Source organism: Erithacus rubecula (genome assembly GCF_903797595.1).
Source record: "Erithacus rubecula genome assembly, chromosome: 10".
Classification (NCBI taxonomy): domain Eukaryota; kingdom Metazoa; phylum Chordata; class Aves; order Passeriformes; family Muscicapidae; genus Erithacus; species Erithacus rubecula.
Window position 1 is genome coordinate 16,401,595 of NC_136662.1, and position 249,817 is coordinate 16,651,411.

Below are 249,817 nucleotides of genomic sequence, written 5' to 3' on the forward strand. Positions count from 1 at the left end.
AAAACTTATAAACTTATCTTACAAGCTGGTTACATGACATATTCTTTTTGAAAATATTATAGATAAGCTTGTGCCAGCTACAGTCCATCAATTTTATGCAATGGTATTTATTGAGTGCAGCAGATTCCCACAGCATAAGTACAGACCCATCATGAATAATGAGCATAAAAGAAATACACCTCTAAGCCCAGAACCACATACTGACTACACCAATACTTAAAAAAATAAAAAATAGGGTGACTTAAAGAGTTATCTGCAAATATCATTCTGTAAACAAATTTGAATATAAAAGCCACACAGAGTTTTTATCCTTCAAATTTGTATAAAGGATTTGTCATCTATGAAATGACAATCCATTCAAAGTACAAAGGCAAGCATGCTGAAGGCACCAGTTTGATTTACCAAAAATACCAGGAAATAGGGCAGAATGCAGCTGAGCATAAATTCCTATGAAGTTATCCTCAAGTGAGTGATCACCAGGGAGCAAAATACTTGTGCCTCCACTACATAGAGATACCAGGGAACAATAGTGCACTTATCACTAATCAGTATTACTGCCACTGTTCTCCAGAAAACTGTATTTACAAAGGCTTATTGCTTCCTTTATTTTACTGTCCCCAAACATAAGACAGATCAAAAATGGTCCTAAACTTCCCCTGAGCAGAAATAAAAATACACAAAAAAAATCCCCAAATCACTTGTCTCCCCATTTAGACAGGAGTTAGAAAATAAAAAGAAATGTATTTCCCTTGTTTCCCCAGTGTTCTGCCTATCACACTCAGGCCATACCACATATTGAAAGATCAGGTGTCTGATAGTGTGGTCACCTGACAGAGCTGGCAGTGGTAACCTGCCCTCCAGAAGTTCTCTCCTTCTGCATTATAATATTATAAATAGCAATTCTTGTTACGTAAAAAATGCTCAAGTCACTGAAGATTTAGGCTGAAAAATGCTGGACCTAGCTGTACTTCTTAATGATCATTAGTAAAAACTTGGCAAAAGCAGAAAAGGCACATGTATGATCCCACATCTGGTATGAAGTTTAAAAATCCAGAATCCAGAATTTTATGCAGTATGCTTACACCTCAGTTAATGAGTGTTTTGACTCAAGTGTGCTGCTTAGTGCCAAAAGAACACCTGCTCTGGATAGAATAGTGTTATCTTCACTACAGACAAAAAAGTTTACAGCTGGCTATAGACATAGTAAGGGAAGAGAAACTGATTTTATTTATCTGAAAGCTACTGTCTCCAATGCATAGAATTATCAAGGAGAAGGTATGAACTTCTACCAGCTGATAGAAGATAGAACAGGAAAAAATTGGCAGAGAAGTAGAAGAAATATCAAGAGCAAAGTCCTAAGTGAGTGATGTGGATGTTAATTTGAACATAGAAATGTTTAGATTTTAGGATGACTAAGATGTGTTTTAAGGGATCTCAGAATTAATCAGAGGCTTATTCATGCAAAGGCAGTGGTATGCATGGGACCCTGTATCAGCAACTGTGCTTTTCACTGTTTCTTTTTTAATGTTTCAGGAAGCCAATTAAAAAACCACAATTATAAGCAATCTGGTTATGTCACTGCATTTCCTGGATGGTAAATCAGTAAAATGAGGCTTGGACTTTGTATAATTGTGCCCAAAGATGTCTCCCTGAGGAACTGAAATATACATGGAAAAGATACATGAGCTTTTGGTTGGGTTCATTTGGAATGAAAAAGCACAACCCTACTGCAAAGCATATTTGTGACACTGGGAAAAAAAATAAATGTGGTTGTTGCCATCTGGCTCTTTCAAAATGATCCCTTCAGAGATCTGTCTCTGCTTATTTGTACCATATCCATTGTCATCGTATCTGACCGTCCTGTGAGACAGCAGTCTGGGCAAGAAGCATGCAGGATGGCACTCTGAAAATTATGGAGGTGGTTCTCAGTGAAAATCAGTATAGCAAGATTAATTAATGAAATATGTAGTTTACACCAACTGAGAATCTGCTCCCATTAATTAATTTTAATCAAAATTAAAAGATTTTAGAAATAGTCTTGTCATGGCTGTTCTGAGTGTGCTCATCCTGCCTCAGAGACTGGGGTAAAGGAAAATGGCTTTTTGCTTTTATCTTCTGAGGAGCATTTCAGTGTCTGTACAGACCTATCTCACTCACACCAGTGCTCATGGACCCTCTCTAAGTGTATCCACACACAAACAGACCTTGCCAGACACCATATCTGGAGTAGGAAGTATTCCTAATTGATCCACCAGAATATTCACACTAAGCACAGCTGCCAATAAAACCAAAACAACACAGTACAGAGAGAAGGAAATAAGATAACAGTGGCAGCTTTTACAGATGATCACAGGTTAATGTTAAAATATTCACAGGAGCTACTCCTGTAAAGGCTGTGAAATGTGAATGTTTATCTGAGTCCGAATACATACTACACATCCAGTCTCTAGAATACCCATTTTTCTTCAGGATTTTGCGATAAAAAATTCCTCCAGGGAGGCCTGGTAGTTGGTTCTTTCAGCTACCTCTTAGAAAAGTTTCTACTTTTCACTCTTTTGGAATCATTTTTATATCTTTCTTCTAATCACATCTACGTCCTTTGCTGGAGGTTGATCTTTCTTTTACATTTTTTCTTCAAGAAAAAGCATCATTTTCTAGCAACATATTTTTGTTCCTTTCTGCTCAAGTCACAGAATTATTATTCTGCAGCTTCCTCTAAAAAATCCCTTCTATTTTATATAATTACTCATAGATCAAAATAGCAAAGAATGTCTTCCCTACTGTAGTTCTTTTAGAGTGTTTCTGATAATTATATAATGAGAAAAGGCTTTGTGCTTTTCCTGTATCCTAGCTGAATATTAGTTGTATTCAGATCTTGACAAACTGGAGTTTGAAATTAATTTTCATGAATATTTATTGTAAAAAGAGGACACATTTGAAACTATAATATTTAGATTCTGTTAGGGTGCAATGTACTACCTTTCAGACAGAAGAACAGAGGCTCAGAAAGAAATTACCTAAGATCCCTGTAGGACTCAACATTCAGTCCAGATCATCCATTTGTCTTTGATGGAGTAATGCTGATGTACTCCCACACACAGTCTGGCCTTGTTCTCTGTGGCACTATTGCACCCAATACTTCTTTTTAACAGGTTTGCCTTTGATTCAAAGATTATATTTTTTCATTTCTGATGCATCTCCTGAAGAAACATAATAATTCCTGGAAACTCTTCCAGAGATGAATGTGCTGAAATTTCACTGTGTAAAGGCAAAATATAATATTACGTAATATTGAATTTTAGTCCTATAGCAGAAATTTTCATCTGGAGATATTAAAGCCCTCAAAATGTAATATTCCAACTTCTGTATTCAAGCATCAAGTATTTACCTGTCAAATAAATGCACTTTCAGCTGGACAACTCAGGAATTCCACTGTCTGAAGCTCATCAGACAATTCTCAGGGCCTTTTCCCCCTAGATGTCTTGGGTAAGTGTTTCAAGCTAGACTGCACCTATGTAGGAGAAACAGTCCTAAAGTAAAGAAATGCATGCATCCCACATGCTCAGATAAAACATTTTCTCAGGTTTATTGTCCAGCATTCTGCAGTTACAGATGTGAATGGCACACAAACTCCAGGAATTACTAAGATCTTTTCACATATGTGTCTATGGGGAGCCTTCATTAACACCAGAGCTGAACCCCTAAAGCAATGACTGGACAGTTTTGCACGGCATCCTCCTGGCCCTTTGCCAATGGCTTTTACAGCACTGGCACTGAGGTGTTATTTACCTAATCAGAGTTTACAACAGCACCAGTGCTTCTAGGAGAGGCTGCACTTACACTAGAACGTATTTTCTGACATTGCGTATTCTTCATTAACTTTTAAACATTTAACTAATTAGATTTCACTTTGCGAAATGCACACTAAGTAGGATGGCTTTTATCCTGGCTCCTACTCAGTGAAAAATTATGGGACTGTGAGCAGCAAATGTTAATCGACTATACAGCAGCAGCTGAGTTCTGCTGCTGCCCTTCTCTTCCTGCTGCCCTTTTCGAGGCTGAAGGCTGCCATTATTGTTTCATTCCTCTGACCTCTTATAAGGGCACCACAGAAAGGTCAGGCTGCTCTTTTCTTTCCTCTCCTCCCCATTAGCTGGCAATCCAGCCCTCTCCAAATCTCTTCCCATAGTTTTCTGTTGCACAATGTCTCCGTGCATACTTTGCTTCTGTCCTTTCCTCTGATGTATTGTTTTAGTACTAACACATAAAATACAGGCACCTCCAGTTCTCCAGGTAGCAAGACAATCTCTTAAAAATTAAATGACTGCCACCTGTCATATGATCAAATAGGAACAAGAAAGACACATAAAACAAAATGCAACAAAAACCTCCAACGTTTTTGCTTCCTGTGTCCCCTCAGCCCATCTATATCTGTGACCAAAGGGGACACCAGCAATCTGCCTCATAATTGGGCCTGAAAGCTAGCAAAGGATTCACTGTCCAGTGTAAATCACTGCCTCCATCTTCCCACTTATTTGTGTGTTAGCCTAATGTGTCAGTGCAAAGAAAGCTTATGTGATCACAGACACACTGCTTATTTGCATGCCTGTCTACGTCCATTAAGTAACTTTGGATTTCACTGGGTAATTTAAAACTAATTTCACAGAAAAACAAAGGTCTGAAATATAGGCATGAGTTTCATGAAGCAAGCTCAACAGTCAGATAATAGGAGAGATCCCCTACTAAAACTTTACATGATGGAAAGGCAGGAGCAGTTTAAATTGTCTCTTTTTTGTTCCATTTGCTCAGAGGGAGGAAGCAGCAAACAGTGAGTGGGTACACATTTATTAACTGGACCAGAAGTCTACACATAACTTGAAACCAGCCAAAGTGTGTTTTCTTTGGACCACCAGACAGGAAAAAATGTGGTAGAGTATATATGAAGGAGCTCTGAAACCACCTTAACTTCAGTTACCACAGTAGAAAATCTCCCTGGAAATATACATGGGATGGGCAAGAGAGGCATAGAGGCAGGGTGGAAAAAGACAGAGGACATAGGGATATCACAATCTATGAAGATCTTTAAGGGACATGGGGAATGTGGAGCAAAATCAATGGAGAAATGCAGACTATTAAGGACAAATCCATTGCTAACCAGACTTCATTTCTCCCAGAACTAGTAATAAGGGTATGGCTTATGTCCCTTCACTGACAATAAATAGAGCAACCATATCAGAAAGAGCTTCTTCTAAAGATTCATGCAGATTTTTTCTAGATCAAAGAAAAAGCTTCAAATGAGTCTGGGAGACAATGGCATGAATGCCCTTATGGGGTAACAAGAAACTTCAGCTCCTATTGATACCAGTGAAATGAGATCAATACATGCAGTCACATAACCTTCAAAAGCTCAGGCAAGCCTAGTTAATTCATTATAAATGAATATAGCAGCACTTGCATTGTTCAGATGTCAACATTTTTAGGTTGAGATAATACACTGGTAAAAAATTTTACTGTGTTATCTTCCCAAATAGCCTGACTAGAGTATTCATGCTGTTCCCTGAAACTGTAGATTTGCCAGAGAGCCCCTGGCCAGGCCAAATACAGTCATTTGTAAAATTGTCCATAGAAATCTCTGAACAAGGAATCAGGCTGATCCTGAATAGCAAAGGCACTGTCTTTATTAATTCAAACATTTTCTTATTAAGAGATTTTAGTACTCTCATTAACATTAACAGCAGAAGAGCAATACCTTGTTAAGAGGAAACACTGTAGTGGAAGGAAGAATGCTCCAGAGAGGAAGGTTTTCATGAGGCTTAAGGATCTTTGGCACAAGATACAAATGAGAGAGACGTCTGAGTCTCAGAAAGTTACCTCTCTGCCCACAGGAGAAATATGTCTGACTCTGAGTCAATTAAATATGCCCCCAGGCTTGATTCCTATAGCCAACAAGTTGGATGTTAACTATTCCTTAAACATTACAAATCACGAATGTACAAATTTTTCATAACTTGTAAAATCCAAAGCAAACATCATACATTGATTTCCCAACATCTGCCTGCAACTGACAAATTTGTTCAACAGAAACAAGTAAATTTGGAATACAATTAAGGAAAAAGGATAGATTCCTTACTTGTTCATTTCCCAGTTTACATGCATTATAAAGCAAAACATCATTGAGTTAAATTATGCAAGTACATCTGAATCACCAAAGTCAGAAGAAAAGCCTAATCTATCCTGAATCATCTTTTTGTTCCCAGAAGTTTTAAACCTTTAATACTGAGGGGAAAAAAAAAAGGAAATCAAATAGCTAGTGTTGCAGGGGCCTGATGACATCTGATGACATCCAGTGCCTGTTGTGCACCATCAAACATGACTCCAGGCATACTTAAAGTTGGGGCATGGGAGCAATAAAAGTTATTCTTTCATGTATTCATAGCTAATACCTTTTATCAAGCTTCCATGCAGACTGATCATGGGAAGAGAGTTGTCACACTGGAGCCTTCAACTGTTTGAAATAGTAGATTATTTTCAGACAGTTGCTGCTGTTCAATTATGTATTTTTGCTTTGTGATGCATATAATCAGTCACCATATTCACAAACTCAAAATTTCCCAGTGGGACAAGTTTTAAAGATAGGACTTTATTGCTTTCCTTCCTTATCAAAATGATGGCAAGCAACACACACTTTCAGCAACAAATATCTCAGGAAATAGCCTAAGATAGCAATCCTGTGTTTCAGACAGAAAACTGTTTTGGGGGCTATAAAATTCCAGACCAAAAAGGTAATGCATGTGTCAAAAAAACCCAAAAAACAATATAATGAACCTTAAGTTCTATTGTTCATGCACTGTCGACATTATTGACCATTTTGGTGACCAAAACAGGAACAAAAACCTTTAACCACAGAAACAAACTCTCCTCCCAAGCAGGAAAAGAACCTGTTCCCAGTCAGGAGGAAAGGGCAGTGTTGCAGTTGTCCTTTGTGGTCCTGGCATATCCCAGCCTGTGACAGCTGACCTTGTGCCTGCACACACCTGCTTTGGCTCCTCACAAATCCTTTCCATCTGGTATTAAATAGAAAGGAGACATGTACAGAAAGACCACCTAGATTTTGTCCCATTTGCCCCCAGGAGCTTAGATTCTTTTGGTATACTAAAATCAGAATTAGATTAAGCCACAGAGAGACTGGAACATAATTATTCATCTGGAGATGCACAGCAATGGAGGCCCAGGCAGTTTGGGAATGTGAGTGCAAATCATGAGCTCTTGGCTTGCTGGATGCAGTCAAAACAGTATCTAAGATTTCCAGCCTTACAAAATGTAAGGGAAAAGAACACTAAAATGCAGATCCAAGCTTTATCTGGTACATTCCCCTGTATTAATATTTTGTGTGGATATTCCCAGAGAATGAGGAGCATGTCAAAGATGGGCTATCTTTGCTTATGCATCGTTGCCCAGAGGGGAAGGATATTAACACAGTTTTTACATTTCAAATCTCTGTTTTGCTTAACATCAAAGACATTTCTAGAGCCCCCTTGTGAGAATCAAGATGTCATTATTCTGTATACTGAATGGGGAGTTGGTGAACAACCCAGTTCTGGCCTGAAGATTTTTCCCTTCCCAGACAAGATGTATGCAGCCAACTTAGACAATAACATTTCATGCAATTCTCTTTGATTAGAAATGTGCTCAGAAAACAGTCCATTAAAGGCAAATGAAAGGTCAAGTCTCCATTTGTGTAATTATGTTTTTTTCAAGAGAGATCAGTGAGAACTATGGCAACATATTGTGGATTAGTATCTGCCACCATATGGCACTTCAAAGTGACAAATAGAAACAATGCATATACTGTGCTAAAGAAGCAAATTGTAACCCATTTTAAAAACTGTTTTACAAAATTAACCTTTGGTATTAAAGACCAGGAACTGAGGGATATTCTCTTCTATTGCTGCTCTGATACAGACATATAGGAGACCAAGTCCTGGGAAATTCTGTTTAAACTTCTCATTATTTTTGATTCTTTTCATTTGTACTAGCTAAGAAATCTTTACAGTATCTCTATGCCTAAGGAAACACTTGAGCTGATTAAATACATCCTTAAAAGGCAAAGCAAAGATACCCAAGCACAAAGGTTTTGTAGTTAGCCTTATTAAAATAACGGGGGGGGGGGGGGGGGGGGGGGGGGGAAATCCATGGAATTTAAATGGGACAGAGTCCTCGTATCAGGAGTGGTGACAGAAAACCAAACGAAGTCAGTCCTGCTGGCAGGGTCCCTGTGCCCCCGCCCCGAGGCAGCGGGAGGGGCTGACCGAGACAAATCCCCCAACAAACCAAACTGAGCCTTTGGATCAAAAACCTGCGGGAACCAACCGTGTGAAACAATCATGCAGCCTCTCTCCTGCCTTATCATTCCAATTACATTCTCCTAATCTACAAAATTGAAAGGTAATGAGCAGTTTTTCCTTAAACCGCATTAAATAACACTGTCAAAATGCAAATTTATTCATTAAGTATAAATGAGTGTGTTAAATATTCATGAATTGTTGCTTGCAGTATATAATTAATCCCATGGTCTGTGTGTCCAAAAGTATTTAGGAGACAGAGCAGAGAAGACGGTGCTGTAGAATGATAACATTTAGGGCATGTTTTTAAAAGCAAAGGTCACCAGCCCTTTGGATTCTAAACTATTACCAGTGCTTATAATTCATTGTAATACCTCCTCAGCATGTACACATGCTTTCATGAGTTAAGGCTTGTATCCCCAACCCTTGCTGTCTAATAATCTATTCAAGAAAAGAAATACTTGAGAGGGGAAGGTGCTGTTAAATTATCCCATTCACTACTCATATACTCAAATTAATACAATACTTACCACATTTAAAAACTCCCAAGGACTGCAAGGGTGCCCTTGAAAAATTATGCAATTTGACTCCCTGGTCTTCTTTTTCCTGGGTGGGGGGACAAGGGGAAGGAAAGTGAATTCTGACATTTGAACTATCACTAAAGCTGGTTGCCATTTCAGGTATCATGGAAGATAAAGCAAAGGCTTCACACCAGAAAACAACTGGCCTCTTTTTCTGTGTCATTTGCAAACATGAAGGGATCCCTGAAACCTTTACTAAGCTTTAAGTAAGTGGTCCCATTTATACCAGTGAGAAGTACAGTACATAAGTGTTGGAATTTAGGTCTCTATGTCCTTAGTTTAACTATTCACTCTTTTCTCTGCCCTTCTTAAATTCCCACTGCTTCTTTCATTTAATGGAAACCACGTTCAGAAATTCTTGTCAGTTGCTTTGTACTTTTCTGGAGAAGAATCTTTGAGATGCTGATGAAAAGAACTGATCTTTTTCAAGATAGCATGAAGAAATAACAAGAAATAAAATAATTACAGTGTTCATAATAATTCCCTTCACAATCACTTGATGTTCTCAAGGTGCTTTACTGTGTACAGCTTTTCAGCCAGTTGTGCCACTATAAACTCTGCTGTCTCCCCATCCCTTCCACAACATTTGTAGAAAACCGAGTACACGACAGTGACTTATCTTTTAGTGTATGTTTTAGTGTATGACATTTTCACCATGCCATTTTGTGTGTGTATGTGAGTGTGTCAATTAATCAACCCCATACCAAGTGATTCACAATTCCAAGTAACTCAACCTGTTGTTCCCAGCAGAGGCCAGAGAAACCAGGAGCTGCAAGGCTGTGCTCTAACAGACTTTTTTGTGTTTTTCCTTGCAAAAATGTCACAAATGGTTTGCCATTTGTATGCAGGCACATTTTGTTCATCCAGAGCCAGGAGGAATATCTCTGCATGGCATGGGGCTTGTACTGTACCATGTGGATTTATCCTGCAAAATTAGGTGCTGGAAGATTTTTAGTTTCTACACAATATGTTCAGAGGAAGCATTTGCTTGGCTCCCTTCCTATTTCTGCAGAACTGATACACAGGACAAGGCAGCAATCAGACTTTTTACTCAGTGACATCACCACACATCAAGTGTCTTTCATCAATCAGGTCACTAAGATGATGAAGCAATGCAACTTGTGTCAGATCAATGAAGTGAGCATCTTTTCTAGAGCACTGACAAAAAAAGGCAACATGAGACCAAACTGATTTGATTTGTCTTATTTTAAGGCCTATGCAGGAGAGTTTGATGAACTATAAGGCACTACAAAAACAGGCTGAAGGCAAAGTTGGTCACAATGCAAGATAATGTTTCATTGTGCCTATTAAAGATGTAAGCCATCAAACCCCAAGGCAGCTGCAATCCAAGCACTGTTGACACTCAGTTTACAAGACATTTGTGATAAGTACTTTTGCTGTAATTAAAAAGCTGTGCAGGTCTACCCAGTTGTGTCGTAACCAGTACCTTATCTCCTGTACCAAAATTAGGACAGACCTCACCTGTCAAGACAATTAATTTAGATAGCTCTCCTCTGGACAGGAGAAGAGTTAATCAGAAATTCTCTGGTAGAACGTTTTTCTTTTGCCAGCAAATAGGGTAACTGATTGTAATTTAAATCTCCCATACAACTTGCAGCTTTTGAACAATTTTATGACAAAACAAGACAAATCTCAGTTTCCTTTTTTTGACAGTTCCTTTGCTCACTTTATACACAGTCTCAGAACCCAGACTCCCTAGTTCCCACATTCTGCCAGTCCTGAGGAGAGATGGGAGCTGCCAGCCCAGGGACTGAGCAGCCCACAGAGGTCTGCTTGCTCTGTGCAACAACAAACAAAAGAGACCAAGCAGATGTGTAAACACTTCCCTTTGAACAGAGAGTTTCCCTCCATCTACAATTCACCTCCACCCAAATTCCAGAATTCTCCAGAGGCAGAAGTGTTTTTCAGGAAAGGGCAGTTAGGGGTCGTGTAGCCCAACCAATTCAGGGAAAAGGCTGGAGATGAAAGACAATTGGAAAGACTGTACACATCAGTGGCTGTGCTGCACAGGGATTGTCCCACAGATCTCAGACAAGGCCAGGGAACTCTGAATATTATTTAAGAAGAATGTCTGTGTGATCCTCCAGGATGATGAATGAAAGAAGAGAGGAAAAAAATATTCTGACCATGGAGAATGTCTTTTGATGCAGGTGAAAGGATGTCACCATCTAGATGGTCTCCTCTTCTCTGGAAAGGCAAACAGGCATCTAGGAAAGAGGGTAAAAATAAGTACTAAAGGATGAAGTGATTAAAAAACCCCACCCAAATCCAACCAAAACCTCCCAGTCTTTATGGATGAAATTAAGATGGCAAAACCAAAATCCATGAAGAATGTACAAGTAGTAGATTTTCTATAAAACAACACCAAATAGTCTGGGTAAAAAATGAAAGGAATTAAAATTGCATATTTATAAATTCAGTATAGCAGGTATTACTTACTGAAATTAGATGGGAAGAACTACGAAATTAAAACATAAAAATCAATTGTTATGATCTATTTTTGGAAAGATCAAGTAGAGAGAGGGAGAAGAGGAGTGGCACTGTTGGCACTCCACAGTAAAAGAGCCACAGTCTGTTTTCAGGACACTGGCAGCTCAGAAGCAAATGATGTGAATGCAATGGATCAATACTCTAACAGATAAAACACTACATGGGATAGTAGCTGCTGTCTGCAAATCACCAAATCATAGAAGACAGCAGGATGACTGGATGCCTTTGCACCTTCTCTAATGTGTAGGAGCAAAAAGATTGCACAATCATCTGAGACTGCAGCCTGCCTGACATATGCCTGAAGTTTCACAATCCTGGTACCTCTGCTGAATTATTGAACATTCTATATGAATGTTACTTAAACCAAAATGGAGAACTCTCCAAGAATGAGAATTTTATGTGAGACAGCATCTCAGAAATAATGAAAAGTGAACAGGGGCATTTGGTAAGAGAAGTAAATTAATATTAGTGGCTATGATGATAACTTGATTGCTCTTTTCGGGCACAAAGAGAATGAAGCCCACAGTTATATAGATGGTGCAGTCTTTTTACCAACCTGAAAATTATTGAGGAGAATCAGCTAGGAGACAAAACAGGTCACTAACTGGAAAATACAAACATTTAGTAGCTGAAAAAGCAGGAAAAAAATTTGTATGTGTTCAAAAAATATCTAGTTCAGAGGGTTAATGAAAACCTCTACTTAATTATAAATCAATGAAATGAAAAAAGAAGGTTAATAACACTGAATCTAGAGTAGAACTAAGGCGTTACATATATAATTCCTCCAGTAAGGGTAGCCAAGCTGTAAGGAGAAATTTATAGCCAGAGAATTAAGGACAATATTTTTCAAAATCATTAGGAACCCTGACAATGGTACCAGTTCTTTATCAGATTGAAGTGGAAGATTTGTTAAGAGTAATGAAAGAGTAAGAAAGAAGTGTTCAATAAGTATTTGTGTTCAGTATTTAAGGAAAAGACAGACAATTGATGATATTCTATGAGGATGATAAACTACCAGGCAAAAAAAAAAAAAAAAAAAAAAATTAAATGGAAGTTAGTGAAGTAAGAAAAGTAAGAAACACTTCTGGTGAGCACTTCAGATAACTTGTCTCCAAGAGTGTTCAAGAGCTGACTGCAGAATCTCTTTCATTATACTGTTCTTGCTAAGTCTTGGAACAATTGGGAAGGTTCCAGAAAGCTGGAAGAAAACGTATGTTGTGTTAATATTTAAGAAGGATAAACTTAATGACCTAGATAATTACAGTCCTGTCAATCTGAAATTGATCTGGAGTAAAGTAATGGAATGGCTGACAGGGGACTCAATTACTAACTAATTAAAGAGGAGAAATATGCTAAATGCCAGTCTAAGTGCAATATGGAAAATAGATACTGCCAAACACATTTGCTGGCTTTTTTCCAATTGTGAGTACATGTGAAAGACAACACTGTTGATACACTTTGATTCTATACGACGTTTGATGTGGTATTAGTGACATTTGAGTTAAGAAAACATGATAATACATAATTGACATCTCTCACATTAAAGGAATGGAAAACTGGTTAACTGACATTTCAAAATGGAAATTTGAATGGGGAATGATCACAGAACAGGTATTCTGCTGGGATAGCTTTCTGGCCATACACTACTTCACAATTTTATCAGCAATTTAGAGGAAAGCAAAAATGTTCACAGAAGACTCGGTCATTACAGAGGAAATTGGTAATAAAATGAAAACATCACTGAGACTGTTGACAAGTACTACTGGGTGATCTGGTACAAACTAATAAAATAAGATCCAAATGTAAAGCCACAGAAGCAAAAGATTCTGGAGTCTAGGCTGGCTATTTTATAGGGTTTTGAAAGCTCTAAGAGGGCTAATTCAACAATTAAACTACTTTTTACTTGATTAACTGGTGCTATGACAAGTAGTCAAATAAACTCACATTCACATCCCATGTCACTACTGTCATGTCTGGATGTACTTCAAGTATAATATATCCAACCATCCTGCATGGAAAAAGGATGAAATTAATCCATATTACGTCATATGCTACTAATATGCATTCAGAGCTCATGCTGTAATAGTTTTGAAGTGAACATTATGGTTTATGCAAAGAGTATGCCTGAAAAAGTAACACACAAATTCTTAACAAGCCCCTTGGCAGCATATCAGACTTGAAGGACCCTCAAAGCTGAGCATGTGAAGCATTTCTTCCCTTTATTTAGTCTTATCCTTATCACAGAAGTACTTTTTCATTTCCCTTACTCTGTTAGCTGACACAATAGCCCAGTTCTAAGCAGGATATACCAGAATCTGGCCCAAAATTAAGTGGTAACAGTTGCTGCATTACATATGCCAGTGCTGACAAATAACCCACAATCTCCAGTCCTTTCACAAGCCCAGCTACTCTACATATGAAATACAATCATGAGTTATTTTAAGTGGAGGTCTTGTGGCTGAGTTTACTCAACATTACTGAATAGTTTTAGGGCAGATGCCTTAAAATGTCTTTAAGTGTGTACAGCTGATTTACAACACTTATTAGCAAAAAAAGATCTTTGTTTCCTTGAGTTCAGTGAACTGTCAGATATTATTATAGTGGCGTACACATAAACAAGAACAGAAGTGTTTTGCACAAAATCATGCATAAATTATGTCAGACAACTGGAAAATTGTATACATTTATTCATGTTTTAAAATAATCCAGGCACAATTTTGCAAATACATAGAAGCATATTCTCCAAATGGGAGCAAAACCTAAGTAACATATAGCAGGAAAACACATGGCAAAACATACAAAGTAAGTATAAACAGCATGAAAGTTTTTTTAGTCTACAGTGGTATCTGTTATCAATACACTTGTCAGCATTACAAAAAGGCAACCAAAGAATACAAGTAATAAATTGTGTAAAATGAACTGCCTAAAAAAGTTTATGTTAGCAGCATATAGAAGCAACGTTCTAGGAACAGAAGAATGTTTGCACACTGTATATAGATGCATATATGCACACATATACAGATACAACTGGAAGGCCACGAGAACAAAATAACCCTGGGAAAATGATAAAGGGAATTTTTAATGTGACTTACAATATATAAAAACAATGCATGCATTAGCAAGCACCCAGCATATTCAGGATAAAATTACATCCACAAGCAGAATCACATTAACTCTTCATCAAACAAAGCACTTACCATGCTGTACCCATGCTGGATCACCCTGTCCTATATCACACTCCTGACTTACGGAGCACATTTGAATGGTAAATTTAGGAAGAATCAGGAGCCCTTGATTCCCATGATCTAACAGGAGGAATCAGATCTCAAATTTGAAAGAAAAATACCTATGGAAAAAAATACCCATGCAAAGCCTGAGTCATAAGATGTTCTAGCAGGAGTTTTACTTTCCTGTGGGATAGTCCAGTACAGTGGCCTCAATTAATGAGCTTTAGTTTGCATGAAAGAGTGTTCCTGAGGATGTGCACCAGATTTCTTTTGGATGGAAACAAAGGATGTGCTCCAATCACTAGTGGCATTCAACCCCTGGGATCAAACTACAGATAAGTGTGGAGATCAGGTCTCAGCACCAACAGTTTCAGGCTACAGATCCCATCCATCTAAGATATTTCTTTGCTAACACAGACACAGGCTTTGGAAATACACAGAATAAACATTAATCAACAAGTACTATAAGCTGTATTTACCATGTAGATTAGCCTTAATTGTTCTTACTTGCCCCTACCTGATAAAATGGGACTTACCCTACAGACACTCATGGTATTTGCAGATGTGTGTGATGTGTGTATGAGGAGGGTGCAGGTGATCAGACAAAAGAGCAGTGGGCACAAAATTTCTTTTTCCTTCAGTCATCTTCAGAAATACTATTTCCAGTAGCAAAATTATGGAAAACACTGCAGGCACCTAAGCCAATCTTCTACATGTTCAATTCCCATTAAAAATATACTCCTGCAAATATAAAAACTTGGGGATCATTGCCCTCCTAACCTCTAAACAACATCTGTGTCAAAAAAGTCATTCCCAAGTTACATTTGGAATGTGAGATTTCCTTAGAACAGAACACAGAATTGTGATTTGAGTGCCAGAGTAGGTTCACAAAAGCAATCTGAACTATTTCTGACATTTCAGTGAAAAATGTCAAATTTAGTAATAATTTCCTGACTGGTTTCAACAGTTTATTTGCTGCCAGCTGCTAATGGTACTTAGAGAGCTCCAGCAAAGTGCTCTGGGCAACACATTATAAGAGAAAAAGTACTACTTCTGCTTCTTGAACTAAGTTTGCACAAAACTTACATTATTTATTATAGTAGAGAATAAAATGTGTAACATGCTATCATGCATAATACATGGTAAGAACATGCATTAGTTCAAGTTTACAGTCTCTTCCCAGTAAATTAGAACAGCAGTGGCAGATGTTGGCAGCTGCATATTTTGAGGAATTCCCAGAAATAGCAACAAGCAATTCAAAAAAAGACATGAAATCAGCTGTTTAAGACATCCATAAAATAGCAACTCTGTGAGTTAATCATACAAACAATAACACCACCAGTGATATCCTTCTAATCGTATTGCAAGAAACTCAGTTCAGAGGTGAGACTGTGCCCTAAGCAAACCACACTGCTGACTGCAAAGTGTGTCCCTGCTCTGACACTGCACCCCCAGGGCAGATTCAGCACTTTCCTGACCCACAGAAGGGCAGGGTGGGCAGGCTTTGTGTAGATCACAAACTGCATCAGCCAGATGGAGAATTCTTCTCCAGTGGGGCTGGAAAGAGCCCAAAGCTGCAGCTGGGTGGGGACTTAAAAAGGTGGGGGAGCAGGCCCAGATGTGCTACACATATTAATATTACTATGGCTTGCACAGAAGTCCTGTCTTTCAATGGAGAGAGACCTTTCTTTCTCCTTCAGCCTTTTTACAGGGTTTGCCTTGGAGACTCTAATCCAGAACAGGCACATAAGGCTTCTGTAGATTTAGACAATGCTTACAAAAAGCTTCCCCTTCCCTACGACTTCAGCTGTATACATCAAAGCAACAGTCAGAAAAACAGATATTAATCTGGTGGCTGGCTTCACTCCTCTTAAGTTTCATTCCTTTGCATCCTCTCAGGAAAGAGGGAACAGAATGAGACACATCTGTTGAAAACGAAACATATCTTCCCCAAAGGAACTAAATATAGTCAGGAAAAACAGGACTTTTTTTAGTAAATACATGACTGTTGCTCACAGTACATCACAATGATCACAGACAGCTTCTGTGTGACCCTAACACCGAGGTTCACTCTTGTGGGTACCCTGAAGTTCATCATGAACAAACCCCAGGCTTGCTTCAGCACAACTAAAGACACACTATTTCTGACATACATGCAAGAAAAAAGGCAGCAAATTATAAGCATCAATATGTAAAGTGCTTCTGGTTTTCTACTTACTAAGAGCATCATCCAGTTATATTTTACAAGGGATTACTTATTTAATTCTTACTTACCTGGACATGTCTTCTGGCTGAGCATCTGTGCTCTGTTGCCAGCTACATCTGTATGGGGTCCTACTTCAGTCCAGCCCACAAGCAGGGGAATAATGGAAGACCATCAGCACCAGCCCTCCAAGAGTCAGATGGGCTTCTCTTTATTAATTCTGCAAAGCATTATATGCACATGGTACTTCCCAGACAAAGCACTGCTAATCTTAGCACCCAGGAGTGCAAAGATTTTACTGGGGTAGGTGCTGAATTCATGAACTTGCCAAAGCCACTTCCATTAATTTTGAAGAGAGTCCTCAGAGATTCCTAAATCAGTGAGTGTTCAGATAATTTGTGTCACGCTGACTTCTTCATCCCTGGTGGTGTTTATGTGGAAATATTTAACAACACAGAATTTGCCTCTATTTTTTCCTGTAAAGGCTATGTTTTCCCATTGCAGATAATTCCTACTAGAGAGAGTAGGACAATTATTCTACACAGGAGCTAAAGACATGTGAAGAAACTGAACACTTTAGTAAAGTATTTCCAAGAGAGATCAACGGGTACTCCTTGCCTAAAGCACTTTAGGGGCATTTTTTAGAAGTTGGAACACCATCTGCTCCTAAGTAGAGTTCTCCATCAGTCCTTCCCATTTACTGAAGTAACTGATAGGAGTAGTCTGCAGATGGAGCCTCCCAGCCCAGATGGAAAGGGAATTTGGCTGGATATATAGACTAATTTTTTTCTTTCTGAGAAGAGGCCTTGGATAAGCAGAAGGATGTGATCTGGACATTTAATGGGGATGAAAAGGTTGGGATGATATCTGTTATGTCAATTTTGAGAGAAAAAAACAACACTTTTTTATTTTTTTCAGTCAAGTACCCATGAATAGTAATTAGCCAGTCAAAAAGATATTTTTAATGAAAATATCTGCTCCTATTTAAAACTTTCTATTTTGAAAACAAAAAGTCAGGAGGTAATGCAACATAAAACATAGAGTATATTAAAATTTAAATGTTAATTAAACCAGAGCCATTTGTGTCTTTTCTCCCATTTTTTTTTAATTTAAATCACCCCTACATATTAAAAGAAACTTTTGATGACTACTCAGCTACTGATGGCAAAAAAAAAAAAAAGGCCAAACTATTTTTAAGCATTCCTCTATTAGCAGCCACATGAAAACGCATTTTGAAAACCTCAGGTAGACTCCCTGCTTGTTTTATACTCATGAGTAGCTGATTAAAATAGGACTGCTTGAATGAATAAGCAATTAGGATATGATTACATTCAGGTAAACTGTAGTAGTTTTATCTTAAAGAATTAATAAGTGATTCTCAGCTGATTTCTTAACTGCTCTCAGAAGGTGAATCACCAAGATCCCTTATACACATTCAAGTACTGACATCATTTCTTCAGTACCACAGCTGGTTTTTAACAGACTTCAACCAAGCAATTTCTTTGCAGAATCATCTTTAACACAGTGGTCACAGTTATTTATTCATGTAATAAAAATCATGTAAATATGCATTTAACTTATGGTAAAGACAGACTCATTTAATAAGAGAACTGATGTGCATTTTCTCTAATATGAATGAAGCCTGCTGCAATATTTCTGAAGTGGATCTGCTCTTAGTGCAAATCCAGGCAGAGAGCAACACTTTTACTTTTCTCTGTGACACTCAAACTCTAATTGTGTTCTTAATTTTGTGTACATTTAGATGTTCTAGAGCTGTATTTTTCTTAGCTCTCCTTTGTGATCGCGTTTCATGCAGCACGCAGGCACTCTTGAAAGAGCTTCAGAATGAAGCAATATTTTACATCACATTTATGGTGAATTGGCAAGTATTAATTATCTTTAAAACTTTCTCAAGCTTAGAAACCACATTGCAGGTGAACACAACTCAGGCAGAATCCTTATGTTCATTGGGGAGAAACACTCTGCTTCATTAGGACACCTCCATGTAAATCTGTCCAGCCCAAACAATTTTCATGTGCAGCACTTTTACAGCAGCTTTCTATTAACCCAGAAACATTCTAAATACAATTTCAATTGGCTGATGTTCTTCATTTCAGTTCCTCTTCCTTCAAAGGAATGAGAGGATTTTCCAGGTTGCCCTGCAAAATAGGTGTGGAACATTCTCCCTAATTCTGCATGTCCTGCATTTTTCAAATCCTGCCTTAGAATTTCTTATTAGCTTTCCATATATCCAGCCACCCATCTGAACTGAAAAGATGCATATGGTGATAAATCTGGTTTTGCTACTACAGCTCTTCATCCAACCATGACCTTTTTTCCCTTTTTGATTTCATCCCATGTTGTATCAGCCTACAACAGATTTTAAACTCCAGGAACAAGAAACAGCCACTTTTAATTACTTGTATTTAGGCATTGCCTGTAATTTTTGGACACTTTGGGTACATTTTCTTCAAAGCATTATACAAATAACTTGAAAATGGGAATATTCATCTCAACAGCTTTCAAGAAAGGGAATAGGAAAATACTATTGTTCTCCTTTTCCAAACAGGAAGACAAAGTCATGCCAGAAGCCTGGGACAAAGCCTGTGTTTGAATACAGATGTTTATCCAAGATCTTAAGTGTGGCCCTAGCCTTTGCCTGACAACCAGAATGAATACTTAGGAGTACTAAAAGAAGGAGTGAAAGGTGAGCTATAATAAAAAATAAAATCAGAGAACTGCATTTATGGTTGAGAATAGAAGGGGCAACAAAGATGATACCCTGGAATCACCTACTAACAAGAATAGGAAACCAATGATCAGGAGGAGGAATAAAGTGATTTCCTTCTCATCCTATGATTTGGAGCTCTTGATGAGAGAATATATATGCAATGAACATATAAAATATAGATTTATATATACAAATATACAATAGGAAATAGTCAGTATACAAATACTTACATGTAAAAATAGCTTTTTACTTTCCCCTTTTCTTGATTTACAAAAGCATACAAAGTTTCCTGTTGGCTAATGTTTAAGAGGTGTGAATAAACCCTGTGTGACGTGTTCCACATGTAATTCTTTCAAGTGTTCACAGTATTGGCTATTACAGTGTTGAATCTGACATTCCAGATGTTAAAATATTCATAAGACACATTCTAAACTTAAAGCATTAGTTTAAATACAGTTTAAATAAAACTCACATGAGTAGTTGAATTATGACCATATTGCAAATGAGTCTGCTGCAGTTGAAAACTTTCCATGACAGCAAGCTTGGAAATACATATTTAAACTAGAGATGAGTATATTTTAAGATTCTTGAACTGCCTTTTAATGTGCAGATAATACTGTGAGATGGGGAGTTCTTTCAACTTCATCTGAAGCACTGCAAGCTGATAGAACTCAGTATTACAAATTATCCTCAGTAGGAAAGTGGATGCACAGATCAATTTGCCATCAGAGCCAGACACACTGTCACTTTCTTCAAATACCCAACAGACAAGAATAAATGACAGGTACCATTGTTTTTGTGTTAAGAATAAATGATCTGGAGCATTCTGCATCAGGAAAGTGTTTTAAATTAAATCAAATTAATCCTCACAACTCCCATGTGAGGTAGATAGACACTATCCTTGTTTTTAAAGATGGAGAAAATGTAGATCTAAAATAAATTATGATGGCTGCATGGGAAATACTGTCAAAATACTGTTATTTGGATGTTGGAGCAAGTCAAATGCACAACTGGAGTAAATTGAGATATTCATGACACAACTTTGCAGTCACTGGCTCAGGTACTGACAGCAGGCTTGGTACAACAGCCAAGGCTCATCATGGGCTGCAAAACAATCTTTGCCAAGTGTCATTCTGCTGGAGCTGAACTGTGGGACAACAGCTTCAAAAAGCACAAACTACATAGTCCCAGATGGTGCAGACTGACCAGGAAGGAAGCTGCATTTCAGAAATTATTAATTAATCAGGAGTCTTAATTAAATAATATCTTTTCATTCAAGAGCCATTCAAGAGTTGGGTACAGTTCAAGAACCATGTTTAGCTCATCTCTAATTTCACCATATATGCAGGTGCTCACAATATATTGTATATCAATATATTCAGGTGTTTTTTAAAATTTATGGACCTCATGAATTTTAAAACTCATGGACCTTGGAGGTCTGTATTTTTCCTCACATTTCTCCAGTCAAAAATTTCTACTAATACCACAAATGGAATTAGCACTTCAGTACAGCAAATGAGCTACAAATAATTTTAAATATCTGAGATGATGGATAATTTTCAAAGGACCATCATGTTCTTTGTATGCACCTGTATATACATGAAATCTCATCTGTTGTTAACTGCTCCTGCCTTGAAGTAAAATCCAGTTAAAGTATAAAGTGCATAGTGTGGATTAAAACCCTAAGAAATAACAAACAATGTGTCTGCCTTCCACAGATGATTAATTTTGCTTAACAGCTGAACCATCACCCTCTTTGTCTTCTGGTTTTTAGTTTAGTGTTACCTAGGCTGAGAAAGGCCAGCCAGATGTAAGCAAAACTATTGTAAACTGAGACATTTTTGTAATATGCTGTTAAGAGAGAGTTAATTAAACCAGTATCAAGACACTGTCCAGTTGGGATGTGTAAATATTATTGTCTGCTTCTTGGCCCACTTAGCAAATACTTTCTTTTCTGTGATAAACCTGTGGCCTCCATATGGAGCATTTTCATGGAGAAAGTATTCCTCACACTCATCTCTTCCTGGCTCGTAATAGTGGTAGGGAACTTTACGAAAGCCTTCTGACCTAGAGAGAAGAAAGATATACTTAAGTACTATTTTCAAGAAAAACATAAATACACATAATACACCTGAATACAAGATACAAGCATCCTGAATGTGGCCAGGAGGACCAGGGCAGTGACTGTGTCCTGTTCTCAGCATTGGTGAGGCCACGCCTCAAATCCCGTGTTCAGTTTTGTGCCTCTCACTACAAGACAGACACTGAGGTGCTGGAGTGAGCAAAGCAAAGTAAGCAAAGATTTCTCACTGGATAGTCCCAGCTGTTAAAAATGCATCTTGAACTGGCTGAACAGGGCAGTTATAAAAGTAACATCCAATATAAGTAGGTAATCCAGTCAGAATCACAGCTTTAAGGAGACGTCCTTCTCTGGTGCCAGCAGTGCTCTCATGCTGTTGACTGGTTTTACATCAGGGCTATGCAATGCCAGCTTGGCTGAGCTCTCTGAGGACAACTTTAGTCCTGTCACCCCTCATCTCAGGGTGCCGACTGTGTGTTTTCATAAACAAAGAACAACATATGTTCGTTCTGTTCATTCCATCTGGATGACTCAATCAGTGAGATCTGCAAGTTCTAAAATGTCAGCCTCTAATGTTAAGATATCCTAATTAAACAGCTGTGACTCAAATTCTGTTGTTTGTGACATTTTTTAAGTTCTGCCAGGAATGAGTCTCACACTGGAGTGACACAGAATGTGGAGTGAGAAGCTGCACAAAGGCTTGACTTCAGCTCATAACCCACTGGACTGGGTACATGCAGGACTTGGACCAGCTCAGGTACAGAAGAATAGATGGGTATGTACTAGGAACAGATGTTTTTCATGACATTTCCTGCTTTTCTGAATGAATGAGGACTAGTTTCATTTTACATTTTTCTTCCATACACAGTAAAGTATTTAACTTTATTTAAATTGTGTTTAGAGCTGTACTTCTGACAATAGGATTAAACCACTGTCACTGTAAGGTCACCAACAGTAGTTGGTTGGAATTTATGTTAGTTTATGGTGATAAAGCTCACAGGATTTGTTTTATTATCTAATTAGAAACCTCTACTACTCAAAACAAGCCATATATAACCTAGAAAGTTCAAGTAGGTTGCTCAATGGTGGTGAAATGTAATTTCAGGTAACTATCCTGGGCTAATCATTTTATTTCACTTCCAGGGGTATTTGGTATTCAGAAAATAATGTATTAGTTTTTTCCTCTATAGATTTGTTTTAGCAGTGGAAATAAGTACATGTTATCAAAAGAATATGAGCATACTTTATTTCCAGCTAATTCAGAAACTGCAAAAGATCTTTGATTAAAAATAGTTCCTTATGACATCTGATGTTAGATTTTGTAAATGTTTTTATTTTATCAACAGCACATGCCAGATCAGGAGTGAATATGCTGACAATAGTGTCATATCAATGCAAAACACTGGGAAATGACTGCCTGATCCATTTTTTGGATTTATGATATTAAAATCAATTGTGAAATTTTGACAAGACATCAGAATTGTAGATGCATGAAAATAATTTTCTATGATCTTACTTGCAGTAGGTGTCATTTATCATCCCATAGACGTGAATTCCATAGCAAGCATCCATAGCCAGAATTAAGGTAAACCAACCCGTGCTGAGATATGAACCTGACTGGACTCTGTAAAAATACAACATACACAAAACAAAATGAAATGAGAAATTATCAACACTTTATCAAAGAAATACAATTTATTGCGTGGAACAAGAGGCATTAAGCAGCCTGACAATCTGTCAAAACCATAGAATTACTTGAATTATTTACAGATATGCTCTCATTCTTCCCAGCTTGGGGCCTCCAGCTGTTGTCCACATAAAAACTTACCATGTAAAATATCTGAAGTCAAACAATGCATCTCTAGTAAAACAGAAAATGATTTATTTTCACATCTGAAAGACAGCAATTAGTGGAGTTTGTAAAGTGAGATAAAGTTTACCAAAATATAGTCAAAATTTGTAGTGTGTGCCTGTGAGCAGGCACCATCTTTTTTCTGCAAGCAAAATCTTAATCTGCAGTGGGCTACCCTCGACCTGAAAATTCACACAGTAATGAGACTTCCAAGAATATTTTGGTACAAAACCATCTCATATAAGGTTCTGAAAACCAAAATTCTGTGCATATCCCTTTACATAATTTTGTGTTATCGTTCTTTGAGCTAGCATAGCAGAGAGAAAACCATCAGAGGACAGTGCTCAGATTGGCATTCTTTGCTCAAATGATACCTTTTATTATGGATAGTAGAAAAACTCCAAGAGTTTTATGTTCCTACAGAAACTCCAGTACACTCCAGTTTAAATAAACCTTTGGGTTTTTGTAGTGAAAAACAATTACCTCAACTCCCACAGCTGAGTACAAGACACTGAAAGTAGTTAAATATTCTCTTCCTTGCCTATGTCTGTCATTCTTCATGGGTGACCTGGTGTGAACTTCTATCCCTGCCTTTCCTGAAATATCCTTTCCCTTAGGGAAACAGATAACTATCTGTTCAGCTGCTTTTGTAAAGATCATACTGGAAACAATAAATAAAGGGTTAATTTAAAGTGAAGAAAGAGAAGTGAAAACTAAAGCAGGGTGTCAAACACCCATGCTTCATTAGGTGGATAGCAACTGTAATTGGGCTTTTTTTGACACCTTTATAGCCACAAAAGTGTACAGCTGTTTATCTGCCCCATCAGGATCTTCATCTCTTCAACCAGAATGTTCTGCTGCTGTCTAGCAGGGAGAATTCCCAATCCAATTCATGTTATTTCAAAATAACATTCTGCCATGATAAAAGGCTGCCTTGCTTCTGACTTGCTTTCTGCTCTTGTACCAGGAAACACTGGCCTTGAGCTTTCAAAGCTTTTCAGAATCATAATAACCATTTATAAGAACACGGTGAAGATCAGGACCCTTCCAATAATGGAGGTTTATTGGAGAGCATTGTATTGACAGTAGCATCTGAAATTTGCTATACTCAGGAGGAAAAAGGAATTTTAAAAAAGAATTAATCAATATTTCATGTCTTGTTTTAACACCATTGGACCTTAGTCTTCTCATCTATATACTGCACTGGCAGGATAAATAAAAACAGCAGAGTGAGTTCCCAGGTATCTTCCCTGGGAGATGAAGTACATGACAGAATACAGATTATATACTTTAAACCAAAGCACTTATATTCATCCCATTTTTCCTCTGAAGATACACAGGGATATGAAGGAGCACACTTGAGCAGTGGAGATTCTGGATGATTTGGTAACACCTTAGAATTCAATCTGATACCATAAACATTCTTTCAAAATTCTAATGAAAGCAATATTAGAAATGTGAAAACAATTTTAGCTGTCCCTAAAAAGCCATAAATCTCTGAACACCTTTTAAAATATCATCCCATAAAACTGCAGTGCAAAGCAATGTCTCAGCCCTTGCTATTATGCTAACACTGTGCACTCAATTTGCCTCTCTACATGAGAGTTTTACATGTCTCTTGGTCAGGGGTTTTTGAGACTCATTAGAAAAGAGTTCCTCTTGTTACTGCAATTGCACTCAAATTTTAAATTTTACACACAGGAAATAAAAAACTCTCCATTTATGTGTAGCATAAGGCTATGTAACTGCACAAATCTGGGGGAAGGAGAATATTAATCCCAAAATAGAGTGAACAGGAGTTTGTTAACCATCATCTGTAGAACTACAGTAGGCAGATATATTGTGGCATATGCATGCAACAATTCCAAAATTGTTTCCTGTGGCTCAGGGAGACTTTTTTTAATAGTATAAAATTAATGGGGTAGCAGATATGGACAGGAAATTGTCTCAACAGCTCAGGAGAAAATAATGTACTATTTTCCAAAACACAGTTTTAAAAAGATGGCTTTGCTTTCAAGACATGATTTACAGCTGAATGCAGCAATAAAAAGGCAATGCTCACAAAAAGTTACTTTGTTTACCTTAAAAATGAAAGCTTATTTTGCATACTTCACACTTTATTAGTATTCTTAAAGAAATGATAGTTATTGGCTGTAATTCACTCTGCTAAATACCATCCACCATTTCAGAAAAGTACATAGGCATATGCTTAACATTAAAGACATGAAAAGAGCAGTGGAATCAACTTAGTTAAAATGCTTGAAATGAAGTATATGCTTGCTTATCTTGCTCTTAGTGAAGGTTTAAGTGCTTAAAATGTCGTTATTTAATCTCAGAATATTAAAGTAAGCTCCAAGATTAATAGTTACTTGAAAGTTTCAAGTCTCAAAACATAGAATTTGCATTTTTAGTAATGCCTTCCATAAACTCCAGCAGAAAGAACTGACTACAGTTTCTCACAATATGTTACAAAAGAGACTTGCATTCTATATTTCAGAAGAAAATAGTAAAACACAGTTTTAGGATTGCTAGAGTTGTAATATGGGACATACAAAGCTTTAATTAAAAAATAATTTAAAATAAAAGCAATTAGGGCTCTCTATCTTTCCACTATTTCACAAAAAGAATAATTGATATAAAGAAGATGGAATAGAGAATGCACCCTTAAAATGTTGGTAACTGAAATTCATCTTCTTTGACATCTATAACCTGCTTTGATGTAGGCCAAATAAAGGAAATACTCATTCTTTCTGTCATTGAGGGTAAATGGAGAAACATAAAATATTTTCTCAGTGATCCAGGGCCAGTGAGTTCAAATCAAGTAGAAGTTTTGTTGTCACTTGAGTTCTGATTTTAGCACAGAATTCCAGGAAGTTCTTTTCTTCATTCAATTGCTCCAGGATATTTTATGTGCACAATCAATTTTAGCTCTATGGTTCAATGGACTGTAATTTCCAGTGGGGACTTCAGTGGTAAAATACAAAAATTAAAAAAACATTTGTGAAGGCAGAGAAGATGTCTACACAAGCAATTGCATGTCAATCTGATTGCAGAAAAGAACTTAGAAGTCTATTTTTTAAATTCTTTTGGGAGAAACTAGAGATCACAGAAGGTCAATTAAGAGTGTTAATTAAGATAAAAACTGAGGAAATTTAGTACTTCAAAACGCTATTAATTAACAGAGAGCTTGCCAAAAGCATTAGATAGACACTTTTCCTTTCTGACTTAATTACAAAATATTGCAGTAAAGTAAAATTCAACAATGACAGATTGAAATGACAAAATTCTCCAGGCCAATTAATTGACAAAAAAATATATATCTTTTCATAAAGGCTGTTTATAGAATCTAATCCTCAGATGACTCTCCTACTAAACTACTGAATCAGCATCAGCTTTATTTGCAGCAGCTTGTCAGGCCTCTTGATTAATAAACAAGCATAAATAACAGTATTGGTCCAAACAAACTAAGACACCTATAATACACAGAGTAGAGGCTTTATAATGTGAGATGCCCTTCCAACAAAAGGGTTCGTTAAAATTATTCAAAAAAAACAGAAATCTTTTCAAAAATATGTCAGGACTAACTTAGACTAGGTTCAGGTAGAATTGTCTCTGATACTTATTTCTCTCTGTGGTGCACCAAGAGACCCCTCTGGGAGGGTGCTCTGGTTTTGCCTGGCCCTCTGTCAGTGCCCTGTGCCAGCCCCATCTGTGACAGGTCCTTGGGAAGGAGGGTAGAAGGCACACGTCCCCTCTGCCCTCCCTTCTTAAAGACAATCAGCTCCTCTTCTCCCTGGCTTTCTCTGGGTTTTGCATTGCAAAATCACAGTATATTTCCTTACAACTAAAAATAAAGGAAAATTAATTTATCTACCAGCACATTCTGGTGAGCCACTACTTAATTCTATACTAACCAAATTGTACTTATGTTGACTGAGATGTCTTTTTTTTTTCTCCTGAGGAAGCATGTCTGAGTACAGCTGCTGAAATATTCTTCTGCTTTGCCAAATTAAACACCCACATTCCCCAAGTCACGGTTTTGGTCTATGCCTTTCTGCCTTTCTCTTCACATCAGATGTAGATTTGTAAATGACAGATTGGAATGAGCTGGCAGAAAAATGCACCCACCACTGAGAGAATAGCAAGGCTCTCATCTCTCTCCTGAGGAGCACATACACATCTCTTGCCAGAGAGCTGGTGTTTTTTAGGGGAGCAAAGGAATTACCTTTGGTACAGGAGAAGGGCCAGACTCTAAATCCTGAAGAATATCTGCTCTAGCCTGGATTTTTTTCTGTTTTCTCTAAGACACAGTGCTATGTTGCTGATTATTTTAATACATTCTTTCTGCAGAAAAAAGAGCAGAAGAGCAAAGATGCAAGTCCAGAGAATTGATTTTACCTGGTAAATATGGTTGCTATTTCTGCATTACAGATACCTTTTAAACAGCCATTTATCACAATTATTCTTTTTTTTTTTTTTTTGTATGTGTGTGTGTGAGAGTGTACACATGATTTTTCTTTGCATCCCATAATTGTGTAGGACATCTAACAATAAATAGCCATGACTCTCTAGCAGTGAGCAGACTGTCTCACACATTGTGCTTCAGGTCATTCTGGAAAGTGAAACACTTATATGTGGACAGATGTTTTATTATCCGTCATGTATGGCTTTATGCAAACTTAAACAAGTGGAATGCCCAATGAACAGCTCAGACCACATTCCAGATTCAGGCAGACACTGTGCCCAGCAAGATGTACCTGGGCATGGAGAAGTGATGCACTCCAGCCAGCCCAAACTGTTGACAGATCATCCTTACTGTGAATCCTGAAAATAAACTGCAGTTGGGTGACATACTGTTCCATTAATCTCCAGAAACATTGGCTTTCTGTTTATATCAATACTGCACCAATGGAACACAGGGACGAGTGTCCATTTCAGTTGAGTTTGCTATAAACCTGCAGTAAAGGTCACTCCTGGGTCACAAACTGGCCCATGAGAATCTTCCTCCACAATCTGATTTAAAAAGAGATGTAACCATTAATAAACCCGTGTGAAAATGACATTGAAAAAAAGACAGGAAGGACCCTTAGGAAGGATCACAAAAAGGAGTGAGAAATTATGGCTTTGTATTTAACTGCATCTAATTAAAAAAAAACATTGAAAACCAAAATTATTTGACCTATATTTACTTATTAATTTGGGCAAGACAGGCAAAACCAACATCAGAAATAAGAACTAGTCTGTTACTACAACTACTGAAATATCTGAGGCATCTGTTTGGGTATTTAATTTATGGATGTATTCCCAATCTTTGTGTTGTGTACGTTGTCCAAATTTACTTTCTTTGTCTATTCAATGCACTCATGGAAACCTGAAACAAAGGATGAAAAAAAAAGGCAGCAGCCGGAGAAAATTGACTTCTGCTGTCCAAGCTTCTGTACTTTCCTTATTTCTGATTCCTTGACCTGACTTTGATGCATCTCAGTTCATTCGTGAGCTCAGGCAATGAGACAAGAAGTTATTTCACCCAGGCAGCAAGGGTTCCTTCAGACACCTCTGCTGCTGATCTCAGAGAAGAAAAGCAGAACTCCTGTTTATCAAGGGTGATCATAGAGGTCCAGCTTGCTGCAAAGCACACAGAAGAGAAACAAGACTAAAGAATTATAATTGTAAACTCTGCCCTTCAGCCTATATATTGCACATATATATTATTTCAAGCTGATTCTCATGCATTCTCAAACTTGTGCTCATCTCTTCAAGATGAATGGCATTCCCTGTAGAAAACATGAACTGGTAGATGAATTTATTACAGGTGCTGGGCATCTACAGGTCACACTGAGTCTTCAGGTAAGAACTGTGGTCTTGCAGTGGTTGAAGCAAATGGGGAGGTAATGCCAGAATTTCCCTGGTTGTGGCCCTGTGGTGTAACCCTGTCCCACTGTTCCTCACTTTTATTGGCCTATGCTAGGCTGAACACTCACTGCAGTCCCTGGTGGCTGTGGCAAAGGGAGTGGCAGCTGAAACCTTGGCACAGCTTTCAGGGCTGGTGCCACAGTCCTCTGCTGGGCAGCTTTATGTGCTCTTCTCTTCACCACTAGCTGCATTCAGTTTGCTGAGTCCTGGTTCAATATTTTCACACAGCGTGAAAGGGAGTAGAGAAGGATTTAGATTTTCATCCTTTGTAACCAAAAATGAATCAAAAGGAAAAACTGTGCCAAGTGGAAGAAAAAAGACAACAGGGCCTTTTCCCTGCATCTCCATTTAAATCAATATTTGCTGTCTTGGGTCTGCACATTTTTCTACAGGAAGGATATAAACTAAACAGAGCTGCAGTTAATCCAGGATCCCTGAAGAGATTTAATTAAGGAGGCTTTCCCACCCTTTTCTTTTGGTATTAAAGGGCACTCACTACTCCTAGCTGCATATTTTAGTCAAATGTATTGTAAGGGAATACAGAAGAAATTTCCTGATTAGCTCTTACCTTCTCAATACAAGATATTGAAAGGAGTTCATCTAACCTTGTCTGAAAGAAGCTTAATTTTTGCATAAAAATATTTTCTATTAGGTTGGATCTTTTTTACGTTTAAATTGAAAATATGATACAACTTTGTAAAGGTGTACATTGTATTTCTGTGACATAGGGATGTGAGCAGAGGCTTTTAGAAAGACATTTTGTTTTATTGCTATGGTGAAAAGAATGAAAGAATACCTGGCATGAGATTGTACCCTAACTCTGTTCATTTAAGAGAGAAGAACACTGGACCTGATACTCAGCTGACAAAACCCACACTGATGCACATCAGCTGATAGCCTTTCAAATTTTCCACAGTCTGCAGTCATTGTGGTAGTTCAAGCAGTACCTCTTTGATGCTGCCATGGAAGGGAAGGCGATGGTACATTGTTCTCCACACATTTCATGTTTTTCTGAGAACTTTGCTTTTTACTAGGATGGATGCCTGTACAAAAAAAAGCTTATGGAGGGCCAGAATGTTAACTCTAAGTTTTATTTCTGAGCAGGTAATATTCAGTGGAAAAAGGGAACTCAAACTCCACAGATTAGACCTTCATCAGTGTGCATTCCTCTATCAACAACTTGTCTCCCCCAGCTGTGCTATTCAGAAAAGTGTTTCCAAGGTATTCTAAAATTAATTCCTAATTTGTTGCTAAATTACTAACTGATTATTTACATTACAGTAGCACTGTGTATCCTCACTGTGCAAGGCACAGCACACACACAGCAGTTCTTGAAGCAAAGAGCTGAACTGTCAAACACCCAAGAGAAGCAGACTCCTTGGAGAACACACCTGTCCCTATCCCTAACCCCATAAAGCCACTGGAATTGCATCTGCAGCCACAGAGCTCTTCTCTACACTGCCTATTTGCACTAACCAGAAGTTCATTTTAGTATATGGAACATCAATATTTTTAGCAAAAATGAAGTCTTAAATCTAGACAAATTATTCTGATATGGAAAAATGAGGTAAAAATAGAAATTGCGTGGCTCTGACTTTTAATTCAATTTCAAGGGGCCATAATGTAACCCATCAGTCAAGCTTTGAAGATTAACTGCTAATTAACACAGATGTTGCCTTCCTTTTTACTACTGTAACTTTCTCCAGATTAACTTTTCCTTAAAGAATGAAAATAACAAAATATTTTTCTTTCCTTTTCTTTTTTTTCTTTTTTGACATACATTTTAATGAAGCACAAACACATATATAGGTATATTATGGTTTAGTATCAATATTAGGGTTTTGCTTACCATCTATATTCCATCAAAATGGATTGAGTCTTTCACTGCTTTCTTAATTAACTCACCTCTGTCCACATATCAAGAAAGAAGCAAATAATCCTTACATTTGAGTTACTGAAACTTCCTCTAACTCCTCCACTGCTTGGCTTACATGGTAGGTGGCTTTTTGAGGGGCATCTTTTGCTCATGCACATTGTGGGCAGAAGTTGAAGTCTAATTAAAGTCTCCCCTAAAATACAGGGTCCCAAATCCTGAGGACACACAGGATTGGCTTTAGTTGTTCCCCTTCTGCTCCCCCAGAGTCACTACATCTGTGCAGCAGGATCTTCTGGAGGCAGATGCCTGCAGCCACTGACTCAAGTATCTACACTGGAGGCAGCACCTTGATTGTAGGCAGATATCTTTGGCTGAACAAAGAATGGCACAACTTCTTCTCTCAGAAGTTCTTCTTTAGAAAAAAGCATGGCACAGCAAACAGCTCAGAAAAGCAGGAGACTGCCACAGAGAAGCTCACAGGAAGAAGACTTAGGGGTGATAGTTGATTTCCTACCATCCCACTGAACAGTTTCATCAACACTGGACAATTTCAGACTATATTATTTCAATATTCATTGAATAGTCTGCAGGAGGTTAATAATACAAATGGAAGCTTTGAGAAAAAGCTTCATACTTATTAGAATGGCAGTTAAATGCTTGAAACCAGAATTTTTATAGCTTCTCTGCTATCAACTGAAGTAGCAAATTAGTTAATTTTCCAAGTCTTTCACAATCCAGGTTTTTGAGAATAATAAACACAAGACTAATCATTTAGCCAGCTCACTGTCAATCTAAACCAATGCCTAGGTATAAAGAATGGTGAGAACTTCAGTTAGGAGCAGGAACATGATAATTCCAGTGAACCCAAGTTTTTAGAACACATTCATTAAGTGGGACAGAGGTCCTTTGCTTTATAAACAAATGCTCTGATTTCTCTTCCACGTTACAGTGCTCTCAGTGGCATCATCTGTTCCCAGTGCCAGCTGGTTAAACCTTGGCAATGTTGCTGTGGAATTGTGCAGGGAAGCAGCTCCTCGAAGGCCATACACGTGACAGGACCCATCAGAGGAGCTGTGGCTGCTCCCCTGGCACCAAAGCTCAGGACACCACAGTTAATTAAATCCTTACCTACTAGATTTGCATAACAAACATTAAAACAAGCTAATTCATTACAACTAGAATCTGCAACCCTCTTGCCACAATTTAGCTGACTCTATTCTAGACTACATCCTCTTGGCACCAAAGTGTAAAACCTAGAACTGACTAAAATCTGTTCTATGGTTGTATTACAGAGAACCTCAGGTAACAGCAGGAGCTACACTACTGGAAGGAAAACCACATTAAAAATTAGGAGTTCAATCACATGCAGTAGCAGAGATAGTGTCACAATTAACTTTCCAAAACAATATCATTCTTTATAAAGCTCTTTCTTTGCCTCTTCATGCTATGTGCCTGATAAGCCCTTGCCAACAAAGACATACTAATTACAATTAATTATACAAAATGTAGGACAATTTAAATGATTTACTGATTTTTTTCCTCACAAAATAAATGTTATTTTGAATTCCAAATATACAGTAAGAAAAATAGAGCAGAAGCCACAGATGGCATGTTCAGTCCAGACACATATGAAAATGAATATACTTACAGGGACACTCAATCCATTTAAAACTTTAATCTTTTCCCTGAAAAAAAAATCAGTGCAGAGTAGGTTTTAAGCAATAAATTCATTTTTCCCTGAGCAGAGACATTTAAGGTACAAAACCAAGAGCTGAGCTGTTTTAAAAAAAAACCCCTTAGAATAAAGAGGATCTTCCAACAATTTTTTTTAATGTCTTCAGGCCAACAAATAAATGTATGCACATTTGTCATGCAATATTAATGTGGCACTATGTTTGCATTGGATATAATTATTATCCACATGCAATCTGAAGACACAAAAGAATCTGAAGTTGTGTTAAATATCTTTCTGTGTTAATATCAAACTGTGGTAATGACCACTTCATACTTAGGCATGGAAATAACAAAGGAATCTTTTTGCTTCAGTTCTTTGGGAACTCTTTCTAAGAATTACTAAAAGATCCTCCACTGTCCTCCATCCTGCAGCATCATGAAGGTCCTGTAATCATATTGAGAATTTACTTGTTCTGTCAATATCCTCAGTGTTCAAGTGTATTTCCAGGAAGGATCTGCAGCACTGAGAGTGAGCAGAACACAGCACTCCATCCTTCAGGGAGACCCTCTCATAAGTCTATTTTGAATTCCTCTTAAGTTCCCAAAAAAATACCCAGACTCACTGGAAAATGAAGAGGTGATCCAGTCTGATATCCTCCCAGTCCTTTTCACATGCCCCATCTCCAGAGTGCCAAAGTACTCAAGCACTTAGATGCAAACCTTCCATAACACAGACAATGAATGTGCACAAGAAAAGAGGCTCAGACACAACAGCCACCCCCAGGAAGCAGCAGGTTTACTCTCTGCTCTCTGAGTGCCTTTTGCCATTACACCAACCATTTTGTCCTCAGTCTTGTCAAGTGAAGGCACAGCACTTAGGAAAATACATTTCTCTTTTTTTCTGGTCTGCAAGTCAGCATTATCTGATTAGGTCTACTTCCTATGGCTTGTTCAGTCTCGCTTATCAGACATCCCGGAAAATATTTCCAATAATAAGCCAGCAGAAATCTGCCTTCATATCTGGTGTCAGGCTACATATAACAGAAATCTTTTCATTTTAGTTTTAAAGTATTGCTTCATTCAACAAGCCGACTGCTGGCTGACACACAATCTAACCTAAAGGCTATGGATCAGCAGGTAAATGCAGAAATTCTATTAGTTTTTAGACCTGAGGTTTACGCCTTTCATTTCAAATGAAATCAAAATCCTACACATGAATAGGTAAAGTACAGAGTAAAGATCCTTTCTGAAAACCATCCATTACATATTATATGAGTGCAAGGAAGAAAGCAGTTCTGCATCTTGTAGATACTGTATTTCTTGTGTTCAATGACTCTGGCAAGGATGGCAAATAGCAGACATAAAAGGGATCCATTTTGAGAAAAAATTAAAACCATGACAAACATTGTATTAGGCAATGTGAAATCCTGCAAAGGTACAAAGGCAGGCATATTCAGATATACTTGGTATTAACAAAACCTCTCCAAGCTTGTATAAATTGGACTTCCTTACCTAAATCCGATTTTAAAAGTAATAATGAAACTTGTCTAAACTTTAAAGGTTTTGGAAATGAGCATCCTCATATAGGACCAGAAGAAGGAAATAGTGCAAATGTGCAAAGTATCCAGAATATTGAAGAGACTATTTCTTTTTCCAAACTGAAAGAAACACTACCAAGAAAGAGAGAACTCATTACTTTGCTCTTTCTAGAAATGTACACATCCAGCTTTATATATAAATACAAGAGATTTAGGAATGGTTGACTCCTAACTTCATTTTACTGTTTGCTCTAAAGAGATGCATTCACTGGAAGTTCTCAGAGCACAGCCATCAGCATTTTGACACAGTACATGGATTGAATCCCCAAACTAATAGCAGAGAATATAATTCACTTTTGGTGTGGTTTTCATTCCAATGGTGGATCATGATAATCTTAGAGTAAGAAAATCAATTGTGCTTACATGATGACAATTATGATCATGCCAATGTGGTTTGGTTATTTTTGCTGTAGGTCTTATTCTTTGCATTCAGTTAAGGAAATTGATCTGGGGCTTTGCCGTGAAAAATTACAGAATAAAAGCGCAACTTTTTGTTCCTTGAAAGCTTAGTTGTAATATTTGTCTTTGGAGTATGGCATTAAACAGAAAAAAAAGCTTGTTGGGCTCCCTCTTTTTCATAATATAAGCCTGTTCAGATATTTCATTTGTACTTTGTGTTCATTTATGTGTAATCTGCATTTTCTCCTGGCAATAAGTTCAACAGCCTCTTGTTTCATTTTGTGCTGATGCTATCTTATAGCTTGATGAGAACAAGTTAGTTTGCATTCTGTATCATAGCTCTTAGCTAATATAATATACAGTTCTCATGCATAGATATGCCATAGATTTTCTCCAAGAGAGGTGGAACCTCCAAGAGAGGCTATACACAAATATAAAGAAATGTTATATCAACTGTCTTAGTGTGAAAGCAAACATCAAGATGCAATGATCAGGCCCAGCTCTTCCTCAAGTCCAGTAAGTCAATTAAATCACATCTTATGAAGAAACAAAAAGACTCCAACATGATAATTGTTGTTTATCTCACAGATGATAACAGAAATGCTGCTTTATCTTGTCCTTTTGACAGGTATATGCCAGCACTTCTGATTCTGCACAAGTATTTCTAACAAGGAAACAGTGCTCTGAACTCTTCAGTTCAAAGGCTGATCTAAATGGTGCTTTAAAAATAACATTTTGTTGGGTTTTACTAAACTAGAGCTGCACAAAACTAATACAGAATATAAAACTATAAACTATAAAATATCAGCTGGCACCATTGCTTATGTAGTACCTTTCATCACAAAAGGTTTTTAGTAGAATACAAGCACACTAACAAATGCAGCCACTTGCACATGGCAATGATAGAGGACAATTAAGGATGAGGATGAAGAACCATGTATCAAGTGAACTCCCCAAAAATACAGGAGATGCTTGTTCAATGCTGGCAAGAGAGGAATACTGCTATGGAGCAGTTTCCCAATGCATTCTTGAATTACCCTGGAAATTGCTCACCTAAGCATTGACTACATTTAACTTGTTTGATCCGATGAGATCAGGTTGTATGGCTGCAAGTTTGTGATAAGAAGCCAGTGTTAGAAAGTGCAGTTCTCAGAAAAGCAAAGCAAGAAAACTCACAACCCTAAACCATTCATATGGAAATTATTCAATATAAACAGGTAGTTTCTTCTTGAACGGCTCATATAATATTCTATATCCACGGATCGTTATGAAAATCACGTGCACACACAGATTATTACCACATGAAACAATGAAGATGTCTTACATCCTCACAGGTTTGCCAGCATTGCTCAGGGGTTTGTTATTTGAGAGCAATGTCATTATCCTTTATTTTTATGCTGTGTAGTATTGTCCTCCATTGTGCAGTATTCATTATTACACATTTTGTCATGCACTGCCTCTGCATGTGTATGTAACACCCAGATGACACCAACTGATTTACAGATACCACAGACACATGCTGCACCCTCATCCATCAGTGTTCCTCACCCTTACAAGGCAGAGCAGCAGAGTTACACTCATTTATACACCAGAAGACCAGACTTTGTAAACATGCAACGATTTTAGTGGTGACATTATGACTTCGTTTTCCTAAAGTTTGCTCCTAGGAGGATGCAAGAAATAAAAATGCACTTGTGGGGGAAGGAATATAAATGAAACTACTTTATAGATTTCAGCAATTGTTCAAAAGCTTGAGAACAACAATACAGGTGGAGGAAGAACAGGGAACATCTTCAACTGAGGTAATTCAAGTTTGCCATTTACTTGTACAAGTATAACCAGAGCTGTTCTTCAACCAGGGAGCTGTCACTTCTCTGAACTTGACAGAAGCTTTGTTCTTTTTTACCTTTGTATTTTTATTTGATTTCTTTGAGTGCAGGCAAAGGTTTGGTTTGAAATCGTATTTTTTTTTCTCTGACTGTGGAATGAGTTCCCCACCTCTAACTTGTAAAGTACAATGTAGACTAGGCTCCATAACAGACTCCATAATATTTAAACAGAGTTTACAGAGGCTAGCAAAAGAAAACAAGCTGAAGTGGAAGTATTTTGTACAGAACAGTGTTTGAAAAGATGGTAGATATTATCTCCCTCAGTCCTCAAATTTTGGCCCTCCTGGAGTGTGCACTCTGATACCTGGTAAAGCAGCTTCCTAGAATTTCTATTAATAGGAAATCAGAAAAAAATAAATCCACCAAAAGAGAGAAAATATCTGATCTTTTGATTATGGACAACTAAATAGCTTCAAAATGGCTCTGTGCCTATAAAGAGAATTACTGGAAGCACATCTTTTCCAGCCTGGATTGAAGCATGCCTGATATTCATATACAAAGATCACTGTTGTAATGGTAATTTCTTTGCCACTCCAGGAGCCTGAGTAGCAGACTCAGCTATGATTAAACCATTCAATTCACCTCTTTATATCTTTTACCTGGCACGATATTTTTATTTATCTGAACATGGCTATAAACCCTCACATTCAAATATTATACAATGAAACAGACTATTGCCAACTTGAGAAAAGACCATGAGTAAAGCACTCCTCCCTAAACAAATAATGCTGTGAGCTTTTCTGTACTTTGCCTTAGGTGCTTAGCTTTGTTCAAAAATAATAATGAAAAGAGGCAGAAAAGATACTTGACAAAGTGGTTAGGAGGAGGTTTACATTAAGATGGATTTTCATTCAGCAGCAGCAGGTTGAAGAGGCACGTTCTAGAAAATAATTTTTCCCTCCTCTTTGTAAGAGAAGAAAAAACTTTCAATCCAAATTAATTTTTATCAAAATTATTAAAATGAAGTAAAATTATTTATGTTCTTTGTGATCTCTTGCTTTTTGGTCTGACATTAAACTGTGCTGTGCTTATACCCAAATGACTTTGTGGATAGGGGGCTTCAACTGCCCAAGAAATAAGAAGTAGAATTTGCACAAAGTTGTATTGAATTATTACATTCTTTCACATTTTGGAGTGCTTCAAAATACATAACAACCTTTTTGGCTTTGTTCCAAGTACTTTCTGCAAACAGAATTATTTAAATATTCACACACCTGTGAATGCAGCAGGCATTGGTTGGCTAGAGCATGGTGCTGCTAATGCCAAGGTTTGATCCCTGTATGGGACACTCATGTTAAGAGTCCCTTCCAACTCAGAATATTCTGTGATTCTGACTTGCTAACTGAAGCACATGAAAGCTGTGTCAGATATCCTGCTCATGGATAACACAGTTGTACTCTCACTGTCTCCAGAATCACAGTATCAAACCCAGAGTAAGCTGCAAATCAACAAAAGATAAATCTAATTCTTAACCAATTGCACTGACAATGCACCACGGACTACAGCTCAACAGGAAGGCAACATGTTTGGCAAATACAGGTTACAGAGACAAGTTATGGGATATCCCACAGGGTGTACACAGGCATTGGCAACATGACTACAGGTTTGGGATTTGTGTCCTAGCAGTTCTTGAATGACTCCCTTATGGGTGGGCAAAGCACCAGCAATATGCAACTGTGATGGCAAAGCAAATGGACATCCAACTAAAAAGTGAAAATCCCTGTCTGATTCTTCCCCCAAATCTCATAACTAAGTGGGATGTATGCTTGGTTTTTGTATGCAAAGAAAAACCTTTGTACTAGACTGAATGCATACAGAACTTTTCAAAGTACAGAATTTCAAACAGGATTAAACCCAGTAAATCCTCTTTTGCTGTGCAGACTGTCCTTTCACTGAACACAGGTTTGAAATATGGGGAAGCTGATTTCCCAGTGCCATCCTTCATTGGTTAAAATTCTCACAGAGCTTTGTTTTCTCAGCCAGCCCTGCATACTCCTCCCTCTAACCAGTGAAACTGTACTACAGAACACCCAAAAAAATGACTGCCTTGTCACAGGGCCAAGGCTCCTATGAACAAGAAATAGGAAAGAGACAGGTGCTGTTCAACCCCACTTCCCAAAATGGTGCAAAATTCCTGTCAATAAATTGACCTAATGTTCTCAAGGACTTGTCAGTTCTTGTTCTCCATATTTTACAAAATGTTCTTTTCACAAAAGTTTGAGTAGATCTTCAAAATGTTAAATGAACTGGTCTAGAAAGGGCAAAGGATCAGCTGTGAAGGCAAAAGAAAATAACCAGTTTTGGTTACAAAATGTATATATCATACAGAAACAGTACCTAAATTTAATCTATATGGCACCCACTAACGAGCATGAGCCTCATGCCTCAAGCCTTCATTGCCTGAAGTAAGAAAATCTTGCTGAAAGAAAAAAAGTACTGGTGGTTTTTGTTCCTAAAATCTAGCAAGAGACAGAAATTATTTAGAAGAAAAACAGCACAAGTGTTGTAAATATTGCAAATATTTCTTTAGTATGAAGAAGAAATTATTTTATAGCTTTCCTGTGAGAAAGTCTGAAACTCATTTTCTTTTTCTGCAAAGAGAAGTAAAAATATTCTGGAAGTGTACAACTATTATGCTCTAAAATATGTATTAGGTACAGAGATAAACTCTCCTAAGAAAACAGTAAGAAAAAAGTCTATTTCTGAAGCTGTATATCATTACCATTCTGGTTTCTTCTGCAATAAAAATTGGTATTACAGCAATTAAAAGGATGGAACCCAGCAATTAATTAATTAATTCATAAAGGCAAAGGAATAAAACCTAGATGTATTCCCATGGGATTTGCTGAGCCATTTTGCACCTTCTAAGTCATCTGCCAAGAAAAGGTCACTTGAACTAATCCATGCTTACACCTTGGCATCTCTTCTGAAACATGTCATCTCTCCACTCTAGAGGCATTACTCACTGCCTATGACACTAAGTCTCACAAACAATCCAGACTTGATCTAAATGGAGGTGTGACTGATGTGCATTTCACATGCCAACAAATCCTATACACTGTGTGTCTCAGGAGACCAACAGTCCAACTTCCCTTGGAGTATTTTCCTCTTCTGTCTACCTTTCAAAGCATTCCTCCTCCTGACAAAGTAACTGCACTATGGAAAAGGAATCATCAATACAAATTCAACAAATTCAATCAAACAATTAATTTTGTGGGACAAAACTCAAAGGCAAGTTACATGTATTTGCTTATGTTAATTTTCCTGAAAATCAAGGCTTAAACATTCACTACTAGTTGAGAATCATTTTCTCTAACTGTGAAACCACAGCTCTCCTGGTCTCCCAGGCTTTCCCTACACAAAGCCATCTCTTCATAAACTGGAAATCCTGAAATCTCACAGTGCCTGGCAGCAAACAAACAAATGAAACAACAGATCACAGAATAAAAGCAGCCATAAAAAACCCCTCATGTATAAAAATTAGTTGTCAGGTAGCTGACAACTCCATTCTGTCTTCCTGTAACTTGTAACATGCAGGAAACAATCTCTTCACATTTATCACTATTTACCAATACTATTCTCTCAGGTCTCAAAGCCTGGACCAGCTACAACTGCCACCCACTCCATATTCATGGAATCCATCTCCTTCACTTGCCATCTGTTCTTTGTCCTGGATTAATCATGATATATAGGACAATATGGTTGGTACCTGCTCTGAGCACTGCTCCCAGTACCTTAGCACAGGTTTGTGAGGCTGTGAGTATCATCTCCAAATGCCTGGTGTGAAACCACTGGAGCACAGAGGCAAGTCTTAGGACCAGCACTACTTCTGATGCTGTTATCACTCCTTGTTCAATGGTGGAAGATAGTTTCTCTCCTATTTCTTACCATTAGCATGCTCCAAAGCTACATCTGCTGCAAATATATCCAGTTGGTAGTGACCTCTGATGGATAACACATGATCATGTTTTAAATTTGGACTTCAAAAGGATTCTAAGATTTACCTCTGAAAATTAGACTTTGATAGGCCTTTTTGGGAGTATTATCAGTGATAATACATGCATTTTGGACTCTTGAAAAAACCTGACAGGTGCTAGACATAGAAATTGTAATATTCCTCTGTGAGTCTGGCTCCATTACACACATGTTCAGATCCCATTTTTTAAGCAAAAGCACTGTTTAAAAAATAATTTTACAGGTTTTAAGATGCCTGCAGTCATCTAATCAGAATTTTTCCTTTTTATTTCAGTCAGATATTAACAGAACAGCAAAGAAAAATCTTCCTGTGGTTCAAAGAACTCATTTTTCTCTATATCTGTCTTTGCTTACATGTAAGGAGGGAAAGGCTCTGATAATCTACAGTACAAGCAAGGAATGTGACAAAGGAAAACTTATCTTTTAAAATGCTCCCCCATTTTTACTGCAGGTGAAGCAGGCATTTAATATGCTAGAGGCTGCTTTCTGTGTAGCCTGGAACAGCAAAGAGACGCAGCACACTAAATATCACATACAGAGCCTGAATCATAACACAGCAGCTTAGTTACTATTGGCAAATCTGTGACAACTAGACACAGATGGACAGGAATAGAAGTTTAACCAGGTTTGAAGTTAAAAATTAAGTACTAGTGAGACTATTTCTTACTATTCCCAATATTAAGAGTGCCAAATAATTTCAGAGAATCACAGAATTTGAAAAACTAGAGTGAGGTTAACATATGCAGCAAATCACACAAGACTTTACCCTTGCAAACAAAGTTGGTGAGCATTTTTGCTCACAGGAAAAGCATCTTAGTTTGAATTTGTATGACAAGTAAATATTCCCACTTCTCTGCTGGTTTGGAAGAGAGGTTAATAGAGGTGAAACATTCAACCAACATCTCTAACATACACATTTTTCTGTGCAGGAAATCATTATTATTCCTGCTTCATGATTTTATCAGCCTGGATGTAAGATCTGCAAAATGGAGAAAGGTTTACAAATGTAAAAATTCCTTTTAGAGCAAAATAGAATTACATATTTATGTTTCTGATCAGAAAGTAAGCTAGGGCAGTAATTTCATTGAATAAACAGAGACCAAGTTGCCATCTCTCTCTCTGCTGAGATCAAAGCTGGGATTTGCAGATCTCATCCACTGAGGCTTGGATCTTCAGACCTATCAAGGCTGGTAAGATTCAATCCAAGCAGTTATAACATTTAAGTGGATTCTATTTTTGTTCAGCTCAAATTAACTGTCTGAAAGATTCATTACTTACATTGTTCAAGGCCCTGAACAAATCTGAGTTAACTTTAGTGGTTCATTTTCATAGGACAGAGCTAGTTTGTACACAAGTACAAGCTAAATTTTACCAGTCCTAAGAGGATTTGATATGCACAATACAAAGAAAACTCAAGGTACATGAGCATATTAGAACCTGATTTCCTTAATTCACATTAATACCAAGTGCATGGAGTATTGTAGTTTAAAAAATCTTTGATGTTAATAGCATGAGTGATAAAATATGGGTCTAATCAAAATGACTCAGTATTGCACATTAAACCCCGCAGTACCCAATTACTCATTGCTGTTTCTGGTGAGAAATGTGATATTCAAGGGTATAACCTAACCTGCAGCCATAAATAACACTTATGTTAGAAAGAACAGGTTGATGGCAGGGCCACTAAATGCTGTTCTTTAACTTTGTGATCCTAGCTTTGAATCCAGTGGCAGCAGTAGCAGTAGAGCAGTTGCATGGTATGATCAGGTTCATGGACTGAACAAAATCACAAAGTGGTTGTGCTTGTCAGAATGCAACATTAATAAGCTTGTGCTCGTTATGGAGATGATATTTCCTTAAAAAAGGACTCACATGTTTTGAACTCGTCATTTGAATTTATTTAGAAATCTCTTCTTGAGTTGCCTTGAAAAACCTTACAAGGGACAGCAAGGGACTTTTTTGGGATGTCTTGTCACGGGGAAAAGCTTAATCTTACTGTCCACCCACTTTGCTAAATAAGCAACCTGTCATGCTTGTATTAATTCAATCAGGCCAAAGCTGAAATTCATTTTGAAGCTCATATTCCAGCAATTTTTGTCTTTAACTAATTCAGCTTGTTGTGTACAAACACAAAGCTGTCTGTCAGAGACAGGAAAAGCAATTTTTTTTAAAAAGAAGAAAAAAACACCCCTGTCAAATACTTTGGGTTAGGAGTTTTTTCCCCTTTCAGTTCAAACAAATGCCTGTTACGTGCTGCAGAGATTGGTAGAACACTTCATCCATTTCAAAAGAGAGACTGCTTTATGAACTCATGGAAAACGGTTATTTTATACAACAACTTGCAGATATGATCCTCTGACAAGCAGCTCTCATTAAAAGAGCATCAGCTGGCTCAAGCAGTAGTCTTGGTCGTTATTGAAGTAAGTCAGAGCCTTGGGGATTTTAACACCATTTGTTCAACAAACAGTCTCATTCTGCCCAACTGAAAAAAAAATTCCAATTTAAAATAAATCTTTTGTAATGGGCTCAAGGAAATGTATGGTATGGGAGGATTGAGAAGTTCTCTATTATACAGGCATTCTGTTCACATCCAGGGTGATTCTGCCTTGATAAACGAACAGTGACACTATTGGCAAACCTGGGATTTGAAGTAATGGTTCATTAATGCAACTGCACACTAAGTAATGTACTTGGGTGTCAGCATTCTGCTGGGTTTTCTTCCTCATTGTAATACTCTTTTTCCTTCTGGATATGCTTAAAAAATACCCTGGCACTGTGTCAATATATTAGTTTGAAAAATGTCACCATGGGCCCGTAGCCGTGGTGTGTATATGTAACTGTGCATTGACACATGCACTGGCTTGATGCATTCTGGTGATGCGAGTTCAGTCTCCTGTAGAGATCCAAATTATGATACGATTGCACTGAGCTTACAGACTCCTCTCATGCTGGGATGGAGATGGTTTGAGGAGCTAAATTCACAAAACAGAGCAACGTGCTTGTACTGCATGGTTTGAATAGCTCTTTCAGCTGCACACAGGGAACATCTTGCTTTTCCTTAGAGGAACTGGCAGATTAGATATGGCTCAGCTGTGGATGTGGGGTATTCAGTTCTTCCCCCTCACTAGTACAATCCTTCTCCTTTTGACTGGAGCTTCCACCCTGCCTTCCTTCCTTCCCTCTTAGCTTGTTCAAATTGTATTCAACAGCTCCCACACCTATCTGTCAGGGACCAAATGTTTAATGCAATGGTTTGTATAGTCCATGGCTCTGCTCCTAAAGGGTGAGTGCCCAATGGCCCTGGCAAGAATGTTTTGATGTATCATTTAGAATTTAGAATCTATGTGAAAAAAGCACAATCAGAATTGGTACTGTGGGTATGGCAAGGTGTTAGAGTGCAAATAGAGCAAGACAGGCTTCAATATCAGGGGGAACGACATCCAAAAGGGACAGACTTAATAATTCCTTCCATCTGCCACCTATGGATGACAGAAGGTTGATCAAGCCATCTTTGTGTGATCAGAGGGGAAAAGCACATTTTCAGCACAATTATGTAGCACAATTTTAACTATTATCATATCTGTCAGCAAGAATTGCTTGCTAGTCATTGCATGACTTACACAAATTTATTGTGGAAAGAACTCAGAAAAGGTGTGTGTAATTGTTTTAAACATGTTTCATTAGTTTTTAATTTGTAGACTGATGTGACTGCATGGAATAAAGCAGCCTCATGCTTCCTGCCCCAGGAAATTCTTGGAAATTAGATATTTCAACTCAGTGGGATTCACATTGCAATGTATTTCAAATTACAAGAACTGAGTCTTTTGCTTGCTTCTGTCCATCTGTGTTATAGTCTTGGATTTACTCCTATACACAGAATGTATAGATTGCTTCTTATCTACATAGCTTAGTGCAGCTTACACAGAAAAATCAGGAAGGAAATCTCAAAGGCAATTATGTTGGAATTAAACAGCTGCAAGGAATCGTCAAATGCATTCTGGCCAGCAGGACTGTTTGAAATAACAGGAGTGTTTGAAATAATTTGAGTTTATGTAAAAACTCACCTCACATGGACTTTCTGAAGGAAGACATAAGTCTCTGGTCAGAACTGTGAAATTTTACAGAATTGCTCAGTTTCCCCCAGTCCTATAAAGACATTACTGACAGTCAGCAGAGCTCTCCTTTGCTAGTGGCTACTGATTGTAATCCCTTTTCCCCTGCCCCCACAGGTAGGGAATGTGAACAAATATCCACTGCAGTTAATGGGATCATCCTAAATCCTTCAGAGGAAGCTATCCTACTCCATTAACCCACTGGGGACTGGCTGTAACAGAGGCCAGAGTGTGGTTTAGTTCCAACCCTAGCTCCATTGCCACACAGTTTCTCAGGATGCCCTGTACCACTGTATGTGTGCACACAGACTGGGCTGACAGCACCAATAACCACTGCCCAGGCTGGGCAGCACACCCAGGAGCAGCCCTGATTCCACCACCAGGCTAAGACCATGCTGCATATCTGACCCATCTTACCAGCTTGCCCAGGGGAACCTCTATTTTTATAAATTTGGCTTTTGATGTCCGGCACCTAAGGAACAAAAATACTTAGCAAGTTGCAAACATTACGGGTGTACTCAAAAACTTCTTGTTCCAAGCCCATGTATCTGATATTGAAGGTGCCCGTTGGCACATTCCAAGCAAGAGCAATTTTAAAAACTGAACTAAACATACTATTATTGATCTGATTTTGTCTGCTGTGCAAGGTGCAGCTCACCCCCTGAGGAACCTATGCAGTTCCACAGCTGAGGGCCGCTCAGAGCACAAGCTGATTGATTTCCTATTTGTATCCAACAGCACTTCAGTGGCATTAAATATTATTTAATGGCGCTAATTAAATTTTAATGAAATTATTAAAAATCCCGCAACCAAAAATAACAACCACATCTCCCTTAACTGCAGCACTGTTCCAGCTCAGAAATAAGCACACTGTCTGGTTTCATTGGAGGGTCACATCTTGATTAAGCAGAGTGTCAAGAGTATTGATAGCATCTTTTCAGTATTCTGGGGAGCAGCCATCAACAAAACCCTAACAGAGTACAATGGCTTCCACTGTCTCTTTATTAATCATGAAAATATATTTACCATTGGAGCAGAACTGCACTGTATGGATGCATCAGTCCTCTTTGCCCACATCCACATTGCAATCCCCTTTCATTTCATAGGATCTGAGGTTTAAAATGGAAGTCAGTTCACATGAATCTTCCTGTTGCAAGCAATTATTGTTACTGGAAATCTTCAAGAAAAATCAAAACAAAGCTCACAGGCAAATAAAAATGACAAGTTAAAAAAAAGCACATTAAAGCTTACATAAAGAAAAAAATCTTTTGCCCCTACCAGCTCTGACTTAATAAAAGAGAAGATTCTGACAATCAGAGTCCTGTTACATACAGAGATGCCAGAGTCCACATTCCTGATTGTTTCATATGAGTGGTGTCAGGAAATTGCCCTTTCAGTAGTGCTAAAGAGGAAACATATCAAATGTATTTACTTTAAAAATCAAATGCAGGTGAGCAGGACACTAATTTAATTTCTCCTTTTATGGTGAAATTTCTCTCTTCTTTCTGGGCTGCAGCTGTCTGCTTGCAGATTGTTTGACTTGTCCAGAGAATGCAGAACGTGGACAGAATCTCAAACTGTCAGGGCAGAGCAGAGGGGAGAAATTTTCTCCTATAGGTCAGCAGTATGTGGCGTGGGTCAGATAGGCAAGTTTGCCTGTTCACAAAAGCCACAAAAATAAAAATATTTCCCATTGCAATATGGAGAAATCTTTCTGGAAAGAACTCTTTGCAGCTGCTCGCTGCCTGATCTCTGAGTTACTTGTTTTACCAATCCCAAGAGGTGCAAATTCTCTCCTGGGATATGTCAAACTGCCCATGTCCTGCTAGGGCATGCAGTTCCTATTGGGAGATAGTCAGCATCTCGTGTGATTTGGCCCTTTTACACACAGAGGCAAAAGCAAAGAAAGGAGAATACTAAAATAACTGCATGGTTCACGTCCATGAAACTGAGAAGGCTCCTGAAGGCTCCACACACAGCAGAGGGGAGCAGTGAGGTGGGGCTCCTGCCCAGACAGGGAAAATGTTCTATTTCCTGTGTCAATCCTATGGCAAATATTTGCAAGGACTAAGCAAGCACACTTAATTGGCTACTCTTTCTGCAAGCAGAAGCCACAGAAGATGTTTATCTTCAAATCTGGTTTCATACCTTAGCTGTCACTGTGGAAATTAAACATTCTGCAAGTCACTTTCACTGTCAAATATGGAGACAGTTGGCAAATGAGGCCATAAAGCTAGAGATTAATTACTGGTTGCATGAATTGTTGCCGTTTTCCTCTGTCAATTACGTCACGGTTAATCATGGAGTGAACTCCTGAGAGTTTTGTATCCCTCCTCCCTGCATTTCTCAGAAATAAAAAGTAAACAAATGTAACCAGAGGTCAGGCTAAACTGTCTGTATTCACTGGCAGGAAAAAGTTCTGGGAATTGTAGCATCTCTCTCCCTCAAGATTAATTTAAAAGTTTTAATTTCATAAGATAATTTAAAACTAGCAGATCAAGACATCATGATTTATTTTATGAATTTAAACAATATCTAGGCACATATTTGCTCATGGTAAAGGATTTTCTGGTTACTATATTTAGTCATTTCTTGCTCTTTTTGGCTCAGAGTTGTTTACATTAGGCTACAGAAGATTTTTCAGAAATGGTCAGGAGAAAAGTGTGAAATAAAAGAGAAGAATGGAAGGAATGTACATAGTGTAGATCAGTCTCCATAGTCATAATTACAGGACTAAGTATTTCTCTCTATGAGGCCACTCTGGACTGGGTTTTCACCAGAAGGACTAGCTATAATAGATAAAAGCTACATTTCACAGAAAGGCAGAAATATGATTTACTATTCAAGAAGGCAATATACCTGCCAGTGTTGGCAGGTGTAATGTATCAGTACCCCTCTAGTACTTTGTAAAAGACAAACATCCCAGCTGCCTCCACAGGCTGTTTATTTAGAAAATCTGTTATTACAGTTGAATTCATTAAATAAGCCTAGATAACAGCATTAGCCCATATTCACATGGAATTTGCCATAGGAGACAAGCTGAAAAGAAGATGGTAAAGATGTCATAAAGGTATGTGGATAGGTGAGGCAATGAAGTCTTCCTAAATACTAATGTAGGACACTCTAGAAGCACAGTTTGAGTTGTTTTCCTTGGATTTCAGGGACAGTCAAATTCAATTCCCATATGAGTTATGGGGTCTTCTTCCATCAACTTTGACATGTAGGACTAAACCCATCATAAGCAGGTACAGGACATTACTCACACCTGCATCAGTTCATTCCTCCCTAGAGACAGTTAAGGGCACACTGTAATTAGGGCAATGTCTATGAATACTCATAAAAGAACTCAGCAAGAACAAGAATTATTCTCACTTCTACCTTACAGGACTATAAATACCTTTACCAATTTTCTTTCTTTCATTTGATACTAAGAAATAGGAATCCTGCTCTGGATCAAATGGAAAATCTTGCTGACAGAAACAAAAAAATACCTCAATATTTTTTATTTCAAATACAGGAAAGAGTACTATGGCATACACTTCACAAAAATTACTAAGACTGAGCATTAACTATGGAAAAAATATATGAACAATTGCATCTATTGCTAAATATTTGACAAAAATCATCTTTCAATAGGGAAGTTGGTTGTAATTTGCACTTAGTGCTGATCAGTGATACAGCATGGGTAGGAAAGTCTTCACATAGTTCATTGTCAAAACAGGCAATTTGTATAATTTAAATCATTTGAACTGACTATGATAACAGCATCTCAGTCTTACACTGGAGGATTGGCAATGTTTGAGATAAACAAGACATGCTGCTCAGATAAAGGAATAAAAATTAGCAATTATTGAGGGGTTACCACTTGAGTTTGCTAGACATAAAACAGATTAAGGGCATCACCATCTATCTTTACATCATAGAGGCTGACTTGTGTGAGATATTTATTGTTTCTTGCCTACTGTTCCAGGAATATTGTATTTCCAAACAGTTGTGGGAATGGAGGCCAGCAAATGTATTTGCCTTTACCTGAAAGGTGAATGTACTCAAATATGTAAAATATGTCAGTGGTTACCCCAGTTCTGCTGGGCAAAGAAAGATGTTAAAGAGAAGACTTTCTTTGTGTAAATATATAGAAGAAGGAGGCTCAAAAAGTAAGATAATATCAGTGACATTTAGATCCAGATTCACCACTATACACTAGCCCCATGTGCTCGGCTACCAAATTTTCATTTCAGCTCTTAGCACAAGCTCCACTGCCCTGTGTGGGACTGGCACCTGCTTTCACTGAAGGGAACTGTGGCCTGACATGAACCTCCTTTTCATACCTACTTTCTTTATGTGACTACAATTAAATCTAAACCTTCCTGCAGCTGTTGCAGAAATTCAAAACTTAGAATAGATATTCAAAATTACATTCATAACCTTTTGTTAAAGTCTGTAATTCCTACCTCCACAGAGATAGATAACATCAATTTATAGATACACACATCTTAAAGAACATAATTAATTTAATTCTTTACTAGAGTTGCTAATAACTAAACAAATAATGGATAATAATGTGCTTGTCAGAAATAAAGAGGCTGTGAGGGAGATCATGACATCCAGTCACTCCTGTGAACTGTATTTCTCCATTCTGGTATGTCAGAAACTACATGTCATTCAGGCTACAGCCAAATGAAGATTGGAGTATTCCCATGCATGCTGTTATGACTGAAAAAATAATTAGTTGCTTATTAACCTACAAAGCATTATCTTGAACCAGTAAGATTCTGCTGGTTGGACTGAAGCCATTTGATTACCTACTACTTCTGTTTACAGGGAATTGGGGACTACTGCTATTCACTCTATCAGTCATTATTAGAAAATTACTTTTTCCAATCAGGCTATTATGGTTACGTGGTTTTGCCTTTTCTACTTATTGATAGTATGAATTACTACAATGTTGACTTATTTATTTATTTATTGGTATTATTTTAACAATTGACCAGCTTTCAGGTTTGGCCACAGGGTTGTTAAAATTAACTGCAGTATGGCAATAGGTGTCAAGAAACATCCTGACAGGATCAAAACAAAAACACAATAATATCAGGTAAGAAGACTGAATTATTGCAGTGGTAAATTAATATAATATACAATCTGAAAGCAATATTTGGCTGGTTACATTCCTGACGGGCTTATGTTTGACAAATCTTTAGTCCATGGTGGAGAGCAGTATGCTGATTATTTCCAATTCATGTCAAATGCTAGACTAAATCCATGCAAATATTTGAAAACTGTCTCTGTAATAAACTGATTGGTTCAGCATCTAATTTATATATATAAATATATATATATAAACAAACAAAAAAGAAAACAAAACAAAAACAGTGAAAAAAAGAAAAAGCCAAACAACATCGAAGTGAGAATTTTATGGGCTTGCAAGCTTGCTCAGCCATCACAGGATGCCTGAAAGGCCAAGCACTTAGCTTTCCTTGGTAGAGATTAATTAGCTAGCTGTGACTCCCAGATCTCTATTTTTAAATAACAACTTGCATAAATCTCTGAAGACAAGATTTTAACACTGCTACATTACACACAACCACGGCTGCAAGATACTACTATCACTGGAAATTCAAGTTTCCAGGAAACTGACGTAATATTTTTTCCATGAAGAGTAAGAAAATGAACTCTGACACCTCCATAATTCCACTTGGGCTCACCTCGATTTCTGATAAAACACTACAAGAAATTGTATCCTCAAAGTTCTTATACAACCACAGAGTTGGTAATATTAAAAAATCTGGCAAGTTGTCTGTGTTTTAGTTAGAATTAATACCTCTGAAAAGGGAAACGTTTGGGAAATGTTGCAGTAAACAAGACCTTGGTGCCTTTGTTCCAAGGCTACATTACAAATATTCATACATGGATACTCATGCCTTCAATGAAGGTAAGCAGAACTATTCTGCCATTTTTCGGGTTGTTTTTGTATGTTTGTGCTTATTACCATTGGGCTCACAACTCTCTCTCATTCTGAGCAGCTGCACTGAAGTAGGTTTAACCACCTGCAGGTTTCAGATAAGAGTTGTTCCTTTTTCCAACTCTGGTTTTGAATTCCCTCAATTCATGTAAAATTTCTGTCTGTAGTCATGGTAAAGACAAAGAGCAGGATGAAAGGAATAGCTGCCTGCAGAGTGATCCTTGATAACTGCATACCCCAGGATGCTGTCATCAGCTGGCAGGATTCAGGTGCCACTCACAAATGTGATTTTTAACAGAATGATAGTCAATAGAATTGCCATAACATTACAGTGGGAAGAGAGAGGAGACCTGAAACACTCCAAAGTTCATCTATGCTGCAATATTAAGTGAATTAACATTTTGCAGTAGGTTTATCTCAAGGAATACAAAAATAACTCAACTTTGAAACATCCCAGTAGTTATCTAAGAGGTGCAAAAGATCAACAGATAATTACAGTGTATTTTGTTAATTACAGTGGATGTGATTTATGGTATATTTTAATTACCACAGAGAACCTAGCATGAAGGATGAACACTTAAAAGTCAAGAGAAATACATTAACACATTGCTTATAAAAATAAACCTATTAGGTAACATGTACTTCACTGATTTTTGCAAGAAACTGCCAAGCTACGTAAGAACAGCCCTTTGCTGTTTGTTATGTAAAGACCCAGTGATTTACAGAACCATCTCATTATTTGCCAGATTCAGTAGGACAGGTTGTATTTCCCATTATAAGCATATACCTTTAAGAATTCTAAAGGAAAGAAAACACCTAGTGCTTCAGTTTAAATAGGTGACATCAAATGCTATTTTCCTAGCATTATTTCAGCCTTATGCTAATGAATTCCAACACTGTTGTAGGTGAGTCTCTCCTCAATTATGCAAACTTTGGTCCTCAGTATAGAGGTCATTATGTGACACACAAAATTTGTATAGTAATGAGGTTATTCACATTCTGTTACAGTGCATAAGAATTGAAAACCAAAAGTGAAATTACCTTTCTTCCTCGTCTTTTTAGTCTTCACAGATTTAGGCTAATAACTCTGTGGTATGGTATGAGTGGGATACGAATATTTTAGAACACAGCATTGAGCCAATATCACAAAGCAAACACCATAGTGGGGAGCATTGCATTAGTACCCTGCTCATGAGCTCTGGGAAATGAATTTCATGTGTAATACAGTGTGATGTTTACCAATTCATTACAATGACCCGGCTTGCTGCTTCCCCCAAAAACTGCAAAAATGGAAATGTCACACGTATTTGCATTCAGGAGGTTGCTGTGCATCACTGCACACTCCTCATGCTGTCTAAACCCCTCTGTTTTCTGCTGTCAGTCCAGTGGCTGGGCTGTGACCCCAGGGAGCTGCCTTTGGGGCACCAGGGCACCCTGGGCACTGGCAGCTTGTGACATGAAAGAGACCAGGCACTTTGCTTCCTAAAGAGAGAAACTACACCCAGGACAACCCACATCCCACAGGATCTTCTGGAAGTCTTTGAAAGAGGCTGGAAGTGTGACTACAAGCAAGGAAGTGTGGCAGAGGATGGCTGCTGAGAGAATCTGGAACTAGCTTGTGTATTGGAAAGGGATTTGAATTGATGAGAACAGGATTTCAGACTGGGAAACTGCCATAGCTCAAGGCAGTGCAGAGTACATCTTCAAGTATTAGGTACATACATGGATAAGGACATCCACATGCAGCTATCCCAGCTTAAACTTCCCCTGTTTCAGCTCTCTATGTTGTTGGATCTTTTTAAACTGAAAAATAACTTTATAAAATCTGTGCATAATATATGGTCCCAGTGTCTTTAAAACACATCTTATGCTAGCAACAAGAGTGTCTGCATTAAGAAAAAGGGGTTGGAGTTTTCTTCCCCCTTAAATGTTCATCAGGAAGCTGAAGGAATCTACAGAAGCCAAGCACAGCAAATTACTTCAGAGTGACATTCCAGTCTTGACAAGGCAAACTGCCCAGCACCCCAACTTTGTGGAATATAAAGAGTGATGTAGAACACTTAATTGCCAGCAGAAATAGAAGAGCTATAGTCAGGCCAGGTCATATCCCACAAAGTATCTTTCTGGTAGTGATGAGGCTGTGCTGGAACAAAAAAGGAGGGCCAGAATGCGGTTTCCATTTTATGGTGATTATTGATGGTCTGAAATTCAATCTCACTGCAAACTAATAAATATAATTTCCAAAGCAGAACTCTACAAGCTGTGTGATTGGCCATTTTTAATTCTTAAGTTTCAGTTTAAAAACGAGGTTTGAATTTTGATTTATTATTTTTTCAGTAAAGCAGTATTCATCTCTGTTATGCACTATTTTGAGTTTAATGCAAATATGGCCTATAAGAATCATGCTACATTCAGAAAACTGACATGGCTGATTAATACTCAGTATTCTTCTGGGTTTTTTTTCTGAATTAAGAATACACCTGTGTAGAACAAAGCAGTACAATACAAAATATATTTAACTTTAGCTAGAGGAATGAAGTGAAAACAAGTTCCACATCTCCTGTCTACACAGTAATAAAACAATTCAAGAAATGTCTTTTCAAATGGCCTGACCTTCTAAAGTAATAACTACCCAGCAGCTACCAGTGAAGTTGCCATACCTGAGAATTAATTTAAACTAAAGCTATTTATTAAGTGGAAGATTTTCACAAGGAAAACATGCAGGCATGGGAACAGAAATGGCAGGTGCACCTCAGGAAATCTCATCACTTTCAAATTCCGGAGTGAACATCTAAGTTTTGGTACCAAAATGTAGAAATTTTAGTTTTATTTTCACTGTGTTTTATACACGATGGCTGAAAAATAAAAAGCAATTAAGAATTTGTGATGACACTTACTAACTCTTCTGGGCTATGCTAAAGTCAGAACTTCTAACCCAACATTTATTCTCCATCTTTTCCTCTTACGCAGATCTGTGGACCTGCTAGCATGTGCAAAAACCAGCATGACATAATCCTATTATGAAAAGTGCTCTTTAAAAATTATTTCTTCCACAACAGTATCTTTTGTGACTTTCTGGGAGGCACAAGTGGAAGGATCCTGTCATGTCTAAATGCACCTTCCAGAATTCTTAGCTTTTGGGAGATAATAACTGTTCTCTGATTCCTTTGTGTGAAACGCCAACATATTTATATTGAGATCCAAGGTCTGAGGTTGAAGCATTATTACAAAAGCAGCAAAGTAGGCAACAAGTTCTAAATGCGATTTTCTGTGAGACAGAAGTACATTCTGTTTCACGTTTATATTCAACGATCTTTACATGCTGAATGCAATACCATTATCACATCTATTTGAAATCTTTTCCTGCTACAGCACAAAAGAAATCATTCTTAATCACACAGTCTGGCAAGTCATTAGGAGACCAAAGTTTCCCTATGAGCTGAAAGGGCTGTATCAGGAGAGATGAGGAGGTGAAAGACAGCAATTGCTGAGCTGCAGGATGAATCCTGTGCTCCACACCCTGCAGATTGGCAGCATCCAGCACCAGGCAGCTCTGCTCACCAGGTCAGCTCAATACAGCTTCAGCATGGGAGAATTACTCTGGATCCAGACAAAGGACCTTCTTTAAACTGTTTGGCATTGTTTAGCATCTTGCTAAGGGTGCTGAATGTGCCACTAGTGAGCAAGTGGTGTGGAGATGTGGAGCAACAGTGTGTGGATGAGGTTACACAATTAGCTTTCTCACTTAAACGCATTGTTTACCTTTACTTGGGCCAGGTAATCGGAGGACTCTACCTGTTATACTTGCAATAAAGCCTCTGCTTCCATTAAGAAGTAATGTCTGAGATTGGCAAGCTTGATTACCCAAAGGCAGATGCAGCTGAAATTTGGAAATGAGAGTATTGTTGCAATTGCATTCAACACTGAGGGTGGGTTGTCCAGGGAAGCCTCTGCCTGTGCTCCTTCTTCCAGTGAAATCAGTGAAATTCTCTTTGCTCTCATCCCAGAAGGTTTTTGTGCAGGGCTCTGAGAAGGGAGAAAGCCTCTGTCCAACACAGGGAAGCAAACATAAGCTTCACTGGGACAAGATCCTGGTGTAATCATGCTGTGCTGTGAAAAGTAACTTGGATCAATGTGGCTTTCTGTACTGTCAGATACCAGATACTGCAATGCACCATTTTCTCTGGGTGATCCAGCACATGCCAGATGCTATTTCAGGAGCACCAATGGTAGAACTAAAGCTGATGGGCCACACTGGTATTGTAGAGGGAAGTGAAATGGTGAGGACAGGCAGGTCCCATGAGTGACCTCAGAGCTTCTGGATGTAAATGATCCTTTCCCTGAACCCATGAGACTGGGAGGTGCAAAACTCATCTCTTCAGAAATTAAGGCACCCTTCTCATCACAGAACTGAGTAATATATTACCTGTTCAGTGGCTTCTTGGCTGCCCTCCATCTAAGACACTTTCCATTCCCTTCCTATACCTAGAGCTGAAGTTTCAGCCTTAAATTCTCCTTAATATATTTAATTACAGGTTTTGGGTTTTGAAGCTCCTGAACCTAAAAAATTCTTTGTTCAAACTATGTTCCAAATTTTCCTAACCATTCACTTTGTCATTCATATACATATAAACATAGATATATGTCTGCAAACTGGAACACTTCTGTAAATTACTGTGATGATATTTCCAGTATTCTTCATTACAATTAAAGAACCTTTAAGTCATTCCATCATATAAGAAATGAAAGACTCTGCACATGAGATTCAAACATGAACCCTCTTTTTTCAGGAAGGTGTTTGTGGAGCAGTTTCACTTTGTGATTATAAGACTGCAACCCTGCACCCTCTGAGATGAACTCTTTCCCATCAATTCTGAATTCTACCCCACTAGTGGCATTAACATGTAAAATATCTGCTGGAACATGACATTTTTATCACGACTATTAATGAAATGCAACATCACAAACAATAAAGCTTAATTAGTAACTAAAGTGTCTACGGCAATTAAATAAGAAGGAAGTGTTCTGGAAGACAGCAGGATACTTGGAGTCATTTACATTGCAAATGCATTTCAAAGTTGCCATTGATGGAAGTTTGGGGGAAGTTAAAATTTTTAGAAAATGAGACATTGAGTATATGACACTCAAATATGTACCTTGGCTTAACATGAACTTGGTAACTGGAACTGCAGGTGGAATTAAGAGCAGCAGCCAATCATATGAAGTGCAATGAAGAAGCATTGAAAAAAAGGTTAAAAACTTTGTGCAATCTAATGCAATGACATGACTCATTAGTGTCAGGCCAAAACAGAAATTAAAATGAAAGAATACGTGTTCAGTTATACAGTAAGGAAAATTTGTTAATGTATTTCATGCCTGGTTACTTAAAACTGAACAGAGGTGCTTCCTATACTACACAGTCATAACTTGACCTGGAACACTGCAACCATTTAAGATACGGAGCAAAGGTCCTATTTCAGGACAGTCTGCAAATAACTTAAGTGGACAAGAGGTGGAACACTGTCCACTTGTTTCAACTCACAGTTCATTCCATCTGAATTATTCAACCTGCAACAGCAAAGCTGGGTAGTCAGGAGGAGGCTGGGCAAGAAGAAAAATAAAGAGGAAAAGAGCCTGGCAGCTGAGATTTGAGGCCAAGATTTCTCCTCTGCGACAGGAAGGTAAAGCACGAGTGTTCTCTTTCTCAGAAAAAATCAGTGAAAGCTACACAGGGAAGGAATTATCACTGACTGATTCACTAGGCAAGTGAGGTTTCAGTTTTGCACAGAGAGCTCTGAAAGCAAGCAAATCCTCCTGGGTTTGCAAAAGGACAGGTCACCTCCAAACCAGACTTGTCCTCAAGCCCCTCACTACTGTCTGCAGCACGACTGGCTGTGCTCCCCTGGGAATGTGCTCTCAGGCATGCTGAAACATTGGAACAGCAGCTGTGACTGTGCAAACGGCACCTGAGAGCCTCACAAAGGCCATCCAGCTTTTGAGCTGTCCACGAGGAGATATTTAGGAAGAGGCAATTTGGGGTTCTTTATCTGCAGGGTATAGGAATCGGAATTGTTCCCACTGACAGTAGCTGTAATATGCCCAGTCGAAGATTCATTTTTATGTTAGAAAGAATGGGAAAATAATGGCTTTAGGTTCCTTCATTTCACAGGATTCCATGAATTTGAAGTGCTTTAATTTCAGACCTATCTAAATCTGAAAACACTTGTCTACCATCTCTAATTGGCCTTCAGGACCCCTTCAAGGTTTTTTTCTCTCTCTTGTTTTCTCATGTCTCCTCCATTATCCCACATCCAGCATATCAATCTTAGTGAAATTAAAAAAAACAACGACAACAAAAACCCACAACAAAATTCTGGGGTTTGGTGCTATAATAGAATTTCAGATGGTTTCATAAAAATCCTTGGCATTATCTACTTTCTCCTTAAGGGAAGAGGTGAGTAAACAGGGCAAAAGGTATTTGTCAACAGCTTCATAAATAAAATCCCTTGACACTTCTGGTCCTCTTTCATCCCTCTTTGTTTGTATATTTACAAACATCCCAGCATCAAAAGAAAGGATTTTCAAAAGCATTCAGGAAAGTGTTTACTTTGCTGTTAGTGCATCAGGAGGTAAAAGAGTCCCTTACCTAATGGGAGCCCTGTCAGCCTTTGCTGATAGTAAAACCCATCTCCAAGGTTTTTCTTCCCAGAATGTGTGTGGAATAAGCACCATAAAAAGCTGATCTCTTAGCCACGGGGATGTCTGCTCAGGATAGCTTCTCCCTGGAATATCTGCTGCTCTCCAGTGAACCACAGAGAGGGTCATTACCACTACACAGCCTTGACAGGTGACAAACTTCTCTTTCTTTTGCTCTTCTGTATTATAAGGAGACACTGCCAGTACTTTTCTTCTGTTCTGAGGTATAGTGGGCACAGTAATAGCCACAGGTACTTCTGAGAATGCTTTGCACTCCAATGCTCACATCTGTGCAACATGAAAGCAATGCAAAGGCATAAAAACAGTGAAAGCAAAAAATAAAAATGTGCTATTCAAGGGTTTGAAGTTTTTGCTTTATGCTCTTCTAATAGCTCTGCAATGAAATGCTACTGGACCTTTTTAAATGAGTATAGAAAATGTGACCTTGCAAGTACTGGCTGCTCCTGTCCTGGTGCTGAGCACTTCCCCTATTGCTTTAGAACTCTGGTGCTCAATGCATGTTCTTTATACCTGTGGGACCAATCTCATCATCTGTATTTTTATTACTGTAAGGTGAAAGAAAAAATGAAATTGTCAGAATTTGTATTGTTAAAGTGTGGAGTAGCCATGGAGCTGACTTTTTGGAGCAAAACTTAGAAACTGGAGGGCACATGCAAATGTCTGAATACTAAGTGGCTGAGAGATTGTTTTTCTTGAACTGAAACTTCAGTCAAATGACATGACATATGGAAATAGCTCCTTCAGGACTGGCTCATTAGTGCTCTTAAGACCTCTGATCCACCTTCCACTTTAAATGCAAAAACTTCCACAGGTTTTGTAAATATTAAACAAAATAAAGTACTGTGTTTGTTGCCACAGGAAAAGCATCTTTTCTGCCTCTGTAAATGTAAACTTTCATAGGTAGTGGTGAACTCTGTCACCCAAGGCCAGTAAGTCAAGCATAGATGAGGAAAGACAGCACCTTAGGAGACCTGAACCAGGAAACATTCACATTTTGCAAAGGGTGCTGGATGTTTAAAATGAGCCAAATCTAAATCCTAACTGAAAAATATTTACCTTTGAGCTATTTATTAAGGGATAAGCTTAAGTCACAGATCTAATTTGAATTTTTTTTTGTTTCCTGATACCTGTGTTTCCTCCCTTGCCTATCAGTTCACAAATAGGGAATAAAAGCTGCCTTATAGAACAAGGCACAGCATGAGGAGAGAGGATATTCACACAATTTAATTGGGACACTTTCCCCCAGGTTTTCTACAGACACCAAAGAGAGTCAGAGCCCCTAACAACCCCTCTATGTCCAATCACCTCTTGGACAGGACTCTGAAAAGAACTCCAGGTGAAAAGATGCTTTCTCTTCAACGAATACAGAGAAAGCAAGAAAGCCAAGGTGTCCTACTGAAAGTTCCTAAATAGTGTTTTGAATCTTCTCAGTTCTGTTCAAGCTAATTCTACAATTCTGTGGCTGACAAAAAAAGCAGGTTCCTCAGCTGGGTCCCCTTTCACAGCTCCAGGGCTGGAGGTTAATGCTGAGTAAAGCACCACAGCTGTGCAATGAGAGCAGGAGAGGCACAACAGGCAGCATGTGCTGCCTCACATCCCTGCACACCAGGTTCTGTCTCTAAGAGCAGATCTTCACAGCAAACAGAACCAGAGAAAGGCAGCGCTGCCAGTCTGCAACTGCTACGTATGGAAACTGGAATATGAAGAGAGGTGCTGAAATAAATTCTCTGTGTTATAGTGAGAGGCAGTTTGCCCAACAGAAGTGCTATCCTGTACCTATTTTACAGTGGTTTATGATTTTAAAGCATCATAAAGGTCAAAGTTTAATAACTGTGGTGTATAATTCCCTCTACCTTTAGCTCTGCTTCTAGTGTTATTAACTTATCCGCAGACTACACAAAATATGCAGTGCAGCAGCTCGAGCAATGCTCTGCCAAGCTGACAGGATCAGCTTCTCAAGGGATGTAAGGGTAATTCACCCTCCAACTTCACTGAATCCTCTTTGGACCAAAACCTGCTCGTTGAACAAAACTTGCCACAATGTGTCATCTGCTACAGCATATAAGATGTGAGATGTGGCAAACATTTGTAATTGAAAACACGCAGTTCTGTGCAAGAGGAAGCTGTATTTCAGAAAAGGAATGGGATGGTTCCACATGTATAAATAGCAATTTTATCTAGTGTTATGCAGCTCCTAAGAATAAAACACTTGCTTTTGCTTCCATGGGAAGCAGATTCAGGCTCTAAATTGATCAATGGCCATTTTACTTGTATTACATTAGGAGCAAAACACAGCCCAAGTCAACACTTCACTGTAGAAAAATCCACATTCTGACAGTCTCAATACAATCAGTCCCCCAACTCAATTAAATTAACAATTCATACAATTAACTTGGTCTTTTCTTCCTAGCTCTGGTTGTTCTCAACTGCATCCATGAGGAGGCTGATCCAAAACACACTGAAGCCAATGAATGACTATTGGTGGCTTCAATGGTTTTAGATCAGCAGCTCTTTAAATGAACTTGGACAGATTGTTGCTCTAAGAATTGATCACAAATATTTAGTAACAAAAAGCCCAACACCTGCAAGACATCGTGCAACAACAGGGATTTTTCACTGAGGACAGAGAAACTTTTGTCTGTCCCACGCTTTTGTCTGGGTGAGCAGTAAGACATTTTTGCACATTCAAAATCAAAACTCTTCTACAAAAATTCTTATATGAAATAGTGAAATTTGCTTTCTGCAAATGTTTATACCAGATGTGATTGCTTGACTGTTTGCAGAGTTAATGTGAGAGTGTGAAGTAAATTAATTCAAAAATTAAAATGAATATTCATAGACATTTTTAGTTCACGTTATTCATCCAGCTTTGTTTAACACAGAAGCCAAGGAACAAATGTGCAGAACAAAAGGAGACACGAACATAAAACCAGTTTCCTCCCTTTTGCCCCAATCTATCTACTTTCTGGGCACAGCCTGTTACTCCCCAGTTCTGGCAGTTAGAACACCCATATTGAAAAACAAAGAAAATGCTCATTTTGCTCATGCCAGAACACAAATGTGGAAAAAAAATGTGGCATTTCTTAGCTGCAGAAAATTGCACCAGGGATAACCCACCTTCCTGTGCTTGTGTCTTTCTTCAGAATTAGTATTAATGCTGTGACACCATGCAACAGACACATGGAAGTGTTATTTGTTTCTCATTTACCAAACAGATAAGAATATGGAAATAGTTTCAGTCCATTTGTTTGATGAGCTTCCTAAGCCAGTAATAAACAAATCAATACAATTAGTTTTGGCTCATCATCATTAGAAACCTTCACTACTGGGATACAATTTAATTATACCTCTTGTTCCACAGCAAAGCAAAGCCTTTGGAAATGGACTGCTTTGCCAACGATCGAACCAGGAGGGAGGAGCGAGAAGATCCATCAGTGATGGAGGAGTTATTATCTAAGCAGGGTGTACAACATATAAAGCATATTGTGTAATACAATTTCCCTGATTGCAAGGCTAAAATATTCCTGCCATTAAGTGCTTATGAGCAACCCAATGTGAAATCCAGCAGTAAAATGACTGTGTATATGACATGCTTCATGTGAATGTTGCAATTAATATGGCATGCATCAATCACTCTTGGACTTGATTACAAATGCACTAATCCTAATTGATTAATTAAGCTGCAAAGTTACATACAGTAATGTAGGTTAAAAAACCCTCACCATATGTGTGCATTTTTGTCCCAAAATACATTTTCATTGTGGAGATTAATGCTGATACTTTGCTCTCAGCTGTGCATCAAGGCTCTGACAAGTAGGGCTGCACTAAACACAGACATTCCCCAAACTGGAGACTCTTCAGTATATGAATGCAGTGAGCTATAACAGCAGTAAGGGAAATAAACATTCACAGTCAAATTAATTCACACTCTGGAATACTTTTGGGAGGAAAGGAGGAAGGGGCTGTAATCTAATGAACTCAAGAATCACAATTCTATTGTGGCAACACCAGCTGCAGAACAGTCCTCACCTTGGAAGGGGCAACAGGAAATGTCAAGTTTGTGGTGCACTGAATGCACAGAGTGGCAGCTCTCCAGCAGCACCAATCAAAGCCTCAAGGCTTTAATTGGTATTTGCACAGCATCTCTTTGTGCCACAGTCACAGTCACCCTTTTCTAAACCGGGTCTGACAAGCTTGAAAGTGAAGATTACACAAGAGAGGAGACAGCTGGGGTAGGGTTGTGCCAATCTGTGTGGGGACATGGGCCTAGATCACCTGTAGCTGGAGATGAAAGAACTACACAGGAAAAAACTCTCCAGTGACCTCCCCATTGTGTCACCTCAGCAAACACCGGGTTTACCAGGCTTTTATTTGCCATGGTTTCAATCCTCCAGGGAAAATACCTTTGCAAAATCTAAGGTGACTTGATGCATAAATAATGCAATTGGGAGCACTCAAAACCCATTACATTCATTGCACATCCAGTGCAAAGCTCACTATTGTATTTATAACAATACATCTTTGGATGACACGTTTTAGATTGACTTGTAGGAACTTCTTATACAATCAATAAATGCTATCTCCAAATTAATTGCTTGGCTATTTAAAAGTGTATTTCTGCTAGTCCCCAGCATCAGGCACTGGCAATCAATGCATTTTGCTGTATAATTATTATCCTAATTTTCATCTTATTTTTGAGTGACACTAAGAGGAAAAAATACCGTATTTTTAAAATACAGGAACTACTGCATGTGTGCTTTGAAAAACTGGGGTATATGATACATTTCTATATGAAGACTTAAGATGCTAGCTTCAGACAGCCCTTTTGAGGTATCTTGCTGTAAACAGACACATAAAAATCACAGTAGGTTGCCTTAGCTGAAATTCAAGTTAAGTGTCATAATGACAATGGGAGATGTTGAGATGTAGTCTTTCAAAGTATATGAGGTTGGTTTTCAGTTTCAGCTGCTCTCCAGTGTTATCAGCAAGGACCACATCATCCTGGAAGGTAGGTATGAAAGGAAAATTACCCCAAGGTTTCCTAATAATGCCAGAGTAACACCACCAATGCAGTATCTCAGCAGTACAGAACCAGAGTGAGCATTTGAAGGTTTCCAGAAAATAGCAGCATTTTTAAAAAGCCTCTTATATGTACTTCTATGTTTTGCTTGGAAAAATCTGTGAAAAATAATATGGTCTATTTCATGTTTGTTTATGGCTGTTTTTGTCTTCAGGATGTGATGCAGTAATGCATTTTTCACTGCATACATGTATGCATTTGACCTTCCTTAGGTTTAATACTTTAGCTTCTCCTTCATGAGGTGCTTGGACCATAATCCAAAAATAATGGTCCAGTATCGCTTAAACTGTCATGAGTACACAGCTATTAAACAAAACCAAACTGACACAAGGAAATGGTGAAATGTGTGGATGGTGAGTGCTGGAAGAAATTTTTCAGCCTCTTTTGTAATGCATTATCACCAGTAACTGGTGTGGCAGAGTGGAGAGGGCACCATGTTGAGGAGGTACTTAAAGTCCATTTTTCTCTGAGGAAATCACTGTTTGGATTGAAGTGTTCCCCTTTGCTGAATTGTCTTTGTAACACCTTCCTCAGCCTTACAGGACATGACACTGGCTGCAAGCCAATAAAGCAAATCCTACAAGAGGCTGCAGTTCAAATGAAAGGGACGTGAGCCTGGGGGAAGCAATGCACATTTATTTGCATAGCCATGCCTGAAGAGCATAGGGAGCTGAACCTTTAGCACAGTTCAAGGATCTCTCAACAGGACTGTGCCTGCCTCACTCATTGCTTCTGCTCAGAGTCCAGGGGAAAAGCCAGCAGTAACCTTAACTCAAATTACTCTACAGGGAAAAAAAAGGAAAGCTAATCAAATCTGGGCTGATGTGTTAAAAATGTAGCAAAACCATTTTCCAGGATGTCTTATCCTCTATAGTACTTTTCATAAATACAGGAAAACTTCATCCAAACACATCTTTCATTTTAATGGCAAGACCCTAACGCTGTAAGATTTCACAATTTTATTGTAAATTTTACATTATCTGCCATTCTTTGATACCCACTTTTTGGAATCCATTGACTTGATGGCATGTGCCACTTTTGCTGCAACCAATGAAATTTTCTAGCCATCACCATTTCAAAGAGCAGTTGGAAAATAAACTCAAGAAGCCCAGGAAGAACAAAAATGAATAGAATTCCAGTTTTATCGCTCTTAAATCCCATCACCTCAGCTCCAGCCTTGAACACCTGTGAATGATGGCATTAAGACCCCTGGTGACACCCCTAACAAGCTTCAGTTCCTGGCCCAGAATCTACACAGGGTCTCAGAGGAGAAGCTCCCAGCATGTTCAATGCAGATGTGATGAGGAGCACAGGCACCATCTGCAAACAGACACTTTCTCACAGCATCTGGTGTTTTTTCCCAACAGCACTGACTGCACCAAAGAGACAAAGTTCAAAAGGCAAGAAAACCAACTCACTTTGGGATTTGAAGGCAAGGCAGCTGACTGAAGCTGTGACCTCGTATCCCAGTGAGAAAATGCCAGCCTTGTTACTACATGTCTAGAAACCCCTTCTGAAAAGAAAACTCAAGTGCATTTATTTCAGAGGGCATCCATTCCAAGGACTGCACTCATTTTATGCTTTTAACTCAGCATCTGATTATCAACATGCAAAAAAAAATTGATTCTGTCATCAACTGAGCAATTTTGTTGGTTTATTGTTTCCTTTAAAGCAGATGATAGCTGCAAACAGAGCAAAACCAGCCTAAAAGCCTTAAATGCACAAAAGTTTACTTACGTTTTTTTCTGTGGTGCATCACTATCTGACAGCTCTCCACTGGTGAGTCATTCAGAACCATGGTTACAAAGTCCATTAGGATCTTGCAGTGAATTCTATTATCTGATTGTTCTAACATCTCTAAGAGGATAAAGTGGCATGGCCACATTCTCTGTTTCTAGAGTGCAGTTATAATAATAGACCCAGAACTCCAGCAAGCACTTTGCAATATTCAAGTGCTGTAAAACACCGTGAAATCTAAGAGTCATATCTTTGAGACCCCTCAAAATTATTCTGCTTTTCAAAGTTTAGGTAATCTGATCTGGGAAATTTATGCCAATGGGAATTATACACATTCATCTGCAGATTCTTATTCAAAGGACAAGTCTTGTAATTTCAGAATATATTCCTCCATTTTAATTGAACCCAGGATGTTGAAAGCATACTGTAAAACTCAGTGCTTTTCCAGTATCATTATTTCCTTCGAAACTGAGTGGTTTGAGGTTGATTGTTATGGAAATGAATGAAATATGTCAAGAGATTCTGAATTTCGAGTGTTCTGTTCCTGATATCAGATCAGACTGTACTGAAGCATATAATTAATGGTGTATCTGCCCAATCTACTCAATTACACTGTTTTTAGAAACTAGAATAAATATTTCTTGTATGTATACACCCAGATGGTTAACTCGCATTAGCTGTATGACCTATAACTTTGAATATCTTTGCATGCAGTCAGATACTGAAGCATACTGTTCCATCACCACAGCTTCTTGAATTTAATATGATATTAATTCAGAAAGTCACTAAAAAAGCATTTCAGATCAGATAAAACAAACAGTAAGAATTTTTACCTAATCTAAAAAGTCCAGTAGCAAGGGAAACGTGGTTTTATAATCTTGTCTCAGAAGAGTCTTTCACATAATCACTCAAAATTTTAATTTCTCTGCACAGAATGAAATTCCAAATGGTTTTTGACAGTCATAACTCTTATGCAAACCTATTTCATTTTAGTAGCTGAACATCAGTTCATACCATAATGAAAAGCAAATCTTCAAAGTTGTCTCTCTCTCCCCTCCCTAACATTTAATACAAATCAATGACACAATGTGACCATTATCACAACATCTCTCCCTGCAGATTATTTTCTTAGTTAGCTTCACACATTTAATCAACAATACTAAGATATTAAAATCACTCCGCTGCTTTTTTTCAGTGTCCCTCTGACTTTCAGTCAGCATGTAAGTTAGATATTACTGGCTGAATGTGGATTAATTTGAGGGCAATAGTTACATGTAAAACAGCATACATTTCATTTCAGTTTAGCAAGCATGAGCAGTAGAATTTTTGAGTACACCTATCACAGATGGTGTGGTATATTTCAATAGGTCTCCTGTTAAAAACCGTAAATTTCACTCTAGCTCAGTAAAACATTTTGCATATATCAACTGACTCCTAATTGTGTGCTGACACTTGTAATAGTGCAGCAATCCCGTGGATCTTTCTGTTTTGTTTGGCAAAGTGCTCTTTACCCTATCATTCATTCTCTTTCTCTCCTGAGGTATATAAAGGTTTAACTGGAGCTCCAGGATACACTGCACATGGTCAGGAATTCATCAACAGCCAGGGAGCCTCTTTGTAACTCCTTCATTCTCTGGGTTTATGGAAAGAGCTGTTAATTCAGTGAGCAGCACTCTCACCTCTGTCCCAGTGCTGCTGGAGTGAACACCCCGATTTCTGCCACACTTGCACTGCTCTAAGTCTGCAATAGCTCCAGTGACATCATCAGTAAAACCAGTCTTTGTGTAAGGAAAATGAAGCCCTTTATCTTTCTGAGAGTAAGTGGTTTTTTTAACTGTAAAGTAAGTGCTGTTTTCTGTACTGAAGTTATTAAAAATGTCAGAGTGCATTTTGCAAGGCCAGAGACATTCTACTTTTGTGACCAAGTTCCAGTTTGAATAATTACAAGAACAAGTTAAAAATATGTCTTCAACTAAAAGGGGCAACATTTTCATGCAAATGTTTTCGTTCCATGCCACATTTTCCCCACTGTCAAACACACATTTGCTCTTTTCTTTCTCTCTTAAATGTCTGTATGCTCCTTAGCAAACATTGCATTTCATCCTGGAGGTGACTGCATTACACAGCAGATAAAAGAGACTCTTTTATAAATAGTAAAGTTAATTATTTCTTATTTCTTCATTTCCACTAAGATTAGCTATTATAAATAAATACATTTACAGTCATCAAATACTACTGTCTAATTTCCCACTAGATTAATTTTCTACATTTCTTTTTCATAAAATCAGACTCAGCTTTTTTATAAAAATAGGTCACATGATTTTTAATTCCACTAGGATTATGTCTTTGGGTCAAAGCATAATTGGCTACAATAAATAGAAGCATAAAAGAGTGTCTTGGAAATGGAGAGACAATATGCTGGACCCATTTAAAAGACATCTGGTGCCCCAATTCACTGATAGCAATACTGGAGGGTATTTGTTTTCCCCTGCTATGTGAAAATTCAATTACCTTTGAACTAGAGTGAAATCGTATTTTTATCGATTAAAGGGAACAAAAAAAAAGCAGACAGGTACCAAATTTTGTGGGTATCATACAGAGCATCTCTGGCCTTGCATATGGCATACTACTGCTTTAACTAAAATACTGTTGGTCTTAATTTCTTTAGACAGCAGCCAGATCTAGGAGCCAAGTGTCTATCTATGGGAGAACCAGTGGAAAACAATTCCAAATCTTTACATTTAGTTAGCCTCAGGCTCTAACTATTTTTTAATAAAGCAGCTTGGCAGGAAAGGTATATAATGTTTTGTAAGGTAAGGAAGGGTCTCCATTCCCCACCCTGGCACCAGATGGAACTAATGAACTACAATTAATGTAACATTTGCTTCATTCACAGATGAACTAACAGACTGGAAACTACAGGGGATGTATGCTCAGTATTGCTCTCAAAAGAAGGAGCAAAGAGAGCTTTTAAATACCAATAGTTGTGTGCTAAGTAACCTCTCTCACCAGCAATGAATTCTCCTGAGTTGCTGTAGCCACCTGTCAGTCACTAAACCACCACCAAAAAGCGCTATTAAATGTCAGTTGCCTTTGCAGTGGCTCCCAGACAGGACCTGGCACTGATTGTAGGTGCTCTGCACAATTGACTTTCTGATCCCTCAAGGTTATTCACATGAGGGGAGTAAATGCCTTTTCAATCAGCCATGAGCAGCTGTGAACAGCTGGAACAATGAAGAGCAGCCTGCCAGAGCTGGATGCTCTCCATTCAAGTATCCTACCACTGTGGCAGCACCTGGCTCTGCAAAGCACAGGAAGGGGATGGAGATTCAAGTGTTCCCCACCAGTGTGGCAGCTGCCCTCCCCTTGGCTGTGCAGCACTGGCTCTGCCTGGCGAGGGGATGGGGACCTGGGGCCCAAGGCAGAACCTCACAGGGATTTACTGCCTTTCCTGAGCCCCAGCCTGGCCAGGGGGAGCACTCCTGTTAGCAGCAGCAGGAAACATTTGGAACAGTCAAATCCAGAATTAAAATGTGCTCAGGACTGATGGGAAAGGTGATTTACTTCTGGATGGAAGATGCCACAAAAGGTTAGTCATAGAGACATAGGTCTGAACAGGCACTGTAAATACAATCCAGCAGCAGCTTAAGGTATCTTATTCCTTTGCAAAAACAGTTCCCTTCTGTCTTTTCCTCCAATGAGTTCACTGCTCTGCCCTTTATCCCTCATCTCACTGGGAACCAGGTAACAGCATTAAGTGTTCAGCAGAGTCACACAACAGCCCATGGGCAAGTCTGACCCAGCTGCAGCTCTGCATGTCCCAGTGGGTGACATTACAATGCCAGGAGAGGATGCCACAGTGAAAGTAAACTCTGTCCACACCAATATCACCAAATTACCAACCTACTGGCGTGCTAAAGGCTTACAATGTGTGTTCTTAAAAAAACACCTCCCAGTGCAGACACCTGTAACAAAGAAAAGGCATTCCCACAAACAATTAGCTTTTCTCCTTTATCTTAAAAAAGAAAATTAAAATTTAGTGAAAAATAGTCTGTGTCCAAACAATGTCCTAAGAACTGAGAAGACCAAGTGTTAATTTTCCAACGGGAGGAATGAAATTCGTAAAAAAAGGCACTCAGCTAAAACTGCCAACCACACTGACACACTTTAGTCCACAGTTCTGTTGTCTTTACTGTTCCATCTGAGTTTAGACATACAGAACTAGAACAAAGCAATTACAGCCTTTTCTAAACTCAATTCTTGCACTGGAAGGATTCCAGATAACTTTGGACAGTAATCTCACTGCATTGAGAAATGTGTTTTCTATATCCAAGTGAGCTCCAATACACCTTGGATGGTTGTAGGACTTCTATGTAAAAATTAAAAGCTTCCCAATATTGTTCACTACAACATCTATGAAAATCTATGGAAATATCCTCACAGCTATTCCAACACTTGCTATCTGGCAAAACTTTTTTGCTACCTCTCTCACTCATTTTTCCCTGTCACCTTTTACCTCTGACCCAGGGTGGAATTAAATTTCAGACCTAGTTTTATGTTGCTAGAAACTAGAAATTCTTAAGAACCAGGATGGCAACCAGACTGAAAGGAATATGAGAAAACGTTTGAACTTTCTGCTATGATAAGAACAAATCACCTCTGTCATGCCTTTACCAAAACCTTGAACTAAACACAACAGCAAATGCCTGCTAGATGATACAACACAAGATATTTAACCACTATTTACCTCACCTTCCTTTGCTAACCAAGAGCTATGTGTCTAGGTGATTTATCTAGATCATCTTTAGTCAACTGAGAAGGGGTGGATAATTTGCTTCACTCATCCTTAGATGGCTCTTTCAGAAAAATACCTTTTAGAGATACTTACTGAAAACTGCCTGAAGGGAGGTGAGTAAACTCTTTAAACCAAATGCTTATCCTCCACACTTCCAAAGTTGTCCTCTGAAAGTCTACCTGCATTAAGAGGTTTTTCATCTCAGACTTATGTCACCTCAATACACTTCTCCAGATTTTATAATTAATGTGTTAAGAATTCAAATTAATTTAGTTAGCTAGGTTTAATGCAAGCCTTTGGTTTTCATCAGCTCTTACCTGCAGTAGCCATTGCCTTTTACATCACCATTCTGTGTCAAGAAGCTGCACTCTATGACATCAAGGGTCTAAAAGTTTTATGACTGTATTCTGTAACATTAAAATCAAAGAACCCAAATCAATGCTACAGATCACAGAATGCTTCATTGGGAGTTTCTCACCATTAAAAAAACATGTCCTATGATCTATGTTGTAAATACACACTCAATCAATTTTTAAAACATATATTACTCTGAGTGTGTAGTGATGGTAATGGGAATGGCAAGGATGTCATGAGATATTCCTGCCCAAATGCCTCCCCTGAGTCGAGATGTTTTATTGAACTGATATGTGAAACTATCAAGACAGTCATTACAAATACAGATACACACAGTTTGTTAGTTACAGCCAGACTTTTGTAGAACTGATGACTACATTTACCGCCACTAAAAATGTTAAAAACTGATTCTGGAAAGCCAGTACTTCTATAATCCATAATGGTTCAGATCACATGATAAAATACAACTTATCTTCGTATAATCTTCCACATAGTGGCTTATAAATACATTTTCCTTTGATAGATAAGATAATGGTTCAGCAGAATTCTATCTTTCTCCTAAAAATTTATTCAAACAATAATGAAGACTAGGCTATTCTATCAGCCTAGATATTACATGTGATTACAGGTGATTTTTTTTTAGAATCAGATGAGAAAGCAGAAAAGAAAATGCAGCCCATAAGCCAGTCTGAATGAAAACACACCACACCATTTTGAATTCTCCTCTTCTGTTGCCAGGCACAGAAATGTAAGAAATTAAAGCATGTGTGAAATAAAGGGCAGGAATGGCTGCTGATCCAACTGTTTAGCATTCAAAGGGCACAAAAACAAAGAAGTAAAAAAGGTCTAAAATTTCTGCATGCACCTGCAGCCCACTTGGTACTGCTCAGTGCTAGGCTGATACAACTTAAACTGTAACACTTTAAGGTAATGTGGAGTTCAATTGTACTTTAAGTGGAGAAGGCTCCTCTAGGAATTAGAAGAATCAATTACTGCAGATTAGGCACAGCAGATAAAACTTTCATGCAAACCTTTAATTTGGAACCAATAGATTTGGTCCTCAGTAGTAAAGCATGCACTTTGTAACTCTGATTTTAAACAGTATTTTTTCAGAAAATTCTTCACTGAGATTCTCTATCACATTGCCTGCCTACCCACTCCTTTCTTTTAGTTACTACTACTATCATGCTATAATGCTAAGACACCTGCAACACCAGCAATCATGCAGAACTTCATAATTATGTTTAGGAAAAACAGCACAAGAAATTTAGACAAATATTACCAGAAAATCTCTGCTTCTTCAACTAATGTTAACATACCACAGTAGTGTTTCCAGTTCTGCTTTCAAAAGAAAATGGAAATTTTATATACTTTGGTTGGGGGAAAAAAAAAAGCCTAAATTACTCAGGAAATTGTTTCCTTTTCAGATGTAATACAGGCTATTTGGTCTGGGAGGTGCTTTGGAAAATGTTTTTCCCTATTATCTGTGCTATGTTCATTGATACTAAACAGTAGTTATTGATGATCAAGAAATGCAAACAAAAATAAAACACTGGCAAAACTTAGCTGTCAGCTCTCAAATTTCCTAGAATGAACTGAAACATCTTTCTCGCTTAGAAGAGAGTCCCTGATGCAGCATCCCATGTATCAATCCTGCCTGTGAACAAAAGTGCAACACAACGTCTGACCTCCTGACTTTGCTGGGGGATGTGCATGCTGAAAAACAGATTAGAGATCTGCTGTTCAGGCCAGGCTTGGATTTACAGGGATTTGGTGGCAGTAAGAAGAGGGGAAGAAGGTGGTAATGGCTGGCTGAGAAAGCTGCAACACTGCTCAATTCACAGTGCAGGTGAAGAGCAATCTGCAGCACGCAGCAAGCATATGGCTTTTCTGCCTCTTTTAAGACAAAAAGTTTGCATCAGGTTCTATTAATGCCATTTGGACACCACCACAAAGACTTCTGAGCTTACAGGTCACCAGGTTGAGTGAGAAGAATAGCAGCATTTTGTGGATTATTTACATGGGGATTTATACAGCTAATTTCTTTCCTTTCCTGCTATAAGATCACTCACAGCAGCTCAGAAATGTCTAATGAAAAGAGAAGTAGTGTATCTGATTCCAGTCATGCTGTTCTAAGAGAATTAATCGGAGTCGTCATTACCTTAAAGACTTCCATTCAGAGTGGGTTTTATGATGAGCTCAAGAAAAGTAAATGCTGTTTCAAATAGGTAACTCTATATATTAAATCAAATAAATGAATGATAAAGTGCTGGCACTTTTTGGCTGTAATCCTGTTTTTGCTTAGAGCCATTTCTAATGCAAATGAAGAATGATGTAGCAGAGCTATTTAGCAATTTTCTTTGATGGGCAATGTTAACTGCTGGGAAGTGGCAGGAAAGCAAATTCTTGAATATGGAGTGCTTCAACATGTCTTGTAATATTCCTTCCCAAATCTAATAATCACCCCTCCCTCCTGCAACATGTTACCTTTAAACAAGGATCTGCTGAGCAATTCAAGCCTATCTTGGCACAGAGGCCGAGACACAAGAGCTGGGTCTAGTCATACAAAATTGAGGAAACATGGAATTTCTAGTGAATTCTTTTAAGAAATCCCAGTTCATTTTCTCCTGCCTATAAAAATGTGCTTGGTCACCACTTGGTCACCCAGGACTCCCTCCCAGTGAAGCATGAACTTGCACTTGTGCCTTCTGAATGTCAGAGTAGTGCATCAGAGACAACTGGGAACCCTGGATGAAGGGTATTTTCATAGCTACAGACTTGCAGGATGATACCTCTATGCAACCTGACAAATGACTCCCTGCATGAGCTTTACAATTAGGAAAATGGTAAAATTAAAGCTGATTTAATGTCCTGCAGTGCTTTAAGGTCTGTGGATGATATGCACTATGAAATGCTAAATAATATTAATGAAACTTTACACTGACTTCAATCTTGGGAAGAAAGATGGGCTTGGGAACTGTCCCTCTATTTAATAAAAGATTACATAGGGCCACTAGGAGGTTGTCACCAAGTAAAAGCATACATACCAAATGTGGAAGATTATATGTCTACTGTAAATTCAAGCACAGAAGACTTCTTCAGAGACTGCAAACTATCTGGACAATCTCAAATGGTGCATAAACATCAGCTTTAAAATGGAATAGCATGTTCTCTCTTCAGGATATATATGGGGAAACAATAAGCCACACCTAACCTCAATTTCTTGAGCTTCTTTTGTCATAAATGTGAGATGTGGCACTGACTGGAAACCCCAAGCTACCAGGATGCAACACTAGGAAAGAGGAGCCCTGGGGGCACTCAGAGACACCCAAATGTGCCTTCCCCAGCCCTCTGCACACACTGCTACATATCTGGGGGAAAAGTATTCATACTGCAGTGTCGTGGACACTATATGAGACATTCTGAAGTGAATGAAAACATCAATAAAACCATTTCCACTAGGATAACTGATCTGGAAAACTGGGCAGACCTTGCTGAAGAAAATAGCCAAGAAGAAAAGCAACAACTCAGAAAGATTTTTTCCAGTCAGGCTGACCAGGTTTGAAAGATGCTAACCAGCAGTTCTGCAGCACTACATTTTTGCTCAGACTTTTCCTTCTGAAGAATGACTTCGGAAATGGAGAAGCAGAGCTTGCTGAGATCCATATGTTGCAGTGAGAAGAGCTGTAGCTCTGAGCATTTTCCACAAGACTGGGCAGGGCAATCTGTCCTCAAAGGGCATATTTACAGGAAATCATCAAAGATAAATTTGTGGTTTCCATGTTCCTGATTGGAGCAGATGATTGCTATTGCAGGTCCTCAGGTTTCCTGCTGTTTTCAATACTTTGCACTTTAAACTGTCTTACAACTGACTTTGGTCTTTTTTTTTTTTTTTTATTTATTAAAAAACACTTCCAACCATTTAACCAGGTGATGCTTTCACAGCCCTTTGAAGTTGTAAAGCACTGCAAATTTAGAAACTGTTCTTAATAATCACTTGGACAAATGGATCCAGAAAATTGCATATTGATGGAAGGAGTTTATGTTCTTTCCAGTCAAATATTTCCTCACTCGTTTCATGCAAAATTGCTTGGCCAAACAGATTTTCCCAAGGCTCTCTCAATAATGAATGTAACTTTCTTTTGTTCCTGGCTCTTCTCCGAAGCCATCAGGAAAGGGTAAAGCATAATGACACAGGTCTGTTGCCTCCTGTAACCCTCTGGGACTGTTTTCTCTAATGTGATTGTTGGAAAATCAGCAGTTTTCTGCCAGGAAATAAAATAAGCCACTTTCCTTCCAAGTAACACTTAAAAAAATCTGAATGCCACAAAGCCTGCTCACTCTTGCCACATTAATTTTTAAAAGAATCAATTTTGTAATCTTTCAATTATGCTTTATTATAATGATAATAATCACTGTGAAATCAAGTTTTTTTCCACTGCTAGTGCTGGTGGCTGTCATCAAATCACTTTCAGCAATGCTGAAAACACCTGGACTAATAAACCAGGCATAATTTATTTATACTTTGGTTTTACTTATTTAGAAATGTATTAAGCATCAATTCCCTTAGCAGTTGGTGATGTTACAAAAACTAAAAGCAAATAAATTATAACTGTAGAGCTAAAATCACTGCCAGGCTGGCTATCTTGTACTGTTACAATAGAAAACTGCTTACAAAAAGCAAAGCACATGCACTCTGCTCATTGCCAGCACATGAACTGAGTCTCAGTGTGAACACTCCCGTGCTGGGAGCCCACAGAAAGGCTGCCCAGCCCCTGATCCTTTTGCTTTTCACTTGGAGATCACACTGTGCTGGGTGGTTGGCATGCTGGAGAGCTACAAAGCAATTGTGAAAGCTCCCATATTCACAAATATAAAAACTGCATTGCAACAGCTTCAAGCCTTAATCAATGCTCACATACACAGTTACATACCTGTGTGACAGGGAACACGCTCTGTTCATTCAGCAGGTCAGGCCAGGGCTTAGCATTACCAGCAGGAGCACAATGGGTTTATATTATGTTCACATTTTACAATAAAAAGTGTACAGAAAAATCACTTGGTTTCTGATCAAAATCTGAGCTCCCTGCTGTTTTAATTCCTGTAACCAACAATCATCAATAAATAATCATGCACAGCTTCTACGCCCCACTGTGATATTTTGTTTTTGTTTCAAGAACTGGATGTACTGAGTTGAGATCTGCAGCTCTGGACCTGCAGACTTTCAGGTGTTCTGCACCAGGATTCAAATGAATAAGGAATCACAAGGACAAGGGCAAGGGCAAGGGCACAAAGGGAAAAGCTGCTCTTCATCAGATACCTTGCAGGTCTGTGAGCTGTTTTAAAACAGATTCTGTCAGAAAGAGGAGGTGTGTTCAAGGCAATATGTTTCACAATAAATGGACAAAAGGCTGAAAGAATGAAGCTATATAGATGACACAGTTACAAACAATAAGGCAGGAAATAAAAGAGGAAAAAATGCCCAAAATATCCATAAAAAATGTCAGAGAAGGAAAAAATATTTCAAGAAAAGCAAGGAATATGTAATATAGAAACAAGTATCCCATTGGGAAGAGTGTGGCCAGCAGTTTGAGGGAAGTGATCCTCCCCCTCTTCTTAGCCCTGGTGTGGCCACATCTGGATACTGTGTCCAGTTCTGGGCTCCTCAGGATAAGAAAGTCAAGGACCTACTGGAGAAGGTCCAGCAGAGGCCACAAAGAGGATGAGGGGTCTGGAGTATCTTGTGAGGAGAGACTGTGGGAGCTGGGCCCATTTAGCCTGTACAAGAAAAGACTGAGAGATCTCATTAATAATGTAAATATCTCGAAGGTGGGTGCCAAGAGGACTGAGCCAGACTATTTTCAGTGGAGCCCAGCAACAAGAGAGAGGAAAAGAAGACAAAAGAAGTTTCATGTTAACATGACTTCTTTACACTGAGGGTGGCAGAACACTGGAACAGCTGCCCAGGGAAGTCGTGGGGTTTCCATCACTGGAGACATTCCAAGCGGGTCTGTGCAGTATAACCTGCTCTGGTGACTCTGCCTTGGCAACGGAGTTGGACTGGATCATCTCCAGAGATCCCTCCCAACGCCAACAATCCTGATCCTGTGGTCAGAAAGTGTAGGAGCAGCATGGAGAAGAAAGAGCTCGTGACCAAACACAGGGACAACATTACAGGTTGTGATTTCAGTTAGCAATCCAAATGGAAGAGTTGGAGACAGGTGTAAGAGAAGGCTTGGAAGTTGAAATACTTCAGGAATTACTTGGGACCAGGCCTCCAGACTCACAGACAATGGGTGCCTTAGTGTGTACTGAGCTGTCCTGGCATCCAAACGGAGCCTCAGCCAGTAACCAGGCTCTGAACACCATAAAACCATGTACACTGGGGCTCACAAACTCAACTCACCATTTAGCTCACTGGAGCATAAATTAATTAAATATCATGCAATTAGACCAAAGATATTTCCCATTGATGTAATTTCATATAATCCCTTGTAAAATCAATACAATTATACTTTTAATGCTGAGTTCATTTGTAACTGCTTAATTCATATCTCATATTTCTGTTTTGGAGTGAAATGGATTAGATTATATAACTCCCACCTCCACAATTTTGGCATTTAAAGGTAACATTCAAATAAATCATTATGTTTAAAAAATACGCAAAATATTGAAAAGTGGAAGAAAACCTGTTGCATCTTTAAAAATCAGTGCAATATGATCTGTATATAAAGATACCAAAATGCCTTAATCCTAACTAGTCTTCTTGCCATTAAGATAATTTGGGAGCTTTATCTCTGCATTCCAGAAATAAACACTCTTCACTCAAAGCTTAGTATCCCAACACACACAATGAGAGGTTTCTCTATCCATGCCAAAGCCCTGTTTCACTATTTGTTCTTGCATGTTCCACCCCTGGATATAACAGGAAAGGAACTTGCCCCTCTGCCTGACAATGCCTTGTAGACAATACTGAATCAAAATTGCCACAGATGGTAGGTAATGTACCTGTTTGATATTTCTCATTCACCCAAAGAGAAACAATATTCTACTAACTCAGTGTCAGGTTGCCCTCATTTTTCTAACAATTCAAACCTGAAGAAACGAAATTTATTTTTAAATTTATGTTCAGCACAGTCATGTTGCAAATTTGACTCCCTCTGATAACTTAGTTTCAAAAGTGATCTTTGTGAAGAATATGTGTACCATTTGATAGAAAAGAACATGCAACCATTGGTCTTAAAACAGTTGTAATTTGAAGCACATAGAGTGGACATAGACTTTACTGAGGCATGCCAATCTACAATTCTGTGCAAAGTGTTCTCTTAATGGGAAAAGCAAAAGTATTGTAAAATGTAATTAGATATAATCTTTCCTGTTTTCATTAGCTATTAACTTTATGCAAAGATAAACTAAAGCATAATGAGTCCTTTCATTATCACGTAATTGTTATTTTAATGGTTGCATTACAAGCAATAGAATACTATACATCCACCTCTCATATTAGTGGGCAATTATTTTGAAACTCCATATTATAATCTACCCACAAAGACCAATGTATTAGTGCCACCATTTCAGTGTAATGATGACTGTGGTTTTGAAATCAGTATGATAGCCTCAAGGAAAAACGTAAAGTGATAATGAAAAAATGTTTCTATTACACGCCAGTCTCGGGCCTGGAATGCAAACTGAAGAAGTTTAAGGAAAACATGTGGAGCTTCTCTTGCTTGTGCACCCTGAAACTGGTTAAATTTATATGATACCAGTGGTTATTATTTCAAAAATTAAGGAAAGCCACCAAGTGAGCCAAAATTAGGAGCTTGGAAGAGAAAATGGAATATGCCTTCTCTCAATGCATCATTTCCAAGTATCATCCTAAACCATATTCAGAAATACTGCCTGGAATCCTACATTGCTCACTGATAAATACTGAACTGGCTTTAGCTACTCCTCCATTCACTGCCTTCCTTCTAACCAAGCAAAGCAGTGTAGCTTGGCAGGAAGTGATTAGACAGATCTAAGCAGTACATAAAGCTTTAGGATACCCTGGGGATGTCCTCTGTAAAGTTAAATAAAGTTTCATTTCCAAGAGGCACTCCATGAGCAAGACTCAAAAATATTCCTGGGAGTGTGAAGGCCTGGGATGCCACTGCAGCCGAGATCCCTGGCACATTCTGTACAGTGAAGCTGAAATCCAAACACTGTGCATTCTTGGAAGGGGTCAGAAAGGCAATTTAAGAGCATGAAATTAGCCCCGAGGAGTTAAGGACCATTGCTTGCTTCTGCTCCAAACACAAAACATATTTCAACAGTGTCATCACTTACAAAAAATCAGAGCAGCACAAACAGAGCGAGCAAAAATCCACAACCACTGAGCTTTGGCAAAGACACAATTCTCCCTTGATAAAAGAAAAAGCTACACATGACCAAGACTAGTCACATTTCCTAAAGGACTAGAAATGTGTGTAAAGAATGCTGAAACGCATGGACAAAGAATGTTGATAATATATGAAATATACTACTTGAAAAAAATGAAACTGAAAATCTTTTAGAGGAATACTGCTTTGTACATATTCTTCCGATTATTTTTTTCATAATGTTTTGATTGATTGTAAAATGTCAAGAGACTACTGCTAATTTAATATAGAAGGAAATGCTGTAACATTACCATGTTTGGCTGAAAACAGGTTATATAACAGCAGAAATTCGTTCCATACTGCACTTCCAGACCATTCCAACCCAAATCAGGACTGTATGAGATCAAAATGCCTTCTTGGCAAGCATACAATGTTCACAAAGCTCTGTGAGCATGAATTTCTGCACAGCAATAGCTTCTGCTTTCCCCTAGTGTCCTTTTCTCTCAGACAAGTCAAGTTATAAAAAGAGGACAAATATCCTTTGCCTCACAATGCCATTTTGAGACTTAAGTGATACCTGCAGCATTTTTCAGAAATGCTCTCATGGAAAATGTTTGGGACACTTTTTGGAGACAAGAGTACTAGAAAATCTAATTAACTTATTCACAAAAAAATCTGAGACATATGGAGAGCAAACTGAACACGGAGCACATATTTCTGACATTTATCTTTGTTTTTATTGTTAAGATAAAAGCATGCTGTTTGTTTTTCAGAATTTCATCTGCTAACTCTTTGTCTCCTTTCTGACTTTTTCTACACTAGTGACATCATCTGCAATGTTTTCTAAAGCTTTGCAGAAAATCCTGTGCTTTGAAAGTTCAATGAATTATGTAGAGAATGTTATTAGACAGTGAGTTTATGCCTCCTTTCTGTAACCTGTAGGACTAGAGCAGAGAGGATATGCATGGTGGGACAAGTTGATTTTAAAAATAGAGACAAAGAAAAAGAAGTTTCCAAATATAAGGATGGGATACCGACAAGAAACTTTTAAAGAACAAATATGACTGGTTGAAAACCTTTTCTTCTACTGCAATTGCATGTTTACTGAGTTCTAATGCACTAGGTAGGGCTGCTCAGGTTCTGAGATGAATGGTGTGTCTGGTAAGTGCTCCCAGCCATACTGGATGCTCCCACAATCAGGCATTCTTAAAGTCTTGAAAACAGAATGGCTGAATCTTTGAACATCTGTATAAAAAATCATTTCCTTTCACACACCAACTATGGTCAATAGTGGTCAATACCTGAGACTTCACACAAATTGTTTGAAGACATAAGATTGAAGATTCATATTAAATCCCCACTGTTACAGTTATGATGAAAATTCCAAAACCTGTTGAAGATGTGATTCTCTGAGAAAAATTGTACATGCTTCTCTTGTGCATGTTACTCTTTAAATGCAGAGTTGCCTCACGGTTAAAAGCTCAGAGAAGTTGATTTTCACAGGAACTGTGTAGGAGTGATTGTTTTCTAAACACAGGTTGTAGCATATCCCAATAGCACATCAGGTTCCCTGAGAAGCATTGCTATGAATCCTGAGTCACCTTCAAAGGCATGTGCTATAGATCCATATATTTGAACAGTTTCACTGTTCTGAAATTGCAGCCTAAACTCTTTATGTGGGATAACACACACAGAAATAAAAAAATGTAGAATATCTGCTTTGTTTTCATCTGGGTAAAAATACATATTGAAAATGTGCACAAGCAAGCATCTAGTTAACAATGAGTTCTAAATTAACATAATGAGTCACAAAAATTCCCATTTCCCCTAAGTTTTCCTCCTATGTCTGTGAGGTCTCACACAGGCTTGATTTCTTACTCATTAAATTTTCCATGAAGAATTTGTTTACTAATCTTTCTACATGTTAAGATAAAATACTCAACCATAAGTTCAGGCTAAATTTTTTCTACTTTCCAACAGATTTTCTTTTGCTGTGTTGTTTACTTGCACAAAGCTTTGAGATGACAATCTTTTCTAAATATCATTTAGTGAGATATGCATGAGAGTTCTCATACACCTTTTCTTATAAAAGTAATTTCTAATAAATTTGACTAGCTAGTGGGTGGACAGATGTACAGAAACTCTTCTCTATCCAAAGCAAGAAATGATTGTAGAGTCATTTCCTGTCTCCTAAAGTTGCTATCCTCACTTGAGCAGCAGATCTGCAGCACAAACCTCCCGTGCATCTCATGCAGTTTGACTGCAGAACTTTTTTCTTACTTAGCACTGTAAATTCAGCTCAGAGCTCTTTAGGGAGCTTCCATTAGAAACCCCACAGTTACCAGTCACCAAGTATCACACTTAAACAATCTTTTGATCTGTTTAGTGTCTCTTAGAATTGTTATGTGACAACTGGTAATAAGTACAGACTTCAATGGTAATCACTCTGTGTTTTTCAAGACAAATAATCCACCTGGCAGCAAGGCTGAATTTTAAAATATAGATTATCTTTCTCTTTTTAAAATTTTATATTTTTTGAAATTTGTTTCTATTCCTTCAAATTTTTCAGCTCCTTTAGGAACATCAAGGTCTGTTTTACACACTGTGATCTGAAAAGTGAAAAACATTGAACTATGGAAGATGAACACCAAAGGCTTAATTCAAAATCTATGCTTCAGCTAATTTTTGTCTCCAATACTTTTCTCCTTTGCAACCATAAAATATCCTTACCATCAGCAGCAAAACTGGAAGCCCTGCAATCCAGGATGTTACCAGGATTGCCAGCATGAGTCACTGACTTACATCATCCTTTCCAAAGGTGGATGATCATGGGATGTGAGAATCACAGAATCACAGGATATGCTGAGTTGGAAGGGACCCTCAAGGATCAGTTCCAGAATCCCATCCATATGCACAGTTCCTTCTGAGAGTATCAGCAATTCCCTCATAACAATAAAAGCTGCAGAGTATTTAAAGCACAGGATGAAAATGGTGTGCATGTAATTAGGGCTATAGCAAACACTGTATAAAGATTTAACACTCATTTCATCAGGAGGAGAAAACACATCCAGTGGCACTCAAAGAAGATTGATAAATCAGAAGAAAAAGATGGATAAATCCAAAGAACATGTGAAAATGCACAATGATAGGGTAGATCCTGATTATATATTCCTTGTCTTTGATCATTAATTAAAAAGAAACAACTCCATGGCTATAGTCAGCAACCTCTGCAGAATCAATAGGTCTCTAAGCTCACACCAATCTATATGCAGCCACAGCTTTATCACAAAATAATAGCTAATATTGATATTTTTTAATAAAGTTTCACTTTACTGTGTAATTAGTGTAATGTAGTAGGAGCTGTGCTTCTTAACAGAAGTGCTGGTGCTTTCAGCAGCATTTACTGGCATGTTAATAAAGAACGGACTTCTTCTATTGAGTTCCATCTGCCTAATAGAGAAAAGTGTTCATCTTAATTAGGAAAATCTTCATAAAGAATATAAATGCAGTTACTAATGGGCTGTAGGGAATAAATGTAGAACACTCAGGAACAACTGGTGTTTTACCAGGAAATAGAAGAGTGGATATAAACCCCCAAACAGTTGTTAACCATCTGGTGATTGACCACAAATAGCAATAGATGCTGAGGTTTTAAGTGTTTTATAATGAAAAATCTATTTATTTCATTAAGGTTTCATGCTTTAGACCCTTGTTTTTTCAGGTAATAAAGCGGTCTTGACTGACAATGAAACTATTTAGACCTTTTATGAATTAAGATGGACAAATTCATTATCATTTTTTGGAGGAATTACTTTACAGAAAGAAAGAAAGGAAGTGCCAAGCAATAATTCAAGAAAGATCCCCTTGAACAATGGTCACTATATCAAACAAGAATTTTTGGAGTTGCTGAGATGCTCACAGGCAGTTGAGAACTTTTTGCTTACTTGATGGTGCAGCAGCAGCAATTACATCATCATGATAAAGACTACAGCAAAACATAAACTACAATTAATCTTTGTCCTTAAAACTGTTCCAACATTTCCTCTGTCAGTCTGAGTTAGTTTTTTCATCCTTTTCTTCCTAAAGTTCTGTAATTTAAAGACATTGATATTCCCTAATTCTGCTCATTTTCTATTCAAAATGAAAAGAACTTCTACTCATCTTCCAGAAATTATATTTTTTTAGAAAAATCACATCAATACCAAGTACCAATGGGACGTTACTTCCCAAGTGCCAAAATTTCACTCTCTGAGCCAAACTCAGTGTCAGTGTTCACAGATTCCCAATGAAAAACTGCTTTCTGCAAATTTTAAGCAACTCTGAATAACTTTGATAGAGAAAATAACTTTGATAGAGAAATACATATATGCAAGCAAGTTCAAAAATGAAAATATCATTACTACAGTATTTCATTCAAGCCAACAACCAGAATGTGTCAGCATAAAACTCTGATATTCTGGACACTGACAGCTTGACTACCTCAATTCCCAGAGAATATCACCAAACAATACAACTTGCAGCTACTTGAACCTCAGAGAATGTAATTTCATGTATTCATTTCAATGACATTTTTACTAGACTATAGCTTCATGTAGATTAGTCAGACACATGAAAAACCACAAATTAGCTGAGGTGAAGCTGTGATGACTGCAGTTGTCTTAACAGTGTCAATCCAAAATTTTGATGAATATAATTTGCTAGCTCTAAATGACAGACATATAATATAGATCTCATATATCACCAAAGTAATAAATAATTAGTGAGCAAAACTCAGTAAAATGGCAGCTTGAACACAACCCCAAATTTTGCATCTTGATGCAGAAGTCAGCGCTCAGAATGATTCATTTTTCTGCCTTGAATGATAAAACAGCTTTCTCACAACCTAACATATAGCACCATCTGGCATGAACAGAGGAAACTAAGAACTTCTGGAAGAGAAGCACAAAACCAATTTTGTTTCTTCAGAACTGTCCAACATATTGACAGCAGTCTTTCAGAAACAGTAATTTGACTGCAAATGTGGCTCAGTGAACCTGCCACCTGAAGACGTGTGTATGTAGCTAATAATCTTTAAAAAATGTGGATTTGAACTGATTGGATATTGGGAAGGGCACTGTCAGAGTTAAGAAATATATGTGGAAAGTCCTCTGTCTACCAAACTGGCTGGGTTTCAGAACACCATCTCACATCTCTTACTGGGAATTCAGGATGCATTTCATCAGCAGAGCTCAGCAAGCTGTTTTCAACACTCACCAGTGAAGCTGTTCTTTGGGCAGCACCAGCACACCAGCACTGGCTGTTTGCTGGGGCTGACTGCCTCCCATGTGCAGTGGGACTGAGCCCACTGCCAGCCCCGAGGGGGGATGTGCAGCTGGCCCCTAGGCACTGCTCAGGAGTAGCCTGAGATGCTTTTACTATAAACACAAATGGAGTCTGCAGTCCAGAAAACATTACACTGCTCCACTGATACCAGCACAGATTTATTCTAGCATTGCTTGTTGAAAGTGACTTTTAATGCAGACTGTTTTCTAAATGATCCTTAAAAGACACTCCTTTCTTTCTCATCACCTTCACCTAAGGCAAGAACATCCAGTAGCATTGATCTATTTGCTGCTAGTTTTCATTAATTTTACCCTCCCTAAGGGTGGTGCAGCTTTGGTGCCAGCTAATTAAAACCTATTTAGGGATGCTCAGTGCACTTTATCAGACCAGAATTAGCTTTGCTGCTTTAATGAAGATTACAGTTTTCTCTGTTATTACCAATTAAATGTTATTATATCATATTGCATTATATTTGTATTGCATGGCAAAGATATAGATGGCTTTACAACCACTTATCTGGATTGAGGTACATACAAAGATGTCACATTTGGTAATTATCTAATATTTCTTTAAATCCTTTCACTTGAGTCAATATATATAATACACCAGCACATTAGTGAAGTACTGGAAGAAGCTGCCAGCTTTATGCTCCCTCTAGGGAAGTACCAAGTAAAACGCATTAATGAAAAATTGTGAATGTCTGGTAATGAATATTATTTATGTACAACAATTATTCAAAGTGGATGAGCATTCACCACCTTGAACTCAACTGCTTCACTAACAAAGACTCTCAGAAAGAACATATGTTCCCCAGATTCTTAACACTCATGCAAGGTTAATTATCCAGTGCAAATAGCCCATATTAGAGGTTATTTTGTACTGCTGTAGAATTCAAAAATGCATTACAAAAGAAAAAAATATTGTTTGTTGGAATTTACTTAGAGCCAATTCTTGTTTATTCCACACATCAGTATTAAATCATTTGTCAATACCAAAGCTGTGGGTTTTGAACCTGCACCCAGTGAAGTCAGGGATAAAGCTCCCATGCCAGCAGCACTGCAGGACCAGAGCTTTTCTGCAGTAGAGAAGTGACTGCAGCACATACCTGTTAGCTGCTTCTCACAATATCCTTTAAAAACCTGAGCATCACAAGGATGAAACTGCTGAAAAGTCCCACTAATTACCTAAAAAGATTGCACATCAAAGAGTAGAAACAGAAAACTCATTAAAGGCTCGACAGACTAGAAATCTGTTGCAATCTTACTATGCATTAGCAGCATACACTGTACAGAAAGACAGTATTTTAGGATTAAACTAAAATAGATGTAGTTTCAATCCACTCAGTACAATTTAAAATATGAGTTGAATTTGGTTTCCTTCCAGAATTTTTTGCTGGAAACATGTCGAACCAGACCTCTGTTCAATCTAATATTCCAGGCAAGGGTTGATGTTTCTCTGAGGAACTGAGGAATATTTGGCTTAGGAACCCGAGTCTGTCTCAGCATTGTAATAGATGGCACAATGTGTGAAAGTATTTTCATCACCCACAAATCTCCTGTGCTCTCCATTTACCGCTTCCACAAATGCCACATACCTCCAACAGACTCATAACCCTCCCTAGAAACAGAAGACAGGTCCTGCAAATTGAAGATGTTACAAAATATGAAACAGCTTCCAAACTGAAGTCCCTGATTAGTAGTGAACGGCAAGATGTTTTTTTGAGATACAGAAGGTGTTGGCTGGTGATGCATCAATCATTTCCCTTGTTTCTGACCAGACAAAAGCACTAAATGATGTTCAAGCCATCTAAGTATCTGATGTGTGAAGGTAGGACTAAAAATGAAAGATGCAGTAGAAACAAGGCTGTTACCTGGTCACCACTGTGGGAAGTGGTGGGTTTTTCCCTTGGTGTCCAAGGGATGCACATGCACAAACCACGTGATGGGTCGTGAGACAGGCTTGTAAAAATGTATTGCTGCTGAAAAGTGAAACTTAAGGAGAAAAGAACATGGGCCACTTAGACATTATGCTTTGAAGAAGAAGACTTAACAAAGAACTTTGTTATAAGCACTGAGAGAAGTTCAATCTGCTTTTGACATGAAAAGAAGCATTTGTATTGTGTTAATTGCGTAAGTATAAAAACTTGAGATGTGCTAATTCGTTGAAGAGGAATGGATTAGACTGGAGAGGGGGATACTTTGACATTGAATGATGAGGAGATTTTCTTTTTTTCATAGGAAAAAGAGAGACTTTTTCAAGGTCTAATCTCACAATAAGGAATTTGATGAAGTGTTGTAAAGTCGCTGTGACCTGACTCATATATATAAACAAATTCATATACAGCAATGCAATAATGTACCCGTAATCATATTTAGCTTGATTAATATGTAAACAGGATGACTTGGATTATTAAAGGTCACTTTTGAAGAATGGATTTTGTGTATTTATTAGCTCCTGTTCATCAATTTGTTCAGTTAAGCTAAAGAAGCCATGATAACCTTGACACCTTTATGAAATATATCAGCTCCCTCCAACTCCAGAACCACAGCAGCAACACAAGCACTTTGAGAACAGGGGCAGGCTCCTCCTTATGTTCCAATAGTTTGAAAAATAGGAAAAATCAACTGTCACCAATTTCTGACAGTTTACTAACACAGTGAAACAAGTACATCTGAGATAACAGGTTTTTTCCTACTTCAAAAGCTAAGTCAAAATTTCAGACTACGTTAAGTTGTTTGTGAATATCTGTATCTTTAATTTGGTCAGAATAGCAAAAGTCCTTCCCAAATTCAAATTCATGATGTGCAAATTTAAAAATTAATATTAAGGCACAGCAGTGATCTGGAAACTCCTTCCTAGTTAGCTCAAGTGAGTATGTGTGACAGGTGCTCTTCCATGCCAAAACACAGATGAACTGAATTTTTGCAGCTTAGTTACAAATTCTTGCAATTTGTGGTCTTAGTTCAACAAATCCAGTTTCTGCTTTGAACATGCTTGCCCAAACAGTGGCCCTCACAATTTCACCTCTTATAGCCTCATTTGAGTAGCATAAATACCCATTATCAAGCATGGAAAATAGAGTTTCAGCATGATACTGGTAAAAAATTAAATCTATTCCAGTATCTCTGAGAAACTGTTTTCACCAAAAAACAGAAATAATGCATAACCCTTAGGTCTGTGTTTGAAGAAAAGCTACAGTGAATCTTAACAGAGAAGAAAAGGCAATATCCAGAATTATCCTGAGGTTGTGCATTTGGAAATGTTGTTTGTGTAGGATTACCCTCTTCAAATAAAATGTCAATTTAATCAATAGTAAATTGAGCTGAAAACAACACACAGCTTTGAAAACATTTCAGGAAGACATCCAATATTTTTGGGATTCAAGCCAACAGAAATGGAATGAACAGAAGGTAGCGTAGGTGGGGTAAATGGGGCCTAGCTGCTGCCTCATCAAGTGCTTATAGCAGTCAAACCCATATAACAATCCATTAGAAACATATCTGGGGACTCATTTAGCAGCTGACATCCCGCCTGGACGTTCTCATACACCTTTTGTCAAACATTGCAGTTGTTCTTCAGTGTAAGACTTACCGGTCCTTTCCCGTCTCCTTCTTAAAGACGGCGTCGCAGTAACTCATGCGCTTCTCCGTTGTCACATAGATTTTGGCAGTTGGGTAGCTGTCAACAGTTTTCTTCAGCATGTTGTACACAATGCCATTTCCATCCCTCCTCATGTTTCGAAAAGGACCCCAGACCACGTAAACGGTGTTGTTGGTTTCTTTGAAGAAGTACTCAGGGTTTTTGAGCAGGAGAGGCACACTGGTGTGAGAGACCACTCTTACAGTTGTCCTCTTCCCAACATCATCCTCGTAGCCCTTGGTGGGAGCGTTGTTCATCCTCCATATGCAGGAGGACTTGTCTATCTCGGCGCCCACCCTCTGGCCAGCCATCTGTCCCGAGTTTGAAACAATGGCACAGAGGTCACAGTCAAGCTGTAGAGGCTGCAAGACAGGAAACAATGGTATACATTGCAAGTTTTTCTCTGCAAAACATGAAGACTGAAAATTCAGTTAAAAGAAAAACAGGTACAGTACAACAAATTGATTGCAATGCTTCTCTTTAAAAAAACAAAACCACAATCCCCATGTGGTTTTTCGAGAGCTACTTGAAAACTCTACCACTACAAAGCTCTGAATGCAAACCTTTTCAGTGGAATAGGCCTTTGTTCCCACCTTGCAAAGTCAACTATACAAATAACCATTCCTTTTTTTTTTTCTCTAAATGTTACTCTTTTCACTAAAAAACAAGGAAATAAAGAAGCAGCAGAAAGCAGACTTTAGATCAATGGCTTCTGTTTTAACAAGGTATTGTTAAACTGTGTGTTAAACTGGAAGTTTAAATGTGCATTAACTGTGTTTGTGTCTGAATGAATAGTTCCCAAATTTCTGACAGAAGTCAAGATGCAACTCTAAAAAGCAACCTAATAGTATGAAAATCCTACAGTTGGAAAGGAGATGTGGATAGAGGAATATGTCGTTCTCTCCAGAGAGTGGTTATGCTCCATGGAAAATGAGAGGCAGATGGACTGATGACATCTGAACTAGGAACTTAATCCTGAGAAAACTACAGTCAAAGACAATATTTCCAAACCATGTTCTAGGGTGCTATTACTCCAGAATGAATTGAAAATAGAAAAAAATCATCTAATAGGGATACAAGGACCTATCTGATGTTTTATTTGTCAGTGAATAAAGAGTAAATGTCTTTTCTTTCTTTTGTACCTACAGACTAAAAGGAAATGCCCTCTATTTAAATTGGATTGTATAAAGAGTTCAGTTAGAAATCCAAATCAAATGAAAACTAAATCCATCAAAAAAACTCCCACAGAAGATCACCCAGGTCAGAGATAACCTACAATTTTTTTATGGTCACAGACTTCATCCTCTGTCATGCTCAGAACTGGGAGCCAGTGAACTCAGCTTAGTATTTTTCAGGGACAGCTCTCTTCACGTTCTTTGGACGTTTACTCTGACAGGATGCTAGGTGTTTTTCTGATCAGACTTGTGGTTATTTCTCTTCAAAATCACACCTCATTTAGTTGATGTGGATGAATAGCCTGCTTACATTTGACCACTATAACCCTAGGATGTGACACTGACAAAAAAATGAGTTCTTTGATAAGGAGGAATAATGCAAGGAGAAGAAACAAACATCTGAAGAGAGCCAAACTCTAAGAGCTAAAATATCACATCTTTGGATCACAAATATTGTACTGAATTAAGGTGCATCCTGCAAGACTTGTGCAGTAAACCTCACTATTTCAAAGCTTTGATTTCTCTACTGTGATTGATTTGATTTTGTTATGAGGCTGCTTCAGGAAAACATTCTTTTCTCATTTCATCAGTAGCTAAAGATTCCTGATTGAATACAAAAGCATTGTCAATGTTTCCTTCACAGAACACCATGCATTTTTTATAGTTTTTATAGTTTTAGAGAGCTGTCCTGCATGGCTCTCTGACAGCAGGGATGAAATCCCAGGAGATGCAGCTGAACACAGCAGTCTTTCTGTTTACTGCTTACTTACAGAAATTCTCTCTAAGATACATTATGAGGACATGGCTGGGTGACCTAAACAAATCCACACACATAACTCATACCCTAGCATGAAGAGAATTGTTACAGTCCCAGTAGATTAATTTATAGCTTTCAGGGTGAACTTTCAAACTAACAAATGCTGAATATGAAACTGCTAGATAGGAAAAGCCAATTTGGTCAAGAATCTGGTTCCATTTAAATTTGTCTCACCCTCAGAGCTGCTTTTTTCATGAAATTCTTCCTTCTCTATTAAAATGGAGCTGCTCTCTTAAATTTGGAATTGTTTGATTTTCTCACCTTAGTTAGAAATGCATTGCACATTTTCTATTCACTGAGTGCAACTGTTCTGCTTGAATAAGCTGAGTACTCACTCCTGCAACTGTGTCCCCTGGTTTTCTAGCTCTTTTATTGTGATTCATTTATCTTGTTCCAATTTATAAAGTGCTTTCATAATATTGAATGCCTACACTAGGTCAACATATAATCTGCTCTTCTTGAACTGAGTCAGAGGCTAACCCCCTCCCAGCTCTATCTCACAATAAATATTTTTTTACAATGTAGAGAGACTTTTCATATCCCAATATGCATATTTCCCAACAGACATCCCATACAGTTAGGAGACTGACTGACACCCATATTATATATTCTACTGACTCCAGAATCATCTCTATTCTTCTTTTTTTTTCTTTTCTTCTGCGTTCATTCTTTTTTTGCATCATATCTCCCTCAACATATGAGAAAACACACATCAATATTCACTCATTGAACCCGCTATGGAGACGGGTCACCAGTCTGTGGTGTTGGTTTGTGTCACAGATGAGAATGGTGGTTTCAGTCACACACATGAATCCACACACAATGCAAAGGGGTCTGCCAGGCAGTCCAGGCTGCCCTCTCATCTGCAGAGATGGTCCAGCAGCACTGGGATTGAAACAGATTGGCAGGACCACACAGAAACCTGTGCTGTTACTGCTTATCCTCTGTGGACCCAGAACACCAGGGTCACCTCTTACAAGATCATCATTTCCTTCCATCAAAGATACACGAGTTAAAGACAAAAACATTAAGAACCTTTTCTTCTCTTTTCATGTACTTAGACACTTATTTCACCTCTAAACACCAAGGGGGCTGAGCTATTATTGCTGCTAGAAAATGGCTCATTTTGTTGCTGACCAGAAGGATGTAGAAGTCCTCTGCAGAGCAGCTGGGTATGGTTCTGACAAATAGTCCCATCTTTTTCCTGAATGATACATTGTAACTGTTGAGGAACACTTATATTTTAATCAGTAAAGAAAATGAAATGTCTGACCTTTCCATCTCCCGAGCAAGCTTACAGACAATAGAAAAGATAATTAAAATTGTGAATTAGAACTTGCAAAACAGTGCCATTTCTCTAGCAAAGAGAAATAGCTGTGTAATAAAGGTCACTTATCTAACTGTTCTTTGCATTTAGCACTGAAGTGGCTTCACAGAATCAAAGGTCAAATCATTAAATAACAAAATCAGCCAGAATTAGAAAAGGTCACAAGCAAATCCAACTAAAGTAGGTCACAAAACATGATTCTCTTCTACACAGGATTTCATTATTTGGAAAATTGCTTACTTTCCAAATTTGAACATTCTCCCACCGTTTCCAGTGTTTCCACCAGGAGACTGAAATTCCAGCAACAGAACCATTTGTATGGCTGGGTTTCCCACAGGCACAGATGTTGGATCACCAAGTTTCCCAGGCACAGCCCTGTACATCTGCTGAGGTCCACGTGGGGATGATCTCAGGCCAGGTCTCTGAACCACAAAATAACACCTGGACAGAGCAGGCACACGCCAAGCTCTGCTCTCAGCAGAGACTGCCAGACTCACTCCTCAGCTGGACCAAACCCAGCTCAGGACCTCTGCAGATGGAATTTCCACTAATGAAAAGCTGAATTTCTCTTGTGGCTTCTTAGCACTATAGACGGGTGGTGTGATCTCTCCAACCACCAACTCTGTTCCACTCTGAATCCCACAACTAATCATGCAGATAGTTAGGAAACTCAGACTAAACTTTCTCAATTGTTACTTTAACAATATGATTGTAATTTTGTAAATTGGACGCAATGCCCATTCACTACATAATGAGGCAATTATTAGCAGCTTGCCACATATTAATTTGCTCCTTTAATGTTGAAACAAATGAGATCTTTTCTTATAATCATCCTATTTGAGTGAATTCTAACAAAGCCGATTGAACAAAGCTCCAGAGAGATTTTCTTTATTTCAATGCCATTTATTCTTCTACTCTTCTTGGAGTCTTTAGAGTTTTAGAGGATACAACATTTATAATGATGCCAATAGGGAATAGATTTTGCCTTTATTCTTCTTGATGTTCTTTTGAGGTCTTTGAAATGCAAGGTACAAGAGAGGCATTAACCGTCTGGCATTGTTTTTATTGCTTTTCTCTACTTTACAAGCAAAAAATGTATTTTAATTTTTCCTGTGTTTCAATCATTAAACAAGCTGGTTTTATCTACACTTCCTCAATTTCTTCAGACCTCTGACTGGGAGGAATGACTTGCCAAGCTTCTCTAGGAAAAAATTCAGTACGTTAAAAGAAAAGAAAGATAGTGTTAGTGTGTTCACTCAGCAAGAACTACCAAATTAGCACAGCACTGTAGAAAACTTACATTATTATTGCTAAGATCATGCAAAAAATGATAAAAATTATAAAAAAGACAGGTCTGATTATCCTGAATTTGTGTTTGTTCCCTCTTTCCCCCTATGGCACTATTGCGGGATTTTTATTTTCAGTAGTTGACTTTAGTCCTAGATCTCAGAATCACATCCCAGCAAACATCTCTGTCTTCATTAAATTTAATGTTAAGATTTCATAAAGATTTTAACATTTTGACATTATCTTGAAATAAGCCCACGTCTACATGCATCACATTTCCAAACAAATAGAATATGATCTGCTTCTTCATAAGACTGTTCCTGCGACTCATGTGCCTGGGATATTTTATTTAGATGAATGTCACTGATATATACATGAGTTCTAGCAGAAAGTTTTTATTTAAATTGAATGAATTGGAAAGGAATGCATAGGAGGCACATAATGGGACTAATCTTACAGCAGGAGATTGAATAAATAACCATATTTGAAAGTCTTTCTATATACACTGACCCAGTTGTTACAGAACTGTTTGATTTGCAGCTCTTGTTACAGCTCCTTAAAGGGGCTGTACAAGCTCTTTGCTTGAGCAAGCACCTTGTGGATTCCTCATGTCAGTGGTAACCAGAGAAAAACAAAGGAAGCTCAGACTCTGGGCAGAGGTTGAAACTTGCGTGCCAAAATCACCCACTCTCTCTAAACTTTCAACCAGCAAGTGTATTTTTGAAACATTTTAGTTTTCTTTCTCATGGAAGGGAAAGAAAAACACCAAACCAGAAATTCAAACCTTCCAAACACAAACCACAGTGTAAAGTGATGCAGTGTCATCTTTCTCACTTTTAAGGCAACTCCAGACAACTCCATCCCAGCTCTACCTCTTTCAAGATAAAGCAGAGCAAATGCTCACCAGGATGTTGTTGATTTTGCTGCTCCTATTGGGAGCAATATAAGCAGCTTTGAAACAAAGTAAGAATTAAATACATCTCATGATATCAGGAGCTGAAAACCAAATGCCTCAAATATAAGTGAGAAAACTCTGAGTAGAAAGAATCAGGTACATAACTATAAAGAATAAAAACCAGGTCTTGTTATGCATTTTAGGTATTTTCCACTACTTCATTATAAGGGAAAAATTGAAAAGTCAAAGATAATACCCGTCATGATAATCTCGTAAAACAAAATTTACTAAAATTGAATAAAAGCCATGTCCAGCTTGATCAAAAGATTTCAAATTTCTATTTTTCAAAAATTCTATTTAAGTAATTTTCTAAAATGGCGTTTAAACACTCCTCCAATTGAACGTTTTGCTTTATTATGAAAAGGTGAAAGAAAGGAGCTCACATTAACAAAACAGTTCCTTTCTTTTTTTTTTTTTTTCATTTTTCCAGCCAAAACTTCATGGAATGGAAACTGACATATTTTAAATAAGCCTACACTAGTACTTTTCTCTGGAATAATAAACTATTGGAACACTCTTGATAGCTCTATTGGCAAAAAAAGGACTTAAAAATAGAAAGGTGACAGGGAATAAATAAGAAAAAGTTTTGCCTTTGCATGGAGGGTTAATGAAGGAAGGAAGCTGCCAGATTCAGGGCTTCAAGTACAACAGAAAGACCTGGGAGAGGCAGAGCTCTGGGGGACTGATGACAAACAGCTCTGGAGGGCTCTGGGCACTGAGAGAATGGCAGGTGAAGGAAGTTTTGCCCCAAGGCATTTCCTGGAGGATGTGAAGACCTGTCCTGCATGTGCACTCTCAGTCAGTCTGCAGAAGACCATTTTTGTTCATGTCTCAGGTGCTTGGCAAACTGTCCTGTCCCTAGGCAGGATGGCAGAAGGGACGTGCTCTTATTTACATGAATGGATCATGTCACAGAAGGGTAAGGAAATAAATGGAAAGAACACACTGAAGAGAGAACAGAAAAAATTGCAGACACCTATGAAATGTAGTTCAGTGCTTAAAAGGGAAACATGTAAGGGGAAGAAGGTTTTGAGAAAAAGCAAAATACTAATATATAACCGAGAAAATAAACCATGATGTTTGGGAATGCAATCCAGCAAAGAAGAGCCAAAACTCTTAAAGATATTTGTTAAATTATAAACTAACTCTTGTGAAGAAAACTTCATCATACATGTCAAATAATTTAGGAATGAATAGGCAGAGAGAAAAGCTTTTGTCCTTTACACTGCAACTGCCCAAGCAGAAAACAGATGAAAATGGACATGTTCAATCCAGCATATGGAACTATAGTTTGTAAGTAACCAGAAACCCTGACATCCCTAGGCAGGCAGATGTCTGCTGCACCTTCAGATCAACATAATGAATACCTACCTCTGAACTGGAAGAAAAGCAGAATACTCTTTGGCATATAGATATAAAAAAATCAACATAAAAGTACAAGTACACCCAAGAACATATGTGGAAATGCTCCTGTCAAACACTGTTGAGGACTGAATTGTTATGGAAGGGAGGAAAACTCCATCATGCACACCCCACGCAGACAAGTTCACAAAGTAGGCACTAAAATAGCATTCACTCTGAAAAACAGCCTATGAAAAAATTAGCTTCACAGCTGTACAAAATGGAAAACCAAACAAACTACATTAGTTCTACAGCATTCCTAACTTCATCCCAGAGGTTTAGCTGATGACCATAAATAACCAGAATGTTTGTGACACTTCATCTATCACACATTTACAAACACACAAGATTTAAAATATCATGACTTTGTAATAGTTCAAAAGCCGGGAATTCTTCCAACCAAATACTGGTGAATCCAGTAAGTCATTTATCTTAACATCTACCACATTGCTCACCTGCCCTCAGTACTACGTGATGGCTCTCAAATTTTGTGCACAGAAGTTACTGGAAAAACACTGTGTAAACCAGACACTGTCCATCAAGCAGCATAAACAACTCAGAGCACAACACAAGCTGATCCTAACAATGGCACCCCTTTGGTCACTCTGCTGCACAACTGTACTTGCAACAGCACATTTGCTACCAGCAAAACATGTCACTCAATTCAGCAGGTTATTGGTATCATTATATTTAACTCTTAATTTATCTTCTGCAATTCTCTGCCTGTATTACATTTCTTTTCTGCTTTTTATATTTAGCAACAAGTAAGATAACGATTGTTTCTTCTCTATACAGATATATTTGCTCAGCAAACAATACAAACCACAAGGAGGTAAAATGTCACAACTCAAGGAGACATAAAAGGGAGGAACGTCCTGTAAGCACATGGGCTGAATAGTGAATGAATCTCAGTACAAAAGGACAAAAACAATTTTTCACACCCAATAACATATGTAGAGCAGAGCAGAGGTACCATGTATCACATAATCCTTCCTTACAGAAATGGACTCTAGAAAGACATCCTTGACAGCAACCAAGGCCAAATGAACTCTAGCCACAAAAGCTTTTTTCTTCTTTGCAAGTAAAAGTAAGTATCTCTGCAAAAAAATATTAATAGGAATTCCTACAGTGAAGATGCCTACTGGAAGGCTACATCTAAGGAATTCACTGTCACATATAGAAAACATGGGTTTCTCTAACCACTGACTTTAATTTGTATTTATTATAAAAACCCACAGATGGCGGTAAAGTATATAATGTATACAGCAGATTTGTTCCAAGTTTGCTTCCTCTAATAACCTCCTATTATCAGCACTCACCATTAATCATGGACCATTATCTAGGAACTTAGTTGGCTGAATCACAGATGCAGTAATGCCTGTTAGGCCTCTAATCTAAATACATTTGAAAAAATTAGACTCACAAATAAACAAGGGGATTTCTAATATGAACTTCGCATATTATTTCAGGTCAATTTATTTGGGATTTGATATGGGGAAAGAATATCAAGGTAGGCAGCAAAAAAAGTCAGAAAAACTTCTTTGTATTAATCCCCCCTCTTCTTTCCATGAAAACTCACCTAACAGGCTGGAAACCTAACCTCTAACTTATTTTGGTTCCATGCTGTCTAAACCTATTATTTAATTTAATTATTTTGTCTCTCTTGGTGTTCTATCTGACAAATTATTTGTATGCATGGAAGGAAAGTGATAAGCTAAAATGCTAATTATCCATTTTTCTGAAATTAAAAAGTATATAATATCCATGCCAGGAATAAGAATAAGGTTTATTACAATAGCATTAAAACCAGTGGCATTTTTCATTTGACAAAATAAGCCTTAAGAAGCTTTCTAAGTCCAGTGTTTTTAATTGCAGGATGCCTTATCTAAAAGGGAATACACAGTTGCTTCTGGCCTCATTCATTTACTTTCACTGGTACATTGGCAATATTTGCAGTAACACCTTATGCCTATCATCTGTAAAAATGTTTAAAGTTCTCTCTAAAAATGTAATCTCAGGTTAACATTTCACTTAGAAATTGCTAAGAATTTAAGTACTTTAAATATTTTTTAATTTAAGATCATAAAATCATTTCAGTTGCAGAAAGATACAAGGTTAAATCATCATTTTCTCAGACACCTGAAATTTCAAACACAATGGCAATGGGCACCAGGACAAAAATTTAAACTGGATAGGGAAGTTTTACTTAAATAATTAGGTAGGTGTGTTTTACATTTTTTAAAGTTATTAACGAAAGCTATTGAAGCATAGCTGCATATTTTAAAACTTTGAAGTTAGAAGTCTGTTTCAAAAGAAAAACATCACTGCACATATACTCTCTTCTGATTGCTTCTGCATCATTGCCTTGGTGCATATGTCCACTAAACACCTTTTAATCAGTGCAGATTTCCTGCAGACAACAGTTTGTATCATGGACTACCAACACCTGCAATAACTGAGCAAGCAGAAACTGAAGTGGAAACCTCTGGGGTTAAAAGTGACTTGTGAATAATTCAAAGATCCTTCTGTGTCAGTTCTTACTCATGGAGCTTGACAGTGCAGCTTCTGCTCCCATCACATCCCAAACCAGCCCCATTTTTACCCCTCACTTAAAAGCCTTTACTGAAGAAAAGCCCCTGAGCTCAGTGGCCTCTGCCAAAAGTCAAGAGCCCTGTGCAGGTCTGTGCATCCTCAGCACAGAGCTCAGAACTAAACCAAGGCCTGAGGTGCTGAGTAACACACACACACAAATGAGCTGGTAAGTTATGAGGTGAAACATGCTAGAAGCAATTGCAAAACAAAATCTCATAAAAAGATGAAAATAATAAACCCTATCAATCTTTTCCCCACTATATAGTTTGGCCTGACAGTGACATAGTTGCCAAATATAAGCAACACTACTCCCAAAATGGGTATTTATAATCATATAGCTCTTCTATCTATAATTTAAATTTTTAAGAGAGAAATTAAATTTTAGTCCTTCACACATCTTCAAAAGAAAAATACCACTGCAATGTACCTATATGCTGACTTTCTGGGTAAATCTACAGCCCATTCATTGCCTACATTGGAGTTAAAAGACTGAAGGCTTCATGGAGACTTCACCTAACACGGGAATTTTGGGAAGGGAAATTTGGATTTGTAGTTCATGGATGGACAAGATTACAAAATCATGGTGCTACTCCTTTGCCTGGGCAGCAGCTGTGATTCTGCTTCAACCCATGCAAAGGATGCAGAGTGTTTTCTTGATGTAAGTTACCTATCACAAAGACAGAATATGATGTTCCTTCTCTGTGTGAGCACACTTACTGATGTTCTGGGCTGGATGGGCTTCTTGACCACTGCTGAAATTATTTCCTGCCCCAAGTCTATCTCTGGCATGGAAACCTTAGAGACCACATGAGCTTCCATGGTAGCATCAGATTCTACGTTTCCACCCTGCTTGCGAGTGCACAGAGTTTGTGTAGGGTTTTCTGTTTTGTTCTTTTAGACTGTTGGCTTTAATGTAGCTTGTGATTCCAAGGACAGCAGGATCTTTGAAACTTGAAAAGCAGTCTTAAAGGTCAACACCTAAGCTCATCAGTGGCTCTGTAACTCACAGTGATAACAGCAATGACTACCATGGTTCTGACAAGACAGGTTCTTGGGGATAGCAACACGAGAAAGAAAATCAGTGCCCTCTGAGAGCACCTGCCTGCTGTGGCCTGCTGGCACTATGGATACAGCAAAATAAACCTCAGCTGAAGGCCTGGAAAGAGCAGAGATCATGGAATACTGCTAACTGCCTTCTAAGCAAACAAGTTGTGCCTCTCCTTTCATCCACTTCTGGAGCAATGCTGCTCCATGCTCCAGGCTCCGTTGCACCTCAGGCTATCTGCAGCTCACAACTGCACACTGGAAACTGAGAGGGCAAGTTCCACCTCACTGCCACAGAGCTGGTGTGAAGGACTCAGGGATGCAGCTGAGTAAGAAAAAAAAAATCAACTGAAGTCAAATGATTATAAAATAATCATCCGAAGGAAATGAACAGGTGTTCAGATCACAGCTTATGCCGTGGGAAAGCATAGAAACAACATTTCTTCATTTTTATGAACCGTATACAGTGGAAAACCTTTCCATACTCAACATCAGTTCTATGTTCTCGTTTGCTTAGTGACATAAAAAAGTGCATACATGTATGTATGTATTAACAACACCAAAAGGAGCAAGTGAGAGAGATGGAGGGTCTAGATTACATATTAATATAACTCTAAGAAAATATTTACAAAGCAAATGTGCAGTTTTGGCATCCCCTCTCTCTGAGTCATACAACTGTAGAATTATAGATGCAGTATGAAGAAGTTTGTGTGTGTCTGTGTTCAGCTACCCCATCATACACGGTGTCAGACATTCACAGTGTTCTCATGGCTAAAAAAGATCAAGGCAGATGAGCTGAGGAAAAAAAAAAACTGATGGGCTATATATATCCCATTAAAAAAGAATCCTTTTTTGAAGGAACACTTTTATGACAGAGGGCAATTAAGCTTTGAAACAGGTGCCCAAAGGATTCTAGAGTCTCTTTTCCTAGAGATTTTCAAAGCTTGAAGAGGCACAGACCTGACCTAACCCTGATGTTAGTCCTACTTATAGTTGATATAGGACAAGATGGTCTCCAGAGGTTATTTCCAACATACTTTTTTTCAGTAATTCTATAGTTCTATCACTATGAAGAACCAAGGGGAAGCTCAATGAATTTTAATGAAAAAGACAGCACACATTTTTAATAATGAGGATTATTCTATGTCCAGGGAACTTTTTTAGAAATAAAAGAACTCAAAATGACAAAAAATATTGAAAATTAAACAATTAGTGAAAAAAAAATTTTCCTTTTTCTTGTCTGTTCTTGGTTCTTTCTACTGCCTGTCACACACAAAATCATACAAAATACAGCAGGAAACAGAGACATTCCTAAAATGAAAATGGGCTAAAGATTTGATCTGCATGTCCTATGAGAATCCTGCACAGAACCTACACCTAATAAATCTTATTCCAGATAAAATATTATTACACACAGTTACAGGACTGGAATTCAGAACGACCAGAGGTTCCCTCCACCTGCTATGGGCAGGCAACATGGTGCAATTTCCCTCCTGGCACGTGTGAACCAGCACCTGCTCTGCTAAAATGGCTGTATCCAACAGTTCAGACTCATTACTTTGTAGGTGCTTGTAGAGAAAGCCAAGTTTATTGAGTCCTCCTCATAGGTCTGCTTTCTAAGGCTGTTAGCAGTGAATAGAAGGTGATAAATACCACACCATACCTGGAGACCAGTGCTGGGAGTTTTTGTTACTCCTTTTAGCTCTGCTAAGTAACAGCTGTGCCTTCTTCACCAGTACTGGAACATGGCTGAGAGGAAGAAGTGGTGGTTCAAATGGACTCCGGGGAGAAGAGGGGTAAAAAGAAAAAAAAAAAACCAACCCTACTGATCCAGCACGAATAGGTTTTTTTTCAGAACAGAAATTTAAACTGCTGGCATGTGCTAGTGTCCACTGAGAAGTAAACTGTGGCTTCACAGGCTGAGACGGGGAGGGATGAGGAGGAGAAGCATGTTCTAAAAAATCAAATGCTCCTTACATTCCAGAAAAATGGAGGAAACTCCCATACAATCAGACCTTCAAAATCCCATCTACAAAACAGCAGAATTATAGTGGCTATGAAATGTAGGATACTAAAAATCAATTCTGAAAAAGTGTATCATAGGTAAATACTGTATTTATCCCCTCCTCTTGGAATAATCTAACTGCAGCAGCAAAACAATCGCTGACTCTGTCACAAGACCCTTGCAAAAATCCTGCAGACCCCTTTTTCCAAAAGAGCAATAATTAAAATATAAAATCCTGTGGTGCTTTTCCTCTATAAGCCCTGTTTATGAATTCATAGCACAGCATGCAAGTTATTAAAATCCCATATGTGAGAACCACACACGGCACAAGGAGATATGAATTGGCATTCCACAGAGATAATGCTACCTAATGGGCACAACAAGGAGCACAGCTCCATTCTTCTTCACAGCACATTTGGAAAGGGCAAAGCATCTGGCTGCTGCTCATGGCTACCTGACCACACACAAGACATTTCTTCTTCTTCATACCTGTTGATTAACAAGTTAAATGTGAGCTGTTATCTTACCTTGATATTCCCAGGACTCTCTTCTACCTACAAACCATTTGTTGGGGGGGATTAAATGCCACTTGGGGTGACCCAGATACAGTGACTATTAAATAAATACATTGCTGTTTACTTCCACATCCATGCATCTCAAATCAAAATGTAATTAACTGTTGAGATAACCAGGAGTACTGCCTATCTGATAATAAATAATTATTTTTCCAAAATTACTCACTTATTTTCCATTTTATTGTTGAAACAAAACAGTTAATGCTGTGCTTTATTTTAATGCCAAAACTGTTTTGATCCCACACAGCACAGAGCTATTTTGAACACTATCAGCAGCTGGAAAAACTTCAAGAAAAAGCAAGAACAACTGTTTTTGAAAAAAAGGTTTTTGAAAGAAACCCCAAACTGACAAAGTACAGACACGCACAAAAAAATTTTCTCAGTTTTCAAATACTCTGCAACTTTCGTTAAAGAGAAAGCAGCCCATGGTTCTAAAATCCTTGAGTCAAATTTAATGCATAAAACATACTCTACTTAAGGACACTGATCAAAGGCTGTTTCTCTGCCTTGCATGTATGATCAATCAGCCATCAGCACTGAGACCACAGGTGTCTGATGGGAGTCATCACTAATGCCAGAGATGGAAAGCACTCCAAAACAGGAAAGGCAGGATCTGCCATGAAGCTACAGGAGACAGAACCATTTCCTGGCAGGATTAAAACCCATGTGCTTGCTCGGTGCTCTGCTCTATTGCTGAGGAAGAGTTTCCTTCTCATCCATCTCCCTCTGATCACACAGTGCTGATCTGCCATCACTTGAAACACCATTGCTGAAATTCAGAATGTGGATGAGAGCTGTGTAACTTGCATGCAGATATGAACTTCCTCCAATTTTAGGCTTGTTCAGACTCAGTATTCTCATTTATACCAGTTGTACACTTGTTCAGTCTCTATGTGAGAGGCCCCATCAGGATATTACACTGTTGGTTCCAGCTGTTGGATTCTACTTACATGCCACAATCAACATCACTGTCAGAAATTATAACCTCTATCAATATTTTAGAGATGCAAAGGAGGGAAAACAAATTAAGTTTCATAACTAAAATGAAAAATCCTTTCCCTCTAATGACTCCTGCCTTCCAAACTGTCTTTCTTTATGCATGAGACAATTTGACTTGGGATTTGCTCCCTGACTAGGCTTAGCTACATACTTTGGAACAAGAGACTCACAATGAGAAATACATAAGACATAACAATAAAACTCTGTAGCATGCCATGCCAAATAGAGAAGGTTATCCTTCCAATCACCCTCACAACTAAAGCTACAGTCAGGTATTTAATACAGCTCCATAAGCAAGAGCTCTCTCCCTTCATCTTCTCATTTCATTTCTGCCAAGTCACAGAACAAAATAAATATCCAACTGAAAAAAAATCTTCTATCAGTCTTTTGAATACTTTTGGGAGGGAAATCACTTACAAGTGATGTGTCAGGGCACCTTGTCTGCTTCTTTCTCTCCCTTTCTCAGTCGAAGGACGGTGTTAAAAAAGCAAAAGCACTTTCAAGTGCTGTTTGGGGCATAAAATCCCCTGCCATCCATCTCTCACTAGGAAAAAATTTGAAAAGAAAAGCACTTAGAAGTCTCTTTTTGTCTCCATCTACATTATTCCTTTTCTTCAATGTGGTTTGAAATAAAAATAGAAACTGAATGCTGTTTTCACTGTTTTGAAGTTCAAATCAGGCATGTCTCCTCTAATTTCTTCCATTTGCATTTTCTCTGTAACAAATATCAGTTTTGCTGCATACTGCCTTCCATTTCTCCCTCTTTTTAATCTCAACATCCCCCTCCCAATTCAAGTAATGAGATTATGATGCTATAATCTTATTCTGAGCATAACCTTTGATTTCTGTGGGTTTCTATTCCAACAAAGATACATCCGTTCTGCTGGCCAGATGTCAGCAATATAAATGTTTAGCTGATTTAATTGATGCTTTAACTTCCTAAAGTGGGGCAGCCTTCAGTGACAATGGCAGTCATCTCCAGAGCTACAAGTCACAAATGTGTGCTCAGTGGCAGCAAAATCATCAATACAGGTTTTAGCAACTGAAAAAGCAAACATAATCCTGAGACATACATAAAGGGGTTTGAAATTATCTTTTCACTCTATTCAGAAGCACTGATAGTGAATTCAGTCTGGGCATTCGACTTCAGCACAGATTTGGATCTGCTGCTGAAAGGCCAGAAAAAGCAGAAAGAATAATCCATACCATAGAAAAATTAACCAGCAATGGAAGAACTGGGTTAGTGCAGAGAAGAGAGGAGAAAATGGAGGAGCTGTGATAAATGTTTCCAAATATATAAAATATGCTGCAGAGGATTCTTCACGTCTGTTCTGCATTAGCAGGGGGGTAGTTAGATTCAGCTAGACTTTAAGCAGCTTTCTATATGAAAACAGTTATAAACAATCTTGCCAGGGGCACAATTACAAACTTGCTGTTTCCAGAAGTCCTTTCTCATCCTATTTTCTGTAATTCTGTGAATTTTAGTAAGTTGATGTGCACACAGCACTTCACAACTTAGCCTTATTGTGTAACACTAAAGGAAGAAGGCAATGTTCTGTGCTGCAGTCTCCAGCTCAGCACTGTGCCCTGCACTACACAGGAAAGCAGCTATCCAGGTATCCTTTAGCAAAAAGGTACCAGGGCAGATGTGTGTGGATGGATGGAACTCATGTTCTATTAAAGCAACCTGCAATTTGACAAACCTTGATTGCCAGACAAAGAAATCAGTAAAATGAGAACAGATCAGGTTATCCATAATGCAGCAGCACCAGCAAAAGTAACAGCTTCAAACATTTTAGAAAGTCAAGAATATTTTTCTAATTATTAACAGTTGTTTTAGTACAGTGTCATGCACTCCTGATTTTTAAGTTCAAGCTACAGAAATGAAACTGAAATATTCACTAGCCCATCACCTTTTATGATTTATGCTGAAATCCTGTTTAAATGCAATAGAAGGATTGAAATCAACCCTTCTTTCCTGTAAATCTATTAAAATGTTACCTGAAGCATTCCTAGAAAAACCCTGTTTCTTGACAACAGCAGATATGAAGCTGTCTTTGTGTAAAAGCTGTATTTCTTCATAGTTTATGATAGCTCTAGACTCTCCATCCCTTTTTTTCCCAGCACAAAGAATAGGAGTAATTGTGGAATAAAGTACCACTCATTGTGAGTAAGGATGTCAAATTCTTTTCTATTGTAAGCTCTGTCAAATGATAAGCAATTAGACCCTGCTTTCAAGGTTGCTTAAATAAATAATAATTTGTATGAATTACTTTTTAAAAAGCCTGATGTACATATCACAGTCTGGAATAGTGATACATCTACACTAGCTGTGATGTCAAATGTGTATTTAAAGAATAAGAATTTCTATATGTGCAAAAAACCCGTTGTTTTTAAAGTCAGTCTGAGGGTGTGTATTTTCACATGTTTCTGATCAGCTCTTTCCTGACACTTTTCCAAAGTCTTTGCCATATTGTTAGCATCATCTTCATATATAGCTGCCAGGGGAAAATGAATCAGATGCCACAAATTACTCAAGGGCAATGAAGCCCTAAAGGAACTTTCTGCAGAAAGTTTCTAACTACAGAGTATGAGCCTGCTGTGCTCTAAAGTTCCTTGGTGAAATTCTCCTGTGAAGGCAAACATATGTTTCTTTACTGCAGAGACATCCTATGAGCTCTATGGAAAAGAAATGCCATTTTTGGTACTACCTCTAATAATGTAGACAACAGAGAAGCACTTATGAATGTCTTAAAGCCATTGCTAGGTGAATGACCCTACTGGCCTAGGAAAACCCAACAGCTTAAATTGGCATTTAATGTGTTACTTGGTTCCAAGCTGTTGCAAGTTTGGATGCTAACCAAGTAACTTGTGAAAACAGATATGGGGCTCAATAGGCAACAATGCTAGATAAAACACAAATGTATTGATTATGTGGAATCCCAGATGCTCTCTTGCACCAGAGTTCTTGTGATTCATGACTTTCAGTGTATCATCAAACAAAACCCACCACTTGTGGAAATGCACATGTAGAGATCATGCTACAGCAGATTTCCACATCCACCACTACAGCTGAACTTGTCCAGACAACTCCAGGCTGGCCTTAACATTTCCAACCAGTTAGCTACAGTACTGAATGACTCCCTGTGTCAGAGATCAGTCTGTTCACAACAGTTCCTGCATGGGAAGCAAACACTGCACTCAGAAACAGCCACATGCACAGGGCTACACAGCCAGGGCTCAGCTACAATGGGAAGAAGAGGTTATAAGGCAAAATAACTACTGCAGACTTCAGAAAGACAGACTGTAAATGCTGCTGTGCTTCAGTTATTGGGATGTGATCAATTATTGGCATTGGGATGTGAGGATCAGATTCTCTTTTGTGTGTGTGTGCATGTTTACTAGCATTAAATGTAATACCACAACAAGGTTGGTCTGTTCTGCACAATCATGCTGAGATCTTCTCTAAGATGCAACCTTTACACCACTATCTTAGTTATTTACTTGTATCTTCAGCAGCTCTATTCATATGACCAGAATCTATAACACTGACAATTAAAAAGAAGAAAAAATGTCCAAAACCCACACCCAAGTTTGTATGAGTCTGATAAAGCAAGCAAAGGAAAAGAGAGGAATTCATTCTCCTTGAACATATAAGTTAATATATGTTAAGTTCTGGGTTAAGTTATTTATGCCAGTGGCAGAAATAAGAAACCTTCACTGTGAATTGTAAACCACTACAGAGAGATATGAACAAAGGAAGGTAAGAGACTGCACAAGTTTCTGCTGAAAAACTGCTGTGCTGAAGGCAGATACTGCTTCTGGGATATAACTCTACTTTTTACTCTTGTCCTTTTTGCTGAGCACACAAATACCAATTCTGTTCCCCAAAACACAATACATGAGAAATAATAATGAATACAGATATCCTTCAGACCATGATGGATTTTTTAAGAACACCTTTACCATAAACAGGTGATACTGTTAAATGGCCATTTAAAAGTACAGATGAAGGGTAATTAGCAGGGTAAGGAAAGAATCCCTATGAAGAAGCAATAAACAGTACAGAGCAGAGAAGATTTGTCTGTGGGTGCATTCTCAAATTCAGGAGTCTGAACTTTGGCAACCATATCCATTTCTGAACTGGTGGAGTGGTCATAGGGGTCTCTTCTGATACAAAGTTATTTCTCAAAGAAACATAAATTTTTCTAGTCTTTGAGCAAATGGATAACAAATTACATGTAACTCACACTCCCTTGGACTCTAAGCCTAATAGTGTCACCTTAAATAGCACTTCCTTCTGAATAGGCCTCTCACAATCAGTGGCATTATCCCTGGAGTGAGCTATTGCTTATGTTCACTCAATCCCAAAACATTGCAGTCTGAGGCAACATTCATTTTTATGCTATTTTATTTGTGCTGTATAACATTTGCTCTCTCCTACAGGGAGAATCCACAGACAGATGCAGGGAGGAAGGAATGGGAATTGAAGTTTAATAAGGCAGAAGGTAGGCAGGGACAACAGGGAGCAGAAGGGGCCAAAGTCTCAAAGACAGTTAGCAATATACAGGAATGTTTACCTTGTGGATTCTGGCTCAGTGGAGAAAGTCTGAATTGACAGCATTAAATGCCAAGAGAAAGACTTTGTCCTGTTCAAAGATTAGGTATAAATACCTGACTGGGGTGGGTGAGAGTTAAGGTGAAAGCAAACTCTTCTCAGTAATACCCAGCAACAGACCAAGATACAATGTGCATTCACAAAAATACAGGAAATTCCAGACAAAAATACAAAAACTTTCCTATTGTGAGCATGGCTGGGCACTGGAAAAGGTTGCCCAAAGGTGCTGGGGAGTCACCATCCATGGAGACATTCAAGCACAACTGGAGAGAGCCTTGAGCAGTCTGCTCTAGCTGACTCTGCTTTGGGGATGAAGGTTGGACTGGATGATCTCCAGAGCCTCCAAACCCAGAGGCAAATACAACAATCAATCCCAGCTAAGCTGTGCTCACAGGAAAGATCACTCATGAGAGTTTTTGTGTGTTTGTTTTAAAGAGGAAGACCATGTGTAAAAAAACCCTCTTGCTGTCAGCAAAGAAAAAGGTGTAAGGCTAGATATATTTTTTTCTGGATCTCAAAAACTGATTTGATACTGCTTCATCTAACAGATTGATTTCTAAAGTAGGAAAGCATGGCATTGAAAAAGACAAAAAAACAGAGCTGGATATAAATCTTTCCACAGACAAGGAAACAAGGATGTCTATAAACAGAACATTCCAAGGTTTTACTGTAGACAATGTGTAGTGCCATATGTGTACCTACTAGAACCACTTGAGCTTTTTTTAGTACCATTTTTTTGCCATTACAAAGAAAATAAATCGGGGCACCTAACATAAGTAAAACATAAAAATAGAAATGGATAGTACAAAGTTTCTGCTAAGGAGAAAGAAATGAACTTGTAACCTTCCATGCTAGCCAGGGGGCCCTGCTTACACCTAATGGAGTAATTTCCAGCCTAACATGTATTTTCTGTCAATGACAGACAATATATATCTTAGATATGCAAACAGCATGTAGATTTTTTTAAAAGGCCTTCACTACATATTTTCATTTCTGCTAAAATATATTTTATTGCTTTTTATAGTAGTAATAAGTAGTAGTATAGTAGTAGTAGTATTATAGTAGTAATAAGCTGTATCTGCACAGATAGTTGAAGAGAAAGATTCATGTCTACAGGAGCTGCTTTTAAATGCAAGACTACAGAGAGCTGAAATCATAGCTTTGGGACTAAATACCAGCAAGCTCTGGGCAGCCACTACACAAGAGTAGTAAAACATTATACTGTAAAAACTCACACATCTCCACAGTGTAGATAATTACACCAAATTGCACCAAAATAAGGAAGAATGAGGAATAGCAGTTCATTCAGATTGACTCCTGTTATTTTGTTTGGTTGCTCTGGTTTGGTTTTGTTGTTTTTTGTTTTTTAAATTATGTATATGTACCAGTCCATGTTCTGGGAAACTAACTAAGGAATCAAAATGTGTAAATACCACACATATCCAGGTTCATTTTGAAAGATTAAAACCATGTTTTCCAAAGGGGTTCAGAAAGAATGGTATGGCGAAGTGCAAGCTTCTGAGATGGAATGGTAGTAAAAATCACATAGACTAAATCATAAAAGGAAGGAGTGAACAGTATGATATCCAGAAAAAGGAAAGGATTTGAAGGTTACAATAAATTATACACTAAAGCCAACTGCACAGTGTACTTTCAATTGGTGTCACTTTCTGAAACCATCACAGAGCAGGACCATGTTACAAATACTTTAGTGAGCATCCTGAGCTGCTATTTGCAACAAGGAAGCTTACTGTGCATGAAAAATACTGCAGGAAATCACAGCTTTCTGTGATACAAGCAAATAGTTAGGAAAAAAAAAAAAAGGAAAAAAAGGAAAGAGGGACTACTCATGTAGTCTAAATGTCTCCTAGCTTCACTGCCTTCAGAGTACATGCATCGACTATGTCCTATTAAAATTTTTATCTATTACAAATTGGAGGTAATTCAGCCAATATAGAATTTAGCATGTGTTTAAATGCTTTGGGATCCATTCCAAAACACATGAAAAATCAATGGTTTTATCTGGTTTGGGATAGGGCCCCTGTTAAATACATCTGGGGCTAAGCATGAGCTGAGGTGTTTTGCTAAACAAGTATCAGAGAGAAATAAAGATTTCACAGAGGTCATTTCTGTCCGTCTACTCACTTAAATGCATCTGAGACAGTGGATTTTAAACAGTCTAAGGGGGAAGCATTTGGACACTACAAGACCAGCTTCTTGAAGAAACCTAAGTGTAGCAGCAGATTATATTGTAAGTTCTAGATAAGTACTGGGCTTGATCCATCATTCCTGCTTGTTATCATCTGACTGTGTTCCCTGTGCTTCTGATATTAATTCATATGAACAGGGAGTGACAGGAAAATGTGACTCTACAAATCCTCAGCTAGAAAATATGGGTCACAACATTCAGCCACGGAGCTCAAATTAACAATTGTTCTGAAAAATATTTGTAGTTTACATAAATGCCATGACTGTTAGAGCCCATACCAACCTAAGTCTCAACAAAATATTGCAAAAGGCTTCACAATATGAGGCTATGCTATAATCTAAGTCAATGCCAAATCATTTCCATACAGTTTCTAAAAGAAAAAGGTTTATAAGAATAGAAAGCTTGGTAAAAGTCTGGAAAAATTGATATGAAAACTGCAATAAAAGAGTAAATATAATTTCAGAATCAGCCATCTATTTTCACTGCAACTTTAGATATTTTGTGAAAGGCTAGAATTCCTGAATGCTAAACAGTCAAAAGAAAAAGATACAACTAAAGACAATATGGATGGAAAAGAAAAAGAAATATTAAGTTCTAGGTGCAAGTAAAATGTTACTTGCAGCTTATTTTCTGACAGAAAACCGAAGTTATACTATGCTCCTTTGTTCCATTACTTGCCTAAAATCCATTTCCTTAAAGGAGAAAAAAATTTCCCTTCATTCCTGTGAATCAATGTTTAATTATAGCACATTTGACTCTAAGTCCAAGAACTAGTTCTGCAAAAAAATACAAACAGTGCTCTAAAGATGATGTCTGCATGGCTTAATGCATAATGTAGACACCTCTTTTGTGATTTCTTGTCACCATAATGACACCTTTTATTTCAGGTAAAATCTTAGAAAAGGGAAATAAACTAATTGAGTTATAAGTATCTAGACAGGGCAAGGTGAAAAGAGACTCTGCTTTTCAGGCTTTCTAGTCCTGAATCTATCACCAGGGTTTGTATTTTGATGCTATTGCTAATGCTGAAGATTTCCCAACAACACCCGCGGTCCCTTTGGTAGGAAGACAGATCCAGCATGAGTAGAAATGTAAGAATGCAGTTCCAGCAGGAAACAAAACTGCTTTAACTCTGCACGTCCTTAGGGACAGCCCATGCAGCTGGACAGGTGCTGGTGCAAGGGAGGTGCCTGCAGGAATGGAGGCTGGCAAGGGTGGCTCTCACTCATCCTGTCTCCCTCCTCCTGCCCCTGGGCTCTGTCAGGGGGGTGAAGGGGGCTGGAGGCTGACAACAGCAACTGAGACATCCAGACACCTCCTCAGCCAGGAATCACAGCCCTTGCTCAACCCTTGGCCATATTCACACTCAAGTGAGGCCATATTTCAGAATATTGGAGTCCTACATCAGGTAGAGCACTTACAGTGCAATTGTGGTGGAACACTTCAGGAGAACAGCATTGCTGAAGCACTGAAATAATTTATTTGTATGCACAAGACAAAAAGTCTCAATAAAGCTTATTTATTTCCTGTCCCTCATTCTCCCTTTCTAGACTCCCAATTTTTCCATTTCTGTGTTTATTGCTCCTCTATGATATTCTGAAAAGTTCCACCTCACACAGGCAGGTAATGCCAAGTAGAAAGCTGCACTTGAAAATCATAGTATCTGCTACAGATCACAATTTTGCAAAAGAAGTGGGTGAAATAAAATTACTGTTTTAAAAGAGGGCCATTGTTAGAGACTCCTCACACCTACAGGAGGAGAGTCTCATGAACACAAGTCTCATTAAAATTTGCTTCATCCAGACCATCATCAGCCACAAAGGCCTAGAAATAACATAACATAGTAAGAAAACAGACTGAAAACTGAAAACATAACTTCCAAAAATAATTAAGCAAAGAAAACAAATTCATTATCACTGATGTAAGCCCTTCAAAGCCCTGGCAGCCTGAGGTTTTCTGCTCTGCAGCATGATATCCAAGGTTCATTGCAAAGCCCTGTTTATCCAGCTGCATTTCTCAGTAGTTCTACCTAATTAACAGTTTGGCAATGAAGGAGGCAATGGGGGAGCGTATATATGTAAATACACCAAAAATATGCTAGGGAACATTAAATGTGTAAAATCAAGCACTGAAAATTTAGGGAAGTGTCAGAATTAGAGTTGCTGTGCAGCCCTAATTGGGCAACCTTGTGTGCATGCATTATGATACTATCTTTAATTACCCGACCACCTACTATTATTTCCACTGGACCCCTGCCTGCACTGACTGACATAATGAGCAGCTACTCAATGCCTTTGTTTTCTTGTTATTAGTCAATGTGTCCCCATGCCTCATTTATCGAGCATTATTCACCCTGCTCTGAGACTTATTAATTTCTGCTTGGGCTGCCATTCAGTACCCTCATTAGCTCCTCCCTTCTCAAACGCCATTCTAAAGAAAAACAGGAAAAGATTGTATTAGTCCTCTTCAACTAAAGGAGTCTGAGAAAATTAAGTTAAATTTATAATTTAAATTAAGAAGAATACACTAACTGGCATACAGAATATGGAGCAATCAGAATTCTTTGGTAATTTATATATTCAAATGGTTTTCATTGACTTGAGCTATCTCTGTGCTTCATAAATCAGACCCAAGGGTCTCAAACTAAGCATTCAGAAAGTAAACACCGACAATTAGTAAAACTATGGCTTGATTAGATGGGAATCACATGGAAATTTTGTAACAGAGGCAAGAACAGAATATAGCAGTTAGCATTAACACCTGATGGTGACAGCCTTGTCTTCCATTCCTGTAGTCCCCAACTCCTTCACACCTTTTCATTTCTTCAGCAAATGAGGCAGTAGTCCTAGCAAAGTCTTCAGACACTTTCACCCAGCACCAAAAATGGTAAAATCTGGACAATGAATGAGGCTGTAGTTGGCCCACTCTGCAGAGCCATGAATGCATCAAAGAATTCTAAATCAAAAGTGGACAAGTGCTTTTAATTATGGCATTCCCCACTTCCTGAACCTTGACTTTGCAACCTTACTAGTATTATGACAGCCTCAAAGGTACAAAAGGATACCAAAAAAAGCCAAGAAATCTGTCTACAGCATGAGAGTGACACCTGTTCTGTCCAGCAGGGCCAGAGCCTGCCTATCCTCCACACAGATTTCAGTCAGTTCAAATAACACAGCAGTAATGGCAGCAGCAGAACACCACTCTCTACTTCAGTAACCACACTATTTTTCCTTTGTAATTATGATGTCATAATTGTTATTGGGAAAGTATTTTTCCAACTAGTTCTAGTGAAAATATTTCCCCCGACCAACTAATACGACATTAAGAAATAAAATATTCATATTAAAGAAGGATCCAAAATCTTTAGTCTAACAGATAGACGTGCCAAAATTCATTATGTAAACTAATTAAGTGATATTTATCAAGACTGTGTTTTAAACTGCTTTTTGTGTCATTCATCCACCACCTCAGAAGCAAGGCAAAATAAAAGTCTGGGGTTTTGGACTCAGGAATCCTGAGCTGTGGTCTGCCCTGCTCCTGACCTGCTTTATGTCTCAGGTAAATGACAATCTCAAGGTGTCACTGCCAATCAGCAAAACAGAACTCCTTTGCTACATCAGTGTTACAGAAAAAAAGCCTCTCCAGCTCAAACCTCTCCATGGGTAGCTGTTTGTGAAGGTGATGTATTCATGGTCCATTTAGTTACAGAATTATCACACCTCCTGCAAGAGCCCTATTTGCTCCCTGAACATGGGGATCAGTGGAACGAGGCTCAAACCCTCCAGTGTGACCCTGCAGGCAGATCAACTCCAGGGAAGCCCAGCAGGGGAAATCTGAGGTATTGGCACATGCCCCATCAGTCAAATTCAAAATTAATTAAAATTTCTTTTTTCAAAGTCCTCTTAACTCGCCGTGGATTTAGCTACCAGTCAGCTCTACACATTATGCAAGTAAATATAAAGTTCCCCCAACAGCATGATGGATAATGCCTGTCTCAGGTGCTCACTTTCAGTGCACAGCAGGTGCTGAGATATTAGAATTGAAAATTCAAAATATTTAAATCTAAAAAGCTATGCAAATAGATGTTCTAGAGGAATGATTCCAAATGAGTATTCAAAACTATAGAGAGGCCATCTCAATGCTAGTAAAACATAATTAGCAGGTGACATGGCTTTTACTTATTAATTATATTTCTTTTGTACCAATCCTCACAGGAAATACAGCAAAAAAAATTATAATCAGGAAAAATCTTTCCTGATGACAGGTGTTTTCTCTTATTAGCTCTGCAAAACATATGAATCCTGAAAGAACTATATTTTCTTTCAGTTTTGCCTAGCAGTGTGTATAAATAAACACGTTAACTGCCAGGACATAATTTTCAGTATGCTTGTCTTACTTCAGACGTGTGTTTTCTGTTTGGAGCACAGCTGTTCATATTTCCCAACATGAGCTTCAGTGCTGTAAATATCTGCTCTATTGAGGGCTACTTCCCTAAACTACTGCACAGGGGCCACATGCACAAATTGTGTTAGTGCTAATGTAAGCTGTGTGCATGCAAATCCATGCACAGCACTCAGAAAACACAGACCACAGACCTTGACCCCAACGCTTTGCCACTGAACCAGAATTGCTCTAGTTAAAGCTGTGACTGTCACATAAATCAGGGTGGTTTTTTTTCAAAAGATTTTTATTCAGCTAAAAGAACTCATTCTGGGATAAAATGTAAGTAGCTCATGGTGCAGAACTGCATTAATGAAGCAAATTACTCCCAGTAACCTGGAAAACAAAATAATTAGGAAACTGAAGGTAAGATTATCTGCGTTTATTGCTACATTTTTTCAACATTTAGAAGTTTGTGCTGTGTTTAGCTCAATTTCATCATTTCTGGATCTCAAAACCAAGTCCTTTGCCTGTCAGCATAACACAGCTGGCAGCACTATTGCCTCTCCACTGGAAGGTCAGGGATTCACATCTCTGACTGAGACATGGGCTCGTGTCCAATGCTGACACTGCAGCAGAGGTTTGGGGGATGTCTCTGCACAGCTCGAGCTGTCTGCATTCAGATGAGACACCAGGGCAAGGTCACTGCTGCCCATCAGTGGGGACAACCTGGGTGAAAGGCAACAGCTCCATGGCAATTTTCTCAACAGTAGAACATAAGCCCAATGGCTTTAAGAAATATTTGCTTCTAAAAAATAGCTTTGGGTATCTGAGAATCTTTGGAAGGAATTGTTAAACAAAATAATAGAAATCCATGAGGCTATCCCAAACCATGCCAACAATATTTCCCTCCTTACTCTGCAAAGCTTTCTTTGCTTAGGAGAGAGGGCAGCCTACTTCTAAGAACAATGAGAGCACAGAGTTCAAACACACATTATTACATTTTGTACAGATGGGGCATATCTTGTACATTTTTAGAACCATGTATTCATGAATTTCCTGCTTCCTCATGGAAAATTCGCAACAATAATTACCAAATTAGGTACATTTCATTCAGTCTGCTGCTTTAAGAAGAGGGGGCAGATGCAAGAAACGTGAGCATGGGAAATAAAAGCTATTTCTGAATCATTTTCTCTGAGCAGTCAAGTGGATTCCATGGGTAGTGATGAAAGTGGTGGCTGGTGGCCATCCACCCACTCTGTGCCTCAGCTTTGTGACTACAAGGACAGAATCTGATGCACAGACATGGGCATTTTTTATCTCTTATAGGATAATATGTTGCCTTATTCATTCACATTGAACTGAAGTTGTATTTGACCACAACTGGAAATGAGAAGTAAAATGTAATACACATATAGTAGATAGTGGAATAAAATAAAGCATACAAATAAAATCGCTGCTTCTATAAAAACAAAAAATACACATATACTTAACACCCATCATGGGAAAAATTCCAGTGAAGTTACAATTAGATTTTGAGAGTAATTTCAGCAGCAACCTATTTCACTTCTATAACACTATAATGATTTCATCAGTAACAAATTCTCTAGGTAGTATCACACTGAAAAGTTTAAGGATGGCACCATTAAATAGCATCTATAATTGTTACAATCAACTACATATTACACAAAAGGGTGCATTTCCAGATGACTGTTAAATGTACCAATTTACCAGATTAGCATTTTGCTGAAAGGAACACTCTGAGCCCTCAAGAACCTATTACCTATGGACCAAGGCTCATGTCAAGTCCATTTTCTGCTGCAAAGATAAACTGGGCATCCTTTCACAACAGAATTTATAGTACAGCAAAAATACTACTGTTATGGAGGGGCAAAACATGGGGGCTTTAAATGCCACTGAGCCCATGGGTAAGCTGATAAACTGAATATAAGCAGATGTTTCCTCACCTTGTCCAGTCTCCTTTGCTCTTACAATTCCTCCATGGAGCTTTGCAAAGGCTGACAGGATTTCAGAACCTGTCAGAACAGGTACCTATTTAACAGGAAAGGAATCTTGCAGACACACACAGAGGTTCCACAAAGAATGAGAACCTGAGGTCTCACTTCAAGTTTTACTGGGAGCAAACCCAACCATGCAACCTAGAAACACCCTTGCCCTCTCAAATCACCACATCATTAAATAATAGACACCACCTCTGTGTTAAGCACTTCTAAAAAATCATGCTATCTCAAATACAAAACAGTAGAAGAACTCTTGGACATCCTTAGGTAGATGAATACTTCACTGGACCTACAAATAACTGATGGCTGTATAGGGAGATATATACTCATACTGGAAAGGAACAAAAAACCTACATTCATGAGTCCTCTAGCAACTTGAAAATTCAAACAGATTTTAAGATGCATTATGCAATAATATCTACTCACTTGCATCTAACATAGAAATGCCTCTTAGTGATATGCAGTTGCTAAAATTATATTTATGTTTATAAAGATCTTGCCAGACAAACTAGATTTTTCAAAGAAAAATTACATGCTTAGTGAGTGAAGAGAAATTACTAGAGGCATTCTTGCATTTCCTGAAGACTGATAAAGAGACAGATTTTCAGGAATTCAGAATACAGCTTCCTAGATAATTGAACAATTAATCTGAATGTACAAGAAATACAAATGTATATATAAATTAAGTGTTCTGAACATAAAATGAAGCTCCAATTTTTTAACAGATCCATTCTGTTATTCCATTATGAAAACTGTTCCTCTAATGAACAAGGACATTTAAACTGCAAGAACACTACTGCAGACTGAATGGGAAAAATTATGACCAAAAATCCTATTTTCAAGAAAAATTTAAACCACTGTAAGATTTCTAATATGGACTGAAACAAACCAAGGAGGAAAACCCCAACAAACCACAAACCAAACAACCAACAAAAAAAAATCACTTTGTCTTCTATACCTTTTTTAATTGGCCTCATACAACACCATATTTATCATCTTTTCCTTGCTAAATCTGCCTTATTTTTACAAACAATCTTGAAGGAAAAATAAATGGTATTTGCAGAAAGAGTATACAAGCATGAGGAAAGTAACATGGTGGACATTATCCTGGAAAAAAATGAAGTGAGTCATCCCATGTGAAAAGATCCAAGACACGTTAGGAAAAATAAATCTGAGGTAATTTGAAATCTAGAAACAGAGGGACCATGTTATGTCACCTCCTCTCTTCCATTACAGCTCAATCCCATACTGAGTTCCAGGAAACTGAACAGCAAGAAGTGAGGAAAAAGTGGGTTCTTTCTATGGATGATTTAGGAAAAATAAGGAAGCACTTTGCTTGATAACATGGTGATAAAGCTGAAACTGCAAGTGCCCGCACACACTGAAACATGAAAGATCTTTTTAAAAAATGGAAATAAAGACATATAAACAGCTGTAATATTTGCCATATCTCAATCTCAGAAAATGCTCAAGTGGTACCACATGATCTTCTAAGGGATGTGGGTAAAGGCCCAAGAATTGCAGTGATAGCAGCAGACAGGTTAAAACCTGAGATAACATGGAATATGGGTGAATCACGTACTAGCAGGATGATGAATGGCCAATCAGCTTCTTTCAGCTCTAGATTTTATTTTTTGTATATGCAACTATTTAGCACACACTTAAAGTAGCAGAAAAATACATGCATTATTCATGCTATTTGTGGCAGACATGCACTGTAGTTTCAGTGAACAGGACTGGAAGTAATACCAGAGGAAATAGAGACCTTAGAGGAAGACACTAATCTCAGAAAACTCAGAGTGTCACTGTAATTTTTTTTAAGGGTTCTGTTATGGTAATAGTTATGTTTGCACAAAATTATTTCTGGGCTATTCAGATAAACAGCCTCACAGAGGGCCATTTCTTCCCCAGGAAATGAAGAGTGGATAACACCCACCAGAATAAGAGCAAGCCATTTAAGAGCAAGTGGAGGGAGCTGGTTCCTATGCTATTATCAACAGCCTATACAAAACAAATGATCCAATGATTTAGATTTTACAGCAGAACTTACCTTGCACTGCAGCCAGCAGAGGTGGCAACTAATTTTAAACAGGAAACAATATCACCCCTGTCTATTGCTTGAAAATGACTTCTCATCTACAATTATCTGTCAGTTTTGCCTTCTCATTTTCAGTTATCACCAGCCCCCATACCTACAAAAGTCCTTTCTCCTTGATGCTTATGCTCAGCTCCAAAATAATTTATTAGGAGTTACACATGCTTATCAAAGACAGACAGGATTCATGCAGAAATTAATGGCAGTCTATGGAAGTTGCTATATATCATTATATAATATATGCCAACACTGCTGTCACAGTACGTGGATTGCCTCATCCTTTGTCAATCAGAATGAAGCATTAGTGCACTGCAAAGATTATTTTTGTTGTTGCTCTGACAATAAAGTTCTGGCTGTAATACAAGGGTAATAAGAGAAAATCTAGCCAGGATAGTAGACTCACAATCATTTTATGAATACGACTATAACATTTTAATTTTTGAACATGACCACAAGTAAGTTGATCAAAAAATGTTACTTGCTCTTTATAAATTTGAATCCTTTACAAACATGATGATCCTGAAGCAGTGAAGAATACTTTGGTCCACATCAACAGTGGGAAAGAAACTGAGGCAAGCTCATAAGAGTTCCAGTCTGTTCCTCTGCCCACTGCATTCTGAGTAAAAGAACAACACTAATCATCATTATTTGCCTTACAATAATGTCACCACCTCCATCCATTGTCACTGATACTGATGGTGACAAGGCACATTCCACATCAGGGGCCAATTGCAGCAGAAATGAACATGACAGCTCCAGAGTGACCTCACCAGCATGGAGGATCCCAAAGGATGATCCCACTACCTCCAAGGCACTCTTGTGGGACTCCTTGAAGGTCTGCCAGTGGAGACAATTAATGAAGAAGCATCATCTGCTGTGTGTCTGAGAAAATTGCATTTTTCTGGCTTCTTACTGGAGAGCCAGTTCAGCCTTGGAAACACTGAAAAGGGCACTACTCAGCCTTTGGGAACACTGATATGGCTTCAAATAAACTTCTTTTGGGCTCACTCCATTTGAAAAAGAAGTCATTCTAGTAAGGACATGAGAAAGAAAGTTAAAAAAACCTCTCACCTGAGACACAATTTTGCCACAGGTTCTTCTGATTTGAAACCTTTTTCCAGATGCTTTTCCAAAGCCTGCTACCAGAGGACTGGATCAATATATTCATCTTGACACCATCAAGAATCCAGCCTTGTGCAGAATGCAGCAGTAGGTGGCTTAAGAAGAGCCTCTTATCTCTTAACTCTCCAATCTATGCCTTCAAAGCATAAATAGTAATATATTTTGGGGAAAGTGGACATCTGATGATCTAGTAAAAGAAATTTCTGGCAGTAAATGGCAAGCCAAACTGGAGGGGAAGCTGAAGAAAATTCAGCAGTTTTGGACTGCATAGACTGGCTCTACAAAGGAAGAGCTAATAGGAAATAGGACTGACATTACACATCTTTTACATGTTAGGAATAAGACGACACAAGAAACTGTATTGTAAGCTGAAAAATGTTGATAAATCAATAAAATTAATTACACAAAAAACACCTGAGAACAAAACTGCCATTCATTGATCAATTCCATAAGATGCTGTATGTCATCAAATAGAGGGTTGTTGTTTTTACCTAAAGGCCAGACCTTATCCTTCACCTTGGTATTTAATTTCTGTTGTAGGATATTTGCCAGTGCTGATCTAAGCTTTCAGTGTCAGCCCTGGAACTAGTTTGGAGTGAGTCCCGTGCAATGCAGCCAGGCATTTCGTAGGAGTCTGAAGGCATCTGTGTAAAAGCTTAGAAATATGTTTTTTCAACTTGACACACTCCAGAAATTATATTTTTCTCTTTACAAATGTAAATCCTAGATACCAGCACTGAAACAGGCAGAAGGGAGGGAGGGTGGTAGCATCACTGAACTAGAACCAGAGAAATCAACCCAAACCAACTTGCACTTTGGCTGGTGTAATACTAATACAAAACCCTTGAGTGCTCTTTTCAGTCTCTAAGTGGAACAAAGCAGGTTCTGTCCTGTGGAGAAATATTGATCTAAGACTGGTAGCATTTTCATCAATTTCAAATTCAAAACTCTGGGTCCTAACTGCAAGAAACTTTTAAACACAAACTCAAGAAGTGGTACTTCAAAAAATGAAGCTATTAGTTGCAGGAAAGAGGACTGGACTGTATGAAAAGGTAAAGGCATCCCTGGGGTTGGGGATTAAAGAGGATGAAGTCACGTTATTAAGAGGACAATCCCAAAATCACGCTAGTAATTTCTCTGCACTCATCTGGGGATTTTCATTAAACACTGTATTTATTCATCTAATGGGCCAACTGCTTTTCTAAGCAACAGGAAACAAGTGATTACTGTAACCTCCGACTAGCTCAATATGGAAAATATATGAATTAGAGAGAAAAAAATTAAAGATGGAAGAAAGAAATATTGCAAGTAACACAGAGCTTCCTTTTTCTCCCTCCCACTCCTCCCCATATTGAATAGGTCTTCTTTTTGGGGTGCAGCTGCATGGACACCATTTGCAATGAATTCTCCAACATTAGTGGGAACATAATTTATTGGTTTAGAGGTAGTTGCGAAATTATTTGTGATGAGTACACAAAATTTACAGCCCCACCCACAGAAAATGTAGCTCCTTGTAACAGATACTGTAAGTCTATTAAGTAGAACTCTTAAGATGCACACACTGCCAGCATAGTAACGCCATTAATGGATATGAGATTTTTGACACAATATTCATACAGGTCTCTTACAGACCAAATAACACATATTTGATGGTATGGAATAATGTATTCAGCCAGACAAAAGCAACTAACCCAAGAAAAGCAATTATTGCTGGTACAATTTGCATCTGCTCCAAGAGGGTCTCTGAGCATGTTTTTCTCTACGCAGCACTTACAGCAGTCCACCTGTTCCATCCTGTTTTGAGAGCAGATAGCACAGATTAACAGCTCAAATATGCATTTAAGGTTCACATTTTTTCCTAACAAAAAGCCTAAGAGGAAAGGCTCATGTGATAGAAACTTTCCACCCACTCAGAGAACAATAAAAAAGACAAAACTCTGCGCTCAATCCGCAGAGCCTCAGAGCAGAACCTGAAGCTGCCAAACGCAGGCTGTGACAGATGGCCATGGGAGCAAACTTGGAAAGCAAAGGCTTTCAAGGAAGATGGCTGTGGCTTTAAAGCTAACTAGCAATTGGCATGGCTGTCAGAGCTGGGAGCCTGCCTCCTGAGCGAGTTCTGGCTGCTGTGTTTACATGTGCACCCACACACGCCTGTGCGTGGCTGGCACGCAGCTCCCTGCAGGGAAGCATTAATAGCTTTGGGTCAGCTCTGTGCTGGGCATCTCTGCCAGAATAGCTGTGCTGAGCAAGAGCTCAAAGAGCTAAACTCACTGATTGCCACAGCCAGCAGGAAGCCCTTGTGTAGGAACGATTATAAGAGCAAAATTCCATTTTTAGTGACTCTTTTGACTCTGTGGTGTATTTTATACAGTACAAAGTGTACCTCAGTTGCCATCACTAAATCCAGAACTAGTGACACTGCTGCAACAGACACCTTGAATCTCTGTGAGAAATGGACTCCAAGTATAAACTCAGGAGGGTGACACTGGGCTTCCTTTGATGAAGGCATCCTCATTCTTACACAGCAGTAGTGGGAGAATGTTCAGGAGGAAAGGATAGGGCACTGCTCTCCCAGCTGATGAACTGGAACACCAAGGAGACAACTTGCCTGCCACTAATGCAAAACAGCCCAACAGCCCATCCTTCATTTGGCAACCATTACTGACAAAAGCTGAAATCATGTCACAGTAACAGAAGTTCTCATCCACAGTAAAATCAGTAAGTTCCTCCTTCCTCCCCTTGACAAGCCTCACTATCATCTGCTCATTACATCTTCCTATTTTCCCCAGAGGTTTGGTCTCACTCAAGAAGACATTACACCAAACCTCTCTGCTCCTTCTTTACCAGTCCAAAGAACACTTCATTCAATTTTCTGGCCCACCTGCCATTCACACTAAAACAAAACACTGCTTACAGAAATTTGTCTATCAAGCTAGCTAACTGCAAAAGACAACTTTTCTTCTGTTTTCCAGATGATCTCCAGTCAATTTTCTAGGGGTCGTGTCACTCATTTGGAAAGATGTTCACACTTTTCACATGGAGAACACAACTGGCATCTTCACAATAGGGAGACTAACATTAGCTACTATAACCCTACCCTTCAGCAGCAGTAAAATAAAAAAATCCTCAAGAAGGTGGAAGAAATCTCTGAAAATTACATATAACCAAGGTGGATGGCAAATCTTTGATACCAGTAACCTTCTGCAATATAACCTATAAGCTCCATTCAACAGATCAATCCAGCCCACGATTGCATCGTAGACATTTATTTCTACCAGCCCAGGTTCTTTAGGGATTGACTTTTGAAGGCACAGCTCACTGGCTGATAGTAATCTCTTCTCAAGCCCCTTAGCCCTTTTTTTTTTTAAAGCAGAGCTGCCACACAGGCAGCACTGCTTGACTCATCACACTGAGGCTCTGTGTGGAGCAGATTTAATTCCTCTGTATAGAATACTTGATATATTTATCCTGGCACTTGACTTTTTCCTCATGAGACACCATGAGATTCGTGGCAGCTTTAAAAACCTAAGCTAATTCCATATATACAGAGGGAAAATGGCTGAGCTGGCAGGATTTGCTCCACTGAGGACACACATTATCTGTGCTCCCTTCTCTCCTGTAGGTTCATAACAGCCTGAGTGGTTTCAAGTGGACCTTGCAGCTTATTTGGATCATTTTCTCTTCTTCCAGGCCAAAAGAGGGTTGGAAAGAGGAAGAGGGCAGTGAGGATTCTTGTGAGGTCTATTTGTTTAGTGAGATCTATTGCTATAATAAATGTGTTCCTGGAGTTGCTCATTTGGTGGTTAAAGTCCTTGGCAGGAATTTTATTTCTGAGCCTATGGCTCCCAGAGCCAGGAATGGGAGCTCTGGTACAGTCAGAAAACACAACAGGGGCAGAGGGACAGGAACCATCAGCCCACCATATGAATCTCTCTCAGAAGTTTAACATAAAAACATGATTGTCATTTAAAGTGTTATGTAACTAATCCTTCTGCAATACTCCCAAAGAAAATTGTTCCTGAAAATTTATAAAATGGAAGCAGAAAAACGTCCAGGAGATACTGCATGTTTGGTTGTACTTTCATTATTATTATTATTATTACTATTATTATCATCATCATTATCATTATTATTATCATCACATTATTTCTGAATGTAATAGGCTGAAATAATGATTAACTGTGCAACTGATAAAAAAACGTGTCTTAGAAGGGATATAAATGATAAATTACTATGAAACAAATGACCTTTTATTACCAAAATATCCTGTAAATTCTTAAGCTGTAACACAGAACAAGATCCCAAAGGAAAAGACGGGATAGAAGTCATCCATGTGTCAGAAATTAAATACTAAAGTAGATTTCTGGCACAGGGAGTTTTGCCTCTCTAGGACAGTTTTTCCCTAGAAGAGTATGAAACAAGTATCTCTGGAGTTTGCTGAACACACTGTTCAGTTCACAGTCTGGTACCTTCTCTTCTCACATGAAACCCAAAGCTATTCTCCAGCAGCACTCCAATATTCTCCACTGACACTTCATAGTGTCCCTTTTGTCCATTACTAAAGAGGCAAAACAAACTTTCCCAGGTTGCTTGCTAGCTTTACATTTTTTATAGTATTTCTTACAAAATTTCAGATGTTTTAAATTCTTTTTTTATTTCCCATATCGGGAGAGGAAAGCATATTAATATTTTTAAAATCCCATTCTTTGCTTTCCTTATTCATTGTTTGATTTAGTTTTTCAAGTGTTGTAAGAAGGTGGTGTCTCACGCTTGGCGTGGGTCCATCTAATGATTGCTTATAACATGTTGACAACTAAGGTTTTGCTATTGTTGAGATTGTGGGAGCTTTATCTTACAGCCAGAGACCACACCACAGCCCATATTTCTGCATGTTATGTTAGTTTTCCTCTACATTTCAGGTAAGTTTTAAGTGCACTTAATTTCTTGTGCTTGAAAAGAATTATAAAAAGGACAACACAAATACATATAAGTTCCTGTTAATATTCATATCTGGGGTATTTAATTTATGGAAACCACCACTCATTTCAGCCAAGTTCTACTACAGAACATCTGGCAAAAAGGGGGAAAAAAGAACCAGATTTAGGCAGTCCAGACACTAATGTTTGTAGCTGTGTGTGCCACAAATGGTGAGTAATTAATGCTTGTACCCAGGTCTGTTCAGGTTAGGGACAAAATGGTAAAGGACATTATGATACAAATGTATTTCTTCACTATCCATACAGTACTGATGAGATTTTCAGTTATGACAGGATTTTTAAAAAGTCTTAAGTGCTACAATGCACATTCTTTTCATCTAGTGCTCATCACTGTAATGCAAGATTTTTCAGTGTTCATGAGACAAAGGCTCTTTGCTCCCTCAGAATTCATTTAGAGGAAGCCATTAGATCTCACAGTTGCAGTTTAATGTAGGGATTTTAGGTCATCTCAGAACTTACCCTTTTCCAAGAACAGTTTTAATCTTTGTTCAGTACTTGAATATACTTTTATAATTATGCTTCAAGTGTTATTGCAGCTATATTTCAGATTTTACGTATGCAGGAAAATGCTATATTATTTTAATACTGACGGTAGAGTAAAAATCTATTCAATATTCACCTTTCAGGAAGCACAATCAAATATCCAAGAACACTATTAGACTTGCCTAGCATAAAGTTTCAAACTGCTAATGGATTTTAAATTGATGTCATAATGCTGCAATTTAAATACATGATGTTCATTAATTTTGCCAGAACTCTTTGTAGAGTAGGAGTGGTATGAAAGAAGGAGGAAGGTTATATTTTTCTATCTGCTTCTTTTTATCTGCTTCCCCATTTTTGATACACAAAAAGAGTCATTACATCAGCTTGACGTGGGTGGGGGTGAAGTTTATTCCAATAGGTTTCAACAGGGTAGCCATTGTGGAGTATCAATTTAATACTTTCTATGAAAAAAATCACCAGAAATAGGATAAAAACAACTAACACATGATAGGCATGACATTTCCTAAAGACAGATTTCATGGGACCTCTCACCAAAAATCCATAGGCACAAAGTGGAGGAAATAAGGGAAAGAAAGGTCATCTTGTTCATATACCTCCTTCTCACTGAAAGGTCAAAATTCATGTATTGAGGGAGACAGCAATATTGCAAAACAGGCACAGTTTCCCACAAATCTCAAGTAGTCATCCTAGATGTGGATATTGAAAAGGGAAAAGAGCACATCATGGAAGTCAACTACAAGGTTCCCCTTTCCTGCTGAGGGGAGTGAGGGTGGGCTCTGGATTCAAATTTTCTAGGTGAAGAATCCTTGATTTTAGAAATATCTCCAAAGTGAAACTAAAATGTGTCTAGACATAATGGCCCAGTATATACAACACTTCACATCTATTTGTACTTCAAATCCAATATATTTACTGTACATAAAGACAGTTTTTCCAAAGCTGTTGCTATGGCTACAAATCAAGGAAACCATAGCAACAACCCTGTATTATATACAGCCTTAATTGCAGATTAAATTATGTCCCTCTTTGCATTTTATATTAAATACCCCAATACAATCTAGTTTTAGTAATCTTTTTTTAGTAATTTTTTTCAGACTCTTTAATAATAAGAGTTCCATAATATTACAGTGTCAAGTCAAATACACAACACCCTTGAAAAATGTCTTTACAGCACTATTCTGATCATACCTAATAACAACCACATCATTGTTTTTTACTTGAGATAAACACTAATGTTCATCTCATCGTATTTCCTGATCTTTTTCTAATACAAATGATTGATCACTACTACTTTAACCAAGTAATTGATTTTCCATCATCCCATAAGATTTTTCAAGTCTCATCCCACTGAGCCTTATCCCAAAAAAAACCAGCTCCTCCTAACTCAAACTTTTATTGCTATAGAAAAGTTTGCGAGGCTGGACCTTTTTTGGTCTGGTTTGGTTTTCCTTTTTCTTCAGAAAGTAAGTGTGTAATAGAGAGACGGGAAAGGCAGAGAAGAAGTTCATTGCAGATTTTCTAGCTTCCCTGTCACTTCAGATGACTGACTGGGTTGGTGGCAAATTACCCTAATTCCTCAGGTTTGTTGACCTTGTACATTTAAGTACACTAAGGAGATGGCATGCAGCCAGACCTTGGAGTGCAGCCTGAGAGGAACAGGTAAAGGAGAACACAGAACAAATGTGAAGAAAAGAAGAAGGATGCCAGAACTGGCTGAGGAACAGGTGGGAGTGCTGCTATCAGACAGCAGGAGACACCAGTGGGGAGACAGGATCAAAGGACACTTCAGGAGAATATGAGCACATTCAACAGGTGCAAAAAGATTCCCTCAATAAAAGAGGCCAAAAATCACATCTTTAAAAGCCTTATCTCCTATCTTCCCTTCCATCACTTTATTTTCTGATAATTCATTGTGGTATTGTTGAGACATCACGTGCCCAATTTTGCAAAAAAATTGGCCATATATGTTTGGGGCATTAGTTTGTCTCAGAGCAGACTTTTCTGCTCATCATACATACCATAGCAGCACAAAAAACCTACAAAATATCTTAATTTCACAAAATGTTTAGAAATTCAACATATTTGACGGAATAAGAAATTTATAATTGAGAATTTCTGGCTATATTAATACAAATAGTATACAAATGCTTATTTGACAAAGCAATATGTGTTCTAAAAAACATCATCTGAGAAAGCTACAAGTGTGAGTTAGGAACATGAGCTATGCAAAAGCTTTTCACATGAGCATCACAACAAAAGTTCCCTCATACAGGGAACAATTAAGTCAAAAGTTAGTGCATTTACAATAAACCAGCCATGCTCAGGTTCTTTGATATCATTTTAATTAGCAAATATTAATGTAATCTGCAAATACAACAGGGAAAACAACTAAAATTACTAAGTTTAAGGAGTCTTTCATGACCTAAGCTAAACTGAGACAAATGTCTATCGGTCACCCGTTTCAGGACATTCATTTCCATTCACTGTTAGAACTTCCAAGCGTGTTATCAAATTTAAGAATTAATTAAGGCCCTCACAAACTATTTCTAACCTCTGATGGAGGCACTGGTGAATAAAAATGGATTAGCATGCTCCTCTCCTCTCCAGTTATCAGTTGAGACTGATAGTGATCAAGTGACCATGGCAGCTCTGCCTCATTCAGATTCTGCACCCACCACTGTGGCAACAGCCCAGGGACATGCAGAACACTCTGCCCTCTCATTCTAGAGGGATGAAACCTCCTGAAGTTCTCCTTTCAGGTGCTTGTCCTTTTTCTGCTTTATAGATAAGGTAGCCTCCAAAATAGTGCTGCATCTTACAGGAACAATGATTAAAAGCTATATATATTTAAAAGAAGTTGCCTCCGAAAAACTGCCTCTATCTTATTCTGATTTTTATATTTAATCCACTAAAAATAGTGTAATAACTAATTAGCCCAATACACTTACAGGACTAAATATAAAGAAGTGGTAAAGTATTTTCATTCTTTGTAAAAGCTGTTATGTTAATGATTTCCCTCATTAATAACTGCAATCTTATAGAAAAAAGTAACTAGTAATGGAAGTCTGATAGTATTTCTCATGACTAACAGTGCTATAACCGATCACAAACTATAGAAAGAGTTTATTTTTTATGTTACCTTATTTTGAAAGTTTCCATTTTACAAATACTACAAAGAGAGAGGGGAAGTCTGAAGAAAATGCACCACCAGCACCACAACCCAACAGTGGCTGTAGAAATTCCAACAATTAAGATACTTTAAATCAGGAGTCTCTGTAAAACCTAATGTCATCTGACAAGTATTTTTATCACACAGTAACTATTTTGCAAAGCAGGTACACATCCATGAGTTTTAAAGTACAGAGTACAAATACATACCTTGCTTTGAAATAGCTATCAAGTATTAATGCAATACTTCCAGAAAAACCCAGTAAACCTCTTTATATATTTCCTAGACTCACATATGCTTATTTCACAAATCACTCCCTTTTCCTCTTTCATGCCTCTTTTGTTCTTTGGAAAGCCCAGGCAAAATGAAACATTTTTAGGACCTTATTACAACAAACATAACAAAATTTCCTTTTATATTAGAGGGATTGAAGCATCAAAATTATCTAGAAAGACTTTCTTCTTTGAATAAACAAGTTTTCACTCAGTTGAGGATGATTTTGAGGCCAGTTCACTCCCCTCTCCACTGCAGACATGACAGACATTTTAACAATTTCAAAGGTCATTTAAGTGGTAGCAGACTTCTAAAATAGCCACTTTGCTCAGAAACACCCTTGTTCAGTTTTTACACTGAACAAGGCAGGTTGCAAAAAAGCAATAGATGGGATCAGAGAAAAATCTACTGGTCCATTTTGCTAGGCTGTTAAAATCAGGCCTTACCTCTTGTGTTTTTACATTTATATATCCATAATGAGTTTTCAGAGGCTGCCTTTGGCCATTAGAAAACGGGATCCACTTGACTCTGGTTTGTCCAAAGCAGTTTAGGATCAAAGGGAAAGTTACTTCATTTGTGAGACGAACAATGATCAGACAGAGGAATGCTGCAATGAAACTCACAGCAACAATGGATTTTCTCTGTAATGAAAAGAAGAAAGGAAATAAATTATTAAAATTGAGAGTCAATTTTAATAAAAAAATACATATCTTCAATCGAAGGATGAAGGAAAAACACTTGAGAAAGCTTTATGTGAAATTATTCCTCTGGTAGTCACCTTGCTGCAGGAGCACAAGGAGACAGGTGACTGGATTGTCTTATTTCAATAGATTTGCATTTCAGAGGTTTGCAGAGTTTCTTCTAGAACTGGTTGCAAATGAGTCAGTTTTGCTCATAAAAAAAAAAAAAGCACTTTTTAAGGTTCAAAAAGCATCTATCAACTTTAACTTTTATTTGCATTTGGAATAAGGATTTTATGTAAACATTCACACCAACTTGTCACTCAAAATCATCAGTTTTCTGGGGATGACAATACACAAAAGGAAAACGCCATCTGCAGTGACACCACACAAAATTTACTGGGAAGATTACCATCACTACAGATCATTCCATGCAACAGAATTCATGCTCTAACTTTAAATACTTTAGGAAAAATTGTTGATGAAGTCAGCACCACATCCTGCCTTACTCCAGCTTCATGAATTTACAAAATAAGGTATTATTATTTCAAACAAGATGACCCCCATTGTTACTAATTCAACCAATTTGAAGTCTTTGTCTAATTAGTCCTTCCCTTCTGCCTCTACCCCATCCAGTCAGCTGGACTGGAGAATGTAATCACAGATCACAGCTTTTCCCCTGGGTAACTCCCCAGTCTGCAGATGAAAAGCTTGTAAAAAAGTAGGATGTTCTCCTTATTTTTAGATATTTTTTAAAATATTGCAATCAATTACTTCTAGACAAATTACTTAAGGACAAACATGTCAGTTGGTGTGTGTAAAGATTCTAGATACGATACCCTATCAAAAAGATTATTTTCACATTTTCCCCTGAGGGAATGAAACAATTATCATTTACAGGTGTTTCTACTGTACTTTAATTACATTCTAGGTTTACCTAATTTGCTACTGTTTAATTAGTCTACTGAAGGTAATTCTATCATTCTAAAACATTTACAGAAAATACAGGTGAAAAAAATCATTTGCCTAAGGGCCTAAACATAAGTGTATAATTACACTTAATGCTGGATGACAGAATGTGATCACCCCAATTCCCATCTACAAATACCACCAACTAAGCAGCACAGAGCACATTTAGCACCACTTATTTTACATGATGGCAGTAAAATCACACGTGATGCCATGGTAAAGGCAAGCTCTCATTGCAACCTGATCAGATGAATCTGTTTGCACAACAGTGAGAATCACAATGAGCCCACAGCAAATTGGAAGAGATGTTACAATATTCCCACAAACAGGAGTTAACAAAATAATCCATTGCAGGGGTCAATTGCATAGCTCTGTGTTCTGATGTACTGGGAGTTTACAATTTATAAGACAAAAGCAGTGAGAGACTGGGCTGGAAAACTTGGGTGAACGAGGTCACAGTGAGGAGAAAAGGAAGAGGAGGATGAAGAAGTATTGTGGCAGTGTGATTCAGTGAGGAACCTCAGTCAGCTAATGGCTGTGCAATGCAAAATTAAACCCAGCAAATCTTCAGAGGACAGCACAGCAGCCACACAACCCAATCTCAGCTTTCAGAATTCATGGAAGCCACTGCACTTTTCATCATCTGCATTATAACAGATTTACATTAAATTGCAATAAAATGGCTGGGGAGCACTTCTGTGTCACTTCTCTTTGTAGCAGATGGAGTCAGAGACATCTAGCTATATATCAGAGCCTTGTAAGTGCTAAGAGCAGCCAAGATGTGCAGTGCAAGTGATAATCATAAAGCAATGAGAGGGAGCATGGATTAGTCATATTATTTATTGCAAATCAGAATTAGAGTATTGCAAATATTTAAAGGGGAATCGAGATCTTGTTCCACTACATAAGCATGTTTCAATCAAAACATCCACAGCAGGAAGCAAGATTGCTTGTATGATGCTACTACCTGATTTCCACATATCCTTTCTTCCTGCTTTATTGAATACCACTTTTTACTTCCTTTATTTTGTGCAGATCTATTCTGAACTTGAAAACAGTGCAATCAGCTTTATGTGCTTCTCACAGGGAGCTGTTCTAAACAGTCCTTGCCCTGAGAAGAATTCAGATTGTGTAGCTGAATTTCTTGGCTTTCACTAGGAAGCCACCTGATTTTCATATTTCTTTTCTTTAAATGCACTGTATTACCAGATGAAACAAAAATTGTGGCCTTTTGTTTTTTTTATGTAAGAAAATATTGTTTGAAAAGGAAAACAGCACAGATTTTTCTCTGAGCTTAGCCAGAAAGAATCTGCACTAACAAAAACATTCAAATGAGAGAAAGGAATTTTTACAACAGAACAGAATTAAGGCATCTGTTGAAATTTATTTGGAAAAAAAAAACTAGCTGTATGCAAGCACAATGGTTACGCACCAAGAATGTTTTTATTAAGTATTCAGTCCCCCTGAAATTTTTGTTGAAGGCATGAGATCCAACAATAGGAATTCTCTGTGGGAAAGACTACTACCAATTGGAATTTCAGTGGCTCTGTAAATTTCACTGTAAAAATACTGAAAAACACCAAAGCAAACACAATTTTAGTCTTCTTAAAGTACCAAGTAAAGTCTGCTCAGTGGCCATGAGTATTCTACAGGGCACTTCTAAAAGTAATTTGGTTCCCTTAAGTCCCTATATTCTTTACCTGCTACTATAACCACAAACAAAACAACAACAAAACAACCAACCCCAGGTGCTATTTGTCATTAACTGCTTCTTGTAAAATCTCCATTACTGCAGATAAATGGGTTTTGCTATTGGTCCTCTGATAAACCTTAAAATTTAGCATTTGAGAATTCAGAAATTCTACATGTCATTAGGATATGACAGAAAGGTCTGAAGCTATATACAGGCATGAATACCAAATTGTCATTTGTCTCAAAATTTGTCTGCATCAACATTTTAAATACTCACACATCTTACCATTTGGGAGAGCTAAACCAATGCTAATTAGTAAGTCTATAGAGAAACAAATCTTATTCCTTCTTAATTTTCAGTTCTCATGAATGCAAATTGTCTCTTAACAAAAGAAATGTTTCTCTAACATGGACATATCCTGTGCATAAATTCCAATCAATCCTTTTTTTTTTTTTTTTAGCTTATCTAATGTAGACATTTTGATATTGACAACATTTACATAAGAAATGTATATTCAGTTATAAACATCTTTTAAATGTTTCCCATTTTTTACATACTCAGTGAGGAGTACACAGTAAGACATATGTTAAAGAATTTCTTAGCTGGACGACTTGCATGGTATATCAGCTTCTGTTACATTTTATTACAGTCACTATAGTACCTGCCTAGCCTAGATGGCAGGGTAAGAACAAAATTACCTTTCTCATGAATACAGGGTCCTATAGCAAAAGAGTGAAGAAGTTCACCTTTTGTTAATGAGACTAAGTCTACCCAAAGGTTCATTCCTAATTTAAAAACAAACAAACAAACAAACACACAAACAAAGTGGTAGAAGAGGAAAAACTTCAGAGTACAAGAACTGCAATACCTCAGACCCCACTGGGTCAGAAGCATTCACTAGGGCTAAAGAGTTTCTTCAAATTCTTTTTACTCCATCCCCACAACAACATCTTCCCACTTCTGGTGTCAGTTATTTCTCAGACATCAAGCTCATTCTGTCTAGTATGTATATCAAAATCAATAACTAGTAGGCATGAATCACATTCAATTTATATCTAGGTTGTCAAAGTAAGAATTGAAATGAAAACAGGAGTGTCATACTACTCTGCTGGATAGAATTTAATTAAAAACTTCATGGGAATAAAACAATAAGTACTTTCAAGGGTATACATATATGTATTTGGCAACATGGTCTCTATTGCTTCATATTATCTCTAATGCTTCATATTATCTAGTTTTGGCTAATTACCAGTGCCTGGGTGATTCATTAGTTTCAGTTCAGCAGGGAACTTGATAGTCTGAAAAAGTTTTCGTCATATTTTTCTTTCATAATCTGTTAAAAAGTGTGAGATGACAAGATCTTTTCTTTATAGTTCAATAATGCCTGTCAGAATAGTAAGACACAAACATTTTTTGTGTTGTATACAGTTGTCTGGGAGGGAGGGAGGAAGGAAATATTTCCAGCATAGGAAGATAATTTCTTATATTGTAAATTTTACTGAGATCTGTATTAAGTATCCTTATTCTACTTTCTAGCCAGAGCACAACACCCTGCCACTTGGCATGCATTATATGGCAGAAACTATCAAACCACTTCACAAGCAGAATAAATCCCCATCCTAGTGGGTTTCACAGTAAAACCCATTTCACAGGTGCATAAACTGAGGTTGAAATCAACTTCCTTAAGATCACAAAGAACTCAACAGACGATTTTTACTCAACTCCTAAACTTTCATTCCAGAAATGTTTTGACTTCAGGTTTATTGTTTCTATCACAAGTAACGGCCTGAATTTGTTAAACATGATATTATGGAAGATTCCAGTAAAGAACCCTAGGAACCCCAAACAGTAATTGCAAAGAAGCCTTTTTTCATAAATTGATTTTCTTCAATACTCATTCTTTCTTTTATTTTACAAATACTTGGCAGCACCAAGCTTGGAAAGACAAATGAAAGATAAAGACTTATGTGATGGCTTTGGGTCTCCTAGATGACATGATATGCAGTAATATTGTATTATTTTCACAATACCTACCTTTATGGGCACAGCCAGTAACTCAATCACTTTTTTAATATCTCTGCACATCATACTACTTTCATTATAGGACCAATGCAGGCTTTCAGTTTTGACTCAAGTATAAAAGCATTTGAAAACAATAATGGCTACACTTACTGAATTTGTTTCATTGTGTAGACCACTATATGTAAAAAATAGTTTTATTTAATTTTCTCTTTTATAGTCTTGAGCATCCCATTTAAAAGCTACTTTCTATTACAACAGAGCATTAAATGAAATTCGTTCAGCACTCTAGTTCAGTATACCTTACTGATTTCACTGGTATTGGAAAAAAAGTGCCTTCCAGCTATTTTTTTCCTGAAACTCCCTCTAACAGGGCTGCTGAAGAGATAGTCAAGCACAGGTCCTAGAGTTTTCAAACTGAGTAAGACTACAGAGCAAAGATCCTTCTAGAAACAGTCATATGTCAAACATCATTTGCATAAAATCAGCAGCTGAAGATTCACTTTCTTCTCTTCCAGAAGTAAAAGTTAACCTGAATATGTTCAAAGACTCCACAGGAGATTGCTGTCAGTGTTTCTCTCTCAGGAGGAGAGAAGAACAAAGCTGGTAGGGGTTATATCACCAGCAAGATCTAGTTAGAGTTAAAAAAACAGATTAAAATTAAGATTAAAGCAACGGGGTTTTTTGTTGTTTTGTTTCTGGAAAAGGACATCTTTGCTAAACTGGAACGTAAGCAGCCAGGAAGCTGAAAATAAGAGCAAAAATGAAGTTCAGTGATAAGAAGTAACACTGGAAATGCAGTGTACCTAAAACTAGGTGGCTACAATGAAAGAAACGTGAGTTTTATCCTGAAAAGTGTTTCTCATAAGAAGGCACCCTGTATCAGAACTGTGGTGTTTAAGCAGGCATGAATGGAAGACACATTACTTCTTGCACACCTTCTCTGCAGGAGCTCTGGCCTTTTCTATGGCTAAAACAGCTTGAGGGCTCTCAAAACACAGCTCATTGTATCTCTTGTTAAAAAATTTGTTACATAATTCAGTTTTATGATGATTCACAATTCACAGGTGGTGTGTCTAGGCTCATAGCAGCTCAACGTATTCAACCATATCTTTCATTAAAACCAAAACCATGCAGAGTGGGTTCAGGCTTATTGAGGGAAGACCTGAGCAATGAACAAAACAGTAATCAGCACAGTGCAAATAACTGATGTAACAGCAGCCGTCTGTATTAAAAACCTTATATGAGATAATCCTCCTATATGTAAACTCCTTTTATTAGTTTCAGGTAACTGCACAACTTTATTACACACAACATTCCCATCAGAAAGAGCACACTTATTTAGGTAATAATATGAAATTATGTAAGGTGAAGAACTTCTGAGTTTCAAGGAATAATTGTTGAAGTATTTTGAAGACCTTCCCTATGCTATCATGCATAAGAAGCTACCACATTTGAAAAGCCCCAGTGATTCTCAGCCCTTGGAATTGCAAAGCATTGCCAGATTTCAGGAATTATTTTGTGTCACTATTCCCTCTTGCCCTAAACTCGAAGTCTGATAAGTTGAAGCATTTATTTGTCTGGAAATATTCTTATCCCTTCAGGCTTTCCAGCACTTTGAGCTCCCCATATCCTATAGTTCCTGCTATTCATTTCATGCTCACTCAAAGCTGGATCTGTACTTCCCTCAGCAGTCTGCTCCTGGCCCAGGGTTCCCTGTGCAAACAGCCCCACTCCACCAGGCACAAACACATCATTAGCACAGCCCCAGCATCACACCACAAGGTCACACTACCACCAAAGCAACCTAAACTTCTGAGCAAGGCCTGCCTTTGGCTAGTCTGCTATTTCATTTTATACTGCAGCTGAAAGCTGCCCAGTAATTTAAAAGATCTATCCCCATAAAATCCCCATGGCAGCAAAGCACACTTTAAATAAGGTTGTTGATTTTTCATTCTATAAGATCTGTTAAGAATATTTAATCTAAAACTCCAGTTACTGATTCACTGATGTCCTTCAAACCTAGGGTGAACTTCATCAGTAGATGTAGATGCATATTATGCAAACACTAATGCAGTCACTGCATGATAAAGTAGAATTAAAAAGGAGAAAAAAGAAAAGCCCCTGCAGTACAGCTCTCAAATGGTGATTTTTATTTTTTTTTCTGGTGCTGGATTATTGCCCAGCTTCTCTTATCAATACCTTGGCAAGCTTTCTGACACACACAGGCTGACATACGCTTCCCTATAATAGAACTGCTGGTACAAGAATTTGTGATCTTTCAACCTGGCAGTTGGTTGTTACTACTTATTGAAGTAGTACCTGATTGTAGCTATTTTTCACCTGCTGAGAAAAGTTCAAAGAAAAAAAACCACCCATATGTGAGTATTAACTCTTATCCTGCCAGATATACCTCACTTAGATGACCTCTCTTTCTCCTCTATAGAAATTTGTAAAGATTCACAATTGGCAACATCCTAAGACTGAATCCATAACTGAGGGATTTTCACAAACATTCTGAAAGGCACTCTATAGCTGCCATTTTCATGAAAATCCTTTCAAAAAGTTATTTCTTTCCACCAGAAATAGACTAAAAAACATATAAACCAGTAGAAAAAAACAAGAAAAAGCCCCACAAATACATCAAGAAAGATTCTTAGAAGACAATAAAATACCAGCAGACTTCTGGTCAGCAAATCTTTGTATTTGAAAAAAAGATGTCGTTAAGTATCTTTTACATTTCTTTGCTATTTTGAATTAAATACCACAAATACTCAATTTCATGTTTCAAAAACTCACAGGAAATTTAATGTGATGGCTTCTAAAGTGAAAGTGAGATAAATTCAATTTTTTGCTCACAGCAGTAAAATCATTAGTGTGATTGGTATGCAGCAGGAGGAATGGATGTTAATCACATACCTATATGTTTAGTAAATACTACACTGGGATGTAACCTCTGGAAGTACTAACTTCTAGATAAGAAAGAAAATAATCAGACAAATAAAATTAAACAGTTGACAGCAGCCCAGAGGCAGAAGAAATGAAAGTAAATAAAATGTTGTAACAACCCCATATTCTCAGGCTCCACATCTGTGAAGAAAATGCCTTTTGCTGGAAACCTTCACTTGCCTGCAGCTCACTTCTGCCTGTGGGGGAAAGTTTATGTTACAGAGCAAAAACTGCATAACCAGAAATTCACACAAATGAATTGTAATTGCCTACCACCATCTGGATAAGTCCAGACTTTCTCCATTGAATTTTCTTCTGTAAAGATCCCTGACTGTCGTGCTGGACTTCAAATTAACAAAAAATTGACACCATGCCTCTGTTTCCTTCTAAAAGCCATTTAACACTGGAAGACAAAGGAGATCTTGCCCAGCCTGTTACTTGGCAGGACTCTTCACACCAGCTTCATCCCACACTGTTCTTTGGGAGGACAGCATTTTTGGAAAGTTCTTCTGGATGTTCTCACTGCCAGTCTATGCAATGCACCTGCTGTTTATAAGCATGAAAAGAAAAACAGAAGCAGGGGATCATTACTGATTTTAGTCTTGCACCCTCAGCCAGCCAGGCCACCCTAACACAGTGCAGGTGAATGCCTTGTTCCAGAGGCAGAGATGCAAACCTGGTTTAATGTCAGAAGTCATATGGGCTCTTTAAGGTCTGGCTGAATGAAAGGCTGGCTTTGCTCTGAAATATAAAAATATTCAAGTGATAGACAGCTCCTTCACTAGGCAAAGGTCCACGTTTAGAAAGGAGAAAAAGAAGTTTTTACACACTGGTCTTCTTAGAAAAAAAAAAAGAGGGTAACTGTGAATTAGAAAGAAGCTGTTCTTAAGCACAGATGATGCATTTCAGCCAGGCTGCAGGAGATCTTTTGTAGTCTCTTCTCTTTTTTATCTTTTTTTTTTCATTTTACATTTGACCAAGAGACTCTCCAGCACAGCTGTAGCAATGTTGTCCTAGATTGGCAGGAGGCAAGAGCAGCTTCTATGGATGGCTTTTTACAAAGAGCAAGGAAACCTTGGGCTCTAAATTCTTTTGGCAATTTTTTTGCCATCTGCTTTCCATCAGACATGGAAATCTCCCTGTTTACTTCGGATAAACCTGTTCCAGCCTATTTCATCCATACACAACTCCCACATACGTCATCAGAAAAGCAAAATGTATTATTCAATGCCTCCAAGCATTGTCTGCTTCTGGCATGTTGAGTACCATTCCAACAGGCTTAACCATTTATAGCCAATAAAAAGCACGACCTAATTACAGAGAAGTCTCAGCTGAGATCAGCTATTTTGTAATGGGAATTTGAAATTTCCTGCCATATAGCTGGGAGCATGCTACTTTTAGAGAGGGGAAACAATATCTTCCAAGCTTAATTCTTGTTCTTTTCTATATGCTGTTTTCTTTATTGGAAGCTTAGAAAAAAGGGGTTGGGGAAACAAAAAAATAAGCCAAAATCAGGACACCAGCATGGCAGAATCCTCTCTGAGGAGAGACTTTAAACTATTCCTGTGGCTTATAGACCTTTAGGGAACCAAATCTTTGAGCAAATGGAAGCACATGGAGGATGTGGGATTTGCTGGGATGGTCACATTAGGGTCCACTCTAAGGAGTGCATGTTCCAGCACAAGAGCAATATGCCATAGGACACACATGGAATAGGGAGGGGATTTAGGGGGGTGTGTTTGGATGAAGGCATGCAGAACCCAGCCAGGCACTTTTATTGGAAACACTAATGATCATATTATTATCACAGCACTACAGAACAGAGCTTTTCATCTAGGATGCACAGCAACTGCATTAAACACTGCAAGCTCCTAGCAGCACATCCAACTATTTTATGATCCCAATGAAAAATAGGAGGCAGGCTGACATTTAAAATCTTTTTTTTAGGAGAGGCTGCACTGAGTATCAATACAGAGGGGCAAATGACCTGTACATTGTAGCCAGAAGTGATCTTTACTCACTTCTGCTCATACAATCATGGGAAGATGTTGCAAAGCAGCAAGAACTTAAACAAAATTTCTTGCCCATTTAATACAATTGTATTCCTTGTACAGGTAGGAGTCTGTTCATTATTCATCCTTGGATAACATGAGCAAGAGGTTATCAGAAGCCACCACAAAGGAGACTCTCCAGATAGCAAAGAACATGCAGCATTGCAGTTACAAAACACAACCAATGCTCACATACTGCTCTAGCAGCTGATGACATATCCCTCCATTCATTGGGGAGCTCCTTAAATCAGGGCACTGACACTCAATAAAAGCACTGATCAAAATAGTGCCTTCAACTTAATTATGAGCTTTATTGATTGTGTCTGCTCTTTATAAAAACAAAAAAAATAGTGGTTCATGGCAGGGGAAGGTAACCACAAAGCACTGAGCTGCAGTGGGACTTGGCAGAACAGATTCCTTGGAGTGGGAAAACTTTGCCTTTTGTGGTGACCTCTCACTTCTAGGAATTAGGAAACTGTTTTTATACAAACCTCTTTTCATCAGAAGGAGGCAAAACACAATTTCATGTTTCCAATAAAATCTATGATCTGAGACTTATTTTGTGAATACATGCAGTTGAATGGGATACCTGCAGTGGAATAGCACCCAAAAGCCACAATCAGGAGTCAATCTCCATTGTGATAAAAGCTGTAAATTCTTTGGATTCATTATTTCTGCACAGCATCTCAATAGGAGCTAGAGAAAATCATAAAAATTGATAGTTTTCCAAAGGAAATTCTTCCAAACAGTAAAGTTTAATCTCTCACTGATCTGTTATCCTGATAGAATAGTACAGGGACAGTAACAGATATATCCTACCCAAACACACATTCCATCATTGCATCATGCTCCTCTCACGCTGGGTGAGCTAACTGAATTGAACTTGACCTTCAAAGCCCTTGGAATGCAACAAAATATCTCTGTTTTCTGACATTTATGGGTGGCTTTTCTGCATGGCTGCTTTTATTGCCTGGAAAATAATGGTGAAAGCTGTGTGTACAAACCCACTACAAACACTGACAAATCACATGAAAGGAAGACAGATTTATTCAGTGTAGATTACTCCACAGCTAATCTAATCAAATCCAAGTTTTACATTTTTAAAGCAGATCAAAAATTCATAGAGTTAGCATTTCAATACAATAAATATATATTACAGCTTTATTTTAATCTGCAAGTGTAATTGAACTGATTTGGATTTTCAATGCTTTTATTTTTGCTTAAAAAAGCTTTATGTGTTTCAAATGAAAATGCATCATTGAACCAGCATATGCACAAGAGAAACCCCATGAAAAATTCATACAGAAGATTATCAATCTCTGTCTAATAAGGCTTAGAGAAAAACACATTTGGACACAATTCTATATTAAAAACTAAAAGAGCTACATGTGGAAATGCAAATACATCCTATTTGTGGCTTTCTTAAACTTAAAAGAAACCACTCCTAGCCACTCTATCAGAGCTGATCTAGAACATTTTGACTGAAGAAATGCAACACAATTGGGCACCTAGCAGTTTTCCATTCTTCAGTCCATCAAACAGAGATTGCCATGTGTCAGAAATTATTTCAAACCCCTGGTTCCCTGCATCCACATTCTACTCATTTGCATGCAAGAAAAAAACAAAAGTAGTACAAACCCCCAAACATTCAAACTGAATTTAATTTTTGTGTAAGACATAATAAAGACATAATGTACTGTCCAGGTACTTGGTTCTATGCCAGCATATCCAGCTACTTGCACCAAAAAAGCAAACTGTGGAATTCTATCTCTCCACATAAAGATATCTCAAATTGATTAAAGGGGAGCAAGAGAAAACCAGAAGCACAATAAAATTTGAACAGGAACAGCAAGAAAAATATAAATTTTTAAAATTCTTTCCCAAGGCTTTTGTATGGGTTACTCAATTTGCAAACTCAGGATCCCTCAACTCCCACTTGAGCCAAGTCTGGTGTCACCAAACTCAGCTTGTCAATGTTCTTGCTGACATCTGTGGGACCCAATGCTGCACTTCTGTAGTTTACACGCACAAGGGAACTTCCCAAGGTGCCAGCTGTGCAAGCCTTGACCTGGATATGAACAAGTTCTCATCTTCATTTTTACAGCTGATGCAGGAAGCAGCTTGTCCCACAACCCTTCTGTAGGATATGAATCTCTCCCACACACTAACAGCCCTGAGGCCATCTATTTTCAATCTGGTCTAAAGAAGTAGAATAAGGCCACCAAAACTTTAATGAACTCATCACAGGGTCCCAGAGGTCAGAGAAGGGTTTTCTCCTTTCCTGCAGGGAAGCTGCCAGAGTCACTGGTGAGATTAAATAATGCATCCCACGACCTTTTGGAAGTACTAGGCAAAGATGAGTTTTCCTAAAGTTCATTTAGAACCAGAATCATACTAAAAATAGATCCTAGACCCTTAAGCAACTATGATATTCAAAAAGCATGTATAATGAATGAAGAAATGTTACTTCAGAGTAAGCAACTGTTACTTAAGAGTAATTTACTGCATTCAGTGTTTCCAATTTTTTCTCTCAAAGGTCTTCACTTTTATCAGATTTTATCTCAACCTTTACCCCAGTGCTGGTTAAGCAGCAACACAAGAAGGAATTTGCACAGGGCATAATACCCCACTGCCCTGTGGCCACATTCTACTGGCCATCTTTCATTGTGCCCACATTCTGTCAGAATACTTGGATCTGTAGTAGTTTGTACAGTCATTACAACTTATGAGAGTTTATGATATGTTCCAGTCACTAAAAGTCATAAAATCCATCACAGTGCTCTGAAAATAAAACAGCATAAGATTTTCTCAGTGAACCTCTAAGTCTTCTAGACATAAATCTCAACAAATAATGCTGTTTTTTTAAATTATCACCACCATACAGATTAATGAGACAAGTTGTCCACCAGTCAGGGAAGGAACACAAAGATGCATCCTAACATATTTCATTTCCAGGTTTATTCATTTTAAATGTTATATAATGTGACATTCATACATTACTGAAGAAGTTAAAAGAATAAAATGCACATCAATAATCAGCTGATCATTTATAATTTGATTTCAGGTGCCAAAATTAATGATGCCCTTTTTCATTAGATTTTTTGTACTTTTTTATTAAATCAAAAACAGAATATGTGAGCTTTCAGAATATTTATCTTCAATTTCCTTGCTTCTGCACATGTAACTAATCCCAGAGTGGTGGAAAATAGATTTAATTGGTTGAAACGTTAGGTCTGTTGGGACTCCCACAACTTAATGCCTGGAAGATCCAACTTCAGATGTTAATGTTCAAGACATTAAATCCTGATATTTTCAATTTCTCATTCTCAGTTATTCAGCATTCACCACAAATGTCACCAGTTAAATTTTAGCCTGCCTTACTCTATTTCCTGTTGTTTGAAAGCTGCTACCTCACTGAGTACCACAACATCTAATTTTGTACTCTGACTATGCTTAGTTACTCTAATCCTCCAAAAACTCACACAGTATTTGCCAGCTATTGACACTACTTCAGCAGCTTCTTACTACCCTACAATACTGTTGTTGTCAATTCTTCCTCTTTTACTTACCTCAAGGAGCTGAAATATTTAATTATTTAATCCCTTATTTTTTGCAGTTATGCCCCAACCTCCCATTTAAGTCAAACCCCCCTGTCAGTTTCTCCTTTCTAACTGTTTCTAAGAATCTTGTTCTTACTATTCTTCATTTATACATAGTCCTCTGTCTAGCTGACTAGATTTTTCACCTCATAATAATTCTTTTTTTTGTCCTAATAAGCAGCCATTCTCTTTCTGGAAAGAGAGTCCTCTGCAGAGCAGCAGGTGTAGGTGTCCCTTTTTCCTGTAGTTGTTTGGCTTTCATTTCTCTGACACCACTCCTGTGGTTGCTGTAATGGTCACATGCTGCTGTATCTCATCCCTGTTAATAGTTTTAAGACTTTGGTACTAAGATCCAGATGTTCTGACTGGAGTTGTATTAAGAAAAACAAAGTACTGCTCCGCTTAGGAGTGCAAAGTGCCATCTGTGACAAGAAGCACAGCTGGAAGTTTATAACACTACAGTGGAAGAAGGTGCTTTAGAGGGTTACTGGGGGCACCACCTTTTGGAAAGTTTTTACCTAGAAGGACTAATTTAAATGAAGATATTACAAGCAGTTTTCTAAACAACAGACTGCATTTAATGCATTTAATTGGTCCTGTCCATTCTCAGAAACAGACCTTTGATACACCTCCTCTCAATTCAATTAAACCAAACTCTTCAATCTTCCAGAAAGTAGGTCCCCCATTCTCCAGACACTTCAGCTTCTCAACCTCTGCTCTTCTGCTTCCAGGTCATCCTCCTGGACCACAGGTAATAAACTCACTCTTTCAAAAGGGACCTCACTCTGTGTGCTCAGCTGCAAAACATCCCTGATTGAAGGTATTTCATGGTTCAATTTTATTTTGATTCCTGATAATTTGGTGAGTGATCAGCATGCCCATAATGAGTCCTAAGTCATTTGCTTCTAGCTAATGAGCTGTCAGTATGTCAAGCACCATGGTTGTTTGATCCTGTTTTTCTAGGGCTTGTCTAATTGACATTTTTTTAACATTGCAGAACATCCATAGTCTTCTGTTACTTTAACTCTGGCATCAGTTGTAGGAAAGAAATGACCTCCAGAAAGCTTTTACAAAATAACTTTCAGAAGTGGTCTTTTTCATGCTAGGCAGGACAGAAAAGGCTGCAGCAGCTAGAATAACAGGAGCTGTTGGGCTCAGGGTCAGATTTTTGGAAAGCACTCTCCACTTTCTGACAGGGAAGTTACAGAAATGGATCTTGAAAATAGCATCTCAATCTATTTTTAAGCCTTTAGGTACTACTTTAAAAACAGTTTCCAATGGTCAGCCTTAACTCAAATATTTGGAAGTGTCTCAAGGAAACACACTGTGCCCAGGTTCTACCATGACAGGAAACCTGCCACAGCCAGGTCACTTTACAGAGGAATACTCACTATGGTTTTAAAAAGAAGTAAGAGAAATTTCTGACACTAAATGATTTAGCCTCTCAGACTTTGACCGAGATTGTACCAACCATGTCATATATTGTCCAGTGAAGACTAGAAGTGTACAAAGCATTAGAGGTTGAAGTAAGCTACTAGGGTTAAAAACATTTTATTTCACCCTTCTGCCTTTCTACACTAAAGCTGTCATCTCCTAAAAGCCCCGTGCTGCCACCTAAAAGAGACAGCAGCTGACACAGTCCTTTAAAGTGAAAGGAAAAAGAGATTTTGTGATATCATAAAACTGGGGGTGATAAAATAACAGTAAGCACAGAAAGATATTTGCTGCTCATCTTTCACTTCTGTCTTTTCTTGTTGTTACTGTACACTCACAGAAGAAGAAATGCAGTTTCTCTCATACACACAAAGTGTTTCCCATTGGTGAGCCAAAGAACACCAAAATTTACAGCAAAGCTCTGCCCTGGTTAAAGTTCTCTGAGTTTTCTCTGTCTTCCCTGAACACAGGATAGATATAGATAGGTGATATGAATACATAGAAAAATAATGGATAAATTGCTGGACTATGTTACTGCACAGAGACCAAGAAGGGAGGAATACCAGAGAGGTTTGGAAAATCAACTGTGATGCAAAAAACCCCCAAGCCCAGTCATGGTACACAAGCTAAGTTAGAGAATCAAGTTGGCACCATGAAAAAAGTAAAGACCTTAAATGACCCCCCTTGCTACCTGCAGCAAAAGCAGCCCACAGCAGGCAACACTGCTGACTAGGGGAAAGTGTTGTTATTCTGTTATATAGGGAGAATGATTTGCTCAATAAGCTGAACTAAAAGCCCATTAAAAATGGCATCGGAGGAAAAGAAATGATACAGTAATAGTCCACTAAGGCACAAATTCAAAATGCAAAGTAAATCAAAATTTGTCAATTACTCTACCTTAGAATCAAACCAGGCAAAGTTAGTGACAAAAGTGAGAAAGCAAAATTTGATTTTTTTTTTTCTTTTTTTATTATGCTGTTGTCTAATAATGAAGAAGATAGGTTTGATTCATTTAATTCATTCCTCCTAAGCAGCAGTACTGGAATGAGATTTTTAAAAATTACTATTTCATCAAAGGTTTTTAATACCCATCTATGATTTAATTTGATCACCAAATTTGATCTATAATGATATTAATAGATTAAAAAAAATCCATAGTAGAGTCCATTATTGTTGAACTTTATCATCTTTTTGAAAGTACAATGGTAAAATTATCTATTAATTAGATTAATTTCAAGGAAGTTTAAATCATCCTGACCCGTGATACTTGCTTGCAAAGCTTTTGTAAGAGAATAATTAATAGGCAATAGTCCAGGAATATTATTCTGAGCAGATGTGAACCTTGAACTTTCAGTCACTAGACTTAAATTCTAACTAGGAATGCATCACCTTATGGAAACTGCAACACTGGAGGGCTGCAAGAAGGGAAAGAAAAAAAGATCGAAGTAGATTGCTGTTGTTATATATAGCCTGTATTATTGCTTAACAGGACCACAAGCTAGAAGGAGATATAAGTAAAAAATTCTGAATTTTAAAAGTTCAAGGTGAAAAGGATTGTGCCACTCAAATAATGGAGCCTTGTTTAAAGAGCATATCTTACAAGCCATTTAATTCGTCACCTATTCTGCTGGAAAACTGTATGGCCTTGGGCAAATATTTAACCCTAAGCAGTATCTAGCAGGAAATACATACAGTAAGGAAGATGAATATAAAACTTCAGCATGATTTTGCTGTTTTTCTTCACCGTTCCATCATGACAAATCAATTTCTATGGATATTGGATTAGATCTCTTCTAAACATATATTTGATTCCTGGGTCCTAGGTTTAAAAATTTAATTATAAGGTCTTCATGGCAGAATAGCATCCAGCAAACAATGAAGGGGAAGTAATCTATATTAAAATCTTGTATTTACATGTAAATTCTCAACAGAAATTAGTCCCTGTGTTTTCTGATCAACTATGTCACACTGAGCCATCTAATAAATTGTAAAATGTTTTCCATGTTGATGGATGGAGCTCTTACCTGTAAAACCTCTTTAGAATATATTGAGAGACCACCAAATGCTCTGTTTCAGAAACAGAGGAGAGGACAGAACAGTTTCCCCATGCACAGAGACTCCCAGAACACCCTGTAAGCAGAGGTGGAAGGGAAGTGCTGCTCTGCTGTACATGTTGTTTTATAACATCTAAGCTTTTAACACCGACACCACGCAGAACAAAAGCAGATCACTGAACTGAAAAACCTAAAACCATGCTTCCCAAGGCTTCAGGAAAGATCAAACTGACTAGATGTACATTTACAATATCATGACTAAACAAGGAAAGGCTGAACAAAGGCAAAGAACCTTTTCCCCATTCCTTGGATCCCTAGTTAAACTCCTACATGGCACACACTGAGTAACACAACACGGTAACACCACTGCCTTAGCTATCATTTTATGACATTTTACAGTGCCAAGTAAGAGCACCTTTTCTTAGGCAAATACTGTGTGTTTCTGATGAACTATTTAGCAGATGCTAAATGTGCTGAATTCAAATGAAATGTTTGCACCAGAGGGCCACAGGAAGAAGGACTTCACAGCATGACTCTTGATCCCCCGTAAGAGATATTTGGTGCAGCACTCAGTAAGGCCTGGAGTTCTTTCATAACAAAGTTTCAAGAATAAATTCCACCAATAATACTTTCTGCTATCTCTCTGGGAAATCTAGTGAGGCAAAATTGATTTTCTTTTTCTATTAGCAAGGCTATTAAGCATGAGGCACCAAGAGATGAATGGAGAGCAAGCAACATAAAGAGAACAAAAATGTCTGAAAATGCCTTTTATTTGTTGCACGATTTCTTTTTGAGAAGAAATCACAAAATCAGAGAGTATGTCAAGGTGGAAACAACCCAGAAAGATCATTAAGTCCAACTGCTGGTCCTGCACAAGACCATCTCCAAGAGTCACACCATATGCCCAAGAGTGTTGTCCAAATACTTCCTGAACTCTGTCAGGCTTGGTGCTGTGACCACTGCCCTGGGGAGCTGTTCCACTGCCCAACCACCCTCTGGGCAAAGAACTTTTTTCTAACATCCAACCTAAACCTCCCCTGGCACAACTTCAGGCGATTCCTTCAGGTCCTGTCACTGTCACCACATTGCAGAGATCAGTGTCTGTCCCTTCTCTTGCCTTCACAAGGAAGCTGTAACTGCACTGAGGTGTCCCCTCAGTCTCCTCCAAGGTGAACAAAGTGACCACAGCCACCCCTCGTACAGCTCCCCTTAAGGCCCTTCCACATCCTTTTGCCTTTCTTTGGGTGGTCCCTAACAGTTTAATGTCTTTTTCACACTCTGGCACCCAAAACTGCCCCCATCACTTGAGGTGAGACTGCTTCAGCCCAGAGCAGAGCGGGACAATCCCTGCCTGCCTGGCTGGCGATGCTGCTCCTGATGCCCCCAGGACACTCCTGGCCCTCCTGGCTCCCAGGGCACTGCTGATTCACATTCAAATTGCCATCAGCCCCAGGGCCCCTTCCATGGCACTGCTCTCCAGCCTCTCATTGCCCAGTCTGTCTGTACATTCAGAGTTGCCCCATCACAGGTGCAGAATCCGTCACCTTTCCTTGTTGAAACTCATATGATCAGTGACTGCCCAGTCCTCTGATTTATTATGGTCTCTCTGCAGGGTCTCCCTCCCTTCAAGGGAGTCAACAGCTCCTCCCAGTTTTGTATCATCTGCAAACTTGCTCAGCATCCTTCCAGTCCTGTGTCCACATCATTCATTAGTGAAGCTGTTGAAGAGCACTACCTGCAGGGGGGCAAGATCAGTCTCTGTCCAGGTTCTGCTGGCAGCACAAAGTGACTCCAGGAGTCTGCCTGAACATGGGAATCTGCAGGTGCAGCAAGCAGCCACTACAGAAATCTGATCCTAAGTATGTCAAAAGAACCAGAAAATTTCTCCAAAGTTCTGACAGACATCTGAGCTCACTAGAGATTGCTCCAGCAAAAGTCACATGTTGCTGATAGCCCACTTCTACTGCTCAGGATAAAGAAATTTCAAACTGGGGCTTGCAGATGAGGTTAAGAAACTCATTACCCATACTTCCCCCTTTTCATCCTTTTCTTTTAAACCTATGTCCTCATTGTTTTTTCTTTGATTTTTCTCCTGCTTTGATCACCCAGAGCTGACCACACGGATTTGTTCCCTAGGTCATTTTTCAACAGAAGCATAAGTGGTAGGAGAGCTGGAAAACACACCTAAAAGACATAGGATAGCAGCACACTGCTGCTGTAAAACAACTGGCCCTTATTCTGATCTTGTATCTTCCTGGTGCACTGTTTTCATGGCTTGACTTTTATAGATAGTGTGATAAAAATATTGTAGGCATAATGTTCCATTCTCTGGGAGTAGAACTGTTTGGTACACAAAGAGAACAAAGGAGGATACCCCCCCACCCCCACCACATGCAGTTTACAATGCATTTATGGTCCTATGAGAGTGGGATGAATTCCTACAAGCAGAATTAATATGATACCTTATTCTTTAACATCTGAAGGAGGCAGAAGTAAAGGAAAAATGAAACTTAAAGTGTCTTATTTCAAACAAAAGGAGGATATTTAAACAGGAGAGTCTCAGAGGAAAAATTTCATATCACTACAAATAGTGCATTTGTCCAGAATATACAGCAATGATAATGTTACTAATGGAAGTAAGACATCCTGCAGTTTCCTGTGGATTGTAAATTAAAGAAACAAGTACCAGAGCTGAGATACCCTTGTATGCACGGGCACATTAGTGCCCACATACACTGCTCACCCTTTGCAATTACCCAATAGTAATGTCAGATCAAAGATAGGCAGAGTACAGATGGATGAGTTCTCATCTGCATCTGGCTGTGGACGTTCTGTTTGTCATTGGGCTTGGTGAGAGCACGAAGCAGCAATACACTCATTAGTCCCTGGAGGTTTCTGCAGTTTATGATCAAACAGAGATGAGTTTTCCATCTTCCTGCTGCTTGTATATCATTTAGCAGTACAAGATGTTCCATGAATAATGGAAATAATGAAAATATGTCCTCTAAGACACTCTCCCCAAGCCAAAGATCAGATACACTGCAGTTATTAACTAATTATATATGCAATGATTAACTGCTGCCAGGCAGAGTATGTAGAGTGTGTAGTGCAGCTCAGCTTTGCCTGCCTTTCCTCAGCCTGGGAGCTTGCTTTGAATCCTCAACTTCCATTGGGAGTTTTGTGAGAAAAGGGTCCTTTCTCAAAAAGAAAACTTAAAGGAATGTGAGTAGTTCTGAGACAACCATGAAATGTGGAAGATATTTGGAGCAGAGGACTGGACAGACAGATGAACATGCATGTAAGCATGGCTGTATAAACTTCAACTGTGACTGTTCCTCCAGTTATTTCCCTATGGGCTTGCAAAGCACAGTTTTAAAATATGTGGTAAGTAAGGACAGACTGAACAGCCTGGAAAGTATGGATTTTTCTTATTTACCTTCAAACTTAAGGATAACAAAGAACATCCTTGCTCTATCATAGCTCCACCTGTTCTTTCCAGGCATTTCTTGACATTCTTAATTTCACGGGAACATTAAGGCAGGATCCAACTCAGAGTGTCAATTTTTTTTTTTTTTTTTTTGGTAGCACTTAAGTACAATGTAACTGCAAAGACTCTTAGGGACTTATTTAATAAAGTAAGCAGAAACACTCTAATTCTGGATCCTGCTTGCTTTAGTAAATTCTATAACAAATCCAGGACCATGTGGGGATTCACAGTTGTAACTATATTGAGCAACATGGCCAGCAGAACATTTTAAAGCAAGTAAGAGAGAATTTAATCCTTCCAAGGCAAAAAGAATTTTTCTTGAACTGCTGCCAAAAATGAGTGCATGTTACACAATTTTCATTCTATTTGTTGGAAGCATATAAGCATTAAGTAACTCGCTGTTAGATGAAAAGTAAAAACTACAGGCAGTAAACATCTTTAATATAAGAACTCACTACTGAACATATGCTAATACTGGGGATTTGGGGTAGTGAGGGGCTTGTTATTTGTTGTGGACAGAATGGTTTTCTTGTTATAATTTGGATGCAACTTATCTGTCTGCTATCCCTTCTTTCTGCCCATAGTTAATATGCACTTGCAAATTTTAACAAAATGATCAGCAGTGCTAGGCTGGTCTTTTATCTCAGACTTAATTAAATTCTCAAAAGAAAAAGCCAGCAGCACCCACACTTGAGGTCAGATAGGCACAACTCAGCTATTCAACATTCTATTTGACATTTTGCTGGCTGGCCAGCACATGCATGTAGCTCCAGACTTGACAGATCATTTGCCATCTTGCATGTCCAGAGTACAGAAAGAGAGAGCAAGGGAGCAGGAGAGTATAAAGAGGATAAAGGGCACATGAGATCACCACACATGGAGAAAAACTTGCTTACTCAAATATCAGCAGTGCTGTAAAGAAATTCTAAAATTCTTTCAGCAGCTCATCAGACCCAACCAGCTAAAATCATAAGAACCCCAAGTGCCACTACTCACATTTACCTCAAATTCATTTCAGAGAATGCTTTAATGTAACTGAGCTGGAAAATGCAAATATTGGTTAAATCACATATGACAATAGTTCCACAGCCACACTGCACTGACAGAGTCTGATTTTCTCTCACACGCTCCAGCCAATTGAACTATTCCTGATTTTCATCACTTAAAATAATTCAGTTCAAGATTAAGAAAAAGCTGAGGTTTTTAAATCCTATGAATTAAATGAGAGGCTGAAAGATGCATATACTACAGTTACAGTAAGTAACAGATCTTAATTGGACTGTGTTATTTTTATATCAACAGTAAAAATTACAAACTGATAAGCACACAAAAATTTATCTTGTCAGACAATCTTGCTATGTTGGCATCTCACTAGAGATGAAGAGCAAAATACACACCATGAGGTTCAGGTGCATGGGAGGCTCATACAAAAAGCCTGGGATGGGGTGGAGATGAAAAAAACAAAACAAAACCCACAAAACAAAACAACAAAGTTCTGAAATTTGGGGTTGTACAACACATGTGGATCAAACTGCACGGTTTCTATTCCCAAGGATGTGAATAAATACATTCTCAAGGCAGCAGTGTGATTAGAGTGAATTGGTGCAATGAAATGTTCTGAGAATGGAAGCTGATCCAGTTCAAACAAGGAAGAAATGAGGATGCTACAATGTCGAATATTTAATTAATGAAAGAAAAACAGAGAAAATTCACTAGAGACAGCTGTTCTGTATTCCCACACATTGGCTAGCTGGCTTGAGAATAACTTCTATTCCTAAACTCAGTTTTAACAAAGGAAAAGAGATGCAGGCGTGCAAGAATCTGTTGTTCAATTAACATCTTGGTATAAGATTTTAATGATAGCACATTGAAAAAGCCCATTTAATATGTAGGAAAATGTCTGCTCCTGATTGGTTTGGCATGTTCCAGAAATGCTGTCTGATTATACCTCAGCCCAGAAGACTGAGAAAGCTGTCTTAAAGGATTACAACCTACAGACTTACATTTCTGATTTGTACAACTGCTGGAGGGCATTGCAGAGTGAAAGCATTTTCTGAGGGTATTGTACAGAATGTGCAGCTCAAGTGTTGTACACACATGAATTCAGCAAACCTGCCTTCCTGGACAGCAGTAAATCAAGCAGCCAAGCAACTTAAAAAGAAATAGAGGAGAGTAATATATTATATAATTTTTCTCTATTTTGTCCTGTGAACACACTCTTCTGATAGTGCAGAGTGCAGAGGTCTGTTTGATAAAGCAGGTTGATTGATAACGACTGTGCCATTCCTCTGAAGAATCCACATGAGTATCACAGATGGTGAGATAACTTGCTGTAATTTTCTCAGCAAAGAACACTGAATCAAGCTTTCAGCCTACATAGCAGTCAATAATTTCCAACAAAAATCACTAAAGAAGATTCTTTTTTTTTTATTTAAGTAGAGAAGGAATTCTGTACTTGCACGTCTCAAATTTCGATTATCCTGGCATCTATGTCTCTGCTGTAATGCTGGAATGTGTTCTACAACCAGCATGTCAAATATTTCTGCCCTGGTGATTCTGAGTGCACATCTAGGCTAATGTCAGATTTTGACAGTGATAAGGAAGTGAAAATGTGGGAAAGCAAAAGGGGGGAAAACAGGCATAAATAATACTGAACTACAACTGACTGAACGGACATGCTTGGAATTCTGCAGCACTGAGGGTGTGGTTACATAATCACTTTGTACTATCTTCACATGGCACTATACTAGCTGGGTCAGGTGGTCATGCAATCCTGGTGTCCTGCTACTTGGAACCCCAACTAAATAGCTGGAGTTAATTAAATTTAAAGTTGATTGGTAGGGTGAGGCATCTAAATCTACACATAAACCAACCACATTTAACACACTTACGGATTACGTAGATTGAAGGGGGAAATATCAATACAGCATTTCTATGATCCAAGCTACTCAACTCCAGTTATCTCTCAAGGTTTCACAAATTTTATCAAATACACTGACCACAGGATGGACAGGCACAAAGTAGACCCTCAATCTGCAGGTGCACTTTAGACTGTAAGGATGTGAACAGAACACTATGAGTGTTCTGTAATATCTAACACTGACAGTAATGGGCATTCAAAATATGCACCACACTGGATCTCAGACAGCTTTCTGCAAACTTCTGCTTTAAAAAGAGTTTATTCATATTTCTCGAATAACAGCTCTTCCTTTTTCATGTATAATATGCAACATAAGACAAAGTTATATCAGGACAAATTTCAATTTCCTGACTCTTTCTGTCAACAGCTGAAATCACTATCTAGCCATTGACACAGGAATCAGAACACTTGGATTCTCACATCTCTCTGGACTTGGGCAGTGATCCCACTGCAGTGATGGAACACTAGACTAACTTACATAGCTAGTCCGGGTTTGTTACACAGCAGACAAATAAAAAAAATTAACTTGGTCCTTATAACTCAGATGCTGTAGCAAGCTTCTCCCATGAATCTTACAGTTTTCCTGAATAGCATGGAGCTTGGAGGCACTGGAGTCTGCCTGGCAGTGTTTCTATTGAAGGTTTACCCTCCATTGCCTCTTCAGGTTTCCCACACGCCCCCTCTGCCCACAGCACCCTAAAAGCATTTCCACTGTCAGCATTCTTGGAACGTGCACAGAACCAGCTGCAAACCTTCTCCCTCTACCTGTGCACTGTGTCTGTGCTCTGTCTGAAAAGCCTGCTTTGATTCCAGCTCTCACACCTTTCATGTCAGTGGCATTTCATTCCATTCTCAGTGGCTTGCCTTTGGAGAGTTCTTTCCCTTGGGAAGAAATGCCACAGCTCCACTGATCAGCCTGTGCTCTGTGCATAGAAATTTCACAGCAGACTGTCGTGCTTGAACCCTGTGGCACGATTTGCACTGGTTTACAACAGCTCTAAGGCTCTCAAAGTGGTCTCATCACCATCACAATTATTTGTTTAAAAGGCTGCTCTGCTCTTTGAGTGCAGTCATTCAGTAAGCCCACCTGCACTGGATGGAACAGCATCCTTGTTCCAAGTCTAGATCATATTTTGGTTCTTGAAAAACAAACAGTGCTTTAACTCAAATACAGAGCTTCAACTAAATCACCAAGGCATCTTTTTACCCCCTACTACTTTTGATTGTAGCTGATAAAATGCCAGCTACATTTCTTTCCCAGTAATACAGCCTGGGAATCTGCTTGTACACTGACCTGCACAAAATAGTTTCTGCTATGACTAACGCCTGCAAAGAATCCTCCAATTCACATTAAGATGAAGAACTTTCTACCTATTCCCCATGCAAATCTCATTTCCAATTTTATGATTAAAATTTTTAAATTGTCTTCTTTCCATAAGGAATTGTCAGTCTATAATTTTAGAAACCTTAAAAATTATATTCCCAGGAGTGGGAACAGTCCATCTTTCACAAAAACCTGGCATTTAATTTCCTTTCTGCTTTCCTGCAGCTTTATTTCAGACACTTTGTTCATAACACTGCTTCTGAATTGTCTTGGTTTTACTTATTACTTTAGCATTCTTGTGCAAAACACATGTTTTTAAACTCTTAACAGTACCCAGTCTCCTCAGCTTCCACCACTGAAAAAAATACTGTTTTTTTTATCTAGAAAATAAATAGAGTCAAATAGTATTTTGCTGTGAAGTGTCTAAAATGTGTCCCTTGGCTTTTCTGCCACTGTCACTCTTCAGAGAGAGCAGAAATCCTTCCCTCACCAAATTAAAGCCATTAGTCCTTTTGCAGCCATGGCACTCGCCAGATGGGATCTTCCATGGCAGCTGCAGACAGCTCCAGCCTGTTCATTGACTAACTGTTCAAGCATTTCCCATCACAAACAAAACTCTCTGGTCCACCTGCAGCTTGCCTCTTCACACCCTACAGAAGCACAGAGCTTCCCCTGAGGCTTGCCCACATGGTGGAAGAAAAAAGACCTTACATCCCCCTGAGGGCACTGACAAGCCTGGGACACCAGGGAAGGGATGATTGGCTTTTACATTCCAATGGCTGCCATCTCCTGATGCAATAATCCACTTTTTTAGAGTGTTTTCTAAATCCTCACCAACAGTTTTACCCCTGCAGGTACAGAGTAAAGAGGTTCTGAAGACATACTTATTAAAAAGTCAGAAACTGTGCTATCAAGGTCTCTGTGTGTGTGAGGGGGAACATCACCCATCATGCAAGCCCAAGCTTTTCCCATGTTACTCATTAGGAACACAAAATAATCCTATTTCATGTTTTTATACAGACACTCCAGACTTTGAGCTCAGTTTTTGTTCCTAATAATAATGGCTGACAGGTAGATGGAGGTTAGAGTGGCTCCATTATAAAGGAAACCCAAAAGAATACAGAGTTAAAGGTTTCACAGCTCACCAACTCTGTCAGTGCTTGATGTTTCAGCTTTTGAACCCTTGTCTTTGCACATTCCTCTTAATGCTTTTATACAACTTCCTTGCTGGACTGTTTATTAAAGCAGCTGTGTCGTTTGCTGGATAAAAAAAAAATCCAGTAAAAGAGTCCCCTCTTTAACACAATTAAAAATAAATGCAACAGATGTGTAGCTCTACTCTTAGCTATTGATTTCAAATCCCACAGGACTTTCACTATTTTATTATCATTTACATGATAACTCAGGGTAGAAATTGCTCAGGGAAATGCACAGAGATTCACTTGGGACCTGATCCTGTTGGGTTCCACCCTTCTGCCTTTTCAATTTGCCTTCAAGTTGAGTATTCATTTTTAAATTGCACCATATGACTCATGATAAAATTCTCAAGAGGAGGCCACTGGTTTCAGGAACAACAGTAGAAAAAATGTGAACAGAGTAGTGTGAAAAGAAATGTCAGCAAGGCTCTGCCTGATTGAAGTCTCTTCTGCATTCAATATTTGAATTTTCTGCATTATTTATTGCCACCATGAAGAGTTTAATCCTTAAGGCATCATTCTGCATGCAGTCTCCTTATAAACACATGAAACCCTAAGTAGCTTAATTCCAATACAGTTACATAAATAATTAACTTCATCTCCAAATATGATATGAATTTCATCTGAGAAATTTTCTGAGATCCAGAACTTCTGAGATTTCCTATATTCAAGCTTTTACAAGGGATCTGTGAAACAATCTTTCACTTGAAGGCGATAATGCAGACAAGGACCATCTTGTAAACTGCAAGCAGGACCAAGGAAGTATCTCTTCAAAACTAAACATTTATCTATAAGAATCATATTCCGACCTACATTTCTAAATTTTTCTCTCCAACTAACTAAATACAAACACACCACCACCACCACTCCTTTCCTCCAAACCCCAAGCAGATTAACCTACAATTTAGCCAATTCTAAGGTACCTTGAGGTAACCTACTACTTTGAGAGCATCAAACATGATAACCTAGGACATGGCAAATCTCACAAGAGAAAACTCTGCAAGTACCACTTCTATTATTCATTCCCTACTGTCACCCTGAGTGCTCTCAGAAGAGTTCTCCAAATGTCACCTTCCCACTAACTTTCACGTAGCTACATACATGTGGCTAGAAATACTGCTTCAAGTATATCCCAATGTAAGTGTTCCATTTCCACAGACACAGAAAATGCATTAGTTTTTCTTAAAAAAAAGAAATTAAAAATAAGAAAAGAAAAAAAACCCAACAAAAAACAAACCAAGCAAAAACCCAGCAGTCATGTCCACAGAGCTGGTATCTTCTTCTATCAAAACTAAAAGAAGATAGGATGAGTTATTATTTTTAACATCACTAGATGTTAAAAGCTCTGAAGAGCATCCTCCAAGGGTCACGGAAGTTCACAGGAAGGCATGAGTTGATTTATTTCTGCACCTTACATTTAATCCATGAGCTTCTGCTTAGTTCGCCTGTATTAGTGATTCAGTCACTATTTCTGGTATTTCTATCCAAATATCTGACAAATAGCAACACTTTCTGCAAATATATACATTCTAGTACATAAGGAAATATGTATATTCTTTCTTAATTACTAGTTTTTATTTCTACTTGAGAGGTTTTAGTCATCTGAGAAAAAGAAATGAGATAAAATAAGCAGTTTTCAAGTGGAATACTACACATCAAGAAAATTTTGGCTAAGCTCCTGGTAAGTACCACCTGATAAATCAGCACAGACCAGAATTCACTGTTTGCCCATAATGGGAAGAAAAAGCTTTGTATTTTGTACAAGTTAAAGAAAGCAACCATAAGATGTAAGTATCTTTCTGAAACCATCCTCAGATGTCATAGGAGGAAAGAAAACAAGCAAACATTGCAAGATTCAAGAATGAAAATGCTGATAACATCTCAGCTGAACCCATTTGAGTATCTGACCCAAAATTCAGTAAGCAAAGGACACGATGAGCTCCCAGAGGGCTTGAAGCTCTCTCATGAATTTCCCACAGGCAGCCCCTGCTGCTGGTAAGCAGGGAGTGGTTGTGAAGCAGGCAGCACATACCTGGGACATGCACTGCCAGTGTATGCATTTAATGTTTTATTGTACCTACTCCTTTGGACACAAGAAGTTTTAAGAATTCCAATATTACAAGCATTTTAGGTGGAGTTTGGGGTTTCTTGATCTAGGCTATCAAATCACTGGTACCTCCTTCAATTGTGGGTCCCTTGACGTCAATGAGATTATTCTGCCTGAGTAAAATGGTTCACATTCTCCACTGGTTTCTTTTCATCTTAGTCTTCAAAGAAAAGCTTAGATTCTATCTGGCAAGGTAGAAAATGCTTCCCACAACCAAAACCTTCATGAACATTTTGAATTATATTCCACTCCACTTTTAGTGATGTGCGTGTTTCTATTACAGTGTGTATTTTGAAATGAGGGAAACTAAGGCAATGCATCTAGGTCAAGGAACCTGCATTAGGGTGGATGACTAAGCACACCAGATTCAACACACAAACCACAAGATCCATTATAGTTTATTTGTTTCATACTGTTTTTCAGCACAGCCTTACCTACAAAACTGTGTTGTAAAAGTAATGCAAAACTCTCTGATCTCTCTTGCATAGTTTCTCATTTTTAAAAAAAGCCAAACACCTTTTTCCTTAGAGTATAAAGGAAATGTGTTTCTTAGAGTCTGCTTTCATTAGAAATCAGGAGTAACACCAACTTTACTACAAATTACCTTTGGAGGCCACATCTGGTTAGCTTAATTCTTCAAAGATTGCCTTGCTCCGTCTCCTTGGCTTTTTCTTCCTTTGTCATATATTGGCTCGTTTTATGTCTGACAGTTCTTTTATTACCAGATTTCATTTCGAATCCGATTTCCCCCCTGTCTCATTACTTCTGTCTTGCTCTCTGTTTGTTCTCTATTTCTTTTTCCTGTCTGACAATTCTCTTATTAGTGGATTTGGTTTTGCCTTTGTTTCATGCTTTCTGCTTTTATTCTCTTGTGTCTTATTTTTGCTTTTTTACTTATTTTCCTCCTGTCAAGGCCTCCATTTCTTTCTGCTTATTCTCTCAAAAGGTATACACTTAGCTTTTGTTTAAGGTTACCAGATTTCAGCATGCTGTGGAGTTAGTTTATTGTTAGATATTGCCATGCAGAAGGAACCAGGTTCAAATCAGTCCCTTTGGTCTTTGAGCAGCCACTAATCTACATATTTATACAGCCATAAGCTCTGCTTCTCAACTACTACAACATGTCCTAGAACCAAACCTACTAGTTTAAGAGCAAGGACATTGCTTTTAAAGTTCATTACTTTCTCCCAGCATTCTCCACAAGCCATTAGGTTCCTTCCAGTTAGTACAGAGAGAAGGTGACACACAAGCCCTGCCTTCCCTCTGCTCCTTGCAGGTTGTCCCAGTGTGTTCACTACAGTAAATCCTCTCCTGATGCACTTTAACAGGCACAATCAGTGTTACCTGCAGCTCCCTGTGTCTCAGCTCCTCCCCAGGGAATCAGCTGTGGGTGCACCATGCAGGCTGGCTGTGAGACACTTCTTCAGAGGGAAAATAAGAGCTTTTGTGTGCTTCACCTGGGCTAAGGTGGAAATAGTGTTATTGATGAGCTTCATCTAGCTGGTCTCCTAATCCTTTAAAGAGCTCCCTGTACTATCAGGATTCCAAGTATCCTAGGGACTAGTAAGCACCCACTGAAAATAGCCCTGAGTGAAAGCCAGGGGACCTCAGTTATTTGCCTCATTTATTTTAGGTACCAGAATCTGAGGCAAGACAAAGAAAGCACTGCTGAGACAGGGGGGCTGATCTGAAGGAGATGTTTGGCATATACTGATACTTCAATAGGATGTTTATTTTTATAGGAATAGAAAACACAGCTTGATGATCTCATTGTCACTGACCCTAAGAAGGAGAAGAATATTGTCTCACCACCCCTTCAGATTGTTTTTCAGGTGTTTTTCAAATTAAAAGGGAGGTCTTGCAGTCATAAGTTTTCTCCACTATGCTTATGGATAGAGAATTCTGCTTCCAAAGGCACCAGCAAAAGGAGCTTTACAAGATTTATGGGTGAGAGCTCAAACTGATATTTTATTTGCCAAGAGACACATTAAATAAACTTGGCCTTTTTTACTGTCATCAGCTGTCTGAAAGACAAGCTATAAGCATTTGAGTTTCCTTTAATGCCACAGCACTTAGGTTGGAGAAAGCACAGTTGAAGCATCTTGTATTTGGAAGGAAGGTGGGATGTCAGGAATGAATATTGCTTGCTGGGGCTGTCTGTTCCTCAGTGGGGAATTAGCTTCTGTGCAGTGTTTTCTGTGTATGTTTCCACTGGAGGTGAACAAAGTTGTAAATTGCCTTTGGTAAATTAAAATTTGGTGAATCACAAAGAGGATGAAGTGTCATGTCCTTCTCACAACCTGTAAGGAGGATCTGTGCAAAGTGATTCAGCATTCCTTTCAAGATCATTATTGCCAAGGTGCAAGAAACAACCTTCTGTTAGTTACTTTCAGAACACAGCCTCTCTATTGCATCTGCAGAAATTTTCATGTTTGTTTTTGGTCACAGAACTCCCTCGTAGCTTCTGGTTCTTTAGTCTTAAAAATCAAAAGCAGGCAGTACTCTATATAAACGGCAGTGCAGACTATCAAGGCAATGATTTCTGCTTAAGCTTCTGAAAACTGAAGAGAAAGCAAATGGTGTGCCATGCACTGTGGGCTAGGCATGCTGGCACCCTGATCAATTTACTACTGCAAGCTAAGAAATCAAAGGGATATAATGCATACAGTGATGTGGGGCAGGGCAACACAAAACACAAAGGCATGCAGCCATGCAGAATTATTTGCTGTATTTAAATCATGTGGACATACTAAAAACTGCAGCTGTGTGAATCAGATACCAACTTGCCATGCATCAATTCTGTGTTCTTAGACCAGTATCAGATTCTCAGATTCATCAAACTGATGATGAGTGAAAAAGAAAATAAAGAAATTACTCAGAAATGTACTGATGGTGAGGCAGGCTTTTTTAAATTTAAACAGATGCATCTGCACAAATTTCTCCTGACTAAATAGTATTAATCACATTGCCACAAGTAAGTCCCACAGCAAAGATGATTCATCTGCTCTGCTGATAAGGCCATCTCCATTCCTGCAAACCAGACCCCTCTCCACATCACTTAGCTTCCTATCTTGTGATTTAAATAGAAATGGGACTAGACTGCACCCCCTTGACACACAAGTCCCACTAACATTTCAATAACTGTTCACTGCTCTGCATAAAAGCCCTTATTAGCTGTCTGAATGCTGCTGAACCTGACACAGCACTAAACTGTGGCAAACAGGCTGGGATGAGGAATTTCAAAACCATTTAGATGCCTTAAGATGAACTATCGTAATGTGTCTTTGGGAATGATCTGCTCTCATAGCAAAAGCTTCCACATTAGCAACATATTCCAACTCCCACACGCTCTCCTGCAGCCCAGTTATAGCTACCATAAGCCCTGTTTCAGCATTCTCCACTGTTTATGCTGGATTTAATCACAAAAGGCACCTCATGCACTCTTCCCAGAACAGCTAGAATCAGATATTTGTAGACACATGCTGCTTTTAAACTAAATCTGTATGGCTGAGGTTTCTTTTTTCCCAGCGTCTCAAAAATGGGAGCACTCAAAGGGCAAATAATAAATTTTCTAAAGTGCATCTGCACATCATAGAAATTGGAGACTGATCTGTGTTCAGATGCAAGACAAAGGGGCTGTAGACCAGCCCACAGCTCTGCTGTACCTGTTAGTCTCGTTCTCCAAACTGAGACTGGCAAGTTGCCTCTGCACCACAACTATTGGCAGAACTTGAACCATCAAAAATGAACCACACATGAGGGATCCAGGGTCCTCAGTTTATCAAATTCTGTGGCTTGGATTCAGGCCAAAGCAGTGACTGTTTAGAATCTGAATGCTGATCTGGAGTGAGGAATTGTTCCTAAGTTCTATCTATACCATATTCAGAATAACTGCATGTGCCATAACCATCATGGACCTACACACTTCTGTCAAAGCTGTACCCACTTCACTAAAACCTAGTTTGGCCCAGAGTCTGAAATTACTTAATTCAAACAGCATCCTGTTATAAATTTGCTAGGAAATATCCCCTAGTTTTTATCAGCAAGATGACAAAAAATGTAAAACACAGTTTATACTTTTCAAGGCCAAGAATTCCTGGCTTTATAATAACACTATTGACTGGTAAATAAACAGAAAAGAGGAGGGTAAAAATACATCATGCAGAATAATATTACTTTGATAAATACTCAAATTATATTTACTTAGCAAAGACAGAGCAAGGCAAGCTCCTGAACTGCTTAACACTTCAACTGTTCAGAGAAACCCTTGGATATTGTCAGCAGATAAAAGATAAGTTCTGAAATTAATATCCTTTCATTTCTTTCACATACTTCACATTACTTGAGATAAGAGCAAATTACCTCAAATGCATCCCTTATTGAAAAAGTAAGGATATGTTTGCATCCCCTTAAAACATACAGATTCTCCATTTCAATTTCTTCCATGTTTCTTAAAGATGCACATAGTGCCAGTGTTTTTTCTCCTGTATCCTGCCTTCAAGAAAAGCCAAAACAAAGACAAGATTTGGGCCAAATCTACGTATCTTGCTTTTTCACCATCCACTTGATCCTATTTTCTCCAGAGTTACAAAGTATTTAGATGCAAATGTCAAGTTAATGCACATGAACAAAATAGTTCAAGCAAAAAGAAAGTAACCTGTGGGTAAAACACACTATTAAAATGTGTACATATTTCAGATTGTACTTCAAGACAACTCTCCCTCAAAAATGCTTCAGTTTGCAGTAAAAACAGTATCCAGCAAGCAAACAAACTCATTTATTTCAAAAGTCAAAGACCAATTCACCTTCCTTGTAGAAACCCTCATGACTGAAATGCTTTGCTAATTGATAGTGAGTATTTTTCTGGTATAGATGTATTTAATCTACAAATATGAAGTGAGCACAGCAGGCTGACTCTGAAGATGTCACCCTGAAATGAGTTGACTCAGTTGGGCATCTCTTCCAACCTCACAAAATCACTTTTCATCACTGTAGTTTTAAAAGCTGTTCCAAAATTTCATTGGTTTGAAAATACATACTACAAGACAGAAATTGCAGGGGAAGTGGGAAAGGCTATAATATTCCTATAAAGCAAGATAAATTGAAGGAAACACCATCCTCTGACACTTTTTTATTTTCTTATTAATTTCAGAGAAAACCCTGACTTTTGTGGACAATAACTTCTGATCAATTGGTTCTAATTGTTTCAAAACCAATGACTGAATTTTTTACAAACCACAGAAAGATTGCCAATGAAATCTATGCCTCACCCCTACTAAGACTGTTTTATGAGCTGAAATATCCTGCAAATTTCATTTAAAACTAAGCTCTGCTGCTGAACTATTTAACAATTAGATGAAATGTTTTGCTACAACTTCACTGCAATTCAATTGAGATAAGAGTTCAAGTGAAAGAAAACTTTGAAATGTCACTCAATTTATACCCATCCCTATATTGCTTAAAATACCCAAGATCACTTCCAGCAAAAATCCAATTGCTGTAAAAACTTAATGGACCTTAACATTTCATATTCCACAGACCCAAACATGGACAGACAAAACACAGGTTGATGTTTAGAGTACTGTGGGACACCAAAAGAGCACTCCAGGGTAAAAAGCCCCCTGCTGCAAATGGTCTGTGAGCTGACAGCAGTGACACACGTGCACAGAGTGACAACTCCTGGGGGCAAAGTCATGATACAAATGAAATATCATCTTCAGAAGGAGGGGACACAGATTTGCTGGTCATGTATATTGTGAATTTGTGCACGTACATGCAAATAAAAGAAAGAGTAAAAAGCAAACCAGGCTGAAAGTTAGCTTGAGGAATAAAGAATCTAACATGTGAATTTATCATATAATCAAAAAACAGGGAAGGAAATACATGCATGCAGCAGGAAGGAGGAAGGGATGCCTGGAAAGAAGGACAACCATTATTTGCCAATTGGTTTATAGAATCACATCAATATCTCAATTGGAAAAGCCTTTAATATAATTGGGTCCAACCACTTATCTGGCTCCATCAAGCCTGCCATTAAATCATGTCCCTAAGTGCAACAACCAGGACTTTTGAAAACATCCAGCCACCCTTCACAGGACTCACTCTCTAGGCCCTTCACCAGCTTCATCCCTTCTGGACCCTCTCCAGCCCTTCAATCTCTTGCTGGCAGTGAGGGATCCAAAACTGGGCACAGGATTCGAGGTCTGGCCTCACAAGTGCTGAGTACAGGGGTACAATCTCTGTCCTGGTCCTGCTGGCCACACTATTCCTGGATGGCCAGGATGCCACTGGCATTTTTGGCCACCTTGACACACACTGGCTCATGTTCAGCTGGCTGACAATCAACATGCCCAGGTCCTTTCACACCAGGACCCTTCCAGCCTCTCCTCCCCAAGCCTGGAGCACTGCATGGGGTTGTTGTGACCCTGTGCCATTCCATTCACACCTGATCTGTTGGTCTCAACACAAAACTTGTGAGCTCTACCTATGGCTGTCCTTGCAATGAAGCCATCAGTTGCTAAAACAGGTCTGCCAGTAAAGCTTTGATTAGTACAGAAAGCACTTTATACCTGCAGGAAACAAACAGGAATGAGCTGAGCCTGCATTAACATGAGATTCAGCTGAAGGGCCACTAGTGAGCAGCATTCCAGTATTTTTCCAGCATCATCCCTCTCATTTGTTATTTTTAACTTGCTGTTCTAAGAAAAGAAGTCACAGATGCCTCTAACCTGCCTGTCTATTCACCACTTCCAACAGTCAGACTTCCTTGCAAGTTTCATTAAAATCTTCTTGTCAGGGTACACTCAGAAGTTATCTTCACCCACTGCACTTCTGGTCCACACCAATACACACAGACTAGTTAGATACCCAGACATCCCAGAGCTCAGGATCTCTCATAGCACTGGTTTGAGAATGCCCTGCTACAAAGGAAAAGAACTAGACAACACCAAGGAAAATGTCAGAAGTATGGCGAGAAGATGCTCTTTTGGAAAGGTTATGAGAAAACTGCCAGAAAAGAAAGAGATATTGTGGTGTGGAAGGAGGGAGGGAAACATACAATGACACAAGAGTCCCATCCTGAGGCAAGTACATTGTGTGACTTTTTACTCATTAAGAAATTCACTTTAGCTAGTCTGTTGGTGTCTGCTCTCATTGCTTCCAGAACAAGAGATTGTCCATGGGACAAATAAGTCAATGTAAGGGTGTTTGAATGTCTGCAAAGGTCACAAATAAAATGCTCAGACTCTGTTACCAGAGGCATCATACAATCACCAACTCCAAGCCTTATCATGGACCAGCACAAGTCAGAAACCACTACAAAGACTTTTACACAAATACATTTCCTGTTATCAGGAATCAAATGCTTCTGTGGAGAAAGTGTAAGGGTTTTGTTTACAGCAACAACTGAGACACAACAGCAAATTAACAGAATTCACATTTCTGATAATCCTTTTTGACAGAATTCATCAGCCAGCTCAGGAGTGCTGCAGTTTATTTTGATTAGGATGAGAAATTTATGACAGAACCAAGTATCTCATGCAATTCAGTCTGATAATTCAAAAAGAAAAAAAAAAAAGGCAGCAAAAAACCCAAGGACCCTCCCAATCAATAAAACAAAACAAATCCCACCCACCTCCAAAAACCCAAACACACAGATTTGCCTTGAATGCAACAGAAATTAAAGTTAAAGGAGGCTAATTTCTTTACTCAGAGAGTACCAAACTTTGTTCTAGCTGCCACTTAGTTCAGAAGGATTTTTTGGTTTTTATTCTGAACTTGAATGCCAGGGATTTTGTGACAATATTTGATCATTTAAATACACCCCTCTCTTACTGCTCCAGTACCCCATCTACTTTCTCTAACCTGTATATCCAGGGCTTCATAAAATCATTTGCAACGAAACCTTCTGCCCACATGCACCCTGTGCCTGCTCGTGTTTGAAGTGGAAGCTGCTGTCACTCTACCATCTGCTCTGTAAAAGAGCATCTCTGTTTCATAATGGTATTCCAGACAAAGGGCATCTTCTGCTCCCCCACTGGCAGCAACAGTTTTAGTCCAATTCAGAACAATATCTATTAGCAAAAATACAGGGCAAAAAATACTACATTCCAACATTAAAAGGGAAAAAAAATATATATCTTTAAATAAAGTCACCTGAAGAGTAACCCAAAATGCTTTGAAGAAGTTTAGGAGCAACAGTAACATTATACACGAGTGTATACATGGGGGGCTGTCCTGGTTTAAACCCTTTAAAAGGAACCATTTTGAGGCTAAAGAAAAGCATGAAAATTATTATGATGAAAGGCCAGCTTACAATGTCCTTGGATCAAAGGCCACCCAAGGCCACCTGCCCTTGCAAGCCATTTTAAACATAAATCTCCACTCTTTATTCGTTGTCTTTCAAAGCCCAACTGAAAGTACAACTCAGTTGTGATAATGTGGGAATAAATTTAAGAAAATGTTTGAATTCTGAGTGTCTCATCCTACAACTTTAGTCTTATATCAAGCAATCTATTAAGGAGGCTCTATTTTTTTTTTCAGACAACGCATCTATTCTTCAATGCAGTATTGTGGAGTTTCACACCCACATGAGTATTTTTTCTCTCTTGTTCAGGCCAATATCTCTGTTCAGTCTCAGTGGCTTTCCTCTCTGATCATGAACAGATATTATGGATTCCATGCTCTGTTTGTATTCTTAGGTCCCTATCTTTAGACACCAGATTTTTTAAACTTTTTTTGAAAAATTTTGATTTCCTGTTCATCTTTAATGTCAGAATTGCAAAATATGCACAACCTACCTGTGCTTGATATACCTTGTTAAATATTTTATTTTATTTGTGTTTCTATTAGCAGAATTCAGCCCTCTGGGGCACTTTTACAAAAGAAGCTTTTGAAATGTAAATGTGATTGATTTGATATTACATCTTATATTATTCTTACTTTCATAGTGCCTTTGGGAACAAGAGAATGGAGTATTCTTTTTACTGATGAAAAGGTATTTTCCCTTTTCTACACACAAAGAGCCTACAATTTTCTAAAAAAATAGTTATGTATCTTCATATGTTCATGCTAACCAATTTTTAATGCTTCTTCCATTTTCTGAACTGTTTTGGACAACAAAATAAATAAATTTATACTCCCATTTAAGATGCAAGTTCAAATTTACACACACTGCAGACTTAGTTCCACCTTTAACAGACTGGATAGTACAATATTATCCCAGTTGCTAATGAAAGTGCATACAGCAGTTCAGCTCAGTGGTCAAGAACATGCTGCTGCATTTCCAAAACCCTATTATAAATTACCTATGTAGAGAGAATTATTTTACTGTTTTATAAAGAAGTTATATAAATGATAAATTATTTATATAATATTAAGTCCTTTATAAAGAACGTGTTCCAGAAGAATATTCCAACATCTGGAAATGATGGGCTAGCACATTCCCATTTGAAACTCATGTGTTACACTTTTCCCTGTCACCAAGAGGGTAGAATGAACATAGATAACATATTTCACTGCAGCTCTGCAATCTCCTTCTTGTTTCAAAGAAGGAATATTTGTATGACTTCTACAGCTCATCACATCCCAGCTATTTAGGAGAAATACTTCTCACTGTAATAAACAACAGTAACTGTTTCCAAATAGTGATGTATTGTCTGGGGAGATATTAAAAGTAAAATAAGTAACTAAGAAGCTATCTGCATTTCACAGGCACAGTATTAAAATACACCCACAAGAACAAAAGGCATTTGGGTAAAATTTAAGCAATATTAAGCATGGAGTTTTTCCAGCGAATTGGTAAAGCTCAGAAGATGTAACTAATTAGAACAGAAGGCTGCAACAGTTAGACTCTTTCAGAAAGAATAGTTAAGGTACGTTGCCATATGGTTCTGAAAACTCATTTAATGCAATCCAAATAGAAGAACATGTGCATATACCCCTGTGAGTTGCCCAGGCATTAATACTGCCTTTTAACTCAGCCATTTAGTGCAGGCACAACTGTTACTGAGCTGCATGACTTTAGATAGAGAAGGTAAAATTAAACTGTGAAAAGATTACAAAAGCTGTGAAAACAGCATAAACCAAGACAAATATTCACCTATGTGTTACATGACATATGATGTTCTATTCTGCTGAAACAAGCTTTGTATAACAAAAAACTTTTAAACTTCAAAAGAGCAACTGTAGCCTTGCACAAACTTGCACAGTGGTTAGAGAGTGTGGTCATGCAGCAGATCCTGAGGCAAAGCACTTAATCTATATAATATCTAAATTGCAAAGCTGCATGCTCAAAATACAGAAGGAGTCACAGCTATAAATCACTTATAGAAAAGCCCTCACATTTGACAGTATCAGGTGCCATCTGTTCCTATTCAAGTGTGCTCCTTGGAAAAAAATCAAGAAGAAATTAGAGTTGAAGAAAGAAGTTGGCATGACGTTCATGAAACTAAGAAAGAAGTTGAGTTAGAACAGAGAAAATAGCATTTAAGACCTTGACCAGCAAAATTTGGCTGTCATTCACTACTGTGAAACTACAAACTTTTGTACCAATACAGCAGCAGCATTGTTAGAAGTTAGTCCTGACTTTAACTAGGATGTTGCACAATTGATAGCGATCCAGAAATAACACCAAAAGCAGAACTTTTGCTCTTCCTCTGTCTGAGAAAGTCTGGACCTCATTAAAATCCCAAGGCTTGGTTCACCACATAACATACAAACCATTCATCCTTCCATCCCGAAAAAAAAAATTCATGCACCAATGAATAGTCTGAAAACCTTATTCCCTGTTATTCTCTCTTCTGCTGGAGCTATTCTTACCTACTGTGTCAGATCTAACATCATTATAAATCTTCGGCTGCTAGTTATTTTTACCATTGCACTTAGCATGTTTTGGGCATCAGATAATACACAAAATAAGCCCTTTTACTGAAATCTTACCCAAAGTAAGAATGGCAGACTATTTTTGCTACTGTTCAATTAACAAAACTGCCTCGTATCTGTAACACCAGATTCATCCCTTAGGAGGCAAAATATAATCCCCTGGGAGGTCTAAGTAAAAATGGAACTGTGCTCCAGTTCTGTAACTGGTAATTTCCTCCCACAAGCTCAGTGTTGATGTGGACACCCTGCACAGGTTCTGCTCATGCCACTGCTGACAGGATAATGGCCCTGTATTCATACCTGTTCCAGTTCCTCAATCTTAATCACCTGGGGGCTGAAGACACTTGCTTAATTGTGTATATTTTACAAGCAGTCAATGCAAAATTAATTTCTATCTCTTCCAGTCCTCCAAAAGACATTTTGAAAGATTTCCGGGTGTATACATTTTTTAAAAGTGCCCTTCATTGATCTATGTCTCTGCCATAGATCTGTGTGCTGCCTTCTGTTCTCTTCAATCTGAGTCTGGAAAACAAGATACCTTTTCTGCATCCCAATGCCTAAATGTATTCATTGACATTTAATAATATGTTTTACTACTCTGGCCTTTGAGCGTGTTGTATTGCAACTTCCTGAGCATCCCAAAGTTTCCCCACAGGTCAATGACACTTCTAAGGACGGAATAAGCAAAATTCTATTTGAGCTGATGGTATCACTTTCTTACTGCAATACCTTGAATTAAAGGTTGTAAATAACAGGAACACAAGGCAGCTCATTGCTTTTGGTGTCAGCTCCCTTCAGAAACTGCCTTATGGCTGCCTGTGAGGCCACACTTGGAACAACAGGGCACACAAAAAGCTGCACTGCTTTTGCTTTTCAGGAGACAAAAGATTTTGTAGGAAGTTAATTCAGAATATAATGTGTCTGTAAACAAGAACTTTTGAAAGCTGCAGAACTTATTTTGAAGAAATTTCTCTGATACAGAATGCATTGGAAAACTGTAAAGAGCATTAGCTTAAGAATCATTCTTTTATGTCACTTCCCTGATTGGTAATATTTAGCTAACGTGGAAAATAGTTATTTAAAAAAACTATATTTAAATGTGCAAGACGGATATTCAGATATTCTCATAATCTTCAACACTCCAGATTCTCACTAGTAGAACTTTGCACCATTGAGCAGTCTTCCAAGAGAACAACATGAATAATATACATTAATTTATGATTTATTTATCTTTACCTCTACTGCTTTAGTGTCTATATTCTCACAGCATACTGAAATCCAACCATCTCTGGAACAGAGAAACTAATCTCCCAGAGCCCCAAACCAGCACACTGTGGGAGAGAGCAGAGCAAAAAGGTGCCAAAACAAACATTACCTGAAAGAAAGGTGTCATAGACATGTCAGTTCTATATAGAGAAAGATATACTTGTAAATGTCTCATCTGAAAGCCTCCAGTTTTACAGGAACAGAGGCAATGAAAGACACCTCATGAGGGCACACAAGTTAGAGCAAGGGACAGGTGGATAGTTAACATAGTGATCAAAGCTTTCTTCCTTGACATCAGCAGAACTCCTGATTTCCATGCATTTTCCTTCCCATAGATATGTTTTGATACAGGAAACCTTAAGTAAAGGTTAATAAAAATCACTTCAATATGGAAAATGTCTCTTTTTAAAAACAATTATTATAGGCCATTCTTTGCCATTTTACCCTTTCCTTACCCCCTCCAGAGAAGGCACCAAAATCTGGTTTTCATCGTCTCAGATCAGCACTGCCTGTTTTTACAACTGTACCAAAGCTGACTGATCAGCTTTGATTTTTTGGTCAGCTACTTTCCCTTAACAATCTTTGTTCTGACTAACACTCTGGATAAAATAGTTGAACATCAGCTACCTGAACACATGTATCTAGCACCATTTTCCAAGCCCGGCTGTCTTTCCAAGAAGGCTGTGTCATGCCTACATCCCTTTTTTCTGTCCCAGAACATGTGAAATGGCATTAGACACCTATGTTGAAGCAATTGAAGCACCTGAATCCCATCGTTCATACAGACCTTCCCAAAGCAGAAATATTACATCAGTCTAATAAGATCTATTTCAAATTCAGCACCTGAGCCAAGGCAGATGAAGAGGAGGAACCTCAGAGCTTTAGGTATTTTTATACACAGTTTAATTCCACTGCTGTCTCAAAAGATAGATTCCCTAAAGACCACATTGAGCTTAAAGATTAAAGACTGTTGTATTCTATAAATTCACTGCATACTTGAGTTTACATATTAGTCACTGCTATTTTGTAACAGTAGATTGTTATAATAATAGCATTTCATATGGTTTCACAGTTAGGGAAGATGAAATAATCATTTGGGGAACCACAGGGGGCCAGCAAAAACAAGTAAATGTTTTGCTATTCAAATTGTGGTGTGAAAGCGAAATTTTTCATCAAAAGTACTGGTATAGATTTTTCAAAATCTCTTTAAATATCTTTCCTACAAACTCTGTCATAACACATACTAATGTTTTTTCCTGACTGCCAATCATGAAATTAATCTTTGAATTACCTAATTATTTCTAAGATCTCTATGATTCTTAGAACAGTCTTTCAACACTATCTTCCTTTTCCTTTTGTAATTGATTTCCAGAAAATATTCAAGAGAATAATGCATTTTTAAATATGCATTGCCTAAGAAAACAACTATGTTAAGAATAACAAATGATTGCTATCTGCTGGCAGAAAAACATTACAAGATACAATTTGACTGAATGTTGAAGTGAACTCTGGATTAAAACATTCCTAATTAGGCAGAAGAAAGTAGGGTTAGAAAAGAAAGGAACACTAAATATGTGGAAAGAAAATCAGTGAATTTCTTACTTTACTCTTCAGAAGTAAGGTTGGCAGGTCCTTGAAATTTGAAAGAATTTTTACATTAAACACCAGATTGCAAAATTGTTGTTTTTCAGGAGCAAAAAACTCTACTGAACTCTTCTAGAAAAGAAACATGTTAAATTGTATCTCAAAATATTTCAACATCTCTGTTGTTTTAGACCAGGGAGACCCTGGTGCTACTACTTCTGGTGCAATCGATTTACTTGCACAGAAATCATTCATCTATCACTATGGAAAACATAAATGTCAAAGCAACTATAATATATGTGTACCAATAAAGCCATCTGTTATGCCTTCTTTTCTATTTTTTTCCTTTTTTTTTATATCAGCAAATAGAAAAGGCTTTATTAACCTTCAGTAGGATAAAGCAAGTTTTTTTAAAACAGAGGGTCACTGGTAACTTCCAAGTGTTCTTCAGAAGGGACAATGAGCCCAAGCTGCAGAGCAGTAACCAAAAGCTGAAAAGGTCAGTTGTCCTCACCAGTATCATTTAAACTTCCTTGCCTCAGTTTCTTATTCTGGGATCATAAAATAACATTGATCTACAAGGCAAACTTATTCTTGTGGCTGCTGCTATCAGTAAATTTAGTTATAAAGTATTTCAAAACAAATCACATGTCTGAAGAAACACACATAGCCACGTGTGTCTTGGGAGAACACACGACTCACAAAGAAGCAAAAGACACTCACTTCCTCCATGTTTTCTAGCAGTTCTTAAATCCCTTTATTCAACTTATTCAACCATCTCAAGAAAGAACGACCATACCCCAACTAGTGTAGCACTGTGGGATGAGTTCATAGAAGAAGTTAGAAAGCAATAAAGAAATCTACTCTCCTCATCCACATCACAGGAATGTGGCTCTAGCGAGGGCTCATCAGTCATGCTCCACATCATTAGATGTTCTAGGAACAGTCATACACTGAAAGGTGAGAAACTTAAAAAAGAAAATCAGCATGATGTGGCCACTTCTGAGAGCAGTGTGATTGAGAAGTGCCTGAGTGCAATGTCGAGCTCATGCTGTCCAGGACAGACCCCAGGCAGCACACTCAAACCTGACCTGCAGCAGACACCACAGACCTGCGAGCCCTGGGAGCTCTGCCTGAGGAGGGATGTGGGGCCACGTCCTATTGCCAGCTCTGGGTCTTGTTATCAGCTGGAAACAGAACAAGAGGTGAACCAAAAGATAAGGCACTCGGTGGGAATGCAACACTGATGATATTTTAGAAATAACCTAGAGTTGAGCATTTCAGGGGGGAAAAATTGAGGGAAAAGTATCTGTGGTGTGAATGAGGATCCTTTATCAACATTTGCTCTGATATTTAAAAGTAAAAAAATAACAAAAATAGAAGTTATACACTTGCTGTCTAGCAAGGAAATGTACCTCGACGCAGAAAAATGTTTTAATACTAAAGTTCTATTTATGTCTCTGTGAGTTAGACAGCTTTGTATTTTTGGTCCAAAGTGTTTACTATGAAACACTGTAATAATCACATTTCAATATATTCTAGGAGCAGTGGTGCTGGTGGAATTCTTTGCTGGTGGGGATCTCAAATTGTGTAGTAGACATACCTTTGTGTCTAATGTAACAGATAGCAAAGATGATAAATCCATACAAAACAGGTACAGTATAGGCCAGAACAGTTTTATACTAATTGTTCCCCTTCTCTGCCTACCCCCCAAAAACAAACAAAAAGCCCCCCCACGTTATTTGGCATTTTGTTATTTTGTCTCCTACACAGCCCAGCTTGGTGCTCAGCCCAGGGAAGCTGTGGACAGAACACTGAAATCTTAACAGCAGGGAAAAGCACAATGGGCCCAGAGAACATGAACTAGCACAACAATAGGTAACAACAGAAAAAGGTAAGTTTAAGTACTACTTCCCTAACTGAAAACAGATTTTTAAACTTTTTTACAGAATATGTCCAAATTGCATGAGGCTAAGCCTGTTCCAACCTGATTTAGTATTCAAAATCCACTTTAGAAGTTTAAGAATCAATGTCTTTTCCAACACTACTGCTTTTTTCTTGTATTCTGCTTCAGGAAAGCTCTGCTGGGTCCCACAAGTTCATACAATGAGCTGACTTGTTACATCATAGTCATGTATACTGGAAAATGCAAGGGATAACATAACAAGGCATTTTAAGTATCTGGTTTTTTCCTCAAATGATCTATTAAGAATATGGTTTCTGCTCTGGAATACCATACACCCTGTGCTGTCTGGGATTGATATAACATCAGGGAGATTTTTTTTTCCTTTTGTTGTCCCCCACTAAACCTCACAAATTCTCACAGGAATAGTCTGTGTTATGGACCTCTTTATCGCTGACAAAGAAAACAGGTCCAAGTCGCTGTAAGGTTAATCTTTCTTCACAGCTATCTCTCATCCCTCCAAAGGCTGCATTAAACACCTTCCAAATGACAAAACAAACAGGTAGAGTGAAAACAACGAAGAAAAAGAGACATGAAAAATAGCAGTTCTTCCTTTAAAGCCATCCAGAACATGAATTCGAATTTTGCATCTAATGCCTACACACTGTGGCTTACAGAAACATTAAAAATGTATAAACAGAATGGAGAATAGCTTGAAGAACACAGAACACATCTGTTAACCAAATGGAAAGTATCTTAAAAATTAAAGAGGTTGTAGAAATTATTTGGTTTATTTTTCTGTATTGCACACAATCATTATGTGTTCTTCTCTTCTAATTGCGTCCTCTAAGCTATGAGAGATTAATAAACACAAGTGCCCAGCCATACTATCTGTTTATATCAGTCTTTGATCAAGCCTAACTGCAACAAATTGGGAAGAATCTTTAAGTAATTATCAGCATTATTACAAAAGACCAGCAAAATATTTGCATAACATATTTCTCTTGGACCAAAGCCACCAGTAGTGAGTGAGGACAGTCTTAAAATGCTCTTCTGGAGATCTCAAAGTATATGAGAGCAGGAATTGACTGAACTAAAAGCACATGAACTGGCCTGGATAAAACAGGATACAACATGCTAAGGCTCATACTAAAATAAGCCATTTTTTAAGATAAAGGTGCTCTTCATATAGTATTTTCCATCTATTGTGAGCAGCAGACAAGGATGACCATGAGGCCAGCAAGAAAATAAGACTGACTGAGTTTAACCATAAAGGGAATATTGGAAGGGAATATCATCACTGTAAGTGTGCTGTTTGTAATTTGTATTAATGATATGCATGATTCTACTCTCCTGCCCTCCCAGGAAAAACAAACAAACCAACCAACAAATAAAAAAAACAAAACCAAAACCCCCAGAACACAACATAGACTGCAAACTACATTTTAATGTTTGCATAGGCTCCATTTTGAGGTTGTCAGTACACTGAAAGGATCTACAAGATAATTAATGAGATACAGCAAACCAATAAAAAAGGTGTATTTTTCTTCTATGTCTTGCTCTACTTCATTAGCCAGCAGGAGGAAAGTCTTGGAGCGTGCAACTCAGCAATTTGTCTGTTGTCTCAGGTACATACCAAACATATTTGATATGCTGGAGGGAAGAAAAAATCTCCTTGACTTCCTCATTATTAGTCCACATCTGAGAAGTCATGCAGTTTTCATGCATCTGTACCTCAATAGCCAACAAAAGTGAGAGAACTAGATGTCTATGTCCTTTGGTGATAGAATCCAGTCTTTCCATTATTCTAAAAAAGATTATTTTTTTTTAATCTAGAATCAGTGCCATGAATCAAGGAAAAGACAGCCAGTCTCTTCTATAGCACATTACCATTACACAACTAAAACAGACACTGCTATTTCATAAAAGAGCAGATAGTTAATTTAACTACCATCAGAAAGGCTCTCTTCTAGAGATCTATTTTTACTTCTTCAATACATTAAAATATGTACATAGCAAATCCTTATTCAGAGCTTAAAGCAATTTTTGAATTACCACTTATGATATTAATTCTTTGCTAACAAGATTTGTGATTTATATAGCATGCACAGTTTAATATAACTATAATTTGCTCTCCTGCTGCTAATTAGTGAAAAAGCACTACATACTTTTTTAAAACTTTGAAGAAAAATTAAGCATCATTTTCTAATGTGTTATTGTCCATTACTGTAGACAAACTGCTTGAAATAACAAAGATGATGATCTAAAAATCAGTCCTAGGACTACATTTAACATCTACACCATGAATACCTGTGTTACATACCATCAACTAATTAATATCTCTTTGTTTGCAATGTGAGTAACAGTAGAGGAAAATGGAAGGGCAATAAAATGTACAACCAGAATAACGTTGTTTGAACACAATTTCCAACTTTGCTATGTGCAAGTCTCAAAAAACATTATACTGGTGAGTGGGCATATATAATAACTATAAAACAAGCCTCATTTAAAACAAACAAATCCACTAACATTTCCTTTTAGTTAGTTTATAGAGCTTTCCAATTCCCTTAAAGCTTTTTATATTAGCTAGCAGAAATTCTGGTAAAGGTAGCCAATGTTTGTTCCCTGACATTTCTGCTGAGAAGGAAAACAAGGATTTGCTCATCTTGCTCTCTGAATCCACAGTACATGTGTGAGAAATAATCAATAGATCTTGGTTGCTACTGCAGAATATTTCTGCAAATAATCACTGCAGTTGTAATCCTTGGGCCAACAGATGGGGGGATCATCTTTGACTCTTCCCTCTCAAGAATGAAAGCTTAGGTGTCCCAGAGCTATCTACTTCCAATGCAACATTTCCAAAGCACATTTCTCTGTTGTGTGCACATCACTGCAAACTAATTTGGGTCCCTACTATTTCAGTTTTGATGATTTTTTCCCTTCAAACAGCTGCTAAAAATTTGTTGATTTCAAATGCTCCCCAAAAAACGTTGCCAAAATTAATTTTCTAAGTTTCCCCAGAGATTTTAATTGCCTTGAGGTAAAACACCAAGAAACATCACCCTTCAATCACCCCAACCCTTGCCCCCAGTAATTAAGATGAGCCAGATCTTTGCAGCTTTCAATCACAGTAAGGTCATTTTGGCCATGCTTGGCCTCCTCTTTGGCTCTTCTGCTCTCTGTCAGAATTTCAGAGATTATCTTTACTCACAGATATTTTAACAAAACAACATCCAAACCCGCAGTTTTCAATGTTGCACATAATGGCATTTGTACAAACTAAACCCTGCCTATGACAGCTTTGGGATGTGAGAGTAACTCATCTACAACATAAGTAAGCAAAAGACCAAACCTGAAAATAATGTCCTCAATATTAAATACTTCCACAGGACTAAGTGATTAAGTCCAGAGAATATTCTTTAGTAGGTATAAAATACTTTTTTCTCTATCAAGCAAAACAAAGCTAAATAAACCCCCCAAAAAAGAGTAAATATATTACCAAGTTCCCCCTCTTTGAAATATTTGTATATCTCTGAAGAGAATTTTTCTAAGAAAGTCATATAGTGACTTTACAATGTACATCCATTTTTTATGGAATCATGTATATAAAGTTTGCTGTTAAGTTCCCTGGAACAAGCACTGTGCTCCTTGTCCTTTATTTCAAGACCAAGAGGTTCTTGTCCTTAATTAGCTGCTTAAGATTGTAAGGTTTTTACCACCACCTCAGTTTAGATGGATAAAGCCTTAGTATAATGAGATTACTAGAAAGCTCCACTTTACAACCCAGAGCATTACAATAATATATTTATTATACAGTTCTTCATGCACATGTAGCAGGACAAATGTAGAATTATGAATGACATTTACATGCTTCCACCTATCTGCAAACTTTGCAGCCACATCAATAGGGCTTTTTAACTGAGACCTCTTTACAAAACACAGATATTTATTTTAAAAGTTTAGGTTAAAGCAAATATCTTCAGTGAGAGAAAAGACAACTTCAGTTTATATGCAACACAGTATTAAAGATATTATTTAAAATGAGAAGTATATCTATCTAGGAGGGCAGAAAATCATGATACCCAAATCACTCACAGAATACAGAACAGACTTTTTTCACAAACAGGTTCAGTCTAGGGCTAGTCACAGGTACAAATTTTAACACAGAAGGTCATGTATGTGCCCTAGGGAACCACAGAGCTTAGACAAACTTGAATTAATGGAAACTGCTCTCTTAAGATCAAAAAGAGGAACAACGAAATTGAATTTACTTGATTAAAACAAATTTGATCTATTTCCAGAAGGGGTGAAAAAAAGCTCATCTCTGATCAATTAAGAATCTTTGAGGATACTGCCAAGATGAAAATCACAGAATAATTCAACCAATTCTTTTTTAACAGAAAAAAGAAGAACCATCTCTGAGGTGAACTCCAAGGTGAGAGCTTAATTAGACAGAAAATTATTTTCAGACATAACTAACTTTTAAATTTCAAAACAAGCCAAAGGTTACAAAGTAAACTTTTATTAAAAACAACACATCTTCTGTTTCTATTTCTGCCCATGACCTCAAGCAGAGGAGGATCTACACAGACTCAGCCCTCTCAATGGGACGCAATGGGGATCAGGCAACAGAGCAAGGTTGACAGTAAGGAGACACCTAAAGAGCTTTTCACTCAGGTGAGTTCCTTGCAAAACCTTGGACCTTTCTGGAGATAACCACACACACACCATGTTCCAGCACTTCTGTGGAATTAGGTCAGTATTTTCAAGTGGGATGTCTGCATAACAGATAACCACTAAGAGCAGAAGACTTGACTTTTAAAATAATCAGTGGTCATCAATATGTGAGCACTGCAAATTTTATCAAATGCAAAAGAAAGCAGATCATTTAAGAGAAGGTGCTCAGGGCTAACAGAAGTTCAATAGTGATAAGCTTCAACCATTATATCATACAGCAAAAAAGAAGGAATTCTTGCAAAATCTGTCTATTAACATATGATAAAGGGGCAGGAATGTATCTCCAAGATCCCAAAGTCAGTGATGGTGGAGCTGGGGATTGCTGCTGCTATGGGAACAGAGCTAATGGACAATTGCTCTAACCAAGCAATTCATTTTTTTAAATCCAAGCTGTTATGACTGTCATGTGCAAAGAAAGTGCTGAAGTACAGGTGAGGAGGGAAAACCACGTGCAGCTGCAATAATTAAAATGAGCAGAAACAAAGATGGCCATCACTACCACCAATTTTGGAGTTCAATCAAGTTTTTCATTCACAAGTTTCCAAGGATTATACAAGTGTTCATTAATAAGGTAACCAGTCTCTGTCCAACTCATTTTCAGATTAATTAACTAAAAAGAAAAAAAAAGCCAAACCCAACAGGAAAGATAATAGTGTCTCAAACTTGTTGTTTTATGATTACACTGCTATGATTTTATGGCATATTCATACATGAGTCAACATCTAGACAGCTCTCCCTGTTCAAAGTACTCGAGGAGAGGGAGAAATACAGAAACAGGCAAAAAGTTCACGTTAGACCCCTTGGCTCCATCCTCATTTATTCTTCTGCTGTAAACTTGGTGACAGAAAGGAATTAGCCCCTTCAGACATCTGATATCAGAAGCTAAAAATACTGAATCTCCCTCCTGCACACACACACACAAAGAACAAACAGTGATCATGACAATGGACCAGAGATCTGTCCCTGAACAGACTGGCATGAAAGGAATTTAGTTAGAAAATGGAAACTCTTCTGATCACGACGAAAATTGCAGTGAAGTTTGACAGAGAGAGCTCAAATAAAAGCAGTCACATTGTCATCTGCAATGGGCAATGGCTGCCACAGGCAACAAAGAGCATTTGGATTTTTCAGCACAAACTAGGAGCACCAGAAGCATTTTCAATCCACAATTTCTGTCATATACCAAAAAAGCATAATAATGCATTTGGAGAAAAAGCAGATTGGTCAGTTGCCAAGCTGTGTGAAATGGCCAAGTCATGTTATTATAAAAACTTATAAAGATAAACTAACATGCAATAGATTAGTAAGGGGAAATACAAATACAGGAAACAAGCAAGAATACTCAGGAACTCTATTATAAAATGTACAGACAGATGCAAAACTTGTGAGCAATATCGCATCCAAACAGTGATGATGTGTGATACAAGCTTGGAGTCCACTCATGCAGTACCTCAGAAAGTAAGAAAACAAGGAAAAAGCAAATGCTAAAGTGCAAAACATGGATGAATGTAATACAAAGAAATACTCCTGGAAACCAGAAGAGCAATATCCAAAACTGTAATGCAATGGTTGGTATAAGGGGTCATTTGCACTGAGGTACAGAGAATATATCACATCTTCCAGAAAAGCAAACAATGCACTGTATTGAGGCAGGCAGCAACAGGAATCAGTGGCTTGGGAGACAACATTTTGCATGAGTAACATTCATGCAGTGCCTGTTTGCAGAGCAAACACCAGGTATAAAGAAAGAGACACGTGCACAAAGTTCAAACAATTAAATATACTACATCATGCAAATTTCCTCAGAATTACACAAGTAAAGCTACTGTGAGACAAACTGAATTAAATGGTCATAAAACTGAAGTACACAGACTATAATTATATACAAAAGCACTAAAGCAGAAATTCAGAATGAAGTTTCAGAACAGAGAAAACACAATCAGCAAAGTGTTCTTATGAGAGATGAGGCTGATGCAAAATAAAGATGCAGACTGAATATGTCTCTTTTAACTTGATACAGCCATCAGAGGTAGCACGAAGCTTATTACCAATCATCCCACCTTGAAGTAGTACGTGAATGAAAAGAAAATCACATAACATGAGGACAGTGAGATGGTGCTTGAAGGATCATTTCTATAAAAGGGACAGTCAGTACTTTGTGTGTGAAGGTCATCATCACCAGAGGAAAAATACACACCTGATTGAAAAGCAATGTCTTAAAGCAGTGTTTGCACGTGAAAAGTTTGGTTCAAGGACAGGAAACCACTCTAGCGAAAAGATCATAAATCACCAGAGAGCTGCTTGGAGAAAAAAAAAAAGTAACGTCAAGAAAAAAAGACTGAGGTATACATAACTGACTTGCCATCCAGTACAACCAAGCTGGCTCAGTCTTACATCCAGCACCTTCTTTATTGGGAAAGGTAAGTCTTTCCTGATAATACAAGCTCCCAAGAACAGAAAGACTTCCTTCCCTCCCTGTGAGCTATGAGGTAATGGCACAAGGCACAATTAGATATGGTGGTAGCTGAATCTCAGTGAGAAATTATCGCTGAGACAAGAAATTCTCTAAATATTAATTCACGTGTCTTTTGTAATATGAACAATTAATGCCTCAGAGACCTCAGTCACAGCAAAAGATACCTGAGCCCAGTGAACAAATATAACTCACACAATAGTGTCCAGCCTAAGCACAAGGAAAGACATTAACACAGTGTAGGAAAAGCCCTCCCCATTGCTGTCAATAGTCAAATATTGTACAATTACTCCAACACTGACAAGCAGCAAAACCAGAAGTCAAAAATTAGGACATAAATACATAAATATTATATTCCTTTGTTTGAAGGCATGGAAGTGTTCAAGAAATGACTGGATGTGACACTGAGTGCCATGATCCTGTTGACATGGTGGTGATCAGCTAAAGGCTGGACTCAACGACCTCGAAGATCCTTTCCAACCTTAATGGTTCTGTGGCTGCATGGTTATGTTGAACATCAGCCTTAACTTCAGCTGATTGTTAAACCTAACTTCAGCCACATCAGAAGACAGTCATTCAAGGCAAATTGCAGAGCAAATTTGTTTAGCAGCTGCTAACTTATTCATAAACAAATTGCAGAGGGCTGTGATATCTTTCACGAAAAAAGCCATGTAAATTTACTCATAACAAACCAAGCCATAACTGAGAATGCTGAAGAGGACATAATAAGCTCTTGAGATTTGGTCAGATGACCACAAAAGAAAATTGCATTTTTTTTCTAAAATCCTACTCTATCAAGATTTACTTCTTTTTTACTCTAACAAAAGATTCAGACTTGTCTGAGGAAAAAAAAAAAATTGAGGTCACTAGCAGTAGAAGATTAGCACCTTCAAAATCTGATAGGCTATCTGCCATTAAAGCACCATTTCTTTCACATTTCCTTGACTTGTGTTTATTATATAAATACACAGACAATTTTTTAAAGTGTAATTAAGACAAAATGAATGGCACTTTTTTCTCAGTGTTGCCTCTTCAGATGAATCAGAAGGGTAGGACAGGTCCTCAAGTGAGGGTGTCCCAGGTCCCATTTCAATCCCTGCTGACTCACCTGTCTTTCTCTTAAGCAGCTACAGCTTATTCCTCATCAGTCAGCACAGTTCCATTCACATCTCTGACTAATTATTGAAGAACACTAATACAGAAGATTTACATGAAAATGGACTTCACTGCCTTGGATAAAACCAGTATTAATAATGCAAAAATCTCCTCTGTGCATTTGTAAATGTTGTGGGGAAACAGGAAGTCTGGCTGTGTACCAAGAATGTGCTCATAGCACTAGAGCTATCTAGTGTAAAATATCACTTTTTAAGTAATAGATTAAATAAATACTGCCTCCCACAAGTGGAGAAATTTAGTCTTTTTTCAGAGCTGTTTTATAATATTAAAGTATCATTTTTTATGCAAGAAACCTTGAGTCTGGGAAGGCCAAGTAGTGAAAAAGAATCCCCTTACCACACTTTCCAAATGAACCCAAGCGAACTATTTTAGGCAGAACATGAGCTTAAGCAGAGTAGATTCCAAGAAGCCCTCCAGCTCCTGCAAGTGGCACAACTGCAAGAGATGACTAGGTCTGAGAGCTTTAACATAGCAGAACTTACAATTATTGTGTTTCCTATCTCTTCAACATTATTGAAATGTTGGAGGATCCACCTCCCTTTGAAGCAATTGGGTTCTTATCCATATAAAATTGTTTCTGCAGTATTAGAAGAAAAAAAAGTCCAACTTCAGAAGAGAAGTGGAATAAGCAAGACATGGTCTTCTGCTTGAAAAGGTTAAATAGCTTTTTTAAAGTCTTTGGCTCCTTGCTCCTTTATTTGGCAGATATTTTTGGCTAAGTTGCTGGAAGAGTTGCTCTCCTTTGCAGTCAGGGAGAAAAGAATAATTTTTTGAAGACAGCTCAGTCTAGAGAAAACACAGGCAAAACATTGACTTTGTCCTCAAACTCATGGTAAGGATTGAGCATAAGGGACCACTTGGATTTTAGCTACCTGAAGGTTGAGAGTCAGACTTGCAAAATGTTAAACTCCTTCTGCAGAGCAAAGCACACATCCTTTCTGACCTCTGATCCAGTCTGACCCCTCTATCATATCTGTGTCTCACCCAAATAACTTCCATTAAGCTGAAAGTCATGTACTTCAATTTAGGAGTGAAATACTTAGCCTACTGTAACTACAGAACAGAAGAAGCCAAAGCACCAGTGTTACACAAAACCTTTGCAATGGCCAGGAGCTAATGAGCAAAAGGAACTCCAGACAGTTCCAAAAGCCAAACCACACCTCTGCAGCACAAAGATAAAACACTCCCAGAGATCCAGCCTGGCTAAGCCAGAGGAAAAACCTAAATGATCACAGGGCTGAAAGCAAATCACTGCTGAGAGAGGCAAGAGAATTCTCTGCATCAGCTTCCTGGAGATTATACTGACCTGACCTACTTCATATCCAGATGTCAGCTACAACCTGGTTTTGATGCTCCCAAGGAACCCTAATTTCACCAAAGTCGAAATACATAAGAACAGGCAGAGTGCAGAAGAGGAATTCATTCCTGGCAGGCAATTAGCAGAAACCCTGATGTATGAAATAGAATATAATCATCATATTAACGCAGAATCCTACATAATAAAAGCTAGTTTCTTTCAGGGTTCACTGGAGGAAAGGAACAGGCCAAGGAACCTTTAATTGCACACCTCCAGTACATACAGATTAAAAAACCTGAGAAAATAGTTACTTTGAGAGAAGGAGACAATTTCTCCTTAAACACAGTGATGCAAGGCCACTGTCTCCCTAGGGCACTGTTCCATCCCTTGAGTGCAGTGGAAGCTAACAAGAGTCACTAATGACACATATGCAATGCAATGGGTCTGTTGATAATATCACTGGACTTATTAGCACCATTTGTTCCTGCTCAGCAGATCCTGCAACACCCCTGAGTGGTGGTGATCAGTTACATGTGGATAGTTGTGTTTAGAATTGGCTGCACTCTTAGCTGGTGGAAAGTGAATCCATTCTCTCACTTCGCTGGGTTTATGCACACAACTTGCTTCTCCCCACATTGATTTTAAGGCTTCAAGGCCAGAAACACTTCTTTTATGACTTTTACCTACTTTACATGGATTCATAAGCATACTCATGAAGTGCACCTGATATTAATATGTAAACACATTATCTAGCAAACTGTGAGCAACCCAGGTGAAAGGTGGCAGCTCTGAAAAGTATCATGACACAACTTTCCCAAAGCCATGTCTCATTTAGATTTTCCATCTCTGCTTCCTTACTTCCATTCTGCCACTAAATTGCCTGACTTAACTCCCTCTCAAATCCTCCAGCTCCTTCTTCTCCTCTCTCAGATTCAACCAGGCCACCTAACTTATGTAGTGGGCTCACAGCCTTTTACTGTCTTTCATGTTTGTGCTGCACCAGTTATCACTTGATCTCTGTGAGGATGAACAGTGCCAAAAGCACCACTATGAAGCAACTAAAATAAGAAAATGGGACACCAAAAAAAAGAAAAGAAAAAAGAAAAAAAAATACAAAAAAGAGACAATGATATAATAGCCTCTGTTTATATGCAAAACATAAGGCAGCTAAATTCAGCACTGTGATATAAAATAGTACTGACATCTGCACTTTCAAAACGTGTGGTCTAATCTCCACTGGAATCCCTGGTGCTTAATCTGCCAGTCACCACACAAGGATTTAGTATTTACTGCCAGGTATTAACTTGCAACTGTTTCAAGCATAAAAATCCTGAGGACTGGACAATACAGCTAAGAAAAAATGTTTTTTATCAGCTCTTTTCACAAAGATGTCCTACCTTGTTTTAACTAATAAAAAAAATCCACCTGACTAAACATTTAATACTATGCTATGTATTTTGCCAGTATGACCATAGAAGTATCTCTGAACCAGGGCAAAATGTGAGGCTAAATTCTTATTAAGAACAAAACAAGTCATGCAGTGGCAGATTAGAACAAAATCTCCTTTACTGTAAGTGGCTAAGGACTGTGGCAGAGAAATTTCTGGAGAGGTTTTTCACCTCTGGACCACACCATCTTCTGTAGTCCAGAAAAGCCTTGAATTTTTACCCCAGGGTCCCTTTGATTAATCTGAATGTAGACCATGAGTTAAAAGAAGGGAGTGCACTGACATGCAGGTTTCCATTCAAAAAGCAAAGTTTTTTGTTTCTTTCCTACTGCTCTTTTCTTTTCAGCAAGTGGAAGAATAAGTAAAATGGATGTACAAAAGAAAAAAAAATGGGAAAAGATAATCTCTTTTAGGAAGGGCAGGAGACAGATAATCTGAAACAAATGTCAATAATTACCTCCAGTTTCTACTTCCTACAAGTAAGATCTGACCTGCACACAGTTCAAAGGGTTTCACTGTGTTACTATTGCAAGTGTCATACAAATATTGGCCCAGAGGCCCCATTTCTCACCTGCTCTAATGAAGAACTAGCTACACTGAGAATGTGCTGCTCACTGGAGCCCACTTGCCAGAAGACAAGATGAAGAGATAAACACTTGGGTACAAACACTGGCATCCCATGACTGCATGATTGACAGTGAGAGAAATAAACTCCCAGCTCTCTCACTGGATTTAGATCTCCCAATTTCCAGGGTGATTTTCCTTCATATTGTCCTGACCTATTCACAGCACATTTTGAATATGCTACATAGCCTACACTAAACTGGCATTTCAGGACAAGAGTTTTGGAACTTCCATAGAGTAACTATAAAAGTAACTGGCATTTAGAGCTACATCAGTCATTAGACACTTTCTTCTTGATTGCTACTGGTTATCAAATTTCTTTTCCCTTCATTGGCATTTTCAAGACCAAAATCAAAAAGAATTACATGCTAGAACATGGCAGCTCCTTCACTGACTAAGGAAGTCTCATATATTTTATTCTACTAAATCCAAATCCCATCTCATTTCAATAGGTGCAACCAGACAATAAGCATTTTTCAGCCAATTCTTGGCACAGCTCCTTTAAACACTACAAAGTCATTCTGCTTGCCAACTCATTTACCAAATACTCTCTTTTGAATTGGAATGACCCTCACTGCAGTAAATTTTAAAATGTAAATGTAGTCGGCAGGCTGCCTGCATTTGCCCAACTAAGAGCTACATGTTTATGAACACTTCTGTTCAAGTAAGCAGAGGTGCAAGACTAGGTGTTTATTTTATTTTTATTGGAGATCGTGTTTCTGCCCGATGGAAGGCTGGAAGCTTAAATAGAAAAACCTCCTTGAAGCGAAGGTCAGTACAATCAGATACTCAGAACTCATATAAAGGTGACTAAAGGAAACCATCAGAAACTACTTTGCACAATGTGACTAATGCAGAAAAGCCAGATTACCAACTGCATCAACAGATTTTTGTATAGAGGGGGTTGAAGCATTTAAAATGTCAACACAGAATCAGTTTCATTCCCCAGCATCCAATCAGCTGTAAAGCGCAGCCCTGACAAAGTCTGCTTGCTAACTCTGTGGTAACACACCTCAGCACTGATTCCAGGCAAATGGATCTTTATTACCCCTAGAGAAAAAAGCAGGACTAGCAACTGAATAAAGAGGCTGGTTCTAAGAGTAAATGCATTTTTTGAATGCAAATCAAATTACTCTAAGAACTAAAACACAAACTCAGCAAACAATACTCAAAGGTTTCCTTCAAACACGCTACACTTTCAAATCAAATTTAAAAGTTAATTGTTTATTTCTGTTCTGAAAATATTCCAAAATCATCATCAACTGTAAGAAAGTCAGATTTTCACAAACTCAAGCTAGTGCTGTACAAAACCAGTGGACTTTTGCCTGGAATAGCAAAGATAAATAACAACGCTGTTCTTAAAGATGTCCCAGGACTTAGTTACAAATTAAATAATACATCACCTTCTTCAAGGAGAAATCAGGTAGCTAGAACCCCATGAAATGTTTGATCTAGCTACAGACTAACTGCAGACAGACATCTCCACAGTGTTATTGTTATTGACAAAACTTCCACAACAGGGACACAACCTAATAAACCAAAAGGATCAATTATTTCTGCAGTACAGTCCTTACCATCTCAGCTCTCCAATCCCTTCAAGTAATTTCCTTAGGAGTAATTCAAAGCAATGGCAAAGAGTCCTTGGAGAAGTGTGTTTGACTTTACCAGACTTTTGAAAACTTCGTGAGCAAAGATGTGACATTTCTCAGATACATTCTCTGGTCTGTACAGGACATGCTTACATTATGAGCCAGTTTCACTCCTTTCTTTTGATGGCACGGGATCATTTCAGCATCCCAGGAGAACAGCATCCCCTTCTTCCCCAGATCCTCTCACACTTCCATCCCCAGAAGCTGGCTCCAGCAGGAACTCAGCCCAGCACAGCCCATGCACCAAGGGGCATAAGCAGTCAGTCACAGACTCAGCTGCTTCAGGGGCCTCTGTGCCTGCATCTCTGTGCAGATGTGCAACTTCACCAACAGCCCCTTCAAAAGCAAAGCACTGATAAAATAAAAAATACCAGCAGTAGATCATTAAATAGTCATCTGCACAAAGTATCTGATCCCTCATCAATAAAATTCTGACATTTTGCCACAGCACATGCGGGTAACTCCAAACACCTTGTTAGAAATATGAAAATATCTGAAAAATCTTCTTTCCTAATTCTTTATTTCACGGTTTCCAATTCAGAACACAGTCTTCTTAAGCATCATCTTTTATCAATACAGTAACTTTATGCCTTTTTTTAAGCCAATGAAATACAGAAGCTGCCTGGACACTATGTCTTTACTGGCTTTCTTAGATGGCATTACAGTAGACCGAACTTTCTGATTTATTTGCAGTTGATATGAAATTAATCTGAATTTGGTCAACATAGCAATGAACACACCATAGCAAAGACCAGACCACCTCCCTCACTTCATCTGATCACCAGAAAATCCACCCAGCAGATGCAGTAAACAACACAGTTGGAAAGCCTGGAAAGAGGAAGCAGAGTGAACAACAATGGACAGACACCCTTCTGGAAGGTGTGAAACTGCAGCAGCAGGTTCTGGTCTTTGTAAATCTTGGAGGGAGAATTCCACACCAACACATACAAACCCTGGTCAATCCTATCTTTAACTGAATCATCAGTTTTTCTTTTCCTTTACCCGTAATTTGGATGGATGTAATTTGACACTACTCAAATTACAACCTTAGATCCTAACAACACTCCAGTAAATATGCTCAACTTCTGGAAATCTACCTCATGAAATCTTGCAATAGAATCAAAACAATAAGAAAGTAACCTTGCCACATTTTACCCAACTAAACCACCATTCTACTCACATGGGTACATAAATGAAATTGATCATCTTCCCAACAATGTTCAAGATTTATATTGATTGTGCCATTTAAAGAGACTAAAAAAATGCCAACTTACTTCTTACAGTGAACATAAATAAAGAGTAATTACAGAACTACTGGATGGAAAACAATCACAGTATTTTAGTTTAAAAAGCTGAGACTAAGTAGTGTAATGTTCTCATCTGTTGTCTGTCATAATGAAGGCAGTAATTTGTTCCAATACCATTTAAGTATCTTAAATCATTTGGTGCACGATAAACTTCACAACAGCATTGCAAACATTTAAAAAGCTGTAATTTTGCTGGAAATATGAGTTCAGGATTAGGATGGCAAAAAACAGAGTGTGATTAAAGTAAGACATTTCACTTTCTAAAGTTCCAGGAGGGGTTCAGAGGCAGGAGAGGGGATGACGTTTCCTTGGAAACTAGTCTACATGTATAGTTGCACTGTTTAATATGGATTAGCTGGCACAGTTACTACAAAGCAAATATAATTATTATTCTTTAAACTGAGCAAATCTAGAAAATAAACATTTACAATCTCTAAGAAACAACAGGATGCTCAACAGGACAGCTCAAACAGCAAGAGTGCACAACCAGAGCAAAAGAGAACAGTCACCAGTGCCCAGGCTATGAAAGCAAAAATGAGAATAAATTCCATGTGTGTCCTCTTGTGCAATGAATGACTGCCACAAGCACAGTTCAGTCTTTTATTTGCTTGGTCTCCCCACAGTCATAATTAGTAGGACATGTTTCAGTTGGCATAGGTCTTGGAAACAGGCTGCCTTTCAGGAGAACAAACTCATTTCTGTTAACAATACATCTTTATAAGGACCACACACAAGATATTTACCAAGAAGCAAAGCTTAAGGGAAAAAAATGTTTACAAAATATTGGCCAATCATCATGCTTTAAGTGGGTACTTTTTTGCCCCCTGACCTGGAATACAGTTCTAAATGGCCTTGATTTTAGGATCCCTAGAGGCCTCTCATGTCAGCAGAAAGACTGCAGCAGTCACCTGCCCTGCAGACACCCGTGTACATTGATAAGTATTTAAAATGCATTCAAAGCAAAAATCTCCACAAAAACACAAGTGGAAGTCAGCTGAAACTAAAGGCTACAGCCAAAGGCAAAAAAATCTCATACAGTTTACAGTGAAGTCAACCACTAAAAAACTATTTTAAAAGTCTGCACAGTTTTCATCATTTCACCTGCACTGTTAAATTACAGGAATCACCAAAAAAGATCAGGATAAAGAGAATATTTAAATCACTGTGGATTTTAAGCACTTGAAGCTATTATACACTTGTGAAATAAAATGATAGAAAGATAAAGCTGTTCGGTTTTTTAGTGAGAGACAGATCAAAGTCAGCCCTGAATTGCAAGTCTATTTAAATCAGTTTTTGATACAATAAATTAAATTTTCAGATACAGAATGCAAAAATTCAATAGAAAAATTGATCTACAAAACCAGAGCTGTTACATAAAACATTCCCTTATTGTGAGCCACCTAAATAGCTGTCAGGTCTCCTAACAACTCCATGTGAAAAGACACACACTTATGACAGAACAAAACACCACCATCACTTTAAACCCAAGGCCTATATGCAATTACTGCCTTGCCATTCCCTTTTTTCTAGAAGACATGCAATTATTCAGTAGAAGGCACCTGATAAGGAAACACTGAGTAAGTACTAATAACTGTTGGTGAGAGTCTGTTCGCATGTTGAAGTGACATTAAATGCCCACGTGGGGTGGGATTTTTTGTTTTCAGTGACCAGCAAGGCACTGTATTTTGTGCAGTATACTGATGAAAGAAACTCCATGAAAGAACATAAGCAGTGTATCTCATGACTTGGAGAATATTCTCAATAGTCCATGAAAATTTCCTATCACAAGAGAAAAAAAAAAAAAAAAAAAAAAGAAAAAAAAAAAAGACCAAACTACCACCTTTATTTTAAAAATTCTCTTGACAGAAAAATAAATTACTAATTAACAATTAGCTAATAATAATCACAGGATTAGACATACTTTTAAAAATTACTAGTTTTTAATCATATTAAATACTAAAATCTAAATGTAGCCAGGTAAATGTTACTGACTTGCATAATAAGTGGCACAACTTAAAGCAGCTGTCTGGGAGCAGGAGTTCATCAGTATGAGAACTGCATTTTAAACACAATCTATGCAGGGTTATTGTCCAGTTTATTTGCTACTGTTACTGTGATCTGTGGCAGTGTGACAACTGTTGCATTCACAATGGAGTATGACAATGGAGTGTCACACTACTACTACAAAAAAAAATTTACAGTAACTGCACTTTTCTCATATGTAGCAGTGATCTGGCAGTGATCTTATTAGAGTAGAATTCTTGCAAAATACAGTACTGCTGATGTCAAAATCCATTACAAAAATTTCCAGTGATTTAAGCATAGTTTTAGATGGCATTGAGTAAAGAGCTCTAAATCAACTAAACACTCCTCTTAAATATCTGTCATTTAAGAAACAAATCACAAAGAGGAGAAAACCCCCAACATTTATAAAAGGTTAATGAGTTTCAGACAGCTTCAATAGTCTGTACTAGAAAGATACCACAGAGGTGGAGATGTCATCTATAAAAACAAAAGATGTTATTTATATTTGCTCTTTATCTGAAATTAAGGCTCAACATTCCAACGCAGAGTTGCTATTTCTCCTCTTGTATGGAGATCAGAAAAGGATAAAAAAAAACAAACCTGCAAGTGAGCATGGGTCTTTCCTGTGTCTTTGACATGCCCATGCCCACTGGTTAAATCCTCTACCACCAAGGCAACAGCTGTCATCTCCACTGCTGGAACAGCAGCTGCATTTAAATAGCAGTTTTTTATTCCCTAAATAGATCATCTGCTTATCTCACAGGATAATTAGCAAAATTCAAGAAATTTAAAAATAAAGCCACAAAGATGCTAAATCTGAGCAAGACATCATTTGCTCATGATGATACAGTAAATTAGTAGAAAAACCCAGTATTTCTGGCAATAAATGGCAAAGAGGTTCAAGAGGACCATATATATTCAACATTCATTGCTCCCTTATACTTAAGCCATTTCTGTTTTCTGAGAACTAAGAGGAGAAGGTAAAACAAAGACTACTAGGGAAGTATATAATTACAAATTATATATTACAAATATCTACATTTAAGCTTCTATCATTTAAAAATATGTAGATATAAAAAGCCAAGTCTATCAAATTATCCTGTCTTAGCTTTCAGAACTTCTAGAAGTATGGCTTAACTAATTTTAACATCTTACCACACACCTCTTTAATGTGTACCAGTCTGCAATAAAGTTGTTCTGCTGACTTAAATGCAGCAGTAGTAAAGTTGTGCAAGAAGCATACTAAATTAAAGTATTATTAAAAATAAAGGTAACTAAACCACTGTAATTTATAGGTGCACACTGAATAGAGAGTAACTTACTACCTGCAAAAACCCAAACAAACCAACTAATCTGTCAGTCAATAGTAATCAATCAGGTCTGCTCTCTAGGGTCTTTGGTACTGTCAAAAACATTTAGGAAAAACTCCAGTGACAAAGCCAGAGAAAAACCTTCCAACTTGACTGTCTAGTGAACACATCTCAAGTAGTAGCAACCAAAATCTTCAACAGATAGTTTATCTGCAGTTCAAAAAGCACATCAAAGTACTTGTCAAACAATGGACAGAGGACAGCAAACAGACCATCACTTGGATGACATTCCTTATATCTTAAAAATCTCACAATGAAATGCAGAGGCTTTTCTGGCTGCTGGGACCAGGACATGGAGAACCAGAATAGCATAAATACAGACCAAGAGGGATGGAAATCATGTTTTTTGTTTGTTTGCAACTTTGTTTTCTTGAGGTATCTTGTTTCTAGATAATTTAAAAAAAAAATAAATAGATTCTTTCAAAGTTTTACTTTGTGGGTACTTTTCAATATCATCTCCCTTTAATGTCATATCCCCCATTTCATTATCCCATGTCCATTTGTGAAAACATATACAAACTGATGAGCTTTTGTCAGTAAATCTGCAATTTTCAATGAACAGCCAGCTTTCACCAGAAACATTCCCTAAAATGAGTTACCATTGCAGGGAGCTCCAGATAGGCAAAGAAATCCCTGTTCTTTCAATCTTTGTAAGCAAGAGAGGCTCCTCAATGCTGCCAGGAAACACAAAATGCTGCCCCTCATGATGCCTGGAGTAATACTTGAGGTCATGCCTTTGCTTATGCCTCTTCCTCTCTGCCATTCTCACTTCAGCAAACCTCCCACTGGAGTCAATTAGAATTTTGCTTGGGTAAGCACTGCAGGGTATGGCCTGTTGGCATTAAATAAGTCATCATTTTTAATTGGCATTTTAAGTTCCATCAGACTGCAGACTACACCTCACACTGCCTTAGTACATGTTTGCACAGGGTAACAATTTGGATCATGTTAATATTCACAGCGATCCAAATATACACTGTACAAATACTGAGGTTAGGTGAGTTATTTCAGGACAAAGGATACTGAGATTTATTCTTCTTAAATTAGTTTGTATTTTGAAAGTCATAAGACAGCCTAAAGTTATTTAATTTAGGGCATGCACATATTTCTTTTAGATAATTTGGTCGAGTGCCAGTAAGTATTGTATATATGGAAGACCTTATAAAAGCTTGCTTTATCAGTAAATTCATCCTAAGCCTCTTTTTAAGTGTAACATTATTCATCTTGAAAAGGCTATAACAGCATGCTCACCACTTTTCATGATTACACTAGCTGCTATCAAAACACCCCAAAAGCTTTCATTATTAGGATTTTCTCACCAATATCAATCCTCCTCCTCCCCTTTAAAAGGGGTATTTAAACAATTTGGCTTGTTTTGTTAGTTGTATTACACACTCAGAATGTCTATCCTTTGAAGCACATGGGACTAGAATCCATATGAACCTCAACAAATGTTGTAGAACATAACATCAGATTTTTTTATTTTTTTTTTTAGATCCTAAATCATTTAGCATAATAGCATTCTGCATATGTGAAGGACAAACTTCACACTATCTTGCTATTTCCACTCACATATGTGCTTCTGTTACCTTATATGGAAATGCATGGAAAACGCTAAATTACTCTAGCATTCCTAGTTTTTTCCCCCAGTTTCTTCAAACAAAGAAACACAGAAATTTGAGTGAATCTTATGGTAATCCAGAAAGTACCATCCCCCCAATGGAAGTTCTCATTTCTTGGAGCAGCAATCTCCTTCAAACATCCTCATGCTCAATTTCTGATGCATTTTCAGGATTAATGACAGCTAAGATAGAGAAAATATTAAGGTTATGTAAGATTAAGCCATGCTTATAGAAAATAGATAACTTGAAACTTAGAGGAACACATTTGCTTATGTACACTATGTTTACTTACAGTCAGAAAAAAAGAAGTGAAGGGAAAATACATTTAGAGCCAAAAGGAGTGGATTGTTTCTGTAGCATTCTAGAGTTAAAATGCAAAGCACAATCAGTCCCTTAATAAAACTGAATCTGACACCTCTTTTCTATTGAGATTAGGAATTATCATCTTGCAAACCCACAATTTGAAGCATCAGTGTCAACCTGTCTGGAATGCAATTTAGATTTTTCAGTAACATAAAATGCCTGCTCTTCTATAGTCATTAGTAGCTGGCATAAACAGTCTGACAGCATTGAAAGTGAAGGACCCGACAGTTTGCAACACTAATCCAGTATTTTGCCAGTAGCTCTAGAGCTCTCTGAGAGGGGGAAAAGAAACATCTTTTGAATCACAATCCCATTAATCAAATCATTTTTAATTTTTTTTACTGATGATTTGTAAATATTTTTCTAGGACCAACCTGATTTTTGTTGAAGATCTAGAGAACACACAGCGGAGATAAAAATCGCAAACATTTATACATATGAATAATTTTCTTATAATTAAAAATAAAGAAAAAGCTAATAGAGATTAGCAGCTATTTCTTAGACATTAATCTAAAAACAACCAGAGAAAAAAAAAGTTTCTTTTGAAATGCAAACGTCTGAGATCTCTCATTCCCTCTAGTGGCCACTGCAGCTTAGACACAGGACTCAAAAATGTATGTGAACTGCATCCTTCCATTTGATATATGTAACTAGACTGAGCTCTGCCGTGATGTCGCATTTTAAATGGAACTCCCTGAAGAAATCAATGGGGAATTCTGCTTGAAAAACAGTAGCATATTATGGCCTACAGTTGCCTAAGGAAGATTTCTTCCCTGCAGGGACAAAAATGAAGGTCATTCTCCAGGAAGAGAGCACTAGGGCTGGGCTTAAAGTAATTGAAAATTACATTAACATTTTGATTGTTTCTCACGTGTTGTGCTTGCCTGGGCCTCAGATCAGAAAATATAAAATAGAGATTTAGGAAATGTGAATCAAAAAAGAACCGATACAATTCATGGTGAAAAGCACATAATGTAAAACAAACAGGGAAAGGCAAGCTGTTTTTTAACAAGACTCACTTTGACCTGACAGATCAAGAAGCTGGAAAACCTTCAATCTATTCCACCTCCTCAAAAAAAAAAAAAAAAAACAAAAAAAAAACAAAAAAAAAAAACAAAAAAAACCCACCAAAAAACTATGCTTTGCACTTACTGCTATTCTCAAAAATGCATTGAAAAGGGAAAAACACTAGTCTAAGAGTAGAACAACAACGTGTGAGCATAACATCTAATTACTTAGGTTAAGAGAAGAAGATGGCTAGGTACTAGAGAAATTTCAATCACTAACTCAATTCTTGCCAGTCAAGATAAAAGCAAACTTTGAGGAGTGCAATATATGTAGAAGAGAGACATTCAAACTATTATTGCTCGTTTCCAGGCTAACTACAAGAGAAAAAGCTGAGGGGAAAAAACAGAATAAAATCCTGGATTTTACAGTTCCTGTTCATGGAAGAAAAGATAAAGCGATTGATTTACATTGTGAAGGAATGGCAACTACTGAAAGTATTAAGATATTATTAAACTGACAGCAAATGATACAACGTCGGTTCTGATATCCTCATTTTAGAGGAAACAGAACTGGATTTCTGTGACAGTAGCACATGTAAGAGATTGAAAAATCTGAAGTTAGCCTGCTTGCAAACAAAACATAAGACCGAACTCATCAGACTGGAAGTTTGATTAAACACATGAAAATACCAAAACTGAAATATACTTCTATTAAACTCTATGAGCAATTTGCAACTTTAAGTGTCTCTGTATGCCCTGAAAATGGAAATTGAGTAAGTGTCACGTAGGATCTCTATACAGAAACATCTGCAAATACTTTTGTTCTACAGAAAGACTGTAAAATATCAGTTAAAATATCATTTTCACTTCTGAGCATCACACATCAAAAAAATGGAAACTAAATGGGGAATCCAAAATATGATAAGCAATGAGGAAGATCAGAACAGATTCTAAAAAAAATATTGGGAAAGGCTAGGGTAAATGCTTCCATTAATTCGAAGGAGAGATGACAATGAGATATGCTTCAAATACATAAAAGTACAAGTAATAAAGGGATTAAGTTTCAGCAAGACCGATAAGGACAGCATTTTCAGACTGTAATGAAATACAGCAGTTTAGCCTGAAAGGTCTGGCTTATTGAAGGTGTTAGGAACTAGTTAGACAATCACCAGCCCAAAGGACCAAATACAGCTGATCCTGCCTTCAGGCAAGATCACAGGGGTGATGACAGAGGTCCTGTCCAGGCCTGTAAGCCTATCAACAGGTGAAGAACAAAGCCAGGCACTGAATCTGAAAGACAGAAGATAAGAAGCAAAACCAGTGAATTAACAGCAAATACTCTTTAACACATTAGCTTACTAGGCCACCAAACTCATTATCAGGGAAAAATAGAGGTTGAATGTTAAATACCTTTCTAAAAGATAGACACTGAAAAATATCCTCAAACTTACCAGGACTGTACAGCTGTAGCACTAGTAGTGGGATTATTTGTGGTTGTTTACATGTTAATTTTGCAAAACAAAGAATAGTTGGCTGGGAAGGTAAGTGAGGGTGAGACAGATTCTCTCCACAGTTTCCTGTCCTGAAAGAGAGAGCACAAATCTGCATGCCCAGACATTAGGAGAAAAACATTGCCTATCTCAATACTCACAAAAGGCTTAGAAGAACACTGCATTGCAAAACTAATGCATTAACACCTGTGCTTAACTATGGCTTGTGCTCTGCTAAGCAAGTGTTCTCCCTTTAAAAACAGTGGAGGTAGGAGGGAGCAAACTCATGGGAAAGGGTGTGCATTTCTGGAGAAGTGGAAGAGTCTGCTCCCAGGAGCTCCATAAAAATCCAGATTTAAACACCTTTGTCTTCCCAGAAAGTCAATGTTTTCTCACCAACACTAATAATTTCTTAGTATGGAAACTGGTAAGAAATGGGTGATGCTAATTGACCTACACTGTCTTTCAGCTCCACATCATCCAGTTCAAGTTCTAACCAGGCAAGTGAGCATTCAAATAGCATCAGACCTAAGTGATAATAGATAAGACAAGCTCAGTAAGAAATGGAATTTCCACCTTTCACAAGTATATCACCACACTTTATTACTGCCTTCCAAGTTCAGCTACAGGCTAGATGTTCTAGCCTGTTCTGACTGTACCCAAGACAGTGATCTTAGCTGAACACACTTCTTTAATGTACAAACCAAAAAACAACAACCAAAAAACACAACAAACCCACCCCCCACAGCAAAAAACAAAACCCCTCACAGCCCTCAACCACCCTCCCACGGTGATTTTCTGTGGAGATTCTGGTTTTCCAATGTCTTTTTACTGCATTAGCCTAAAAGCAGGTGTTTTTCTCCAGGTACTAGAAATATAACGGTGTTTTCCCAATACAAGGATTTGCTTTATCAAAAAAAGAAAACTACGTCGTGTTTCTAACTGACATTAGTCAAATAATACATCTTACAGGAGAGTAAACATTCACTATTTACAGAGCTCTTAAAATCTGCATGGTTATGCTGTTCAGATTCATTGCCAGTCATTCCTTCTCACTGAGTGGATTTAATGGCTAAAAGTCATAGTAAGAACAGTTATTGCTATTAATTACTGCGTGGGTAAATATAAAAGGGAGACAGTGCTTTCTAAGGCTCGGAGACTGAGTCTTAGTAAAAGCACAATAGCTTTGAAAACGGCACATTACAATACACATGCATGCCAAGAGTCCTAACAGAGCCTAATATTTCTTTTAAAATTCCCGGAGCGCCCTCTTGTGTGAGAACTGTCAGACACTGCGCAATCCTGAAACATGATGGAGTTCCAAAAGTGCAACAACGTAATTACATTCCCTCTTATCACCCCGTAACTTTGCCCGTTTCTGACAGGCAATTCTTTCTTTCCAACCTGTTTCACTGGATTTCTATTCTCACGGACACATGAGCAGGCAAAGTCAAAGCCAAATCAGTGCAAAATAATCTATTCCTTATTATCTTGTTTCCTAAATAGTTTCCTCCAGTGTTTCCCTACTCAGCTCTGCAGGAGTGATGCTTCCTCCAGGCTGAAGCACTGGCACATACCAGACCCTAATAAAAATAATAAGAAAATATCAGCCAACACTTTGAATCTGATAGGTGAAAACTGAAAAAAGGGAAGTTAAATTGAGAGGCAGCTTGCTTTTCATTGTCCATCTTCAAATCAGACAGTCGGCAATTTGAAATTTCCAGAAAATAATGGTCTATTTTCACTGGAATGTCACTAGCAAAGCTATCTTTTGTCACAGAGGAAGATGAAGACTGAAAGGCATCTCAAGACACTTGCCTGAAGGCAACATACTGACTAATGCCACAGACTGCAAACTGGCAGGTGCTCATTAAAAGCCCCAAATGCGAGCAGCCAGAGCAAAACCAGATTTACCAGGGAGAACGCACATGTTGCCTGTTAGAGCTGCTGTCAGCACAAGAAGCAGAGCAGACTCAGGGCTACTGAGGAAGAGTGCTAAAAACAAATTGGGAAGGAGGCAGATGGAAGGACCTGAAGTGAAGGTAGAAAGATAAAAGAAGACAGAGAGACGAAAGGAGCCCACAGGTTGAATCCACATAGAACATGAAATCCTCATCACTGGAGTTACTCATTCTTTTAATTCTGTGCTTGCCTTCTCCCAGCAATTAAACTGAACGTCCTTGACAGCCTGTCTTCTGTACCAGCACAGAACTGAAACTACACGTCAGCTTCAGCCCTTTATGGTCCCCCAAAGTATTTTAATTTTCTAAATTGGAGATTTATGGAAATGCTGACATTCATCTCTTGGTTAAAATGTTATCATGTTGCTTACAAATACAGACTTTTTTTCCTCTTAGCCAGAAGGCTGATAAGACAGGCTTAGCTGCTTTCTAATCATTTCCCTGCACATGATGGGCTGTGAATTATGTGAGCTTCATCATCTTAATGCTTACATCTCTAAAAGCATCTGGTCATAGACATGCTTTTGCTCACTGTATTCTTTAAACAACAGTGGTAATAATTAGCAACTCTTGAGCAGCCTGATTATCACATGAATGGAGAAACAATTGAAAATGCAGCTAAATTAGGACACAGCAAATATTTAAGTCTAAAATTACAGAATCTTTAGCAACAGATGTCATTCAAAAGTATACTTACCACCATACCATTACATTAAATACCACTAACAGCAGGCTCTAAATTGCACCACTAGACTTCAGGTTTGATTGAAGAGACTTCATAGTGCTGGCAACCTCTTTTCCTTTGCAGACACTTAACAAAGGAACCTGAAGTCAGGTTAGGATGCTTCCAGCACCCTTAATAAATTTTTATTCCTAAAAATAAATGCTTTTTGTCTCTTGTTTCTCTATTCAAAGGTATCAAAAAGTGAATCTTCATGTAATTAGATCTACATTTATGTTGACAAAACTACTAAAACCCCTTGATGAGACTATATTTATTAGAAATATTACCATTCATTACAAGTGAAAGAGAAGTGATAAACAATTATTCCTCATATCTTAAAGAAATATCTTAAGACAAACGAGCTAGAATACTACATTGTCCTACTGAATGACAACTACATTTATTTCTGCCTTATACTTCAAGGGGCTTCTACAGGACAAAGCTCTTAAAAGGCAAAACTGCTCATAAAAACAAATACGAAGCAGCATCTAATTCTACATTAATTATCCTCAACAGAATTAAATAAGATATCCTGCTGCAGAGCACTGGCAAAGGGTTAAGGAAAGGCTAACAAAAAATACAAGTTCTGTCATCTTTGACATTCAGTTTTATAAAATGGCAATGAAACCAAACCTTGAACCAAAATTACTGCAGACACCCTTTCATACAAGAGGCTAACCACGAAAATTAGAAGAAAGACAATTGCAATTCATTATGGGTTCTTCTGCATCAGAATGAATATGCAGAATAATGATCAGCTACAGCCACCAGTGCACACGGGCTGGATCTAATGAAAAATAATGCACAACTTCACCACAAGATGCTGTGATATGGACATGACTGTCACCAGAGGGATTCCCAGAGAGAAAATACCACACATAAAGACCAAGGTGTGTTAAGACCTATTTATAACAAGAGCTGTTATCTATTTTATAAGTGCCTCCGTACACCAGACCCACTCACTGCCTTTCCAGATTCCTACTTTAATAACATGAAATTTCATTAAATCTTCAGATAACTGCTGGCCATAAGCCAAGACACTAAGACAGTACTCTCATTGCACAAAGGACTGAATCCTAATGGAACACGTGTGCAGTTGTTAACCCATCCATAACCTTTCCTCTCTGTCCATACCCTCAGTGTTGTAAGAAAGCCAGAGTGGGCTGGGATCAGTACAAATATTTACCTCCCTTTCTCTCATACACACATCCATCCTTCATTGTTACATGTTCTCTTCCAGAACCTGATAATATTTACATTCAGGGCTCCCTGTGTGAACACTGACAGATAACAGCATATGTAAATTATTTCGGTCAAAAACATTGAAGCTTCATTTTTTTATTAGCAAGTTTATCATCTTGCTTTTTTCCAACCCATTTACCAAACTGTAAATTATGTCCTCCAAACTTTCAGATTTTATTTGCAGAAGTATTTAGTCACCTGAGAGCCACAGAAATATTTTAATATACCTCTATAATGCCTTCCTAGTTTTGCATACAACTTGGGACAAAAGACATGGGGAAAAAAAATAACTATGGAAAAAAAAAACAAACCGCACCAAGAAGCAAAAGGAAAAAAAATTAATGTGGGATAATAAAAAAGTAAAGAAAATAAATGAAAAAGGAAAAACAAATGCAAGCACACAGCACTCCTGGACTACCTCCAAAGCCATAGTAACATTTCTCCAGGACTTCAGCACATTATGAGCAGCACCCATCACTTTTTCCTCAAAGATTTTCAAAGCCCATCAGTGTCACTGTCACCAGCTGCCTGAAGAACAATTCCCCTGGCCTTGGGTGTTCCACAGCACAAGGCACAGAGCTGTCTTATCTCTCGTAGGTCTGCCGCCTCAGCAAATCCAGTTTACACTTTTGTTTCTTTTCCAAGCAAAATCCAAGCTGGATCACTTCCCCAGGCACGAAAATCGAAGTTAAAAAAGCATCTGAATTTGTTTCTCCTGACTATACTCTAAACAAGAAGCTAAGAAATCATCTTCTCTTTTTACAAAGCAAAGTATTTAAGGCTTTAGTAGATAGTAGCTTAGATCATCCCAGCAATCAATCCCCACCACCAAAATCTAGGTCAGTGAAATGGAAGTGAGTGAGCTTCAAAGAATGAAACATTCAGTTGTTAAGAATTATGAAAAAAGATTAAGACCTGGTTAGGACAAAGGTCATATTAAAGCTGCCAAGTGGAAATACAAGAGTTATCTGGAAAGTAACCTCCTTCCAAATCCTACATGCAACAAATGCCTTTGAGAATTTGTAGGAGACTGCAGGGTAAATTACAAAAAAATAAATATGCATTGCCATCTTGGAGCTGTAAGTAAATATTTATTGAAGTGATCACAGGCTTCACCAAGACCACCTCTGACATTATTCCAAGATTAACAGAATTAGATCCAATATTTTACTTAGTTAGCAACTTTCTACTAGGACAGAAAACAGCTGCTGTTAAAGACAGGTCTCCCTTGGCCTTACAAATGGCTGAAAGCAGTTAGAAATCCTGACACTTCCAGAATCCCTCCAAAAGGGATCTGCACTGCAAGGACAAGTTACAGGGCAGCTTTTCTTAAACCCTCATTTTATGTGGCACAGAGAAAAGCTTTGCTTTAGGGAAGAAGTGAGGAATCTAGGTCACACCTTGCAATGGAAAACGAAGACATTCAAGGGATAGAAAGACTTCAATGTGTTCCATACTGTTTTAAATAATGCCATTCTGTATGGACTCCTGTGAAAAAATCTCCAACTTGCTCACAAGCAGGATGTAAAAAACCTATTATTTTTACTTATTTTCCACTATTTTCTCAAAACTTCTCAGACACTTGTTTCAGGGTAGGGCTTTGGTGGGGGGGGTTTATGCTGGTGGTAGCGTTTTGGGAGAGTTTTTTTCCTATTTTGTGCGGGTTTTTTTTCAGCTCAGCATTGTCCTCGAGTAAGGACAGAAGATAAAATTTTAAGAACAGAAAAGGTCAAGTCACTTGACCCCATCCACAGAGACTGGAATGGAAGATGCCTCTCCTTGATCCAGAGTTTTATTTTAATAAATCTAGTCTTGCCATGGCATTAAAATAAATGCACAGCTATATAGCGTTATTGAACTGAAATGGAGACTATTTTCTGTGGACAAGGGAGCTTCAAAATATATATAGATGGAGCTATTAACTACAACCCTTCTTCATTATTTCAAAGGCACTCCTATCATTCTTGTTTCTGGACTATATTTTTCATCAACAAAGCTTTTCTATCAGGGATGTGATCTAATACCAGTGGGTATAGTAATAAAAAGTAGTTTCACAGCAGAGTTTAATTTTCCTTATATGCCCAATAATATCTAAGTTGCTGTGTGGAAAGCTTAAGATTTTGGAATACCTACAAAAAGATCAAAAAGTCAGATTTTAAGGGTTAAGAAAATATATTTTCTAGACAACAGGAGGCTATAAACCACTGCTCACAAGCAACAGATCTTGATGTTTATCTCTCTATTTAATATGCCCAGTACTGAAGCATTTATATCCATTAGATGCCACAAATTCATCTTCTAGCCAAAAGTTGACTTGAAAAGACAGCTTGAAGGTTACAGACACTATTTGCAAGTTTCACTACAGAATAATAACTTTCAAAAAATTCTCTAATATTTAAATGTAACATATGGCCTTTCCAGTGCTCTACTATTTTACTACAAGGTCTTCTTAACGCAGACACACATTAAGACAGTTTAACATCAGTATTATGAAAAATACTAACATTTAAAAAGAAAACAAAGAATAAGCAATATCAAAATTACTTAAAGAACACCCTTCTGTGTTTACAAAATGCTGCTTGGTTGATTTTCATGATAAAAGAATATAGTATTCTCTAAACAATTTGGTGGGGGGAAGATATTTGAGAAATGTGAATACAAGCAGATTGTCTTACATTTAAGAAAACAACCTGAATAAGGACTAAAATGCAGGACTTCCCATCTCCCAGCCTAATGGTCAGGTAATGAGAACATGGGTTACTTACATAGCAACAAACTTCCTGTCTCCAAGGGCCACATTTGGGGCTTTAAAGTGCATCAACCTCTTTAAATACAACAGGAGCTACATCTATCTAGAGATGTTACCCAGGTGAGTGGCATACTTAATCAGATGGAATGCTACAGTACTATTTTCCATACTAAAAGTTTGCAAACAACTGTCTTTGAAAGAGAAGCTTCTCTTCAGGTAATGGCAATCTTCTCCAGACTGCACAGAGGAACTATGAGTGTCTTCCCCAGGGCTGCAAGTAGCTGGGGAAAAATATTCGGAGTGGTATGAGGAGCAAAGGAGGGAAAGTTTTTCAGTGTCTGTTTCAAGAACAGACATAGGGTGCACCAAGTTAATTTAGAGGTGTTTCCTGTGCATGTGGCAGTGGTTAACACAGGACACAATAAAACTCTGTGGGCTCACGAACAGACTGTGCAAGTTCACCAAGTTCATTCAGGGTTATGGAATAAACAGAAACCATTGCTGACTCAGGAGGTCTGCCCTCCTGGATTGATGAGGGCTGGAACTGCAGGGGAAAAACTGATGCTTGCTCTGGTCTTTTATTTCTGCCAAGTAGGCCTTTGGTGCCACCTTTCACAGCTAGGCTTGTATGTGCATTACTGTAATTTCCCCCCTTATTACAATAGTCTTCATGATGATTGAAGCATCAAATTCCATGAGCACAGGGCTAGAGCTGCTCATGACATGAAAGGCATCGAGGCCTTGCTGGTTACCCTAAAGCACCTGCACAGAAATGGGAACAGAAGGCTCAGATCTCCACATCTCACTGCTCAGAGCACCTCACACAGCAGCTGTAAAATGCTCAATCATATCTCAAAGTACCTGTTTAAACTATCTCCTTCAAAAATAAACAGCACTTCAGGTAAGACACTTGAAAAGCAACTCAGAGGCCTTGGGAGCCTTACAAATTACACACAGGCTCCTATGACCTAAATTCTCACTGATATCAGAGAAACAGAAATCAGGTACCAAGGATATTTCTTATTGTCTGCCTAAATGCTTAAACTTCTGTTCAAAAATGAGACTGAGTCCCAGCAATCCTGCAAATTTTTTTAAACCCCAAGTGGGACAGCCTTTTGTATTGTTACCTTTTGGGCCAACACGCTGCCATCTCCAATACTTTATGCCTAGCCTTATCAGCCCTGGCAGGGCCCTGGCTTCACAGCTTGAAAATCTGTGCAGAGAAAAACATCTGGCAGCAATCTGAATGTGGCTTCTCTTCAGCTGCCTGATTAACAGCTCATGCTGGGCTTGGATACCCATTATCTCTGACACCCCCTTACAGCTCTCACCAGGCTCCCTGGGGAAGGACAGTAACAAACCACAAAAAAAAACCCCTCATATTCATAGAGAAGGTTCTGCAACTGGTAAGTATTTTCAGTTAATAATCCTAATTTATAAGATTCAGGACTTAGATTTCAGTTCTTCTAACAGCAGCAGATGTATGACTGGCAGAGCCAGGTTCACAAAGAAGGAAAAAACCTGTTTTCCCCATGCTCCCCACAACTCCTTCCATCCACGCTCTGGTATCAAGACTGTCTGGCAAAAATGCCCAACAGATTACTGGAGAGAAAAAAAAAAAAAAAGGAAGTCAAACAACAAAATTCAGAGACTGCAGTTGCTATGAAATGTGCCCTGTATAATCCAAAAAGATTGACACCACTCCCAGCCATTTTCTGGGACATTCTGTGTCAGATGGGAAGTTCCTGTGGCACAGACACGCATCTACCAGAGTCTGCAGAGACTGGGACAATGCAGATTTTATCACTGTGCTGTGTGTACCTTTCACACATCTCACCATGCTTCTGTGTGGTCTCTGCCACCAGGAAGTAAAGAGCCTTTCCTCCAGTTCATCACCAACCTTAATTCCCATACTGTAAAAAAGCAAGATTCTGTTTGTGGTGGAAACACGGAGAGCAATAGACAAACCAGATCTAAGGAAAAGAGCAAGGTGGCTGAAAAATCAAACGGAGGGTGAGAACAGCTACAAGACAAATCTGTAGCAAACAGGAGTCTCATTGTAACATCTGCCAATACCACACCGTCTTAAAAATGGGAGAAAGCAAGGCAGGAGCATAAAACAAAGATACAAAGCTTCTGAGATGGGTTATTAGAATACTCATAGAAGAAATTAATAAAAGGTGCAAGGTAAAATCTAACCCAAATAATGTCAATGTCTTGAGAAGAATTGCACAGTTGTGTTGACACCCGTTGAGAAGATTACGAATCTTCTAATGTCTATGCACAAATACTTTCTCATGCAAGATCAGACATGCAAGATTTCTTACACCATTGAGCTTCCTTTTCTGCAGGCAAGGGGATTGAGTTAAGATCCAATCTAGGCAATGTGCTTCTTCCTATTTACTTTCACAAGCTCTGGGCTCAAGCCCTTATGTGTCATAGCCAACACAGGTTGTGCAGCATCTGCCTTGTCACCACCCAAATACAAAATTATTTCAGGGTTTTGCATATCCACTTGCTAAATCAGAAAGAAAGCAGATTTTGCTAACAGCAGTAGAAAGTAGGTAAGAGGAGAGGAGACAAAATTAAAAAGCCAAATTACTGAGCTATTCAGTCAGTAATTGACACGCTAAAACACAATAGGAGTCCTAAAGACTGAATTCACTGAAATCACTTAAACAGCCTTTATGTTCCAGTGGGAGGGGAAGAGAGAACATAGTCAGGACAGAAGAAGCCAAACTTGTACATGTACAACCAGTCCCAGTATCAAAATGTCTGTTAGGCTGGACATTTTGTTTTAGTGTGCAAAGAACTGAACAGGATGGATATCCTGTATTAATACAAATTATGACAAATACAAAGGCCAACAGGTCTAATAATTTCCTGTGTGCTCACAATACCCATAAGATAACATCACAGTACAGTCAAACTAGAATTCAAAGGTCTGAACAGGAGAGATATTTATCCTCCATGCTTGAGCTACCTGATCTTTTCTCCATGGTGCCCAGTGAGACAACCCAAGGGAGTGGCCTGAGCTGTGTCAGGGGAGGTTTAGGTCAGATATTAGAAGTTTCTTCATCCAAAGAGTGAAGCCTGGAACAGGTTCCCCAGGGCAGTGGTCATAGCACCAACCTGACAGAGTTCAAGAAGTGTTTGGGCAATGCTCTCAGGCACAGGATGTGAATTTGGGGGACAGTCAGGGTCAGAAGTCGATCCCTGTGGGCACCTTCCAACCCAGTTTACTCTGTGATTCTGTGAACTCAGTATCTGAAAAAAATCCACTCTTTGACAATGTTCCTTTACTTAAAGCACTTTTCTATATGTAGATTTCAGGACAACACACTCAAGTCATTAGTTTAACAAATGGTGCAGAAAATTTGTACAAGCAACACTGTGCAGCAGTGTTCCCACTACTTGTGGGAAATGAAAAATGAAGGAAAACTGAAGGGAGAACAAAAGTTACAGAAAGATGCTCTACAAACACATGGGGTTTTTTTGTTTTGGAGCTTTTTAAGAAACTACAAGACAGAGGCAAAGATCTCTAATACCTGATCAAGCAGCTTAAATTCATGGGCTGTAGACCACTTTTTGAACATGGAATGGCATGGAGAAATGCCATGAGCAGAAATTAATCCTGCTCATCTACACTTTGCATTCCAACATATACTGTCAATACAAGCATGTTCATTTTTATCTGAAGGAGTGAACAACCTCCTGCATTTCCATGCTCTCTCTCAGTAATGATAACAGTGCACTACATGATGCTTCCAACACTCACTATCTGCTGCCTCTGCTTCGAGGACACAGTTATAGAGAAAGCATTTCTCATGTTTACTCTTATTTCTTCTGTCATGCGTGTGGTATTACATTTAGAATTTTGTATGCTCTCTCCAGATATAGTCCTTGAAAAAATATTTTGACATTTGTTTCTGCTTCCATACTACAACTCCAAATTAATTTTCATCATATATTGTTAAAAAAAAAGGAAAAAACAAAAAAAAAATAAACAACCAGGGGCACAATCCACACAAAGCTGCACTTTCTAAAGGTACTTTCAGCTAAGCTTTTAAATTATGAATTATTCATGTGTGATATACACCACTTCACAGAACAGCAATCAAAATGAAGTGTGGGGTTTTTTCTACTTTGTAGGCTGCTTATAAATATCTATACTCAGCTCTGTAGTCCCATATCCTAGCCACAGACAAGGCCTTTAGCAGGTTTTATGATGTCAACAAAAATACTTTTTGCATCCACAGTATGCTTAAAAGCTGTCTCATTTGCCACCCCCACATACAAATCCCATTCACAGAGCTCTAATCAGACTCCCTTAGCTTCCACAAGGTAGGGGCACATTGGCAGGGTGATGAGATCAACTGGCTGAGGCTCAAAATAGTTTGAGGGTCAGCCAAGAAATGAAATAATTAAACCTGTTAATTCATAGCACTGCTGGAAAAGGAAACAAAAAGACACAACTGCTAGAATGGGATGAGGAGCTTGCCCCAAAGCAGAGACAATGCAGCTCCCAGCCCCACCTTGTCCTTGGAGTTCTGACTCTGCTCCAGGTTCTTGTTTCCTTCACCAACATTACTCCACCAGACAAATCAGTTATTTTGGAAATTCACTGCCCAGCTAGCAATAATATTAGTCACAACCATAAAGATCAGCTTGAATATGAGAATATGCCCTATTTATTCTAACTGAAGACTGCTCTGGCCTCTAAAGCAAAAAAGCTGTTTTCTTTGCGATACAAAAAAAAAAAAAAAAAAAAAAAAAAAAAAAAAGGAAAGGAAATTATTCTCAGAGAAAGGTAACAATCCATCTTCAAATATATCAAGCACCATCTTTGGCTGGAATGTAAGGCAGGATAACTTTTAAAATGTCAGAGTGCCACATGCATTGTTTTCCTAGATGAAGTTTTCCTATGAAGTAGGTTTTAGTGTCATCTTTTCCACGTGCTGAATTCATTGTTGCTGCCTAAGAAATGCATACAGATGACTCTCCACAACTGTTTTTACCAGTAAGTGTGAACTACAGAAAACACCACACTACAGACCAAATGTTTTAAACATTATCTACAATGACTTCCAAGGAACTGAAAAAAAAGAAAAAACACAAACCCACAAACAAACCTGTGTTTTCTGATGATGTTTTAGTAACTTATAAACACTGTTCAAACAATTACAAAGTGTTAGCAATACCAAGCCCTACTAGCAATGCATTCATTTTAAGAAGTAGAACACAGCTTACTAACTGCTTTACATATGTTCAATAAATCATTTATAATGAACTGCGAAACCCTTAGGAAAAAATAAATACAATAAATTAAGTTCATTTGGTAAATGCAGCTATTGACTAACCATTTAATAAAGTACTCATAACAGACCATATGAAGCATTTGTTTATAGCACCACATGCTTACCAAACTATTCACCACTGAAACAGGCAACCTTTAATAAAAACCCACTAAATTTAATTCTGAATATTATTGACCTGCTCTAGTTGTTAAATACATCATTCATAACACATTTAATGAAACATTTATTCCAAGTTATGCAGCCCTCAAAACGAATACATTTTCACAGCAGTTGAAATAGCACCAGTCTTCTCTGCAGTAACTACTTCATAGCTTATGATGAATGTATTAACAATTTATAGGCTATCCTGACTTCAGACAGATAACATTCCTTTGGATATCCAGCAGGACTGAACAGCAGGGTAGAGAAACACCACATGAACACCATGCTCTGGGGGACTTCCAGAGTAAAATCCCTGCTTTCTCTGGTCCTGGAAGGATCCTCTAAAACAGGGGTCTGGTTCTTATTTGTCTTTGAACTCTTGCAACTACCTTCAGACTTGCTAGTTTCCCTTGCAGATTTTCAAAGCTTACCTTCTGTTTCTATAGTGTATTTATGCCTTAGAAGTCAGCAGTGCTTTGGACTCAAGTCGAGAAAGAAAGCTTGTGATATGACACAGGTAAAGAGTCAAGACCCCAGCACTTTTGAGAAGCTTAAAAAAATCAAGAAGGAAAAAAAAAAAATCTTCATCAAGTAAGGTGTAACATTTTTTGGTTTGTTTTGTTAAATTATGTTTGCACGTAATAATTTGATTCTTCATTATTCAAACATGAGTCATGTTCCCAAATAAAAGATGCAGGTGCAACCACTGCTACATTTCCTGGCAAATGACCACCACCCACCTTGACTTTGGGACACAGCTTTGTCACTGCATCTGATTTCAATTAAGCTGTGCTTTTTTTCTTGGAAACACTGTGCAGAGCATTAGATGTTACCTTGAAGCCTCAATAAGAGCAGAAGCCCTGAAGAATTCAATTCTGCTCATTCTTACTCCAGTGAACCCTTGCTATTGTTAATGAAGTTGTGTCTATTTACCCACAAATCTGGCTATTGGTAGCAAATAAAATATGCAAAGCCATAATATTCATTTATAAGGAGCTCTGTGCTGCATCTTTTATATCATGGAAATGTGTTCTGACTTACAGAAGCATGCAAGCCTGTTGTCAACACCTCTGTAGGGTGACTCAGTACTGCTCAAAATACTCACTGTATTTATTTCTCTGTCCCAGTACTATTCCCTCCCTATCTTTTTCCCATTTTAAATTTTTTTTCCACCCTGTCCTCTGGAGCACATAGTTTGCTTCAAAAGCAGCAAAATTATATAAAATGCCTTCAAATTCTTGAATGGCTAAAAAAAAATTTTTTAAATGCTTAAGGCAAACTCAATTCCCTATGTCAAGACAACCAGTAGTCTCATTATTGAAACTGAAGAATCCTGCATGTATCTGCAGGAAAGACAATCCTGATGAACAAAAAATTGTGAATAAATCATTAGAGCAAGATTTTTTAACTTACTATACTGCTCTGTTATGATACTCCTTTAAAAGACAGAGCTTAAGAAACAAGTGAGATTCTTTCTTCTGGACAGTATAGGTCAAACCTCACAGAAAGTAGGCTAATTAATCCCATCTGAGTACAGTCAGAGCTGACCTTGCTCAAGTTTCCTAGAAATATGCAAAAGCCTAAACAATAAGAATTCAATCTAAGAGACTAAAACTTCAAATTCTTGTAGCTGATCAGAAATTTCTGTTGCTGTTAAACCATTTGCAGTAAAAATAAAAAAAAACTTGTCCCATTAGGAAATAAAAATGTAAATAAATTATCTGCAGTCTCCTATTTTCCTAGATTCTAAATTTAAGTAGATGGCTCAGAAAAGAACACATTATTCAAAAAGACCCTTTGAGATACTGCTCTTGACAGGCAAGTAAGACTTGCACATAATACAACCACTTGGCAAATTGAATCAAACCCTTGTTTTCTTAGGTGAAAACCAAATGAGAGACAAACTACAGAACATTATTCTGACTTATGTCTGGTCTCGGTTTATTATTTTGTCTGTTTTTTTTTTTTTAGTAAGTATTCCTTAAAATACCAGAGAGAGCTGCAGGAAAGAACAGTATTGTTCAATCTAGGCGTCAGTAAAGGCAACAGTTTCACTTGTGCTTTAGTTTATATCCTTTACTAAAAGGTTTGAAAAGGTTTTGGAGTGAGGAAAAGAACTAGGAAAATCTCTGACTATTGCTCCAGAGGAGAAAATCTAACAAGGAGTTTTGCCTTAAGCCACAGAAGAAAAAAATCTGATCCATTAAGTATAGAACAGCAGCTAAACCAACAAACTAACAAAAAGTAGTGTTTATTTATAGCTTCTCCAAGGTGGAATGCCAACCTTTCAGTTGAAAAATCTGGAATATTTTGTTGCTCTTGAATATGAAGGTCTGAACTGCTAAAAATGAAGCTTTATTCTAGTCAAGTGTAGTAATCCACTTATGGCCTCCAGTTTAATTCAGAAAATATTAAGAATAGTGTATCTGTATTAGAGAATCTCTGAGAAGAGAAGAAAAAAAAAAAAAAAAAAAAAAGTTTAGGATCTGAAAAAAGCATTGAGAAGCCAGAAATTATACCCCAGAAAGATGTGAGATATGAGAAACAAAGTCTGCAATGGCATGGGCCCTTCCTATCTTGTCCACTAGAATGTGGACATGCATGCAAACACACATTATAGACCAGTCATACAAACAAATCTACTTTAAACTGTGCATATTGGCTACTGATAGTGAGTCTGCAAAAATATTTTAATAAAATTGATTCTGTGGTTGTGGGATGCTTGTAATAAAATCTAGAACTTGCTTATTTGATTTCTGTCTTTGTGCCAAAACAAAAATAAATAATTTACTTCCAGAATCAAAGGATGCAAAGCATAAAACTCCCACCATCTACACATTTTGCCTGAGAGCCTGAACTAAGTTTAGCTTTCAATCCAAACAGATGAAACACAGCACCATATTAGCCAGAGGATGGTCATTTCAACCCTTCCAGATGACAAATGACAGCTGCTTACAGGAGAGCCAAGATCACGTTGAAACAAAGAATTGTGACCATCATGTTAGAATGAATTCATTCTTCAGACACCAGGTGATTGACCTTTCATTCCAACAAACATTCTACAACTTTACTAGTAAGCACTTAAGCAGGCAGTTGATTTGAAGGTATGGTGAACACATGGCAAATAGAAAAAAAGAAAAAAAAAAAAGTTGACAATATATTTGCATCATAACCCTCAAGAAAAATGTAACATGAGAACAAAAGCATTTCTCTAACTCCTCTGAAACCCACAAGAATTTGTTTGGGCACATCTAGCAGTCATAATCCATGAACAACATTGTACATTCTACCATTTCAGGAAATACAATAATGTTGTGAAATTCAAATAACACAGTCTTGTCATGCACAGCTTGGCTTAAGCAGAACTCAAACTTTCCTGAGCCTGCACAACAACCCCTGAGAAACAAGGAAAGGTATGGATTTCAGCAGAAACAGACAGCTGGAATAAATCACTCCTGTTCATCATACTCAGATCTATTAAAGTCATACATATCAAGCATTCCCCCACTTCTCCCTAATACTAAAAGAAAACCTCTACAGAATTTTTATACCAGCAATAAACTATAAACCTCATTGCAGGTAGCCTCTCTTGTGCAATTACATTAAGCTTAACCTTCTTGGTGAAAAAGTTAATAATCCTGAATACAGGTTTTAAATAGGGTCCTTTGGGAAAAATGGAACAGGATGAGACAGTGAACTGCAGAAAGAGAAGCTGAAAAGAAAAGGACTGAGTTTGCACTCACTTTTTGACAAACCATCAAATTTCTAAAGGCTCATCAGTTTAGCTAGATTTTCGTGTCTTGTTGAACATAGGCAGAAGAGTTACACTCCACCACTTCAGAAAATTCTCAACTGAGTGCATTATGCATGAACAAATTAAATTTAGGCTCTAGGACAAAAAACCCTGTCACATTAAAATTTTCTGCCAAACACAATCCTTCAAGCATTCTCAAGAGTAATGCAAATTATAATTCCTTTCAGAAGAAGCCTACATTTAATTGTAGAGACCTTAAAAAGATCAAGGATTCCACACCTATGATAGCCAGACAGCAATTTATTTGTGTCCTAAGCCAATTGGCAAATGGTTTCTCTACTAATGACTGAGGGGCCACTGCTTCCATTTCTTCAATCTACCCCTCTACATGTAAATTAAACTTCCAGTGCTTTTACCTTCTGGAGGTAACACTATATCTCAGCAAGATTAATGAAAGAACCAAAAATTCTTGGCCTACCCACAGGTGGGGTTGATTCTGTTAACACAGCTATTAGACATGTTTCAATAAATCCACTACATATGGTAAACTACAATTAATGTATGAATGGCAGCAGCAGCATTGAAGAAATCATAAAAGAGAGGGATAATTAAGATTGGGAGACCTCTGGAGATCATCCTGCCAAACCTCCTGCCTAAAGCAGGCCTAATTTCAAAGTCACATCAGATTGCTCAGGACCGTGTCACATAGAGTTTAGAGGATTTCCAAGGCTGTTTTTGCCAGGCTTCTATGTCAGTAATATTCCAGCCTTGCTGTGTATTTTTCTCCTCATAGTCAGTTGGAATTTTCCTTGTTGCAGCTTGTGATGCTTCCCATTATGTTCCTGTGAGAAAAACCTGTTTCCATCTCTTCTAATCTTTCCAGAGGTAACACTCTGCCAAAATCTCCTCCTCAGGTCTTCAATTCTCTAGACTAGGCAAATCCAGTTGCATCAGACTCACAAGATTTTTCTTTTCTAACATCTAGGACATTAGTGGGTGGTTATCTGCCTCCCACTATCCTTTGCAAAGGAGAAACCTCAGACTTCAGGGATTTTTCACTTTTAATTTTAGTTCCTATAAAAAGAAGGCACACACATCCAAACTTCCCATACACTCAGACAAAACTCCTATTTGCTCTAGGGAATGGGGTCAGTAGACAGACTTCCATAGCAGTTCACAGAATGAACTAGGTTGGAAAAGACCTTTAAGATCATTAAGTTCAACCCATGACCTAACACCTCCTCATCACCCAAACCATGGCACTGAGTGCCACATCCAGTCTTCTTTTAAAGATGTTCAGAGACAGTGACTCCACCCTGGGCAGACGATTCCAGTGCCCAATCACTCTTTCAGTGAAGAATTTTTTTCTTGACATCTAACCTAAACTTCCCCTGGTGCATTTTAAGACCATGTTCTCCTGTTCTGTCAGTTGTTTCCTGGGAGAAGAGAATGACCTTCCAGGACCTGTAGAGAGTGATAAGTTCTGCCCTGAGCCTCCTTTTCTCCAGGCTGAGCATGCCCAGCTCTCTCAGCCATTCCTCACAGGCCTTGTCTTCCAAACCCCTCACCAGCCTTGCTGCCCTCCTCTAGACATGTTTGAGCATCTCAACATCCTTGCTAAACTGAGGGGCCCAGAACTGGGCACAAAGTGGCTCCAACAAGTCTGGTCCATTTGTTTTGCCACACGTCAGAATTAGTCCTGGCCTGTGGCAAGGAACAGAACAGGTGCAAGCCCTGATCTCCACTGGGTGCCTACACTTACCAGGGAAGAGGCAAGCTCTAAAAATCCATAGTTAGATGCCTGTCTTTTGAAGAGAGGCCTTAATTAAGCCAGATGACAGGCTGTCATTACAAGAAATGCCTTGAGCACTGTTGGCTTTCAGAGAGGCAGCGGCCCCAGCGGCCTGGCCCTGCGGGCATCGCTGCACACCACGGAGCAGGCTGGTCTCTGCACAGCCACAGGCAAAACAAAACCAAACAAAACATTCTGAGCCCTATTTTGTCAACCTACACACATAAAACAAACACTGTTGTAACACATAAAGGAGAAGCCAACTCTTCTTTCGTCTCACAATGAAAAGAGTTCTGGAACCCTGCTGATGCTGTGTCTATGGCATTATGCTTTCAGTGTCGTGCAATCCCACCTGTGCCATCAATTATCAACAGTCTAAGCTACAAATTAGCACCAAGAAAACATTCAAAGTGCAGTCCCTCTCACAGTTCTGCAGTAAATCTTACTGTAGTTGCCCACACTTGTTTAGTGCTTCAACAGCAACAACAAAACTAAAACAGGAAAAAAAAAAAAGACCACTATTCTGTTATTTCTTTCTAATGGTTGGCATCTTCCAGTCTATGTATGGCTTATCTCATTTTCCCACTTCAGTGCTGGGGAAAAGGTTGGCATCTTCCAGTCTATGTATGGCTTATCTCATTTTCCCACTTCAGTGCTGGGGAAAAAAAAAACACCTATCTCCCATCCATACGCAGCCAGAGATTGCCCCTGTTTTTGCCTATGTTCCTACTCCCACACTCGGCCCATGAGCCAAATTCAGAGAGGGATGATTGTCTTTCACAGCTCTCACTCCTCTATTTTTCCCCACATTGTGAGTCTGGGGAGAAAAGGATGTACTCACACCTCGCTGCTTAGGACTTTGACAGATCAGTTAGTCAGTCAAGATAGATGACATCCTTCTGCAGGTGGAAAGAAATCACCAATTCTAAAGCTCTAAAGAGTAAGAAACCAAAAGTTCAGATTTATGTTTAAGGTTGTCTTGCTTGCATCAGTTCTGCAAAGAAGTAAAACATATCTCACCTTTCTCCATATAAATTTTCATATTCAGTCCCCTGCGCAATATTAGCCCATGTTTTCCTGTTTATCTTACAAATAAGCCAAATTTAAGATTCTAATGCAAAATCACTAGAATATTATAGTACAAAGACATAAGAAAATGTATAGCTTCTCAAGTAACATTTCTAAATACAATGTAATTTTACTTCCAAATCATTAAAGTAGTTTTTCCTATAATTTCCAACAAAGGGCTTGTCACAGCTGATGATTAAGTTGCCATTCAGAGAATACCTTCAGGGATAGCCCAGGCTAATTTCCAGTTCTATTGCAATTGTTTGATAAGATGCACATAGCATTTCTAAGATTTCATTTCTGACTGGCAGAGTATAATAAATTAAGAAACAGAAATGACATTCCTTATCAAAATTTAACCCAACTATCTATTTTTAGACCTGATTCCCATACTCAGTTTCCAGAAGACACTTTCATATGACTTCATTAAAATAACAGTAATACTTATCTATCTGCAGGCTGGCAATTCAAAGCATGCATTGGCCTTAATCTGCTTTGAATTAATCCTTTGCATCTGCTATTATAGTTCAAAGAAATTACTTCAATTAGGTTTAATTACTTCCTTCCACTGCTTTGGATACAGCCTTTATGATACTTCATTACCTTTCCTCATGGACTGAATGGAAAATAGATGCCTAATAGAAGTACAAAACCAGCGAAATTATTAAGTAAGTTTATTACATATACATAACAATACTGTACATATATCACTCTAATTAAGTTATTATCATAGTCTGCAATCATATAAATGGAATATTAGGAAGGAACTTTCCACAGAAGATCAGCTAAAACCTGAGTCATTCCCTGAAGTTTTTTAATGCCTTTCTTACTGAATTTATAATTTATTTTTAAATTCCTGAAAGAAAATATGCCTATTAAAGCACAAAAATAATTCATGCTTTTTACTCCGGGGCATATTAAAGAATATCATCTAGACAGTGAGCTGGTTACCAATTACATTCCTCTGTGCTCTGCCTGTCTAGTAGTCACAGCAGTATGCAAAACAGCTTTAGTCTTCCCAGTCACCTGGAATACCATACCAATGATTCAATATAGATCCCATAAACTCACGTTTTTCCCCAACCACAGATGGTAGGAAAGATGAAGTAAAGCAATTTTTCCCATTTTGTTTGGATGAAAGGTCACAAGTGTTGACTTGAAAACCAAAGCATAACTTCTTTACAAAAAATGATTAATCACTATTTTGAACCAAAACAATCCTATGTTCACTAAAGGGAAATATTAGATCAATGTTACCATAACATTTCTGAACCAAGCAATGAGATAACCTTTAATGGTCCCTTCCAACCCAAACTGTTTTATGATCCTATGAAAACAGCAATTTTTTGCAGTTAATAATAAAATACTGAAAAACAATAAAACTAACAATTAATAAACTGCACAGTTGTTTACAGAACACTTTACTGATTGAAGAAATATATGACTAGTAATCACACATCTCAGGCTGCTAGAGTCATAGAGCTTGGAGACTGAACAAGTTCAAAACTCATTTTCATTTAGGACATGAAAATAAATGTTTCCACCCAGTAAATATTTTTTAATTCAATTGAATGTTGAGGTTTTTGTTTTATTGTAGTTCCACACAGACACCACCCAAGCAGACTACCCACAGTTTTATCTAACATACTGATGAGTTTTCCATTTTCCTTCTTTCAAGAATGTTTTCTTTCCATAAATGGATGACATTTTTCCATAGCTTTAGAGCACTTTCATGCAATGCCTCACAAGACACTTTGCAAACACAAGGGTTGCTTAAAGGTGCATTAGCAAAATCCTGACAAGCCACGGTATCTTGCCTAGAGACCAAGAAGGAAATTCAACTCTCTGGCCTCATTCATGAGGGGCTTAGGACTTCCCGTTGAGAGAAAGATGTGACAGAAAGAAAAAAACTAAAAAGGAGCAACACTGACAAATCCCATTTTCTTTTCAGTGTCACTGATAATGTTTTCCTGCAGATTTTAAAGGTAAAAACAAGTTATAATCCATTTCCACAGTATCTGTGACCTGCATGATATCTGCCTTTTGGGGGATGTGCTTTTCACTGTACAATTGTTCCTCGCTGCAATGGCCTCAGGCAGATTTGAAACTGAGGATCTGAAGTAAAAGGGAAAATAGAGGAGTTCTAACAGCTCTCATAGTTTGCATTCAGAACAAGTGCACCAAAGTCAGCTTCTCCCCCTGGAATCAATGAATGGGGAGTGGTAATAATGTCTCATGCAAGATTTCAGCAGGGAAAAAAAGCACAGTCAATCTTCTTGTTAATTCGTAAGTGCCACCAAGTGTAACATTAGTTTCAGCAAATATGGAAAGCTGAATTTTCAGAAACACTTATTTTACAAGCCTCACAAAGAGGCAAAGAATACTGTGTAAGTAAAGCTTTAACAAAATGCCAGCTGAGCTTCATCTCATATGTCTCAAAAGCACAAGAATCCGTGGAACATAGCAGAGGAACTAATACATGGACTTTCCAACAAGTGGTCAAACTTGGGATATCAATGGCATCTAGTAAAACAAGAAGGGAAACAAAATGTCTTCAGAATTCAGCATGGTACAAGATCACAAGCAATTTCAGTATTTTTTATTTGTCAGACAAGCATCACTCTTTCAATAAAGATCACCTACAGTGCAGTCACTGTTGTCTTTTGCTCTTGTAGGACCAAACAGTCTAGTCTTGTTTGGCCACATTATGCAACATATGAAGTACAGTGGACTTCAAATAACTTCTCCAAGATCTCTGACTGACACAATAATGGGTGATCATTCTCTTAATTAAAAAAATCTGGCTGGTGGATACAGTGATAGAAATAAAATCTATGATCTGCAGAAATAGGAAGCATAAAAGAACAACAAATATTTTAAGGATACAATATATATACACTCATTTGCTGAGTAAGAGACTGTATCTGAAGAAATAAAGGGCCTAAAAGCGTAGATTCAGAGACAGAGTCTAACTGTCTATTAGGGTGCTTGAGTACAATTACTATGTAAAAATACAGCAATTGTGCTATTAAAACACACTAGTGCTTCCTAAATAAAAGAGGCTCACATTCAAGCGTGGAAGTTAATGCAAATACTTTGTGGTACCTGGAGCTTGTGCAGGGCTGCAGGTGAGGAGGTGGTGGTGGCATCTTCAGACATGGGAGATGGCCCAGGGGCATTGTCCAAAGATAGCAAAGCTGGACAGCCTGGAACCAGCTCACCTGGGAAAGGTTACACAGGTACTACAAGCCCAGAACAAACAATGACCTCCATCAGGATCACATGAAATAGGGAACACTCCCTTCTTTCCATTCTAGGCACACTAAAGCCATATTCCAGCACACAGCAGGCACCAATTTATCCAACTGTGCAAAGTTGCCTCCTGTAACTCAGGGAAGCAGGGCCTACAGAATAAAGCTGAATTTCTACTACAGATTGTCCCATTTAAACAGTGGCTAGATCCTGCCTGGGCTTATTGCCTACATTGGCAAGCAATCTCTACTAACAGCATAAGCTCCTACTCTTGCAGGAATATTTTAACCTCAAAGATTTCCTGACCCCTTCTAGGCTACTCTCTCATACTTGCACCACCTTCTCAGTCGGGCTAAATCCAACCCTGCAATACTCAGGAAACTAATTCATCTTAAAAATAACAGTCAAGAAAACAAAGAGAGTTCTTGTGATCCAGCTGCATTTTCAGTTTATGCAACAGCTGTGCTGTGCAGAGTGAGCAGCTGTAGGTGGCCTGCAGAGGTGCCAGTCCATGAAGCTGAGCTGAGTAGAGGGTGAGATGTGCTGCTCCCCAGGACAGAGCCCACATGCTCACTGCCTGGATTACACTCTTGGCTCTTCTGTTCTCGTGGTTAAGGCAGCAGTCACAGACAAGGCAACTGAGCCTCCCTATTTAGGATTCCCAAGAGGAAGTGTGGTTAGAATGGGGAGAGCTTCAACGGCATTTCCAGATCCTCAGCTCTCTGCTTTCACCTTAAGCGACCTGGTAAAACCACTAAGATGCTTTAATTGGTTTAATGAAATATGAACAGGCAAGTGGCAGCAACACAAAGTAAAAACACAGTATAAACTTCATTTCATAATAAGAGCTGTGAACTGCAGAGACAGATTTACAGGTCCCTGTAACAGGTTCAGAGAACTTAATGCTGGTCAAGAGAACATGAACAATAAAGCAAGGATGATGTTTAAGAAGTGTCCCCAAAAAAGTGCCATTTCTTCTCTCTGGTTTGAAGTATTCTATTCTCTTCCCACTGCCATTCTCAAGAAAAGCATTTAGGAGGGTAAAACTACTTTTTCTGTAAAAATATTTTTATACCCCATTGAAGAAAATGAAAAAAAAAAAGACAGAAAAGTAATAGGGACACACAGAGACAACTGTCTGACATTCTCTCTGTAATCATACGGAAAAAAGTTACAAAAGCTTTCCTTTTGGCAAAATTTCCATTCCCCAGTTACTAAAGATGTCTTCCACTAGTTTTTTCCCCACATTACACATTCCAAGGATCCCACAGAATGACTCAGTCTCATTCTCCATTCCATTTTTTAAAATGTTGGGGTTTTTTGTTTCCACATAAGAAGCACAAATACAAAGCTCTTTTCTGTTAACAGCTGATTTTAACCTGACTAACTTGTCAGAGTTGAATGCAAACACAGGACAACTATAACAGATCAGCTGACATGAAGTAACTTGTAAATAACTTATCCACGTGGCTCGGAGGACTGAGGTAGGAAAGTTTAGTAAAACTAGAAGGAATTTGAATAATCACATAAGCCCCACTGTGGACACACATAACCTGGAATTAAAATATTTAGTCCCCTGACAATCAAACCAAACAAAATTTTACAGGAACTTTATTCTGGTGTAACTGCATCCCATAGCAGAACACAACACAACAAAATACAAAAGCCTTCTGGTCTTTTTTAATTAATTTAAAAGATAAAGTGATTTCCACTTTTGGAGAAGGCCAGATCAGAGTAATTTTGATGAGTACATACATAAACCACAAGCACATAATTTTATTATATAATGTAAAATAATGTAATAATAATCAATGAAAGTACACCAAGAAGCACTCTACAGGCCTAAACAGTTTAGTAACAGTACCACATATATTAAAGGGTTAATAAATACATATTGTTATTTCTGAACTGTAATAGCAGCCCATCATCCCAAGAAAATAATTATGTTCAAATCTGGCTAAACAATAGATTTGGAGGAAACAGGAAGGTGATGGCTAACAAAAGGCTGTGAAACCTAGAAAAAAAATTAACTGCTATTTGGTTTCTGGCATTTCCTATCTAGATGAAATTGTCAAACCTCATGGAACAAAGTTTCATGTTGTTACATGCTCAGGGGGACATTCCCTTTCCAAACTTTTCCTGGTATTGAGATTACATATAATTTTAAGAAAAAGAATTTAAGAAAGGGACATAAGACACCCAATCCTACACTGCAAATGAACACTGCAAGGAACACATCATTAGATGAGACAGGAACTATAAATAATTCATTTGCACATCTTCTGTACAAAGTGCTGTTCCCATGAAATAAATGTGTTTTTTCTGATTACTTCCAAACTCCACACCTGCAGTCCTACCTGCCTAGGTCAGCACTCCTCTCCCTATTGTTAATTCAAATTGCTGAAAGCATATCTTTCATAAGAAGCTACTGCTTCATTTAATTATTAGCAAGTGCAATGCTCCCATGTTAATTTTACATGCCATATATGCTATGCAGGTAAACAAGAACTGCTTAACAGGACTTCTTTTACATCATATTACATACAGCATTGCTCCTGAACAGCACCACTTACAGGATCTCACCTCATAAACCCTTCCAGTTCAGTGCCTCACCTTTGGTCTTCTCAACCAAAATATGGTAAAAATGAAAAAGAATATCCAGCACGATATTTTATCCACTTACTCAATATAACCTGGAACACTGCAATCAAAAGCAGGTATGTAACTGTGTAAAGGCATATTTGCATAAACACAGGACGTTCCTGAAGGGGCAGGATGGAGTACAGAGAACAGGCAGCTCAATATTTAACATTTCCTAACATCACACAAAGCAATTCTCACCTCATCCACCCACAATTTATTCTGTGCACAGATTCAGGAGCACAACACACATTACAGTCACACATTGCCTTTTTATACTTCCCCTTCACAGAAACCAATGAAACCACTGGAAAAGCAGTGACCATTCTTCTCTCAGCAGTCTGCAGATTATTTGCAAGAACCACCACAAAAAAATGCAGTAGATGCCGCTTTTCCTGCAAAGCAACAGCAAATTAATTCCATATGAGTATTTGATGCTGACAACAGCAAGGCAACTGCTCCCTCAGCTTTAAGAGATGACAGGCCCAAGGCAGAGTTTTGCCTTATTTATTGAGAATATATTCAGTAAATGGAGCTGCCTTTACCCACCTTGTTTACAGATCTCCACTAAGATCAATTTCTCCCAGCTCCGGTCAGAGGTCTCAGAGAAGTCTCAATCACTAGTAAGATAAAATATACCTCCACCTCTTGTTATGCATTGTGCACACTTCCAACCCTCTGTGCTATGAATCCAAATGTGTATGGAGAGTAGCTGATAGGCAGAAGAAAGTACTGGGAAAGTGTCATGGATAACAACCACAAAATAAATTATCTGTTTAATATCTGAAAGTAAAACTAAAAATCCAAAATAACTTTAGAATCAGTATTTTTTTTGCACAAAATAGCTCTTTATATTATGACAAAAGTAAATTGGTCCAAAATTTATATTTATCCATTAGCTACCAGGATGATAAAGAAATTAATTTTCCATTTCATGTGCAAGCATTTGACCTTTTCTTTCCTGGAAAACACATAGAAAACTTTTTTCCTTTTTAAGCCACAGGAAAAAAAACCACACTTAAAAAAAAGTAAATTACTGCATAGATACTGTGTTCCTGGGAAAAGATGAGAGAACAAATCCTGGAAAGATCACCATGTCCAGTATTACACTTCTGGAATGTACATAAGATACTGATGGAATGAAACATGGCAAAGGATCAGACAAAAAGCTAAAAGCTCTGACTTTTTTAATTAACCACACAGATGTTGTGATAGATGTGATTATAGCCTAAAATATGGGGTCTTTTGGCTGCATTTCACACTCCCTTAAGTTAATCATCAATGTTTGGCAAGAAAACAAGATGTGCTTTTCTTTTGGCTGCCATATCACTAGAAATAGGCAATAGCACATCTGTCCTGTATCTCAAGGAATTTCAATATGTTATGTCAAAGTACAGCAATTTGCTGCTTTCTGTGATTGTTTATTTCATATTCTGACGTGCCAAGTTATCTGGCATTCAGGACTTTAAAACTGAAATTGAAAAAAATGAACAAGATATAAATCACTGAAGCTCATGCACAAGCCCACAACTGGCTGAATTTTGAGACAATTCCCTTGAATATGTGATTCCATAGCCCTGACAGTCACAGAAACACAGAATAGACTGGGCAATTTGGCCCAATAAGTTTGGGCAGGGACACCTTTCCTTAAACCAGGCTGCCCCAATAGCACACAAAGACAGAGTGCCCCTGGTGGGGGGAAAGCCTAAAACATCTGGGTGACACGTGCTTCATTGTTTAAAGATGAACTGCTAGACAAAAACCTTTCCCCATTATTGCTTTATCAAATAACTGCTTAAATGTATAAGACATATCATAATTTCATGCTGGTTTGTTGGTTTGAGTTTTCACACCTCCAAGTCAGACACAAATCTTCAGTTTTAAACCACCTGAAGTGGGCTGAAAATTGGAGGTTTTCTTGATTCAGCAACATGGGCATCAAAATCAAATTCATTCAACCAAAGCAAATCCTCATGTACAACTAAACTGACTAGATGCTGTCTAACTCTTTTTGGGAGGGAGCTAATATATTATCCTTAAAATATGATTAGTTTAAGGTCATTGCAAGTGAGAGTGAAAAGTCATTTTATACCTCTCAGAATTTAATTTCCCTTAAATTTTCAAGAAGCGAACATAACAAAAAACAAATTATGAAATTCCATGTACTGCACTCCATAAAATCTTACATGGTAATTAAGCACCACTGGACCATGATACAGTAAATCCTAGCCCTGAACATTGGGAGGTTCATTAATGCAGCTTCACTTACTTTGGAGCAATTTGGAGGTAAACAATGTAAAACCACAAAAAAAAAAAAAAGTATTTTATTTAGAAACAGAATAATTCTAAGAAATGTATTTAAAATAGAAATAACCAATGAAGAAGGAGCTTTAGAAAGAATTAAAAAATAAGTTAGCCAGTTTTGTTGGGTGGGGTGAAAAAGGATGGGAATATTAACCCATAACAAATAAGGATGGAGTGATTCACAAAAAATACCTGGTCATTGCCTCAGAAATCCCGACTCTTCTCTGTAACTCTTTGTGCATCCACCTAGTACTTTCCAGCTCATTTATGCACACTGCAAAAGGGGCACCTTTGCATATTTACAACTTCTCTCCCTAGAGATAACCCCAGGAATGATTCCAGTTGCAAGAGAAATGCTGCAGCCCACAGAACTGCTGACCAGGTTAAGACAGGCTGAGGAAGAGCTCACATTACAGCAAACCTGCAGCAAATGCTGGGAAATGACCCATGAGTGCAGCACCCTCCCACATGGACAGGAGGTCACCCTTGTTCCTTTTCCAAGGAGCTCTCCATCTCTTGTCCCATCAGAAGAAAGAGCACAGCATGAGAATCAAACAAGATCCAAGTACAACTCTCAGCACTGGAAAACGGATGGATGCCATGCATAAACATTGCTGCAGGCAATTTAACAGTCAAGGCAGAATGTGAATTATCTTGGACCTGATTCAAGCAGGATATAGAGGTCAACTCTATGGAAATGCCTGCAACCTGCAAATCTCTAGAGAATGGAATTATGGTGAGACCCAGCCTACCCTGCACAACTGAGCAGACTGAAACAGAGAATATGCTTTTGATAATATAGAAACTTGAGAGGAAATATCTACATTTATTATCATGTACCTAGAGGTCAAAAAAATCCAATTAATAACTAAAAATCCAAGATTACAAGCATCCAAAGACTGGGTCCAGATCCTTTCAGACCTTCTGCCTCTCCCTTCTGAACTGCTACTTGCTAGGGTAAAAATTCAATGTAATGAGATCAGCTTTGCTATTTTAGTCTCAAAAGTGCAGATGGAGCATATGCCTGTAGATAGTAATGTTATCTGTATTACTGCAGTGTCTGAAGACCCCAATCAGACATAGGCCATTAAACACTCAGAAAAAAACTCTCAAAGAAAATTCCTGCCAAAAATAATTCACTATGTGCACTAAGGGGAAAATGCAACCTGTGAATTTAATTAAACCAGTGGAGATAACCATGGAGAGAAAGCATGTAAAAACTGTAAATGAACACACAGGTACTGCCAGCTTTGACAGCATCCTGCAGAAGAGTCACAAGCCTGTGCTGAAGGGTTTTGTTTGTTTGAAACCTGCAAGTCACGCTTTGCAAAACAGTTCTTCCAATGTTTAAATTAGACTTTTAAAATATTAAAGAGGCTATGAATTTTAATTGGCCACCTGCTTACTTTGAGAGGACCCTCATTCAGCTGTGTTGATAAGACCATTGCCTCACATTATGCAAATAATATTAAAACCCCAGAGTTTCAGTGAAAGTGTGTGACCCCTGTTGATAGAAGGTCACATGCAGCCCCTGGCACATGAAACCTCCATTGTTCACTGCACAGTAAACACAGAGCACACAAACCAGAAGGAAGCATCTTCCCAGATTTCATGCTTGGTCCTCACTGTACAGGCCCATTGCACACAGATTTTGTTTACTAAATTCTACCACATTAAGCCTACACAGTTAAAATTGTACTTGGGTGACGACATAATCCATCTCCATCATCATCTTCAAAACTTCCACTCAAAAGAAAAAAGAGTTTGGGAACAGGGTAAGACACAATCTCCTGCAAACTGCAGCATGTGCAAACTAAGTTACTTTTCTTGTTTGCTTTAAAGTATCATGGGCCAGTCTTCACTGGGGAATATAATTCATGTTGAGTTTATCATAAAATGACACATACTTTGAAGCACTATTTTTCAATTATGCAGGAAGTGGAGTAGGAAGTAATTTACTGAGTGAAATCTGTCCTCATTTTCAAGAGTCACTGACTGATACAGTGGAAATTAGGGACTTCAATATCATTAGGGATAAGAGGAACTACATAACTAGTAATCACTGCTAATCTAGTAGCTGGCAAGTTGACATGCAGCTATCATAGCAAAAAGGGTAAGACCAACTGTTTGCTTCCAAAAAATGCCTACACTTCACTCAGCTATTTGCAGTGATTTTTAAAGTCTTGACAGAGAAAATAAAAACACATCATGCACTTTAGAACTTGCATCTTTCTCTGCTTTTCTTTAACATATGAGAGAATGCCTCAAAATAATTTCCCTGGCTTTACTGAGAATGCCCCTGTACTGACTAGAAGACAAAGCTCCTGGAGCCACAATCAGTAACAGCCCCATCACTCTTACCTAGAAAGAGTGCACAACTAACACCAGGGAGACAGCAGATACCTTTAGGGAGAATCCCCTTCCACAGCATTTTTGCACAGGCTGCACACAGATTATTCCATGCAGTAGTCATAGCATAAGCAGATGTTCAGATCTGAAGGTGATATACCTCTTCTAACACACTCCTAACCACTCCAAGTAATTTCAGTTAATTATAAACTGCCACCCCTGTTCTTTGCACTTTACAGACACCACTATCCAACTGCACTTATATTAAACTCTCACTCATATGGAACTCCAATTTTCAACAAACCTCAACATCTTTGTCAGGGGGTTAAAAATCTAGGAAGAGAGGAGGGCAAGCCACAAGGCAGAGTCAGAGAGACACTCAGGGCTGTAGTGGAAAGGATGCACAGTTGTTCTGGCTTTCCATCCACTGTGCCACCACTTACTTCAACTCTGTATTACAGATTTCTGGGTTTTTTTCCTGTTTCCACACAAGCTCAGGGCAAACCCTAGGGAAAGGAGAAAGGTGTAGCTAACAGGTTTATATTTCCAGGAAGGTATGAGCCTAGTGTCATGTCAAAATAAACATATTATTTTGAATTTCCTTGTTAGGCAAAAAGCTGTAGACATTACATTAAAAACTTATATAGAAGTAACTATCTTGAGCTACACATTTAAATTACTCCTGTGGGATATTTGTCTGAGAAAATCCAGCTTGCCTTATGGCAATGCTAATCTTCTCAGATCTCTTTCACTTTTTATCCTTGCACCTGCCTGTATTAACAAGATTAGGAATTAAACTGGAAGAGGGCTGATTGTCAAGGAATACCAATTAAACTATTGATTTAACCATCAGACTAACAACCAAATGGAGTTCCTGGCCCAGGAAAACAGTTTTTTTATTACATTACCATTCAAACTGTAAGTCATGCTTGTGGCAGGCAGAGGAAACAATTAGAAGGGCAAAAGAGACACTGGAGTTTTCTTGTAAAAGATTCTTACTTAACTCTTAGGGCCAAAAGGAAAGTTTTGCATTGATCTTGCCACAGATTTAAAAAAAAAAAAATTAAAAAAAGGAAAAAAAGAAGAAATTCAGTTTTCCAGTTCACTGTCAGATCCAACCTAAGTCATCTAGGGAGTGTTTAAACAGGAGTGCACATGCTTATCTTTGTGAAACCAGGCTCCATTCGCAGAGCTCACAAATCACATCTCTCAGCTGCATTACTGCTGTCTGACTGAAGGAGTTTGTTACCATCTAGCTCCAAGCAGAACCTGCTAGTTCAGAGAAGTTTCTGCACTTGCAGCAGACTTTGCCATATTTAATAACATAAGCTACCACAACCTACAAGACAGACAACTCAAAAAACATCCATGTGCCACAGACCCACTAGTTGACAATGAATGAATGAATGAATGAGTAAGGAAAAGAATGCAGCAAAATAACAAGTTTTTTCCAAAGTTAAATGCTCAAAAGTAGTGCTAGGGATTGGATTCACAGAGACATCTAAATGTTCGTTATCCAGAAGCTGCTTTAAAGTTTTGCAATATATCCACTTTGTTAGTACATTGAAAGCAACTGCTACGACAGGCCATCCCAAAGTTTGAAATAATCAACTCTATGCTAGAAGATCAGATTGCAAACAACAAAGAATTCACAGATCAGTTTTAGCTGCTAAAAGAAACAAAGTGCAAATATACTAAAAAAAAAAAGAAATATACTCAGAAAGCAGCAAGGCAGATAAGAGACGGATGTGGAACAGATCAGGTGACAAACAGAACCGAACCGGGCGCAGCAGCGAGTGCCCGCAAGTGACAGCGCTGCAAGGAAACAAACGCCGCTTGTTCGCCCCTGACCGCACTTCCGCCTCCTCCCCTCCCATTCAATCCCAGCCACTGATGCTCCCTCCATCTCCATGGCATGCCGGCTCCAAACACTTTTGCCTCGGTGAGGGAAGCAGGCGGGAGAAAGCTTGTGGTCACACGGTAAGTTGATGTTCGTATTTGCTGGCATGAAGGGGGGAAACCCGCTATCAAATAGGTTGCTTAATTAGAAAATGCGGTTAAATACTAGGTATAAGTGCGTGGAGCATGTGGATCTGGAGCAGATTCAGCAGGGGAATGTGAGCTCAAGGAGCAATGGGACAGCTGTGGACATCTGCAGCCGTTGCTTTAAGAGCAGTAAATGCTGCATGGTTAGAAAAAGAAAATAAGTTGCCTGCTTTGTCCTTCGTACTGGAAGTCTTGCCCAAGTCCTATTGCTCCTGAAGGAATTCAGGGTAGACAAAGTCAGCTGAGACAAACCAGAGCACCTCTCCCCTCTCCCATTATTCGGTACACACTTCTCTTCCCGCTAGCTCACAGTTCTGACAATGCAGGGAAAATGAGAAAGAATGGCAGAGGGAAGCAGAGCACAGCTGTGCTTGCAGAATCTGTCCATATTCATTTACCAAACAAAGCCAGTACTCAAAAAGACAACAAAGATGCAATAGGACTATACCAAATCCATGCCTCTGAGCAGCGAGGGGCTCTCTAACAATGCATTCAAGCAACAGATAGAGATTTACCTTCAAAATGCAGGCCATGTTCTTTCTCTATCCTTCCTACCCAAGAGCAGCAGGATTCTACTTTGTGAGCAGCAGTTCCAGTGTCAGGCAAGAGGCTGGCAGAGCTGCAGAACTGCTAGAGCCTACATTCCTGTAGATCCAAATAAAGGTACCACGCATCCAGGCTCCGTTAGTCATGTTAGTCTTTTTCTGCCCGGTTGGTCCCGCCCCTCGCTCCTGCCACTGGCCGGGAGCCAGCGCAGCGCCGCCCTCCGTCACGTGACCGCCGGCGATTCGCGGCTCCGCCGTGCGCTCGGAGCGCCGGGCGAGGCGGGGGCTCGGAGCCTGCCGGGCTCTCTGTGTCTGTGTCTCTGTGCCCTGCCGGGGCTCTCTGTCTCTCTCTCTCTCTGTGCCCTGCCGGGGCTCTCTGTCTCTCTCTCTCTGTGCCCTGCCGGGGCTCTCTGTCTCTGTCTCTCTCTCTCTCTGTGTGCCCTGCCCGCACACCCAGCGGTGTGTTTGTCACTAATCCCCGCGCTCCCCTCTCGCTGTTCTCAGGAGACGGCTGCTCACAGTTGGGCAGAAGAGTCCAAACTCTCTCTGTTATTGGGGCTGTGAAAATACTTACGCTGCTTGTTAGTGCCCAGTTTTATGTTCGACCCTTTTCACTGTACAGCAGGTTTCCCTTTGTCCAAATTGCTGGACTATGAGAAATAATCCTTATTAGCAAGCAGAGGTGTTTGCATTGTGCTGTGCACGCCTGTTGAAGTAAAGAGCTGGCATCTGTTACAGGGAATGGAAAGCTTGGGTTCGTTCGTGAGGTGTTTTGCTTGTGCTACTTTCTTTGGACTTTGTTAAGATAAGTAAATTGGGTAAGCGCACATGAATAAATTCAGCTGTTGAAGAAATCTTTCACTTTACATAATCTCATCAAATTAAAATTCTTCTCTTACATAACATACTCTGTTTATCATAAAGGTTTTAATTCATATTTTTCACTTTTCCTGCAGTCTCTGTCTCCTCTTTTTACACTTCCTCAGTACTTCTCATTACTTCATCTTGGAACCCATCGCATTTTCCATACTTGGCACCTTCCCTGTATTCCTTTTGTGCCACATTGCTTCATTCCTGCTGCTTTGGTACCAAAGGCTCTCTGGCTCCCTTAATAAATTCCCTGTAGTTCCTTAATAAATTCCTTCATCCTCCCTGCAGCAACTCAGGGAGCCTGTTTACAGGCAGGCAATACCCTCCAGTTCATGTTAAGCAACCATTAACACAGAGCTCCTCAAGGTGTGGGAGCCAGAAGGGGTTAGTGCTGTGCTGCACATTTAACAACCTGTTAACATTTAACAACCAATACTGTTCCCTGCCTGGCAAGCCTCTCCTAGGCAGGTGCAATCCTCAAGACAGTAAGTAGATTGAAACTAAAAGAAACTAGATGTCCTCATCTGTATGCAGGGGCAAATCCTCCCCCAGGAAGGGCCTGGGGGGGATTTCTCCTGCTCACACTCCTTAGCTGCCTTCCTGTGCATTTCCAGAGAAGGTGCCAAAGTGTTTTGACCTTTGCATCAGGATCCAAAGTGCTGAACTCTTACACAGGTCGTGCAAACTCCTCAGCACCTCTCACCACTGGAAATCCACTTCCTTGTTCAATTACAGTCTTAAGCTGAAAACTGTAGTATTGCTGGGAAAACTAATGGAAAATAACTTAGTGCAGTTTGTAACTGTATTGACTTACTTAAGGAACTATCTAAATGACAAGTCAGTGGAAGAAGGCAGCAAAGGAGGGACTTACGACTCTTTTTTTTTTATTTATTAGAGGTTACCACCAACCAGTGTTAGGACATTCTGGATAGCAGTTTGTGTGTCTTTAAGTACTCATTATTCATAAGGACTTTTGTAACAAAGCTCTGTTTCTTAGTGAATAAGATAAATAATTAATTCATTCTTTCCTGAAAAAAAAATTGTCTGTTTATCTCTCCAACAGTGAAGAATCTAGTTTTCCTTGGATTTAAACTATTCCTTTCACTTGTGTGATGAACATGAAAGAAGTTTTCATCTGAGGCAAATGAAAAATATTCCACCCTCCACCTTACCAGTGCTGTAAAGAATGAAAGGAATGAGACTGGAGAGAAACTGTCCTGGAAAGGTCAACTATTTCAACATGTCCAAAGCATTGAGGGATTTCCAGTGAATTATATTCCTTAAGGAAGGCAGAGGCATGAGCAGTTGTCTTGTTTTAAGCATCCCTGACACGCCTTGATTGTAAACATCACATCAGACAAAATGTGGTGAACTTTAAATATCCATTTACAAAAGGTCTAAAAGTTGTCTCAAAAGTACTTCATCATTACTAGTCATCAGCAGCAGCCATCCTTCTCTCTCTCTTTCAGGAGGGATGTGAGATTTCACTTTATTTTCTTATTGGGACAAAACTGAAGGTGTAACTTAAGCTGAGATCACCACAGAGATCAACAGAAAGTCCAGCCTTAGGCTGAGCTAATTTCAGCTCAGAGAAACCACACCAGGAAAGGCATCTACCAAATTATAAAAGCAAAGAGCCACTGTTAACACATCATTCCATGAGTCTCATGAAGTGCTTTACCTGAACTTATGACACTCTTGAAATCAGCATTAGGCCAAACATAGCTCACAAATTTCACTCATGCTTGCAACTTTCTATCCAAAATTAACAGTTGTTGTTGCCTAGTAGGGATGTCAAAGGCAGTGTGAATCTGCCTTTCAAATCTGAGTCATTGTGACAGGTCACACAAAGTCACTACTTCCAGTTTTGAGGACAAAGACCTTTCATGTTTTCCATCTAGTCCAAACCCTTGCAATCCATCCCTATGGTGACATAACCCTGGGGAAAATATGGTTGTGTGGGCAGCAGCCCTTTTCAGTTCTAATTCTTAAAAACTAATTTCATCATAAGAAATAAATCCTTTGTGGAAAAGGCTGGTTAAACCTTAATTTGCAGAGATTAATAGAGCATTAATCCCAGCATCCAAGCAGGAGTTTGTAGTGCCAGTGTGGGTAGCTCTGCTGTGCCATGAACAGTGGGTTTGTTTGGTGGCTGGGCACTGTGGCACTGATGAGGCTGCACTTTCACTTACAGTAAGAACTTCAAAGCCAAAACCTCACAGATTTAAACAGTAAGTTAATTTTTCAGTTGCACATCTGTGTTTTAAAAGTGCAGGCTTAGAGAAAGTCTGAAAGCTGTCATCCCACTGATCACTGAAATCAGACATTGGTTCATGTAGTGAAAATGTGCCAAAAAGGAATAACCTATTCTTACAGTTGCTGTCACTACAATATTTTATCAGACAAGGATGACACAAGGTGGCATTTTTCACCCTTCAGGTGCAACCTTAGCCAGTGGCAGAGTAACAGATCCACTCTGCTGTTATCCAGAGATCTCATCTTCCCAACCTTATGTATCAAGTTCTCCTTACCTCAGCTAAGACACCACTATAAGTAACAAATGTAAGGTACCCAGCAGCCCAATGCCATGGCAGAGGTAGAGGATGAGATGATTAAAAAAACAGAAGATTATGATTTCAGCAGGAAATCTTACCAGGTTATACAAATGCTGAGGAATTTTAATTTAAAACTCTTAATGATGCTGATTTTCCAGGTAAGAAAAAGGGCTTAATGAAGTCTGAGTAGTTCATTTTAGAGGTGAAGCTCTGCTACATTCTGGAGTACAGAAGCTGAGGAGAACAGGCTTGTTACTGCCTAAATTCCACTGTTACTTTTCAGAATATCCTTACATTTTAAAGCAAGCTTGCCATGAGCACATTACCAAAAGAGCCTGTATATATTGCCCTGCCCAGCTTCCTTCTCAGCACAATTCATCTGAAGATTATTCAGCTGCAGGACAGCCCAGATCCATTAAAAAAAAAAAAAAAAAAAAAAGAAAAGAAAAAAAGCTTTAGTCATGGACTGCTTCTGCATGTCTCACTGGCAGGAGACAAGGATTGCTCAGCACCATTCCTGCTACTTGGAATTCAGCTCATCACCTCACTATTACTCAATGTTGTAGAAACAATTTAGCACAACCACACAGCACTTGCAGACCTTGCATGTTCTGGTGTTCCCCCAGCCCCCTTCTAATGCACGCACACAAACACTCTAATCAAGGCCTTCCCATTTTCTTTCAACTAAACATGCTTCCAAAAAAGACCAAAAAACAAAACAAAAATCAGTAAAATCATGTGTTGGCCACACCTAACAATGCATGAATATTCAGAGATTAAAACACAAAGACCTGTAGAAGTTCCTGGAAGCAGAAAAAAAGCAAACCCTACAAGTCAGTAATCTTTTCAGAGTGTTGACATTTTATTTTCAATCTTTGGTTTCCCTCTTCAACTCATACCCTTCCTTGGAGCTTTCAGAGGCTCTAATCAGCCATCATGATGTGCCCTATGCTAACAGACTTCACCAGGTATAAAGTGAAGGAAATATCTTGTTATTGAAGTTATTTTCAGCCTTAAAAGTTGCCAGTAGCAAAGCATTTCCATGCTTTGAACAGTCCATCTCAAACTAGTAACATGTATACTCAAGGAAAACACCTTTGCATATTTTGAAACATCTGACAGCTCACATAAATTTTTAACAAAATCTATCCTGGGCAATTGTTTTAATTAACAATTTTACAAGTGTACAGCTGACAACAGTCTTACCTTCAACAGTTGTCTACACTGCTGTGTAATAGTGAACTAGAAAATAAAAATATGCATGTATAAGGGGATCTTTAGGTGTTTAATAAGTTAAAGAACTTGTGAATATTGCCTTGTTGGACCAAAACAGCAACCTTGAAGTCAAAGTTGCAGCAATGAACACAAGACTGAATAAATACAGGAATTCATCCTGAGCATACAGATCTCAGAATTGTTTAATTACATGATCACACCATTCTTTCCCCAGAGGAAGATTTGGGGTTGTAGGTTGTTGTTGGGTTTTAGGTTTGTTTGGGATTTTTTTAGTTGGATTGAGGTTTGGGATTTTTTTTTCCGTTTGTCCACCCTCTTCTCATTCAAAAGATGAAACTTGCAAAATATGAGTTTAAATCAGCATTACATGAATATGCTGTTTCCTACAGGATCACTGCTTCATTTACTGGAAAAAATTATACAGTGCATGAGAAATGGTTTTTTAAAAAAGCTGCAGAAATTTGATTTAAATCATTGAAAGCAGCTATGAAGAGGTGGATTTTGAACTTGTCTCTAACAGAAATCCACTTCAATGGTCTCTGATTTAATAGCTAGGCACTGCTATTATTTTTCCCTCATTTTCTAGACTTGGAATTTGCAACCATAAGGGCTTATTTACCAAAGCACTGGGTACTTGCAGCTGCAATTGAAGGTAATAGGAGTAACATTTTGATCATATTAATTAATGCATAATGCTGAGTGCTCTGAACAAAAAAAAAAAAAAATCTTAGGCACCCGATATTGGACAGCAGCATAAAAGGACAAATTAATTCTTTTCCCTGTGACTCACTTTCTTTCATATAAAGCAGTAATAATTTTTAATGTCAAGGTGTCATATTATAGTGAATGGCATAAGAGTGTCCATTAGGAAATTAGGCAACCTATCTTCAGGAAGTGCTTTCACTGTCATGAAGTAACATGTGGCACAGAGCCACACTGGGGCATGGTGGAGCAAACAGAGTATTAAATAGCTGCTCTCCACCTGCATCTGTCCAGCCCATGAATGCAAACAAGACAGAACCACCAGAACAAAATCACGTTATTAATCATAAAATTTAAAGCTATGTTTAGAAGATAACTAGACCAACAATTAATACATTAAATAATTTTAAAAAACTAGTACTGCCAAGGTAATCTCATTGGCATTTTCAATTTTGGATGTTTAGGTTTCTTTCTTAATACTAGCTTTGTATCCCAGAAGTCAGAGGCACAAATTCCATTTCCTGCCATTACTAACAACCCTGTCATGTACCACTGCGAAGTTTTCTAACTTCCAGAACCATCCAGGATTCCCACTGCTGAGAAACCAACTCACTCAAAAGCAGCCACTTCCAGACCTACAGTACAAGGCACATCCTTTCCCTGACAGGTGGGAGCAGCAAAGAAAGGAAGATCCTGTCTTGTGGCTCAGTCCAGTTAATACTGAGTGCTGAATGCACCAACACAGCCACTGAACAGGATACAGCTTCAGTCATCCCTGTCACTGTATTCTTTCTCAGTTAGAAACCAGGGAAAGAATGCATGCCATTGCTATGCTAACTTGGAGAAAAACCCAAACAACCTAAAGCCTCCACATTATTTTAAGTTTCCTGATTATATAAGAAACAGAAAGATTCAGGTACGTCCATTTAAGTCCAAATTAAGTTCATACAGTGGTCCTTGGAAAATTATAAAAGTGATGTTTGTTAATTTTGATATTTTATGGCTTTTGCTGACCCTGATATTTTTGAAAATTCAAAACCAACAGTGAGCAAAAGTCATTAAGCCCTCTGTTGACAGCTTCCCCAAACTAGAAGTTGAAGATTCACACATCCACTATAGTGACAAAACACTAAGATTTGGTAGTCTGTTTTTAAAAAACCCTCCTTATGAGCAATCACTCTAAGATCACTCTAAGTAAGAGACTTTATGGACACAGCAGCCTTTGTATAAAATACCAGATTTTGCAAAGTTTTCACTGCAAGCAAGTTTCATATCTCCAGAAGTTTATTAATATTGCTCTATAATTACAGCCTACATCTCAGGAGCAAAGGAATCAGAACTTGGATCCAACCAGTTTGAGAACATCTAAGCCAAATGGGTTCATAATGCAGATTTTTAAAATTTATGTGCGTGACAAGTAAAGATCTTCCTGCCCCTACATTTTCAAGAAGATTATCAGCATCTCATTTTTCTATGTCTGCTCTTATTATTGTTAGCAGGTCACATGACAACCTATTTCTTTTGCACCAAAAGTACAAGTAATGTTGCATGCTGACATCCAGAACAGGGAAAAATAAGCATAAAAAGACTTTTTTAAAATAGAAAACATTTTGGAAAAAAAATCATTTTAATCAATCTCAGGTGGGTAACACTCCTCATTTCATTTTCCCCCAGAGACATATTACTAGAATTAGTGCTAATCTCAATAAAAATACAGAATTTCTGTTAATCCACCAGAAAGCATCAAATTTAAAAATAGCCTGTAATTTATTATGCACAGCATAATACAGTTTTATAACATTTTTATTGTCTTAGAGACCTTCTAGGATTTTCCTTATCAAGATGTGGCATAATTCTTCACATAGCTCAGTTGTCTCTTTATAATGCTGCAGTACGTGATAAAGAAAATGTTTTATAGTTGGAAATAAATTTACTGTGTCTGGCTTTTCATTTTAATAAAATTTAGAACAGCATTTGTAGAAACTGCAGTATCAGATTTCATTGACTGAAAAAAACACATATTAGTAGCTAAGATTAACTTTACACCTGTTTTGGCATTTCATATCACAGTCAAGGAAGCAAGCTGTCAGGACAAGATCCATGAAGGATTTTAAAGAGTGGTTTAGCTTAAATTTAGGGGTTCAGATGCAAACAGGATGGCTGCTAGCACTAGAAAGTGGCAGAACATATGGATTGCTCTGGTTTTTTGGGGTTTTTTTGTGACACACTAAATGCAACACCTATTACAAACACAGAGTTCCTCCATTGTATTAATCTGAAATTAATTTATCTTTTGCAGTTAAAGGCCCACGAATTAAATTTGCATAGCTTTGGAGTTGGGATAGAGGGAGATTTTATTATACTGGACTAATCCTCTGCTGTAATTCCCTTAACGAACTATCATTCCAGGAGCAGATGGCATGGGAGAAATTGCCAGATCCACTGTACTTTGTCCAGGATGATATTTACATCCTTCTTGGAATAAATCAAAATCTTTTTAGAGTTCTCATTGGAAGGAAGAAATAAACCTGACTGTTAGGTGAAGTCTTGAACAACTGAGAGGCAACTGGGTCAGAAGTTAAGTGGGAGGAAGGAGGGACAGCTCTTTCAGCTCACAGCTCAGACATAGCCTTTGTATTCTTGGAAATTTGCTTTGCTTTTTTGACAATCAGAAAATTACCTTATTGCAACTTCAAGAACATTACCTTCCTTCTTTCTTTCCCCTGGTTACTATTTTTAAATCCCACCAAGTGAAGCATCAGGAATTCCTCCAGGATGACAGCAGCTCTGTACCAGAAGGGTAAAGGCACCAGGCCACTGACTGCCATAGTTGCACAGATGGGCATCAGGGATAGGTAAAGAGCTGACAGATTTGTGTTTAGTTCTGTTTTCACAAACAGAGTTGGAAATTGTTTTGCTAATGTGAAAATCTTTTCCCTAACATAACTTTCCCAACAGAAGGCCTGGCTAAGTGAGTGCAAACCTGTGAATTTTCAAAGCAGTTTCTTAAAGCCTCTTGAGATTTTACTGACATTTACATTTCTAGAGGGTGCCCTGTTTATTTCTATCTATCTATTGCCCTCATAACACCATATTTGTGTACCCAGGTAAATGCTAGGGAGAAAAAAAATTGGTACAGCAAGGGAAGATGGGTTATGAGAGGAAATAATATCATCTGGGGAGCAAGCAACAGTCTATAAAAAACCAGCATTTCTGTTTAACTGTTTGCTTGCTGCAGTTGACAAAAATAAGTTCTAAACTTCCATGAGGCAAAACAAAATAGGTTAGGACTCTGCAAATCTGCACAGAAGAACCTGAGAGAGAGAAGATCACAAGACAAGGCTGTTAACACACACATCTCACCATGATACAGAAGGAAAGTTTTTAAAGTTTTAATTTATTTTCTATATTAATTTAATTACTATTTCAAGGAGGCATTTTCTCAAGCATTTAGCACACATTTGCAGTTTCTTTCTAAAACTACAAAAGAATTTTCAATGAAAATCACTAAAAAGTATTCTCAAACAGAACATTAATCTGTTTACAGGAAAGGTCTAAATTCACCTATTCCAAGATAAGTCAGAAAGTTTTCTTATTGTGACTGAAATGCAAGTAAACAGTATTGTGATTTAGCCCACTGAGAAAGAAAACACCAAGAACTGCTAAAGTAATTCACAGAAGTCAGGATCTGCTCTTGAACAGTTTAGGAACTTTTTCCCCAAATTTGTCCTAAACTTGGACAAACACTAACTATAGTGGCTAATTATACTGCATGTGATGAAAGTACAAAAAAAACCCTAAGACAACCCACATCTCTTTGAGCCCAGGTTTATATTGGCTCTTTTGGTTCTCACTTCAGGACACAGTGGAAGTACTGGAACATCTTATTCCAAAAGCAAATTATTTACACATTGAAAAAACAAGCCCCACTAGGTGTTCATGTCACCCACCTCTTTCACAGTAAGTACTTGCATTTTTAGCGAGTTAAGTGCAAGCAAATCTAACAGTTTGCTCAAAGAACAGTTTGCTGGAACAGAATTCTTTCCTAGGAAAAAGGTTATTTAAACATCTTCTATGCCAAATCTGTGCTGTTGCCTGTTACTTGTGACTGAGTGTTCAAGACATGGCTGAAAAGCAGCACTGACTGAGCTGCAAACTGGTTACCTGCACAGCACATAAAGCAGTTCAAGGAATGGAGGCAACTACTTACACAGACATCAAAGCACCTTTTGTGTAAGGGCCAGTAGTTTCACTAAGTGTGTAGCTGGCAGGGTTGGTTATTAAAAAAAGCTCTTAATTATATTATCATCAGGAGAGCCACTTGTCTTGAGCAGCAAAGTCCCTGTTAGGGGATTATTCTGCTTTAGCCTCAAGTGTACTCTCGTTTTCCTGCAGTATTATTCTTTGGGATTATCTATGATACCCACACTTAACAGGGTGCTTGCTTCCTTTTTCTTGCACATAGTATTACCAATAATCAGTTATAAATAGAACTGTTAATTTTAAAGAAAAGCAAGGGTATTTTCCACTTCAGCCGGTGTAGTTCTGCAGGCAGTAAGAGAACCACAGGAGAAAATATGCGACAAACATTTTTTCTTTTTAATTTAAAATATCTTGGTATTTGAAATACTGATAAGAATCATACTACAGAAATATTCCTAGATGTATGTCATTACAAACTAGAAGGGTTTCTCTCTTCACCTTTGATTAGCAAATTTCACATCAGATATTCCTATATGGACACTGCAACCCAGAAGAGAAGAATCCAAAAGAGTTGAGTTTATTAAATAATCTACAACATAATTAGCCACCAGCTTGGGTACATATATATGTCTGGTTTTGTGAACACATGGATGTCTGTGGGCATATGTACATAAAATCCTCATATAATTAGCTTGTTTTCTTTGGCTGTGAACACATTTCAGTTTCTTCACACTAGCTATCAAAATTGTTTCATGGTATTTGTCTCTCAGACTTTAATGGCTTAGTTACCTAATGAAGTAAGAATTTAAATAGTGAACACTTAGATTTATTTTGGAAACTAAGAGTGAAGAAACCTTCCCAAAAGGATAATAAACAGCATTTGTACTCAAACAGCACCCTGGCAATAATAGAACACAAGAACAGTGGTAGAGCCTGGCACTAGCAACCTCCAAGACAGATTATTTGTGATGGGGCTCTGCTGTGCTATTAGACAGAGTGCCCAGGTCTCTGCAGCCATGGCCTTCCTCCCGGGGGCTCAAAGGGAAACCACTGCCATGGGAGAAAAGTTACATTTTGGTCAAGATTTCAGCAGAGGGCAATGAAACAAAAAATAACATAGGAGAATAAACATGTTAGCATTGAGCCCTGCAATTCTCACAGAATGGTTTTGCCTGGGAGCATGCATGCAGCAGCATTCAGAGAATGTACCCTTTAAAGTGACAAATTCAAAAGGCACCCAAGCACATACACTGACCTCCATTCCCCTTCATGGTATTTGGTTGGTACAACAGTTCACTGCAGTTCTTAAATGCCATTCAGAGCTACAACAGTGCAATTCATGGCTTGTACTTAACAGTGACTGTCCAGGTGAGAAGATTGAATTATTTTTCCAAGTCAGAGCTTTCTAACTTGCCCTCTCTGACCTTGCTGCTCTCCTCTACTTTTCAGTAGTCTCAAGTGAAGCATTCTGATAGCACAAAATAGCTGAACTCAACCTGATTTAGCTAGACATTATGTATTTTTACATTTTCAAATAGCTCCACCAGTCTAGATAACAAACTGAATCAGATATTGCATTCTTATTCCCATGTTACTTGTGGCACAACCAAATTATTTTTATGAAAAAACCCCCAAACATAAAAATAATTTTAAAAAATATCAGCATTCAATGGTATGGACCACATCACCAGTTAGATTATAAAGCAACAACTGTCAGGGACACATTGAGGTGACCAGGATCACCTGGGCCTGTCTTGTCTTACTTTGAAACCAGTCTCAAGAGGAAGAGTAAAAAAGGATTAATAGACATTGGGCATCCTAGAGCAAACACCAGTAGCATGTTGAACATGGACCAAGAGCCAGTCTACCATTTCTTGTTGGAATGGAATAATAGAATAGGTTTCTCTACCTGAATTTCCCACTTTAACTGACTATTGGAAACTACTGATGTTTCCCATTAAATTATTCACAGTTGTTAGGAGATAAACCACAGAAAAATGCATGTGATTAAAACAAATAAGTTTTCAGTAGTCAGAGTCATGATTCAAATTGGATCCTTCAGTTTCTGAAGAATGACTGTCTTGTCTGCAGAGCTGGGGGATACAAATCATGGCAATACTCCTGTCTGTGACTAACCAAACATGATGCAAGATCACAGGAAGGCAGTACCACCCCTCTGTAATGACCTGGTCTGGATTCTCACACTAAGGAGACATTCATACTGCCTCCATATGTTTTCCATTTCATTTTTCAAAATTCCCCTAAGTTAATCTATTGTGTCATTTGGGCTTTATATCACTCAGTCCTGCTGTGGAAGCAGTTCATAACATACATATGAGAAAAGTTAAATATCCCACTGGAATTGTTGCCCTTTGGAATTAATTATCTTTTTGTGATCCTCCCTGGGAAGGCTTTTTGAGAAAAATTCTGTCTCTTTGTTTGCCCCACAGATGATCCTCACACACCCTGATGACCGAAATTTCAAATCAGTTGAAAATTCCTATCCTTCTAAGGAACAGATGAGAAATAAGCTGCCATTGATGAGCATTTTCAGATTTGTGCTTTGTGTCTTTCCAATGTTTGCCAGAGACCCACCATGTGATTGTTCTCTGAAGCTGTGAGTTCACAAGTGACCCTTACAAGCTGATAAAAGCAAAACAAACAAAAAAGCCCTTGAGCCATTCTGGATTTACTCCATTTATAGCATGCTCCATATAGGAAAAGAATATTCATATGCTTATATAACTGATTAATTCCAGAATTTCTTTCCCCAAGCTTAGCACTCAGAACCTCATAGGGAAGCTTTTGACAGAATTTGTCTTTAGAAAGATTACAGCCTTCACCAATTATAGCTCTTATTCTTCTCAGCAATCAAGTGACTGTTACCTGAAAGCAAAGCCTCAGACACAACCCTAACACTTTTTCTTCTGCTACTTAATTTCATGATGAGATTTCATATCAATTACTTGTTTTTCTGTTGAGGGGTTAAGCAGGCTTGAATTGAGTGATGTTAGTCTCCAGAATGAAGGTGAATGGGGGACAGTGATTATTGCACAAATTAATGTGCTTCCATTATACTTACTCAATGACTCCCCCCACCCTTAGCTCAAACAATGCCTCTAGCTTGCTACAAAACTTCATCAGCTATTCTTTGAAGACCTCATACAAGCACTTTCTGTGGTCACACAATGCCAAGGGCAGATACTCATAACTCTTTTGGTAAAAATCTGTTTCATTAAAAACAAGGGAAAGAGTTATTGCTGCCTCCTTCCTGTGCAATAGCCAGCTGCAGAACATCTGTTAGGGAAAGGGAGACCTCTGGAAACCTTCAAAGGGAGCATAGCAACCCTATGATGCCCTTCTGGGGCAGCATCTCCATGCTCAGCTTGGCCCTGGCAGGGCTACCAGTGGACACCAGTGAAGGTATCCATCTGCAGGTGAGGGGTTTTGAATCATCAAGCAAGTTTGAAGCTAAACTAGGATGGGTGGAGAAGTCACCCACATGCACCAGTAAAGCCTGAACAGTGTTCAATCTCCTCCTCCAGTTCCTTCCAATAAGAGCTTTAATTGCTGGCTGCTGCTGGCAAGGCACTGGATATTGCATACAGGTCACTTGATGTCTGGGAAGCACCCAAGTACTAAGTTAATAAATGCCAGGCAAGACCCTGAGGAAAAAAACCTCAACACAGTTTCACTGCTGCCCATCTGCCTCTATGGTACCCTCTTGTCACTGCTGCAGCATCTGAATAAGCTTTTTGGCATTACATAAAGGGACTTCCAACACTGACACCTCTTCCTAAAGCTTTCCTTTCCAAAGTCTCATAAAGGGTGCACCTACCCACATGATCCCAAGAACACCAAATTAGATCATCAATATCGACCCACAGTTTCATACTGAAATCTTGCAGTGAACCAAAGGGGAGTCTGAGCCACCTGTCTGTAGGAAAAATATCCAACACAGAATAAAGATCCAAGGCTAACTTACCAATAAATACATGCTGTCTATAGTTTGTCTATAGTCTATAGACATGCTGTCTCCTGATTTTCCTACCTGGCTTTCCTGGCTAATGCAAGGTTCTCTACCCACTGCTGCCATTCCTGGATGTTTTCATGCTGCAACCTTCTTACCTCAGTTACAAGTTCTCCAAATCCAGCACACTCTCACATAATACATCAGTTTCTTTAGCTAGTCAGCAAAAATACTGCTTAAATTCTGCTTAGGCATTCAGGAAATCAAGAATTTAGATTTTTTCACTCCATTTCATGATTTAGGGAGCTCTCTGAAATAGAAAATACCGCCTACTATTGATAGTTGCTGCACTGTGACATCACATTTTTGGCAAGGTACAAGCATTCAATGTTCTACGGTGCTGACAGCTGAAATATGTCAAAATATATTTGCAAAGTCTCAGGAGAAAGGTGAAGGAAAAGGCAGATGAAATACTAAACAACTATTCATTGGCCTTTCATTCTCTTCAGAAGTACTGGTCCCTTTGAGAACATATTTTCCCTTTCTTTTAGAACATCCTTCCAGCACCCTGCTGAGAATGTGTTACAAGGATTATTCTATGTCTGATGAAATGTGGTAACATACTGTTATGTGAAACAAAGCTGCTTGCTGAAACAAATAGAAAATAGATTTTCTTCCATCTTTATGCTGATTTTTGTAAATCACAGTATCAAACTGAGATAAGCTACCACTTAGGCTGTTTGGAAATGTTCCAGCACATCCAAGAAGTACTGTCTTTCTGAGAACACACAATAGCAGATGATACACAGTAAGACTAAAGCTATGCAAATAATTGATCTTGCACGTTGCTTGGGGAACACAAAAACTCATTTCCAATTAGTCAAAAGTATTCTCAGTTCTTGGGGGAGAAAACAAAAAAATCCCTGCTCAAAACAGAAGGCAGAACTTTATATTTGAAGTTTTTAACCTGAAATGTGGCTGCAGAAGACACTAACAGAGGAAACACTATAAATGTTTATTGCATATTCTCCAAAAGAGTCATTAATGGTTTCCAGGCAGACTTTAAAATGTTCTCTGTTTAAAGAGAAAAACTAGAAACACATCTATCCATATGCACATTATTAAGTTTCCATTCAAATCTTTAATAATGAATGAAAATTTGCCACATGGGTTTTATATCTGCTGCATAGAATACAACACCACAATCCATATACTTGCAGCCCCTGAAGAAAACTGGAATTAAACTGTGGGGTTTTTTTTTCTCCTGGAGCCTTAACAGCATATTTAGCAGAATACTTTAATCCATTAATATCTGTGCCATATTGTTCTGCAGGATGGTATTTGATTTAGAGGAAAAATTATAACTCTTCCATCTGAGGCATGCTCATTTCTATTTCCTTGTCCTCTGGGCATAGAGTGCACATGGTAAAGCTCTTGTGTCTTTATTCCATTGGTTTTGCATATATGGATCAAAATTTACAATAACAAAAAACTACAAATAAGCATAAATTATACCTGCCATCCATAACAACATCAGACAGTCTCAGGCCAAGAGATGGGCTTTGGCTGCCATTCCCATCACCATCCCTTAAGTATCCTAATCCATATCAAACCCTAGAGGTCTTTAAGCATCCATAAAAGAGAGACAATGGTTTTCTACAAAGTCATTAAGAAGTTTTCTCTGCTATTCAGACTTTGCAGTTCTCCACAACTTTCATTTTACTCTTAAATAACAAATTCAGCATTATCTAACATGCTGCCTCTAAAAATTCAATCAGCAGCACTTCCTTCACAGCCCATACTTAAATCTTGGCACTTGAATAGTACTCTACATCTTCAAAGCAAGCACAGTAAAAATATTTAAGCTAATCCTCATGACACTTGAAAATCTACATTAGTTAATGATTTGAAACAAAGTTAAAGGATTTCTAATACAAAGAAAAATTAATTCCATAAAAGGGAAATAAATACAACATACATTCATTATCCTGGACATGCATATAAAAGCCCAGGCCTGCTTGAGAGACAGCATAGCCCACACAAGTGAAGATATTTGGAAATGTGTTAGTAGTAGAAAGCCAGCACTGCACACATAATATCTCAAGAAAAAAACACTCCTAATAACACCTCACCAATCCAGATTCATTTGCATTTTATCAGCACATCCTACTCTTTCCACACTTACCCAGCACAATGCTCAACTTGGTCCCCTGAGTAAAAAGCTGTTGGAGTAAAAAGCAGCTTCACCAGCCATGGAGACCAACCTGCAGCAAATGAACCACCCCAGCCTCTCCTGGGTAACCCTGGGGCAGCTGTGACTCACAATCAGAGCTTCTGCTCTCCAACCTGTTATGCAAACCCAGTCTATTTGTTTTGAGCTACCTGCTCACTTATTTAGTAACTCCTTACAAATTCTGTAAACACATTGAAGCACTTTAAGGAGCAGGTTTTCAAAGGTGTTTTGGCACATAACTCGTTTGCTACAACCCAAGTCAGACAACTAACTCTCTGCAGCTCTAGGCCTTAGTGCTGTGCAGACTATCATCTCCCAGCTCAAGTTAGAGTTAATCTGATTATTTGCCACAAACAGCTCATTTGTGTCACTTTCTCCAGTCAGGTTCTTTTTGCTTCCTTTCCCTGGCTCTCTTGGTATTTATTGGCTTCTTTCCTTCATGTTAGATTACATAGTTCAAATTGATCCCTACTTGTAGCTTACAGCTGGGACTCTGCTTGCTCTCTCATTTCAGATTTAATTTGTTTTTAAAGTAGATGTTATAAAACCAAGGTGGATAATTGGGATCTAATTTAGGTAATCAAACTATGCTGATATTACCATCAGCTGACCAGTTGCAGAGATCTTGAGAAACTCTTCCATTTCATAAATTGTCCAAGTTTAAGAAAAACAATTTTGCTGTACCAGGCAAGTCTACCATCTCCCTCCCTTACATGTCTCTTTGGAAAAATACTTCAGCCACATAGGAGGAAAATGTTTTCTCTAAAATTGCTTAGGACTGATTAAGCAAAGCTCCTCAGTTCCTCCTGCAGAGAGAAAGGGTCAGGTACTACTCAAGGCTGGCAGATCTGGAGCTGCATTTGCAGTGATGAATGCTGTTCTTAACCACAAAGCCACCCATAGTAAATCACTGTAGAGTCAGTCCCTAAATTCCCTTATATTGATCAATCCAATAGCCAAAATGTAAATGGAAAAATCAACAATATCTCTTTTAGCCCTTCCTGCCAGTTGTATCTGCTATGTCAGAGAATCTCTCCCAAATTCTTTCATGCAAACTGTTTCCCAGATCTGCAGGGTTGGAAACTTGACTGCAAAAGGGAAGGATGTGGGAGGCAAAAGACACAGATGTTTTTCTTGAAGAAGCTTAATTGTTTTTATAACACACAAATTATGTTAAACTTCTTTGGAAGTGCCAAGTTTTTTTCTCATTTACTACCACAAGCAGTCATGGAGAACAAGAAACAGCATGACCACTGTACTTGGTGGTTGATTTTATGTTGTGACTTAAGTTTCTGTAGCTTTTTCTTTGAACAGATAATCACAGACCAATAATACTATAGCAAAAAGCTCTTCTAGTGTAAATAAAGGATGTGTAGGGGGACTAAAATAAAAAAATGCTCAATTTCTGCCCCCTCTAATATGTTTCTTTTGTATTGGAACCTCAACCTGCCTTTTAGCTATTCATGTCCATGCTGGTTTTAGTCTGCTCTGAAAATATCTTTGTTCCATTAGAAGGCACTGCTCCCAGGTGAAATAGATAAATACAAAGGATGAGTTGGCAATTAAACTTTGCTTTTCTTCCTCCATCTTCTACACAGGGTTTGTCCTTGCTAGCAGCCCCAGCTGGAGGACTACAGTGCCATCTCTCTCTCTGTAAGCCGTGTTTGCAACATCATTTAACCTGCCTTGGACATGAGACAAAGTTGTCAGGATGAATTATGTTGGTGTATGCTAAGCAGGCAATCATTGCAGCTCTTGTGCATCCCAGCATCTCTTTTATATAGCTACAAACAGTTGCCCCACAGCCATTTTGCTGTGGCCATCCAGTTTCAATAACACCTTAGTGAAAGAATGTGAAATGCCATTAGCTAACATCCTGTGTGCTATGTGATTGAAATAGTGCAGTAGCATGCCAGAACAACTCACTCCTGCAGAAACAATGGAGCTGGATTACAGTGGAATACAGGTGAGACAAACAGGTTTAGCTCATGAGCAGCCTTGGCTGATGAGGACTTTAGGCAGGCTGGTAGTGCATGGCTGTGTTCTGGGAACAAGCACACACAGCTGCAGCACTTCTGACTGCCACCAGTCACCAGCCAGACAAGAGGCAAAAGTTCAGTGTCTTAAATAGCAAAGAAGAGATCTCTCCAAGCAAGCTGGGAGCTTTCCTGGGAATCTTGCATATCTGGCTCAGCAAGCTCAGCTCTATGGATGGTGAGGTTAAATAAATTGAAAACTGTGTGACCACAGAACTGCAGAAACAGTCTTGATGTTTAGGTCTGCACTCTAAGCACTGCACTCAGCACTCTAAGAATCTGGGGGTAAGCAGCTGGGTTTTTAAGGTGACTGCTGGACAGATGCTTGATGAGTGTACCTAAAGGAAGGTTATTATGTTCTCCCGCTGGTAGAGAACTCTGCAAATAGTTGGTGTAGGAATTCTTGTATTCCTATAGAAGATAAAGCACAAGCAGATACCCACACACACAACCCTGTGAGCTGTCTGCCCAGCTGTTCAGCAGTTTCCAAATCTGCATAAATATAATAAATCATAATTTACTACAAAATATATTCTCTCTAGTACCCATAAATATGGCAGTTCATTGCAGAATCTTGATTCAAGGTTATTTCTGTGCCCTCATTTAGTAATTGCCTCACACACTGACAGCTACAGCTCATCAAGATTATCCTAGTGATATTCATTATAGAGTTAAGTACTGAAACTATGTCACACTCTACTCTTTCACTTTTCCAACCAAAAAGGAAATGTAACTAAAGCTCTGTGGTTTTGGTAAACACAGAGGGGAAATTGAGTGTGTGTATATTAAACAGCAGCAACATGTTACAAGTACTTTGAGTTTGTCAATTAGCCCATTCCCACTTGTGTCAAACTGCAGGCTCTGGATTGGATCAATGATGTCCACAAATGTGAAAATTAAGCAGAGTATTTCAGACTGTTTTGCCAGGCTGTAAAGATTCAATTCTGACCTTCTTTTTAACTTTTCCTTTACCCTTCCTCATCCTCAAGACTATGTAACAGTAGATAATGCCTTCAACTGTGTCCTACTGCTGTATCCAAATTAGTTTTGATCAATTTTTTGCCTCTGGAAATGCAGAGAGAGCCACACCGATATATAGCAGGGAAAAAAAAAAAAAAAGAAAAAAAAAAAAAGCCTCATTCTGTTGGATGTAAAATATAAAACTGGGAGAGAGAGCTACTTTGTAGTTCATCCAATATTTTTAAGATAAAAGTGTCTCCACCTGTCCTGTCACTTAATACCAAAATTTGAAATATACACATCTGAAAGCAAGATGCTCCCAGAACCCGTGAGAATCACTGGACATTCACATGCAACTTTTCTCTTGTATTTTTTTCCTTTTCTTTCAGTGTGATCCACACAATAAATCTTTCAAGCATTAAACTCCCAAAGCCACCCTGGTTGCCTGCATTCAGAAGGCAACTGCAGTGTACTGCAGAGGGAGAAAAAGCACAAGTAAGTACAGCTGAAATGCCTTTAGATAAGTAGAGGCTTTCATCTGGCTAGAGAAATAGATGGAGGCAATGTATTTAACCTGGGAGAACAACTCCAAGATAAGCTTCCCCTTGCAAACTGGACACAGAGAAAAACAAGGTGATTCCATAAGGTAAATAGGATATTCAGAAGTGGCTTAGAGGACAGCAAGTGGAAAGGAGGTGCCATTTTCTAGTTCTTCAGGAAAGATAATCTTTCATGGCTGCCTAGTCTCTGAATGCCAAATAGTGTGACAAGTACATTGCTGGTATGCTAAAACCCCAGTTACATAGTTTATCTCATCACACCAATGTCAAGTCTCACACATTGCAGTTACACATTTTGAAAGAACAACATTTATGGCTCTTTATAGAGAAGAAATAGATATAAATGTATATAATTTCTTTGCTGTGTTATGCATTAATTCTTGTTATCAGTTATTACCAGAGCTGAGCAATTTGTGAACATGTTATTTTAAGCCACCCCTGCTGCAGCCTGTAGATGCATTGAGTTTTGCCTATATTTATGCAATTAAGCAGCATTTAGGTTTCCACTGCCAGGGGTGATTTCTGTGGTAATGTGTTGTGAGCTCCTCTCCAGGACAGGCTTTCAATAATACAGATCCAACTAAAGCTTAGTGTAAACACACTGTTAAAGCTCGAGGATGAGATCCACAAAATTTGAGCACTGAAAATAAAGGCAGGTTGGAAATCTGTCTGCTTGTTTTTTCTTGGCTGACTGAGCAAGCTTTGCTGAACAGGAAATGATCTTGCTGCGAATTTAATCAGCATTGCATTTAGTGTGCCCTAAGTTTCATATCTTTCCATATTTTCTCTGGCTATAACTGTTTTCCAACAGCTGTTAGTGAAAACTGCAAGAAAAAAACTATATTCTGATAGTCTCCTAAATATATACACACAAATCTGTATATAGCTTGTCTTATGCTTTGACACAAATTTGGATAAAATTAACTATAGGTCTTACATGTCCTCAGTGTTCCTTGTAAGAAATTGAAGGAAGAGAAATAATTAGAAAATAAACATAAGATACTTAGAATGAGCAGGTTTCTTTAGGATAAAGGAGAACATAACAGTGCCATTAAAGTTTGCATGTGGTTCATGTTTACAGTGGATCATAAAGCTGTGGGCAAACCTTTGTGCAAAGCTGCCATTGAGGGGAGGTTTAATGTCATTTTCTCATAACACACACTTTACAGAGGACCTAATCAGGACATTGATAAAGTACACTGAGATTACACTTGCCTAGTTTGAAATATCCAAAGTAAATGTCTAAATACTGGTTGTGTCTGACCAGAATGAAGGTTTACTCTGTGCATCCAGGCTCCATATAAGCCTGATCCACCTTTCCCAGCAGGTCAGACTGCAAATGAAACTGAAGAGCAGCCAAACTCAAAATGCATGTCTTTTTAAACACCAGTCACAGAAAAAGAAATGTGACAAATTTGTGCTTTGGCTTAGCTGGTGTACAGAGAAAATGCCAGATAAGATGGATCAGGTAAAAAGTTCTACCAATTGCAGTTAAAATAAACTGGACACAAAATATTTGCAGAATTTGTTTGTTTTAAAGTGTAGTAATTAGACCTGTTGTAGATGTGTCAATGTGTACATGTTTTGAGGATACTGTACTCTCATCTTTCAGGGAAGAAGGTCAGGGCTTGCAAAAGAAAAAAAAAATCAACAAGGAGTCTACCCCTCATCCCTGAACAAGTATAACTGCTTTCTGAGTGACTTAGATTGGCATATTTGTAGAAGGGTAGTCCTTCATTCTCTGAATAACCAGATTATGAAAGAGTAGGCATTGCTGAGGGCAAGAAATCAAACTCAGTGTTCTGATGGAATATGGCAATTCCTAGAGCACTACCAGTGTTTCATTTCCATACAAAGTCCTCCAAACAGCCAGATAAGAATTTCACCCTCCCTCAGATATCTCTGTCAACAGAATTTGCAATGCATGCAATATTTATTACATGCTTCAGGCATTCCACATGACTTGTCTCACACTGGCATCTGCACGTGTCCAGGTGCATTGTCATATTCCCTGACAGGTTGTGGAGGAACTCCTTGGTACAAGAACTCCAAGAGACAGTCATGGGACTAAGTATCAAAATGTTTAGTTGGGATTATACTGAGATTGTAAAATATTATGAATTAGCTCTGTGAAAATACCTATTCAGGGCAAAAATTAAGACACAGCAGGCATTTCACATTAAGAAGCAGTCAGGCAAACTGATAGCTAATTGATTGATATAGTTTAGTATATTTGCAGAATGGAGCATAAGGAAACAATTAAGCCTGCATACCACTTATAAGCTGTAAAGTGGTTTGTTTTTTTTTTAATCTTGTTAGATAGAAAATAAGAGCAGCTCCAGTCTGCTGAGTAGGCAGTGCAGCTCTCTTCTGTTATATCACTTGTGTAGCATTTAAGATCAGAATGCACACTCTTCCCCTCCTTTTATTGTCAATTATCTTCTCTTTAATGAAACTCTATGTTTTAGAGGCTGAAAACAATCCCACCACACTTCTGAAAAAGTGAACTGAATAGGAGCTGTTTGCTTTGGACTGTTTAGTTACATCAGACCAACTTCCCTTCCAACAAAGGGCTGGGTTTTAGTCTATTTCCTGAGCAACATTTTCTATTCAAATATGTGTTCGGTAGCATTTTTCCTCTCAGTTATTGGAAAGTATGCAAAACAAATACCAGAAAAAGTGTAGTTTTCATTTCACTATAGAAAACATACACATGTAGGGGTTTAGCACAAGTAAATTCCCTTTGAAATAAGTAACCCCCAACTAAACTCTAGAAGGGAGAGGAAAGGATATATAAAGCAGTTTTCTCCTGTCAGCAGATTAAGCATGGAATTCACCTGTGATTTCTAGAAAATGTTTTCAATTAGAGCAAAATGAGGTCTTCATGAACTGAGAGGTAAAGACAAAATGTGCTTCACTAACTGAGCTCTGGAAATAAAATATCTTCCCTTTTGGTAGGTTTTACAGGGGGTTTTGTATCTTTTTCCACTTGTTTGGGGTGAAATCTATTCATATATAACCTGCCTGTGGGCATATCATCCCATGTATTTTATATGCTTACATGTAGCACATATTTTTTGTCATCTCTAAAATGTCCTAGAAATGTCTTCTCCACCCACCTCCCCATCTTCAAGGAGTCCATCATAGCAAAACATACTTCATGTGAGTCAAAAAAGATACACTGAAACACATTGCTAGGTTTTCTTCTGTTCCAAAAACTTGTCCACATGTGCAGTGTATCTGCCCCTAGCCACAGCTTCTTTTCAGAGTCCCTTACCCTCTCCTCACTGGACTGGGATCCATCTGACAAGGGTTGTAGTGCCTTGTCTGCCCCAGCACCAATTTCACCATAATGCTTGCTAATGGCTTCTGAGCAGACTGCCCACCTGCTGCCCCAAGGTGAAATTCTGCAGCAGAGAACACACCCAGCAGCTCCTTTTGAATCTGAGCTGATGTCCCTCCTTGCACAGCAGTGCAAGTGCTGCTCCTGTCCCTCCTTCCTTGGCATCATCACCTCTATTTTTATACTGCTGCCATTCCACAGTGACACCAAAGGTGCTAAAGGATGATCTTGTGCCTCCCTGTGCTCCTTCTGACACTTCTGGACCATACTGGATCTCTTAACAATCCCAAAGGCATTATTGAATCCAGAAAAATGCTTGGTAACTATTCTAAATTTAGTTCACCTGCACACCTTGAGCTGGACATATTCCAAGTGATTCCATTTCTCTGGCTCGAAACAGAATTCTTCAGATGCTCTGTGCCCTCTTCATCTTCAGTTTTTGACATAGCTTTCACCTCAGCTTGATATCCCACTCCCAGTGCCCTGCTGCAGGAGCTATTAGATCTTGGCACAGTGCTGAATATGGTTTTTGGGGGGGTTTCCCCCTTTTTTTAAAATATCACTTGAAATCCATAGTGAAGGTTGTTAAGGGGCTGATACCTCTTTCACATATTGGTGTCTTGACCCCAAAACTGAGCACTGAAAGGTGATCTATACCTTACAGAGTTATTGAATGAATATTACACTTATGACTTGTTGTCTGAAGCTTCTGAGGTATTATATTTTATGGAGGCCTTGACACTTTCAGGACAAATGTCAAAACCTGATTATAATTTCTTTTGACAATATTTCTGTTAAAATATATAGGGCATCACAAACAATATTTTTGACCTTGTACTTTTCGAAATCTGAGAGTGCACAAGACTTCACAGCAATCTGTCAAAAATACTACTGTCTATTGAACATGAACTTAAAATTTTCTACAGAGCCATTTTTATCCTTTATTTTTTTAAAACAAGAGGAAGACATGTAGGATTTGTCCCAAAGTCTAAATGACAGCAATAATTATGGCTAATGAAGACAAAGGGGCAACATTTCATGAGAGTTTGTCATTTTGACCTGACTGAATCATCTGATGTGTTCTATTTTCAGTGAGGTTTTTATGTTAAAATAGCCATAGCTTGCTACCATCACAAGTAAAAGGGCAAAAGTTATTGCAAGGTCTCTCTCATCTGGAGAGGAAGCAGGTAAAACCAAACAATTTCAAAGATTCCCTTTTTTATTAAATTAGATCTGGTAACATCCCTCTGCATTATGCATTGACATTCTGACAATTAATTACTAGCTCATTGCTCAAGATTCAATTTTTTTTTTTTTTATTTACTTTGTATTTCCAAGTGTCAGTTGAAAGCACCTGGTGTTATTATGGTCAAATATTTTATTACAAGGTGTCCTATTAATCCAACACAAAAGAAGGTAACTTACCTGGAACTATTTTATTGAACAACTTAAAAACAGGCTGGTCACTGCATGCTCTCTTCCCAGATAAATCACAACCTTTAAAAGTTGTTTCTTAATCCAAGTTATTCTCATTAATTCACATCAGTGTTTTTCATATTTGATTTGTTACATTCTGTAAGTTTGTCCAGCCTTCACTTGGAAATACTAAAAGATAGGTGATGCCTTGTTTTTTTGGGAATTATTAGTTACTTGAATAATCTTAAGAAATTTTACTTATGTTTTTAACTTAATGTCTAGCATTATCTTCAAATGTGTTATGCCCTTTCTAACCTGATATTTGATTAGAGGGAATCACAGCCCTTTCAATAAACAAAACAGAATTCAAAATCTAAAGACCTGGACCAGCTCCAGCTGAAAGTCTGTGCAAATCCCTCTGTAATTCTCAGGATGTTTATAGTAATTTGAAAGAAAAAAAAAATTATGAGTCCTACAGAAAACTGATAGCCAGTGGCTTAAGAAGCAGTAGATGGAAGGTGTGGTTCCTGTACACATTCACCTACCTGTTGACATAAAACATATATTTTGAGGAATAAGAGTGGAGAAAACAGCTATGAAATCCATATAATAATAATAACAATAAAAAAATTAAAAATCCTACATTTCTGTCAGAGG

At 38.2% G+C, this 249,817-nt stretch overlaps 1 protein-coding gene across 6 annotated transcripts; it reads right to left on the minus strand.

Moving 5' to 3' along the window:
• Positions 1-14,187: 14,187 nt before the first annotated feature.
• On the minus strand, positions 14,188-240,855 carry ST6GALNAC3 (ST6 N-acetylgalactosaminide alpha-2,6-sialyltransferase 3). 6 transcript variants are annotated; one of them, XM_079313693.1, is made up of 5 exons: positions 240,798-240,855; positions 126,935-127,129; positions 86,876-87,285; positions 23,192-23,299; positions 14,188-21,662 (listed from the first exon to the last, which is right to left on the minus strand). In XM_079313693.1, the coding sequence occupies exons 3-5, from the start codon at positions 87,232-87,234 to the stop codon at positions 21,476-21,478; spliced, it is 654 nt and encodes a 217-aa protein (XP_079169819.1). In that variant the 5' UTR covers positions 87,235-87,285; positions 126,935-127,129; positions 240,798-240,855; the 3' UTR covers positions 14,188-21,475. The 6 variants fall into 6 exon arrangements, 5 of the variants coding, with proteins under 5 accessions (XP_079169819.1, XP_079169818.1, XP_079169820.1 ...); XM_079313692.1 differs by lacking the exon at positions 240,798-240,855 and adding an exon at positions 225,047-225,242; XM_079313694.1 differs by lacking the exon at positions 240,798-240,855 and adding an exon at positions 194,866-195,037.
• Positions 240,856-249,817: the final 8,962 nt, after the last annotated feature.

What these genes read in the sequence shown, in the direction of transcription:
- ST6GALNAC3 (XM_079313692.1), bottom strand. An exon ending in TAAATGTAAAAACACAAGAG is followed by an intron (nt 87,286 to 126,934) that starts GTAAGGCCTGAT and finishes CCTGTCTTGCAG; the next exon opens with CCTCTACAGCTTGACTGTGA. An exon ending in AAGGAGACGGGAAAGGACCG is followed by an intron (nt 23,300 to 86,875) that starts GTAAGTCTTACA and finishes GTATTTTTACAG; the next exon opens with AGTCCAGTCAGGTTCATATC.